This window comes from Phalacrocorax carbo, chromosome 20, assembly GCF_963921805.1.
Source record: "Phalacrocorax carbo chromosome 20, bPhaCar2.1, whole genome shotgun sequence".
NCBI lineage: Eukaryota > Metazoa > Chordata > Aves > Suliformes > Phalacrocoracidae > Phalacrocorax > Phalacrocorax carbo.
The window spans coordinates 5595899-5882233 of record NC_087532.1 but is presented as its reverse complement, the minus strand read 5'-3'; the positions used below and the strand labels follow the sequence as shown (position 1 = coordinate 5882233).

The following is a 286335-nucleotide window of genomic DNA, read 5'->3' as shown; positions in this document are numbered from 1 at the left end:
TTCTATTAGAAACAGAGTTCCCAGTAGATATGGTGGCTGGGATTTAGAAAAAAGCAGACTGAGAAGTCAGTCCTAACTCTGACTGGGATGCAACAGATAAAATTCCTAATTTGGTGAGAACCTAATGATAGTACGAATCTCTGCTAGTCAGAGCTTATCAAAGCAATACCTCTTTGTGACCTTCATAATATGCTGAAATGTTGCTCTGGAAGTGATTTGAGGTGAGAGGAAAAAGGCATGCCTTCCTGTGTCACCAGAGCCAGTACCTACTGCGTGTCAGCCCTACAGGGCAACTTCAGCTGAGTGTCCATTCCCACAATAAGAAAATGTGGGAGAGATGGAAGCTGCACAGTCTAGCAAAGGTGTAGGCACCTAGAGAGAAAATTTGGCAGTATGTAAAATACTTTCCTGGACATGCTGTGTGATAAAAACAAATAGAGGTTATTTAGCTTTGGCTTTGGGGGGGTTTGTCTTTCTTTTCTGAGAGAGAGAGAATTGGAGAGAATGTACTTAGACTGTAGGTTTTAGTTTATAGATTTTAGGTGACTCTTTTCACCTTGACCCTTTTCCCCATCAGGTCAGTCTTTCTTAGATTGTACTGCTCATTCTGCTTAATTAGACCTCAAAACCAATCTCAGATCAGGTTGATAAAAAGAAAGGGAAGTTTACAACATCTTTGTCTGTTCATTAGGTTTACTATTTAAGCACAAAACATTATCTGTTTGTCTGACCATCTGAAATGTTTTGTACTGCTGCCCATCAGTGTGGAACCTTAAACAGAATGGCAATTACGAATATTGTGTGGAGTCTCATGAAGGCTTTTTTCCCTGCCACAGGTGCAGAGAATGTCACTTGATGTGGGGCTGTGTTGCATTGGGTGAGAGCAGATCTGGGAAGATGAGTATGATGAATGTTGTTTTAGTTATAGGACAACTGCTCAACCTCACCACCTTAACAGGGAGAAAGTAAAAAAAGAAGAGGTAGAAAACAAGAATTCCTATAGGGGAAAAAAAACCCCAACACACAGACCCAAAACTAAGGAAGTCCTCATCCTGGCAGGCTTAAGGAGAGGGCAAACATACACAGGAAAGAAAAAACAAGACACAAAGGTAATACCACGAAACATTTTCTTTTCCACATTCTTCCTTTTTAACTGCCTTTCTCTCCTGCAATCTTCCTTTCTTTGAGACACTTCTCTGAGGTGTATGGCTCATGGCTGCAGTCACTGTTAATCGAAACTCTTCTCAGCAGGAGTTGGGCAGGACTTGAAGCTCTCTTTGGTCTCTACAAAAACTGTTCCTTCAAAGGCTGTGGGTACAAAAGGGCTTTTGAAGCAAACTCTGTGTACCAAATTACAGAGTAGACTAGGACCCTGACTGTAATTAATGACAATGCTGAGGGAAGGAGATACTTCTTTTTATATGATCCAAGTTTAGTATACATCCAGTAGGGCATAAATAGAAACAAGTCCTGAAGAAGAGTCTCCTGTGCTAGCAAAGATCAGAGGGGCTCATTGAGAGATTGGACAAACAGGATTAACTCTCTCCTTCTGTCTCTAGCCCTCCTGGGTTGCTGTATGCCTTAAGACCCAGAATATCTCCTTTATGTCTTTTCTACATGTATCACTTCACAATATCAGTTGCGAACATCCATCGGTGACCCAGATGTCTACTGACGTACTGATTAAAGCCACTGCAATTTCCTCCTGCAGTGTTCGGTGTAGCTCTCTACTCCCATTACTTCCATGTCCTCTGTCTTTCGTAGTCTTGAATCTTTTTCTTTCTCTCTTACATTTTTCCCATTCCCTCATTTTTTCATCTCCTCCCTGAAGCAGATAGATCCAATTCCTTTGGAGCGGGTGGAGGGGGAACACAACCCTCAATGCATGAACCCACCAGCTCAGCAGATTTTACTTGGTGCTGTTTTGGCATCCAATCCTACCCATATTTCTGTGAATCATTGCGCCATTCGTGATCAGAGCTCCAAATGAAACTCACCAGGAATTTTTATTACTCCAAGAACACTGAAGTAATAGTCCAAACTACCAATCACTGGAGCTGGCAGGACGGGGCTCCCAGGGGAGCGCAGGGCAGCAGAGCTTTAATTGTCCTTTTTTTTTTTTCTCTTTCCCTGGCAGTAGGAAAGGGACCCAGCCCCCTTACAACTCTCTTATCCTATATTTTCTTCCAAAAACTCAGATCCTATAATTTCCATTTCATGTGAAAAGCATTCTTAAGTTTTGGAATAATGCTGCCTTTGTGGCTGAAAATAGTTGCTGAATTGCTTGCTGAGAGTCTGATTGTTACAAATCATTAATAACATCCTCCACTTGGATTAGCTGGTAAGAACACCTCGTTGTTGTTATCCCTATATCTCAAAGCTTTGTGTGAAGCAGGTCAGGATCATTATTTTCATTTCACAATTATTATTATTTTCACAGAGGCACTAAGAAGTGGATGTCGTGCCTAGGGACAGAGCCAATCATAGAGCCCAGATTTCTAGAGCCTCATTTCTTGGGACTACACCCGTCGTCACAAAAGATAGCAAAGGGTGTTCCCAACCCTTCTAGACCTGATTTTACCAGGATTTAGAGGCTGACATAGCAGAGGGCATCAGTGAAGGCTTGGTACGGGGAACAACAGAGAAATGCTGTTTAGGCAAGCCCACACTGGTACGGATGCCACAAGGAGCTCTGGTTGTGTGTAGCTGCTGCAGGCTCAGCCTGCTCAGCCTCTTCCAGGTGAGAAATGCAATAAGGAGGGATGTAATGCTGGGAAGCAAAGATCTACGCTGTGCCAGCTATAAGACTTGGTGAATAGCACACATCTCACCTCATCTCTGCTAGAGTCAAAGCATTGGCTTTCACGGTTATGATGGAGCTCTGCTACTCTGCAGGGGTAAGGCGAAATAACTGTCAGTGGGAGGGATTCCCAAGCAGAAAATGAAAGAGTTAATGAAATCTCTTACCGCTTCTGGTAAACACCAGAGCTTAACTTGACCCACCTTGTTTTGTTCCCATCGTTTATGTGACTGGGATAGGTAGGTTGCAGGGGAGAGGAGAGCTGGGAGGGACCAGGTTCCCCCTCCACATTTTTAGCAGTGACATTCCAGCTTAGCTTGGTGGTGATGGCAGGGGAACCTCCATCTGTTTGAATGCTGTGTCAGGAGCTACTTTCAGGAAAAAGAGTTGGGATAGGATGTTCTTGGAAGCAGCTGAGGGAGAGGCACAGGAAAAGGTACTGCTTTTTGGGTGACTTTCGTCACAGCAGAGAGGCCCCCACTGTTCTTGTAGCCCTCTGGCTGGTGAGTCCCACAACCAGCAGCTCTGGGTTAGGAGATGGAGAGTGTGGTCTGATGCTACTGCTGTGCTGTGGGTCCAGCTTCCCCTCCTGAGAGGAATGCCCTTCACTCTGCATACAGGATTTTCTCTCGTCCCATTGAGAGAGTGGGCTCTGTGCCACTTTATACTTTGGAGGATCATTAGCAGAAATCATTAGCTATAATACAACCTCCCCCATAAATCTCCCCTGCACCTGGATCATTTGTCCATGCCTAATTTCCATCTCCCTAATTTTACGATTTGTCCCTCATTTGATGAGAGTTCCTTCCATTAATTGTGTAGTAAGTGCTTCCAGATAAAGGGCTGAGGAGTTGACCCCGTCTTGGAAAGACATGGTTTGGGCTTTTTTCCTGAAGGAGAGAGTCCCTCTGAAATATTCTTGCTTCCCTTTCAGAGGGCATCACTCCAAATCTTAAAGGCACCACAGCAGCTTCCCATAGGGAAAATGCCTCTTTCAGATAAATCCTGTTCACTGGAGGCGCTGCAAGGCAGATGAAAGCAGCAAAGCTCAAGTCCAAGGTGTCCTCTGCCAGAGTTAGAAAAGTCTTGTAGGCATTATCTGTACAATTCAATTCAGACCAAGGAATAAACCTCTGCTTTTTCCCTCCCTGGACCCCTCCTAATCATCCTACTTTGTTGCCCAAAAGCAATTCTGTATCCTCCCACAAAAATATCCTCTGCTGAACTATTTCATGTTATATTAGGCTGCAACAGAGATCCTTAGCCTGTGTGATAATGGGCAGGGAGGGAATTTGTTGAGTCGGTAAAGGAAGGGACTTAGCATCAGGCCTGCAGAGCTCTTTTTCCAGCTTTTCTGCAGACCTTCTGGGTGGTCCAGAGTAAGGCAGCTCTTTCTCAGTGCCTCCATTGCCATCTAAATAAGATGGTGATACTAGCGGTAGGGTGCCATGAGAGTTTAATTAATTAATTTGCAAACGCTGTGAGATCCTCTGATGAAATTCACTGCATCAGCACAAAGTTGTATTTAATCTATGTTACATACGGAGATCCCAATAGCAGGAGCATCCCAAATGCACGTGAAAACTGAACCAAGAAGAGGTGCAGCCAAACTTTTTGAGTGCCTCACTGAATAGTTTATGTCTCTGGCAAACAGGAAAGTTTTTCCAAATCAAAGCATTTGTCTTTGAACTTCTCACTGTGCACGAGTGTGAGGCAGCTGAAACAGCTCCCACTGGGACAAACACAACCCACTGGAGTGCTCTCAGAGCTGAATTTGACACAGTGGATCTGCTCTACTATGCTGACTGTGTTTTCTTTCTCCCAGACTAATCTCCCTCATCTTTTCTCATACCTGTCCCATATTTGACATGGATGTTAGAAAATCCACGGAGATAAAGCTTGATCCAAAACTCAATCAGAAAGTGCAAAAGCTTCCCTGGAACCACCAAGGCTGTAAATGGTGCAGGAGGCAAAGCTGTTGGATTCTCAGCACCTCTCTCACTGACTGTTTCCTTTAACTCTTGATTTAGACTTGAGGGTCTGTCTGTGACATTCTTGTCCTGGTGCTCTTTCTTCCTGAGTTTCTCTCCACTGCAGGGGTAGTACAAATTCAGAAGAAGGGCGTAGGAGAGGAGGGAGGCGCAGCGCTAGAAGCAGCTTGCACATTTTACAGGTAACATTATCTTTTATTGGCATCCTAAAAAGAATGTCAGGCACTAGAGTGGCTTTTTTTTTTTTTATAATTTCTGCTTCACTGCCATTCCACTGCAAGATTTTTATCACATCCATGATGCCAGCAGAGACAGGCAGTGCTCAATGACACAACTGGCCATTCACAAGATTTTTGGAGACCTTTTGTCACATCCTCTGGAGCAAACTGTGAAGGTCTCAGCATCATTTCTGTTCTAAAGCTGTAAATTCTCTGAGGCTGAGCAAGACACAGGCCTTTCCAGCTGACTCTCCAGCCAAAAGGGACTCTGCTAGTCAGCCAGACCTACTGAGAGAGATCTTCCTGTTGTTTTACAAGTTGGAACAACCTTTGTAGTAGTTAACAAATACAGGTATTCTAGCAGGTATCCAGGCCATGGAGTGTTCTTGCTCCCTCTGAAAGTCAGTAAAGGCGTTTCTGTTGATGTCTGAACCAGTAGGAACATTTTCACTGGCCAGGCGTTGCTTTCTGACCCAAAGAGCTTCTCAGAGTCGAGGCAACTCTTCTCATTGACGTACTTCATGTGACATTTGACATTGCTTCTCATTTTCACAGCAGCTCAGTTCCCTCTGGTCAAAGTTTATAGTAAGAAGACCTTTTAGACCAGCAGCAGAAACTCTGGTACCAACAGATTGGCCTTGCAGTCTGTCTTCTCTTTCCTTCCAACCTTCTGATTTTCCTAAGTGCTTCCCTTGCAGTGGGCAATAAAAATACAAGAAGTATGATCACTCCCTTTGCCAAACCCACTGAAGAGCAGGTAAGTCTGTTCTCTAAGAACAGTTGTACTATTGCCACAGAAAGCAGGAATGAGGAAAGTCTTTACCGGGTGTTGGCTGGCTTGGCTAGGTTCAGTTGTGAACTGGAGAAGACAGTGCATTGTGACTGCCAGAAAGAGCACTGGTGCTGAAGTACTGTCATGTCAGCTCTTCAGGACAGCAAATGCAGTTTAAAACCTGGGCCTCAGAGCCCCTGTGGATTTGCAGACCCCTGTGTGACAGAGCAGGACAACTTCAGTGGCTCTCACTCCAGTGGCTGCCCCCACTCCCGCCCCAGCCCCAAGCCAGCCTGTGCTGTGAGCGCTCCAGAAGCAGATTTTTACCCTGTGACTCCTCAAAGCCTCAGCAGCAGCTGCAGGCAGCCAGCAGCTGAGGTTTCTGGGTGTGTAGGGAGGCAGGTGGAACTGGGCTATGGGTTTTCATCCTGAGTTTTGCAGTTGCTGTTTGACCCTGCAAAGGCCTTTCCTCCCTTCTCATGGAAGACAGCAGAATCAAGCAGTTGAGTACCTGATCCTGCCCTGTATCCTCTCTGCCTTGCACCCTTCTTTTGCATGGAGCCATGCAGTAAATGCTGATGTGTCCCCTGTGCCAAGTGCAATGGCATGAGAAAGAAGCTTTGCTGTGGTCACAGTAGCACCTCGTGCCTTTCAAATTCAAGTATGATTTTTTTCAGATATCAATGACTGCAGGTAGAGAGGCAGCTGGATAGCTCTCACACTCACAAGTGCCTTTTCCTTTTACCAGCCTTCAGACAAACCTTGAAAAGATACTTGACATGTGAAAGCTAGCATAGTACTGCCTAGGCTTACTCCCACGTGAGAGAGGATCTTAGCAGGACATCAACCCCAATGATTCTCCTCCTTGTTGCAGTTCCAAGAACTGTGGCCATACACTGAATTTCTTTCCTACATTTCTTTTGCCCAAGTGAGGCTATTTTTACTAGCTGACATGAAATTTTTACTGAATGCTACCAAAATTCACAAAACACTGAGTTTTGGTCCTTGTGGCGATAGGTAAAATATAGAGTCACTGTATGATTTCGTTGCATTTTCCCAGAGGATGATGCAGATCAGAGTTAAACCACAGAAAGGAAAAATTCAGCATGGGTGTTATCCAGTCTTTTGGAATTAATCTGAGCGAGTTCCAAACGAGATATGCAGCGGGCATACCTGGTTTTGCAGTAGAAGCAAATGCAAAGCCAGCTATAGCCCTACCTTCCACCAAACTCACCCTCTATGAAAGGGTGAAATCATTGTTTTCCCTAGCAAGGAGGGACACTGTATATTGTCTAATGATTATAGCAGGATCTAGGAAACAGGATTTCTGAGTTCCTCACCCTGCTGTGCCACTGCTTTACTGCATGGTCCGAGGGAAAACATTTCCACGTTCTTTTCCTCAGTTAACATACTTGTGAAATAAGGCCATGCTTTATATAAGATTTTATTTTCAAAACATGCACCGTGTCCATCTGCCAAAGTACAATTTCTTTATCTATTATAACAGGCCAGGGTAGGAAACTTACCACTGTCTATTGCTGTGCTGCGAGGTGAGCTGGTAGGACCTGGGTTTCTGAACTACTGGACACCTGTACTTCAAGTTGAAATCACTGTATAGTCACGGTGCCAAATACACCAGAGAATAAGGCATTGTATGTATTGTATGCATTGTATGTATTGTATGCGTGCATTGTATGTATTGTATACACGTGAGTATGTGCACTGAACTTTGATGTACTTGCGTAGAAGGAAGTAGAGGAGCAGACAGCATTGTTGTTAGCATTGGGAAGGACTTAAGCAGGTCCCACCTGAGCAGAATATTCAGCAGATGTTGAAAACTGTAGAGAATAATGTTTGTCTCAGTTGATTCTGGCAAAAAGAGGACACAGTGGGTAGCCATACCCTCCAGCTTTGACAAGTTAACTTAGTTGTTCTGAATCTTCTCCTTGGTTTTGGTACTTTGCATGATCACAAGCCAGATGTCTGGCATTGCTGATGGATTGTAGGTGTACCCCCAGCACATGCAAAGTGCGTGTAGGTGGCCAGTCACAAAATCAGGAGTGCATGAGAGACCAGCCATGCGGAACTGCCCCAGGGTCAGATCGAGAGCTTGATTGCAATAGCAACATCCTGCAAAGTTCTGCTCTGGGTGCGAATCGCTGCACAGTTGGCGAATCTCCTCAGACAGGTGTGCACCTCTCTCTGAAAGTGTTGTTAGGATCTGTTGCTGATCCAGACTGCCTAGGAAGCTGGATTTGAAGGGATAGGAAACTGCACAAGTAAGGGTTTTTATTTTTTAGGTAGTCTGATTTTTAACTATGTAAATCCACAGGATTATATTCTGATGATCCAAACACTCCAGGTATGGAACAAACACTGGAATTCCTTTCCAAAATAAATTTCAGCGCATTCAGCATTGAAAGGTCTGATCTTTCTCCTGCAGTTATCACACTGCTTTTGCGTATTATGCTTTGTGTGTGTGCGCACACGCACACATGAAAGTGCTATTACAAGTGCAAAAAACGCGTGGAAACGTGAATGTGGGCAAGTGCCTGTGCATGAGAACACGTGCAAGAGGCTTTTTGTGTGTGTGTGAGAGAGAAGGCATATGCATGTCTACAAACTTGTGTTTACGTGGGAGTATATACGTGTGGGAACATGTGCATGTATGTAATTTTGTGCTTGTGTAGGAGAGAGGAAGGGAAAGCGTGGTAAAGTTATCTGAACCTGTTTGAAGGTCGGGTCTCCCCAAGGTTATCTGCTTTTTTTCCCTTGATTCTGTAAAGTAATGGTATTCACACTCACTACTTGAGAAGTGTTTCTTTTTATAGCTCTTCCAGATGACAAATAATGCCTGTTTTTGAAGTCCTTTTTAAGTCATTGTTCCCTGGACGCAGATACCATGTTTGGGTGCAGGAGGGGAACAGAGCGCAGAGCTATTTCCCCCTTCTGTCTGCAGGGAGCTTTACTGGGACTAGTGAAATTCCAGCCAGGATCATCCAAGGGGCTGCAGACTCACAGCATATGAGCTAATAGGACACCCTCTCCTTCAAGTCCCGTGACACAGTGAGAGAGAAGCAGACACCCACAACAGTCCACTGAAGGCTGTTCAGGTTTAGGCCAGGGAGGCTGTAAAATCCAGCTGAAACCAGTGGTACATTTCCTGGAGGAAGCCTCCCCCAAGTTGGCCCATTGAGAATAAGCCAAATTCAGACTTGGTGAGTGCACAGGTGTCTGGATGGGAGCCATCCCTTGTTGGGGGCTGAAGTTGATTACATTTTGCCCTTCTTCAAATATTTTGGGCGCTGTTGCCCCCTGTGGGCAGTATGGATGTGTGGGCAGCATGTACAGAGTGTTCTCCACTTCCCAGATAAGTACAACTAGTCTGCTTCCCGGGGGTCTTCCCAGCAGACTAGTACAACGCTGCAGGCACTTGATGATACTGTTCTCTCACCATTGTTGCAACCTTTGCTTTTTTAAAACTAGTCCTTTCTTCCTTGCCTTCCCTTAACCCTAAGTGTTTTGGCTAACGTCTCCCTGTCTGGTAGCAGCAAAAGCCATTCTGTGTGCAGAAATTGTTCTGTACTATGTAAGCATAGGAGTGTAGCAGGAAGCAGTATTTTGTGCTTCTTTGCCCAGGGACAGACAACTTGTGCACACCGCAAAGCACTCCCATTCCTCGCTGTTGTAGTGGGGATTTTGTGCACTTGTCACCAATGGACAGGGAGCTTATCTCCATCTCTGGAGTCTGGCCACTGATTTATTCCCCTCCCTGCAGATAGGATAACTGAGCTTTTTCTGGTGGTTGGGTCCTGAGATGTGCTGGAAGCTCAGTACTCCCAGTGGCTATGACAGAAATTTTCTGGAATATAAACTGAATGGGTCTCTCAGGATTTGGGCCAGAGGGAATTGCAGATACCCCTAAAGGTGTTCAGCTTCATATTGGAAAAAGCTCAAGGGAAATGGCTTGTGGGAAAAATGATGAGCACAGTGGAAAAACAGGGGACAGAAAAGGGGCAGAAAGATTCAAGGAGTAATCCAGAAGAGGAGAGGGAGAAGGCTTAGTTGAATGAATAAACGGTCTGTGAGCAGGAAACGATATCTGACTTAATGTATTAGTCAGACAGAAAAATTAGATGGTGTAAACTGATCCTTCCTGCAAGGGGTGCTGAACTTTTTGGTGACTTTAGAAGGCCATGTTTACAGTAACTTCAGCTCGTGACCAGGCTATAAAGGCAGGCTCTTTGGGGCAGGGAGGAAGGAGCGTTTCATTAACACACATACACACACACCTGCCTCCGTGGGCAACCTGGCCTTGCAGTTACTGGGCTTTTTTTATTATAAGATTGTACTTTGATTTTTAACATAGAAATATGAAATATGCATGCATATGTCTTATCAAAGATGATAACATTCACAGGTAAGGGAACATAAGTCCACTTTATAGCAATAAATTATCTTCCCCACCCTTTTGGACTGATTAGCAGCTGTGTCTCACCTAAGCATTCTAGAGTTTTCCTTTTAATTTTTCACCTGAATTGTTTTCTCCATTTTAGCTACACTCATAGGGGGTGTTTTTATAAAAGTGCCTACAGGGATTTCCGATTGTTGTTCCCGCTGAGCCCCTGAAATTACACAGTCAGTTTTAAGATGCTCATCCTAAGTGTTGATTATCACGGAGTTTAATTTTAATAACAAGAGACAAAGTTTCCTCTAGCTTTCCCTTCACCTGTAGGAAGTTACCCCAGTTTGCTCTGGTTTGCACATTCATTGACTAAGTGTGCTTTAAGTCTTAGGCAGACTGAGGTTTAAAATTTTGAGCTCTTCAACTAAAGACAGGATTTTAAAACCTGGCTATGTGAACTGGTGCAAGTCTGCTGGGGACAGTTTGATATGCACGACTATATAACCCAGTTTATCATTATAAGCCATTGAAACTGATAAACTGTTTCAATCCATGGAAAGGCAGTGTGTCAAGCCAAATTTATTGGTATTGGGGTATGATTCAAGTCAAACCTCAGCTGAATAGTTTACCAGTAAAGTTGCTACAGTAATTATCAGTGTTGTTCCAGAGTAAAATCTGCCTGGCTGAACCATGTTGGCATTTATGTTGGTTCAGACAAATATATTTTACTTTACCATTGCAACTGCTCGGGAGTGTGGTCAGGTACTGCATCTCAGCTGGGGAGAGGGGAACATTAAGCTGTAATAATTCAGCCACTTGAGATAATTTGTACATACCCTTAGTGTACAGGCAATCCCCAAATTTCTCCTACAAATTTTCATGACATAACTATAATATCTACTTTTTCAAGTCCGGGAATCGATTGTGGACATTCAGATTACTTTGTAATGGTCCCAGAGATAGAGGGTTTAATAACAGAGGACATGTAAGCAAAACCAAAGCCCATAGTTTTCCCCTAAATCCACTGAAGGGAATAGCTGTGTTGTGAATCATGATTCAGGACTTAAGAATGTGAGATACGCTCCCGAAAGTAGCTGGTTCAGTAGTTGCTCAACACTCTTTGGTACCAAAGCTGTATCTCACATTTAGTGAGGTCCCACTCACTAGGATCACAAGGTCCCAGGCGCTTGGGACCTTCCCAGTACTTCTGATTAAGCAAGTGCTCAGCCACTCTGCTAGTCTGTGGCTGCCATGTGTATTCGAGTCAAGTGAAATATAAAGATGTCAGACACTTCCCACCTTAAATATCCTGTCTGACTTTGGCTGTCTAAATGGCCCAGCCATTTTATATTCAGGGGCTCTACCCTGATTCCTTTGGTCAGGTTTTATACAAATTCAACTTCAGCACCTTCCCTCATACCTGGATTAGAGTAAGGACTTTGGGACTGGACCCAAGACCATTTGTGAGGTGTTTATAATAACTACTCCAGCATGTGGAAGGAGCAAGACTGAGTTGGGGGTTGCCTGGGACTTCAGTTTCACCTTCTCCCAAGACTGAACACATCACATGGAGGTCATGCCGAAGCAGGTCCTTGGGTATGCTGAGTGTCCCTCCTTCTGCTTGCAAACAAGCTCTGGCAAACACTCACACACAGCAGTGCAGTGACCTTTGTATTGCCATAGGTGTCTCAGGTACAGCATGTTAGTGCTGTTGGAACAGGAAGGAGAGGTACCTGGAACCAGACCAAAGCAGAGGCAAGGAAAGTCTGCACAGATCTGAGTACCCCACAGGCTGAGAGTGCATTGAGGTATGGCACTCCCAGGTAGAGCTAGGCCTTGTTACATGGAGCTGGTTGGGTTTTCTCCCCCAGCTCACAAATGACCTGTAGCTCCAAATGCCAAACAGAGCCTGGGATCCAGTACTGTTCTCTCTGCTAGCTCGTTTCTTGCTATTTTCAGAAGTGTCTTTCACAAGGAAATTAAACCTTTAATGCCAAAAGGGCCGGATTCTGCTGGCAGGTCTGGGTGGCAGAAGTGTGCGGCGAAGTCAGAAGTCCGGGTCTGGGAACTGAGAGTGGGAGGGTGGGACATGAGCTTTTATGAAGGATCATTTTCTGAAGGTGAGGAGGCTCTGCTGGTATTGGTATCATACTAGAGGACAAATGTTCCTTCCCTTTGATCTGTAGCCTGTTTCACCCTGTAGGATTTTCACAAGAGGATTTATCAGCCTGTACGTTTGTTAAGTTGAAGCCGGAAAGGGAAAATAGTCCCTCCAGTCTTTGCTAGTGGAAATTGCTCTGTATGGAAACCCAGAACACAATGAGAAACAAATAAATTGAAACCCAGAGCTGAGAAATAAACAATCCCTGTGGGAATAGTATGATCACAGGAAAATAAGAACAATAAATTGCCCTTCTCTGAGGTTTCAGGGCTCTTAAAAAATATCAAATAAGGCTTTTAGCTCCTTCTGAATGTGGTAGTGATCTTTTCCCCCATTTTACAGATGAGGATGCTGAGGTACAGAGTGGCAAAGCAGGAGAAGTACCAATTGCAGTACTTAGTATATATGTACACTGCACAGCGCAGTGCCTTTTAGAGATACATGAGCTAGCTTGATATCAGAAGAGTACAGCTCTATTAGTACAGTGATCTGTCTGGTATAATTTTCCACTGCTTGCTGTACTTATTCAGCAGTAGCTTGGGTATCTTTAACCAGTATTGTACTGTGCAGTGTTGTCATACCTCGTAATCTGATTCATATATTCCTAGGACCAGTGTGATTTTCCATCTGACCTCTTTCATATCATGGGCTGAAGAATTGCCCCAGCCTCTGTTCTTTACACTGCTAAGCACACAGCAGAAAGCAGTCCTGCCTTGGTTTTAGCAAATGAATCCAGGTGGCACTTAGCAGTATTTCCCAGTATTATTTCCCAGCAGTATTTCTCTTCACTTTTAGGTTTTAGGTTCATTTTACCAGAGAAAGCATTCCAGACTCATTCTCTAATCTAGCTTCTGACTGACACCAAAGATGGTCTTTTTTTCATGAGAGTTGAGAATATGAGAAAAACCTTCTGAAGAAGGGAGAAATGAGTGGCCATCAGCTGAAACCAGAGGGAGGGGTGTTTCCTCTTGTTCCTTGGGTCTGGCCTCTGGGGGTCACTGTAACTGCGGAGAAGTGGGTTGGGTAGTGCATTAACCAGGCAGCAAGGAAAGCAAAAATTAAAGGTAACGTTTCCAGAAGGTGGTTCTGGTCCAGACTGAGCTATTAAACTGATTCTTTGTGTGCATGAAGGTCACCGTCCTCAACCAGGTTACAAACTTGAGTCTTTCTCTTTCTGAAGTGCAGACTTCTACTGTTGAGGCAAGCAAGTATCTCCCGTGGTTGCAGAAGGCAGCTCTAAGCTTCTTAGAGGGCAGTGGTTTATAAGCAAAATAGCCATAAATACATCAGCCAATGGATTAGTAACTTGTGTGTGTGGGTGTAGTACATGTGCATACATATACATATAGACGTGCATATACATGCACTTCTTTCTCTGCCAAGCTTATGCTAAGTGGTATCATTGAAATAAACTGCCAGAAGAGTTAGGATCTTTGGGTGAAAGTGTATATGTTTGAAAATACAGCAATAACAATATTTCCTTTGAACCAGACCACTGTGGATATAATTCCATTGCAGAGGCTCACCAAAGAGTGGCTTGAATCAATCAGCGTGCTAAATCTGGTGAAACAAGTCTACAAAACAGAATTTGTTGGTGAACTGGTGGTAGTTACATTGCAACTGGAGGTTGCTTGCAGACTCAAGGCTAAACTAAAAAATCTGAAGCATATTAATTATCATTACCTGCTGCCAAGCCCCTTTCACTGTGAGTTGGTTTCACACTGCTCTGGGAAGGGGGGAATAGGTAAATTTGGAGACACAGAGGAATAAAGTGTATTGACTAAGAATCAGCATTTTAGGCTCCCTCGTTACTTGGGAGCAGTGGCTCCCATTTTTGAACACAGATTACGGAGGAATGCTGTTCTCAGAAAAAAATTCACAGATTTCAAAGGGAGAGGAAGATCCTGTGCATGCTAGGGAGGAGTAGCATGCAGATGTGATGCTGAGATACAATATTTAAAAAGAGAAGAGTAGCGAACATCTATGGGCTTGATCCAAATGCCTACTGAAACTGATTAGACTCCTTCCTGAGACTTCAATGGGATCAGGCCCTTGATATTTTATAAACACAGATATATATTTAAAAATATTTAAGAAAGTTAAGATGATAGAGAGATTGTCAACTTCCAGCAGTGGTGGTTAGATAGTGTAACACCATTCTCATAAGAGATGCTACATCAAGATGATCAGGGAATTCTGCACATAAAATAAATCCTCGGGCTTCAAGATAAGAACATACTGCAGTTTCTTGCCATATGGTTCAGACTAAAATTTCTTGTTAGCCCAGCTCAGATTCTCTTCCTTCTCCTTCCTGATATGCTCCAGCTGAGCTCAGCTATTCCTGGGCTGGTTCTAAGCCTATTAAGAAAACTGTATGTCCGTGCCTCCTATAGTTTATTTTCAGTAATCTGAGCTACATGGGCAACCCCTTGCGCTACTGTTACACTCTGCTGGCTTCGTGGGGTCCTGTCAGCACCTCGGGACTGCCCATGTGCAGTAAAGAGCAGAAAAGGGACTTAACTGCTCTTGGGAGGAGACTTTTGCAAAAGCTTAGCCTCAACCTAACTGTGCTCCCACTGGAGTCAGTCAGAGCTTTGCTGTGTGGGAGATTTAATGTTGACTTCAGCAGGGAGCAGAACACTGGAAAAATCTCACAGGAAACAGCTGATTAGAGAAAAGTAGTAGTTTAGGCCAAAGAAAAGAGGAATCTTCTCATTCAGTTAGGATAGATGATTTTGATCAATTTTTGCAGTGGCCAGTGCAATGTGTGTCTATTTCACATGAGTGAGGGAGAACGAGGCGGGCAGGGGGTGCGGGAAGAGAAAGAGAAAGCAGTTAATTTGACTGAATAAAGATAAAAGAATGCAAGCGCCACCGAGTTTGCTGTTTATCTGGACATTGTGTAATGTTGCAGAATCAGATGTGGCACTCTGGCTTTCGCACAGAAATGCCCAGGGAGATATCCAGACTTACTGCTAGCAATAACAAGAGTTTTTTAGAGGAGACTTCCTGATCTCTTCTCCACGAGGCATCCACGTTGAAAGCAAATCCGTGACACTTTGGGCTTCCTAAATAAGAGGAATTTTCCTTTGATCTGAGGAGTGAATTTCTGTTTTCACCCCACTGCAGGGCAAAAAAGGGCAGGGAAATGCCAGGGTGCCTGAACACAGAGACTGTCCCTGTCTGTTTGGGAGATGTGAGAGCCCAGCTGGTCCGAAAAGACATTGTGAATTCATCCCGAGTTAACCTAATCCTTTTTGGTTGGGATGGAGGACTCTAGGTGTTTCATTTAGAAATGAAGGAGGGAAGGGAAAGCTGCAGAGGTTATAAGGAAGAGCAAAGCCCTGGGATTGCAGAAGGTCTGTGAGGTCCCACCAGGTCTGGATTGATTAGTATTCAGTATTTATAATATCTCCATAATGGTAAAACAAAAGAAAACAAGCCCAGAGAATGCATTTTTAATCATCAATCATTGCTCTTTGTTTGTCATGAATGAGCAGCGAGGGGAAATAGTCTCCCATAATCACCTCCCTTCACATCTCCTGCCACACAGGCCTCGCTGGGTGTGCTAAAAGGGAAATAAATAAACAAGCAGCAGATCTCAAAATAAATCCCAGAGACATGGGTGCTACGTGGGTTATCACACCCGCACAGAGGGGTCTTGTTGGAGATACAAAGTGGGGGAAGGACATTTAAAAAGCTGAAGACAAAGACAAAGCATAGATAGGGCATTAAATGCAAGAAAAAGGATTGGAGTTACAGAGGGGCAGCAGGTGAAGGAGGAAGAACCTTTTTGGAGAATGATCGGTGGTGAATTAATCAGTGAGCAAAAGCTTGTCAGAATAGGGTCTTCTCATGGGACATAGGACATTGGGATGGAAGGCTTGAAACCCCACCAAATCCAAAAGAATTTAAACTTTTTCAGTATCGGAGAATCACATAATTTTAGGATTTGCACATTAAAAAATTATTATTTTCAAGGATAGTATTCATGCTAGAAAAAAAGTAGTGAAAAGCCCATAGTTTCTATTAAGATCCCCCAAACCCATATCTTATCAGGAGCAGCACTATGCTGAACTTCTCCAATGGGATCCCTGCTTTGATCTTGCAGCAGTTCTCACAAGGCCTTTATTGTAGTCCCAAATGCCTCTTGGGAGGAAGGGAAACATTATAATTCTCCCTTAATAAGTGAGATAACAGGCTGCTGGGAGGGTAAGGCCCAAATTTTCTAAAGCAGGGCTGGTGACTCCACACCCACTCAGTGCATTTTGCTGAATGTTCTCAGAGAGTTGGGAGCCCGGAGCCATCAGGACAGCCTGTAAGGAATAAACACACTACATCTGAACCCTATTGAAAAATAATAAAAAGGTAATGACTTTGTCATTACTGGACATGGGTTTGTCTGTTGGCGAGGGGGGAGGAAGGGGAGATTTTCTGCATTCATGCTATAAATAATGTTTCCCATTATTCCGTGCAGTTCTCACGCATTCCTTATGCAGCCCTTGGTTTGCCTCCATCTCACTTGGCCAGCCCGTGAAGGTCCCCAAGCCATCCCGTCAGGCTGGCACACACTGCTGGAAAAAAACGAGAGGGCCAAGCAACTCCTTGTGCCCGTGCCCCTGTGCCAGCACGACCACAGAAGACACTGCGCAAGGCAGAGGTAATAAAGCAACCTCCTGTTGCCCAGGACAGGGGTGCAGAGTGACCAAAAGGGAGCAAGTGTCGGCCTAGGACACATACCGGAAGGGATCAAATTTCAGAAAAGTCCATAGATAAATGTGCCTTGATAAAAGCGTTCCGTGATACCTGAGAGATAGAGTGTAGAAGGGTTATTGTCTCGTAGCTGGCTTTGTGCACTGAAAACAGAGCGGCTCAGCTGCTTAGTAGCAGCAGCTTAAGCAATTGAAACTTGGTTGCAAAGCCTGACTTAGAAGAAGTTTAAACCATCTATTAAAAGGCCAAACCAAATTGCAGGAACTCTGTCTTTAACCAAAATCAGGGCACTCTCCAGTGTTTGCACTGTTGAGTGAAAGATGTTCAAAACTGCGCATCTCAGTTTAGTAAAGTTTCCTGGTGAAATGCAGATGGGAGGGACCCAAAGAACTGCTGTGACTTGGGACCTATCTGGAAAACTGCATCATTTAAACTAAAGGTGTGTTTTTAAGTCAGTGGCCTGAAATGTAGATGTCTACAAGGATACTTTTAAAACTGCATTTATGTAACTAGCTTGATATAATTAAGAACCGATTTAAGCTCAAACAAAATAACTCCCTCTTGCACCCAAATTGGAGTCTCCACACTGAGAATTGCATTTGTTGAACTAAATTAGTCAGAAAATCAGGGCAGCTTTATGCTGTAAACAGACTTAGAGCTGCAGAGGATATTCCAGTTCTGTGTCCGGCTCTGCCACTGATTCACAGTGTCCCTAGGCAAGACTCTTAAGTTTTCCATCTATAAAGTGTAATAAAACCTATGTAGGTGCCAGGTGATGTAGTGCTTAATTAATTAGTAAATTAATATAATGAACTCTAACTTGAAGGTCTGTATCAGCACAAATGAATTGTTAATATAAATTTTTATTATTTATTGCTATTTAGTTGATTATTTTCTAACACGGGCAGGCTATTACAAACATACAACTTCACACTTGAATTCCAGTTTTATTATTGTTGTTGCTTATTTATTATTGTTTTCTTCTGCATTTATTTATTGCCTTTAGTAGCCTCCCCTAGGACTAAGCCCCAAAGCAGTGGATATTACCCAGACACACAGAATAGTGAAGTCACTGGGAAATTTTGGGGCAGAACTGGGGTTAAATGCCAGATATTTCTTGCTAAATGCCAAGTCTTTTGCTTGAACCTTTACACAGATTTAGGCAAATAAAACAGATAAGGACAGATTCTAAGCTGAGTAAATTCTTGTCTACCCTCATTTATACCAGCCAGAAATCAGTATTGGTCTGTACGCCTAAAACTTACCCCACATAGTTTCAATATTTTTAGTATATATGTAAATACTGATATTCATTATATATATTTCTAAACAAAAGTTTGAAGTTTCAAAACACAGGGCCTGATCCTCTTCAGTACAAATAAGCCTTGCCCCACTGCTGTCAGCGTGAAGCAATGCCTTCTCTGCTCTGAGGATTTGCACCAGTGTACAATGGGGATCCAATCAATTTCTTTTTATTTCTGGAGTGTGCATATGCAAAGAAATAGTTGCCTGTGAGAAAATGGCACTTGACAAACAATGACCACATGATATTCTCTGATTACTTTTGCCACTCTTACGATAAAAAATGAAAGCAGATAATATTATACTTGCAAGTGAAAAAATGCCTCCTCCTTCTTTGCAATTACTTTTCATTTTCCATTACGAAACTAAGTAAATCGACAGGATTTTTCTAGTGCATGTCTGAGCGATTTCTTCATGCTTCCAGCAAGTAGTGAAGCAGGATCAGAGGTTCTGGATAGCACCTTGGTCTATGCTAGGTTTAGAAAAGGTTGCTCATGATACCTGATGGCCACTGGCTAGTCTGTATGAAAGAGATTACTCTTTCGGTCGAGTTTGGTAGATTGGTCGGCCTAGACCTCAGCCTCCTTCTCACTTACCAGAGTATAAGTGCCCCTTTCAGGAATTGATGTGGCATGTAGGCCTACGTAAAGTGTGCCGTCTGGTCTGAGCGGTCGGGAACAAGGCAGCTAGGCCTGATTCTCTATTGCCACGTGCCTCAGAGCAACAGGAACCCCTTCTGTAGTCCTTCGTCTTCCCCTCTAAAAAAGCTGTAGCCAGGTCACAGCAGGGTGAGCTGAGGACAGAGTTAGAGCCCTCAGCATGTATTTCTGTGCTTTTGTCATTTTAATCCAGGCCCTTCTTGTGTCGTTTTAGCATCATTTTTCTTGTGTGCGTGATTTTTTAAGGGTACATAAAATTTTATCGGGCTGCACTTGCACAGCTTAGCCAGATGGAGTGTGTTCTGGGGTATGTACTGGGTGTGAATAAAATACAGTAATGTCTAGTCTACAGTAAAGGCATAGTCTATATGCTTTACCAACAGCTGTCCTGACATCAGTCTAAATATTCTGTTCACTTCTATTCTGTATGGCTTGTAGCACCTCATCATGCTCATATCTCACTACTGCCCAGCAGTGCAGGAAGGAATGTGACAGATATTCACTCTCCGTGTCCTTGCACCCCACGGGTAATTGCAGCATGCCTACACAAGCTGCCACCACACCACCCCAGTGTGGAAATAAAAGGACTCTGAGCAAAAGGGGGAACCATTCACAAAGTTGGGATTAGGAGAGAAATTTCTGGATTTAACTGAGTTGTGGACAGCAGACGTAGAGGACGACCTAATAATGAGTTTGGATGTTATTATTGCTAATTGCTGAATGATAAATAGCATGAAAGGTGTCCTACGATTTCAGTCCATGGAAATTTATTTGAAATATGTAGCTCAATACAACCAATGTCTTATGGGCAGTAAGCTTGCAGTGAGCAGGATGTCCTCTCCCCAAGGGCAGCCACTAATGGTATAGCTACATGCTATGGTAACTAAAGAGAGACTGGGAATAGATGAAACCTGTCTGGAGATGGAGGAGCACATGGAATCTGAGCTGCCAATGATCTTGTGCAACTGAACTGTTTGTTAAATGTTCAGGCAAGCAGGAAATAGTGAAGATAGGAACTATAACTGCGTAAGGTCTCACTGTTTTCTAGCAACTGCTGGTAAAGAAAACCAGAAGGGGAAAGAGAACGACAGTGATGTCCAAGACTCCTTTTGGATTTTTATCACTGCCATGTTATCTACATTAAAAAAAACAGAAGAGCAAAACCGAGAGACATTTTGGTTAGAGGTCTTTGGTTAAAAGGTCTTCAGTCCCAGCGAGAGAGAGGCAGTCTGGTTCAAGTCGAATCCAGAGCAGTGGGCAGGGAACCCCCACCGGCCAGAAGAAAACTGAATCTGTACTGGAGTGTTCTGCTCCCCAGGTACAACTCACTCTGCTTCTGTTAGAGAAGGTTTATTGTTGAATTTGGCGGTGCTGTTAAACCATAGAATAGATTTCTTGAGAAAGTAAATTGTATTTTAGAGGAAATCTGAACAAAATTGGGTATGTCCAGAATTAGTAAAAGCCTCTTGAGATTGCTCCACCAATGGCCATATTGCTCCTTTCTTAGTCTTTCTGTGTTTCAGACCCACTTTTATGATAGATGCAGATGCCAGCACTTATGGTTTGGGGGCAGTATTGACACAAGAACACAAAGGACTTGTGAGGGTGGTGCCTTATTACAACACTAAATTAGCTGGAGAGAGATTACTGCACCGCTTAAAAGGAACTCCCGCAATGGTTAAATCTATAGAACATTTTCATCCACTGTTCAACACGGAAGTAAAATTGCTTTGGGTTGATGACAGGAAGATGCTGCATAAATAGTTAAGTATGCATCATTTGCAATTTGCTAAATTATTTTCTTTCTATCTAGAACGGGCTGTGTAAGGTGTCATTACCTCGTGTTCTCTCTGACTGAGGAGCCATGCACTCTGGGGCCTTTACTGGGAGCTGGTGTGGCAAACACAGGTGGGCTGAATGGGGCTTTGCACAGGCGAACTTCAGAAAGAAGGGACTAAAAGGTCAAAAGACACAGATGAAGCATGCAAAGTGGGGCTCTAAAACACATGCAGAGAGACCTTTTGGGCAAGGTGTGGTTAGAAGGACGCTTGAAGCTGTTGTCAGCAGTACAGTTTGTAGGGTGTCTGAGCCTCACGCCGCATGCAGGGGAGCACAGGCACAAGAGCTCTTTGGTGATAAACAGGAGCACCTCAAAATCTCTTGACTGTCCCCAAGTTCTTCTCCTAGCTAGGGCAACACCACAGCACTTCAAATTTAGCCAGCTTCCAAGCAGGAGGAAGACCATTCAGTCTGTGCTCAGCACCCCAGATGAGAGAAATGCAAAAAAGTGAACAAGAGAAAATAATAAGAAGTACATGCAATTAAAAGTAACGATGCAGATTTAATTAAAGGGCCCTATTCTCCCAACCCTTCATTCTTCAGGGATGCCTCATAAGCAAGAATTCATAGCTTGGGACCTGCTCTTTTATGCTTTTGTACCAGAAGTTGGGACATTTTCTTTCAGAAACACATGGGTTTGAACCTGGCAGTGTCTCTCCAGCACACAAATTCTAGAAGTTTTGTCTTTTTATTTTCAGCAATTTATAAATACTTGCCACAGTTGTTATAACAGTCTCACACAGTCCTGTTTACTTTAATTATCCCCATTCTCACCCCCATTTTCCTGCTTTCTTATTGTAAGCAGGTAAAAATAAATAACTACAGAATGACGAATACCAAACAATATTCAAATAAACAAAGGCCCAGATTCTGCAAAGCCACAGCCACTTTAAACGCTCTGAGTACTTCCACAGAAATATATCTCTCCACTGTAAATTCAGCCTGGTTAGTAGAAGTCTGGTCTTTACAGGGACCTAAATATTTAACTCAATAGATGTACATTGCTAAACTTGTCTGTTCAAAATTCATGAGTCAGACTTCCCCCCTCCCCAAGCTGCCAAATCACAGGATTTTCTCAAAAGCTATTAAAAATCCATTTCTTTGGAAGTTTCTTATTTGTCCTCTGCCTTCTGAGGCTTTTGGGAGCACTAGGCCACATTTCCAAGCTTCCTTGTGTAAACACAAGTGCTAGAAACATGTCATTCCAGGAGCTGGGGATCAAAGGAGAACACCAAATATTGAAGACTCACAATAAAAGCTCAAGAGCTGGCAGCGGTCCTGCAAACACTCACATATGTGAGTCACTTTTACTCACATGAGTAGTCACATCGAAATCAGAGGAATTAGTCTATTATTATTAATTATTGTTATTATTTATGTGTGTGGCAATAGCACGTAGGAGCTGTGATCATGGAGCATGGCCCCATTGTGCAAGGCGCTGACAAATCCAGAGCAAAACCATGGTTTCTGCCCCAAAGACCTTACAGTGTAAGCGTCGGACAAGAGGCAACAGGTGGAGACAGACACAGACAGGGAAGCGCACGGGAAGAACGAGACGCTCCTGCAAGGGGTTCTGTGTGGGTGTGCTGACGCAGAGCTCCCTGCTCCGTATGAGTAAAGTTATTCAAGAGTTTACAGGTTTGCATAGCTTGGGCCTAGGGCCCAAATCCTGCAAGCCCTGTGATGGAGGCAGATCTGTTCACCTGCACGCAGTCCCACAGACTTAATTTGTGCAAAGACTAGGGGCAGGCAGGCAGGTGTACCTCCAAGCCCCGACGCAGAGTGCAGGTGTGCCGGTGAGCCAAAGCCCTTGGCTCCAATCGAGGGAGCCGGGGGACGAAGAAAGGGTCTCTGTGGGTGGTTTTGCAGAACCACCACCACAGAACGCGCACACGTAACTATAACTTACGCTAACTGTCTCAGTAAGATGAAAGGTAGAGCCAAGAAAGAAAAGGTAGAGCTGAAGAAAGTAGTTTCTTAACATAGAAATGCGATGCCTGCCTGCTGGAAATTCAGGTGCACACGAACGTAGGGGAGCCCTTGGCTCTGATCCTGCGAAGGCATCCCCCCAAACCAGCCCAGTCCATGAGGCTGCTCACGGCTTGCGTGTCTGTTCCTTGACATTTTCTCTAGGATCCAGCCCTGCAAAAGTTAGTCCTGTGCATAAATGCCAGCCAAGCAAGTACTGCAGACCACCAAACTAAGGAATAGTGCAGTTGTAGATGCAACGAGGCAGCGGTTAGTTCTGAACTTGAGTAAAATCCAGACTAAGAACAGAAGCAAAAGAAAAAGCACAGCAGTTTAGAAGTTTGTAAAATAGAAACTGAACATTATGCCTAGGAAAACCAGCTGGAGAATAAAGAAATACACACAGCCTAGTTATTCGTGATCTCCACGGAGTTTAGTCTTAGGGAACTAAGGTGAGCAGAGGTCACCAGGCTGCAAAATAGAAAATTGTATAGAACTTCCAGTGCCTCGCTGGGAAAGAGGACGGGTGGGGGAGAGGAACCGCCTGGCGCAGGGACAAGACAGGAGGTAGGAAGCTGCCCGTGCGGGCTGGGAAATGGGGACACCGGCTCTCCTTTTCCCTTGCCAGGGGAGGGCGATCCGGTCCGGGTTTTGCAGGCGCCCCTCCCTTGCCCGCCTGCCCTGACTGCCTGGAGACCGAGTCCGCTCCGTGCCCGCTCCCTCCCCGCAGCTCCCCCCCCCTTCCCTCCCCGGGCGGGCCGGGGCAGGCGGCCGCGGGATCCAGGCCGGGTTTTGCGCGCCGCCCGCCCTCCTGTTAGAAATAGGAAAATTCAATAATCAAAGCAAAGGGGAGCGCGAGGAGGAAAAATCCGGGATCAGGGCAAGTTTGATGGCGCATGCGCGCTGCAGCCTCCATCCCAAACACACACACATTTCCCTTGACTTGGAAAGTCACCCAAAGCAGCCCCAAGTGCAGGTAAGCCCGTCCGCTCCCGCCCGGCCCCGGCCCCGGCCCCGCCGCCGGCAGCCCCGGCTCGGCGGCGCCGGGGCCGGGGCGCTGCGCGGGCGGGCGGCCGGCGGCGCTGCCCGGCAGGTGGGCACCGCGCCGCGCTCCGCGCCCGGCTCCCGCGGGGGCAGCGCCCAGCCTCCGCGGGCACCGGCCGGCAGCGGGGCCGCCCGGCCCGGCCCGGCTCGGCGGGAGGCGGGCAGCGGCGGGGGGTGCCGTGGCGGCGGGGCAGCGCCGTGCCCGCTCGGCGGCGGAGCCGGGGCGGCGGCGCCCGTCAATTTCCAGGACTTTGGCAGGAGCCCGGGCAGGGGACGGGGGAACACGTGTTCCCGCTCCGCGCCGGGCGCAGGTAACCGCAGCCCCGCCGCGCCGCACCGCCCGGGGGTCCCGGCGCAGGCACCGGGGCTGGGGGGGGGACGGGGGAGGACGGCGGCGGCAGCAAAGTTCGGCGAGCGGCGGCGGGAGCGCTCGGCGGGCAGGGCCGGGTGCCGGCGGGGCGAGCCGAGCCCAGCCGTGCCGTGCCGGGGAACTTTCTTCAAAGTGGCCGGGCCGGGGCCGGCAGCGTTTCGCCCGGCGCCCTCAGCGGGACGGCCGCAGCCCCCTGACAGGGACGGGGCGGGCAGGGGCCGCGGAGGCTGGGAGCGCGGCTCGGGGCAGCCGGTGCCCGGCCCCCCGGGCGAAGCAGCAGGTTATTTTTACCCGGTGGCATTTGCAGAATGCGCAGCTGATTTGCCATCCGGAGCCAGGAAGTTTCTCCCCACCACCACCACCCCCCCCGCCTCCTTCCCCTTCTCGCCCCCTTTCCCCCTTTCCCCCCTGCGCGGCGGGCAGGGGGGCGGCCGCCCGGGCCCGGGGGGCGCGGCTCGGGGCTCCCGGGGGAGCCGCTGCCCGCGCCGGAGGCTTTGGGGACGGGGAACAGGTGTCCGAGCCGTCAGTCAGAGCCGGCCGGCGGGGGGGGGGGGGCGCGGGGCGCGGGTGGGGGCGGCCGGGAGCGGGGCCGGCCCGGGACCCCGAACGCCGCCGGCCGCGGAGCGCCGGTCCCGGCGGAGCGGGGGCCGCAGGACGAGCGGGGCTCGGCGGCGGGCCGGGTCGGCCGGCGGCTGTCAGGGGTCTCGGGCGGGCGCGGCCGATCGCCCCGGGACCGGCTGCCCGGCGGGCAACTTCGGCGGCAAACTTTTAGGGGTGGGTCGCGGCTGGAGACTGCTCTGGATCCCGGCGGGTGTGATCGATCGGCCCCAGCCCTCCTGCCCTTTCGGGCTGGAAAGGTGAAACTTTTCAGGAGCTGCACGTCCACCTTCCGTGTGCCCCCTCCTGTCCGCGCTGCACTGCACAGCAGGTCCTCGCAGCCGGCTCCCTGGAAGAGTGGCTGTCTCTCCCAAAACTTCATTGATGAATTTATTTCCTCTATTGATTTGCTGACTCTTAGTGTGGAATAATTTCTTGCGAAGGTTTTGGACTTCTCGTTTCCAGAAGTCTTGCCTGCTTCCCACCTACCCTTTATTCATGTGTCGCTGCCACCTTGTTAGCTACCCTGAAGGTGGTTTGGAAGAGTTTATGGGGGAATATTGTTGAACTTCGGTAATCAAGTTTCCAGATCTTATGCCTCCTGTTTAATTTATTAGACTAGTTATTTATTCTGTTGATGATAATCTGTTGCTGGTTTCTATGGAGATGTTAAACTGATCTCTTTCAGAAATCAAACTCCATATGCACTAAAACGTTTAAAGGAGCAGCGTCCCCTTTTGTTTTCAGACTTTGTACCTTTGCAGTGCTTTTATTGGGCTCCTGTATATTTTATATATTAAAGCCTGAAGTTGAAGCTTTGTGCAAGACAGAGCTTATTATGGCTAACAGAAAGTCAGGGCTTTGATCCTTTTTTTGCATCATCATTTAAAACAGATCATTTTTCCCCCCTCATCACACAAGATAGCAGAACCCTTTCAAGATCAAAGAGTCCAGCTAAAAACTATTGTTTAAAAAAAAATAGAAAAAGAGCCAGTTAAATTAGGGGGATGTTTCCTTAATCTGCTTATTTTGTTCTAAATATATATATACTTTTTTTTAAAGCAGTGAAAACAACAACAACAACAACAGAAACTTGTGGCAACTATATTGTTATTTTTATACCTCCCAAGTCTTTTTAATGTTAAAATAAGTTCAAAGTCAAATATCTCTAAAGATAAAGTGCTTGTTAGGGTGTTTGTATTACTTGGTTTCTAAATGTGGAAGGTCAGAATCTAGAAAGCTACCGCTTAGAGAAGGTTTTAATAGTCTTTGTCTCATCTTAATGAGAGAGAAATCTTAAAAAAAAAAAAAACCAACAAAACATTTTCCCCGCAACATTTATAAATTATTTCAAAGAAGTCTCTCTGCATATAACTCAGTTTTCATTATTTCTTAACTTAGCCATAGCATGATTACATGTGATTCAATGTAACATCACTTTATAAAAAGTAATTGGGGTGAGATAAGAAAATTTTTTTTCTATGCTTAAAATTTGAGAACTCATGGTAAGCTGGTGTGTCGATCAGGCTGATGCACAGTGCACGCCAGTAGTGTTTTTTTGCTCATCTTCTGGAGAAAAGTTAAAAGGTTTGCAAAGAAAATACTACCAGCACAGTACATGTTTAACACGGTAAAGAAACCCCCTGTTGTACTTTCTCTTAGTGTATCTTCAAAATGTTTCCACTGCCTAAACCAGGGATGTCTTTCTTCTCGGTATGCTTCTCTACTCATCTTAAAAATAAAAGAATAATCCTAGAGGAAATAGTGCATGTAACCCTTATAACTCGCGTATGTTTGTGTGTGTATGTGTATATACATTTGTATTTCACGTAGAGAGATACACACACACGTACGTGGAAGACACCTAGGTGGTTTATGATCTGTCCATACTAGACTTCATCTCTTTTCCTTGTTAATTTTTATCTTTTTTTTTTTTTGTATGTGTGATTTGTAGTGTGGTGGATCATTTAAAATCTTTTTGTAAATATTCTGTTTATTTGTTTGATTTGAATTGCAAACAGAATTGACTCTGACAAGTAAAAAGAGGAGGGGGGGAAAAGGAAACACTATGGCTTTAAACTCAGGAGTTTGCATATTCTCCTTGTATCTTTCCCCTTTGCTAATTATTGTGTTGTTTTCAGAGCAAATATGTCATATCCATGGCGACCAGGCAGGTTTATTGTCTTTCAGAAGCAATAGCTCACATAAGTAATTAATGACTTCTTTTTTTTTTCCTCTGGCTTAGGTTAAACAGATCATTCAAGGAAAGTCATATCTCTCTCTCCCTCTCTCTCTCTTTTTTTTTTTAGCCCAGTGACATAAGAACATGAGTTAGAACAAGAAAATACTTTAACCAAGAAGTCAACAGCTTATTTTTCCTCATTTCTTTTTAAAAGCTCCAAGTGTCAGCTTTCCACACACATGACGTTGTCATTCTTGCAGTTTCAGAGCGAAGCCTTGGTACAGGGAAAAGCCACTGAAAGCTGGAGTTCAGTTGGTGGTTGTACAGCTGAGCAAAGTGTGTGCGTGTGTCTCTGGGTGTATATGTGTGGGGAGGTATTATTCTTGCTTAAGGGTTTTGCTGTGTACTGGGAAAAAATGTTTCCCTTGCTATCCCCCCCCACTTCTATCTGTATTAAAATCAGTGTTAAAATAAAGGTGTGTTTTTGTATCTTGCAGATTGTAATTCAAACAGTTTCCAGGAAAGAATTAGTAATTCATTTTTATATACAGCATATATACACACACGCTTGAGCTCCACCCAAAACAATCAAGCTAGCTGGAAAAAAAAAAAACTTATTTCCTTTTTCTTTTTAAGCCCAAGCAAACTTGCACAGTGACTTTCAAAAGCTTATTAAAAATAGCCCCCCATTTTTGCAAGGAGTTTGCCGCAGGTATGGATGTTGTCCTTTCCCTTTCCAACTCTGTTGCTTCCTATTAAAGCTGAATTCGCTATCTGTCCAAGCCAGGGGCTGGTTATCCACTATGATTTAGTGAGGTGGTGATTTTCTCCAAGCCCCCCCCCCCCGCCCCCCCAGCACTTTCACCCCTGTTTTGTTTTTGCTAATTTCATTTTCAGAAGGATTTATACACGGTCCAGCTATATAAATTCCTTGGGAGATAAAGGCGCCGCACACTTCCATAAACAAAAGCTTTTACTTGCATCCTGTCTTCCTTTTTTTCTTAAAGTAAAAAGGAAAAACCCCTAAAAACAAAACCCCAAGCCATCTGATTGAAGCAGGTATCATAAATATATGCTGGTAATGATTCTGTATTCCACAATGCTGCTACTTTAACTTTTAAAATCTGTTTCCTTTCTGGTTTGCAACATTAATCAAAGAGCCGCTTCCTTCCAATTTTTCCACAGACTGGGGCTAATTAGAACCACTCGAATCATATTTTGTAAATTCCATGTGGATGTTACTTTAGGTTTCAAGATCGCGAATGCTTCAGGTCTGGCTAGGCACTCTTAGGGTTATTTTTATTAATGTTTCTGTCTCCCAAACCAATTCACGGTTTCTCTCCGTTTACCCCAAGTAGATTTGTGGGTTCATGCACAGGGGTGTGTCGGAAATAGCCATTACAAGTTAGGAAAAAAGAAAAGCCGAGGAGGAAGGAGATTTTGCAGTGCAGTTTCCAAAGAGCAACAGAGAGCCCCCGAAGTAACGTGAAGCTGAGGATTCAACAGACTTGATAATTGAGCCCTTAACCTCCTGATGTCTATATCAGAAAAACAGAGTCTAGCAGAGGGAGACAAAGAATAAAAGCAAATACTGGGTAGGAAGAAGCTGGGGAGATGACCGAAATATTGAAGTATAGTCCAGGATATGTAAACTCGGTATATTACATTTCCTTAGGTTCAGTTTTCTCCCTCTGGCGAAACATAGCTGGTTTAAAGGTGGCTTTGGGAGAACCTGATGTTTCTAATGCAGCCGAGAGCCTGGGTTTCTGTGGCGTGAGCAGATATAACTTGGAGAGACTTCTCCTGGAATTGGTGTTTATGTTTCCCTGTTTCCTTTTCTTTTTGAAGGACTGACTAGTGATTTTTTTTTAATCTTTATGGGAAGTTAAATAGCTAGAAGTTGGGAGTTTTCAGGTTGTGATTTTTAGGCTGTGCTAAAGGCACTTGAATCGAACCACTTCGAGCCCCCGGCAGTGTGACTGCTTCCATGCTCTGCTACAGTATTTCTCCCCTATGTATCTGTGTACCTAAATAGGGCATCCAAGAATTAGGGGGCAAGGGGCTCGCAAGAGGGATCTTAAAGTTAACTTGCTTTTGGTATATAAGACTGCAGCTTCAAAGAAAAGCAAGAGCGCATCGTAAATTTTGCTAAAATTAATCAACCGTTTAAGAGCTCCACATTAACGAGGTTTTCCAGGCAAGCAGCTTTCTTCTCCTCTTCTTCTTCTTTCTCATTCAAAGTCCGAGAGGGTTGGGGTAGAGGGGGGAGAATATGAGTAGGAAGAGGAAAGGGTGGAATTTGAGTAGAAATAATAAAAACAAAAAAGGCTGGATTTGTAGAATATAAATCCTCATGTGTCCTTGATCCATATTGTCAGGGTTTTTTTTTTTTTTTGGTCGGATTTGTCCTGTGTGCCTTTGACGGAAAAGGCACGTAGAGAGAGAGAGAGAGAGAGCGCGACAGAGGGGGAGAGAGAGAGACGTGTCACTGCTTTGGAGCTCATTATCATTCTTAATAAGTCTTAAGGAATAAAGAGGAGCATTGAGTGTAAATGCTGGGTAATCCTAACACTCCTCAAGGTGAGAGGAGTCTCGAGGACACAGAGAAAGAGAGTGAGGAGGAGGGGGCTACTGCGGGGGCAGGAGAGGAGATGTGGATGAAAGTGGTTTTTAAGGGAGTGGGCATGGGTTGGTAGGGCTTGTGGCTCCAGGGCACTTCAGTTTTGTTCCGTAGGCCTGTGCTGGGCAAAGTTGTGTCCAAGTTTGCATCCCAGAGATGGTAAGCAACCCAGCTGGACCTTGCTGCTGAAATATTGGCCTCTAATAGTGATGTTCTCTGACAGACTTTGGTTTGAGGAACAAGTCTGCTGTCCTCTCTTCTTCCACCTGTGAGACCCTTTTGGGTCTCACTCCCCAAGGGGGAACGGTGCCCCTGGAGGGGTATTGGGCTGGGTGCTTTGCTGTGCCTCCAGTTTGGCACCTGCTTCCTCAGCTCGGGGTGAGCCCTCGCTCACTTCTCAACCTGTGCGCCCTGGTCTTAGCTCCTTCCCATTTCAGCCTTGTTGGATGTCACAGCTCCTTCCCTTTGCCTGAAATTCCTAAAGCATCTGCCTCCCCGCACCTTTCCTTGCAAGGGGAGGATGCACCCGTGCACAGCTCGGACACTAGGTGGCTTAAAGTACAGGCATGGCTCTGTAAGGCAGCTGCCAGAGACATTCATTCACTTTCTGGTGGGCTTCTTTATTCAAACTTCAGGCTGACAGCAAAACATGGAGATGTCTTTGAATCCGTTGTGGATTCAGATATCATGCTACTTCCTTGGCAGTGTGTTTGCAATTGCGTTGGAGGATTTGAGCCTGTGCAGCAGTAAGAAAGAGGACACCGATGAAGTGAATATAGGGGCTGGGGTGCTTGCTCGGATGATGAGGAGTCAGGAACCTGTCTGCGTTGCTGGGTCCTTCCCTCTCCAGGCAGATTTCACCATACCCATTTTAAAGGGTGTGCGTGTTCCTTTTGGAAAAAAAAAAATTTTGGTGTTGGCAGAGCCCTCCTTACCATGCTGATGCGTAATGGAAGATGTTGAGCCTTCAGTGATGCCGCTGGCCCTTCTTTCTGGTCTCTTAAGTCCAGCTGCAGGCAGAAGGGACTGCCTAATGCATCCAAAGCCTAAAGAGGGGGGTGGAATAGCAATTGAATTTTTTTTTTTTTCCTCCTGCAGTCTGTCTCTCTGGTTTAGCCCATAGCTTCTGGCTGAAGTAGGAATGACACCATGTACCTTGGAGCAGGTGGGACAGAGTTGTGGAAGCTGAGTTTTGATCAGTTGGCAACAGAAGCCAAATACAATAAGGTGGACGTCTTGCTAAATGCTGATTTTTCTGGGTCCAGGTGCTTGGCTTCAAGGTTAAGTGTTACACTGGTAATATTATTAGGTATTAAGTTATTAGTAATGGAACTGTGGGGCTTGCCTGTACTTGGCAGAGAACCACTAAGAAACTGTATTAGGGCTGAATTCACCCTGGTTTCTCTGGTAGTGTCCTTCCAGCGTGCCTCAACCCTGAGCTGGAGGGAGCAGTAGAAAACACAAATGCAGTTTTTGTGCATTGTCTGTCTTTTGAACTCTTTTTTGAGGCAGCTAATGAGTTGTAGCAAGGAGGGATGGGCTCTTGTACTGAGGGATCTGCCTGCAACCCCTCACGCTCGCTCTGTCCAATGGCTGTTGATGAGGTGTCAGCTAATACCTTTCACGCGTGATTGAGCTGGTCTAGAATAGGTCCCGGAGGTACAAGAGTCTGTACTCCCAGGGTGAGCTCTAGAGCGTCCAGCTGCGGAGGCCTTGTGTGTAATAAGCGCTGTAGGAAAAAGGTCTGCATTTGCAGTTGTTTGGGGCCTTTGGCTCCTTGCCTGCCATGGTATTTTGGGGTAGTTTTCTCTCCAGAAGGTATCCTATTTTTGTTCTGCCACTAGTGATGCTGTTTTGAAACAAAATAGGTTGCTTCCAAATTCTGAGCCATGGGGCTTGTCATTTCAATGACAATACAACAAGTCACCTCCGAGTTGGTCTCTGAGGCTGGTCCTGATCCTTCTGCGTGCAAGGCTGGTCCCAGTGCTGGGAGGGCAGCACAGCGTCATGCATACCAGCATCCATCAGACTTAGGAAAGAAGGAGGTAGATGAACTCTACAGATTTTTCAGGGGCTTTTTAATTTTGGATACTGTCCTTTGAAAGGACAGTGTGAACTGGAAAGCCTAGAAGGAGAATCCTTATATCTCCTTGATGGGGAAGGACTATTTGGAACTGCAAAAGGGGTCTTATTTCAGTTATACACTAAAATGTGTTGTGTAACGTCACTCAGGAGAGGCCTGCAGTAGGCGTTGTGGAACAAGTGTTGAGAGTGTGGCCCTAGCACAAGTTTGTCTGGTGGTCTGGGAGAAAAGTTGACTGGCCAATGTTTCCTGAAAGTATGAAATAGTCTAGTTCTGGTCCCAACTTTGACTTGAAGGTTGGGATGGAAGTTGACTCTCGCTTGTAAGCTAGTTCTTTTCTTTCCTAGTTTTGCTTCTGCTTCCAACAGCAAATGGACCAGGGTTTTTTTTATACCTAAGCAGTATGACTCCCAGCCCTACACCTTTCCCACTGTGGCTAGGTAGAGCCTTCCAAATAACAAGACATGAACGTAGGTGGCATAAATGCAAACCGAGCTATGTGATCACAGCCCGTGGCTTCGAGGTGTCTCCCTCGTGCCCCACTCAGCTCATCTCCATGCCAGGGAGAGCAAGGGCTGCACAGAATCATTCTTGTCTGCATGTTGGATGATGAGGCTGGCAAAACAGCTCGGAGGCTGGCAAACAGCTCCCAGCCTGGCTGCCTCCCCATGGTGGCTGTGTCTGCCGAACATCCTCTCTGTAGGGCTGCTGGTGATGAGCCCCTCCCTCCACCGGTGCCTCAGGCTGGCCCAGCTTTTTACCAGGGGAGCAGTGTCCTTTCACACTGGTGAGCCAGCAAAATCTCTCCCAGGGGTTATTGTAACCTCTCAGCAGCAATTTGCAAACAGGCATTGGGAGATAAAGTCTTGGTGCCAAGCTAAGGGCCAGTAGGGCAGATATGAAATGCGGCAGGTTTATGAAAGGGAAGGTGTATGAAATGCAGCCTGCATCTCCCATTTCACTGCACTATGCCAAAACACACAGTTTCTTATTTCAGTCACTGTGATCTTTCAAGGAGGTTAATTTCCATGACGAACTCCGGGCCACGTGCTTGGAGGATTTATCTAATTAGACTGACACTTTTCTTTTTTAAAAAAGAAAATTAAGCTGCACCTTGGAGGACTTAAGTATTTTAAACTGTGGGAGCGGCAGCAGGCGGTGTGATCCCTGCTCACAGAGCAGGGAAAGAGGAAATCTCCCCTTTTTCGGTCTCCTGTTTAAGGCTTCACCAAAGGTCCCCGTTTATTTAATTTTCTTACTTGGTGGCTGGATGCTAAAGAGTGTTTTATCCTGCCTGAGTGAGTCCCTAAAGCCTCAGCTGGATCTTTAACTCATGTAAACTATTCATGTTCTGGGCTGTTACGTATTCAGGATGGAGTGGCGGGTAAAGGGGAGACCTGTTAATGCTCCTTAGCCATGTCCTAGAAAAACTGCATCCTGCCAGGGCAGTGAATGGAGTGCCTGCAACTGTGTAATGACTGAGGTAGGTGTATGTCCCTCTCATCATGCCTGAGCACTTCATGCTCATGAATGTGGGTATCGTAGAAGCTGGTGTGCCTGTCCTTGTCTTGTCTGTGGTCACACAGAAAAGTGAGTCCCAGGAGAGCCCCCTAGCCCTTCATTTTTGGGCTTCCTGCTGAAAATGCCTTTCAGACAAGAACTGGGACCACACTGTAATAAAAATAGAGGATTTTAGGCTGAGGCTGTTATATGCAAGCAAACCCTGTGCTTTCCTCAGACTGGACAGCTTTCACACTTGCAGGCACAGTGAATGATGCTGATTTTGTTCCCATAAGAGGGCTCCTGGAGTCCTGCTTTACACTCACTGCCTGCTGCCTGCCTGTTACTTGGCAGGCTTCTTGTGTTGCTGTTTGTGAATCCAGGTTCAGATGACTTCAGGTCTGATATTGCTCCAGCTGTTTATCCTTGCTAAGGAGATGGAAGGAAGGTCTCTGCAGGGCACTGTATGTGCTGCACCAAACTCAGACCACATTTTCTTGCAGCCCAGGCTGGAGAGTAGTGTTTGTGGGGTTTGGTCCGAGTGGGGAAGAAGCATCCATGCAAAAGGGGCCAGCAGGAGGGCAGCCTTGCTAACTCTGGTGATAATACATTGGATCCTGTGGAGCTATTCACATTGCAAGACTCTGCACAGGGTGAGAAAAATTCAGCAGCCTTGTCCAAGGAGATGGTCACTGGATGTGCTACAGTCCCCAGCTGATATGCTGAGGAATCCATGGTGGATTGAACCTAAGATTTAATTTCAGTTTGGTGAGGAAGGGAACAAAAATAGATGTTTCCTTTCCTACTCCGCCCCCTCCCCAATGCACAAGAAAAAGATAAAGAAAAATAATAAAATCTACCAGGCGCTCAAAGGTCTAACCAATAAGAGCCCTGACGGCTGGGGAGCGATCGTTCTGGCTTGGTCAGCCATCCCTAACAAGTTACGGGTTGTATAAACTCCCAGCTTACAGCTGTAAATTTACTCAGTTTTGAATACAGCCACAAGCTGGCTCAGCAGGATCTGAAACCGTCTGCACCAGTAGTCGTGGTATGCTTGAAATTCACAACTTCTGGGGGCCCCAGCTTTGTAATTGTGGTGGGCCAGATCCTGGACTGTGCCACACGTAGCCCTACTGTGCCCTAAATGGAAAGGGATCTCACCAATATAAGCTGCTGTATTAATTTATCCTTTCTTAGCTTTTAGCCTCTCTCCCATGGGTGAGTGTCTGTTGATCTCCATAGCAGCAGGTCCACTGCCCCTGGGCCTGTTTCTGTCCCTCAACTCAAGACAGGAGGCTTGGCTGGGGGGAGACTCCCTTGCGGAAAGCTTCCAAAATGCTGCCTGTTGCAGCGATGCTGCCTCTGCTGGATCGTGTAGCAGGTGGGCAGGGTTCGGTCCATACACAGTCTGGGGCCCTTTCCCGCAGTGTCTGCTCAGTCCTGGGCTGAGGTGGAGTCAGTGGGTGTTTGCTTGAGTGACTGAGAGCAAAAGCATAGTTCTGACTTTCAGGGTTTGTTGTTGTGGAAGGGACCAGTCTCTCTGAACACCTGTAATGTTGCGACGTTTGATACTCCTAGAAAGCTGAACTTTTGGCTTGTCGGCACTGAGTCCTGCTGCAAACAGGAGTGTGTTATTTGCATTGAAAGGGAATTTAGCACAAGTACGCATTTTGATCACCTCTTCTATGTTCAGAAATTGGACAATTAACAGCAGCTAGGCAGAGGTGGTCAAAGGGAAGAGGGGCATACCTGCCAGATCCTGATCCCAGCTCTCCTCTTACTGCTGGCTATGTTTCATCATGTTTCTGATCGGGAAGCATTTTGTTCAAGACACATCCTTTTATCTAGGAATGAGGCATGGAGTACTTCCATGTTAACTCTCATTGATACCTTAGCCTTCAGCAAAACTGATGTGATGTTTTCTGTTTGCTGGAATGCACTTGGAATGTAGAGATGGCTCAAGGGATGGCCAGCCCCAGGCCTCCTCAATGCGTACCTGGCAGCCTCTGCCCTGGGCTGCTCTTCAGCTCTCTGAACCAGCTCATGACCATCTTCACTGGAGCGAGTGGGTTGCCTGGTTCAGGCTCCTCCAGATATGAGAATGGCAAGGGCAGAAGTTATGGGGATAATACAGCTCCAAACACGGCGAGTGTTCACTCCTGAATGCAATGTCCTACAAATAAATGAAAATGAGTGCATGCAAATGAAAGGTTTGTGAGAGGTTTCCTCTCCCGTCTTCTTCCTCTCCGCTCTGGAGTTGTGCTGCATCTGGCTCCCAAAGGGTTAAGGTGACTCATGCCCCTCTCACCAGATCTGCTGGCAGGAACGTTTCATCCCAGCCTCTAATTGGTGGTGTTTGCTCTGCACTTTCTCGCTCTGGTTTTGATGAAAACATTTAACCAGGAGCTTAGTGTGCAGAGGCTCCCAGCTGACAGCCGCCGTACTGTCTTTACCAAGTTGTCCTTGCTGTGTAAATTCAGCAGCCTGGCTTAGGGGTGGCTGGGGAGAACAAGCGTACACAGCGTCGCAGCCCCTGGCCCCTTGGCTCCGCTCCTCAGGCTGCTCTTACCTACGGTAATCTTTAGGGTCCAGGCCCATATCTGCTGTAGTCCACAGGTGCCTTTCTGTACCTGGACAGCCAGCAGCATTAGAAGCCAGTTCAGAGCCTTAGGACTAGGCTGCAGAGGTGGGAAGAGCAGCCCCGGCAGGTCCCATAGGGCCTGGTCTTACCTGAGATCAGGGGGACAGCTTGGTAGGGCTTGGGAGATCTGTTCCCAGACCATCCGGCTGCGATCCTGGGGGATTCTCCCCCAGAGAGCAGGCTCCAACAGGCCCTGTGCCGCAGAGAAGAGTTGAAGCTACTGGTTCTGTTGCATGGAGACGACCTACTCATTCCTTCCTCTGCTGTTTGGGAGCTTGTGCAGATTTTCCCAATGCAGTCTTACGTTGCAGCTATTTCAAGTAATAACCTGCTCATCTATAGGCTCTTCTAATGGGCTTCACCCTAAGAAGTCTCAGCCGATTTTAATTTTTGCCATGCAAGTGGCAGAGAAGTTACCATGTCCTTATGGAGACAGTCTTGAGAGCGGGCATGTCCAAGCTCCTCAGTTCCTACGTTACAGGACCCTTAGGCAGCAGCAGAACTGAACAGCCCCTGGGGGAGATGCCAGTTTATCTGTGTTGCTGCTGGAAAATGCATTCAAATTTCTGCCCAAACAGGAGATTGTGACACGCAAGAAATCCATCTGAGCCCGTCGGGGCTGCCACTGCTCTGATACTTCTTTACTTTTCTTTCCTTATCTTTGGTGATCTACCCTATGAGCAGCAAAACAAATCCAGATGGGAAAATTTATAAACCAGAAAATCTGGATTCCCCGTTCCTGGAAAAGCATGATTCCTTGTTCTCAGCCGCCTCCGTGTGTCATGGGGTCTGCCATGAAAAGATGCCAGAATGGTTGAAGGAGGCCAGGCCTATGTCTACATTAAAGAAACGTAGCAGCAGTGTAACACCCTCGGTGCATGTGGGTTCCAAAAGGACAAGTGCTGCACTGGGGGAAGCAGGATTTGTCCTCGGGAGGGTTTATCAACAAAGACATTTGTCCTCTTTAGATCCATTTGAGGACCTTGCTCTGCATCATTCTGCTGAACTGATTATGCCTCTTCCCTGACCCTGAGTATTGCTAGTCTGGAACCAAATACACGTGTCTCATTAAAAACAAAAAGAGCCAGGCCAGGCCCCCACTCTGCACAACGTACTGGCTGTTATCAGCCTGGAGAAAGGGGAGCGAACAGGTGTAGGATAACAGTGCAACTGAGAGAGACCAAAGTGCATCATAAAATAAACAAACAGCCAGTGCTCCAGCTCCCCCAAATGCACTGTTGAGTTGCAGGGTCTACGGTGTGCTTTTGAATGTGCTCTGAGCAAGTGCCCGCTTGGGGCACCATTTAATTTGCAGCCAGAAGTGGGTTGATGATTATCTGCATCGTGGTAGTGCCTGGAAGCCCCCGGCCCATTCGGTTGTGCTTGGGTCTGCAAGAGCAATGTGAGCTCCCTGCCTCAAAGAGCCTATAGCCTGGGGGGAAGGAGGCCACTTGTAGGACTGACCAGCTGTGGGTCTGACTTGTGTCATGAAATCAAAAAAGTAGGCCTGGATGGAGAACCAAAGAAGGCACCTTAGCCTTCCCTTCTCCTAAGTAAGGATTGTAACTGTCTTTACTATGACCTTCACAACCTTTACAGCCTTTAGGGAGGAGCCTGTCCAGCCTCTTCTGTGTGACAGTCTTTCCTCCTGAGATTTCTGAGGTGAAGATATTTGTACCAGGATTTTATTTGCTTTCTTTGCACCTTTTCTTACTCTGAGAATCTTCTGTTACCCCTTGTGCTTTGGGGCTGGCAGAGCTTGCAGTGGTGCTGCTGGAATTTTCATTGCATTTAGCGAGGCAGCAGCTTGGCTTACTTTACCCCATCAGCAGCCAGTGCTTTAGTGTCTTAGCGTGACTCAGCCACTGGAATTATGCTTACCCAACAATACCTTTTGTCCTTTGCCCAAAACTTCTGGCCAAGAAAAAGGGAAAAAGGAGGAGGGAGAAAAGAAAGAAAAGATAAAATTCTGCATTTAGTTGTCCTTTCATCACAGGTGGTGCCAGTTGGTTTTTGCTTTATTTGTACAGGGTGGGGAGAAGAGAAAAAGAAAACAAGGTGTCACTCGGACAAGGCCCAGGAAATGTTTAAGCCTGACAACAAACTTCCTTTTGTTCAGGGGAGCAGGGGAAAGAGAAGAGAAAAAAGGGTCAGAAGACCAGCTGAAACCAAACTCAGCCCTGTGCTATTGGGCAGGTTTCTTCTTCCTACTCTTTATTGTTTGGGGTTTTTTGTTTTGATCCAGTGTCTTGTGATAATTTTGTTTGCATTAGGGCCTTTGTGTGCTGCCTTCTAGAAGGTGGACAGACAAAAGGTTTCCTGGGGACACATTTGTTATTTGGATGTGGAGGTTTTATCATTCATTCTAGGGGTATCCTATAGACTGATGCTTTGCATGATCTTTCTCCTCTAGCCATGAAGATCAAGATGGCTAGGGGGGAAGGATGAAGGACCATGCTTCTCAGGAGGAGAGGCAGATAAGCAATTTAGGGGATAGGCATCCAAGTCATGGATTAAAATGCGGAAACCAGGAGGTTTGGTTGGTGGGAAAAGGAAGAAGACCTTGAAAGCAGCTGTCAGGAATACTGCCTTGGCGACTCCTGAGTACCACCAGGTGCTAGGACATAGACATCCCTGTCACAGGAAAGGTCTCTGACCAACATGTTCTTGTCAGCACAAAATCTCTCACTGAATCACTCCAATGTTCTTCTTTCAAAAGAAGAATTGTGAGTTGTAGGATAGTTGCCCAGGGGGCACTAGAAATCAGAGTGACCTTGTGCTATATGGGACAAAATGAATTCTGGTGGGGTTGGGTTTCAGCAGGGTTGTTATAGCCAGTTCACTGGTGCTTACTCTAGGTACAGCCAGGGCCATGGAGTGCTGCTGTGCTGCCTGGAACTTGGTTAGAGCAGTTTTTCCATGCAAACAGGTGGTGACAGCTCTCTCTGTCAGGCACTTGCACACAGTCCATGTGTTGTACGTGCAGTACAGCTGGGCTGGGCTTGGGCAACACTGAGGTGACCTGTTTCTCTCGGGGGATGCTTTTCCCTAGGATGCTGGTTGGTACCTTCCCAAATTGCCCTTCACTTCTCCCTAGCTGTTGACTCTCTTCAGTGTTGTGTGGTCCTGTAATGTTGGAATAGCTGGGTAGTGAGCAGGCTGGGATGAAAGGCTGTGGAGTCTTGCCTTGACCAGGTTAGAAAGATACTACACAGTGCTTTGTTATATTATTTTGGGTATCACAAAGTGTTGTCAAAATTAGTGAACAAAGTTGTGGATATCATCTGTAAGGCAGGTGCTGTCCATGCTCTCCAAAGAAAGGTTAAATGTTTTGACTTGGCATTCAGTACCTGAAAAGTAAGAAAGAAGAGCAGAGGATCGAAGTCACTGTATGGAGCTGGACCAATGCAGCACTTTCCTGCAGTATCTTATTAAAGGCTTGCCATTCTTCTGATAATGGCCAAAATCACTGACATGTCTAGTATATTAAAAGGAAGCATCCAAAGACACTGCCAATTAAAACTTATCCCCTGATACTGGGGAAGTGGATTCCCTGTATTGCGTTTACTGGGATTTGCATCCTTAGTGTCCTTTCTTTTCAAATGCAGGTTCTCTCTGCGTTTCATCAGACAGTCCCAGAGATGCTCTTTTCTTCAGCCTACTGCTAAACCTGTGGATCTGGGGCTCCTGGGTTGCAGGATAAGATCCCAGTTAAGTAACTCCAGAGCAGAGTCTGAATTCAGTGAGTCCCAGGTGAAAGCTGCAATACTTCCACCACAAAATACACTATTCCAGGTTTACACTGGGAGCCACCACATTCAGACTTTGTTCCTCAGTCATTACCTTAGTTTTTGTATCTGTAAAATGGAGATAATAGAACTTGCCTGCAACACGGCTTGTAGCTGAGAATTAAGGATGGTTTCCAGAGCCAGATGGAAGGCAGCTATGGAACACGGGCTATATTTTTGCTGCTAGTGTATTTGTCTAGAGTTTAGAAATTAAGGCCTGAGTGAGACTAACAGAAGAAGGTGAATGCACTTGCTGCTGAGGCTCTCCGGAGACGCTCTGGGGAAACATGCCCAGGGGTCTCCAGGGATGAGGCTGGCACCGGGGTGCTGGCAGCAGGAGCGGTGGTGGCAAGCGGGTGGCTTTCCTGCCATCCATTCCAAACGCAGGGATGACTGTGGGGAACGATTTCAAAGCCACCACTATGGAGATTAAGGGGATGAGAATGTAAATCTCAAGTAAAAAGGTAATTGAATGTAATAGCAAACACTGCTCGGTCTATGTTAATTTTAGCTCTTCCCCTGGATACAAGGCGCTGTATTAGTGTTTTATTACCATTTTGTTTGCACTAATAAAATAGTAAAATTTATTTCAAGGAAGTTGAAGGATGGTTTTACAATGCAAATTTGAAGAAATTGGACTTTTCATTTACGCCACTGCTATTTTAAACCCTGAAGGGTGTAAATTAGCCTCCTGTGCCTGGGTGAAATCCACTGCTTCCACAAGCAGGGGGAGGATTTGATGTGGGGGGAAGAGAACAAGACCAAATCATCTGAATATTTCAGAGAGACAGAGATATCTGATGGGGAGAGAGAAAAAACTGACTGCCTGGGCCCACTGAGAGGAAGGGCTGGAGCAGAGTGGGGAGAACTGTTTGAAAACCAGGTTTCTGCTGCTGAGCCGCTTCAGCTGCTGTGAGCATCAGGAAGGGGCAGAACAAGGCAGCAGATGTGCCAGTGGGCACTGTGTATGGTGCCCCATGCTGCCTATACAGTTCCTGCTGGCGAAGGAGCTGCCAGTAATTGGGGCTAAGCTGATTAACGGATGCTGTCAATGGCAGAGGGTTCCTGGAAGTGTGAAAGGCTTGGGCAGGTTTTGCTTTCCAGCCCAGGAGACCCCACTTCCCATGTTGTCCACACTTATCTCTTTCTGACAGAGCTCTGGAACAGGCTGCCTGGAGAGGTTGTGGGGCCTCCTTCTCTGGAAATATTCAAAACCCACCTGGACAGTGCTGTGCCCCCTGGTCTAGGTGTACCGGCTCAAGCGGGGGGGTTGGACAAGATGATCTCCAGAGGTCCCTTCCAACCCCTACCATTCTGTGATTCTCTTGCTTTGCTGTCTTAATCTTCCTGCCATAGCCCGGCCCATCCGGCAGCCAGGCATGGCTGCCTCTGATTCACCACTGAGTCACAGTGCTGCCAGAGAAGGTGTCTCCAGTGTGAGAGGCTGGCTCCGTGACCTCCTCCTTCACTCAGGACTCTTTGGCATGAAATGGAAAGGGATAGGCAGATTATCTGGTCCCTTTCACCTTTGTAAGGCTGTTTTTAACAGTGTTGTTCTGATCACACTGTTTTGCCACTGCTTGGCCTTGATGTAAATGATGCTGTAAAGGCCAAGCCACATAGAATCGGGTCCAGAGAGCCATGTTTGGTTCCAAAGGTCCTGCGCTGAGTTGGCTGCATGCCTTTTGGAGGCAGGTGTCTCAGGGTGTAGAAGTATCCAAAACTTAGCAGCTTTCTTGGACTTTTCTGAGTTCCTGCAACAGGTCTGAAAATCTCACAGGGTAACTTTTGAGGGCTTCATTCTCCTGTGCAAAGGGAGGTGTGGAACAGGAGTTGTAACATCACTTTTTTTTAAACCTCAGAGTCCTGTTCCCCTGCTGGGAAAGGCTTTGAGTTACTATTTTCTAATCATGTACACCTTGCACATACCTCAGTCTTCAAGCAATACTGGCATGAAGAGAACCATGCTGAGTTTCTCCTGTTTAGGACAATTAAAGTTTTTTCCTGAATCTTGAGTGAAATTGTACCTTTGTTCACTGCCCTGAGATGATCTTGCTCCACCTCATAGGATGGGTTGCTTTTTTGGAGCATGTCTATGTATTACATACCTCCCCAACCCACATCAGGTTTTTGTACAGTGACTGAAGTACTGTTTTGGGTGTGAAGTCCTCAGAGAACACTTTTCCTTCTGATACCCAGCAGACTAATGGGCACCTGAGACATTGCTTATTCCTAGGCAGTTTCTGTCCACAAGTATTAGTGATTTTGCTGCCAGCTCAGTCACACTGCTGTGGGCTGCTCCTTCTGTGGGATGTAATTGCTAATGTAGTCGTTTGGTGTCTGGCCTACTGGTCTAGCTGTTGCCCTGCATTCTTGGCAAAGTGGTACAGGGAGAGCTGGAGAGGAAAAACCAGCTCCAGCAATCTGATTTTACGGAGAGGTAGATTTCCCAGCTCTCCTTTGGATTATGAATATAATCTATTCATTTTATCTTCCAAGAGGCCTTTCAGGACAGAAACCACTGCTTACCCCATGCGAAGGCAGGACAGAGCTTCGACTTGTTACTATTTATGGTCCGGATAGCAGCAAATCCAAGTTGAGGCCGGGCTCCAGGTCCCATGTTTTTATGGCTGTGCAACCTCTCCTAGTGTATGGGTATTAAAGAAAGCCTTCAAAGTTTTTAAACCTTCTTGCAGGTTCAACTTCTATCACAAAGCCGCTAGCCCATGGGTGGTATCAGGCAGCCCTCTTAAACTCCCTGCCCTCCTTCCTTGGTGGGTGTAGCAGGGGCTGAGCCAAGACTGAGGGCGTTACCAAAGAAAGCAAAGACTTGTTTTTGGCATTGAAATGGTTTCCTATTCCAGACGAGTCTGGGGAGCAGCGTGGTTGTGTACCCAAGGATTTAAGCAGTGCATTAAGCAGAGGGGTTACACTCCGGGTGGATTTCAATCAAAAACTATAATTACATCAAATAGCAAACGGAAATGGAAAAAGAGGATTACTAACTCGACCCTGAATGCTGTTGGCTGCTGAACCGGCTCCATTATTCACACCCCCTCTATTGCCTGAGGTGGGGTGTGTGTATGCGTGTGTAGGCAGTAAGGCCCCCCTCCTTTTTCCATTTCCTTCATCCATCTGATGAAGTCAGAGTCCCTGTGTTGGTATCAGTGCTTGGAGGAAGGCTGGAATTTGCATGACTTGGATTTGGGACTTTGCAGGGCAGGTTTGATCTCCCTGCGCAACTCTTCCTGGCTCCAGGCAGGAAGAACTGCTCAGCTAAAGCACTCGTGGGAACCCCCAGGCCCACAAGCTTTCTCTCTTTTTCTGTTTCGTTATCAGACTAGTGTTTTGGACTCATCACTGTTCATCCTCAAGGAAACTGGAAAGCTCCAGACTGCAAACAGGAAATGCTTTCTAACCTAGAGAGCTAGGTTAGTGTTTAAAACTGGCTGTGATTGGTCTCTGAAAGAGACTGTTTGGCTTGGTACAACTGCTAGCCAGTCCTTCCCAGTTGAGGACTTGCCGTACACCTGCACCCAGAGTTTGGGGGACCCAGGTTTGCTGTCTGGTTCAAGGTGGAATGTGGCTTCCTGCAGAACATTGAGATACTTTCTTGATTCCAATTTGCTGCTCCTGCTGTCTGGCACTGCTGTACCTGTCACCTGCCTTCTGGTCTTCATCTGCCTTGTTTCATTTGTCCTGCTCTTCCAGTCACTCCTCGTGTCTCCCTTCCTGTCATCGGCAGGTTGTGTCTCTACACGCCTGTCGCACACCTGAGGTTGGGAGGATGCATAGTGGGTGCGCTGAGATGGCTGGAAGTGTTTACCAGACAGGGATGATAAGGTATTCAATCCCCCACTGCCTTCCCAAGCCTACTTTCTCAGATGGTTTTCCAGACGTCTAATCCCAGATTTTGTAGCCCAGCCCAGCTCCTGTTTGATGGGATCTCTCCTTCTCTGTTCATGCTAAATGGGTAAGACAGCATACTGGAGCTAGGTCTTAATTTAAGCTGCAGAAGAGCACTGCTTGGTGCTTTGCTGTTATGGCAATCTGCCACACCCTGACCGAATCTGTTGCCCCTCTTTTACCTGTGGTGGGTTCGGAGCTGGGGGGAGCAGTCTGGTGCATAGAGGAGAAACCCCAATACATTCAGTGGTGTGGGGGAGGCAAAAGGTTCATTCATGGTCTGGGAAGAAGCACAGGGAAAGGACAGTAGTCTTTCCAAGCTCTAGATAGTGGCAAATCCATACAGGGTGAGACTGCCAGGTTCCAGCCTCTGAATCAAAAACATTTTAAAAGCCAGCATCTGTATAATTTTGCTGTGCTTAGTCTTGTGCCTGGCATTGTCTTGTCCTAAGGGATGGTGTGGAGATGTGGTCAGAGCAGCAAGCTGGGATTCCTCATCCTCTGGTGACTATCATTTTGATTCTCACTTGGGCTTTCTCATTTGTCTTGAAAACCAGGAGCTACCCTATAGTTTTCTTGCAGCTCTTCCTTGGGACACCTTTGAGAATGAAAGATCTGACTGCCTTCTCACGTAAATTGGTGTTTATTCTAATGACTAAGCAGGGTTACTCATGTTTCTTTCCTATAGGACAGGCCCCTAGATTTTGCCCCAAACTGTAAAGTAGTTATACGGCACTGGCGGTTGTCTGCAGATAGTCACATGAGATTTTAGGGCTTCTCTTTTTTTATTATTGTATAATTTATGAGTGCCCCTGAACTGGTGTGTCTGTAAGGATAAGCTGGCCCTGTGCACAGGGGGAGATTTCACCCAGTAGTGGGAATATGTCCCTTGGCCTTTGACCAGAGCTGCGTTCCCACCTCCCAATGACCAGACTATGCTGTCTTCTCCCACCTGTTCAGAGGTGCCTGGCTGCATTTCTACGGCACAGACCTTACCTTATCATGAAACACCTGGGAGGAAATGTGCTTTGTAACTGTAAGATAATATTCATTTCTTATAAACAGATCTTTGATTTTATGATACAATACAATAAACTGTAAAAAAAGTGCTCTCCAAATGTAGGTTTCACTGAAAATCATTTAAATACATTAAGGAAACTCAGCCTTGGTTAAAAATGGAAATCCCTTTTAGCAGGTAGGGGAAAGAATAATGTTACTGATTAGACCAAACTTTTTTTTATTACACAAACAGGGAAAAATTCTTGAAGTAAAAAATATGACCAAGACATTTTCCCAATTTATTTTTTTTTCTTGTGCGTTTTACCAACTTTAATTTTAAATTTATTTTATCAAGTTTAATTTTAAATTTATTTCCAGCTCGCTCGGCAGTATCTAGAGTGCAGATATAATGGTTTAGGGGGCTAGATCAAGGCAACCAAAGCCTTAAACAAACTGGTTATGTCACTGTCCAAAAGAGCCACAGTGGGAAAAATAAACGGTGACAAATAAATTACATCAAACATTCTAAAATTTAGCTTCATTTCAGATTTGGTTTTGTTATACACTGTAGAAAATGCAAAAATCCAAGCATAAGGAAAAAAAAATTGTAAGAGACACAGGAAGGCTGGAGTTGTCCTACTTTGTACGAGCTTGAATTTACTACTTCTTACTGTGCTAAGTCCTGTTTCTGCCGCCATGAATGAACTGGAGCCAGTGGAACTGCTCAAGTGTTTGTGCATTTATGTGTGTCTTTTCTAGTCCAGGGCCTTACGGTTTTCATGGTCTAACTGTGACCCTTCTTCTGCTTCCTTTTCGGCTTTCCTAACAACATTTTGGAAGTGACAGCCCCTTTCTGTTCACTTGTCCTTGTGTAAATCACAGTTACCTTTCATTAAATGCTATGATCTCAGCAGACACAAAATAAAGGGTTTGATTTTAAAGGGGTATCATTTGCAGGTGTGGAAAAATGTAAGCAGAGGGTGGGGTTGAAAGAGAGAAGCAGAATGTCGAGGTTCAGGCGCCTGCTTTGGAGAGGTGTTGCTTACAACTCCAGCTGAAGCCTTCCAAAGCTGCAGGTGCTTAGATATTTGGAAGAACTGGGTCTGTACTTTTTATAAGGGAAATATGCACGTGCATGAACATTTCTAGTTGCCATAAGACATACTCTTATTACGGCCTGCCCAAGCTCTCACGTTACGATACCGAAGGTCCCGCTGGTTTCAAGGGGCCAGCTCAGAGAGTGAGGAACTGCATGTCAGGGAGGAGAAAGGGTGTTAGGCTATAACCCCCTGAGAGCAGAAATGCTGGCAGGAGGCATCTCACCTCGGGGAAGTGATCTTCATGGGTTACTAGTTTTATCAGCAGTACATCCTTTTATACAGAGAGAAGGAAGAGAGGAGAGAAATTCCATCCGGCTCTGCTGATTCAGTGGAGTAAAGAGGTGGAATTCATTAGGAAAAAAATTGTTTACAGCACAGCTTTAGTCAGAGGTTCTTCCATTTTAATGTCCTCCTTTTTTATGATAGATTGTTTGAAAGACAAAGCAAGCATTAGGGGCTGCTCGGTGTTTTTGTTTTTATTTTTTCATTAAAGTTTAATTGCATGACTTGTTATGTGATGTAACTTTTGGAAATGCCTGTTGTCATTGCTTGCAAAACGATTTTTGATTTGTTATGTTTGAATCTTAGGTACAGGAGTGTTAAACCTCAAAGAGGTATTCAGACATGCATATATATAGAAAAAAAATATATATGATAGGTTTTGATTAATGAAAGAAAAGAACTGAAACTGCTGTGAGAGAAGAATCTCCTTTATTCGACAGCTCTTCTGCTACATCACTAGGACAGAGACTAAGGGCCTTAAAATTAGTATAACTATAATTTATATCCACCTTAAGGACACTCTTTGCCTCCTGATCAGTAATGGAGCCTTAAATATAAATGGATCCTCATCTTGCAAACACTCAAATATTTTCTTTACTCACACGAGGTGTCAAAGGAAGGATTTCTATAAGGAAAATAGGGCATTTGCATAAGTACTCACAGCATCAAACAACAGAGAATTTGTATTGCATAAACAACAACAATCACATTAAAATCATACTGCTTTAATAGTTTAGAAAAAATATAACAAAAACATTGAAACTGTAATAGATGTTGCTGCCTGTATTGGTATCGATTTCATAATTTGCGTTGCCTTAATCTTGGGTGGGTGAAGATTAAGAATCTCTGTGTTAGAGGTATGCGTGTGCAATAAGCGGGTAACATCTTAAGCAGCTTTCTTTTGGCTGGAGATGATGATTTAAGGGCAGAATGTTTCCTCCATAAAGCCTAAGTTTTCGAAAACAAAAGAGGATCTTTGTAAATAAAAATCTGGAAAGGAAAACATCCATTAAACAGTGAACTGGGGGAGAAAGTGCTTACTTTAAGCAAGTTTTCCAAACTTCATGTGCATTGTAAACGTGACAGCAAAGAGACCTCCCAGTGCACACATGACACCGACTTTTTCCCCACTGTCCAACACATCAATTCCCAAAGGAAATCAGGAGCTTAAGTGCTGAAAAACGGGAGAAGGTAGAAGATGTGTTTGTATTATATAATCTAAAGCCTTTTATTTATAAAACATTTACACCTGTTTAACTTGAGATGTGGTAGTTAATCTGGTGGCCTGCATGGAAACAATTATTTTGGCTCAGCTCAAATCAATTAGTAACAAATGTCTACAAAATCTAAATAAAAATAAGAGAGGGAGCTCTTCTATAAACCAGTACAAGTTTGCATGAGGTAACTTACACACATTTTTAAAAATCCATGTCTCTGAAATACTGTTAATCAAGTATGAAAAACAAAATATAAGGAAATACACTCCATAGAGCATTTGTGAATTAAGCTTAACACATTCATAAAATGATGATAAAAAAAATTAGCAATGGCCACCTTCAGCTGTGGTTCCTTTGAAAGAGAGCTGAGCTTCATCAAAGTAAAAAGCAATTCACTCAGAGTTGGGAAAGGAATCTTGCCTAAAACTTTCCCAGCAAATGGTGGGGCTGAACTGCTTTTACCTAGGAAGAAGTAGGCATTTCTTACTTCCCATTGGGTTTCTGCTGAACAGTGAGGACTGGTTGTCACAAGAACTGTGTGATGAGCATGTCCCAGGATGTGCTTCTGCACCGAGAATGTATGGTTGCTTCCTACTACGGGTAAGTACAAGTTTCTGAAAAAACATACACTTTTTTTCTCTAGTTATCATTCCTGAAAAGTTTGTCCCTCTAATCATCTGGGAATTTTTCGGATTTTGTTATTATACATAATTTGTACATTTATATTGCTTGTAAATAGTTTGTTCTGGACTGTAAGTAACTCTCCAGCCCGTACACCAGAGCAGGTAGGTCTAAGAATGGACTCTGGGCAATTTGGTCTATGGGGCATATGTGTGAACTTGTGGTGCGTGTTTGCAGGGGTGGTGGATTCAGACTGTCTTGCTGTTTCAGGATGCAGAAAAATGTTTCTGTTCTTGCTGGCCATCTTTCTAGTGAGTCTTTCTCTGAACCAGACAGCAAACTAAGCACGGTCCTGGACTGATGCCCTGCTGAGCAGCTTCCCTGTTGTAAGGTGTCATCTTTTAAAAAAATAAATAAAATGGAAAACAAAAGGCAATTAAAAAAAAACACAAAACAAAACACCAGTCTTTAAGTGGAAATAGCGATCTCCCCTTAGACTGAGAAGTTTATTTAGCAAAGAAGGGGATAACCTAGTGGTTAGAGCACAGACAGAAATCTTATCTTCTAGCTCTGGCTAAATTACTATTTGAGTTTGGTCAGGTTACTTTAACTCCTTGTTTTCCCACCTTCACTGTGAAGTGAAGAATTCCCCTGTGGCACGTCATGTAGTAAGGCTGGAAGGCTCACTGTTTGGGCAGCAAATATGTCTGCATACATGGTGATTTTACGTCAGAAATCTGAGGATGTCTCTGAGTTCCCTTGGAGTTGCTCACTTTTTTCAGTGAAATAACTCTGGCTTTTCAAACTAGCAAAAGCAATTAGTTCACTCCGGGGACCAATAGGTGGAAACATGTCATTTTAAAAAATTGATTTGGTGGTAGGGATCTCTGAGACTTTATATTAGGTTAGAATATTTCTGCTGCAAGTGATGTCTGTAGGCACTGGGTATGCTCTGTGCTCTGAGAAAGCCAGAGCTTGTTCAGTCCTGTGATTCTCATACAGTTGGTCTGACGGCATAACAACGGTCTTAAAGTACTGCACATCACTTCAGCATAAGCATTTGTATGAAATAGACCTATAATGCATAATTGTAACAAGTAACTAGAATACTGCGTATGCACTTCTAAAATTGGCTGGGTTAATAAAATGTGCTGATTGCTCCCTGAGGATATCAAGGGACTGGATGATATTAGTAAGGGTCACCAGTTCAAATCTGGGGCAAGTTAGCAGTGACTGCAACAGCCGTAGTACATCCCCGCATGCTTTCCCCAAGTTTCTCGTAGCCAGGTACCTGTATCAGTACAAGGCCTACTTTGTTGGCAGCCGGATTAAGACGGATGGCCATATGTGGTGCTGACATGGGGCTTCAGGGACCGCAGTACTATTCCCGGTTCTGCTTGGGATTTCAGTCCCTTTCCTGTATAAGTTTAAAGCATGAAGTTGCTCACCCATGTCCTCTGGATTCACAGGCTTCTGTCACACATCTTGCAAATCTGTCCCCTTATTTATGTATTGGAAGCAACAATTAATTTGCATATTGTGTTGTATTTTTTAAACAAAGATGGTTGATTTCTAAGTTTCCAAGAGGCAGGAAAGGTGGAAATCTTTGGCTATTGCTCTTGCTGACCACTGGTTACAGGGATTCAGGCTGCCAGTCCAGGACACAGCATTTTATGTCTTGGGAGGTAGAGTATCACTAACGTGCCTGCACAGTGCTGCTACATCGGTTTTGTAAAGGAAGGGCCACAGTCTCAAGCAGTAAGATATCTGAGATCACCACCTGTACCTCTGGGTGAGCAGAGGTTCCTTGGCTTTCCAGCTTATGCTTCAGGGCTGAGTGCTGTTTAGCAGGGGTCTCATGAGAGTGTCAGTCCGCTTGGGTGTGTAGAAAATTGGTGGTTTCTGGCTGTGCTCTCTGCAACATCCTGCCCCTCCAAGACACATGGGAAGCTGAGCAACATGACATGCTGAGCAGGAGGGCAGCTTCTGGTCAGGTGCTTGTATTTTTGCTGCCTTAGCTGCTGTTATAAATTCCTCACTCTGGCCTTTCACTTCTGATATTTTTCCCTTGGCCAAATCAAAGACGGTTTTGTTACCTCCGGCTCCCTGCGGACGCGGCAGCTTCAGGCAATGAAATATGCTCCAGCCTTTAGAGGGAGGACAGAGGACCTGCTGCTGGGAATCTGAGGTGGAGAAGGGTTCCGGGAATAGGACTGAGGCTTTTGCCTTCGTTTCAGCCCCGGCTGCATCCATGTGCATGTGCAAAACCAACAAACCTGCTAGTTCTGTGCTGGGAGAATAGATGAAGGTGCTTGAAAGTGCTGTGGGGTTTATAATGTGGAATGAAAACCACACAGCAGCGTGTGGAGGCTGGCACTGAGATGTGGTTGCTCCTCCTTGCCCCTACCCACCTGGGGAAGTAAGGTCAGCGCAGCTCCTAAATTAATATGTACTGTAGTAAAATGGATGAATTGGGGAGCACTTGTAATATTCGTGCCTAAAAGGAATAAAGAGAGGTAGGTGGGATTGCTTGAGTTTCCTCCTGGACTAGATGTGGAGGAGCACAGTCCTAGTGACTGGACATGGATATTTAAGCTAGAAATTAGACTGTGCTTTAGGCTTCTGGAGCTTTTTCCCCCTTGTTTTTCCAGTGGTGCTGAACAACACTGGGATTTCAGATTCCTGTTTTCAGACAGTTCGAAAGCTTGAATGTTCCTGTAGGACTGAGATCCAGCTCACAGTCCCTGGTGCACAGGAGGAAGAAGAGATGAGTATTTTGCTGAAGCCCAAGTGGAGCTATGGAGTTTACTCCTGTGGCTGCTAATGTTCAGTGTTTGGAAATGGAGAGTACTGAGCCCACCCTGATCTCTTGTACGTAACTGCGTTGCTGCCCGTGACAATGGTAGGAGCCCTGAAAGGCTGCAGTGCAGCATGGCAGGCTCTAGACTCGTGCAGTTCGTGGGGAAGCCCTCTTCTTCCCCCATGAATGACTGCCCTTACTCATGGGTGATGTTAGGGAGGAGAGGAGCGTGAAGCCCAGCTTGTCTGAGAGGCAGTGCCAAGGATTAGGGAATTACTGTGAAGGGTAGAAATAACTCTTTGGATCCTGCAACACAATCATCGTATTCCCCCCAGGGTCTGGTTGAGGGCCATAGGATTTATTTCAGAGCTGAGGAGCTGAGGGGTGCTCAGAAGGTTCCCCAAGGCTGCCGGGTCAGGGCCCTTCACACTCTGTAGGAACTTCCCTTTTCCCCACACATACATCTTCTATTGCAGCTTGAGCAGCTGCTGTTGAAAGTAGGAGGGAAGGGCGGGAGTTTCTCCTGGAGGGGCTGCTCCTGTCAGGAGCCTTGGGTGGGTGGAAGGGGGAATCTGGCCAGCGAGCAGGCAAATGCACACAGAAATGATGCTGGAAGCCAAAGCTAGTCCTGCTGATGTGGCCCTTTCTCCTGCAGCGGATCATAAAATATGGCTCAAATTTTCATTACGGCCTCTATTGATTATCTTTTGGCACAGATGAATTATAGGGAACATTAAATTAAAAAAAAAAGGAAATATTTGAATGAGTTTGGGAGGTCGATGCCAGAAAGGCTGACACACCAAGCCTTACTGGCACTTGCCTGCTTTGTGGGCCTGCTGGGCCCTTCCCATGGTCCCCCTTGGGGGAGTGCCTGCCCAGGGAGCTCCCCTTGTCTCGGTCAGCTGCCCTTGGGGAGCAGCAGGCTCTGCAGTGGCCATGGGCTATGCCTAGGGCAGCCCAGACGGGGAGGCGGTGGCTGGAGCACCTGGGTGCCGTTCCCAAGTCCTGCCTGATGCCTCGTGCTCTGCCTTTGCTGGGAGGTGACCCTGGGGACCTTCCAGTTAAACAGGACTCGATGGATGCCTGGCTGGCACCTACCCTGGGATTCTCTAACAAGAGGGGAAAACAAGGGGCTCTGAATGGGAAAAGGCCAGGTCATTGCGTTTGGAGACAAATTTGCATCTGGTGTAAATAGATGCGTGAAAGCCAACAGTGAATCCTAAAAGTAGTGATAGGCTTTCAAAGGTTTCGTTCTCTGCACTAAGAGAAACACTGCTGCCCTCATCCCTCCCACATTGAGGGGTCTGTACTCCTCTCTCCAGGGTTCATCAAGTGCAGGAGCTGATTCTTGATGTGGTTTGTGGTCAGGAACTGTTGACTCCAGGTAAAAGAAGTGCCAGGATCAAATCATCCCACCGTTAATGTGGCAGACTGAAGTCAAACCAGAGGAAGAGAGATCTGGCTTCTTGCTGGCTCTGCCCAGCTCTGATTTTGAGGACGATCCTGGAACTTTGTTCCTGTGGACTCTCCATGCCTGTTCAGCTTTTCCATGTTGTACTGTATGTCACACAATGCTCTGTGCCCATCTGGAGATGGTAAGGCTTTATCCTCTGCTCACTTCTGACTGTATTCCACCAGAGTGGGTGAAATCCTGTAACCTGAAATGCCATCAGCATGCTTTTGGCAGCTGAAAGTGGGGAAGAATGGATGTTACCTCTTTCAAAAGAGCTGCAGTTCAGAGCACTTTCTTGGTGGTAGCAGGAGAGTCCTGGAAGAGACATTCACAGGAGCTGGGTAGCTTTTAAAATCCCTTCTCTGCACTTTGTTCCTGGGTTGTTTTCTGTCAGTCAGGCCGGCAGCCAGTGCTTCTGAGGAATTCTCTGTTTTCTTTTCTAAGATTGAGAAGAATGCAGCCAGGGTCCCTCTCCAGTCACCCGCCTTCACGCGCCAGCTCGCAAGACAAACATCCCCCCCCAAATACTCGCCTGCATCTGGACACGGGCTCCTGTGTGGCACAGTCCTCAGGCCTCACTGCGGCAGACTGATGGGGGAGACACCCCATCCCTCACCCTGCCTGCCGCCGCCACCAGCTTTCCTTTTGCGGGTCAGAACGAACACTCGAGGCGTGATCTCTGCTTTTCAGACATTTGCATGTGCTGTGGTGGTGCCTTTTATTCACACACGTGCGCAGATTCCCATTTGTCTGGTCACACGGCCATTTGGCAGGGAGTTTTGCCAGCCTGCACATCCACGTCTGCGTGTGCGTGTGCTGCAGGGGCGGAACTGGCTCTGCCTGTGCCATTGCCCGCACTGCCGACCCGGAGGAGCACAAGCGCTCCGGGTGTGCACACTGTTCGGCAGTGTGCAAAATGCCTCGTGCATTCACTGGTGTGTTTGTGCGACCTTTCAAATAAAAACAGCATTACTGAAGTGTGAGCATTCACCCTTGCTTATGGGAGATTTAAGTGCTGGTGGATGGGGCCACCTTTCTGAGTGCTTAATGCACACTTGCATGTACGTGTTTCACTTCCTTGCAGATCTCTGCTGATTTCACAAGCCATCCACAAAGCTTTGGCTTCACCTGGGCAAATGCAAAAGGTGGTGGTTTCCATGGCTCCACGGCCTTGCTCGAGCGACACACCCTTTTTGTGTAAGCTGGCTCCCTGGAGTCGATTGTTTTTTGGCAAACAGCTTCATAAACTCCTCCAACAATTAAACTGAAAAGAAAAAAAAAAAAAACACAACAAAACCCATGCATTATGGAGTGAGACAGCAAACAGGTTGGAGCAACTCCCCCAGCCAGCTCTGTCCCCACCAGCTCTGGAGCTAGCCCCAAGCCCCTGGTGCCAGGCAGGGAGGAGAGGAGCCGCGGCTGCACTTGCTGGACTTCGTTTTGGGAGGTGCCTGGGCTGCTCCAACCCACCAAACTGCAGTGAGCTAACAAACATGAAGGAAAAGGTCATGTTATTAACTTTTATTTTTTCAAAGCTGCAAACATCCCTCTCTCTGGGAGGGGAGGCTGCACAGATGCCAGCTCTGATTAATTTAAATATTTACCAATCCCATTTTTTTTTAATTGTGTATGTTTGCGCTCTGTTTGTGTCCCATAAAATACCTGGTGTTTTGGGCGTACCCCGTTTGCAGGGTGCATGAGATCACACTGAAAAAATGCAGTGAAAAACATTTTCATGCCACGACACATCAAATAGGATTTTGAATTAAGATGAAGATTTTTTCCCCCTTTTTTATCTCTGAAGTTTGGGTGAAAGGGTTTTCTTTTTCTATTTCTTTTTTTTTTAATTCTTTTATTCAACTAGGAAGAAAAATTGCCATGGAAATCCTTTAAAAGTTACTGTTGCCTCATCTCACCGTGTCAGACAAGGAAGGCAACTGTTCGTGCTGGTCAGAGCTCCCATTAGTGTGTATTTCTGTGCTATTGTCTTGGCGGTGGTTTGTTCCAGTGGGCAGGCAGTGAGCAGGGGCGAAGTCTTGACTTGGAAAGCTGGTGCCAGCTCTGAGCTCCTGGGTGGGCGATGGCTGCTCCGCTCCTTTTGCTGCCCCTCACTCATCTGTCAGACTTGCTCTGAGGCGAGCGCTATCTTTTGCTGTCTCTGCATCCCTGGCACAGGGGTCTTGTCTTGTTTGGGGCTGCCGGGGTGCTGCTGTAAGACTTGCAGGCGGCTTGCCCATCATGCTTTTCAGGGGAGGTGGCTGAGATGAACGAGCGACCCTTTGGTGGGCCTCCCAGCACCTGCTGGGCACAGGGACTCAGGGGTTTGTGTGCACCAGAGCTGAGCACGGTACAGGAGCCAGTTTGGGCACAGGCATATCACGGCACATTGTCCTCTTTGGTATGGGATATTCTATATGCTTTTGGCCATAGAGGTTTGCGCCCCTCTGGGAGGGAGGTTTTATTTGTGGGTTCAAGCAATGAAAGCACTACTGACATTCACCCCACCTCCTTTTAATTATTTTCCATGCCCATTGGGTCATAGTCTGATCCCAGCTACATATGGGAAAGTACAGAGCTGTTCCCTGGAAAAAGGGAGCATCTCCAAACCGAGAGTTGCGCTGCCAGGATCAGGATCCAGCCACCTCCTCTCTTGGCTGAGTGGCTAGCAAGCCAGGCAGAGTTTGGCCCAAAGCACAAGTCTTTTGCAGGGGCTTTTTGTTTTACTGCACCTATAAAGGGCCACAGCTCGAACCTCCTCACTATGAACAAGCAGGTCTTGAAGCTCTGCATTCAGGAGAGGCTTGGGGCGGGACAAGGTGGCAGAGGTGGTAACACTTCTGTAAGTGGGGCTGACGGACAGCTGGAAGTTGGCACATGAGCCAGATGGCAGTGCTGGGATGCCAGGGGCACAGCTGCCTCGTTAAAAGCCTTAAGGCTGTCATTGGGGCAGGGTAGGATGTACATATGTGTATGTCTGCTGGAGGGGGGGATTTGCACTGCCAGAATTTGAATCCTCTGTTCCTGCTCTGCTGTGGGGAAAGGAAGAGAGAAGGGAAGAAATAAGGGTGGGTGTGCAGGGAGGGCAGCAGTTGTCTCATGTGAGCCATTAGCCAGAATTTGAAATTGGACCTGTTACTTTTGAGGAATGTAGGGCAGTGGAGGAGAGATGTTGTGTGAATGTGCACGCGGCTCTTGCTTCAATGTCCTAGGAAAATGCCAGAGCGTAGGATGGCAAGGAGTAGTAATTACCCCACAGCTTCAGCTCCACCACTGCACTTTGATCACTTATTACTTTTCTATTCCTTCTGCTTCTTGCTGTAATTGTTACAAAATCTCTCTGCTTTGGGAGGGGTCCAGGACTCCAGGGCCCAATTGCATCTGCCCTGATTCAGAAAGTGGGTCATGCTGCTTGGTCTGGGAAGAAGATACTCATCTTGCTTAGCATGATATTTATTAGGAGATAGGGAAGGGAATGCAACCGCGCTGTTGCCTAGAAAATTGCTCTGGGGGGATAGCGAAGGACTTGTGAGGGCAGAGCACAGAAAGTTCTTGCGCACCCAGTGCCTGCTGAAGCTGTGCCACATTCCCTGTGCCTGTGTTGCCTGCTTCCCTCACAGTGAGATGTGGTGCGGATAGATGGCAGGACGATAGTGGGACTGGGGACGAGGAAGGGATTTGTAGCTGCTCACTCAGCAGCTGCCAGGCAGTGATGGGCTCTTTACCTTCCTTGGAGTAGAGGCTGGTGGGAGTGGAGGGAGGGGAAGGCCAGATCTGGTTTGTTTTTCACAGTAGCAAGTGAAGACCTAACCTAGTTGGGTTTTTGCTGCTGGACAAGTTACCAGCTCTGCTCCTCCAACTCTGCATCCCCTCCAAACACATGACAAGCCTGGGTACTCGGTGTGCTGTATGACACGGTGCCCTGAAAGGCAAGAGCTCCCCTGCTAAGAGCAATTAGAAAACCGGGATCGAAAGCCTAGAGTAATTTACTGTGTTCTATCTAGCTCTCATTAAACAACAGAGAGAAGGAAACTCAGTAAAAGAAGCAGATGATGATACGCCCAGTGTTGCTCCAGCAGGGTCTCACAGTAGGGACTCTGCCACAGACCGCCCTAGTCGTGGGGGGTAGAAAAGCGCAGCTGATCCTGCCAGTCTGGCTGGGCCTGTGCTGCTGCTTGCTGTGAAATCACCCTCAGGATTATCCAAAGGAAGAACTGGCAACTCCAGTAACTTGGAGGGCTGGATCCTCAACTCGTTTAAATTGGCATGACTTCACTGAAGCCACCGAAACTGTACTGATTTTACACCAGGTGAGGATCTGGTCCAGAATCTTCTGAAAGAAGAAGACGAAGGGGGCACAAAACAGAGGTTTGGTAGAGCCCACTTACAAGCATGTGGCCTCCTGAGCTGTCCTCAGTGGAGCGTGGGTCAGCAGGGCATTTCTTGATGTCTTGGACAGCTTCGAAGGGCTCCGAATTCTTGTGGCTATGGCAAATGCCAAAGCACGGCTCCCTTGGGAGGATGTGGGACCTGCATCTTTGTCTGCACTTTGAAATGCATGCTGGCAGGGCTTGGTGAGAGCATCCAGTGTTGCCCTGCCAGCGTTTTCTTCCTCCTGGCTTTTTAGTGGCAGCGTGGCAAGAGGGGTCAGAGACCTTTTGATTTGGCCTGTTGTGAACCCTGCTAGGCTTGTTCTCATGGGTGCTCTAAGCCTGGCCCATCTTTTCCCGTACATTCAACACCACTAGTATCCCAGTGGCATGCGATGCCGTTGGCTGTGGCAGACCGGTGGCTGTGGCTTTAGTCTTACACCACTGCCACCACAAGTTTTAATTTCTCCGAGTCTGTGAGATGGTGGGGGGAGAGTTTCCACTTCAAGGAAGGAGAGTAGCCAGTGTCCATGTACCAAATGACTGCTCCTCTGGGCAGCATTAAGCACATGTCGCCAGGAATTGTTGGTTCCCAGCGGGGCAGGCCAATTTTGTTTTCCCAGCTCTGCACCTCATTCTTAGGTGGGGATATTATGGGATGTATGTAAGAAGGTACATCATCATGTGTTTCTAGAGGAGGTTGTTTGCTGTAGCACCAGGCTCTTGGGACCTGCAGGGATGCACAGAATTCCCTCCAGTCCCCAGCACGCACTCACATCCGGGGTGGATCTGGACAGGGTTTTAAAAACTCCCAGTGCAGCAGCTCAGGGCCGGAAGTGAAGAAGGGATAAAATATCCAGCTGAAACTCCTGTAGGATGTAATTACCTGAGCTGGAAGCTGGCCAGGACAGCAGGTATCGTGCATCATCTGCTGGTGGTATCAGAAGCACCTGGCATGGCGGGACAGGTGGTCAGGACTGAGGAGTGACGTTCATGCGAGAGACAGAACCGCTCCCTCAAGGCTGCCTCTGTGGGCATTCAGCATAACGGCTTTTGAAGTAACTTGGTGTTTGTTTCCATGGTTGTTTTGTGCATGTACCATGGTGCCTATAAAATGCTCTTGGGAAACTACAGCCCATGGGATGGATGGCCCTGTCCTGACACTCATTTGAATGCTCCTACTTTTCCATTTAAAAGAAAAGAGGAAAAAAGCTTAAACAAAAAAACCAAAAACACAAGGAAAAAAACCAACAAAGGAAATTGACTTCCCAAAAATTACACTAAGCTAACATTTGAGGCCTGGCACAAATCCATCGCAGCCAGGAAACACAGAATTAACCAGTGCACTCCCATGGCTGCCGGGAGGGGCTGCACTCCAGCAGCACAGGCCGAAGCTTTAGAAATTGCGGGCTTGGGGATGAAAGTCCTCAATATGACTCCGAAGCACAGCAGAAGGTGTTTTCATGTACCTCCACGCATGCATAAAAGCAGCATTAGACGCAGGGGCATCTTTTATGCTTTGGCGAGAAGGTTAACACCAGGCTCCTAGTGCTCAGATCTGACAGCTGATAGCGGCACTTGACCAGGGCTTGTTGCACCAGGACTTTGCCCATGGGCTCTGTGTTGGTGGAGCAGGGACAGAGTGATACAGCAGGTACCTGCGTGCTGCTGCTGAGGAAGCCTGAGAATTTACACCCTAGCCCAGGCTGCAAGTGAGGAAGGAGTTGACACTTCTTCATTCCCACTTGCACATGACGCAGCACAACATAAATTATTGTGATTGACAGCTTCAGTTCAGTTCAGGTTAGAGGGGAAGGGAGGGAAGCTCAGGTCAGGCCGGGGGGCAGTGCTGGGGCTGTCTGAGCAGCCAGCCCTGAGCAGGTCACAGGAGGAGGCTCCGGGCAGAAATCGTGGCTGGTGCGGCGGGTCAGAGGTGGCCGGAGCTGGCAGAGCGGGATGGAGGGAGGCTTGCAAAACACCTGCTGCGTGCTCTGTGCCTTGGGCTGATGCTATCGGTGCTGTGTGTTTACGAGGAGTCGTTTCACTCATCAGTTCTGAAAAAGAAAGGAACGGCCTCCTGTACCTACTGCTGCAAAGAGGCTGGCACCATGCTGAGAGCGGGACAGAGGTCCAGCCGTGCTTCTGCTATCCCCAGCTATGGTGGGTTTGCCAGCCTGCTTTTGCTGTGAATTTTCACAGCTTTGGGGTACTGCAGACAGAAGACTTCCATGTCAGAGCTTTGACAGTGTCTCATTTCAGAGGCTGGGGGAGGTCGGGATGTGTTAAGGCTGAAAATATTTACAGGTTTTGAAGTTGAAACGCAAACAGGAAAAGCCCTTTAAAAAGTGAGTGTAGTGGATATTCAAAACAGGGATTGCCATGGAAACGCCACAATATTTGCTTAAATTGACACAAAGGTTGCTGGTTGCAGGGTTCTGACTTCTTTGGCTCCATTTTCTTTGGCCCAGCACCTATCACAAATTGATCTCAACAACCCTCTTTTGTTTTGCTTCTTTTATTTTTGTCTGATGGAAATTTAAAAAAAACCACCAACAACAAAACCTTCCAGTCTACAAATCCCACCTCACAGAAGAGCCTGAAGCTTCTGAGCTTCTGTCAAATGTTGGAGCTAGGACATTTTTAAAATTTTGTAAGTAAGGAAAAAGTTCTTGTTCTTTTAATCTGTGCATTTATTCATTTCCTCCAGTGCAGGAAATGGAAGGGAATTGTCTTAACTGTCTAGGGAGAGCGGGAAGAAGGGTGAAACCTGTTGCAAAGGTATCAGTGTGCTTCCAAGGAGCACAGGAAGTGAAGTGGGACTTTTGTTGTCCAGCTCTTGGACCCAAATTTGAGAGATTTAGTTTTGGTTCCCAGTTCTGCCTCAGATTTGCCAAGTGACCTTTGACAAGTCACTTAATTACTGTGTGCCTCACTAAACTGGAAATAATTATTCTTTCTTTGTCTTGTCTGGTTATATTTGTAACATCTTTGGGGTTGAGGAATTACATTTGATGTGGGGGTGTACAAGACTTGATGATAGAGCTCTGTTCTACTGGTAGTTGTAAGATGAACACAGGTGAACGATTTCCCCCCACAAAGGAGGGATGGCATCATGATCTCACATGTGCAGAAATGCTCGGCTGGCTAGCGGGGGAAGCTCTTTGCAGTAAGTGGCTTACTACTGTAGGCAGCTTCTGCAACTGATTGACCTGGATTTTTTTCTGGGGAAAGTTGGAGAGTGTGGCCCACCGGATGGTCACCTAGGCGGTTTGTACGTTGACTTTTGAGTTGCTGGCACCACACATGGCAGAGGAGATTGGGGTGCAGAGTGTTTGGCAGGGTGTGAAATGCCTTGCCTTGTTGGACTGTTGTGTGTGACCAAGGGCTGAGGTCTGTGGGTGGCTGTGGCATTTGCGGCCGGCGTCATTGCTTGTGCTCGTGATTCACCTGAGCTCATGTACTGCTCAGTAGGGAATATTCATTTCCTTTTGAAACTCTCCTCAGGGCAAAGAGACTTCACCAAGTGAAGGGAGGCCATCAAATTCACACTGTCTTTATCTGAGACCACCTCCAAAACAAAGAACCTGACTTCTCTCCTGGCTTCGTACACTGGAATGGACCTTGAAGACTGTGACTTCTCAATGTAAGGTACTGGCTTTTGTTCTGTGATAAACGTCTGCTCTGAAGTAGGACTGGAGTGAGAGGTTTTGGCTTTCCACAGCCACCATTCCAGTTCCTGGGAAATCTCTAGCCCATAAAGTTTAGAAGAGCTGCTGGAAGTCATTGGTTTGGGTGGTAAATGCATGGTGGGGTTTTGGTTTGTCTTAGGCTGGCTTACAAGTTGGACTGGGTTTACCCTTGACATCGCTGCCCATTTCTGCACAGACATAGGCACCCAGCTGACACAGCAAAGCGCCGGTTTGAACAGCTCCTTCTCTTAACCTCCTTCTTCCTAATGAGCTGGTGTGCAGTATTAACAATTAGCTAAGTAGTATGCCAGAACAGGTTAGCATGGGAGTCCCCTGGGTAAGTATTGTGTGGGACAGTTTCTGATTGACTTGTTTCCAAAAGAAGAGGAGTTTGAGAATGTCTGTGGTCACGGTGGGAAACTCAGAAAGGTTGTGCGGGGGTGGGACTCTGTTTCTGAAAGCCATTTTACTTTCTTCATTGCTTGGCTCCTGTCACAGCTTCACTACAAAGAAAGGTATGGCACAACATGGCCTAGAAGAAAGCTGCTGTATGATAACAACAGTGGGATAATGTATTTCTTCTCAGTGGTTTGGGGATTTGGGAGGTACCTGGTGGCACTGCCATACTGCTGCAGATAGAAGGGGCTGAGGATCCTCACTGTGCCTGGGCTTTGTATGATGTTATGTCTGCTCTGTAGGGGATAAGAGGTTTTGTGTCAGGGGGTATCTTTGTACTGCATTGGCACCGTTAAAAGATGATGATGCCTGAATATGAAGATCAGCAACCTGAAGTGCCTGAGGGGACTGTGTATCACCATGTTCCTCTGTCTTTTGGTGCCGTGCCATAAATGATACCTGAGCAAAGCAGTGTATCCAAAGCTGTTGTGAGTCACAGGTACAGCTGAGACCTAAGCTAGAAGGGTCAGGGTGGAGGGACTGTATTGGCTTAGCAAGAGGGAAGACGAGAAAAGTCACAGGGCTAGGATGTTGGTCTGGGGCTTCAGCTATCCCTGTCCATCCCTGGCTGTGTGTGGCATGGGGGAATTTATTCATGTTCTGAGTGCCCTACCTTAAAGAGCAACAGCCATGATCCTCTAAGGCTTAGCAGGGCTTAGTGCTTGCCATGTGTTTGGAGCCTACAAACCTGAGTGCTTTCAGTAAACCTGCCAGTAAATACAGTATGCTTCAGGATGGGATATGGGTGAACTGTGCCTTCCCACACCTTCCTAGTGCTGAAACTCCTCCAGGGTCTGGCATGCTTTGTTTGGAAAGCTTGGTTATGAACTATTCACGTAGGGAACTCTGGCCTTTATCCCTGTGTGAGCTGCTCTGGTGCCTGTGTCCCCTTTTAGAGCAGTGGCACATGCCTTCCCAGGCCTCCAGAGGCAAGAGCTTCCCAAATCAGAGCTCTGCCTGAGTGAGTAGGGTAGTGGAACATGAAGAGCCGTGAGGTTTTACCAAATAAGATACAAATTCTCAGGTTTGCAGCAGGTGAATTTTCTGCCAAACATCCTTATGTGCCTCTCCAGAGAGGCCCAACATCCAGGGGGAAGAACTCTGCTGAGGAAGCTGCTGCGTAGGTTCTGGGTCCATTTTTCCATCAGAGGGAGCTTCTCCTGTGACCCATCACAGGTTTCTGCTGGTGTAGCTCCTCTATTGAAAGCCTTGCATGTCCATCTGACATGGACCTGGGATGACCAGACCTCTGAGACAGGAGGCAAGAGGAGGAGACTGATACATCAGGAATTCCTTAACTGCTGAAGTGAACCTTAAAGTTCAGGTTCTTGCAGATCAGTAATCCTTTTTGATGTTTGCCTTCTCCTCCTCATACCTACTGGGTACATTGCCTGTACAAAGCTGAGTGTCCTTCAGGGTCTGTTTTCTGAGGGATGGAAGCTCATTAGAGACAATAGAAATATTTCCCTTGACCCCAGCTGTTTTCTGAGGTCCCCCTAGTTCTACAAGCATCACTTCAGTGAAGGAGATGCATTTAGCCTTTCAGGCATGTGGCTTTGTGATCGCTTATGCTCTGGACTAGAAATCCCTGTGTTCCAGTCTTCAGCCCTGGAGCAAGTTGTATGGCTTCAACTTTCAAAACAAGCTCAATTCACTTTGGGCTACAGAGGCTGTTTGCACGTTCTCCAGAGCCCATCCCTAGGCTGTGATTGCTTTTTCACTGTTTATAAGCACAAGCTGGCTGTTTAGTCCTAGAGCTATAAGGGTCGGAGGGAGTTTTCTTGTTCAGTTGATGAAGGGTAGCCTTTTATGCGGGGGGGAAAAAAGCTAAAAAAAATTATGTGGGAAAAGGATTAGAAATACCTGCCCCGTCTGTGTTTGAATTTGCAAAATATTTCCCCTTGCATTAGTCCTAAAGTAAACCTAAATTTGGGGGTTAACTTGGGCTGACTGCATTATTTTTGCTAGGTTCCTTGGGATCACTGCATAGGCACAACTGCTAACGGAGCGAGGTGGGAACTCTGCCTTCCGCAGAACTGCAGCCGGCCCAGCCCAGCCAGCCCTGACGGCTCAGATCCTGAGCTGGGCTGGGGAATATGAAACAGCCTTGCAAAATCATTGTGGAAATTTACCCGCCTGTGTATGAAATCAACTTGCCTGCCTTTGCCAGGAGGAGTTTAACTTGCCCATTAAAATATACATCTATTTATGTATTACTTGTTCTGTGAGAGAAAATTTTCCCAGGCAGTTACAAAACTCAGTCTAGACTGTAACATGTGGCATCTGGTGGTAACATGCCATATACATATATCTGAATACAGTATCTACTGTATCACCCTGGTTGGGAGTTAATAGCACCTATCTGGATTATAGCGACGTCTTTCCGTTTACAGCACGCTCTCACTGGATAAAAGTTTGGCTAGGTTCCTGCCTGTGCTGGTCTGAATGGGGCTCTACCCTGCCTGCTTCCATCCAGATAAAGTGAGGCAGGCATTTCCATGCTGCCTGTTCTGACCTGTGGCCCCACAGTCCACCTAGGCTGGAGGCAACAGTTCTCGGGCAGAGCTCTTCCGGTATGGCTGAGTTGAGGAGAGGGAAGATGTTAAAAGCCTGTCTGGGATAAGAGCAGGGTTGTCACATCCATCTGCTCAGGCCCTGACGAGCAGCTGATCCATATTGTTAACATATTGCCTGCCATATGGGCTAGCTCAGCTCTCCAGGAACGCTTGGGAGACCTGACCTCTAGTGTGACAAGATGTGAGCATGAAGGACGGGTTGACAACAGCCCTTGGGTCTCCGAGTGTGAAACTGTGTTTCAGCCACTTCCGCTGCCTTCCCCTGCGCTCACTCGTGCGCTGTCTCTGCCTGCCTCTCTCCCTCTCTTCCCTCTCTCTGAGGGTTTTTTCCTCCCTCCCCTGTTTTCCGCATCCCTGGTCTGCGCTAGATCAATGACCTTCACTCATAACCAGACTGGACAGTTCTGACTCCCTCCCCCGGGCCTTCGATCAGATGTTTTGGTTGGCGGCTGTGGAAAGCTGAATGGGGGGAAGTCAAAGGAGGCGAGCAAGAATCATGTGGTCGGCAGGCCGTATAGCTGTCCTTACTATATCTGGTCTGGGAATGGGGGTGAAGCCTGACCCACTAAGGTCCTTAGTACCTCCTGCTCACTTGGATAACGGCAGATGCCCTCTTCATGGAGAGCCAAGTCCAGCAATGGGATCTAAGCAGGTTGAAAAGGCTCAGAGGTTCAGGGAAGGGCCCTGATGCCAGAGTTTGAAGAGGGAACACTTATAAGGCTCTTGAGAGACACAGAATGATTTAGTTTCAAACTAAAGGTAGGCACAGCCCAAAGCCCTTTCAGAAGCCCTGCTATGCCCAGCAGCTAGTCATTTGGCACCTACGGCTGTCCACATGATGGGGAATGGTTGTCTGAGGTGCCAAAGCTGAAGAGGTTTTCCAGTAGTGAGGAAGTCAGCTGAGCAGGATCCCTCCAGGTGTTGAAGGAGCTTTGAGTACAGAGCCTGTGGTACAGTGAGGTGCAAGCACAGAGCTCACGTGTATGGTTTTGTGGAGCAGCTTAGCCCTAAAGAAGCCCAGTGCTTAAGTGAAGGCCGACAGTTGCCTGGCTGACTGTCATGCAGGAGACCAGCCTGACTCAAAAACTCAGATGGAAAAAGGATGTCCAGTACTGGAGGGGAGACAGAACTGGGCCAGGCCTTTGTGGGTTCAGACCTTGCTTTCCCTGGCACCTTCAGTTGTTCTTCTGACTTCATGGTATTGTGAGTCTCCTAGAGCCATTGCTGATGAAGTTGGCCATCACTTTCCTAAGGCTTCTGTCTTCACACGTGAACTTTATGGCGGTTAAATCCTAGTGCTATTAAAGCAAGCACGAGTTTTGCCATAAGCCTCAGTGGAGTCAGGATTTCAGCCTTGGCTCCTCAGAAGAGGATCGGGATGTTTCCCAATCTTTCTTACCCATCAGACCTGCAGGCATGACTTATTTGTCTTTTAGTGTCTCCAAGTAAGCGTTGCCTTTTTTTTAAATGCCTGTCCTGTGAAAGTCAATACCTGTAAAAAAGATTTTGCCCTACTGCTCTTCATAAAGGCTTTAGACCAGTTTAGGTGCTTTTATCACTCTCCTTCCCCATATACCTGCAATTGCAATGAGCATTAATAGTGTTTATTTGTAGAGAGGAGCCCACTGAGGTATTGCAAAATAAAACACAGTGATGAGTCGTGGTTTATTTACTCAAGCTTCACTGATGTAACAAACCTGATTTTATGCTAATAATGACTCAGAAGCAGAGCTGGGAGGAGAAGCCAGATCTCCTGATTCCTTTAACCATATGACAGTATTTCTTCCTGTCCTCACTAGATCCAGTGGCAGTTCTCTCAGCTGGAATGCAGACAGCAATTCTGTGGCACCTCAATGAAACACCTAGCTAAAAGAAAAGGTTAATACTGCTCTGCCACTTTGCGGGGTTCCACTAAACATTTAGGAACACGTTTGACTCTGGTAGGCACCGTGTGTGGGGCTGTCCATCCGTCAGGCAGCTGTCCAGCAGGGGCCAACAGGGACGCTGACCCGCCGGAGTTCCTCGCGGAAAACCAGCTGGAAATAACTTGGAGCAGTCAGTGCTAAGTATGCACATGAGTGTTTGAGAGAAATGCATGTTCAAAATGTAGTTCTTAGAAATCTGTTGATAAAACCAAAAAATTTGAAAAATGAACAAATACTGGAAAGTGAATGTGATCTGTTCTCTGATGTCTTCTAGTGAGGGCTCATTCCAGAGCTGGTGCTCAGCCCATGGGGCAGTACTGGAGGTGAGGCTTATCTCACTACTTGACCTGAATATGGAAAGACTGTTTTAGCATATTGCCTCTGACAAATTATGTATTAATGTTGGGGCTTTTTTTTTTTTGCTATTTCTGCAGTTATATATTAACCATTAAGAGCCACAGGTAAGCCATCTGCTGATGTAAAGCACCAGGGCTCCATTTTTAGCCAGCAGAACTATCCTGATTTCTGCCAGGGCAGTTTACGATCTGTCCCAGTGTCTTTCTTGTGATTCTTGCTGAGTTTGTCTTAGCTGTACATTAATAGAACATACAAGAGAAAAGAGGAGAGGACAAACTAAGGTGAGTTTGAAAGTAAAATGAGCAAACAATATTGCTAGCCTTGTCCTTTCAGAAGTCAAAAGCTACTCCCCTCCTCCCCCCAGTTATAAGACTTAATAATACCGAGGTTTCTATGTGTTTAGGATGCACACGGATCACATTTCAGGTTGTTGTGCCCTGGTAGTGGGAGAGCAGAAGGAGGGATAGCGCTATACATATATTGTTGTACAAAACAAAAATCTTACGTAACTTGCAAGATCTCAGACTTTAAGAAAAACACAAAGCATTGCAAGGTTGACAAGAGTTGGCACATGGGAGCAATTCCTACTTGATTACCATGTCCCTGAACTGTGCTGACCTAGAGAACAGCCTACTCAGGAACCTGGTTGCCATCCTCCCTTGTCAGGGCTAGTTACAACAGGAGCTGAAGTCAATCGCCCCGAAGGCCAGGAATGTTTTAGTAGACTTGTTTTACCCAGGGCCGTTCAGCAGTGGAACAGTGCAGGTTCTACCTGAGCTGGTCAGATATGGTGTGGGGCAGAGGGGCTATGTCCTCTCTGACATCCAGTCGTTGAGGAACTGGTAGCTGGACATCCTCAATCCCTGAAACAGTTAGGGATAAAGGTGGAGAGCTGTCCTGGGGATGGAGTGAGGAGAACTTCCTGGCATCTTCTACTGTAGCAGCACACCCCAGCGCTGCTGCCTGCCCTGCTTGTTCCCCAAGGCAGCTGGGCTCTGGCTCTCCCCCCAGGAGGCTCAGGCTCCTTCCTTTACACATGAGACTGTTGTAGCCCTGGCTTTCCCAGCCCAGAGGGACCTGCTGGATGATGAGGTGTGCTTCCCCCACCTCCCTCTGACTTCCCAGCACTCCTAATCTGGGGTGGCCAGGTGGGGCAAAAGTGCAGTTACCCTCCCTGGAACTGGTTATCAAGCAGGGCCTGAACAGGGATCATTCCAGGTGCATGTGGAGAACACTGAGCTCCCAGGCTTTTGGCCCAAACTTTGAAAATCCACACAATGTTCCCCTGGCAAAGCTGCCTTAGACCCCTTTTCCAGGTGCAGAGAGGGAGGTGAAGGTGCTTCCCAGAACCCCACCAGATCAGTCATCCAGCAGTTTCTGGGCTTGCTCTTTGAACCCTGCCATGCTAGCTATCCTCCCTTTATCCTGTTCTCTTCTGCCCTCTTCTTGCACATTCCCTTGTGCCACTTTTTATGGGTTTGCCAGAAAGGAGAGGAAATTTTTCTTTCCCTTGTTTGCTTCACTCCATTACTCCCATCTGTTCATTCAGGCCCTTAGTCCCTTTGTTTTTCAGAGTCGTGTGGTATTGGGCTCCCTATTTGCTCTCTGGGATGGTGTTCTGGACAAGGCTGGTGTGGAAAGGTCTGGTTCACAGGCCAGCACAAGGGGTGGGGGAAATGTGCCTCTTCAAATTAATCAGAATTTTCTCCTCCAGAAATGCTAATGGGGGAAAAGCAATTAAAGCAGCCTGTTTTTTATTAAGTAATCTGTGTTAAGAGCTTGTAATGAAGTTTAGTGCCGTTGTGACTCGATATTTCAGCTTCATCGGTTTGAGTCAAAACAATCCAAAGTGGGAAGGGAGCAAGGAGGTGAGCTGCTCCCCAGCATTGGTTGCACTGACTCTCATTCCAGCTCGCTCTTGCAGGCTTTCCAGTATAATGTGTATGAGACCGTACATTCTTTATCCTGCCCAGGAGGACTGTACTGCGTGAGAAAGGGGGCTTTAAAACCTGCAAACACAAACTGGATGGCTTCTTCTGGTTTAAAATACCGATTCTCAAAGTGGGGATTACCATGGCGCCTTGAAACGGGGGTTTCTTGGGGTAGTTGCAAATACCAAGTTTCCCATAGGGAGCAGTAAGTGGACAAGGGATGGCAGAGAGGAGGTGGCAGCGAGGAGCGGTGAGACCCTCCAGGCAAGTGCTGCATGCCTCTGAACAGGTTCTTAAAGCTTTTTCAACATCTGGAAAAGTTTTAGCTGCCACAGGGTGAGGGTGGGGATGGTGCCTGCCATTCCTGTCCTTTGCACCTCCAGGACCGCGCTCACTCCCCTCTGAGCATCACAGCCCTGCGACCAGGGTGGCAAACTGCTGGGGAGATGTGAGGAGTTGTGGAAGTAGCCCATCTCCTCCCCCTCTCCTTCCACTCCAGGAGAAGGCAAGAGAAAAAAGGGACAATGTTCCTTTAAACAACTACATGCCAAGCCTCTGCTGTCCTGTTTTATCTGAAGTCCAACCGCATGTTGTTCCAGGGCCGATCCGCTTTAGCTAATTAATAATCTGACAGGAGCCACCCAAGGGATTAGCTGCTGAGACGAGCTAGACCAAACCCCCAGCAAATGAGCCCCACACTCCCTGGGGACTCAGAGGTGACTTTGGGGGGCAGGGGGCTGCACCACACGCAGAAGGGTGTCGAGGCCCTGAAGGGGATTTATGGCATCTGGGAGGGTGAAGGGGGAGGCGAGGGGTTACAATTTATGAGATGTAAACTAATAAATCAGTTAGTTGAGGAGGGGAAAGGGGGAGCACCAAATTAAAAGATAACGTCTTAAAGGAGCAGTGTAAATTGATGGCACTCCTTGTGGCAGCTACACCAGGAGAGATCCCAGTGCAGACCAGTTGTCGCTTCCTCTGCCCTGGCTGCCTGGGAGAGAGGAAGAGGGAGACTGCAAAGCAAAAAAAAAAGGGTGTTGATGGGGATTGAGAGGAAGAGAGATGCATCTTTATGTAGTACATGCAAACAGAAGATGGGTTGGCTTTTGTGGCAGAGGCAGCAGCATGAAGGAGGGCACGAGGCCACCTCTTTTGATCACCGAAGATGGGCTCTGGGTGGTTGTAGTGCCCCTGGCCTGGGAGGAATTGGTGGGTAGGGGGTGTATGGACATTCTCTGCATTTAGTCTCCCCATCTGAATAGGCTTCCAGCTTTGTAGGGAGCTCTTCGGTTGCCTACTTGTTAAATGAGATTAGTGGAGTGGGTCAACTTGAAGCAAGACAAGTTGCTATTAGGAGAGCTGTCTGAAGACAGTGATGTATTTTCTTCTCCAAATTTGCCTCTCCAGTAACTCTTCAGGCAGTGATAGGGTTTGGAGTTTGATCCTGAGGCAAGTGTTTGGTTTTGTTCTGGGGGCTTGCAGAGGTCTGGAACTTCCCAGTGGTGAAGGTCCGTTTCAGATTCTCTTCCGATTTTAGGAGCTGTGTGCTTGCTGGGTAGAGTAGTGGCCTTGGGCATAGATTTTCCCCTGCCTCTTCCACTGACCAGTCCCAAAGCTGTTCTGCCTGTTGCCTTTCCATACAAGCCTCTTCTGGTGCCTCAAAACTTCTCCCAGGCCGAGGTTCTTTCTGAGAGCGTGCCCAGGCCTCAGCTCTCTCTAGGGGCTGCTCTAATGCAAATGGTAATGCAAGATGGGATTTCCAAAAGCCTTCTTAGGAGATTTGTAATCCCTGCCCCATGATGGTGCTAGACACAGCTAATGGAGAGGGACCTGTGTGAGCTCTCTCTGCAGACCCAGAGCAGACCTCTGAACCCTTGCCAAAGGCCAAGCTTTTGATGTTATTTCCTGCAAGTGCAGGACACTCCTTTATTTTCTCCATCCCCACGTAGCCTGCAGCAGACCCAGGGCAGCACGACCCCTTCCCTGTCCAGGACTGGGGAGTGAGGCTGTGGCTGTGGAGTGGCAGGCGGTCCCAGGAGCTGGGAGAGCTCCTCCTGCCCCACCCCACCCCGCAGCACCCCAGGGCCTGAAGCCAGCCTGAGCCCCCACAGCCAGCCCAGCATGAGCCACAAGCAGCTCTGAGGTGGTCACTGGGGAACGCCTCTTTGCTGAAGGGGTCTTGGGCTCATGTGGGAGCTGCCCTGGGGGAGCTTAGCACAGAGCCTGCAGATCGCTCTTCCAGTGGGGCAACTGCATTAAGCAAACAAAACTCATCTGACTTCTACATATTTCCATCTAGACAGCTACCTTGCCGCTTGCAGGGTCCCCAGCGTAGACATGCTGGGCCAGGGCTGCTTCTTGTTGTGATCTCAAAAGGCAGGGAGGTGAGAGGGAGCAGTCCTGTGCCTTGCTGGAGCTGAACAGTGATACTGAGCCACCATCCTTTCTGCGCAGCTTTGGTGGGCACTAGCTTGGGCCTGGGCTGCCAGAGTGGTCTAGAGCCACTGGAAACCCTCTCTGCTCTCCTGCCAGTGCTGCACCATCCCATCCCATCCCATCCTTCCTCATCCTGCTGTGCTTATGCAGTCTTGTGGTGGGAGTGTGTGGGGAGGCTGTTCCGGAGGCTGGGCTGGCAGTCGCGCCGTCGCAGCCTCTCATACACACAGCCGCGGTTTGGCCTCCCTCCTGCAAAGCTGCCAGTGGCCCACGCTGCCTCCTGACCAACATCATTAGTGCGGGTATTTATATTTCATTAACAACATTAAGCCAAAATGGTATTAAAAGCAACACCAATGATAAATAGCTTATTAATAAACAGGGAACCGGCTGCACCACGCGCAAATTCAATCCCTTCCTAAACGTGTCTCTACCACTAAAACCAGCTATTTAACTCCTTCTATCCTGGAAAAATGTGAAGGATGCTTTGTGGGGGGATGAGAATCAGATGAAAGCAGCGGGTGGGGGGACACAGTGTCACGCAGTTTGGTTCTTACTAAGGCAGCTGACTGGCATGGGAAGAAGGTGTGGATCTCTCAAAGTGCCACGATATTTCCACTACTGGGTGGGACATATTTGGTTCTGTGTTTCCAGTGTAATTTCAGTTGTGTTAAAACAGCAGTAGTAGAGAAAGCATGAAACAAAAAAGCAGAGAGATTTAAGATCCAAGTGAGTGTGTCTGCCTTTGATTTTACTGTCCTTTGCCCTGTTGCCTCTACACACTTTCACACACCTCTCCCTGGCTTGGGCAGTACCATAAACAGCAGCCACCAGCACAAAATCTCTTGCCTGCACCAAGCCCAGTCTCTCCCAGTGATCTCTGAGGACAGCCAGCCCTGTCCTCATTCCTCCCTGCATGTTTATTCTAGGGATTAAGAATGTTAAAAATGTGGCTTTTCTTGTAAGCTTGTCAATCAGTTTATTATTTTTATTTTTTGTTTTTGTTTGCCCCCAACTCCTTATTCTCTTGAAATGACTTCCCATGCTCCTGCCCCACCCTAAGTACAAAGGCTCCTTTATTGCTCTTCCTGCTCCTTCTTTCAGCAGTAAATTAATTGCCTCAGAAACTTGGATGACTTTGGAGTCGGAGGCTCCTCAAACCACCTCTGGGTTTCTCAGAGAGGAGGTTCCCCTCTCCAGAGACAGCTCGTGTACTTTCCCAGTGGGGATGATGTGATGCAGGGCTTTGCCTCGCTTTATCACGCTCCCACCGTTCAGCGCAACCTGCTGCCTCCTTTGCTCCCAGGGAACGTGGGTCCCCCCCACTCTCCCGCCTCCAGTGTATGGTCAGCAGCACGTGCAAGCTGCACCCAACACCCCACACGCATTATGTCTGGAGGCAGCAGTGGCAGGTCCTGGGTGTGCTCCTGGCCCCTGCTGCTTGCGTAGGCATGCTTCGCACGCAGCTCCCAAAAACTGGACAACTCTCCAGTTGGTCATGCTCATCTGTATCGCTCTGACTGTGTGCACCTTCCTGGCTTAGACTGTGCCAGTCGGGTATAAGACAGTAACATTGTGGTCTCCCTGCTGTGGGTTGGTTTGCTCACCTTTCAGCTTGCATCATGCAAGGTCTTTACGTGAAAAACGAGACCTTTTCCCTAGCATGACCATGTGTGAATGTCATATCTCCCTTGGAAGTCATGCAGCATTAAGCATAATTTTCTGCACCTCTGTTCCTAAGCACAGTGGTGGTTCTGAATTTAGGATTTGAGGTGCAGCTGGAATACTTCTGCTTTGTCCTAGTTCATAGGTCCTTCTGTTACAGGCTGGGCACAGATTGGATGGGAAGGGAGCACAAGAAGATTGCAGAGCTGGCTGGACTCCTCTTCCATGACCCGTGTCATGCACATGATGGAGAGCAGCTTAACCAGAAAGCGTGTTTTATCATTTGTTTGCATGCCAGTGTGGGCAGTATCATGGATCGCATGTCTCCTGGTTAGCTGAACTGTGAATTGTGTGTCCTGACGGAGTCACGTAAGAGAGGAAACTCCTCAGAACCTGCCTGTTCTGGGCCCAGCTGATCGTTGCAGGTTCTGTCCCTTACTCACATGAGCATTAAGACACTCAGATATTCAGAGCAGGGAGGGGAGGGGGAGAGAAGAGAGAGAAACCAGGCATCAAGATAATCATGATTTCCCCAGAGCCGTGTAGGGAACTCAGAGGCTGATATCCAGCAGTATTTCTTCCATCTTGCTCTTGCCACAGCATTGAGGATAAACAGAAAAACCTTGGTGCTGCTTACCTTCTCTGGTCTCTAGCCCTTGTCCTGGGGCATCCCTTCCTGCAGGGTGCTTGGCAGAGCAGGGTCAGGACGGAGAATTGGCTGTACTCGCACCCTTTCTCTGGGGGCTTGGAAGGGCTCAGAGAGTGGGAGATGCAGCCTGGGAGTTGGCTGTAGCACTGGGTGAACATCTTGTCTGTGGATGGACAGAGAACACAGAGGGGCCCAGCAGCCTGGGAGCTGCCTAATTGTAGGCAATAGAGGTTCCTCCAGCCAGCAGGAAGAGGGAATGGATCAGACAGAAATACCCTCTACAAGCAGTAACTGTGGGCTGATGAGGGGAGGGTTTCTCAGGAAAAGCCTTGGAGCTTTTCATCCTGAAGCCATTCTTGGAATATACCTGAGGGAGCTTTGTTAAACCCTCCTGCCCACTGGGAAGACCACCCCTGCCCATTGACAGCTGGCACCATGTAAGCATGGTGCCAATGCTTCTTAGGACTGAAGGTGGTAAAAACTGGCCTTCCCTCTTAGTCCTCCTCTATTGCTATGCTTCCTTTTCATACTTGTTGAAAGATCTCTGTTACACATAAATTACTGTCACCTGCCAGATCTCAGGCTTTCTCTCCTTTGAATAACCAAAGAAGGTAAGGTCCCGAGTCTTGCTCTTCACTGTGGAGAGGACTGGCCCCTGCATAAGGGACTTCTAGGTGGAAGGGAGCATAAGCTTCCCCCATCTGCTGAGGCATATGTTTCATAGGAAGTTCTGACATGTTCCTGGGAGGACCCTCTCTGCCAGTTAGGAAGGAGATTATTGTGGAAGCTGTCGTCTCACGTCAGCCCTGTGTCTGAGGGATGGGAGCCATGTCCTGTTTCGTACCCTGACAGTATGGGAACAGGTAGACCTCAGCTGGCATTCTCTGTCTGAAGGGTGGCTTCTCATGGGACATGCAGCCATGTTGTGGCAGGGAGCTGATCTGTACCCAGCTCCCAAACTATTCTACTTAGTGCCCACCCCTAGCAATTTTGTAAACTCCACAAGCTGCCTGTTCCATTGCTGCTCTCTCTATGGAGCATCTTCCCTTGAAAGGAATTTTAATCAAACTTGACTGAGGAGTGCTGAAAAACATGAGGAAGTAATTAGAAATATGAATTTACAGCCTGCTGGAGTACCTCCCTCTCTTTCTCTCTCTGCGTAATGCCTGTGTTCACCCATGTTTCCTACCATTACCAGTCTCATTCTTCACGCCCTCCTCCACTTCACTACCTTTGTCCAAACCCGGTGTGTCAGATTTGTGACCCTCAATGCTCCCTCAGTGAGAAAAGGTAGAGCCGGTTCTGGGGAAGACTGTGGCCCTCACTTTCTGCTGTGAGGCAGTAATAAGCCAGCAGGAGGACAGTCCCAGGAGGAAGTTGCAGGTTCCCTGAAGGAAATTGGCTGGAACAGCCTCCCTGATTGTCTGCGATTTCCCAGCTAGATAGGCCTCAGGGGAGGGGGTAGGCTGGAGCAGGGTGGAATCAGCCTAGGAATTAGGATGGGCTAGATGCTTCCTCCATAAGGTATTGTTTTCTCATTTATGCTGTTCTTGAGGGTCTTTTTTTTGGTTTTCACACATCAAACCATTATTCTGGGAAGGCTCTGAGCTTGGATGCCTGCAGGATCTATAGCCAGCTCCTAGGGATGGTCACATACTCCAGTGCCGTTGGCTCTTGCTCCCTGATTCCAGCTTGTGTGTCCTCCTTTTGTCCCGTGTGTGCACATGGTGAGCTTGAGTGTTGCCTGTATAGAATGAAGAGCTTTCAACTGTCTGCCCAATCCACACCAGAGATTTTAAGCCCTTCGCAGAAGGGAGAGTGAGGAGAATTGCGTGGGTGAGACTCCAATCCCAGTCCAGTTGCCTTGGGCAGGAATTAAGGGGCAAGGTGTAAACTGTGTGGGGGTAGCAGAAGAGCTAAAACACTCAGGCACTTCTCTCATCTTCACTTTGCTTTCTTCTTAAAGCAGAAGAAATGGCTGGCAAGTTACTGGGCACCTGGGAACATGGCTGTTTAGACAGTTGCCAGCCTGTATGGGGATTAGGAAGAGCTCTGAATTTGTTGGTGGAATTTAGTAGAAATGGGTAAATTTGTCTGGATGATCCTTGAATGCATTAAAGCACAAGCTGCTTCTAACTGGTAGCTTTTTTCCCCTTTTTTTTTCTTTTTTGAGGGTTAGGCTCTAGGGGCAATTTATTTCCCTTGGCCCTACAGGGGCCAGAGACCCAGCTGCCTCAATGCAAATAGGCGAACGCATTCCCTGGGTCTCCGGCAGGCATCTGGCGTGGGGTTGAACGGAAGGGTCTGAAGCCCCCGGGCTTACTAGGTACCTGACTCCAGTCTGAGTTTCACTGGCTGGGGCTCTTATCTTCCGGACAGCAAAAAGAAAACAACCCCAAATGCTTTTCCCAAATACGCTATCAAAGAGGCTGCTACCATGGCCTTACCCTGGGCTGTTTGGTGATGAAGGAGGGAAGGGGGAGTAGCATAAGTACTCCCTCGGGATCCCCTCTTACACTCTCATTTTCCTGTAACCACTTTGTTTTTTTGGCTAATTAAAGACTCTGAGCAGTTTTCAGCCTGTGGGGTTTCTTTTATTTGGTTCCTCAGCAATTAACTTTTTTACTGAACAAAGTTTTGATTGAGCTAGGTAGGATCTGGGGCCCATGTTTTGGTTTAAACTTTCAGGTCCTTTCCTCTGTAGTCCTGTGAATCCATGCCCTTCCCTATCCCTTCAGTGGCCCAGTGTAATCTTCTCTTCCTCCGGTGATAATTCCTCCCAGTGCTGTCCATGGCCCTTGTGCTTTCTTGTCCTCCTTCACTCTCATCAAGCCCCTTCTTCTGCAGAGGAAAGGAGGATCCAGGAGCATTTTTGCCCCATCTTCAGTGGGGGGTCGGGAGCCCTGTTTGTTCCAAGTTGCAGAGGCTTCCCTCTGTGCAGCGGTTTTCCCATGACATAATCCCAATGGGATGGGAAGAACCTGAGCTGCAGGACAAGCCTGTCTGTGAGCAGCTGTGCCCCTTCTGCTCTGGGGTCTCAGGGTGTTCATGGGCTTAGTTCCCCCTTGCCTGGTGCCTCAGCCCTTTCCTCATCACATCTCTTGCTTTCCTCACATTGAGAAGAGCCCTGGGCTCCCATCTTCCCTGCGTGGTCCATGAGGCCGAGGCTGCCCAGGCAAGAGGTTAGATCCACGTGCCTGAATCAGCTGGCCCAGGTCCCATCTGCACCAGGGGACCCACAGCACCTCTGTGTTAGCTGAGAGCCTGTGCTCGGCTCTTAGAGCTGGTGCTTGGCCTCTTTGGATGACCAAGGTCATAAACCTCCACACCCAGCTGGAGGCATCGGCCTCGCCTCCTGAAGGGACTGATCCTATCTCGAGCTCTTTGCTGACTCTCTTGGCACAGCTGAAAGCACCTGACTTGCACCACACTGCACCGGCTCCTCCGTCCCCTTCCTCATGGAGTAAAAGGGCAGCCTTCTCCCACTTGGCTTGGAAACCCTTTCCCCAGCTGTTCTGGAGTCCTGCACTCCCTGAGCTCCTGCCAGACATTTGCACAAGGTAACAAGTACTGGATGTGTTTGTTGTTCTGAGGGTTGGGGCTTTTTTGTTGTTTTCCCCGAGAGCTGTTTCCTTTGCTGTTGTGTGGCAGCGTAGGCAACTGTCCCCTTTCAATAAGGAGTGTCGGCACCGAAGTGCCAGCCCATCCTCGGGCTGGTTTCATCCTCCCTCACCCCCCCAGCCCATTCCCTGTGGCGAGTGTGCCCACGCCACTGGGGTGTGCAGGCAGGCGTGCATGAGCTTTGGCTTGCTGCGTGAGCGCACCTGCAGCGCGTGCACACACAGGCAGGCGCTGGCGGGGTGTGCTGGCACCACCGTGCACGCTCCTCTTGGCACCAGCTGAGCCATGGGCGCGCGCACCACTGTGCTTCCCATCCATCCACCCGTCTGTCCTCTCCCGTCCATCATGTCTGTGTGCACACATGCTCGTGTGCCTGCACGCTCTGCATGAGGCACTCTTACCCTGCACATCCAGCAGCAGCTCTTCAGCGTGCAGGAATATGTACAAACTTTTTTTTTTTTAAAAAAAGGAAAATGACAGCTGTTTGCTTCTGAAAAAAAAAAAAAAAAGGCAAATGAGACACAAATTAAACCCCCAACCTACCCTGGGTGCATACACCAAACTTTGTCATCTGTAGAAAATATCCAACCTCATCCCCAAATGCTGGAGGTCTGAGACAGTTGGAGTGCAGGAGGGAGAAAAACCATGGTTTCCAAGGACTGATTAGATGGCATGCCAAGTGTATTAAATTTTGCAGACATTTTAACAGCAATATGCTAGATAGTTGGGTGTCCCCTGAGGCTGCTGGATTTTTTATATCCTTCACAGAAGGTCAAAGCCCTCTTCTGCCTGCCCCCCTCCCTCTCTCTCTGCTGTCTCTCTCGCGCTCTCATTCTGTGTCCGTGTCTCTCTCTGTCACCATCCCTCTTTCCCTTTCTCGCGCTCTCTTTTTTGGTACACTTTCTCTTCTCTTTTGCTCTGTGCATGTAAAATAAAAGATCAGTCATTTGTGAGTTCCCCGATGAGTGGAAACTCTCGCGCTCCCTGTGGTCTCCACGCACAGAGATGGGTATGCTGGGGCTTTCCCCTTTCTTTTCTGCACTTTGTTTTGGGGAAAATATGTTTTCCTCCCTTCACTCCCCAAACGTCAGTGCTCTCCCCCCTTTTTTATTTTTGTAGCAAAAAGAAAAAAAAAAGGGCAGGAAAAGAATCCATCTGGCATATGAATAATTGAAATGGCTCAACTCTGTTCCTGTTGCTGTTGTTTGCTCTCAGTTCTTCCTCCCCCGCCCCAACCATAGTATACCCCCCAGGGTATGGGAGTCGGAGGTAAGGTTGTATTGATTCATTCGAGGCAGCAGATATGGGGGGTCAGCATGCAGCTCGTGCCATTCCTCCAGAGTTCTGTCCTGAGGACAGTGTGTGCTTTGAGGGGCGCAGGGGGGTGTGAGTGAAGGTTCTATTCCCGGTGTCTGTGTGCGGCCTCTCCTGTGCCGCTTTGCCTGGCTGGCCCCGGGAGCCATTCCCCAGGCGACTCGCAGCATTTGCCCCGCGGTGCCGCCGGCCGCTCTTGCAGGCTCCGGCTGCTTGGCAGGTGCCTGCCGGCACAGGCAGCTCCTCCTTGCTAGGGGAGGCAGAACGTGCCCCTCGTAAGTGGTGACAGGTTTTGCTCTCCCCACAGCATCTTCCTCTCTGCCTGCTCGCCCCTGTGCCACCGAGACTTCGCGTCTGATCCCCGCTCCGTGGCAGAGCTGCACAGGATGGGGGGCTGCTGTGCAGAGCCAGTGCATTCCCGTCGGCTGGTGCCGGGGATCCCAGCGCTGACCTCTCTCCCACAACACCACAGCAGAGCTGCTGATGGGATAGTATAAGGCTGCGCTTGCCTTGCACTGTGCTCCCCGCTGGGTGAGTGCTGTGAGCGAGCTTATGGGTTAAACTTTTTGGGACATGTGTAGCAGTCTCAAAAAAAACCCCACCTCCCTCCTTCTGACTTAGTCCAGGTTCTTTCTCCAGTGTGTGTATGGGTTCTCCGGCCTGACCCCAAAATGCCGAACCTGCTGCCGTTTCAGTTTCAAAGTGCCTGAGCCAGCCAAGATACCCGTGCGCCCGGCATCCAGAGTGCAGCTTTTGCTGTCTCTTTAAAACCATTTAGAGTAAAAAGAAAGAACTTTAGTGCATTAATTCTGGATGAAGATGGGTCTCCAGATGACAGCCTGATCCATATTCTTCCCCACAAGGCAACTTCCATTTTCCTCCTCCCTGTTGCCTCCTGCCCAGTCTCCCCTTCTCCTCTCTGTCCGTCTGTCTATCTGTCATTTTCCCCACTCTTCAGAAATGAAAAGCTGACATAAGGTGTTGATCCTTTAAATATACACATTGAGCTCCTTTTTTCTGTAGTTAGTAGGCTGCCTCTGATGAGTTGTATGTTTTGAAGAAGGTATTTGCTGTGTGTATTTGTGATTATACTTGGCAGGCGTTTTGTGTGCGTGGTGTGTTTTTGGGGGATGTTTGTGTATTGTTGGGGAGGAGTTTATATTTAGGCTCTGTTTTTTGTGGTTTGGGTAGGTAATGTATGTATGGGTGAGATGTGTGTGTTTATCAAGCTGTTTGTGTGTGTTTTTATTCTGTCTTGGTGTTTGTTGTGTGGGCATATGCCTATATAGTGTGTATGTATGTAGATTTGTGTATGTTTTTCCTTGTGTGGGGCCAGTGTAGGAGTTTGGGCTTGAGTCATAAGGATTTTGTGTGTGTTTTAGGATACATACTCTCTCTATTTCGTATGAGTTTTGTATGTAGTGCTTGTGATGGTTACTAATTTTATTAATTCTGATGTTTGGAGGGATAGGCTTTGGTGAGTCTCTAGTGTGTTTGGACTGTGTTTTTCATGAATGTGCATCTACAAAATGACAAGAACAGCACTGAAGAGGTGAGAGAAAAGTGGTCGAGGGAGAGAGCCTGCTGGAAAAATGAGAGGTGCAAGCGTCTTGTTAATAACGTTACTGGAGTGGTAGGAGTTCAAGGCCAGGAAAATTCCTACAAACTGAGAGAGAATTTTTTTTTTAATCTTTATTTAAAAAATCCAGGAAAAAGGAGAAGAAGCAAAAATATTTCAGATGGCATTCAAATCAGGTTCATTTATATATATGTAGATACATAGGTCTTTATATATAAAGACTCCTACACATGATATAGAAGTTGCATGTAAAATCTTTGGTAACCCAGTACTTGGTACAAATAATTAGATATTTATATCTAATAAAACTGGTTTGATGGGGAAATCACTCTCTTCTGTGCAGATTTCCATTTGAAGACAAGTTTCGGTGCTTGTGTTTGTTTTTTCTGACAGCAAAACCTAGGGTTTGGCACCGACAAAACATATTCCCCATAAATATCTAAATATCTGTTCTCTGCCATAAACATTCAGAGATGTGCCCAATCATGTCAGAGGAGTCTATTTATCCACTTTGTGCTTTCATGTTACTTACAGTGTGCTTTGTGGAGAGGAGAAACACGCAGCAAACTATAAGCAAACAGAACAATTACTGTCCCTGGGACAAAGCAGCAGCGTCCATTGTACAGGCTGTGTATCATACGGGGTAGCTGGAGGCTCTAGGGTACACCCAAGCTCGAGCAATGAGCCCCTTGCAGAGAGCAGCCAGCGGCCCCGCAACACGCAGCAAACGCTGAAGGTGGGCAGAGACCTCGAGATGTGCCGGTGGGCTGGGACCCGGCATGTGGTTCATCCGGCATCTCTGTGTCCAGCCTTGTGCAGGGCGGACTGTCAGCTGCTCTGCCGGAGCTCCTGGAGGTGACAGGTGCCCGGTTAGCTTGTTGCTGTCCGGGTTAGATAAAGAGATCTGTTTTACTGGGGCTGCTGGGTGAGCTGCCACATTGGCACGGCAGCAGAAGGGGATGGTGAGTGGTGTTTGGCAGCAGGGTCCCTGTCGGTAGAGCAGCCGCCTGGCTGGCACAGTGAGAGCTGGAGCGGACGGGTTGATTTTCCCTGGTCTCATCCAGGAAGAACTGTGTCATGCAGCCAGTTGCTTGTTCTGTCTATCGATCATTGTTAACACAGTTTTCACTTGAAAATGCTGTGCTCCGGGCAGTTCGAAGGACATTCAGCAAGGAGCTGAAGGGTAGGGGCTCCCACTCTGTGTGGGGATGGGATTCTCATCCTTGCCTAAGCTGTGTAAATCCCTAAGTAACAGTACCATTATCCTGGGGGGGAGGCTTTGATCTTGATTTACTCTAGTGTTGCTGCAAAAAGAGTCTGGCCCAATGCCTTGTGGAGGAGGTAAAATTACCACAGTTAAAACCCAGTCAGCAGAGTGGAGTCTGGCTGCTTTTGTTCTCCGAACAGGCCTTGTGGCACTAGTTGTGCAAAGCTGGGGGAAGGGGACGTGCAGCAGGTACGGCTGGGTGAAGAGCAATTTCCTGCTTCTCAATTAAAATACGTGTATAAATATGTTTAAAGTTGCTTTGGGTTAAACGGAGGCAACCATTTAGATTTTACACAATTTCGAACCATAGATTTTAAAATAAAATGAAATGACGGTTGTAGGTGAGAAGTTGGTAAGAGCAGAAACTTTTCAGTTAGAAAACAGCCAACTGACATACTTGAAGAAAAATGACATTTCTTTCTGTAAATGAACAATTATGCAGGATTACTTTGGAGTTGTGAAAATTTTGACCGTTACTTCATCTGCATTTTTCATCTCAAAAAGTTTTGGTAAAAAACATGATTCTGCTTGAGTGGAAAGATTTGTATTTAAAATATTTTAAAAAAGATGAGCCATAGTTTATTTTCCTGTAGATTTTCACAGCATTGCTAACATAACCTAGCATTGCATCTGTTGGTTTTTGGAGGTTTGTGTTCATTTCACTAAGCTAAGCATATTTTGAAAAGACTAACGCTGGGATTGGAGACTTCTCAGGGAACAGGAGGCCTGGAGGTCCCATGGCAATAGTGTCAGCTTTTAGCGCCATTACAGCCCCGCCATGTACCAGGCTTTAATTACAGCTCCCGCAGCCCCCGGTCAGGATGTGTCCCTCCCGTAGAGTCAGGATGATGCGTGCATCGCTCCCTGGTGCTTTTCCACACCTGCCCCTCAGAAAAGTGAGTGTAACCTAACACGCAATAACATCTTTATGGATGTGAGGGGCTTCATTCCACGCCGGGTTTATACTGTTTGAGGTGTGGGGGAGAGTGTGAGTGAGAACAGGGTAGCTGTACCATCAGTTTTAATAGCTTCTTTTAAAAAATAGAAGAAATTAATTCACAGTCCTCCCAGAAGAAGAACAAGATCTTAGTAATTGGCACCTGGAAATGTCAGTCAGATTTCCCCTCCTTGTCTCCAGCACTTTGATGGTTTGTTTGCTCCTGGATGTGACTTTAACAAAAAGTTAAAAAAATTAAAAAATAAATAAAATAAATTTAAAAAAGCCCTTCCTTCATGCATATGGAGTTTTTGGGGAAAAAAAAAAAGGTATTTTAATGCTTTCTATTAAATTGGGACTAAAAGTGGTGTCTTAATTTGCATTCATTAGCATATTTGCATATAGATCACTGAAATGGTGGTAGAGGAGAAGAGCCTATAAATGAAAATTCTTTTAAAGGCACAGGCATCCTTTTATTTATTTTCACCCTCTCTCTCGTTTGCAAACCTCCGCTTGACCACTAGCTGAACGGTGTTTGCCACGTGGAGTGGGATGCAGCCGGGAAGGGAGGCTGTACGGGACAAAGGCGACTGGGGTTCCTGGTGGACAAGTTCAGGTTTGGGTGCCTGTGGCGAGCTCCAAGCACCGAGGACAGGCTGCGGGAGGAAGCTGTGGCCCCTGCGTGGCAGCGATAGGGCAGGGGCGAGCACCCAGGGAGCTATGGGTCTCTGTTGCCAAACCCTCTGCTTTTATCTCCACACTTGCCAGGGGCCTCCTGCTTGAGGAGAGCAGAGTGCCCGGTTGGGGATTTTGGAGAGTGGAGGGTTGGGCCAGTGGGTTTTTAAAGAGGTTGTGTGGCTCCTTAGTCAGACAGAAAAGATGCACTTATGATTCAGACCTGTCCCCTGGAAATCTGTCACTCGGGCTTTGATTTCTTTGCTCTGCTTTCATATACCTTCCCATATATTCTCTCCTGCAAAAAGATCTCTTTTCTCATCCAAAAACAGGGGGAAAAGCATTTGTGATTTTCCCCAGGCTTTCCACTGATTTCCTTATAGTCAGTTATAATGATAATAGGAACAGTTATTATTTTTTAATAAAATTCCCAATTGTATTTCCCCACAATGCAAGGTGCCGTACAACTGTGTACTTTCACACTACAGTTCTTGTCTTGCGTGATGTGCTGTCTGGCTATTACAAAAAGTAGCTTGAGTCGTTCTCAAGTGATTGTTCGGGGCTGCAGATGTTCGTAAGTTACCCTATAGATGGACCAGCTAATTTGAGATAAAGACTGTAGTGAAGAAAGATAAATCAATAATGAGAAACACTTCTTCCTATGGAGTTGAAAACTGGGATGGAAAGGGGGGCTAGAAATGTTCACTGGGGTTTGACATGCCCAAGGTGGTAACAGGTCAGAAATTGAGCATAGAAGAGCTCTTCCCAAGACAAAGGTACAGTGGGGGCAGATTGGATGTTCAAGTCAAATTCCCAAGCATCGAGGAGAAATTAAGGCAGAGAGAAGCCAGTCCACTGAGATGAAAATGGAAATTCAGGCCGCAGTTTACACTGACCCAAGCCTTTCTTAGCAGCTGCGGTTTGATCCTGGCTACAAAGCCCACTTAATAAGATTCTCGGCCATGTTGCAGGAGGTAATTTGGCTGGGCAGAAGCATGCCAGGGTGCTGTGTTTGGCTCAGAGGACTCTGGAGGCAGAGCTGTCCTCCATGGTGAGAGCCCCCCAGGGAACTAGCCGGATGTGCTCCCCTTCTCTCTCACACACACCCCCACACATATCACGTGCAACAGAGTGAAGGTGATGGGATGATGGAGTTAAACTGGGGCGGAGAAACAGAATGGCCAAAGGACCAAGGCTGTTTGGTCCATCCTGTTGCCCAGTGCTGGCATTCAAGACTTGGCTTTGGCTTAGTTGTGTTTGGGGAAGGGAAGGAGAAGGCAGCGTGAGAGTAGGCAGGAGTGTCTGTGACCCAGGTGGGGCTCTGCTCTGTCCCCACTGCTGCTCCCATCGCCTCTCACCAGGACCCTCGGCAGGGGAAAACCCACTCAGCTGTTGGAAGGAATGGGATGGCCGAGGGCACTCTGAGGTGTCCTTTAGGCTCGAGGCAGTTTTGCTTGTGCTGGGCAGCCCCAGCATCCCAGCGCTTGCGGCTCGGGAAGCCTATTGACACAGAAAGGGGAGGGTGAGTGGGGGAGAGGCTCCCCCCAACGGGGCAGGCGCCTGTTGGCCACGGGTGCGGTTCCACGGCCTACGTGGAGGTGAATGGGATCAGTGAGGGGAGGGCTGGGGGACGGGGGAGCCGGCGCTCCACCGCTAATGAAAATCGGAAACCGATTGAACAGCACAAGGTGCCCAGGCAGCAGGTTGTGGAAATGAGGAAGGGAAGGGGGGGGTGTGGGGGGCTAATGGAAGCTTCTGCGAAGCGGATGTCGTATTGATTGCTGTGTGTCTATATTTATATATTATCAAGTATATAAACTTCAGCAGATGTATGGCGCATAGATAAATAAAATGCATGCTGAAAAATTAATGAAATGTACATGCAAATCCACCACCATCGATCACGCTGGCTGCCAGGACCAGAGGGCTTTTTACTTTTAGGCTTTTTCCTTCCTTTCTTTCATATGCTCTCCCTCCTTCCCCTCAAAAAAAAAAACCAACAAACCCAAACCCCAAATTCCCCAACTTGAGAAATTCCTCAACCCTGGCCCAGATGAAATGTGGCAGGATTTTGTGAGAATCTCGGTATTTTGCCTGAGTGCTGCCGGTTGTGTGGGCAGGAGGTGAGGCAGTACGGCAGCAGGGGTGACTAGCTGGTAACTGGGAGGGTGCCTGGGAGGTGGCAAAGCAATGTTTTACCACAAGCAGCAGGTTTGTGTTGAGGGTAAAGGGGTCTGGGCAGATGCAGGCTAAGTAAAAGCATTTTTAAAGTGGGAGGGAACTGTCATTTTAGGGAAGTCCCCAAAGAGCCGTACACCTCCAGTCATTCCTCTGGCTGCAGCTGGCAGGAGGGTTGTTACAGGCATAGGTAGCAGGACTGGGATGGGAAGACAGACCAGCAGCATAAGGTTTTGGGCTGAGAGTAGCCTCTGGGAGGTTTGTCACTGAGTTCTGCAAGAGTGGCACAGTGAGAAGGGTTCCTGGATGCTTTTTCTTCAGGGAGGGTGGATGTATGAGGAGTTAAACATGGGAATCTCCCTTGGTGCTGGGGACTGCAGCGAGTCCTGCAGGGCTGTGGGAGGCCTTGTTAGCTCACGGAGCTGGGAGGACAGCTTACCCGGCTCCTTCTGACGTTAAGCCTTGTCTGTCTGTGCTGCAGGTATGTCCTGTGTGCCCTTTGCAACCTTTCTCCTGAGGTTTTCCTCACTCTGCTCAGAGAGGCAGGAAGCAGAGGGCTATGCCTGGAGGGTTTGGCTTCTATGTGTCCTTTCCCAACCGATATGTCCCCCCCTTCCTGGAGTGGACACTTACCATGTGCCCTCTCCACCCCAGCACTGAGCTGCAGCTGGCGGGTGCTGGTGGGCACAGCACCGGGGCCCTGTGCAGAGATGCATGGTGCCCATCATCCACCCTGGCAACAGATGCTCAGGACCTGAGAGGGGAGTGGTGCCTGGCACTTTAACAGCAGCCCTGCTTGGTGCAGGGCTGGTTGGCAGCCAGACTGCAAAACCATTTTATGTCCCCGGAGTGAACTGAGTGGTTCAGGCTGTGACCATCTTCTGTGAGCCCCTGGGAGGCCGAGAGGAGACTGGCCTCGGGAGGAGTGGCTGGAGCTCCTGCAAGCACCCAGCTCCCAGGGGCTGCCGGGCTGTGCAGGGCAGGTGGGGAGTGGGTATTTTTAGACACTCTTTCTGTAGTTGTTTGTTGTTAGCTGTGTCCCGTTGTGAGTAGCAAGGCTCTGCACTCGCCGAGGGTCACCAAGAGTTTAATAGAGCAACCACACAGCTCCTTGGTGGTGCAGCTGGCGACCTGCTCCCAGCTCTACCGCAGTCTCTCCCCATACCCATCCCGCTGCCCCAGAGCAGAGCTGCTTCCTCCTGTCAGTGCTGGAGTCCCACACCGAGAGTGCATGGGGCTGGTATAGAGGCATGAATGGGGCTTTGCTCTGCATGTACTTGGCAAGGTGCTGTTCTGAGACATCTGAACTGGACACTAATGCCCTCCATTTACCTGCTGTTATTTCTTAGCAGCGTTGCATGATTTTTCTTGCTCCCTTCACCCTCTGACTTCAGCACTTGGTTTGACCTGCTTTTTGGGGTGTGCTCCAAACAGAAACTGCAGGTGAGAGCCCATAAGAGATCACCTTCCTCTCCCTGTCCTGTGTCAGGTCGGCCTGTGCCACTCCTCCAGCCAGAGACTCTGCCAAGAATGAATTTCCTCAGTTTGGCAGACCACATTTCATGCTGTTGCTGTGAACCAGGCCAGAAATTAGAGGTTGAGGATGTGTTAGAGGCCAGACAGCTGCAGTGTGACTCCAGAGGTGTAAGATGGCATGTGGTGACCTGCACCAAGGGAGCTGGGCTGGCCTCGAGGCTGCTTTCCTAGGCACAAAGATCACAAGCAGTGCTAACGTGAGCTGGCCCCTCATTTTGTCCCATGAGGAGGCCAGGGAGGTGCTGAGGGCAGGCAGCCCACATGCTGCTTAGCTCGGCTTCCCCCGGTTCAGAGCTGCGGTGCTGGGGCGGGATGGGGAGCTGCAGTGCCTTGCAGTGCGTGGGTCTGGCTCCTCTCCCCGCTTCCTCCAAAACCCGCATGGGGAAACTGAGGGAGAGTTCAGATGACAATTAAAAAGCCAAAGAAAACCCCACAGAAGATGAGCAGCAAGGCAGTGCATTTTTTTCTTTGACACTTTTTCATTCCCCCCCTACTCCGTCTTCCTCCCAGTGTTTCCAGGAGACTCTCTCGTCGGCTCAGAAAGCTGCGTAGGCCCATGGCGGCTCAACCTTTCCCTCTCCCCGAGCCCCGGTCTAATCAACCCCTATAATTTATGCAGAAAATATGATTTATATTTAATTTCACCACACTTGCATTGTTAATTTGAGATGTAATTAACCCGTCGCTATGACAACTAATTTCGTGATGCCGTAAATTACCGCCGTCTTTTCATCAAAATTCAGTTACTTTGGCTCCTGTGTGCAATGTACTGATGCAATTAGGTTGCTAAGGGCAACCCAAAAGTGTTCAATTTCTTTTGTGTATCTGCAGTGGGGTAGAAGCTCTGGTGTGTTATCCCAAAGTCCTGTTTTCTTTGGTAAAGAGCAGGGCAGACGAGTCCGTGGAGGAATGTGTGTGAGGGAGACGGAGCGGAAGAGTGTCCTGCGCTGGGGTTTCCCTGCGCGAGCCTCTCCACCTCTCGGTGTGTTTATTTCTCTAATTGTTTTAAAAGAGCCGGGCTCCTGGTTGCGCATGACCCTGTTTGTCTTAAGCCAGCGCTCTCTCTCTTCTCCCTTCCTCTCTCCCAAGCTTTCCTCCTTGATGGTTTGGGGAGAAACTAGGCAGTGAGGGAAGGCTTTCACTGCTGCTTTCATCCTAAACACCAGCAACGCACCTCAGTCCTTCCCTAAGAGTTTGTGTCCCTCTGAATTTGTGTGTGCGCGCAGCGAGAACTTGTTTATATAGATCTCCCCCCCTTCTTTATTTAAAACAAAAACCCTCTGTGTTGCTTTTGTCACGTTAATTCCCATTTTGCCAACACCAGGGGCCCAGGCAGACGAGTTACCAAGGAACACAAAATTTTAATTAGTGTATTTTAATCATTCAGGCTTTCCGAGCTAATCCACATACCCTAGAGAATTCCCGAGATGCAGCACTGCTCTGCTTTACCATTTATTGTTGAGTCTATTATAATTACTGTTAGCAGGTGGGGACTGGGAGATGTTTATTATGAGTTTTTCATCTTTAGTATAATTACCGAAAAAAACAAAATAAAAAGATGTTGGTGCATTTTGTTTTCCTAGAGGTTTTTTTGGGGGGGGATATTTTTCCCATTCCTTGCAGGCAGGTGCTCACCAATTAGTGCCTTTTTCTCTTTTTTTATTTATTTTGTTGATCACTGACTCACCTTTACTTTTTCAGGATGGAAGCTAGAAGCCAGTGGCTCCTGGATGGAGTGAGTTTCCCTAATTTAAGGCAAGAGATTAAGCCAGAACAGAACTAGACATGCTCAGGATCCCAGCCACTGTGGGTGGGTAGAGTGTGCTAAGGAGGGACGTCTCCGTTTGGGGCGAGTTTGTTTGTGTTTTGCTGCTGTTTCTTAAGTGGTAGAGTTTCATCAGCATGAGTGATAGTCATGAGCAGGTAGGAGAGAGTATGCACAACTGCCAGTGCTATGTGTGCAAAAGTGTAGGTGTGCACCTTTGAATGGGTTTCTAGAAGGATGCAATCATGATTGCATGGATATTCAGAAGCCTTCAGCGAGTAGAGTGTGGTGAGGTACTAAATCTTTGGTGCACAGGGAGTGTTAGTATAGAGAAGGAAGGAGGATGATTCCCTGAGCTCTGAAGTATGATACTTTCATCGTTGAGTCTTTTATTCATCCTGGCCACCACAGAAAGAACTACTACTGCCTTTTGAAGCCAAACTTTTCTGTGTGATCCTTGTAAGAAGATTCTGGCCTCTTGTTTTGCAGCTGTAGCTTGTAGCAGGGTGGGGAGCGTCTCTGCCTGTCCTCCGAGATCAGCTTCTAGGCAGGCACGTACCTTCTCCAAGTACAAATGCCTGGGAAGGGAGTGAGGGGGGATGCACAGGCTGCAGGCAGTACTGTTCCATTCTTCTCTGTAACGGCCTGATAGAAACTGGGAAAGGTGAGTCACTCTGAGGGCATTAGTTCCCCTTTATATGCCATGACATTAGCTATGATTTTTAATTTTATAAGCTATGAAGTTCTCTAGGTTTCATCTCAGTTTGGGGTTCAAACAGGCATTCATATGCCTAAGCCAAACCCCTTCAGAGAGACTGAATTTCAGCTGTGTCCATCTCTGCCCGGTGACTTCTGCCTCGTGTGATGTCTGCTCCCGAATCATTTGAGGAATAAGGTTGTTTTAGACCATCCAAACGCTAATCGGGCACCCCCTGCCTCTCCAGTAGTCGCTCCTCAGGTTGAATACTGGCCTGTGATAGCTTAATTGAGAGCTCTGATGGAGTTTACAGCTGTGTGTCTGTTTAAACCTCTTTATCTATATTCATCTGCAGTGAGGAATCCCCAAGCCAAACTTCCCATGTTCAGGGGCTTCTCTGGGAAAATGCCGTGCTGGTTCAGGACAGCTCTGGTCAGAGACACCCCAGAGCCATACCGTGCATTCACTGCCTCTCCCCACCTCGCAGCTGAATCAGGGAAATGAGCTCCTTCTCCACCTTACACTTTAAAGGCTGAGTGCAAACATTTTCTTCTCCTTGATGACGATTTTCAAGTTTTCCTGGAAAATTCCACATCTCTGCACGAGGCCAGGGCCCTGGCTGGGGTGAGACCAAGCAGGATTAATTAATAAAGCTCAGTAGCTTACACAGGAACTCTGTAATATAATTATAGCTTCTGTAAGAAAAGGCCCTGGAGTCGGATAAGTCTGTGAGAATCGCACAGGGCTGGGAAGAGTGCCCTTTCAGCCCCACACTTCCCCACACCCCTGGCCTGTTCTTCCTCTTGCTTTCCAGCGCAGAAGGAGTTTCTGTGCCCCAGAGTGCCTTAGTGCTCTTTGCTGATGAACCGGTCTTTGGTCTTTGCTGCCGGCTGTTTGTGCTGCCAGCTTGTACCCCAAAACGGCTCCTGCCTGTTGAGGGGCATCTGCTCCCAAGCTCGAACGTGCTGGCTTTGGGGGCCTTTATATCTTCTGGCTTTGGCACAGCTCTGGTCAGGGTCTGGGCTGTTGGCAGGGACAGCTCCTGGGAGGTGTGGGGATCTTCCCCTCCTCCTTCTCAGTTTTCTCCCTTCCAGCTCTTTGAGCCGTCTTCCTCCTGCTCCAAAGCAGCCCTGGCTCCCGGGAAAACCCTTTGTGTCCCCTCCTGCACCTTCCTACATCTTCCCCAGACTCTGCCATCCCACTCTGCTGGGCAGCACCAGCCCTGGGTGAGACACAGGAAAGTGCCCAGAGCGAGCTCCATTGAAATGGCCAGGGCCAGCTGGGGACGGATCCGTCCCCCAGGGAGACAGCACTTTGAGCCCAGGCTGCGGGGGGAGGCTTTTCTTCTGATTCCTCCAAACTTTCCCACCCTGGCCGCGGCTCTACAAAGAGGCCCTGGCCCCGTGCGCGGGGCCTTCTGCACAGAGGGGTCTCGCCAGCTCCTCTTTATTGAGTCTTCAAGCGCTGGCAGGACACTCCATTAAAAAGCCATTCGCTTTTGTGTCCCCAGGCCCCCAGCCGGCTCCCGCTCATGTGACACTGGCCACAGTTGTAAAACAACAACACAAATAGTTGGCAACTACTGAGAGTTTTTTCAAACCAGGGTCGCCATAGCAACTTTCCCCAGTCAATCACTGGCAAGGCAGCCTGCCGAGGGGTGCTCTGAGTGGCAGGGCAGCCCAGCTCTGCACAGGAGCCCCAAGGAGGGAGCTCTGAGGGATCCCTGTCATGGAGACTCGCCAGCCTGCTGTAATGCTATTCGCTGCCTACGTTAGTGAAATGCAGGCGCCTTCTCTGCACAGAGCTGGCACAGGAAGCAGAGAAGTCCAGTCCTCGATCCCAGAACTTCCCAGAGGTTGGACCTGGGCTGCAGGGTCCCCGTTCCTGCTGGCAGGGTGCCACAGGGAGAATCCCTCAACACCCGGCATCCTGCCAAAGGGGGCATCCAACTTCCCCCCCAGTTTGGCACAGTGCCGGGAGGGCATCTGAATCCCCCCCGCGCCTGGCACGGTGCCGAGGGGCATCTGAGTCCCTCTGCCCGTGGCATCGTGCCCGGTGGATCAGAACGTGGCACATTGTCCTTGCGTGTGGCTCCATGCCAGGTTTGATCAGCAGTATCAGCCACTGTCACGTCTTGCAGGATGCAGGACCAGGAAATGACTTGGCGCTCCTGTAAACTACTCGGTTTGCAGGAGGGTGGGTGAATCCCACAGGTTCTTGCATGAACAAAGGGGGTGGTGTGGCTGGGAAGAGGCAGCTCTGCTTAGCAAACCAGCTAGAAGTCACAACTTTGTAGCATGGGGCAAGGGCCAAGTTAGGGGAGCAGGACGGGCTCCCCCACCATGGCATGGGGTTCAGCTGCCACTGGGAGGAAAGGGAGCATTTTCTCTCCTCCTCCCATCCCTTGCCCTTTCACCTCCTCCCTGCTGCTTCCGTAGGACCAAGCAGGTGTCAGTGCCTCTCCTGTCATCTCTTCTGGGCTTCGGAGCTGCTGGGCTTTTACGACTCTGCTTTTATGACTTTGTTGTCTGCTCCCGTACATCCTGAACACTCCCTGAGTCTTGTGAGACTCTAGCCTGGTACATGACTTACCCCAGGGCCCATAGCCAGGCAGTGCATGCAGCCAGCTCTCTTGGCTGGACTGTTCCCACCTGTGCAGGTAGCTGCCGTGGCCTGTGCTCCAGGAGATGTTGCTTGCTGTCACTTCTGTCCTGTGGCAGGGTTTCTAAGCAGACCAGACCTCGGGCTGCCGTTGTTGTCTTCACATCTCTCTGCTTGAGGTTCCCTGGCTGCCTCGAGTGACTCCTGGAGGGGAGGAATGTTAAAAATCCGCTCTTGTAGTAAGTTGGCACCATATCCAGCCACCGTCTGTTCTGTGCCAGAGCTTAGTAAAATGTTGGCGAGGGCTGCGGCTCTGTACTCAGGCCCCCCCTTCCCCTTTTGTCTCGGTTGGTTTGGCAATTGCACGGTGGTAACACAGCTCAGGGTGGCACAGGAGCTTTGCTGCCCATGTGCAGCTGGAAAGTGGAAAGGGATTTCCAGGCAGAGCAAATGATAAAGGGAAATGGGATGTGAGGGTCTGTGGCAGCAAGCCAGGATGATGCCAGGCGTTTTGCTAACCCTGGCACCTTTGCAGTGGTTAGAGAGACGCTGAGGGTGGATGTGCCCTGTACAGCCTCAGGGGAAGGTGCCGGGGGCATGTTGCACCATGGGCAGGCAGGGTCCCTTGGCTGCTAATAAAGCAAGGCTCTGCAGAGGCTCTCGAAGGAAGGCAAGGCTGCTGCCAGGCTTCGGGTGTTGCAAGTCCCATTTGTTGGCACTGTGATTACATGCACGGGAACTGTTGGCCTGGGCAGGGGAGGAATGATGCTCTCTCCTTCACTTGGTTGCTTTGCATCTTCGTCACTCTGTCTCAGTTCTCTCATTCATTTGTTCTTAATTATTTGTTAATTTCTTTCCCTCTTCCTCAATTTGTTCTCAGTCGTTTGCTTTTTCTTTCTTTTGCTTCTGTTGTTTGCCACTTAATTTCCTTCTTTCATTCCTCTCCCTCTTAATTGCTCTTTCTCTCATTCCATCTGCTTTCTTCTCTTCTTCCCTCTCACATCCCCTGGGCATTTTCAGTATCTGTGGCTTTTTTCTTGTGTTGTTTCTAATCCCAGGTGTGTTGCTTTCCTACAGAGACAGACACCTTGCTCTTCCATGCAGAGCTCCTAGGGCCGCTGGCCCCTTCCGTGCAGCGCTTGGCAGAATGTCCCATACCTTTGGGCTTTGGCTTTAAACTTCAAGGGTGTCCCCAGTGAGTGAACACCTGACGGGGCTAACATTGAGAAGGTTCATGGCCAGGGAGCGGTGGTGCCTGGCTGCTCTCCCAGCCCTGCTGGCTGGCCCTGCTCCTTGCCCGTGGTGCTGTGCTGGACACAGCGCTCAGCAGAGGAAGAAGGGCGAGCTGATGGAGCCCGGTCTGTGACCTGCGCCTGGGCGATGTGTGCATACCCATGGGTGTGGGGAGGCTTCCCGCATGTGCTGGGGTGGGCACCGGCTGCAGGCACACCTGTACGTGCCACTGTGCTCATCTGCGCTGGTGCCGAGGTGCCAGCACCTGCCTCTGCTCGTGCTTCCCTTCACCTGCCTTTGCGGCGAGCTGTTTCTCCCAGACCGCGGTGCTTTCAGCCGCAGGTTTGCCTCCCCGCGCATCTGCGTGCACGCGTGCTGACGCCTGTGCAGAGGTGCGCGCCTCTGGCCAGCCCGTGGGCATGGGGTGCCTCTGTATGTCCCGCTTCTGATCCTCCAGCAGCTCCCACACACGTTTGCCATCCTTGGCATGCATTTCAGTAATGCACATGCCTGTGCACATCTGTGCTCACATGTCGCCGGTACACAGGCTGCTGCTGACATGCACCAGGGCTGCCTCCCCCGTGTGTACGCTGCCATGTGCTTTCCCATGCGCTCAGGCTCACATGCTGCCATGCAGTAAATTACCACCCCCCTTCACCCCACTGCTGCCCCCCTCCCCAATACCCAGGACAACTAAAGTGTTGTAACATAGTAGCTGCCTGAACTCCGATTCAAAGGTTAATATCAAAATCTGGAGCGGATTACCTAAAAATTACTTACAACACCATTAAAATTCTGAACTCTTTTTGTTGTGGCTGTAAATTAATTTAAAATGTCAGTTTTTTTGAGAAATCCAATAAGAAATTGAGCCAACGGAGCAATCTGTAAACTGTCTGGCACAGAGGAAAGTGTGTCTTTTCAATCGACAAGAAAAAATATGGGGCTTAACTGGAACCATATGGCAGCGCACTTGAGAGAAATCTGCTGAAGAGGAGGGAGGGGAGGGGGAACCCATGCAGGCAGGAGCAGCGGGAGAGCTGGCGGCTCGTGTGGGAGAGGAACCGGGGCCGCCCAGCATGGGGACCGGTGAGACAGGTGCATGGAGGTGGCTGCGCAGGAGAGGACAGGCCCTGAGAAGCAGGAGAGCTCTTTGCTCTGCAGAGACCCCCACGGCTGCCCTGTGACAAGGCATCCCATGCGGAAAGTGGCAGAGGTGTTCCCAAGGTCCCGGCAGGCCAATGCTGGTGTGAAGGGGCATCTTGTTTGGGGACAGGGCTCTACAGCTGGTGTAGGGGACACTGAAGGGCTGAGCAGTGAGGGCAAGTGGAAGATGAGGTGTTAAAGTGGATTTTCTTTGGCATCTGTGCCTCTTGCTCACCCACCAGCGTCCTGCCACCCAGCTCCTTCACCAGCCTCCCAGCATGGCCCCTCCAGCCAGTGTCCCCTTTGCCAGGAGGTGTGGATGGCACGGCCGAGGGTTGGCTTCTTAGATCCGACCCAAAGGCAAGGTGGGCACTGGGAGGCTGGTGGGGAAGGACTGCGACTCCACATCCCCTGCCCCAGCCCCCTCTCCTTTGGCTCACATCCCCACAGCATTCCTTGTTCTGGTGAGAAACCCTGCTTCCCCTCTGTGTCTCCTGCCTGCCGACATGTGTTACCCATTAGGCCTTAATTTCAGAAGATTTACAACACATTAAGTAATTTGTAGGTTATTTCAACTTTAATCTGCTGAAGTCGAGAAAATCAAAATTAAATTCAAAACACACGGATCTTCAAAGTACTGGGACTGGGGACGGGAGGGGGTTGTTTACCAGCCCTTGCTTGTCTCTTCTCCCATGCCACTGCCTCTGTGCCTCCTGCCCCCTCCTACGATGCTGCCCTTCCTGCCACCTTTGCTGGTAGCAGGGGTGATGAGGGCTGTACAGATGGGATTCAGGGACCTCCTGGTTTTGGTTGAGGGGTGTCAGTGATGATAGGATGATGCTTTTCGGAGGTCCTCAGACTGATTCTCCACCTCCACTGCACAAGAAGGAAAGCACTGAGCCTGGCATTTTCTGCTCAAGTGGCAGATGTGCCAATGCTCCCCGGGCTCTGGAGACAATGATTTTGCCTCTCTGCGCCTTACTTCCCTGCCTCGGTCTTGGGAAGAGTATCATGCCCTGTGAGACTGGATGTGCTGAAGCTGTAAGGCATTCAGATGCTGTGGAAAGGGAGGCTGTCAGGCCAAAGGAGCTAACACAGGGGTGGGGACCTGGGGACAACTGTTGTTACAGGCTTTCCTGTTGCTCTTCTACATCCACTGGCCAAGGGCGTTTGTGCGACTCTGTCCCTCTCAGGAGTATTGCTCTTGCTGAAAAGGGACTGCCATGAGCCCCTTCACCTAGTCTTCTTCCATCTGCAAATAAGATCACAGGAACTCTGTCCACATTGTGGATCTGTAGTTGGAGATATCACTGTGGGGTTTATCCAGCCATCAGTGAGCTGAGCACACCTCCCGCCCATAGAAGGATCAGATCACCGACAGCTTTCAGAACTGGTCTGAAACTGGTCTTATCGTTCATTTTAATGATTAGAAAAGCCAGAACGGAGATCTTCCTTAAACTCTTGGGGTGGGATAATGAACTAGTTGAATCATAGAACTGTGAGTCTTTTCTGATGAACAGAGGCTGTTAAGGCATTATCTTGGGGCTCAGGAGATCTAAGATTTGTCTCAACTCTCTACTGTGCCAAGTTTTGTGTTGATCTAAAGCAAATCACTTACCCCATTTATGCCTCTGTTCCCCACCTGCGTAGCTGAGATAACATGCTTGGAGGAGACTTGTGAGGATGGATGTGATGGGTGTTAAACCCTGCAGTACTGGGAGGCTGGGCCTTGTGTGGCTCCTAGAGTGGAGTCTCCAGGTGGTCTCAGTGCCTCAGTTCCCCCATGTGTGCAGGGAACATAATAGCATTTTTCTCTCCCCAGAGTTTGATGAATGGAAAGTGTATGTGTCACAGCTCTGCTATTTCGCACTGATCTCTCCACCCACATCCCAGACGGTTTCCGGGTTCCCAGCCCACCAAATCCCTCAGGCATCTCTTCAGGGGCCCTTTCCTCTTCCAGTTTGTGCCGCCTTATCCCAGAGCTGGGTGGCGGGGTGCAGCAGACATCCCATTTGGGAGCAATCCAGACCTGCTGGAAGGATGAGCGTGCTGACTAGTTAGTTTTTGTGCGTCCCTGCATTGTAAGGGTGCTCAGCCCAGAGCTGACTCTGTTGCCTTGACTGTCTGTGAGCCAGATCCCCTGGAAGTTGACTTTATCAGGAAATGTGTCATTGAATTACACTTAGGGATAGAAGCACTTTTGAGGGCGATGTCCCCAGTTCTGCTCCAGCAAGGAATCTGGAGGTGCAGGAAGTCTTCAAACATGTTACGCTTCATCTACATCTGTAGGTTTTCCTGCTTCAGGCCTGAATACCTGGCTCTGTCCATCTCATATTCTTGCCTGTGCTGGGAAGTTTTTATCAGTACCATCACAGATTTGTATTTTCTCTAAGATTACTTCACACGCCCTACACAGCTGCTCTGACCTGTTTAAGGGGGTTGATGTGGATACAGATGTGGAGTACGACTCCTGTATTTTATACAGACCACTGGGCAGCCATCAGAGTAGTAACTTTCAGTCCCTTTTGGCCTGGGTTGGTTTTAAACCAGATGTCAAAGCATGTGTGGTTTAAAACAGAAATTGTTTTTCTAGTCTCTGCAGAGTTCATCTCCTGGGTCTTCTCTTTGCAAGGAAGAAAGAAAGGGATTGTGTAGAGCAGTTGTTTGCTAACCCTTATGAAAAATCTTGTGTAGAAAAGGTAAAAATTAATTTTGATATGTATTAGCTGGTCAAGCTAAACTCTAGAGAGCACCTCAGATTCACACTAATAAGCTAAAACATGTTAAAGCTGCAACCTGCCTTATCCACATGAAGTGGATGGCAAACCTCCTAGTGACTTCATTAAGACCCAGATTTCACTTCAGTTTTAATGGTGTCAGTAATCTGCCATCTTTCTTGGTGCAGACCTAAGACCCTGAAAATTAAATACTTCTGCCCACTGCTCACTCAGCTACAGGTGGTGGTGTGAATCTGTGTTTCTTTTTTGGTAGGCGGCGCTGGACTTGGAGGGGGTGCGGAGAGGTCTCCTCCCAGCACAGGAACGCCATTTAGCAATTAGCCCAGACTATGGGACTGTGACGTGCTGTTGTTACTACCCAGCCCTTTCAGCTTTCCCCCACCTCCTGCTCATGAGTGTGTAGGATGATAATACCCCCTGCCTTGCAGGGGCTAATGTGTTGGGTTAATGGGAATTGGCAGAAAATTTAAGGATCCCGTGGTGGAAGGTGGTATAGTGGAACATGAGCATTCACTCTGACAGTTGTGATGCCATTTAGTTCACGTCTAGTGCCCTTGATCCTCTTGTGAAGATCAGCAAAAGTTCAGACTTTATGCAAGGTGAAGGAGCATTATTGCCCTCTTCAAGCAAAGGGGAAATCAAGTCACAGGAAAAGTTAAATGAATAATTTACAGGTGTTCATGAGCCTTTGGCAGAGCAGGGAGTGGTGCTTGAGCACCCGCCTCTCAATCCTGTGCTCTAACTTCTAGATCAAACATTCCCAGACTTCTTTCAATGGATGGGAGGCAGCTGAATAGAGAGTTGGCCTGATTGATGCCCTTTCTGTACATAATCACAGAATCTCCCTGTGGCAATTTCAGCAATTGCTTACGTGGGAGGTAATGGCAGGAAAATACTCACAGTAGGATTTGTATGTGCTTTGTGTTTGCCTAAACCTGATCTCCTTGAAGTCCCAGAAGTTTGACTAACCTCTTCAATGCCAGCAGAATTGACCCTAGTTCTGGGCATTTTTTGCAAATGGTAGCTGAGGAAAGGAGAAGGAACCATCCATATGTGAGTAGTCAGCTCTCCATCAGGTGATTTTCTAGGGCAAATATCAAGATAAACACCCAACAGCTGGGAACGTGTACCCTTAAACCCTGCTGCCTTCGGGATATGTCATCCCTGGTGTCCTTATGCATCTTGGACTCCAAAATATGGTAATCTTTGGGCCTTCTGTTCACCCAGTGGTGCAGGGGAGGGGACCGTGCATGCTTGGTCACGAGGGGAAGTGCAGCCTGTGCAGCGTTGGGTGAGCAGTGCAGTTTGGCAGCCTCCCACCTCTCCTGTGGGCTTTAACCAAGTCTAAGGCCTCACAGCTCGTGCGGGTGCGCTCAGCAGTGGCTTTAAACCAGCTAGCCTCAGTGTGGGCAGCACAGAACCTGGTACAGGCTAACTGCCCAAGGCTCGATTCTGCTTCTGTGGAAGGTTTTGCAGCCCTCGCAGAGCTGCCGTGGCTGCTAAGCCTGTGGTACCCAAGTCAGCTGTTTCAAGCTGCAGTGTAGACATAGCCTTGCTGACTTGCTGTGCTCTTTCCTGTCCTCTCTCTCTTGCTGTCCTCTGTGCTTTATGCTCTCTGGTGGATAAAGAGATGGTGCCTGCTCTAAGCAGTGCATGCCCTTTGTGTATGCAGGGTATGGCTGACACTGGGATAGTAATTTGTCCAGTTAAGTATCTAAGGGCACATGGGAAAGTTTGGGTGTGCTCTTTCGCAGTCTGATGGTGTTTGGTTCAGTGTCTTTGGACCAAAACCACTTCCTGGTTGAACTGCTGAATTAAAATGAGTTATTGGAGTGGAGAATGTGATCCAGGAATGCTGAGCTGGGCAGCAGTGGTCAGATCCCAGTTAGGTGCATTAGGTGCATCTTCTGTGGGTACCTCTCCTTGAAAGTGAGAGATAGCATGATGCTTTCTAAGCACAATTTATGATAGTGCAAAGAGAACAAGAGAAGACTGACACTAGTAACTCCTGGGGCTTTTAGGGGATAACGGAGCATCTTGCCCAGAAAACACAGAAGAGGTCATGAAAAGCTGCTTCTGAGTGACTCTACCGGTTGGGCTGGGGAGGGATGCAAGCTGGAGGGGCTTGGCATACAGTGGGAAGGAGGCCCCAGCTCATCCGAGCGTGCCAGGCAGGTAGCTGGTTGCCCTGTTTCTCCTTGGTGTCTGCTAGTCTCCGAGTCCTGGTTCACAGCTCCCTGCAAGCCAGGGATGGAGGAGATCCTATGAAAATGATGATATGTGACAATCAGTCACAGCAATTAGTGTTTTGGTTAACAGGCCTTTTTTGTTTTCTCTCACCCAGACAGAATGTCACAAATAAATCCTCGCCTGCATTTGCATATTAATTGGATCGGAGACGTCAAGCATCTTTCATTAAAGAAAATGATCTGCATATTTGGAGACATAAAATAGTTATTTTGATGGGTTTTTTTCATAAGATCAGGGGGTGGGGGAGGAAGGTGATGGGAGCAGTGGAAATTGAGGTAGAGCGAAGGCAGAGAAAGCAGCTTTTGTGGTTAACCCTTTGTGGCCCAGAACTAGCTGGTGCCTAAAGCAAAAATAGTAATATAAATAAATAAATGACGGGGCTCAGAGCAGCTTATAGAGCACTGCATCATTCTCTCCATAGCTTTGTTCTTGGGGCCATGGTGGTGCTGGGTAGCCACAAAAGCACTTCCAAAATGTCTTCCCCTGCCAACTCTGTCCAGCCACAGAGTTGGGTTGTCACAGGGCCCTCCTTGTCATCTCTTTTTCATGAGAGCACCTTGCCCATCCTGTTGGCTGTTCCATTTCTGGCCCTGCCAGCATCAGGCCTTTCAGATGGCAGGGCTGCAGGGTCCATGAGCCGTGGACACCCTCAGTGCCTGAAGCAAGCAGTAGCTACCAAAGAACCACTGTGTGCCTAGGGGGAACACCCTGGCCGCTCAGGCAGGAGGGCTGGTTGGGCAGTTCATCCTGGGAAGGAGAGCCTTGTGTTTAGGTCCCGCTCCCCTTGCCTCCAGCGTGGGTGAGTGAGGTGCCAGAGGGCTGGGGATGGATTTAGCTCCCCTGTTGGCTGGCACAACTGTGACCTGGGTCTCCATCAGCTCCCTCTGTTCTTCCAGAGGCAGTTCTCCTTCTCTCCCCAGACAGCCCAGGGCAGTGCCTGTGGGGACACGGGGATGAAGATGTGAGTTGTGGCTGCAGGGGTTTCTCTGCATGCCTGTATGTGCATGCTGCACTGGGAGTCAATGCAAGCTGTTAGCAAAGCTGCTGCCATCCTGCAGCCCAGGTCTGTGCAGGGGCCTCAGTCGTCCTGTGCCTCTGTGTGTGAATGTGTTTCCAGACAACACTGCTTTTTATCTAGCTGCTCAGGACTAATGCATCTGTTTAAAACCATGGGACAGCTTGTTTTCTGTTCGCCTGGTCTGCAACTGGCTTAGGGAACCGAAGGCTTGATTTGAGGCAGGGAAAAAACTTTCCCAGTGCCCCCAGTCCAAATCAGTGGTGGTGTACATGGTAGATAGGAGGGTTCCCTCTTTATCTCCTGGATTTCTACCCCTACCCCAGACTTTGAGTAATTCTTTCCTTCATGTTGGCAGCAGCACTGCCCAACAGCCCAGGGCAGGACGTAAGGAACCTGACCCTCTACTTTTGAAACTGTCTGGGGAATTTCTGTAGGCAGCATGCAGTGGCTTGAGATGGATTTTGGCCAGGACAGTGAGGTTAACACTGCAATGGGATCCAAGGGTACATTCGCATGAATGTAAATGATCACGTTATGGCAGATTAGCAAGTTACCGCTTGTTAGCTGTGCTGCAGTGTGGGACCGCGAGCACGCTCCTTGACTGTTGCAAATTCCAGGTAAAATGTATTAACTTGAAACTGCTGCAAACACGGGCTGAGTGACTGGGTTTTCCTTTGCAAGTTACCATGGCATCAGTGAGTGCCCTTGCCCCGCAAGTGGCTGGAGTAGCACCTGTGCACACGGGGAGGCCTCCTTCCCTTAAGCCTAGTCCTGTCCTCTCCTGCTGCTCTGGCGGTGTGGACCAGGAACCTCTCCCAAGTTTGTTTCACGGAGGTGTCCCCAAAGAGTAGGTGCTCCAAGCTGGCAGGTGTGGCAGCAGCTTTGGTTTTGCAGGTTGCCAGCCCTCCTCCCTTTAGAGCTGTCCTCAGGAGTCTCAGCCGAGCATTGCAGAGGAACACAAGCTTGGGATTCCCTGCCCAGTGCTGCAAGTGACAGGGGCTGGAAGCCTTGCCAGGCACAGCAGAAAGTGGCTTCTGGCCTCAGGGATGCTTGGAGAGGAGCCTGTGGCACGGTCCCTCCCGCTTGTGAGCAGCGGCTTGGGTGGCACAGCTTTAACTCACCATGGATTTTCCACTCCCCACAGGACTGCTGCCTGGAGTTGGGTCAGGGGGAGGGTGGCGAGAGCCAGACATTTGCAATCGTGGCACATCATCTGCAGCATGCTTTGCTTGGTTCTTGTTTTAAAAACTAATCCAAGCCAGAACGACCCCTGAGGACATCTGCTGGGGTCAGTTTTGAGGACTTCCCATTCCTGTGCTTTAGAAAATGGGAGATTTGGTGCAGAAGGCCCACCTGCCTTTTGGGCAGGGCACTGGGCTCACCATGGGATGGCCTAGCGTGAGAAGACCTTTCTGAGGCCTCATTTGCTTGGGGGAGTTTCCCCACATGCCAGACACAACTCAGTCTTGAAGCTGAGAGAGTAAGAGCAAAGCTGAGGCTCTGGTTAGACGAGTACTCCAGAGTTGTCAGTAATGGAGTGTGCAGCGTGGGGGCTGCTGGGATAGGTTTAAGGAAATCAGCTAGGAATAGATGAGAGATAATTTGCCTTATCAGAGTGCAAGGGAGCAGGTCTCTCTGGGCGTCTGAAATGACTGCCAGAAGGTGGGGAAGACAGTACAACCCAGAGCATGTGAGTGCTGGTCTGGGGACCCAGCTTCTTTTCTTGGCTCTGCCACGACCCATCTAACTTTAAACTAGTCATTGAGAGATTAAATCATCTCTCTCAGCCTTGATTTCCCTTTGCCTGACTCTTACATTTTAGCCCAACCGCCTTGGCTCAGGGGCTGTCTCAGCCTCAGTATTCACCTGACATAGAAGGGGTCAGACCCCTTGGAGCAGCCGTAATGGAGGGTGTAAGGTCGTCTTCCCTCCATGCCTGGAATCTTGGCAGGAAAGGCTTTGGCACATGATAAAATCTTCAAGGCACTGTCTTCAGTAGAAAGGTTCAGCTCCCAGCTCCAGAGAGCTCTGTCCTAGATGAAGGGACTGTGTTTCACATCCCTATACTGCCTTGTTTTGCAGAAAAGGCTGCAATTAGCCATGGTTCCTCTCTTCACCCCACATATCAAGGCATGTTGCTGATTTTTTTTTCAGAATCCTGATCCCAGGAAGCCATCAGTATCCAGGGGACTTTATCACACACACTCGAAATAACCCAGAAAGCTGCCAGGCCCATATTAGGGAACGAATCCCTGTCGGAAAGTAAAGTGAATGCAAAATTTATTGACAGGCTACTGTGACTGCAGGCAGTTTCTGACCCAGCCCCCTCCCTTACCTCCACCCTTCCCCATGAACAACAACCCACAAACCCTCTTCAGTCCTGAAGCCTTTATATTTAGCGTGTCTGGGTCCCTTGTCTCAGCTCCCAGCATTTGCAGTGCGTACAGGAGCCTTCCCAGGGGAATGAAATACAAACTGTAGGCGAGGGGGTCTGCACAGCATCCTCCCTGTATGCCGCACATCCAGTCCTCTCCATCCTCTCCAGTAGCTCAGTACAAATGCTAATGTTTAATGGAAGAAAAGAACCCAAACAACAAAAACCCAGCACCTGTCAGCCAAAAAAATTTTCTCCTTAGCTCAAACTGTGGCAGAGTTTGCTTTCCTCATTACTGCAGTGCAAGGCAGGACGATTTGGTGGTTAGAGCAGGAGGTGTACAGGAACAATCTCCTCTTTGGCTCTGCCAAGGACGGTGCTATCTCAGTCAATCATGTTAATCTTCAGTGACTAAGTTTCCCCATTTGTAAATCTCTACCATCACTGCAGCCTCCAAACGCCTTTCATGTCTGCTGGTGAGTTTCCTGGAGAGGTTCACGGAGCTTCTGGAGCTTCTGTTTGAGTGTAAAATTCTGCTTGAAGTGGGCGTTTGGGATACTTGGTTGTGACTTTTAACAAAAGGTTTTGTTTACGAATTTTGTCTGCTCTTCCTTATGAGGAGGGATAGGCATTCAGGAATATCTACTGTGAGATAGCATGGGCTTAGGCGTGAGTTGCTGCAGAGATGTGAAATGTCGCTGTACTATATATGTATTAGGTTCCAGAGAAAAGAAGCAAAGTGTAGGATGTGCCTTAGCACTTGCATTGCACATGGTAATTTTCCCCTTGCAATTCTCATGGGAGGCAGGTAACTCTCAGGATCATGCTGTACCAGAGCACAGAAAGGTTCAGTGTCAGACCATCACCACCAAGGGACTCCGCATCTAGTGAGGACTAAAGCTGCAATCTGCATCCCTCCTTTCCTGCTAGCCAGCCTGCCTGTGCTGCTTTTGGGCTCTGTGGCCTGGAGACCCCTCTGCTAGAGGCCCCTGCTGCGACTGAAGTTGGCACAGGGAAAAGAACATGGGCAAGCAAAGAGAGAGGGAGCATCCTGCAAGAAATTTTCACCAAATTTTGACCAAAAGGCAGAGACCCCAAAAAGGCTCTGTAGAAACTTGTAGCCTGGTAGATGGGTAACAGAAGACGCACTTGGTCTGCAGCCCTTTCATCTCTGTGCTAAGATTGCCGGAGGTGACAGTCTGTGCCAGTCAAGGTGCCAGCTTCTCTCGTGAGGCTGCCTGCCTCCCAGGAGCTGGACTGAGCCCAGACCCACCTCTTTGATTCACTTTGATCCAGTAGAGGACAGCCATCAGCTGGAGCTGGCCTCTGCTTGGTTCTGAAACATGAGCTGACTCAGTCCTCACTCCTGCTTTACACCAGGAAACTGCAGAGGGCTTTTAAGTTCACTCCTGATTTACCCCATTATGGATGGAGAGGAGGATCATCCTTTGGCCAGCATTCAGACAGGTGACCTCCGTGGCCCCGCAGAGGCTGCTGGCACGGCCACGTGCTGGGCCTCTGCGTACCTGTCCCTGCTTCCTCTGCAAGGAGGACGAGGTCTCCAACACCCTATCTGACACTTGAGATGCGCGACTTCAGTGTCTTTCTGCTGATTTAGCCATCCATATCGCCAGGACTTCAGCACTGTGACAGATACTTTTGTTTCTTAAAAACCACTAAAACCAGAAGGGTCAGGGAGGTGCGTGGCTGGAGGGTGGGGTCAGCAGCTCAGAGAAAGGCATGGCCGCCCTCAGCAAGTGAGGGGACAGCTGGGGTTGTGTGGGGGAAGGGGAGAGCTCAGGTCTGAGGGCCAGGTTGGTTTGGGGAGAGTCCCATCTCTGTGAGCAGGAGTTTCTAACAGAAGGGAGTTTCATGGTTTGTGGTGCATTCAGCTCAGCGGATGGGAACTACAAATTGTCTCTTTTCAGCGCCTGCTGTCCTTTAGCAGTCGGCCGGTACCATCAATCACACCCAGACACCATTCGGAAATGATTCCCAATCAATTATAATTGCTCTTCACCTACTTCCTGTATAAATCACTGATGTTTTACTGCAGATGCCAATGAAACAGGGGAGCGAGAGTCTCTTCCCTGAACTTTCTGTGTGTGTCTCAGGCCCACCCACCGAGTTTCCTTGGGATGGCCCTGCCAGGCTGAGAAACAGCAGGTGACTGGGATTTAAAAGCCTCGGCATGGTTTACTGCTCCTGGAAGCAAGGGGTGGAGAGGAGGAGGCGGGTGCTGTGTGCTCTCACATTTCTGGGATCCATCCGCAGGTGGGGAGAGGGGCTGCGATGCAGAGCCCACACCTTCAGCGTTCAGCTGATGGCAGAGGTTTTGTGTGCAGGCAATGGAAGCAGAGCTCTCATTAACACTGGATTAGGTCCTAAAACAACCTTTCCCTGGGGGATCCTGGGTAGAGTTTACCAGACAGGTGTTCTCACATTTTTTATTCATCCTTTTTCTCCTTCCTCTCTTTCCTTGTTTCTTCATCTCCTCCAGACTCGATTGTTTGCCTAGCAAGGAGAGATGCTAGTGTTCAGAGCTGGATTTGAAGCAGAGTATGAGACCTAGTTAAGGCAGTGGAGACCTAATGCTGGTTGATTTTTATGGTATCAAAACATTGTGAGCTCTTCTGTTGAATGGGATGAAACACCTTTTGGGAAGGGGAGGTCAGAGAATGAAGTATCCTTTTGGAGAAGGGCAGAAAGCCAAACTAGAAAGGAGACCTGCTTCGAGACAGTGGAGGAGGAAGAGGAGTGGGGAGGGAGGGTGAGGAGTCTGGGTGCAAGTGGGACTGCCAGGAGGCCGAGGCTGTGCATGAAGTGGGATTGCATGCGGCGGTGGAGCCGCGCCAGCCCGGATCCCGTTTGGCCTGTGCAGCCGGCGCTGGCTGGGCAGGAGCAGCGAGGAGCGTGCATGGATGTGGGGGTGTGGCGGCGGGGGAGCCCGGCCAGGCGAGAACGCGCCGGGGCAGGCGCAGGCGGGCGGCTGCAGCGACTTCCAGGCGGATGATTATTTTATGGAGTCCTCAGAAGTCCAAAGTTATGTGTGTTTGTTAAGCGCCGTAACGCTGAGTTTATTTAATGTGGTTTTAACTGCCGCACGCTTTTATAAATCAAAATAATTAAAAATAATAAATTTGAAGGTTAAACAACAGCCTGCGCTGTGGCAAAGAGGAGAGAGAATGTCTCCGGGCTGTGTTTGCGGGGAGGGAAGCAGGGGTTCCTGACGGCTGCCTGCACCGCTGTCACATCGCTTGGGGAAGGGGGGCAGATTTCAGGCTGGTGTGGCAGGGGAATGGCAGTGCCAAAGTCCAGACTGTGGTACAGCCATATCTTTTCACACCCTGTCAAGGCCATCATGAGGAAAAGCACATCCAGGGGGCAATGGCAGCCCCAGTTGTGTCTTCATGACAGCCCAAGATCTCTGGTTCTCTTCCCCTTCTCCTAGTTTAAAAGCACCTACAGACACTTGGGTTTGCCATCCTCCTCATAGGATTTTCCGGCTATCGATATTCTTCTTGTTGCAGGGCATTTCTATTGATGCCACATCTCAGCTTGCATTATTTACACAGAGCTATCGAATCTGTCCCAGTATTCAGGACAGCCTGACAGAACCCAGCCTCCCTCTTTAAAGGTTAAACAGGCCGGATCCCATCGCAACATGGGCTCAGTGCTTGGGAAATGCAGGGCTCTAAACAGCTACCTCCCCCTGCTCCCCCCTTTTTCATTTTAGCTCAGAAAGGTTACCCTGAGGCGCCTGGGACTGGGAAGTGGAGGGTGCTGGAGAGTGTGTGTGTCTCTTTAAATGCTCTTTGTGTCAGCATGATAAGGAATTTGATGGCTTTATCAGAAATACCAAAGCTTTATTTAGCAGGGTGAGGCGAGCGCCACTCGGCTCCACACAATCTGCTGATAAATTGGAAAAAAAAAAAAAAAAAAAAAGGAAAGAAAAAAAAAAGAGGGAGTGGGGGAAGGAAAGTCGAAACTTTCCCTGATTGCATTTGGGCATTGTCCAGCTTCCAGGGGACGTGGAGCTGGGCACATTCCCTGCCCAAACGCGGCTGCTCTGGATGGTGAGGCCAGGTGCGTATTAGTGTCCTTGCTCGAGAGCAGAGCACTTTTAAAGGACAGAAGTAACTTGGTTTTATCCCATTTCATCCTTTGGTGTCCCTGCTGTTCACCTAGTCGTCTCTCTCACATACTCCCTTTTCTTATCTTGTCCCCAGTTTGCTGCATGTCTCATCTTCCCTTTCACCTCTGCCCATGGTACTCAAGCATTTTTGGCCAACATCTGGCATATGATACATGCCTTTGGATAGAAAAGCCTTAGTATTCTTTCTCTGTCCCTCAGGCTATGGATCTCAGCAAGAGGTCTGGGGTTGGCTGGTCTCTGGGTCTCGTCTCCTTTACCTGGAGTCTGCCTGCCAAATATATATGTGGGAGGCACAGGCAGCAAGGCGGGAAAGGAGAGGTGTCTCATGGAGTCATTAGGCATAGTCTAATGTTAAAGTCTAATTAAGCATCCCTTCTGCAGAGAGACGAGGCCAGCATGGGACTGCAGGTTACTCGCAGCTGGAATGGGAAACAACCCCCAGACCAGGTCTCTGTCCCAGCCTGGATTACTAATCCAGCTGCAGGAGGACAGGCTGACATCTGAGGGGCATATCCACCCGTGGATCTTGCTGTCCTCCCAGAGTCCCACTGAGCTGTGAGAGGATGTTTGTCAGTGCTAACTCTGGTGCTCCTACTGGCGGTGGCCTACCTTGGAGGGGGAGTAGACTTGGTTGAGGAGCTACTTTGGGTGAGCTGCTGCTCTCCCAGAGCAGAGATACATAATCTGATTTAGACTATTGCAGACCACCATTCCATGGGGACCCCCTGCAGTGAGGGCACAACCAAGTCAGAGGAATCTTCCCTTATGTCCACCATTGATGGGTTTAGGGAAGGCAGTGCTGAGTAAGGAGGCTGGGATGCATGACCCCATCCTGCTGGCACTGTATAATGCTAATGGGGCTTTGCTTCTAAATGGGCTAAACCTTGATTTGGTGGTTAAGTCACAGAACTGAGAGTCCAGCCTCCCAGCCTGCAGCTACAGCTCTTCCACCAACTCCCCCATGGAAATCTGCTGCCTTCTCCTTGCCTCTGTGAAAGGACTGCATGCACAGGAGCAGAGCAGCACCTGGGTTTGCAGCACAGCAAGAAGGAGCATGAAGGGCTTTCCAAAGGATGCGCATTGCCATGGCTCTACCAAGGTCAAAGGATTTGTACCACCTTACTGAAACAAGTCTGGCCCCATGTTTCTGTAGCACTTTGAGATCTGAGTTGGGAGGAGCTAGAGACAGACCCAGTATTTCTCCTGATTTGTGTTTATCATTAACACATGACATCTATTATATATTGTTACCATGTTTTGTTGTTCATCGCGTGCCTGCAAGCAGGCCACACACATTGTGACAGTTCTGGTCTCTTCCTGATCTCGTGCCTCCACACCTTTTCTTTCCATCCTTCTGTTCATTCTTACTCCTCCTCTTTCCTTTCTCTCTTTCTTTTGATTTTTCATCTCTCCTCGGCTTGCACGCACGCACACACACAAACACATACAGAGCCCTTTCACAGTTGGATCATCTGTTCTTGGCTCTCGCCCACATCTCTTTTTGATGTGGTTTCTAGAGGGTTTGGGCCAAGTCCCCCATTTCTCTCTCTGTCATCAGGAAGCCTGCTGCAACCTCTGATTCCAGCCGGATCTGGTTAACTCTCTCTTAGGAAACCTTGCCACCTACCAGAGTAAGACTGGTGCTGTAAGCCTGGCGGGAAAGGAGAAAAAGAGCTTGAGCTGCTCTAAGTTACAGCCTGATGTTCTGGACAGTTACTCATGATTTACACTAATGTCCATGAGCACAGAACAAGGTCCTGAGCTGATGCAGCACAGAGTGTCTGGAGGCACTGGCTGTGGAGCTGCTCCTTTAGATCTGTTTCCCTTGTTGGGGCTGTGTGGTGCTTCTCCTCCGCAAAGCTGGCTGCAAAGGGCAGCACCCTGACCTCTAGGCTGGGCTGTGGCTTTTAGCTCTCATTTTGGGGCTTCTTGTAAGGATGTAAAGCACATTCAATCTTGGTCTCAGCCTGGGGCATCTTTTGGCTTGCTTGCAGCCCTGTCTAGTGCATTGGTGTCCGTCTGTATGGGAGGGCAGCCTGTTCACTTGAGCACCAAGTCAGAGGCAGCCATGGTCCCTGGGAAGTGCAGCTTTCAGTCCTAAAGGCAATTCATCCTCCTTTGTAAGGCAGTGTAAAGATGGTGTAATTGTGCATGTGAGAGGGTGAGTAGACAAGTTTAGAAGAGGCTTAACAACAATTAGGTTTAAATGACCCCTCTTCTCCTGAAGTTTCAAAGATCCCAGGTCACTTTTGGGAAGAGAGGCTTTCCTGAGTATTCCTTGTCTGATTTCTCTCTGTGTGGCAGCAGAGCGGCTGCATCGCAGCTGGCTGCGCTCAGAAGTGCGTTGGAGTCCCCTGGGGGCTGCTGTTAATAGTTGTGCTTTCAGCACAGAGCGGGTGGATTGGACAAGAGGACAGAGGCAGGGGACACGGCCCTCTTGTCTCAACACCCTTCTTGTGAACTGCCCGCTTAAGCTGCCATTGTGGCTTGACTCAAATCCTGTTAAATCGGTGGCAAAACTTTCACCAGCCTCAGTCCATGGGCCAGCAAAGAGCAGACATTTTCAGTCAGGTCAGTTCCAGGGCCAGGGATGGGTTTAGGAAAGAAATACCTGAGAGACAGTTTGCTTTAATAAAATGGGGGGGGAAGTGAGAGTAGATTGCTTTGGGCATGGGTAATGGGGCATGGAGACCTCGCTGACTCAGCCAGCACTGCGACTCTGTCCTGGTCACTCAAGCTGTGGCTGCTTGTCCTCTTGTCTGAAATGAGCCCATCATCTCAGCCTGCTACCCAGCAGGCTCGTGTCCCCTGCCACAAAGCATCTTTTCATGTGGCACTAACCAACCCTTGCTGGCCATACCAGCCAGGAGCCAAGGCCGGAGGGGCTGTGGAGCCTGGATCCCTTTGGCTTCTCTTGCAGCTCAATGATGAGTTCGCCCCATGGCTGCCCAATGCTGCTCTGTGGACGCAGCCCACATGCAAACTTTGCTGCAGCCGGTGATCCTGGACTAAATTTGTTCCTTTCTAAAAGGAAAGTTTGAATAGAATGGGCTAAAAGGCCTTGGGTGTCCCACCCCCAGTGTGGGCCTGGGGTGCTGGGACAGCATAGCTCCTCCCTGAAGCTGGCTAATAGAAATCAGTCCTGATTAGGATTAGTCCAGCCAGCACTGAGCTGGCAGGCTGATAATCTAATAAAAATTCCCAGGATTGGTTTACTCTGGGGAGGATTTGCGGTGGACGCGGGAGGAGCAGGATTAGCCCAGCTGTGTTAGGGAAGGGAGGGCAGCCGAGGGTGGGCAGGGAGGCTGCCGAGAGGGTGGGGGGAGCAAGACAGACAGCAAGAGTAAGTGGAAGTGACAGGGTCAGACCGGGCCTTTGTCCTACAGCCTGATTAGAGAGTCTGCCCCCAGTTTCTTACACTTTGGGATGTTGTCGGACAAACTGGAGCTTAAATCTGTCAGAGCGCAGTAGAGATTGGAGTTGACGTCCCGGGAACATATTCCTTGCTGTGCAGAAATCCAGCCCTGCTGGGAAAATGTAAAATGCCCATCCCAGCCCCCTCTGAGCTGGAGGAGATGTGAGCTCAACTTCTTCCTTCAGCTATGTTGGTGGTTGAGGCAGAGCAGCAGAGAGGCTTGTCCAGAAGCAGTTGTCTGCCATGAGTGTCCATGTCCAGTTTCAGACTGGTCTCTCCAGCATCATCCTGATGGAGAGGAAGTCCTGGAAGTAAGACTGTTGCTCTCCAGCTGAAATCACCAGGCTTTGCTTGATGTGGTGGCAAAGGCACCCACCATGTGTGAGTGGGAACTCAGGAAGGGATCCCGGTTCCTCCAGGGAATACCAGGGTGGGTAGAAAAGCTCCTCTGTAGGCATGGAGGAGGCCTGGGGCTGCAGGCAGTGCCTTTTCAGATTGGAGGTGCCAAGGATTTCTTTGGCTGCTGTTGTGGAGGAAGACCCTTAGTAGGGGAGGCAGAGCAGGAAGGTCTTTTGCAGGCAGGATTAGCCAGGCCCAACTGTGCAGGCAGAGGAACACGCTTTGCAGTGTTGCTGTTGTTTTGGCAGCGCTGAGAGTGCTCCGTGCCCCACCTTGAGCTGCCTGGGGAGCTTCTGGTGCGTCTGGTGCAGTGCACAGGCACAGGGAGCTCGTGTCAGTCCTCATCTGGCTGCTCCGCTGGTTAGTGGAGGAAACCCAAGTTGCCTTCCTGCTGCAGGGCTTCTCAGCCTGTAGCCCCTGGAATGACTGTGAAAAACAGAAGTAACTCTGAAATGTGCATGCCCATTCCCATAATTTTAAAGCAAGAATATGTGAGGGAAGAAGAACAGACTCAAAGTTTTCACCTAGATGTTGCACAAGAGGATCTGTGGGTTACTTCAGCCATGTTCTAGTGCATCATGTAAAGGTGTCCTGACAGTCTGCTCTGGCTTCCTCAGCTATGTTGTTTAATGCTCCCTAGGCAAGGCAGGAGAGAAAAGAGCCCCACAATCTTCTGAACACATCCTTTAAGTCTTCCTGTTACTCCCTTCTCCTTTCCTTCAACTCATCTGGGCTGCCTCTTCTGTTACTTGCTTGGGAAGTTCATCACAAAATGCCAGACTCTTTAAATGTATCTTATCCCCCTGGGGACACTGCAGTTGGATAAGGACACCTGCAGAGAGAGACCCTTCAGAGCATTAAGTGGGGAGTCCTGCCTGTCGCAGAAGAACCAGAACAGCTACTCCAGATGTTCCTGAGCACAAGGCAGGACCTATATAGGAATCAAACCCCTTCCTGGAGTCTGAACTCCACAGGGAAATGCACTCAAAGCTCCAGAGGTTGCAGATTGTGTGAGGGGTTTTCCCCTTTAACAGCTGCAGCTACTGTGGATGGGCTGGAGCATTTCCCTGCTGAGTGCATCTGTCTGTGGACCAGCATCCTAAAAGCTCCGGGGTCTGGCAGTTGTTTGGGAAACACCCCCTAATCATCAACCCCCACCCCAAAAAGAAAGGAAGAAAAAGCCTTTAAGATGAAACCAAGATAACTAAATAACGAGAGCACTGTCCTCTCCAGGCTCGGGTAGCTGCATATATGATTGTCAACTTGATGAAATCCCCCCGGATGTAATGAGCTGATTTTCTGCTGTTAATATTGCATCTGCTGATGAAGGATTCGTTAGGATAATGGAACGAAGCTAAAATATAAATGACTCGCTGTCAAGAAGCAGCTTTTGCTTGTGTTCTCTTGACAGTTCCTCGGCCATGGCGAGGGAGTTTTGTGTGCTCCGCACACGTTGGCAAGGTGTGTGCGATTATTTGGGCTGCGTGTACAGGGACACCTGTGTCAAAGTACGTTCCCTACGAGCCGATTGCCCTGGTAGCCTGGAAGCCCACGGCACGCGGCCGTCCTGAGGCGCTGGCGTTTTTCTCTGTGCCAGTGACTGCTGCCTTTTGCAAACAGTGCTGCTGTCAGAGAGCAGCGGCCAGAGAAAGTTCCTCCTTTGCTAGGCTGAGGCTCCAGGAGAGGTGCGGGAAGGTGTGCTGCTGGAAAAATAGCTGCACTTTTACTCCAGGTCTTTTTTGTATCTGCCATGTTCCTTTTTTCATTTCAGGTTTTTTTTTTTTTGGTCAAAGTTGCTGGGTTTTCTTTCTGAACAAGAGAAATCAGTTTAAGCATGTTAGAAAGCTAAACTGATTTTTGCTCACAAATGTTTTTGAAATGCAGAGTATTATTTTCATTGGAAAATGCAAAAAATATTTTTGTAATTTTTATAATAAGTGGCCTTATTATTGCTGAGTAGTAATCTTACATCTGTGCATAAAATCTCAAGGTTCCACTGTCTGTCTTGAGAGATGGGGTTGTGTTTCTTGCAAAAAGTAAAATGGAACCAGCTCCATCATTGAAGGGATTTCAAATTTAATACAATTTTGCACACACATCCCCAACACTGGTTTGCTCATCCCATTTCAGGGTTGTGTGCAAGTATCCAAGCCTGTGTTAAATCTCTGTTATCAGATGTGCAGGGACCTAAGAATATATTTAGAAGTATATCTTAAGACTTTCTGTACATTCCATAACAGCATTAACCAAAACATTACATTGCCAACCCCTCATTTTGCCCTGTGCCTAAGGACATTTGGTGTTTTCCCTTAAAGTCCATGTTTCTGGACACTAGAGACCAAATGAGAATCTCAGTTTTCATTATTTGGGTTTCTTTTTTTTTTTAGTTTTTAATCACATTTCTTGCTCTTCTGATTGTCAAGGAGAAAAAAAAAAGATGACGTGAACTGTAATGGCTCAAAAATGAAATAAAAAAAGACCTTGCTTTCTATTACTATTTTTCAAATCACATTTTTCAGCCAATAATGTCGGGGACCAGAGCAGTGGGGTTTTCTTTCTTTGTTTGTTTGTTTTAATAGCTGGAGCTGTTTTTCCAGAGGCGTGAGGTAGTGGTGTCCCAGCCCCTCTAACCTGCACATCTTTGGTGCATGCTCAGACTCCTCTCCCAGTCCAGCAAAGTCTTCCCTGGTCTGGCTCTACTTTTGGGGACTTCCTCTCACTGTTCAGACTTCTTCTAGAGAGGAACATTGGTGGTTTAATTGAATCGTTCTTTACAAAAGACCATGAATATAAAAGAGGGGGAAGGGGGGGACACACATGAATAGGATGTTAGAAATTTTGCATTGAAATATATTTGATGGAAAACAGCTTTCTGACAAAGTGAAATTTAGAGTGTGTACCTGCGTGCGTGTATAAACTTAGATGTATCACTTTCTCAACCCCTTTTGTGAAAATATTTCATTGCTCTTCCTTATGATAAACACTACATGGAAGAAAAATTTCCACTAAAAAATTACTTTCCCCAAGATATTTGGCAGGAAGAGCAATCCTTTTCTGACCAGCATTCTGTCCGAATTTGAGCTAGTTGGGCAAACTTAAGCAAATGAGTGAGGTAGTGATCCCTTGCTCCGGAGGCAAAGTGCAAGGGACAATGAAGTCAAGCCATCTTCCCTGGCCCATCCCACCAGAACCCCTAAAGATGACTCTGTGTCAGGACTCCAGTGCGACAGAAAAGGCAGAGCAGGGACGCTTTCCGGGAGATCAGAGTTACTCCCAGTAGGAAGGTGGTACAGAAAAGGTGGAAAGCCTTTTGCGTTTCCACGCTTTCTGTTGCACAAGTTTTAAAGTCCCGGAATCACAGAGGAAGAAGCTGGGGAACAATTTGCAATTTCTTTGCTGCCTCTTGGCGATAGTAACATAGCCAGTCCCAGGCAGCTGAAAGTCATAAGCTGGGCTCCAAAAATCTGAGATCATCCTAGACATTTTGAGACGGAGTAGGTAAATGCCGAAGGGTATGACATTCTTGGACTTGCTTTCTGAATCCTTCAGCCTTTCTGGGCTTTTCTCTGTAGAATTAGCCTTGTCAAGGGAGAGGAGGTGGGCAGGGAGGTCTGACCAGCGTCCTTCCCTCTTGGCATCTCTGAGGCTTTTTATACCAGTTGCTTAAAGGCAAAGAGCCAGATCCCAAGCCAGCATAAACCAGCACAGCTCCATCGGTGTCAGCAGGGCCTCCCTGATTCACACCCACTCGGGCTCCCCTTCTGGCACCAGGGAAATTCTTTTGAGGAATTTCGTTGCAAATTCAAGCGCTGCTTGGCTGGGACAGCGCATCTGTGTTATGGGAGAGACCCCCTCGGCTCTGGGGGCTTGCTGGCATTGGGCAGGCTCAACCTACAGCAACCAGCCTGGGGGGAAATCACAGACCCCCTCTCCCCAAATCCTCCACTCTGGTTTTTTTTTCCTCCATTTCCATTCTTGCCCAGGTACCCCCAGGGCCCAGCAAGCCGCGTCACCTCTTCCCACATACTAGCTCTCTTGGGCCATCACTTGGAGCGCGTATCTGTGTTTCTGTGTGTCACACTTATTTTTTTTTCTGGGGTCCCCTGTTTCATCATTATCTTAATCACTGTTGTGTTAAGTTTCATGCTTCCTTTGACCTTTATTTTCGGCCTGGTTATGCTGTTTATCTGCCTCTGACACTTGTCCCCTGGTGCTATTGCCAGGGAAACCCAGCACAGAGGCCTTTCCCTTTTCCACCACCCCCTTGTCCCTTTCTGTTTAATTTTTTTCTTTCCTCTTTTTTTCTTTTTTTTTTGTCTTTTAACATGGTTTTCCTAAAAAGTTTTTTAATCAATCAAATTTGAGGCAGAAAATAGGCTTGGTCACGCCTGGTCCTTGGGTCGTGTGACACTCACTCAGGGTCCTGACAGCTCCTCAAAAGGGGCACCCGGGATGAGGAGCGGGGGGGGCGGCAGCGCGTTTCCCCAGGAAAGGGCCCGTTTCCATGGCACTGCCCCCACCTCTCCGCCATCCGCCAGCCTGACGTGGGCCTGAGGCTCTTCAAAAGGGGCGTTGGGAAGCGTGCGTGTGTGCAGGTCTGGGGAACAAAACGGTGGCGCGGGGGCGGCGGCGGTGTGCTGGCTGCGCTGACAGCTGCCGGGGTTCTCTGCCACCGGAGCTCGTGGGGAGCCAGCGGGAGCGACAGTGATTGAGCCAGGGCCCCAGCCAAATCCGCATAATCAGGGGCTTTTCATAAATGCCCCATTTTTCATCCCCATCTAAGGCATTTGCTCCGAGAGAGCCGGTAGCCCTGACATGGAGGGGCAGTGCTCCTGAGTCTTGGTGCACACCCCTGGCTCTGCCCTCCTGGCTTGCTCTGCTCCCCCTGCACCCTCCTCCTCCTCTGCCCTCACATCCGCAGGCTGGCAAGTGCCGGCTCCTCTGCCAAACTGCAGCTCATGCCCCTCTGGCTATGGCAGGGCCCTGCTGGTGCTGGGATGGCGGAGGGAGTGTGGAGCTAGCCTCATGCCTAAGTCGATGGTGCCAGCTCCCACCGCAGCAGGAGCTGGTCTCTGCATGTGCCTCGCCATCCCTGGCACTGTTGTCTTTTCCTCCAGTCCCCCCTGCTTCCCTCACCTCCGCCTCTCCCCACGCTTCCCTGGGAGACCACTTGCCCTTCTGCTGCCTTCATCCAGGGCTCTGTGCTGGGGATTTTAAAGCCCTTTTCTTCCCCTCTGGCCCTTTCTCAAGCTCTCTTCTTTCACTCTGCTCCTTCCTGTCCTTCTTTTCCCCATGCCCTTTCCAGTTCTCCATTTGTGCAGGGTCTTTTTCTCTCTCTTTTTTATAATTAATGATTAGTTTTAATTGGTTTGCTTAGGCGGCCTGACAGCAAATTAGCAGGAGCCAGTCCAGGGCTGCTGAATGCCAAGTTTGGGGACTGCGGTGCTTTACAGATGTCAGGGCGGGAGGTGAGGTGAGCTCCTCGGGATCCTCCCTTGGCGCTCTCCTCCTGCTGTGCCGGGCAGTGCTGGAGCTGTGCTGCGATGTGGGGGTCTGGGGCCTTTCCTGGTCCTGGGTGCCATCAGTGCTGGGAAGCTGGGACTGGCCGTGGATTGGGACCAGCAGGGCTGCCGTCTCCTGTCCCTATGTCCTGTGCCTGGCTGCAGCAGCCCAGAGATGGCCGATGGGCACTGAGCTGCAGGGTTACCTCCAGGACAGTCCCTGTCCCTTTTCTACTGCCCAGCACTGGTTTTCCTCCTTCTTTTTGCATCACCTTTATTGAGCTGGACTGGGTTCTGCTCAACAGGTTTGAGCGGAGGGGGAAAGGGTGAGAGGCAGGGCAGAACTTCCCCGGGGAGCACTGTGCCAAGGGGGAGTCCTCGGGAGCAATGAAGCAGGCGGCTCTACCCAGTGCTAAAAGGCAGGTAATGGGGAAGGGGTGGGAAGGGAAGGGGGGCTTTGCTCTTTTCTTCCTTCGCAGTGATTTCCCTTTGCTTTGCTTTTCTTTTCTTTGCCTTTTTTATAGCTCCCATTTTTCTTTTTTATGAGAGAGAAACTGCAGGGTTCTCCCAGGGCTGGGAAGAGCACTCGGTCCCAGGCTGCTCCCAGCCAGATGGAGGGGAAGAGAAGGGGGGCAGTGGGCCCGTAATCCTGGGAGGAGAGTTTTCCTGGTTAAAGAGGATTGGGGATGGAGTCTAGGACATTTCAACATGTTGTTTTAGGAAGAAGGGGCAGACCATGACCTATTTGGGATGCTCGTTACCCCCATTTTCAGCACAGAACTTTGCTGAGAGCACTGACAGCTGTGTAGCTCTAACAGTCAGTGCACGTAGTCGGTTTGTATTGCACTACTGGTATTGCCTTGTGATGGCAGCCAAGAAAGTGGGAAATAGGAGATGAGTTTCCCTCTCCTTCAGTCCATATGTTTTTCCCTGAGCAGCCTAAGATTGGTAGCTGGGTGTGACTCTGTGGTAAGAGCATGCGGGGCACTGTCCTGGGAAACTTGGGGTGTCCTTCAGCTGCCCCTTGCTCTTCCCTGTAGGTCATGCCTTGCCTTGGCTCATCAAGCTTCTCCCTCTGCTCAGGCCAGGCTTGGGCCAGTCTGGGGACATTTCTCTGCCTCTGCCCCATCCCCTCGCTCCTGAGAGAGGGTGTGAGCCGCATTCCTCTCAGCATCAGCGCCTGGACAGGGCCCAGGGCCCAGACTGGGCTCGCAGAGGAAAGGGATGGGGATTGTATCTACCTTTTGTTCTGAAACATCCAGTCGGGCCTTGTCATCTGCTGAGTAGATCTACAGAGCAGCCAGGATATACCAGCCCTTCTGCAAAACCAAGAAGGCTTGTTGGGCTGGTGATAGTAGGGGGTGTTTCTTGTCCCCAGCAATCCTGGACCTTCTCAATTATCCTTACTTCAGGTGTTAATGGGTGCCTTTGCCCTTTCTGGACACCAGTCCAACCCTGCAGCTGAGTGTTAATATCTACATATGCCTTTTTATGGGATCCAGAGCACATGTAGAACTGAAATCAGAGGGATCTGGTGTCTTCCTGGGATTTCTGTCATGCAGGAACAGCCTTTTTGTCAGTCACAGAGGCCCCTGCTGTATTCCAGATTCATGAAAGATGGAAGCCAGCGCAAACACGTCTGCTAGCAGATCCGTGTGTTGTTCAGCTGTGAGTGTACTGGCAAACACCATGCTGTGATACCTTGCTGCAGCTTGGCTCCTTCCCCAAAGACCCGTACGTTTAGAGCTCACTCAGGTGAAAATACTGATAATGCACGTAGAGACTGATGCTGTGCAGGCATCCCCTGAGGCTCAGAGGCTTTGGTCACAGTGCTCACGCCTCTGCCCCTGCCCTGTTCAGGACATACTGCTGTGCATGCTCCCACAGCTCAAGTGTAACTCCCCAGTCCTGATGCGACCCTCAAGGGAGAGTCCCTCATGTGGCTTTGTCAGTGTTTTGGACCTTAGTTGAGCTTTGGGCCTCTGCAGATCAAAGCTAGGGATGAGTCTTCCGTTCCTGGGGAGGGAGGGAGAGGAATGAGGGAGAAATGTGGAACAATACCTGCTAGAAAAGGCATTTCAGTTTATTTCGGTTCTCTGTGATCTTGGCTTATTCCCACAGCTGATGTCCATGCAATAGCAGAAGATGCATTTTGAACTGCTGCAAAACTTCCATTTTCTGCACACTGAGGAAGTCCTCTTTTCCTTTTCACACACCCCCGCCCTCTCAGGAGGTGTTTTAAGACCCTTTTCACTTTCTTGTAGGCTGTTTAATTTCACTGCACTTCAGTGAGCGAGAAGGGGCTCAAGGAGTTGGCCATACACTGTACACCCTCATGTGCCAACAAGACTGGGACAGATCCAGCTGAGCTTGCCTATGACCCAGGCTGTGTTGTCTGTTTGTCAGTCACTTGTTGGCCAGTGCTGAGGACTAAGTCATGCTCAGACTTTTTTTTGCCAGGTAAGGCTTGGGCCAGGCCAGACGTGTGACCATGTGCCCAACCCTGTGTCTTAGCTCTTACTAGTGAGGCACTTGTGGAAGTCAGCAAAGAGGTCAAGGGCTGGCAGTGCTGTGGTGGCTGTATTCCCACCTCTAGGGCCCAGCTCAGGGTGTGGGGCACTTGCTTTGTGGCTTACCAAGTTTATTGCCGATCCTAAACTGATCAGGACAGTTTCAAAAATTGGTAGTGCCACTGGAGCGTCAGGCACTGTGCAAAGGTAAAGGAAGGCACAGCTCCTTCCCTGTGATATAGCCATCCCTTTCCCTGGTGTCAGGGCTGTCCCTTCACTTCTTATTCTAGCAATGTGGGTGCCAATAGTCAACCTCTCCCTTTGCAGTTTAGGGGACTATTATAATCGTGTAGTTCTTGACAATTGAATAGCAGCTGAGGACCACCAGCTGTTTCACCGTAGAGGTACGGGAGGGGAAACTGAGGCGTGGAGGTGAAGGTGCCTAAAGATGCCCTCAGAGTTCTTGGAGTGACTCGCTGAGGGGTTATCCTGCCTGGGGTCCTCGGTTGTGTATCCCACAGGCTGCCAACAAAAGCCATAGTTGCAAATGAAAATGAGGGGAGCGGAAAGCAGTAATGCCTCCTGCCCTGCATTTGGTTTGGCTTGCCACCCTTCCTCTCCTCTTCCTCCCCTGGCACCCCTCGCCACCAGCACGTGCCCTCAGTCCTGCCTCGGCCAGCAGCCCGAGCTGGCTCCTTTAAGGCAGGCACGCCGGGGAATTGTGCACGGTGCCAGCCTTCGCTGTGAGTGCCTCTCCCGCTTCCCCCTCGGAAAGTTTCCTGCCCAATTGTTATGTGCGATCCGATCTGAAAGTTGCTCTCTAAGCTTCTTGTCACATTTTGACTTAATGAAGTGCAACTGGAGTGGGAATTGGGGTTCATCACGCCAGTCTCACTGCGCTCCCTTGTTGTCAGAAAACAGGGGCGGTTGGGGACCGTAATGCAACGCTGCAAGTCGTTATCATTCCGGTCAGTCTGTTTAACACAAAATTAAACAAAGAACTAATTAGTGCCTCATGAATTAATAAATGCGCAGTTGCTGGGTAGGAAGGGGAGGAAGGAAAAAGGTTGTTGAAGGAAAGATACTGAAAAAGTCGAATTAGGATGTTGTGTCAAGGGGAAAAAAAAAATCTGAGTCCACTTTGGCAAAGAGTTTGGATCCATTGGTTTCCTTGGAATAAGCTCCCCTCCTCCTCCTTCGCTGCTTGTCTGCTGTAGAGCAGCGATGTACAGGCAGGCATGAGGAAGAGGGAGGTCTGGATTTTTTCATGATGTTCCCTAGAAACTGGAGCTGGGACCCACAGGCCAGTAGCCAGATATAATATTTATTGAAAGAGCTTTATGCCCGGATGTGGGAGCTGAGAGGTGCGGGGTGGAAGGCCTTCCTTGGAAAGGAGAGTGGCTTCGAAGATGGTCATGGCGAGCAAGTCTCCTCTTTGTCCGAACGCTTTGGAGCTTTGTACTTTCTGGTGAGGGCTGTTGTGTCGTGGTTGGGGCCTGCCCCCAAAAGGTTCGTCGCCCCCTGACTCAGGGGAAAAAGACAGCCCTTGGTCTCCTGAAGCAGAAGCAGGGGCTGGAGCAAATAAAAGCGGAAGCCCCACGGAGGAGGGCAAGGGGGCAGAGGGGAGGCAGGGACAAGGTGGGGAGGAGGAGGAGGGAGGGTGGCAGTGGGGTAAGCAGGAAGAGCGGCAGGGTGAGGTGGCACCTATGGCTTCAGAGGTGGCACCACATTGCTCATTTTTCTGGAGAATCCAAGACTGTCACAGTAATAGTGTGTAATCTCAGATTAACTATGTTCCAGCGATGCTCCCCCTGCCCCGGCTCCTTGCCCTGTCCATGCTGGCTGGCTTCCCGCATGGAGGCGTGCAGCACCGGGGAGGACAGCCGGTGCTCGTGCGGCGGAGCTGGGCATGCGGGCCGTGCCGGACGCCCACCCAGCCGGCCAGCCCCGCAGGTGCCATGCCGTGCCGTGCCGCACTGCGAGTGAGTGGGCTCTGCTCTGGCGCATTGTCAGGCAGGGAAGCAGGCAGAGCTGGGGGAGGGAAGAGTCCATCCTTAAGAGGACATGTCAAGTACAATTAGCGTTATCTGTCTAAATATGTACTGGGAACACAGAATACAAGAGGAGGCCTGGCTGGCTTTAATGGAGACATATGCAAGGTCATATTGCCTCATACAATCCCCCAATCTGATTTGGGGATTACACATTCTAAGTAAATTGGCGTTATTCCTCTTGCATCATTGATAAGCTGTGGCCGAAAGAAGGGGAGTAAAAAAAACAATTAAAAACTCAAACCCAAGAATTGACCGTGCACAGGGGCGAGGGAGTGAAGCCAGGAAGGCAGAGAGAGTTACAGGCAGAGAGTTCAGGAAAGGGGGAGAGAACAAAAGGGAGGGCGAGAAAAAAGAGCGTGACAGAATGGCAGAGAAAGCAATGGAAAGAGCAAGGAAGAAAGGGAGAACAAAGGGAAGAAAAAGGTGAGAGAGGGGATGAGAGAGCCAGAAGGACAGAGGTGGGAGAAGGACCTCAAGTGGGGGAGCTGTTACTCCAGCTGTGTCCTCAGCCTTGTTAGCCCCGGGATTTGAGTGGGAAAGGAAGGAGCCAGGCTGGTTATGCATCTTCCTCACCCGAGGGGCTCCCTGTGCTCCATGTCCGTCCATCCATCTGGGATATCTCACCAGCTCCTTCCCACTCTGGGTCCCAGCCAACACCAGGCATCTATCTTGGGCGCAGCACGCAGGCAGTGGTGGAGTGCGAGTGACGGGAGGAGGCCGTCTGCGCGCATGGAGCACCAGGGCCCCAAAATACAGGGGCGAGCCACAGCGGCAGCACAGACTCCCCAGAGCCAAGTCACTTTTGCTCTCCGAGGGGCTAAAGCGGGGTCCCTATAAGGGGCTGAGTTGTGGCACACACTGCTGCACCCTGGAGTGGGAGGCATGTAGTGAGCTTGGCGCAGGGTGTTGGGGCTTCTGGATTCAACCACAGGTTCAATGTATGTGACCTTGGGCCAGTTTTTCATTTCACTGCCACGTCTTGGGCAGTTGTGATAGCTGTTTTGGCAGGGTTGCAAAACAGAGATTGTAGAAATGGGCAAAGTACCCTCGCCATTGTGTGTGAAGGTACCCCATGCTCCCTGCCACCTTCCAGCTCTGGGAGAGGGAAGTCCCTGGCTGGCTGGCTGTGGAGCAGTCCTCCCCCTCCTGCAAGCTCTCCTCCCACCCTGCCTGTGCAGGATAACCCCCTCCGGAAGTCTCACGGCACGGCTTTTATGCTCTGTCACATTTTTGGAACATATGGTTTTAAATAATTCAATTTACTTTTCATGTGTTTTACTGTGACTTTTTTCCCCCTGTCCCTTTTCTCTTTCCTCCTCACCCTCTACATTCTCCAGGAAGGAAGATGCACAGATGAGTGGAAAAGGGGGTTCAGTGCCACGGGACCCAATCCTGTACCCTGTCGCCTTATGCCCCACTGGTGTGCAAGGGAGGCTTCAGCATTAGCACACTGATGAACCTCTGGGAAAGACGGGTCTGCAGAGGAAATGGGAAGATTGGAAAGGGAATAATTTGGCATGGAGCAGAGGGCACCCCTGGATGTGTGGGCAAAGTATGGTGCAGACCAGCACGAGGTCTGTCTGTGGTACCTGGGAAGCAGGAGTGAGGCCAGTAATAGCTGCTCTTTCTATGCTAAATTATTCCCAGCCCATGTTAGGGGTCTCATGCACAACAAAGTGCAGGAGTGCTGTGTATCTCGCGACATGCATGGCACTGCATGGTGTAGCCAGAAGCAGGAAAGCACTTTTTTTTCATGTGAAGTCTGAATGCCCCATGCTGGGCCCACTTGAAGCTGGGTTCTAACCTAGCTTTTGTGAGTGTCTGTGTCTTGGCTCTTGGTCAGGTGTGCCCTTTGTATTAACTGGATCCCTTCTCTTCCCTCTCCAGGATGAAGTGAATTTAGAGCTAAAAAACGAGGCAAGATACCAGGCCTTGAAATCTCCGAAAGGTAGGAGAGACTTCAGACTGCAATGGGTATGTCACTACGCCCTCCTGGGTTCTCTTTTCCTCTGCGTGTCTCTCACACTTTACGGCCTGCTCTCTGTGGCTGTGTCTGCACTAGAGCTTCTGGGATTGGACCACTGTTAGTTATAAAGAGAGGTGAAAACAGAAGGTCTAATGCAGACATGGCCTATGTGTGTCCTAATCCTGTCTTTGTCTTTGTATACCAGTTGTTCTGGGCACCTGGTTTTGTCACTGTGGGTTTTCCTCAATATCTGCTCTACTGCCTGTATCTTTACAGATAAAAAGAAGTATGTAAGGGCTTTGCTGAGGAGGGTACTGCTTTATCCTTGTCCATGTGGACTGGTGGGAGATGGATAAGGTTCTTTCACTGAATAGGATGCAGTCTCCATCTACTGTGAAGTTTTGCTGAGCTCGGTTCACATAATTTAAGATGTACATGCTCTCCTCCTCCTCTGGCACATTTTCATCTGTTCAGACTGCAGCACCATGCTGGTAGGATGGAAGCAGCTCTGTTTCTCCAGCAGAATCCTGACTTTTCTGGATTTTACCTTTACCTAGACCCTCATGGTCTCTGTTACTGCAAAAACCTGCATCTTCACAGTCTCCTAGACGCCTAGAGTCACTTCGTCCATGCCTGATAAGAGTTAGGGGCCTAGAGCACAGGGAAATGAAAGGTGATTGCCTCTCTTAAAAGCCTGGTCTCCATGTGCTGGGTAAGAGGGTCCCTATGCCACCTCAGATGATGGTCACTGAGAAGACCCTGCCACACCGAGGCAGTTCCTATGTCCTTGCCTCTTCCTTGTGGCCGCAGGGGAATCACAGGGCTCCCTTGTGTGTCACCCAAAGAATTCCCACTCTTCCCTGTATCTCTGTGCTGTACCCTGTGCAGCACTGCCAAGTCTGGCCTCTCCCATTACTCCTCTTCCTCCCCAGGCACCAAGGCAAGTCTGAGACCAGGCCAGGGCAGGAGTGGCGGTGGGGAGGGTGGGGAGCACTCATGGTGGCGTGTCTGCACTCAGAGCATCCCTGCAGCAGTGGGGACCCCTGAGCCCCAGCATCAGGGAGCTCATAGGCTGAGTCTGAGCGGTATTGGAGGGGCCCGGGCTGGCTGGGGTGGGAGGGGGCCCCAAGCCAGGCTGGGCAGTGTCAGAGGTGACCGGTGGAAGGCCAGTGTTATGTAAATACCGCTGCTGTAACATGGCAGGCCTGAATGGCCCTATGCGTCCATCCATCATTGCTGGGGAACAGAAGCCTCCCTGGGAGCACGGGGGGCCGGCAGCGCGGGGCATGCAGACACAGGCAGCATGTGCCCTACTCATAAACTGTTTGTTTTCTTTTTGTCTTTCTCATTTTGGGGCACCCCGCCGAGAGCAACTCTCTGTTTTGTCCTTGCAACCTCTCCCCCAGCCTTCCCCCCACCACTTCAGCCCTTCCTTTTCCTCCCTCCTTCCCCCGGCCCTTAAAAAAATAGGGGGGGGGGGGGAGGGAAAGAAAAAAAAAAGAAAGTCCCCAGTTCACATTGCGGCTTCTTTCTCTGACTTCAAAGGCTCCCCATCATTGTTTGGGATCGGCAGGCAGTGGCCCTGAAAACGTGATCACAGCCGGGCACAGTGTAGGTCACCACCGAGCGCCATGCTCCGAGCACTGAAAGGAACAGGCAGATTCTTCCCTTTTCATGCTTCACAACCCTGGTTACAGCGCTCTGCCTTGCCCGCGTGCTCCTCGCTGCGTGGCTATTCTTGCTCTTTTCTCCTCCTTTTCCTCCCGCCCTCCCTCCCTCTCTTTCTCTCAGGTCCCTCATTTCTCTGCCCATTTGCTCTCATTCTGCCCTTCTCTGTGCCCAGCATCACACACACTTTCTTCTCTTTCCTCTTTCTATTACTTTTCTTCCTCACTCTCTCCTGGCTGGTCTGGCACTGCTGCCCCTTCTCTCTCCCCTCTTTGGCACTGCTGTATCAATCACTCTTTTCTTTCTCCCTTTTCACTCTCCTACAGGTCAGGCTGGATGTTGATTTCCTCATGCTCCCTGTTCCTGTTCAGTAGCAGCCTTCCTCTGACATTTGCCCGCATTTCTGTCTTCCCCTGATATCTCACTCACTATGCCCAAAATTGCAGAGGTTCTGTAATCTCTGGATTAGCCCCAGACAGCCTGCAGCCCTGTTCTTCCTGCAAGGTGCAAGCTGACTGCTTTCATGTGCAATGGGCTTACTCCCCTGAAATTTAGCATGGTCTTACGTGGGGAGGCAGCACATGGTGCCTGCCAACAGCATCAGCTTCCAAACTTGTTCTCTGGCTTTCCTGGTTGACCTGCAAGGAGCTAACAAATAGGGTTAGTGTTGCGGACGGATTTGTGAAGCCAAGCACTGACTTCACATATATCCCAGGGAAACAGAGGAAACATTTGAATGTTGTAGGTCTCGTGTGGAACATGACACTGATGGTAGTGCTGGAGGGCAGAGTTAGGCAGACATAAGGCAGAGTGAAGCAGGCCCAGCGGTTCGAATGGGCATTCCAGAGTACTCTTGCAGTGGATTTAAACCGGGGGACATCACCTCGTTGTACCAAAACTCGGGCATGTACTTGGCTGCATGGTGAGCCATAGTCAGATGGCGACTCCTTGCCTGCAAAACATCCCCCACCAGCAAGGCCAAGAGTTTCATTTTTCCTACATCAGAACAGCACAGGACTCTGCACCCCTCCCACACCCAGCTGGGGTACAGCTGCCCTGTCCTCTGCCCGTGGAAGCGGAGATCATGGTGCTTGTGCCTCTGGTGATTTGTGAGGTTGTTTTAATGCCGAGGAGCCCACCAGGACTTGTCTCTTGCTAAATAGGCATATTAAGGGACATTGCGGCAGGGGTTATAGAGTAATAATTTGTCCTAATGAGCTGGTGTCACGTTCTCCTAGGCCGAGCTGTGCGCGAGCAGGAGCTGTGGTAGGAAGGGGCTGCACTCGCTGACCTGTCAGCCCAGGTTAATGAAGTACTGCGCCGCTTGGGGGGTCAGAGAGCAGGAGCTCAGCCAGCCTGCAGCAGCTCAGGGGGGCGGGAGGGGACGGACAGGACTCTCCCCTGAGCTGAATGCCCCAGGGAAAGGCCACTGCTCTGCAGGATGGAGCAGCAGGATGCACATTATGACACTGGGATCTTCGTGCTGTGCCGGTGGGCTGAGTGCCACTGCATCCTCATCAAACACTCTCAGAGGTGAACCTTGCTGCGGCTGGGATTTGACAGGGGTTTGTCCTCTGGCCTTGCGGACAGCCCAGGTTGGCACACAAGGAAGGAGGCTGGAAGAGTAAGAGAGGAGAGATCTCACGTCTTCTACAGGTGCTCCCAAGACTGGCAGGACTGAGCTCCTCCTCAGCCAGACCAATAGGAAAATTCCTCGCGACACCAGGGGAAAAGTGTAGGCAAGTGGCCGATGGTGATGACCAGTGCCTAGCTAGGAGGTTTACAGAGAGATGCTGCGTGTTCATCTTCACCTTCCTCTGTGCACAGAGTGTATGAACAGCCAGAGGAAGTTCTCTCTCTCCTTCCTGTTCCCTCTTTCTTCCCCTGTGCTTCCACATGGCTTGCTGAGATCCTTTGCCTTGCACGGCAACTCTAAACCCAAGCAATTGCTTCCATCCCTTCTGGGTAGCTGGGCAGCAAAGGCACAGGGAGAGTTTTGCCAGTCCCTCAAGTGAACAATATTAGAGGGCAGGCTGGAGGCAGGACGCCCTGGGCAGCTGCGGTTTGAGCAGGGCTCTGCATTCTGCGAGAGAGGGCAGGAGAAGCCAAGAAGGGGGAGCCCTGGCCCACCTGCTGCCTTGGGGATCCATGGCCTGCCTTGCCCCTGTGGATCACACCACCCGGTCCATGCTGGGGCAGGACAGTGCCCTTGGCCACACCAGCACCCTGCAGTCTACAACACAAGCCCTGTATACCATCTTCCTCCTCCTCCCACTCATCTGTCTTTGCTCCTTCCCCCCCTGCTTCTCTTTGCTTTTCTCTGTCTCCATCTCTCTCCCTTTCATCTACTCAGAAGGCTTTACTCTACTTCCTTGTCACCCTAATTGATTGCATTAACCTTTCAGCGTATTGGATTTCCCCAGCACCGTGCAGAGAGCACTGTGCAATATGCTTATAATCTGGGCTGTAATGGACAGGGAGCAGTCAACGAGCCCCTGCTCCAACAGGTTCTGCTGACAACTTCTTCTTGGGGAGGGGGAGAGGGAGTGCGCCGGTGGGGCCTGCCCGGCACGGCTGTCCTACAGCCTGCACAGACCCGGCCTCGCCACTCCCCAGTGAGCAGGGTGGCAGTGTTAGCTTGTGAGAAGAGTCCTTTGAAAAGCATCCAGCTTGGGAAGCAGGGGGGAGATGTCATATTTGACCCTATTCCTGTAATTTTTCCTCGTGTCTGAGCTCCCCTCTGCCCCATCTGCTCTGTCTACGGTTTTGTTCCAGCTGTTCAATACTAAATTAATGTACGCTTTACATTCAGGCACTTGTTGCTAGTGGCAGGATGAGAAGACAATATCTGCACATTTTCATATCATGCTTGTATTTGCCTGTTCCTTTGATTTCAGAGTATGAGGATGTGAGGGAGGTGGACACTTTTCCTGGGGTTTCAAAGATAAATGCATAGGAATATTGTGCTCATGAGAAAGCATCGGGGTGCAGTGAGATCAGGAGGCAGAAGCCCTGCATTACAACTCAGGCTTGGCCTTGAATAAACCCTTTCACTCCCTGGTACCTTATTCCCTCCCAGCATGGTGGAGCTGTGATTTTGGTGACCTGTAGCATGCCGCAGAGTCTACAGGAGGGCTGCAGGGGGACCCAGGGCTGTTATCTCTGCTCGTTGGGCAAGGATGGGAAAGTGGCTGCAGACAGGCAGTGAAGCTATACAGCCAAGTGTCACTGCTCACATTGACTGCGAGGGAGGAGATAAACCCACAAGATCAGTGGCAAGAGCATGCAAGTCTGTTAAAGGCCTGGCATCCTGCTGGTGGTCAGGGCCGGAGGTGAGAGGTGCTTTGCCATTCATTTTAAAGGACTGAAGTGATGGACCTGCCACAATCTTCTGGCAGTGGTGCCCCCTTTAAAGTATCCCAGTGTAGGCTTCAGTTCAGCAAAATGCTTTGAGCACTGGGTTGTCTTGCTTAAGCCAAAGTCATTTAAGCACATACTTAGAATTTTTGTTCGACATGGACCGCAGGAGGAGACCTAGACCCTTGTGAGGCCTTTTTATAGTTCTCCTTTTTAAACAGCATTGAGCCCAAGATGGGTCTTCATTCATGGTCCTGGCTCACAGTGTAAAGAATAGCGATAGTGGAAGGGTTTCTGATCACTTCATAGGTCTTTAGCTTAAGAGTTACATCATCTTGTTAAAAGCAGAGTTACTCTGGCCGCTTCAGAAGGTGGCCCACTCTGCCCTGGGGACGTTTAGAGCTGGTGTTTAGAAACTTTGCAAGTTCCTGAACACACCAGGAGGAGGGGACAGGGCTGCATCGTGAAAGGTAAAGGTAAATCCCCAGTCTGTCTTTGTTTTTGCAGGAAGAAAGGAGAAATGACAGGAGTCAGAAAGAGGAAAAAAAACCTTATTCCAAGCCATCATTCTGAAAAGTGGGAGGCTACTTACAAGCCAGGAGGTAGTTGGGGGAGGGACTTTATTTTCGGTTAAGTAGAGAAGGAATAGGAGCAGGAAGCAAAGGATGAGAAATTTAAAACGAGAGAAAGAAAGCGAGCGAGAGCAGCACCTCCTAAATGGAAGAGTAAACAGGCACTCCGAGGCATTAACTTAATTGATTGTTCTGCAACAGGCTGAACGCTGTGTTATTCTGTCGCCGTGGCAACAACCCAAAAAAATTGTCAGCCTGTTTGGATGAAGTGAAGCGAAACATTCTCTAATTTGCGGTGATCCGGGTGTTTGTTTTCCTTCCGAAGAGGCGGGGGCTCTATTGATCTATTGTTTGCACAGATCTTTTTTTTTAATGGTGATATGGGGGAAGCAGGAGGCTGGGGTGTGCTCCCGGGGCAGGTGAGGAAACAGGGGTGTCTCTGCCATGTTTTCCCAGATCTGCAGGGTGGCCACACAAATCCAGCTGAAACTCCAGCAGTAAGAACCATCCCAAGGAAGCTTGAGGAGATTGGGAAGTGTTTGGCTGTGGTGAGCTTGTGCCAGAGCTACTGCTTCAGTCCTTCCTGTTCTTGGCCCTTTGGATTCTTGCAATCCCTTCTGTATTGCGGTCTCTGGTGTTAGGTGAGGACAGCTACAGCTGCCTCAGGGACAAGAGCAGCTCTGTCTCTCCCAACTCCCTTCCCAGATCCATGCTATTCCATTTAATGTGTGCAGACCTGTGCCTATGCATACCCTGGGCTTGTGGGAACGTACCGTTGCACACTCAGTGGAGAAGAGGAGTCACGTTTGAGTTTTATCCCAGGACCACAGCTGTGGTAAGATAACGAAGCACCCACTTTGAGCTCTCTGTTACAGCAGCAGTGAGATTAAATCCCTAGGCCAAAGGATGGGAATTTTGTCCCCTGGGATAGGGGGCCAAGCTGCTTCAAGGGGCTGTGCAGGATGGGAGGTGGGGATGGCCATGGTGGGACGGGTAGGAAGGGTGAATTGCTGCAGGCACAGCTTGGGCTAGACCCCAGGGGCTGGCATGGAAGGGAAGAGGCACCACAAGTTGTGCAGTGGCTTGTGCACCTCGTCAGCTGTGTCTGGCCATGCACAGCCCTAGGGGCCAGGAAGGAGATCCTGGGGATGCCACTTGCTGTCAGCACATGCTTGGTTTCAGAGTGAAATGTCGCTGCAGCACTTGCTTCAGCCGGGAAATGTCGAGTCAGAACGGGAAAGCTCAGGAGACCGGGGAACAAGCCCACATGGCCAGGGGTGAGCAGCAAGGCCTTGGGCCAAAGACATGATGCCAAGACACGGGTGCTGTGGCGGTGGAGGGAAAAGCTGGCAAAAAAGTGCCTTACAGGTCTGCGGCAGGGGGAGCAGGCAAAGATGGCTGTGAGCCAGTGGGAGGGTGAGTGGCAGAGGTGGCTCTGGGCCAGCGAAGGAACACAGAGAGGGTTTCCTCATGACAGAGGCTCAGTAAGAGGGACAGGCTGCTGATGTTCCTTGTGCATGGCCCTGCACAGAGGTTTTGCCCTCTTGTTTGGGGTTTTCTGCACTCCCACGGCCTTTGGGCACCCCGGTGGGGAGCACCATGTTTCCCATCCAGGCAGATCGTCCTCATTACTCCTCATCAGTGTCCCAGCCCACGCACAGCTGGTCCAGCTGCTGCACTGGGGCTGTCTAGTTGATCCGTAAGATTTCAGAGAGAGCTGTAGAATATGATGGTGTCAAGTGCTGGAGGGTGTTGCTTTGTGGGGTGTGCAGGGGCGAAAAAGCACAGTATGTCCCTGCGCTTTTCCTGCCTCTCTCCCTGCTCCTTTCTCTGTTATCTTGGGGTTTTTTCTTCCTCTGTGCCGGTTTTGCTTTATCACCCTTTTTCTCTTTTCTCTGTCTCCCTCTTCTCTATTTCACTCTCTCCATCCGGTTTTTAACTCTTCTGCTCTGTTGCTTTTTCTCGCAGTGTAGATGTGGGTGGAGACTAGACTGTCACTGGCGGATGAGCAACGTCCCTGGGCGCTCTGTTCTGCTTGGGGATCTATCCCCTGTGCTCCTGGTGGGTGTGCATGGGTGGGGGAACCGTGGGCAGGTGAGAGAGCAGCGCTTCATGTCTCCCTGGAGAAAGCTGAGCTGCCAGTGAAGTTTGGTGGTTATTGGTGTCAGGAGAAGCTAAATAACCCTGTAACTGGTATGAAGGTGAATTCATGGTCTAGTGAGCACAGAAAATACGAGAGGGCTCTGAGACAGGCAAAGTGTGGAGAGGGGAATTCAACTCACCTATGGCTCAGAGCAGTGCTGTGTCAATAGACCAGTGTGGGGATGTGTGCTGTTGCCATCCTGAGCATCAGCCGCAGCACACCACCTTCTGGGGGGCTGTCTGGGACAAGGAGGGTGCCTGGTACTGCAAGTTCGGTGACAAATGAGGCATGCACACATTGACATGGCAAGAACACCCGCAGAGGAAGTCTCTGTACCTCTGGCTGTGGAAAGCCACGCAATGTCTGACTGCAGAGCCCAGTAAACACGGGTGGCCACGTGCCCACACGGTGCCAGAAGGCTGTGCCCGTACCTGTGCACAAACGTGCAGGCAGCCGTACCCACGCAGGATCTCACAGGTTCACATCTCTGCATGTCCTCGTGTGTGTAGATGCATCCACAGCCATGCAAACAGGGGTGCAGGCACACACACACTACAAATACAGTCCTCTGCCATCTGCATCGGCTCGCAGTCAAGTCAAATTCCTCTCTGGTGTAAGTACACTCTAGTCAGGCAGCACAGACAGATTTATCCCAGTGTATCTTGAATGTCTGTGTGGTTACCTGCTGAGAGTGGGAGAAGAGTTGCAGGAAATCTATTCTCCTTCCAGCTGGGAGAGGCTGATGCCTTGGAGTACCAGGAGATGTGCAGAGAGGAAGCCCCCTTCAGCTTTTCACCTGGAGCTGGTAATCTTGTGCCAAATCCCTGGAACAGGGGAATTGCATTTGAAGCTCAACCAGTAGAGATTTAGTGTTAGACATTTGCAGAAGAGACTTTGATTAATTCGTAGTAAAATCAAGTAGCACTTGGGTGCCAGCACCACATTCCAGGGTGAGCCGGCGACCGAGGTGCGCGCTGGGCGGGCTGCCAGGTGCCTGAGCAATCCCCGCGGAGGTGGCAGCGCCATCCAACCCACAGCCTCTCCCTGCTTGGGCTTCTTAATTATTAATTTATTTTTCTCCCTTCCTTGGCAAAAAAATAGTATTTGGTAACGACCTCAAATTGCAAAATGCTGATGATTTGGAGAATGTGTCACAGAAGCTCCAGGGTGATAAAGGGGAGACGAATCCCAGCCAACAATCCGGCTCAGCCAGTTTGCCTATTTATTAAAGAAAAAGCCCAGATCATTAACTTTTTTGTTGTTGTTCTGTTTGCGGGCAACTCCCTGCTGGCAACTTTCGGGCGCCCAGTAAATTAAGCCGAGTATCGGCCTGGTTCGGGGCAGCCTGAGTACCTAGGTAAAGCTGTGAAATGTGTTAGAAACTCGCTTCGTTTATGTTAGCGCATGAATAAACCCTTTAGGGTACCATGCAAAAGTGCTCTCTGGCATAAAAGCGGCGTTGGAAAATCCTCACTCGCTGCCTTGTGGAGGGTCAGGTATTGTAACTGGAGAGCTGAGCTTCACTTCTCCTCCCACTGCTTGTTCACACAGTTAATTGCCCCTCGACAAGTTGCTGTGCCGTGTTGGTCCCTGGAGAAGGAGGGCTGGAAGAGAGCATCTGTAGGCACAGGCTTTGTTGGTTCCCCATTTGCCTGCTTGGTTTGGTTGTTGAATAAAGAGCAGTTTAGGGATGGGCTTGCCTGCCTGGTGCCTCTCTGAACTCAAGAGAGTTCCCTGTGCTATCAGGGAAGGGTGATCACGTCCCCCTCCTCTGGAACATCCCACGTGTTCGTTGAAGTAGTGCTTCAAGCTAAATCAGTTTGCTGAGGGCTCCAGCTTCCCTTAATTCAGTGTCAGGACTGGGCTTGCATGGCTATTATTCAAGAAGCTTTATCAGAAGCACAAAGCTAGCATCTGCCCTCCTGCTTCCCTCTGGGCATCACCAGCTCTCCTGCCCTGGGTTTGGCACACAGAGACTCGAGGGACTGCCTCCCAGAGCCCATTTGCAGGCAAAACTCGTTTCAACTCCTAGAGAGTCTTGGCTGTTAACGCTGGCTAGAGGAGCGTGGTGGCGTGTCACTAGGCACTGGCAGAGCAGCACGGAGGTGCAGAGAGCCAGCTAGAACTGAGGAGCTCATCTGGGAAAAGGGAGCAAAGATGCTGCTGAGATCGCTGATCTCTGCCCTTTCCTCTTTCAACCCAACTGAGTTGTAATTAGGGCTGGATTTTAGGTTTTACTCTCAGCTGATGTCCGAGCTCTTTCACTCAGAGGCAACCACTTTCTTCCCTAGGCCTGGTTCGTGTCCCTCCACACTCATTTCTCCGGTGAAGGCTGCCCAGACCCGTGCTCACGTGGGTGCTGATGGGAGGAGAAGGGTATTTTTCAAGGTTTCTGCTAGGTTTTTTTCTTCTGAAATACAAGGATGTGCAATTTTTTTAGTTTCAATTTAGCATTGGAGAATTTTATAATTTAGTAATTAAAATCTCTGATAGGCTTTAGAAATTGCAGCTAATTGAATTTAATGGGAAGATGATTTTCAATTTTATTTGATTACCCGGACCCCTGGCATTGGTATTTATGGGAAAAAAATGGGAAATGTGCTGTGTGGGCTAAGATGGCATAATTGAATTAGGGCTAATCGGATTTCTTCGTCATGAATTTCACTATAATTTTCCTATAATTTTCCATTAGATATCTAGTTTACAAATATTCACAAAGAAATGAAGCTCTTTCGGAATGGAGATTGCTGGCTAACAGGATTACAGGGACGATAGCTCGGCACTGCCAGCCTGGGCTCCTTCAGTAATGCAATCGCTGCGTCTGCCTCACACTTACCGCCCGCCGCTGCTCCCCGCACCCCCTCCGGCCCACTGCCAGGACTCCCAAGGGGCCGCATCCACGCTTTCTCCAGGGTCTTTGCTGCCTCTTCACGGCGGTGTCCGTGTGCCACTTCACTGCACACGTGTCCTCGTGCACAGCATACATGTCCCCACCGGTGCAGTGCTGGCACATGTGCACGTGTGGCGTTAGCGCGTACCCGGGTTTGTTAAGAGTAACTGGCGTGCACGCTCGTATATCCCCTGTGTCAGCACCGGCGATGCTCAGGCAGCCTCGTTGCACAAGCAGGGCCAGCCCACATGGATGCACGTGTGCTGCATCATGGGCACCTCTCGGCAGGCACTTGTCACTGTGTCTCACGCACGAAGGGACGCTCTGCCTTCCCTCCCTATTGCTGTGGTGGGGATGCTGCTGTCACATCTCCGAGGAGGGGTGGCAGTCAGTCCCCACAGTATGCCGTCCACGGTCTCCTTTCTCTGCTCTTCCTACCCATTTCTTACCTCCTCCACATCTTCCCTCACTTCCCTACTTCTAAGGAGTGGGTGCCCATCTCACCTGCTCCATGGGAGGCAGTCCCCAACATCCCTCTGTACCTCCCTCAGTGCCCTGCATGGAAGCAGGGCTGACACAGCCTCTGCCTGTGATGGGGCAGGTAATGTGCCAGGCTCCCTCTGCCTTCCCTTCTTTCTGTCTCTCGCTCCTGCCCAAGCCAGGTCAAATCTGAGTGAATCTATGGAGACCATCCCTACTCCATAGCATCAGAGTCCTGTAAAATCCAGCCTTTCTGCCTGTCCCACCTCTGTTGCTTGCTGGGCTCCATGCTGAAAGCCTTTCCCCATCTGCTGGTGTGACCCAGCCCATTTCAGGACACAGTTGCTGGGGGAGCGGGTCATTACCCTGGGTAAGGGTAATACCAAGTAGGGTAGCAGGTCCTCTCAACCCAGAACCACTTGCCATCTCCATGGCATCAGGCCTTTCGCATATGTCCAGAGCAGGACAATCTCTGCCAAAACATCCGTGACAGTCCAGGCCTGTCCTGGGTGCCCAGGCAGGCATCATGCCGGTGTGCTGCAGCAGCCGTACACAGGACCCCCCGTGTTTGTGCTCTTACGTGTGAACAAGTGTGTGTCCACATGACGTGCACAAGTGTGTGTGTGTGTGTGTGTGTGTGCGTGTGTGTGTGTGTGCAGGAACACAAGATGGCTCGCAGCTCCTCTAGGCAGAAATCACCACCTTGTTTTCTGTTTGCCCTGTGCTCTGCAGGAATGGGTCTTGCCCAGCCTGGGACCTGCCCTTGGGCAGTGGTTTGCTGGTGCCTCCAGAGGCCATCCCAGTGCCTGGTGTGCTGCGCTGGGGCTCGGGGGCTTTGTGGGTGCAACTCTGGGCTGGCTCAGGGTGGCATGTGCTGTTTTTGCAGGCAAAGCACCTGCTGTTCAGTGCCAACTACCTTCCCTGTTGGATGCGATGCCTGGGTAGGACTATCCCCTTGCCTCCTCACCCTGAAATCCCCAGGCTGCACTTTTAATCGCTGTAGTAAATTGTAACTAATTGTTAGTGCATTCAAACCCCTGCCACTCCTTCCCCCTAAGTCTTCTGGGCCCCTGTGGAGCATGAGGACGCACAATGTACGTTCACTGCCTTATGGCCTGCTCCTGGTACAGTCATTCCCTCTGGGCAGTGGTCAAGAGATGAGCAGCATTTGGCTTCCAGCAGATGCTGGAAGCTGTGGAGTGTCTGGAGGAGCAGCAGCCACATGGTGGGGAGCTGGTGTCAAACTGTTTGAGTAACGCCAAGGAATATTAAATGGCAGAAGCGATCCCGGCAGAGCCCCACCCAGCACACTGAGACTCGGCACAGCCACTTTGGCAATGCTTTCTGGGTGCCATGTGCCAATAATGTGATTGAAACTGAATTGAGAAGGAAGGAGCGAAAGAGAAGGAAAGGGAAGAAAGCACAGATTGTCTGCTCCTGCCGCCCAGGCCCCGAGGCCTCCGGGCGCCTCCCTTGACGAAACAGAAATCAAACAAAATTACAGAAATAGGGCAAGAGCATTTGCCTAATAGACTCCCCAAGCAGGAGCAGGAGGAGGAGCACAGCACTGCCAGATCTCCAACCTGCAATCTGAGAGCCAGCGCCCTGAGCCCACATGAATCCAGAGCGCGGCCCCAGGCCCTGGGGTCAGCTCCAGCTAAGGAGGGAGAAACTGCCAAGAAAATGGGCTAAGTATAAAAAACAAAGGTAGAAGAGACACACAAAGGGGGATGTCCCACATATCAGCGTGACTCACCCCCTGCTCAGCCCTGGCACACTGTCTGCGGGGAAAGCATTAAACTGTAATAATAATAATAAATTAATCATCCTTCCCCCTCCCATTGCACTTTTCATCTGAGGATCTCTGAGCACCTGGCAAACATTAATTACTGAGAGCTCCCGACGCCCCTGGGAGGGTGGAAAGGGACAAGGAGAGATCTCTTCACCTGCCACGAAAGGGCAGCCACAGCTGCAGCAGCCAGGGCAGCTCTCGCCATGTCCTGGCAGCACAGTTCAGGGCAGGATGAGGGGTTCTGCCTTTCCTCGAGTGCTCCTGGGGACCGGTGGGGTCCAGAAGCCACTTTGTGGAAGGGCAGAGTCAGAGGGAGCTTTTCCTCAGAGAGGATCCATACCCTGGAGGGGTGGGAGAAAAAGGGAGACGGTGCCCTAACGGGGGGCACAGGGGTCCCCAAAGGAGCAGAAAGTTCCACAGCCTTTGAGAGAGGAAAGAACAAACTTTTCTTGGGTAAGAAGCAAAGGAGGGAGGATGGGGAAATAAAACCTGATCCTGTGACTGGAGATCGCTGAGATAGGAAATCAGGCCTTGCCATTGCGTCAGCTGCAGGGCGTGGACTTCACCTGAAAAAACACCTTGGCGAGTTATTCCTGCAAGGAGTGGGAGGGACAGTGGGAAGTCTGTGGAGGGGATCCTCCGGGTGTGTTTAGGTTGTGTGTGTGGGTTCATGTGTGTATTTGAATGTGAGCGAGCACAGAGTATCATTTTCTTTGTTGGAGTGCATATGCATGTTGCCTGTGTGTGCTGGGATGGGAGGGGTGGGGAACATTTGTATACTGATGTGTGAACGTGCTCAGCTCTGTGCATGTAGAAGAACAGGTATGTTTAGAGGGTCTGTGTGGCTGCGTATGTGCAGTGACACATCATGTTATAGTGTGTGTTTCCCCTCATAAGGAGTCTGAGATATAGCTGTGGCTGCTCCCTTAGGGAGTAACAGTGATGAGCAGAACTCCCACTGCTTAAATATTAAGTTCACAGGAGAAGTGAAAATAGAGAAATCTGGGTGACGTGAGGTGCAGTGAGTTTACAGGACCCATCAGCGACCTCACACCTGAAAGAAAGCGTTGGGTCCAAACTGAGCTATTACAAAGCCAGAGATGAACCAGCACAAATGTTTCTGGTGCTGTCCGTCGCTTCCCAGGGTAGGATATTCCCTGGCAGGTGCTGTAGCGTCTGACTTGGGCGTAAGGACCAGGGCAGGCTCTGACGAGGATTGTGGGGGTTGTTGGTGGGGCTGAGGTCTGTGTTGGGGGTTGAGGGAAATGCAAACAGGCAGGATTTTAAAGGCAGCGCTGGGTGACAGTGCTGGCCAGAGCCGATGGCATAGTTAGAAACCAGCAGGGGAAGTTGGGGCGATGCTGATAACGTTTTGCCCATCTCCTTTAAAGCAGTAGCTTGCCTCTGCCAGGTGGGAAGGGGAGCCCATGCAAGGGCTCTGTTCAGGAGTGCTGCTTGGCTGGGCTCCCGCTGCCCAATGGCTGGGCAGCACCCCAGGCAGGGCACGCTTGCCTCCTGCCTGGCACGACTGTCCCCACCCTGCTTCCTGGCCCGAAGGGTCCCTGGGTGGCTCCGTTTCACTTGACTTTGTTTAGATATTTTCCAGGAGAAGCTGGAATACTTGTGGTTTTCACAAATGACTCCCCCTATCCTTTTCGTTCTCCCTGCCCTCTGGCCCCGTGTGCTGCCCGTACGCATGCATATGCAGCCAGTGCTTGCTGAGAGGAAGCTTAGGTGATGAGTTGCAGTTGCTGTGTTGGGTCTCTGGGCTCAGGGCACTCTCTGGGTGCAGTGTTTCCCGGTGTGCGGAACCAGACCAACCTGGGCTCCTTTCCAGCCCTGTGACTAACCTGTCCAGCCACTTTTGGCGAGTCACTTCCCTTGCTAGTGCCTCAGTTTCCCCATCCGTGCAGTGGGGTAATGATGCTGGCCTCCTTTGAAAAGCACATTAAGTTCTGCTTATAAAAAAAATTTAAGAGCTGGTGAGTTCATGGACTGCTCCCCAGCCCTGGTGAGGAGCCCTGCTCTGCCAAAATCACGGAGCCAGACATAGTGTGTTCACGAAAACAGCCTACAACCTGCTCAGAATACCTATTTAATCAGGTAAATAATCTGCTCGTTTGTTTTAAAGAAAGAGGCTTATATCTGTGTTTACCCAACACGCCTCTTAGAACCTCCCTCGCATTCTTTGCTACTTAGAAAAATAAAGCAACAAAAAATGAGGAAATTCGCTGCAAAAGAAAACCCACCCCTCCTGTGGGCCAAGCGCTCCCGCGGCGGAGCGGCGCTGGCTTCCTGTGGGGCATTGGGCAAGATGCTTTAACGTCCACGATTGTGACACCGGCCACCCCGGGCCCGGGCACCCAGCGCTGCCGGGCCGCCACCGGCGACGGGCGCCCACCCCACGGTGCCCTGCCCCGCACCGCACGGCCGGGCCCGGACACGCGTGGGAGGGCTGTGCCCGGGGCGGCCCCTGCCCGAGAGCTGCGGCTCCTGCCGGGCCCTGGCACCGGCGCGGCCCCCGGCCCCCGCAGCCCCCCGCGGTTTAGCCCCGCTCCGGCGGCGCTTTCCCCGCCCGCTGCGGCTCCACGCGTGGGACCCGCGCTCCCGCGGGGCGGGTGGCGGCGGCAGCCGGCGGCGATGGGAGCGGGGCATCGCGGCCGCCTCGGCCGGGCCGGTGCCGGCGGGCAGCCCCGCGGCCCTGCCCGCCAGCGCGCCCCGAGTGCGGGGCTTCCCCGCGCCCCTTTCCCGCCCGGGCCGGCCCGGGGCCGCGGCGGGGTGCGCGGGGCCGCCCGAGGGGACCCGGCCGCCGCGCTCTGCTCGGTTCGGGTTCGGCCCCGGCCCCGGCCCCGCACCTGCCCCCGGCGGCGGGCCCGGCGCGGAGGCGTGTCCGCCGGCTGCCAGTCACCGCCCCCCGCGGCGGCCGGCGCCCGCCCCCGGCCCCGCTGCCAAAGTGACTCGGGGAGGACCGGCACGGCAATGACATCAGTGCTTTAAACAACTTGTTATTCGGGAGCAATCAGCTGCAATTAGGTATTAATTAAGTATTATGAAAGTTGATTATTTAAGTGAATTCGGCTTTCGTCTCTCCGACTATGGTAAGTACAGCACAATTGTCCTTTTCCTGCCCCCGGCCCCCCGCCCGCCGCTCGGCGGAGCCCCCGGTCGGTGCGGCTGCCGGTGCCGCTGCCCCCGGTGCGGTGCCCTCCCGGCCCCGGCCGCCCCGCCGCGCCTCGCGTCCCCCCGCCGCCGCCGCCGCTGCCGCCGCGGGGCCGGGCGCTGCGGGCAGTTTCTCCGGGACCCTGCGCCCGGTCCCGCCGCAGCCGCCCCGAACTTTTCCCGGCGCCGAGGCGGGTGGCGGGGCGGTGCGAGGGGCTGCCGGGCCGGGCCGAGCGGGGCGCGGGGGCGGCACCAGGTGCTGCCGGGGGCTCGCAGCCTCTTTCACTTTTCTTTCACTTGTTTTACGGAAGTTGGCTTCCTCTCCTGCCGCCGCTCCGGCCCCGCTCTCCCCGGCCCCGCGGAGGCGGGCGGCGAGGTGAGCCGGGGGCTCCGCTCCGCTCCGCCGGGTCCTTCCCGGTAGCGCGGCGGCCCCCGCGGGCCGGGCCGGGCCGGGGCGGCGGGCGGGCGGCGGGGCGAGGCGCGGGCTGGCCGGGGGAGGATGCGGAGGGGAAGTTTACGGGGGTTTTGAAATGATTCTGCGTTTATATTTGTTGTAAGTTGTGTGGGTTGTTTTCTCTTTCATTTCTTTCCCTTTCTGAGCTCTGGCGTCTCGTTGGTAAAGGTTGCCTGTCAGGTTCCCGTGCTGTCTAAATGAAAAGGAATTTAATTTATTTGGGACAAGGCAGTGTCAGATGAAGAGGCTGCTTATTACATTTAATGAGTATTTTTTTTTTCAACCTGGGCATATCTGGGATGGGTTTGTTTTTGTCCTTCCATGTGAGGTGTATGAGACCTCCCCCACCCCTTCGCATCTCACAGGGAGGAGGAACGGGTGGCCAGACTGGGGCAATGTTTTGGTTTTAGATTACAGGCCCCAGTACTGGGGCTGGGTGTGTTTTGGGTTGTAGCTTTTTGTGGCACGTCCTCTGGTTTTTTGATCAGGTATCAGGATGGGGAGCAGGGTCTGGCCTGGTGGTGGGCTGGGCCGGTGCGTGGGCTCTGCTGGGTGTGGTGGCAGACAGGGCTCATCACCCTGGGGGGTGATTGTAGCAGGGGTCTTGGGGGTCCGGTGTGCTGGTGAGTTTTCCAGCCCTTGGCCAGTCTGGGGCAGGGTCTTATTTAGCCTTCGCAAAGTCAGCAAATTCAGAGTTCCATAGGAAACCCTTGGGCCGTGTTACCTCCCTCTCTGGGACCTGGTCCCACCACTTTAGCTCCATACCTGCTAACACAACCATACCTGCTCCTCCAAAATGGTGTCAACTGTTCTCTCCTGTTTAACAGCTAAATGACAGCAATGGGCCAAACAGGCCTGTGCTGGCAATCCACCATGGTCCAGGTAATTACTGCCGAGTGTATGTGTACGTGTGCGTGTGTGTTGGTTTTCTTAATAAGGAGTAAGATGGTAATAAACTGGTTGATGATTGACTGGGCCTGAACTATGTACTCTGATATTTTGATTGAGAGGATAATTTTGTCATCGTTTATTTCATTTATTTATTTATTTCTATCATTGACATCAGGAACCGAGCGGCTCAGGAACTGCTTCCACCCGCAAGCGCGACGCGCCAGCTCTGGTTGGGTCCAGCCGTGGGCGTGCGGCTGCCTCCCTTCTAGATCAAGGAGCTGGGAGGCTGCGTGGGCAGCCCAGGAGTTAAGGATGTGGTGAAACTGCAGGAGGGCAAATGCTTTAAAGAGCAATAAACAGTGATTTAGCCCCTGATCTCCATCTCCAGGAGCTGTGGCAGCGCAGAGATGGGATCTGCAGGCAGCTGCCCGGGTGTTCCTGGCGGGTCTTGGCCCCGAGGCAGGCGGGGCCATGCCCCTACTCGGGGAGGCAGTGCCCCCTGCCGGCTGGAGCCCGGCCCGCTGGCCAATGGGCCCCCGCGCCCGGCCCCCGCCCCTGCCCCGCCTGGCCCACCCAGCCCCGCTCACCCAAAGAGGGACTGCCACCCCGCCACCTGCCCCCCCAAAAGTGACCCTTTCTCCTCAGAAGCGTCGTGGGCGCTCGGCCTTCCTGCCGCTGCGCCCAGGTAACACGTGGGTTTTGGTGCTGCTGTATGGGAACCCGGGGCTGCAGTAAGCCATGGAAATGAGGATCTGGAAGATCTGTTTAAGTCAGCATTCGGTCTGTGTGTGGGTGAACCCGTCTTGTCATGATCTCGGGGCAAAGACCTGCCCCATAATCACCACCTCTAACCCTTATCTACTTGGGCCAGCTTATCTCCCTCAGTCGCTGCCTCTTGAATTCTCTCCAAGCCCTCAGGCTGTGGCTCCCCAGAGGCTATGCCCGAGGGCTGCTCACACGAGCTGCCAGCTGGCAGAGGCAGGTCTGGAGGGGTTTCTTTCCCAGAGGGACTTGGTATGTGGGGTCTGACAGTCTGCTCTTGCCGAGGGCTTTCTTAGCTGAGTCAGTCCTCGCATGGACCTTCTAGGGCCAGAAACTTTCATAGTGGTTGGGGGCTGGAAAGAATTCATGGACTGAGTCCATCCACCCAGGATCGTGGCAAGATGTTCCCTACATGTGACTTTCTGTAAGTCTGGTTGTAAATATCCTGAGTGACTGGGCACCTGTCACTTCCTTTGGGAAACTGTTCCCCAGCCTAATTATCCTTGGTATGAGATTACAGGAACTGATCTCAGAATGGGGACCAAGAAACCTATGGTAAATGGGTGGAGAAACACCTAATTTTCCACTCAGAGGGTTGTTTTGTGACTGTTTTGTCAAATCACTGTTGTTGTTTGAAACACCCAGGGGATAGGAACACCTTCTCTGGGCTGGTGCCAACTTTTTTTTTTGTTTGTTTGACAGTACGGATTTTTGGAGAGACATTGGCTCAGTTGAGGTTGGTATCATTCCTGTGCTGAGCTCATGGTCTACAGAAGGTTCACAGGAAGTTTGTTTGGGTGTTCAGGTCTCTTTCAGTAGTCTGAGATGCTTGTTGGGTAGAAAGCATTCAAGTGCTTAAGCCTACCTAGTGAAGACTTCACCTTGGAAGAAGAGTTTACCCAGGCAGGGATTAACCTTCTCACCGTGGTGTTAAGCAGAGCTCAGCTATTACTTGAAGAGCTTGCTTCAAAGCTGGTTGAAGTCCATAGGGGTGTTTCTACTGGTTTGGTGCTATAGAGTGATAACTCACTGAAAGACCAGAAAATTGATCCCTGAGATATTAAACTCCTGTTTCCCCACCTGTGCCCTGTCTTCTGGGTCCTATTCTATCTAAACCAGGTCTGCTACCAACAGAGCAGGGTCTGCCAACGCGTGCAGGTACCACATCCTTCCACTGTGAAACACTGTGTCTGAGAGGGGGAGAGGCAACATGTACTAAAACCGGCTGTGAATGATACAGATACCTCGGCTGGAAGGGACTGAACATTTAATCCGTAGCTTCCATATCATCAGTTTCTCTTTCTGTTTTCTTGGACTATTTATGCTTCCACTCTGAGTCCTCCTTGCCTCTATTGAAAAGGACTGTCTGAGCTGGGAATTTATTTCAGGGCTTTTGCCTGTGCAGCCTTGCCTGTCCCACTTCCCATGCTGCCAGAGCGCTCGGCTCCCTCACAGCGAGAGCCTTTGTGGCCACTTTGACTCTCCCTCTAACATCAGATCACACCCCTAGGCTGCCAGGTGGCCTACAATTTAGGTTTCCCTCTGAAAAGTTGGTTGAAAGTATCTGGAAAGTAATGAAAAGTCTTGTGGGAGGTGAAGATAACCATTGCCTGTGCTGCATCTCCCACCTCCACCTGGGCTTCTTCCCTCCCTCCCAGGGTTTGAATTCACTGCTGTTCCCAGGGTTTGCAGAGCTCAGGTGCCACCAGGGCTCAGCTCCCAGAAGTGCTGACACTGCAGAGGCCACGCTGGCCGATCCAGCTGGGGTTTGGGAGAACCAGTGTCCTCATCTTCAGCTGCACTTTGCAAAGCAAAGAGGGGGCAGAGGAGGCTTGGCTGGAAGCAGGGGAGGGGCAGAACCTACACCCAAAAGTCCCACGCGGCACCGTCTCCTCCCCTCCAGTTCAATGCGGACTGGATCAATTTGGACGTCTTCAGCAATAAAAAATGCCGATGTCGTCCTAATTCACCAGGCCCCGAGATGACAGCAAATTTACATTTTTTAATTAAACTAGCAGCCAGTTTTTATGAGAGGGGGCTGGGTTATGCAAATCAAATGGTTGTGTACGAAAGATTAGGAGAGTTTGGGAATAAATTCCACAAATGCTAATAAAAAAAAAGAGAGAAAATGAGAGGGGGGAGAGAGAGGGACATTGTTCCATTAGCCCCTTTTAGACTGATTTCCCTTGGGAGAAAGCAATGGGGGGTGAGAGATGGAAGCAGCTTTCAGAGACAGGTAAAATCCATTTTGAGGATTGAGAGCCCCTTGGACCAGGACCTTGTTGCTCCCTGTTTCCTCTCCCAGGGCTCGCATGCTAGATGGAGGCAGACATCAGTAGCGAAAGAAAAACTTGCTAGCTTCTAATCCCCATTCCTGCTTGACCAGTGATCTTACAGACTGAAACACTGGCCGGGGCTGGGGAGCTGCCCCAGATGTCTGCAGCCTGGTTGAGGACATAGAGGGGGTGCACAGTGCTTAGCCAGAGGGGCACGGGTGGGTCAAGGGCAGGACCAGGTCACGATGGTTTTGTAGGAGGACGGACCTGGCAGGGTGACAGAACAGCCCCTGCATGGGCAAAGCCCAGATTCTGGCCACCAGTGAGCACTGAAGGGGCTGCACAGAGCTCTTCCAGTTGGGGACTGCTTTTGGACTGACAGATGGGACACAGAGCAGGGCCAGTGGCTGGGATCGGTACCCTGGGGCTTCCCCCTCTCTTTTGTGCAGCTTTTGCTGGTGGGCTCCTGGTCCCTGGCCGGAGCTTGCTGATTAGGCAGACAGTAATACTGATTGCAGTTGTGGGCTGGGCTGCTGTTCCACATAAGCACAGGCTTTATCTGTGGAGCAGAATGTGTTTTGGAGGGGGATGATGATGCATTTCCCTCCCCCAGACTGTAGACCCCCTGTTGCCCATCCATAGGGCTCTCAGTGGCTGAGTCCAGCTGTTAACTTCTCTTCCCAGTGCGTTAACCTGGCACCAGCCTTCTCCCCTCTTTCCCAAGAGACTTCCCATCTTTCTTCATGTGGTGATTCCAGAAAATAAAATGGATTGTCAAGCCTTTTTGAGAACAAATAGTTACAGTGAACCAAAAATATGCACTTCACTTGTGTAAAATATGTTCTTGTTTAAATTTCCCAGGTAGCGAGGCAATTGTTTGCTCTGCCATGGAGAAACACAACCAGAAAATTTCTGGAGGCTGGGAAACTGCTTAAAGCTTCCAGTCCTAAGGCAGTTTCATGCTTAGAATCAAAGCTGAACAACCCATGTAGGTTGGCAAGAGAGAGTAAGGGGCGGAGAGAGGAGATACAAGGAAAAAGGATAGGAAGACTAAAGTCACTGGGTGCACTTCATGGCAATCCTCTGAAGATTTGGTGCCTCACTAGAGAATTTTGCCACCCATTCCTGGTTTTGGGGTGTGAAACGATGATTCACCTACATGCACATGTTTTGCTTTGGAGAGGTGACATTTTAGCAGAGGATCTTGTGAAATCAGTGAAAACACCAAGCTTTGCTGGAGCGTTTCTGGAGGTGTTCCCCACACCCAACACCCACGTCCCCGTCACCCTGTCCTGCACATGCACATCTGCCCCAGACACTCGTCCACCTCCACACTCCCGGACGCTCACGTGCCCTGTGTTGGTATCGTGCTGATCTTTGTGTATTCCAAGTTGCTTTCTCAAGACATCACCTTCTTCTGTGCTCTGGTTCCGTGCGCTTGCATCATTGTGGCAACGAGGGAATCTTTCTTAGCAGCGAGAGAAGATCAGCGTGGTCTGTGCCCTGTGTGTTAGATGTCCCTGTGCTCCCACTGCTGCTGCAGTGCATCCCCCACCGTTCCTGCTGCCGGGGGCAGCGATGGCTTTGGCAGCAGGCTTGGTCCACAGCCGCAGGCAGGCAGGTTTACAGGGGATTTTTGTAATGCGAGTAGGGCCAAGTTTAGCTGAAGTCTAACAAAGAGAGCTCCAGAACAGGTCTGTGAGACATGACAGAGTCTGAGGATTTGGTGTGGGATGAATAACTCCTAATCTATAAAGTGGGCATAATCATACTCCCCTGTGCAGCCCAGAGCCAGGGCTGGGCGCTTCAGTGATGGAGATAAGTGAATGAGGCCTGGCTGCTGTCCATGGATGGGTGCGGGGGTCGGGCAGGAGCGCTCCTCCCTCCAGCCGGGGTGTGGTGGCTGGGGTGTGGGAGAGCTGAGCCTGCTCCTGCTTCCTGGGAGCTCCTGCGCCCGCCTGACCTGTGGCACCCTCAACGCCCCGGCAGCTGCAGTGCTGCGGGCTCTGAGCACCCCTGGGTCCAGGGCAGGTTGTCGCGGACCCACAAGGAGGGCGTTCCGGGACCTGGGCAGGGAGGTGCAGAGCTCCAGCCGGGCTGTTCTGTGGTAATGATGCTGTGGTGTCAGCCCCTCTCCTGAGACTGGCTGGGCTGAGGCAGAGCAGAGGAATAACCAGGAACTTTAGCTTCCATACATGGGAAACTGTCAAAAGCCAGGTAGCAACACCAGCTTTTGTCTGGTATTTCCAGAAAAACCCGGCGGGACCTGGCATCCCAGGGCATAATTTATTATGGAAAAATAAAATAATAAAGTCCCAATCCCTTTGAGGCCTGAGTCATAGACGCATCTTCTCATTAAAGCAGCTCCACCTCTCTGCATGGTGTTTGCCAGCACCGTGCCTGTATGAATCTACTCCCTGAGCCGGCCCGCCCAGGGCAGCCCTCCTCCTCCTCGCTACCTGCGCTTCCCCAGCACACCTCTCCTCCAGCACCCCTTCCCCTATCTGGAGGAGCACGAGCAATTCCAGATGTCAAACCAACTTCTCCCCAGGCCTCCCTTCTTCAGGCTGGGGGGGATGTTTTGTTGGCATATTCTGTAGACAAATGTCTTCATTTTTTCACCCACCTTCCACCCCCTGTGCTATCAAGTTCTCTGGGCACATCCCTGATTCCCACATCCCCCTCTCCCTGCCATGTGGCGTGGAGGTGTGTGTGGTATCTTTCCATGGCTTGAAGCTCTCTTCCAAGTGGCCCTCCACAAGCAGAGAAAGGAGAGGAAGCTGCTCCTGGAGTAATTACCATCTGCATGTCCTGAAGGCAGGCAGCAGATGTTAGCAGAGGAGGACCCGGTTGGAAGAGGGTGAGGGAACAGAGGCTGGGGAGAGAGGGTCTGTTTTTATTTCTTGATTGCATGTGAATATTTTTAACAGAAGCTCAGTAGGACAAGAATGACAGTTTTGCAGAGTTGATCCATGAGCTTGGAAACTTTCAGAGAAAGCTCCTTTGCTCACTCTTGCTGTGTTTTCAGTCATTCACTCTTGTTTTCCTCAGCCTTTTTCTGTGCTGCATTATTTAATTCTTCGTGCTAAATAACCTTCCTTTATGTCCTCCTTCCTTTCCTTATTCCCACAGTCCCATCACTCTTTGTTACCCTCCTGGACTTCCCATTCGGCCTTTAATTCTGTCTTGGTTTTCCTTTCCTTCCCCCCCGCCCCTTTACCTCCCTTCCATTATCTTACTCTCTTTATTTTTCATTTCCCCATTTGTCTGTGGGCTGATATTCAGATGAGCAAACTTCTTCCAGTTAAAGGAGGTCATGAATATTAGGATTTTTCTATCAAACAATGAAATATGGCTCAAATTACTCTAAAGAATAGGGCCCTTTTCATAAACCACCTGCTGTTTTTTTTGAAAGAAAGCACAACCACTCGCCTCTGTGCTTCAAGCAGTTGTCTCTCATCTCCACCTCGCCAAGCTTTGCCGTTCCAATTTCTTCTTCTGAATTTGTTGCTCTTGGTGGAGTAAGTCTGCTCTTCCCAGACTGCCAGCACCCAATGAGTCTGGGTTTGGACAGGTTGGGACAGGACGGTGATTCTGGCAGGAACCTCACTACTTTGAATGATGGTTTGTGATTGTGCTTTTTTGATTGCGGTGTGCTTATTTTGGGGCTTTATTTTTGTTTTCAACAACATTTTGGTCTGAAACTCATTACCTCTCAGCTTGGCTGGCAGGGGATCTCATACTCAGATGTTAGCACCCAGCAGGGCGTGGAGATGCGCAGACACTCCTGCCTTCTTGTCTTGCTGCTGTGGACCAACCGTCTTCCCTGGTCAGGAGGAGGGCTGTGGTGGAGGTGTCCTGCTCAGGTCTGGACACCAGCCCAGGGCTGTGGTCATACCCTCCTGGTTTCCACGGTAAGCCCCTGTGTGTGCTGAGGCTGAGCTGAGCTCTTGTTCCAAACTGATTCCTCAGGGCTGATTTTAGTATACCCCAGCTCAGTGCTGAGACTGGGAGTTTAATTCGTCTGGCTGTTCCCAGTGAGATGAGGGCCGTGTCTGCAGCATCCCAAGAAAGAAGTTAGAATAGATCTATGCTGGAGGGAAGTCCCTGAGCCAGGCAGCCCCCACCCCCCATGGGTGGTCCCATTGAGGTCCACGCTGCTGTCCCCTTCCTCCCGGCCACGTGGCTTCAGGGAAGGAGCTGTGAGGGCAGATGCCCTTTCTCCTGAAACGTCAAGAAGCCAGGTATGTGCTCCATGACATCCCACCTTGCCTGTGGTCCTGGCTGTGCTTGGCCAGACGGTGCCCTGCCTTTGTCAGCACCAGTGCAGCTTGGCTGTTAGCCTGTTAGTGGGGATGAGGAGAGTGGTCGAGCTGTGCCCCAGGGGCCTGGAGAAACATGGGCAGAAGGATCTCTACACTCCCCTTGGGAGCTGCCACGAGGCAGGCATGGGCAATGCCAGAGATGGGGACAACAGAGGACACCAACTCGTCTCAGACTTGCGTTTTGTTTTCAGTCCAGCCTATTTATATTCATCATAGTTGCTATTTTTTTCCGAGTTACATGGATGTGTCTTGTCCTTGCTGTCTTCCATCTTCCCTGAGCAAACCTTGCTGTTTTCCACATGTCTGTCCTGGGAGATGCACTTGGACAGAGACCAACCTTCTCCAAGGAGGCATCTCTCGGTGATGGGCTCCTTCCAGGAGCCTGGCCCAGCCCTCCCGCCCTCTCCCACCCAGCCCCACGTTACCCTGGACAGAAACTGCATACACAGCCTGGGCTGTGTGAACACAGAGTTTGTTTTGCCAGGGTGACCTGTTTAATCATCTCATTTTCTGGTGGCCGTTTATTCCTCGTTTCCACGGTTACAGCCCCATTAAGAGGAGAAGCACTAAGGCAGCGAGTCAAACAGGTAATAAAAACATTAAAGCCATGTGCGCATTGGGAGGGAGGGAGGGTGAGCAGCACTCAGTGAGACGAGACGGGCCGTGCCAGCGAGACAGAAGGGTCACGGGGAGCCTGTGCACAATATGGTAACATCCAGCTCCGTTCCCAACCTCTTCAGGGACCTGACTGCCAACACAGCGTCCTACAACATCCTACCCCACTCCCTTGGAGCATGCTGCCACTCAGGATAGCATCACTGCTGTCAGCGTGCTGGTGTCACCATCGCTGTGCTGCTAATGCAGGGTTGTGAGTGGCCAAAAGCACCTGAAATCAGTATTTTTGCAATTATATTTTATTTCAGGCCTCTGACTGTCTGGTAAAACTTGTAACTTGCTGTTTCTGTTTAGTTACTGTGATGCTGGTGGACCCAAACCTTTGCCATTGTAATAGCTCTACCATGGTACCTGTGAAGGTACCTGCTGTTACTGATGTCAGCTGCACTGGTACCCTGAGGAGTGCGGCTCTGCAAAGTTGTGCTTCTGCACGGTTCCTGAAGTAGTACTAACTGTTCAAAATACTACATGAATGTATTTACAGCTAGCTACCTAAACCAACGTAACCTAGAGTATCATGACAGTGTTTGAGGATTTCCTAGGTAGAATAAGTATCTGTTTATGGAGGGGCATATTTCTGCAAGCTCCAGGAGGTCAGGCTCCATGGAAACAGGATAGCTAGGTCTCTGCTCTGTGGGGCTGCCAGCAGGCGACTGTGGGGTGGGGAGCAGGTGGGACCTGTTCCCCTGGGAGCAGTGGGGATGCTTATGGCCATAGGTAGCAATCAAGGGAGAGCTGTGGAGGGCAGGCAGCATGGCTGTGAATTGCCTCTCTCCTGCTAGAAGGAACCCCCAGATTTCTGGTTTTCTATAGTGGGCTCATTAAAGGAAAGTAGCAACACTAAGCAACCTAAAGCAACTTCTCTAGAGTGAGGAGAAGGCAAAGAGCCCTGCTGTCTTCAGAAAAAGAAGGGGGTTGCTTTCAGAGCAGTGCACTTCCTCCAGGCAGTGTTCGTCAGAGATCTTGGTAGGTGGGCACCTTTTGTTACTATATGCTTGTTATCCCAAACCTGACTTTGTCAGCAAGGAGACTGTGGCCTGTCTCCCTTGGGAAATTGCAGGCTAATGTACCCTTGGTCATAAAACCATGACCTGACTACAAAAGCCAGCAGAGTTACTTTTCCTTATCATTTCCCAGTGGCCATGGGGCCAAGTGGCATTGGATCTCAGATGAAGAGATGTTAGCAAGTGAATTGACATTTTTAACACCTGTCCTTCATGGAAGGGCCAATAGCTGTCTCTGATGGTCAAATGGAGATTGAAATGGTGTCACTAAGAAATAATTTTAAAAATTCATTGGCCACTGCAAGCTGGAGGCTTGGATTTTCAAAGTCATGCTGTGTTGGCCAAATTGTGTTACTTTGAAGTTGGAGGTTTATCAAAATAGCCACATCTCAGAGCAGCAAGGAAGGCTGGGCTCTCTGGATACCAGCCCTGGGTTAGAGAATATAGACTTTGTGAAGCTGCACTTCGTTCCAGGCAGCCTGTGGGATTGGTCTGTGAGCTGACTTGGTAATTAAATCTGAAAATGATTCTCCAGGACCCACTCCCTTTACCGTACTGATGTGAAGGGCTCCATCCATTCCTGAGAGTGGGGTTTGACCTTGCTTTGTGTGATCTCTGGCTATGCCATGTTGCACCCAGGGTAGGTACAAACCATCATGCTTTATGCAGTCTACTTATAAGTAGAGGGCTTAGAAAAAACAAGCAAACTGCATAGCTGAAAACTCCTCTGCTCTGGATGGGTTTGAGCTGTCGGGTCGCTGTCATAAAGGAGCAGGTGCCCACGGGCTGGAACGGTTCTGGCTTTTGAACAAGGGTGAGTTTCACTGTGGTTGAAGAGAAGAGGTTAAATATAACAATCTCCCTCATATAGGTGGCACAGCCCTAACAACACAACAGAAATATTAAAAGAAAAAACCAAACAAGAAAAGAGAGCAAGAAAATAATCATTGAAATGCAGGGAAATGGCGTAAACTAACTCGAAGGGTGTTTCACCTGCTAGTTTTCTCTGTTGAAATATTCTCCTGCGTTTGGATTTTTTATATATTTCTGACATTGTTTGGGGTTTTATAGTTTCTTTTCTCTGGACTTTATCAGAAAGCATATTTGTGGTGATCGCCTGTGAAAGGACCTGGCTTGCTGAGTAAATATTCAACGTGGAAATGAGCCGCATGACCTTGAGGGGGGGAGAAGGAGGAAAGCTGAAAGAAATTCATAAAAAGCTGAAAAAGAAACGAACAAGGAGAAGGGAGGGGAGAGGAAAAAAAGATAAAAGGCCTGGCCAGACTGGAAGAAGTCACACAGGAGAGAAATATTGGTCTTTCTTGTTAAAGCGGTGATTGGACATGTCGTATGAGCCATCTTAAAGAGGCCCGATTCTCAGCTGTGCTAAGCACTGACACTTTGAAAAATAGGCCCATTTAAGGTGACTCAAGTTGGGCAACAAAAGTCAGTAGTCACTTTAGATCATCTTGGCCTGTGTTCAGAAGGGTGAATTTTATCCTTGGCAAAAGGCCAGTGGGAGGCCTTTCTGTGTACTGTTCCCGTTCCCAGAATAGGATGTGGGGTGGCTCCTGGACCTCGTGCCGGTCCTTTGGGGCAGGGGCAGAAACCAGTGTCCCCAAGTTCTGGGCTGAGCCTCTGCCTGCCCTCCCCATGCAGGGGGCAGCCATCATCAACTGGACTCATGTGTCACAGCCCAGTTGTTCTCGAGTTTGAAAACTGGACCTGAATTTATTTGTGGACTTTTGCGGGGGCTGTGGGTGACTGGAAAAGGTGCCAGACAGAGCAAAACGCCCTGTCCTCAGTGCAGGGGCAGTAAGGAGCACAGTGCAGGTTACCCCACCACCCATAGGGTCCTTCTGGTGTGTGAGACTCAGATGTAGATATTTGCTTTAGGAAACTAGTGAGGACTCAGTCAGAAAAGACTGTGAAAACACTGTTGCAAGGAAAACGCATAAGAAAATTTGTGTAGAAACACACCACCTTCGCTACCAGAGACCGAGATGTGAAGTCCAAATGCGCTCTGGAGTTTGGGTTTCCAGAACTGCCTGGTTTGGGCTTGAAGGTTTTTACTTCAGTCCCGCATCTAGTCCTGGATGATCTAAACTGAATTTCAAAATTATATTGTAGTGCTTTGAGAGAGATGAGCCTAAATTTCTGCAGGTTTGAATTTTTTTTGTATCGGGTGTTCCTCTAGTGTGTCCTTAGTATCTTGATGACACCAGGGCCGGGAAGCCCCTTGGTCCTGCAGCTGCAGCCATCAGCTCTCTGCTGCCCATTTCCGTGAGCTGCCCAAGGGATCCGGGCACCCAGGGAGCCAGCACCCAGCAGTCATGGGGGGCTGGAGCAGAAACCCTTGCACTGGTCTCCAGGCAGCCAATGGTCTCTGCTAGTTTTTTGTTGTTTGAATGCATGAAAAAAAGTTTGGATGCCTTTAGGACCCCTTTACAGCTCATCGTATTGTAATTTCTTTGACTCCCCAAATTCTCCTCATTTTCTAGAGGGGAAGTCTAACTTCACTGGCATCAGCACTTCATAAACGCTGCACACTGACATAAGCATTTCAGAGCGTGGGGCAAGGACCGTGCCGAAGCTGAGCCCTCATTTGTGTTGAAACAGTGCTGATTACTATTCTTTGGTTAAAACAAAATAGCTGCTCTAATGATCTTTGTATACACATCTTTAATTTTTTTCTTCATTTAGGTAGGGGGATGATTTATTTCTTTCCGTAAGCCTGGAAATTGTAGAATTAGATTTTCATTGCTCGTATGGGAGAGCCCTACTGTGTGGAGGAGAGCCTTTTTTTTGATTTCTTTCCAGTTGGAGTGCATGAAATAGTAGGGAAAAGTCTTGTCTAGTGATGACCTCGAAATAATCTCTATTGCAGTGTAATGTGATGTCAGACAGACAGTATGCAGCTGGGTGGGAAGTGCAGACAGTGGGGGCATGGGTGCCTGACACAGGGGAAAACCGGCATAAATAAAAAACGTTAGTCCAAGGCTTTGGGAGGAACTAGAGCAAAGTCACCAGTGCAGATGCCAGGGCAGGGAACTGTAACTGTACATTTAATAGCTTTGGATGTTTGCTTTTATGTGACGGTTTCTGTTGAAGCAAACAGATTGGAGAATTCCGGACTTGCATGGATTTCAGGGATTTTATTTATATGTGTTCAGCACAGGACACGAGCGGGATGGGAGCGCAGGGGGTGTATGCAGCAGGAGGAAGGGCCCGGTACCCTGCCCCTCCCTGCCCTTGTGCTCATGACCCCATGCACCTTGACATACCCATGCCTGTTTGTTCACCAAGCTGAGCATTCCCTGTCACTCCCCTCTCCTTTCTCTGCCCTGATGTCATTCTCCCCCCAAATTTGCCTCAGTCACCTTCTCTCTGTTGCTCCTAGCATTGTCCTGCTCTCCCAGGAGCATCCTCTGTCCCATTCCTGTGTATGCACATCTTCTGCCTCCCCAACGATGGTGCCTGTCACTAACCTGCTTGGCCAGGGACCTCTGCAGCCTGCAGGAGCCCTACCCTGTGCTGAAAGCCCCATCTGGAGAGCAAACGGCCATGCCCTGTGTGCCTGCCCTGCCTGGCCTTCCCTGTCCGGCTCTGGGCTCAACTGGAACTGTCCAAAGAGAGCTGAAAGGCAGAGGCATGTTTTCGCAGTTTGTTCTGCAAAAGGAAAGCCTGCAAGGGGTGAGGGGCAGGCTCCTTGCAGTGAAGGTGTTAACAAATAGCAGGTGATTAAACATGACAAGCAGTGACATTTCTGTGTGGGGTTCTCAGTACCAGCAATGCCAAGAATGAAGCTATAAACCCTGACATTTTGTGTTATGCACTGAGGTTTTTAATAGACATCTTTCTCTCCCTCCCCCCTGTTTATTTCTTTTACTCCTTTTTTCTCTTCTGTCCCCTTCTCCCTTTCCTTCTCCTCTGTCTTCCTGACCCTCACCCTGGCTCTGCCCTGGCCCAAGTGCCCCCTGCCTCCTCTCCCCATACCTCCCTCCCTGCCTTTATCTTTGCTCCCTTGCTTTACCACTCTCATTTGTTTGATGGCCCTCACTTTTTCTTTTGTTCCTTTCTTCCTCCCTGTTTCCTTGTTACACTTTTCCAAGCTTTCTTGCTTTTCATGGCATCATTCCCCCTTCCTCACTCTTCTCTTCCTCCTCTTAACTCTGCTCTCTGCCATATGCACACACGCTTGCAGTCTTTCTCACACATACGCACTCCCACACTTTATTGCACACACACCACCACTTGCAGCACACTTTTCTGCTCTCCCCCACACGCTCTCGCTCTCTCCTGCACCGTCTCTCACATGCGCTCGCACTTGCTCTTTTCTTTCTGTGCTTCCCCTCTCTTGCTCTTCTTTGTCTTTGTTGCTCCCTTCTGCTGTCATCTTCCCTGTCTGTTCTTTTCCACTCTCTCCCCTTCTCCCTCCCTTTCCTTTCTCTTTTTGGGGCCTGATGTAATACGCTAACCATGGGCAGCCAGGCCAGTTGCTTGTCAGGGAGCAGGTGTCCCACCCCTGAGTGATGTTTTTGTTAATAACTTTTTTGCCCTGACTCAGAAGCTGGCGTTTTGGAGATCGGTTGTTGGGTTTTTTTTAAGGACAGGAGCTGAGGAGGCTGTGCTTTTGGGAACAGTTGCTGGGTTTGTGCTAAAAGGACTGCAACAGTTGTTCTGCTGAGCAAGAAACGTTGGAACAACTGCAGATTCCCCCCCCCCCCCATGTCTATCCAAAGGGCATTTGGAGGTGACACCCAGTGCACCGTCCCCCGTGCAGCCAGTCCTAATTGGAGCCGACGGGCTGCTGCTGGCTCTTGGCTTTAGGAACGGGGCACTCCTGCCACTGAGTTGGCCCTACCCAGCAGCCCTCTGAGAAAAAAAACTTTCCTCGTCTGCCTCTGCTGCCTTCTCCTGATGGGGTTATGGGCACAAAACTAGTAAAATGCCAGGGTCACCAGAGCATTCAAACAAGAGCTCTCCTCCAGCGGGTCACCTGGTCTCCAGGGCTCGGTAGTAATTGCCTGGCTACATGATCTGAACATAAGAAAGTGGTCTCCAGGCACAGAAAGACAGAAGGGTTCAGTGGCGGTCATCTGCATGACCTGCCTGGCTCACTACATCTTACCAGGCCATGATCTCCTTCATGGAGAGGCCAGGGGGCAATGTGTGATGCTTTCCACTTGGCAGGATGGAAATTGTGCAGGCTGGCCAGGCACCTGTCTTCTCTGCCGAATCAGCCTGTCTATCAGCACCAGGGTCTGAATCTTCCCCATCGGGCTGGCCCCAGTGACAGTCACACTGCAAAAGCATCGTGAGGTGCTACCTGGGGACTTGAGGCATCTCCAGAGGCTCTTTGAGCTGAATGGTGATTCCTTCTCATCCAGCTGTGGGAGTCTCTGCCTCTCCCCAGGTCCCTGGAGAGGGTCTGTAGGAAGCTCCTGGAGAATTACCATGCACATGCTGTCTGTGCTGTGCGTTGGTGGCTTATCAGCCCGTCGCTGTAGCCGGCACATCTGCGCTGAGAGCATCCAGGGCAGGTGAGAGGCTTTTGTGGGTGGACAGCAAGGACAGAGGCTGGGGCGGCTCCCAGGTGCAGGAGGTCACTGGGGCCCCAGTGTAAAGGGCTCAGCAGGTATTTGAAATGTGTCCAAACTAAGCTGCGGCTTCAGTCCCAGTATTTTCTCTTCCTTGACTCTGCAGGCACTCTAAAAATCAAAATACTTCCCCCTAAAGATCCTGCTTTCCCATAAAAGTGCCTTTCCCTCCCTGCCTGCCCAGGTTTTATTGATCCAGCACCACAGACGGTGGCTGCAGCTGGAGTTGCCAAGTAGGGCAGATCGATAGAGACTTGGTGTGGGATTTTTGGCAGCTGGGACATTTGTTTGTCCCTCCTCCCCTCCCACCATCCCTCCAGGAAACGGCCAGCGTTACAGCGAAAGCAGGTGGAGCAAAGCCCTGTCCTTACACTTCCCTCTCACCTTGTCCTTCCCTGTCCTCCGTGCTGCAGCCGCTGGGACTGGAGGCCTCTGTGGAAGCATGCACGAGGCTGCAGAGAGTGCATGGCACATGCAGAGCCTGAGTGGTCCCTTCCCCTGCGCTGGCTCCACTGGCCTCTCTCTGCCACTTACCCTTTGCAATGGCCAAGTTTACTCTTTTGTATACTGGGGCAATCCCATGGGTCATTCTAGCATCCCTGAGAGCAGGATTTGGCCTTTATTGTTTGCACAGTCTTTTTATTTAACAAGAGCTTCTTCCCTGCCTGGATCCAAAGTAACTCCCCTCTGCCCTTCTTCCCTGCTGTGGCCATCAGTGCTGCTGTCATCTTTCTGCAGATGGGGAAAGCAAGGCACGGTGACGTGAAGTGACTTCCTGAAGGCCAGAGGAGGAGTCAGTGCTGGAGTTGGGGTTAGGGGCCACAATTCGGGCTGCCCTTAGCCAGTGCTCCTGGGACAGTGCTTCTTCCCCATTCATGAAGCTTCTCAGGGTGCCCTGTCGGTGTGGGTCCAAAACCTGTGGGCTGGTCTCCAGCTGAGTCCTGCGGGAACCGGAGGCAGAGGGCAGCAGTGGGGAGGAGAAGGGTGCCGTGCAGGCAGCTTCCCTTGCTCCAGCCTGTCAGGAGAGAGTGGTTAGCTCTGCCATAAGATGTCCTTAACCCTTGCCAACCCTCCTGGCTGCCAAACCTCTGACAGGTGCCGAGCGCCGCACACAGTGAAGTTAATGAAATGAGTATTTCGGGGAGGCGGGGAGGGAGGCTCTGTACTGCACCCTGGGGCCCTGGGTTTATTAATGGTGACCTGCCATTAAAGACTAAAGTGCTAACCTGGTCATATTTAGCAGCTTTCAATGGTATCCCAGTGGCCTCTGCCTGCAATATCAACTCCTGCCTTCCCCCCACAGCCCCAGGCCGGCAGGAGCTGACTCCAGAGTTTCTCTGCTACGATGAGTCTGGTGGGCAGCACTAAGGAGCCTCTGTGCTGCTGCTGCCAGACAGATTTCCACCCCCTCCTGCTGCTCTGAGCAGCTTCCTCCTCTTGCTGCCAGGTCTTGCCAGGGAGCGCTTGGAAAAGAGGACCAAATCCTGGCATCGTCATGAACTCCTTTGCTCAGACAGAGCCTGGGGGTCACTAGGAGAGGGAGATGTGCCAGTATGAAGCTCGCAGGATTTGGCCATGAAGGAGAGGCATATTCAGGCTCTGCAAAATGCTTCCACAGAGCTCTCCGAGAAAGCACTGGCAAATTATCCCTCCGAGGTGGCAGGCTGGGAAACGAGGCAGCAGCTCTGCCAGACCTGATTAAAACAGGACTTGAGGCTAACAGCTTCAGGTCAGAGCAGGAGGGCTGCTCTGACTGCTACTGTCCCTCTTGCTCCAGTCCAAGAGAGACTTGGAAAACCCAAGCATGGGGGGATGTCCCCCTAGGGGATGACAGCAGTTGGATATTGTAGTGACAGGCACTTTAGAAAGATGCTGGGGGCTGCTGCTGCTGCTGGTCCAGGCAGGGATCAGTGTTAACAGAAGAAAAAAAAGCCCCAGAGTCTCCTTGAAGCTAATTCTGCTCTTGATGCCTCCCCAGAAGCAAGACCCTGCTGTGCTCTGTGTGCCAACTGAGATTATTGCCTTCCCTGATCGCTTCTTCCTGGATTAAAAACTCAGCACAGAGTATTTTGCCATGTGTTATTCCAGGGTACCCGCTAGACGCTCCACGTGGTACAGACCCTGGCAGAGGGATGGGGGAATCACGGGGCATTGCCAGCTCGGGCTGCTCCTGCCACTTGAGACAGGAGGTGGGGATGCGCCTGCCCCCTCACACCTCTGTTTTGCCTGTGGCGAAGGCACGAAGAGTGAGGCCCTAAAGGATTTTCCCCTCTCCAGCAAGCCCTGTAAGCTACAGATCCCTCATCCTCACAACCCTGCCCTTCATGTGGGCTTCAGGCCATTCCCCAGCAGAGCCAGCAAGGGCAGGGGCCTTGTTCCAGCAGAGAGCTCCAGCTCTCACAGCCTCCCAACAGGACGAGTGCCGGTTTGGCAGCCAGGCTGGGGGCAATCCTCGCTCTCTCGTTTGGCTCTGTGCCCCAGCTGATCTGGAGCCAGGTTTTGCTGTAATCCCTACATCCTGTTGCAGGTCCTTAATCAGCTGGAGCCAGCCTGGAAAAAAACCAAAAACCCAAACCCCAAACTGTTGTGGTTAAAGCTCCCCACTCCTGGGTGGTGAGGAGGAGTGTGCAGCAGCCTTCCCAGGCACCAGGTGGGAGACTGGAAGGTCTGGGAGAGATTGTAGCTCCCTTGCTAGGGATGGAAGCAGAGAAAAGGGTATGTGTGTGTTTCTGCTGGGGGTCTCAGCAGGACCCACTCATTGCTGTTCCCCTGCAGAGGGGACGGGTCTGGGGTTGAGGCATTGATTCCTCCTGTTCTCCCACTGCCAGCACAGCTAGGGATGCTGCCCCTTCAGCCCTCGCTGGGCAGGCTTGAAAACTCTCTGGGTTGTTGTTGAGTTGTTTTTTTTCCCGTTTAATGCATAGAATAACACTGATGGGTCTGAACAGCTCCAGCCAGGCGACGAGGGGAAAGAATAACAAGCTCCTGAATGTCAGGCGAAATTATGGGCCATTGCTATTTAGGGTGAGTCTGGTGGATTTAGGGCCTCTCTGTTCTATTGTCCCAGCTGCTCTGAGCATTGGAGCAGGCGAGACACAAGTCGGGAATTTTATTGCAGAGCATGTGCAGGGGAAGGTTGGTTCTGAGCATTTCCGGAGTTGAACAGCAGCGGTGGGGGATAGGGGACACTTTGTGTTGGAAAGTTGGTGAGATGTGATACTGGGAGGAGGTAGGAGGCTGGAAGTCCTGGAGGAGTGGTCGTCCAGCAGAGAAGAGAGCCCCTTTTCTTCCTGCTCTTTCTCAGGATTCAGCTCCAGATGTTCATCAAGCTCCCCAACATCGTGTAGCGTTGGTCTCCATCCACCAGGCCTTCGCTGGCTGTCTGGTTGCCACCCTTTGCAGGAGCTTTCCTTGGCAGACCCTGCTGGTCTCCCATCTGCATTTCACGAGCATGTGGCTGCTCAGCCCCTCATCTTCTTGCCTGACTCTTGTGAAGCATTCAGGGAGGTAGTTTGTATGAAAGACGGTGCATAAATGTGTGCATTGAATGGAGGTTATGGGTTTTAGTGCCTCTTGGATTGCTTTTGGCTGGTGCTGGTGATATAACCAGGGCTGGCACCATGCTTGCATGGCCTGCCAGGTATTAGGGGGAAGGGCCCGGAACAGCAAACGAGAACACAGAAGGGATGAAGGAAGTGCTATGCAGCATGACAGAAGTGGGTTGTCCATGGGAAAGTGAAGTCTGCACGAGTCCTGAACAGGGTGTATCCTAAGCTTCCAGATTTTGGCAAATACATTATGTCCCATGCCAGGGTGGGGAGGAGTTGCAGAGAATAAGAAAGCCATTCTTGCCCAGCTGTCTTCACAGGCGTGAGGCTCGGCAGGGTGAATTCTTTGCTTCTTTGGGGCTCTTTTTATTTGACCGGATTAAAAAGCCTATTTGAGTTTCTTAAACCATTTAATCTAAAATCCCCAGGTAGATGCGCCATTGGATTCAGTTTTAAGCTTATAAACAAAATAGGTCTGTGTTTGTCTCTTCTTCATTTTGTTCTAAAGAAGCAAGGGTTTGACCTGTCTTCCCGGGAGTCGGGGAGGGGGAGGAGTTGGGCTTCTTGTGCTTATGAATCCCCTTGAGCTTGAAGGGTGGGGAGGTGCGGAGCCCAGGGCACTGGTGTGACCTTCCTGCAGCTCCAGGTTAGCGTGTGGCCTGGGCAGGTGGTGGGAGAAGGGAGCAGGGGCCAAGCTCCGCTGGCTGGGTTGAATGACTGAGTCGGTTCCCAGGGCTCAGTACCTACATGGAATGCTGAGCATATGGAAAATCCCATTAAGACATTGCTCTGCAACTAGTGTGGGGAGATGGGGAAGGAGGAGACCATAGGAAATTGGAGAAAATGGGAGTAAAGCATGCTGCACTATGATCCACTGGAGCGGTCTGGGAAGTTATTTCCAGTTCCCGCAGTCCTTTGAGAGGAGCTAGTTCTCCTCCTCCGCTCCCAGCGTGCCCAGCTCCTTCCAGGGTTTTCTCCTGCACCCATCCTCTCCACCCACTTGGGGTTCTTGTCTCCTTTCCAGCTCCGTATGGCTTTATTGCTGCCACTCCCTGCACTTCTGAGGTGGTTTCATGGACATGAGACCAGCTGGGACTGCTCTCAGATCAGCCCAAAATGGGACAGTTCACGATTTGTGTTGCAGGAGAGAGGTGCTAATGATGCCTACAGGAGCTACAGGAATGTTGCAGCTCCATGGTCCAGTGTCATGTTTCTGACAGTGGCTAGTGTCAGATGCGCTGGAGCAAGGTACCAAACCCCACAGCAGGCAGATGTAAAATGATCTGCCCCTGTGTCCCCTTGATGTCCTTTCCATGCATCCGGCAGAGACCAGCTCAAGTTAGTGATGCCTGCACGTCCATGTGGGATGACAGTGGCAGGGTCAAGCCCTAGCCAGAGAGGTGTCCCTTCCAGATCCCATACCAGTGCTGGCTGCACAGCAGAAAGCCCAGCAAAAAGGAGGCCATCTGCCGTCCCAGCTCCCTCGTGCAGCCACGGAAATGCTCGTTCCAGCGTGGCCGTAGGAAGGCCATGAGGGCAGGCTGTCCTTCTCTCCTCTTGCCGCCTTTGCTGTGAGCAGAGGCCTCCTGTGTCCAGGACTCTCAAGGAGTTGCTTTATGAAAGGGGTTGGTGGGAACAAAACTGTATCCTTCTCCCCCACCACTTCTCCCAAGGAACTGGAGACAGACAGAGGGACAGGCATCTGTCCGGTGGCAGATTGACTAGGAGGGAGCCCTGTTGGCTTTGCCGAGGGAGCCTCTTTCTATATGGAAATGAAGAATTTAGGCTAATGGAGCTCAACCATCTCTAATTTTGCGATGGCAGGAGGATTTTGATTGAAAGTAATTAAGCAAGCTAGCTGTAAAATTAATTAAAGCAAAAGGGGGGGATTTTTTTATTGGATTGGATAGCGATATAGCGGCTGTCAAATGGGGGACGGATGGGGGTGACCTGAATTCTCTGCCCTCCCTCCTCCCACTCGGGACGTTTATGTCACTTTAATCTCCTTACAGCGGCTGGTGTGCATTTGTTTGAAATAATCAAGGAAATATGGTCAGAAATTGTCAGCTTTCAGATCTAATTTACCTGACAGCCCTGCGCGGACCAGTAAGCCTCTGTGTGCGTGTGTGAGAGTGTGTGTGTGGCTTATGCGACTGTGTGGTCATGGAGGACTCCTTTTCTCCCTTCTCCCCCCTTTTTCTTCATCCTGTCTTCTCTTGATTCCTAGCAGAAATACTTCTGACACATCTGGGACCACCCAGCACCTTTCAGGAAAAAGAAATAAGTTTTAGAATTTTCCTGTGGTCCCTTCTCCACCCCCACCTTCCCATCACTGCCTCCTCCCAACCTGCTGCCTCATCCTTCCACCATAACCAGCTTTAGGGTTTAGGCAATATAGGATTAGGGGAGGTGGCTGTAATTCTTTATTCCAGATGGCTGGCAACTGCTAAACCCACTGTCACAAGTACCAAGTTATAAAAATACTTAAATTAGGCCTTTTGTTTCAGCCCATGTCCCTGCCAGGCAACTCTCCTGGTGCCCTGCCAGGAGTTCAGCTTGCACGGCACAGGTGGGGGACTCTGAGTCAAGACTATAATGATGCTGGAGGGAGGCTTCTCCAGACTTGTACCTATCTGGATTCCCTTGCTCAGCTCCATCTGCTTGTTTTGCCTTTAGGACTTAAAGAGAGATCCTGCAATAAGAAAGAGCTAGGCATGACTTGGTATATGTGTGTGCTCGCTTAGCAGGTGAAGGTCCTGATCCAGGGACGTACCAAGGCTGCAGCTCTCATACACCTTACTAGGGGGTTCCTGCTCTTGACAGAGATAGAGTTCACCACTTTGGACCTAAACCTGCAAGTACTTGGTGACCTGAGCTCAATGTCCAGGAAACTGGGGAGGGAAGGCAACTGCTGTAGGGTCAGCCTTTCCTCAGAGCTGTCCTGGTGCCTCACATCTGTCTTGCTAGGTTGGCTCCTAGGGTTATTATTTATTATTTATTATTGTTCATTAAGTGCTGACAGAGTTGGGGCTTTTGTTTGTTTTGTTTGGGTCTCCATTTAGAGGCCTTTGCTGAGGCAGACTTCAGTGCCAAGACCTCAGGCGCTTTTACAATTACAGCCTGTGATCCTATTGTATTGTTTATGTAATGACTCTCAATCCCAAGGGATTCTGCAGCCTTTCTTAGACCCGAGCACTCCGCACCTGGCAGGGAGAGTACAGGGCAAGTGCTGGCCCCTGGTGCCAAGGAAAATCTCTGGGCTCTACGTGCTAGGGGTTCATTAATATGCAGACAGATCAGGCTGGACCTTGCTGCAAGGATCCACATGCAGGGAAGTTGATTAAGCTGCTTCAGAAGGAGGAGCAGATGATTCATCTCTCCCATGGTCTGTGTGGTTGTGGGGTATCTCAGTGGCTCAGACCTGATGCTCTGGCTGTTGGGTGACTGCAGCCCGCCAGTCTGTCAACGATGCAGTGAGCTGAGTGTCTGGTCTTTGTGGGCCAGCTTATGTGACCGGTCCCCTGAGTGTCCCAGAGCACTCCAAGCCATCTCAGAACTGGGAATTAAACTTTCACCCTGTTAAGTAGATGTGTGGAGGGTGCCTCACCAGCTCTGTAACCTGCCAGACATGGGTAGGACATGGTCTAGGCCGTGACCAGCCGCATGCAGCTATGCTGAGGTGGGTGATGAGCTCATCACTGTGCTTCCCGGGTTTATTTCCAGCTTTGCCACTGATTCACTTTGTATCTGTAGCCATGCGAATGCATAGCTTTGTGCCAGTGCTTCCTCATCAGTATGATGGGTATAATTAGGCTTCCCTGATTGAAGATAGCGCCAAATGCTTAGTGTGCTGGCAGATTTTTTTCTTTTGTTTAAAAGTCCTTTCCAAAAAAAAGGAGGTAAGACCCGATTTTAGAGTGCTGGTTCCCATATCGTATTTCAAATACACACGGATTAAAATCTCTGGCAATATCAAACCCTTTCCTTATAGGATAGGTCTGCTGTGAAGTGGTGGCTTCCCATAAACGTAGCAGATGCAGACTTAGGTGAAGACTAAGTCCCTCTAAGCACATAGTCTCCTCTGTATTCAGAAAAATACAGGGATTGCAGGATATGGCACTGCTGATCTTCCGTGTTAATTACAAATATAACAGAATGTAATATCAAGAATAGTCTAAATAATTTCATGGCCTGTTAACTGAAAGAGAGCTTGAGTTCTGGGACATGGACCAGGCTACCACTGATAACGGTATCTAAAGTCAGTGGTGTCTGGAAGAAGGGTCATACTGTACTGGCTGCTCCTATTTCCTTCTGTAGATTGCAAGACCAGGTGATTAAGAGTGCATTAGATCATTTTCTAACATAAAATTCCCTACAGGCAGTTACTGGCATTGCTGTAGAGGCATCCTGAACGACGTGTTGGAAAAGGAAGTGCACAGGACAGTCATTCTGCACTGTGAATTGTTTGAGACCCCCATGCAAAGCTGTGCTCTGTTCTGACTCCAAGTCTCCTCAGACATGGCCGAGGAAAATGCACGTGAGTGCTGACCTGGGGCACCTTCTGTTGTTCTCTTTGCACCTACTTGTACCTGTTTGACACATCTCCTCTCTCAAGGACTCCACTCTCGCTGCAAATGAGTCTGGAGACCCTGACTCCAGCACAGCCAGGAGCTGGAAAACATCTTGTAGTTGGGTGAATGGGATGAAGAGTTCAGATTTGGGTGGTATGTCTCTGTCTCTCAGTTTGATGTGAGTGGCAGTGGAAAGCCATAAGCCCAGTTCTTCTGTCACTGACATGGTATCATCTGGGAAAATCATTCTTCTGAGCTTAGCGGAGTGACATTAGCGTAAGAGCAGTCAGAGAGGGATTGAGCCTAGCGGGTCTGGAAGAGGAGAGCTGAGGCACTGGGCTGAGAGTGTCTGGGATATTTGACATGCTGATTTTGCTTGCTTGTGCTCAGGAATGGAGATGAACTGCTCATCCTCAGTCTGTGGGGCAGGAGAGTCCTTCAGAAAGCAGACTGACAGCTCAGCTCACGTCAGGTCAGAGAAACCATGGGGAAGTGCAAAGAGGAGATCTCCAAGAGTGAGACATGGCAGAAGCACCTGTATCTGCCTCTTCTGGGGATGCAGTTCAGGCTGTGGAGCTGCTGACTCTCACGCAGCATCTTGCTCCAACACTGAATTCTGGCTGCTGTTCCTGTGCATCTAGCTGGCTTCGGGCAGCGAAGGGAAGAAAAAGCCAGAGCCAGCGGCTCAGCTGATCAGGGGGTTTCAGGCAGAGGTTGCCCTGCCTGACTTGCAATGGATTCAGGGGCTTTCTGTAGAAACTGTCTCCAAGGTCAAGTCTGAACAAGCCAGTTATTCTTAATTTCCCATGGAGGCAGAAAAGCCACCGAGAAAATAAAAACATTGCAGTAGAAGGTTTGGGGATAAGAGGACATAGTGTTGCTGGGCAAACAAGACTGTTTGGTGATATATCTATCATCCCATTTACCTCCCTGGCAGTGGGACCCGAGGACCTCATAAGGATTCAGGACAGGCTTTTGTGAAGACATCCTGAGGGGTGAAGCGGGGTGCTGAGTGGGGCGCGGGGCAGCAAGGGAGGCATGACAAGCCGTGTGTCAGGCAGCTCATCTGCTGGGGCCCAGTTAAAACACAGGTGTAATGGAAAAAAATGTCTTCCACTCACCCTCTCCCTTCCCCCTTCCTTCCATCTCACATCCTCCCTGAAGCACCATGCAAGTTTATCAATTTACACCGGAATGCAGTAAAATCACTGAGGTTGCCAAGGTCTTGGTTTCATTAATTCTGAACCCTGATATGCCAGCCCCCCGCTCTGGCACTCGTTTGCAGGGCTGTCGCTGCTAGCGCAGGCTGGCCTCACAGCTTATTAAACCAGCACCTTTGAAACCTAGGCTGAATTCAGATTCATAACATCTGATTCCCCCATGTCCCTTGCTCCCCCAGTGCCTAGAAAACAGCTTATTAAAAATCACCATTGGTAATTGCTTGGGAAGTCACGTTTTTAACACTTTCCTTCAGTTCTTGGGAGTTGAGCTCCCTCCTTTCCCAGACCATGGAGTAAATCATGACCTGCTATTTACTCCAAACTACAGAGGACATGAAAATGTTCCTGTGGGGCCAGTCTGTCCTCAGGAAAGCCAGTGGATCCCTGTCACAGTTGTCTTTGGAGGGAAGGAGTTCTGCACGAGGCTGAGGTTTAACAATTCCAAGTCAGTGATTCCCCATCCAGGGGGAGGAGCTGCTAGGAGGGACCCAGCAGTTGCAGTATCTGCAGGGACTCTCGACCCACCACTGCTCTGCGCTTTCAGCATCCACAAATCCTCTCCTGCGCGGTGTCTGGAGGTGGCTTCTCCTCCCGGGCTTGGTGAAAGAGCAGATGGAGAGAGCAAAGGCCAGGAAATGGGTTGCTCGGCAGGCGTGCCTGGGCATCCCCACAGGGGCTCAGCGGTGTTTGTTGGTGGGAGGGCAGGAGTAGCAGAGTGGCCAGGATCCCTCATCAATATTTGTGGCTTTTTCAGTTGGTGGATATTTGTCAATAAGCGATAGTGTTGAGCTGGGTACCACTGAGCTGCTGAAAGTAGAATGAGACCTGTTGACTTTGAGGAGCTTGAAACGTATCTTTGCCCTGCAGTGCCAATATAGCAGCTGCAGAAACAAGCCGGTTAGTTCACCATTGAGAAAGCAGAGGACAGAGTCTTCCTCACTAGTGAGGGAATTGAAGAGGAGGAATCAACTTCATGGACTGCTCTAAAACCAAGCCTGTGGCATTTGGAGTACATTTTCATTGCAGAATGAATTTGCAGGAGTGGTGCATGACTCTAAGCTGGCAGGTTAGCCTCCTGGAAGTGTGAGCAGGTACGCTGGGTCTGAGTGTCCTCACTTGGGTGTCTTGTACTCGTCCGGTACTGGGGCTTCTGGGGGCATCTCCTGTGGTTGTTAACAGAGCTGCCACAGGCTCCATCAGTAGTGGAGTCTGGGAGAATTTTCTTCCTCCTGCACCCCAGCAGAGGAGGGAAGGGAGGCTGTGGGCAGACTGGCAGCAGCTGGTGCTGAATGGTCTCAATGTGAGTCCTCATGGCAGTGGGGCAGCTCTCCAGCCTGAGTGAGAGCCACGCCACCCCCTGGCTGGGCTGGCTGGCCTGGGATGCAAAGTACTAGTCTTGGGGGAGGGCTTTGTGGGAGAGGGCTGAAGGCAGCACTCTCTGAGCTCGTTCTGCATGGGAGATGCACCCTTACAGAGCTGTCTTTTTATTTGCAAACTGAACAGTTGTACTGGAAGAGATTTAGCAAACATGGGACTGCACAATGCTATGTGTACTGAGTCACACATCAGGGCTAGAGCCAACTAGCACTGTGAGCTACTGAGGCAAACATTTGAGAATAGTTACAATAGGCACCAAAAATATCTTCAAATGAGATCTTTCTGCATTGCTGCATGTTGGGTAACAGGGAGGGTTGACAACCTAAGCTTAAACTCTACCCACATGCACTAGAGCTCATCCTGGGCAAGGCAGGCAACTGGGATGGGAACAAAACAGAGGAAAAGCAGTTCTGCTCCTATAAGGAGAGCCCTGATTAGACAATTTCACACAGGTTGGAAAAGTTCTGCTCTGGTGGGAGAGATGGGTTTGTGCATAGCACATTGGGCTCCAGTGGTTGGCCCTGCGGTCCTGGCTCTGACTGCATTTCAGGAGGGAATGACCCCAGAACTACTAACATGCTGTTGGATCTGCAGCTCAGAGCTCTGCACATCTGCATGGGGCCAGGGCAGGATTGGTCCCTACAAGATGTCTTCTCCTGTCTGGTGTTAAAGCTCCCAGGCAAGGGGGATGCTCTTGAGGTCTCTTGTAGAAGCTCTCCCTGTTGCAAGATTTTCTCAGGGGTTTGCTCTGTGGTTGCTGTTTCCTCTCTGCCACTCTCTTTTAAAGTAAAGGAGCTCCTTCCCGAAAGGCTGGGTCTGGTTTCAGAGTCACAATTCCCCAAACTCAGATTCTGGGGGCTTGTCCAGGCCATCTCAGCAGAATCAGAGAACAAGCAGTGGAGGCTCTCGGTGCTGTCTGGCGTACTCACACAGACTGAGCGTAGGGCTGGTAGTGAGAGCTGAAACCAGCCCAGCCTCTCACCAAGTGACCCTTCGGCATCCTTTCCTCAGTCCCCCCGCACCCTTCCCTCTCGTCCTGCTGTCTGCTGCTCTCTGCACATTCGTGCTGGGGCTGGGATCGCACCTCAGCCTCGCCGCAGCCCCTGCCTGGCTTCGAGCACACGATCTCTCCCACTGGTTTTGCAGCCGATTTTTCTGCCAGCGCAGGGCACTGAAAAGTGCTGGCACTGCCAAAAACCCTGTGTGCACTACGACTCCCCAAACATCCCTTTATTTTTATTGTTCTGTTAATTACTGTTTAAACTTTAATAAGTCACTTCGTCAGGAGGGGGGACCTGCAGTGAGGTTTCTGTGCAAACACTGGGCCCGGCAGTGACTCTAGTGTAACATAACCCTTTATACAATGTGGGAATGTTTAGACTGTAACAGAAACTTGTTATTTTAATGACAGTTAAAGGGGGAAAAAAAAGAAAGGAGCGAATGAAAAAGGGAAGCAAGTTTGTTGGGGAAATGGCTCATCTCAATCTCTCTGTCTGGCCTCTTTTCTCTTGGCTTTAATGATAGCTGGATAAGGAGGCTTTATGGCTTCTGTTGAAGCAAGTCTTGTTCCCAGAGATGCCCTATACTAGGCACTATGTGGTCCCCTCTGTTCTGCAGGGTGAGGCTAACAGTGGAGAGATGCTGATGGAAGCAGCGTGGCTTGATTTTGCTCAGAGGCAGCAGCAGATGCCTAAAGCCAATTTGAGCTCAGTCTAATTATTCTGACCCACACAAGAGACTTTCCCCTTCTATTCGGAGCTTCTTCTGCTGTTAAAGTTTTTAAGTAGTTATGCTGAAACAGATGCTGGCACGCCATAGATAAGATGGTCCAACATCCCATGGAAAAATGGACCTTCAAGCTAGAAAATGCCTTATTTTGCCTGGTCACCACTCAAAAAGAGGAACCATTATGGATATCTGAGAGAGGGAAAGAGAGAGAGAACTTGGCTCGTACTCTTGGCAGTGGGAGGACAGAGGGTTCACAGACATCCTCGATTTTGGATTGCGACTGTTGACATCTGTATTGCTTCAAGGTAGTGGAGGGTGCCTGTGCAGTGGCTGATGTCCCTGCATCACAGCAGTGAAGTCACCTCCAGGTTTGGCTTGGCTATATTTAGCACTGACTATAGACAAGACCATATAGAGTGATATATATGATCTGAAAACCTTCAACTCCTGCTGACCTCGTTGCTGCTACAGTGAAATCCCCAAAATCTCTACAGTCTGGGTGAGGAGTGACGCAAGACCAGACAAAGGGAGAGCTCCCACCTTTTCCCTGGCAGGTTTCATGTTTCCCCCTCCCCAAGCTGGTTGCTGGCCTGTGGTGCTGCTGGTCCCCTGGGCAGCATGGTTTTCTCTGCCGGCCGTGGGTGGTGGGACCACAGGGACTGAGGGAACAGAGGTGTGGACGGGTATGGGGGTGCGGACCAGGGAACGAGAGATTTGGAAGGAGGCATTGGGGAGGAGGAGGCTGGGATGGTGTTGGGAACTTGAGGAGAGAAGAGGGGAGAGGAAGAGCACACTAAGGCTGAGGCTGGCAACTGGGAGGGGACAGGGGACACAAAGGGCACTACTTCGGAGGGGAGGGGATGTTAGGAGGATGTGGGGTGTAAGGAGCACTTCGCTGGAAGCAGAGCCTCTCATAGCACCAAAAACCTTCCTCAAGCGCCAGCTCATTGCCAGGAGTCCCGTTCCTCGGTGCGGAGAGAGACCCGCTCACCTCTTTGCTGAGTTTCTGACCAGAACACGAGCCTGGGGGACTTGCACTCCATAAAGCTTTTTGGTGAGGGTGAGTGTAGGGTGGAGCAGGAGAGGATGAAATCATGGGCCTCCGGGGGACTGTGTTTTCCCAAGGGAGTGAGCATGCAGGGAGCAGGCCAAAACGGTTCACGCTTTCCTCGCCCGCTGCTAGGGTTGTGACTGTTATTGATTGGGTTTGCTGTTCTCGGCACTTTGTGTTTTTCCAGCTGAGCATAGGCTGCCCCTTGATTTTTTTTAAAATTTTTTTTTAACCTCTGCTTTAGTTCAAATACCCACAAACATTGCACATGGAGCAGGTGTGTGCACAGCCCTGTGCCAGCCCACACTGTGCGGTTGGGGTGAGCCTGCAGCAGGGCTGCGCGTGGTTGGTGGTGTGCTGGGGTTTGTGTAAGGCACCAGTAACATGCAAGCCTGCTGTCAGTGGGATTAAATTCATAGGTCTGTGTTATCTCTGGAAATGTGTCATACAAAAAGGTAAAGAAATCTGCTCTTGTAGAAAAACCAGTGTCAGGTCTTCATGATGAAGCCAATAATAGGAACATGCACAGGGACTTCCCACACTTGGGCATGTATAATGTATATCTGGCTAGGGGTGCATAAGCTTCAACCCCAAAGGCAGAGGGCCAAGGGAACTGCTAGCTGGAGAAACAGTTTTGTTCCACTTCCAGTGTGCGGTCATGACTTTCAGACCCCGCCAAGCCCCTCATATTGGCCTGCTTTCACTCCAGCCCAGTGTGCTCGTGTCCCTCCTCCGCAGAGCTGTGCCTGCTCACGGGGCCAGTGGCAGGAGCCGTCCCTTTAGGAATGGCATTTTCCAGGTTCCTGTGTGAGGCTGAACATGTCCCAGCTGCAAAAATAACTAGCCTATATACCCTGTGGAAACAGGAGCAGCAGCGACACATCTGTCCGGTCTGGGCAGAGCCAGCTTGTAACTAATGCCCCAAAGGGGCATCGAGCGGCTGCAAGCTACTTCTTGGTGTGTGGAAACCCGAAATGAGAGACCTCTGGGGAGGAGTAGCCTGTTGGAGGGGTGAAGCTCTGCAGTGGACAGAGCTACAGATACCTCTGGGCCTCTTTTAGGACTGGTGGGTTCCAGCAAGACATTAATATTGGCTGGCTTCTCTGGACCAGCTGCAGGGCATGCAGGGTGCTGGTGGGGCCGGGGCGAGGGGCCCCTGAGAGCAGCCCCAGCCTCTTCCCCCCGGCCCCTGCTCTGCCTCCCCCATGGCCGGTGGGGTCACTTTGGTTGGAGAGCACAAGCTGAGCTCAAGGATAGAGCCCCCTGGACGGGGCCAAGGAGCCGCTGTATAAAAAACGCTGAGGTTTTCCTTTTCTGTACAGCGCGTTTCCCTAAATTGCCTTTGACTGTGTGCATCGCTAATGAAAGTTTATGCCCTTGTTAGAAGGACAGGCAGGTCCGTTCCAGTTAGGGCTGGGTCTATCCTTCTGCCAACTGCCCTCCCCAGCACACACGCACACACACACTCTCGCTCGCTTGCTCGCTCTCCCTGGTGAATAAGTGGAGGCTGTTATAAAAAAAAAAAAAAAAAAAAAAAAAAAGAGGAGGGGAAAAAAATTTCCATATTTGTGTAAGTTGCTTTAAAAGCATTTTATCATGTCATAAAAAAAAAGGAAAGTACTCTCGGAAATTGATCCTGCACACAAGCCCATTGGACAGAAGGACGTCGGGATGTTAATGGCTATTTTGCTCCAGGGTGGCTTATTAAAAAATTTATACATAAATGCTTAAAATTGCATAAATTATTTAAAAAAAAAACATAGTAAGCAATTTGCAATCCCGATCCACTTTTCCTCTTTTTCTTTCCCTCATCATCCTTTTCTTCCCTTCTTTCTTACAAAAAAAAATTCCTTCCCCCTCTTCTCACCCTTGTCCCCTCCCTGTCTGAAAATGCGATGTGTCCAAAATTGTACATGTATGTGTGTAAAATAAATATGATTTTAAATGTTACCCGCCACTGGCCAGCAGAGCTAGCTACGAGGGGGAAATGAAAAAAAAAAGAGGGGAGAAGAAAAAAGAAAAGAAAGAAAGAAGTTTGGATATGATGAGTGTTTCTCGCAGGCGTGGAATGTCACCCACATATCCTGGAGATTGTACTGGGGAGGTTTATGATGGTTTCCCATTGATTTGTTTCCCCGACGCAGCTGCCGACCTCTATTGAGGGACAAACATAATCAGCACTGACGCAAATTAGATGGTTATTCGTTTTGAAAATTGACAGAAAAACAATAAAAAAGATGAAATGCTCCCAAATCAATAGATATAATGAAATTCAAATAATCCGAGAGATGAGGTCTCCATGGCAACTGATAATGTGGAAAAGAAAACAATTTAATAAAGGACAGACACACTTTGAAAACAGATTGGGCAAAGGGAAGGCGGGGGGGTGAGGGAGCAAGGGGGGCCGTGGGTTGGGTGGTGGTGGGAGGGGGCAGCAGGAGGAGGTGGTGGTGGGGAGCCGGAGCCGGCTGCCTCTCCGGTTGGTTAGCGGTGCTGTAGTGAAGGATCACTGTCCATCCCAAGGACGCTTGCCATAATTAAGAGAGGCTTTCGGTCCAGAAAGTGCAGATTCAGGTTTTAATACACAAAATTATTTCAGGAGCACTGAATCGGAAAGTCGTTTGTTATGACCTTCCTGAGAGGCCTGGAGCAGGGCATGTTGGAGGCGCGGCGGCTGAGCCAGCTGAGTTATGGCATATTTGTGTTTTTATAGTGCAGAGGGGAGGGGGGAAGGGGGGAAGAAGGTTAAACAGTATTTACAGCTCAGTTGTTTTCAGAAAGGAAAGAGAAATAGAGTTCATGAAAAGATGCGAGTGGAAGAGAGAGAGAGAGAGGGAGAGGGAGAGATCCCCTGCCCGGCACACACACTCCGCTGGGACGCCAGCTCCAATGAGACACTCACCGATGCTCTTTTTGCCTTAAGGTGTGAGGTGCAGATGGGCTGGGGGTAAAGAGGGGCTCTTTGGTGGGATGGGGAGTGTGTCTGTCCCTGCTGCTGAGCCTGTCTGCAGGGTCCGGCTGGGAGCCCACTATCTTCTCACTCCAAGCTGCAGAATAAACTGCTCCTGGCATGCGGGCTTGCGCTGAAAGCGTGCGTGCGTGTGTGTGTGTGTGCGAGTGCATGCAGGGTGCTCTGCGCTCGCACGGGTGGCTGCCTGCGTGCGTCTGCATGTGTGGCTGCTGGTGGGCTGTATATACGTGGGTGCTCACCGCGTGTGCAGGGCTGAGCAGAGCTCGGTGCGTGCGGGTGTGTGCCTCTGGGGAGGTGCGTACGCAGTGTATCTGTCTGCGTATTGCGGTGTGCAGATGTAATACTTGTACAGTCACAGGTACATAGGCGTTTGTGTGTATTAGCATGTGTTCTGCGTGCATACTGTTTCACGAGCACATGTATGAGCATGCGATTGCGTGTGTGTGCTGGGTCATGTGTGCCTCTGCATGTGATAGTGCACCTGCACGGCCACGTTTTTGTACACGTGCATGTTCCCACTGATGGGTGTTTGCAATTAGTGATGCTAGCACATGGATGGGCTTGCAAGGACAAGAGAGATAAGAAGATGAGCCCTAATGACCAGCAGAAAGAGCAGTAAAGGCAAGACAGAGAATTAGCATCACTGTGAGCACTGGGAAGTGTGGGGTGGGTGCCCACACAGCTCAGCCGGTGGGGTTCCTCTCCCATGCTGCTCTGACAGGACTGCTGAGTTGACAAGCTGAGGGATGACCCACTGCTTTCACACCACAGCTCAGCTCTCCTCTGGCCAGACTGTGAGCCTTTTCCACACGAACGGGACAGACAAACATTTCTCCTAACCATGTTGCACAGTATTTGCGGGTGCTAGGCATCTCCGGGGATTAAAGAGCCCCTGAACTCCTAGTGCTGTGAGTGATGGTTGCCTGCTCTGTGGGTTCACAAAAGACTCCCAGCCTCACTTGGGGCATATAGAAACCTTTAAGGGATCTGAATGCCCCGCTTAGCATACCAAGCCCAGAGCACATTACATGCTCACATAGAGCTCAGGCAGTGGTTGGGGGCTGTGGAGAGGATGTAACACAAGCTGGAAGGCTAAGATGCTCTAGTTTGCTCTCTGTCATGCAGCTCTTGCTGAGGTCTCACCTTGTGCAGGCTAACACGCTGATTTACTTTGCAGGACCAGAAGGACCACAATAATGAACTTTTTCTGTCCCTGTGTTTCTTAGTGATGCAACAAGCATTCAGTCTCACAACTCCCATTTATGCTTCTGACTTCCCACTGCAATTAATTAGGAGTCTGCATTCTTTGTTGGGTCTGAGATTAATAGTGCTGAAAGGGTTTGCAAATTGCTCTTAAGCTGCCTACAAACTACCACCGGGGTTTGGAGGGACCCTTTTTTAGGAGGTGGCTCACTTAACCCCTGCCCTTGATTAGGGATGATTCTGAGCCTGGCCTGAAGCCAGGGAGCCGCTCTCCACTGACTTGGGTCATGGTGGGTTTGGATTCTCCATGAAATAACTCGTTAAAGCCAGTCACCAAGAGGGACTGATGAAACTTTGAGCAATTACCTTCCAAATCTGCATCCTTTAAGAGACCCATTGTCTTTCCTAGGTCCTTTTTATTCCCCCAGCAGTAGGTACTTGCAGCTAAGTCTGGTTCCCTCTCTACCACCTTGATATTTCACTGCACCCTCTGCCCTGTCTCTTTCAGCATTTACAAAGAGGTCCCTGCAGCCTTCTGAAGAGGCTCACATCTTGGCCTCTTCTTCATTCCTTGGGAGCTGGCTCCCATATGGGCTGGCTAGCCCTGCTCCAGAGGCTATCCTAGCCCTCTTTGCTCTCCACCACCCCTTCCCTCCCTCTCTCTGCATCCACTGTGTCCTCCTGGCACAGCACCCAGAGCGTGCCTGTGTGTCTATGGAGAGGTGAAGTTAGGCACCGTGTTTGCATTTAGTTGCCCTGGCAACATGTCTGGCTTCATAGGGAGTATTCCAAGGGCCACAGCCAGCCTGCAGGGACCTGATGGTGATGAGCTATTACTCTTCACTCTCCCTTTTGCGTCTTTCCCCTCAGTTTTCTTCACAACCTGTGGGGAGATTGATGGCAGGATTGTGATGTAGATGTTAGCAGTTCTGCTTGATTTATAGAGTTACTTAGGCTGAGTGAGGCCACTTAGGCTCGTCTGGATAGTAAACCTTTTAACTGGACTAAAAAATTAATAATAAATAAATAAATAAGGCAAGGAGGAGAAACTGGATCAGAAAAGCCAATCCTCTTGGCTTTATATTATCTGAAAGAAGGACACTGAAGCAGAAGGCTCCCAGGGAGCAGCCTCTCAGCCTGGGGAGCAGCAAGACCCTCCTTGCTACGTTAAGCTGGAGCTCTGAGAGCAGGTTTTCATGGGACCAAGAGGAATAAACTTCTGAAATGTGTCATGAAAGACCCTATATTGAGAGATGAAGTAGAAAGTTGGCTGCAGGACGCAAGGGACTTCAGAGCTTCAAACTGTCCTGAATCAGTGCTGTTCTGCTGCTCCTTGAATTGCAGTAGCACCTAAAATGGCAAACAAGATAGTGGGCCCGCTAAGCTAGGCAAAAAATCTTTGCCCAGATGGCTAACCATCTGAAGAGACCCAGCAGGTCAAGGGCAGAAGGGGAGCATGCGTGAAGTTATTTGCCAAAAGAGAAGGAGCAGGTCAGTAGCAGAGCAGGGAGCAGAACCAGAGTTCCTGACTTCCATTACTTACTTTTTTCCCTTTTCTCTCCACTCTGCTCATTTTGCTAATTCTGGACGTTCCCTGAGTTACTTGTATGCAGAAAGAGCGGCTTATTTCTTGTCCTTTGGAGGTTCAGGGTATGTGAGTGCAAAGCGGAGCATAGGGAAGGGCAGAGAGAGGCAAGGAGCTTTGTCTCAGCACTTGGGGGCGAGCAGCAGAGCCTTAGCAGCTCTCAAAGTAAGGAAGCTCGGGGTGGACAAGATCAAAGCACGTTTAGGATCATTTTTGAGGTCTGCTCAGGAAAAGGTTCAGACGTGCGTTACTAAAGAGCTGTGAAGACGGATTAGTCCTGTCCTTGCTCTCAGTTGAACCACTTTCCCCACCAGCTGTGCCAAATGCCTGTGAAGAGCTGGTCGAGCGGCAGCAGAGCAGGTCAGTGGCAGGTGAGAAGGCAGTGTCGCAGAGGAGGCCGGCGTGGTGCAAGGGAGCGGGGCTGGTGTGGAGGCTGTTGCGATTCGGCTGTTCAGGGGAGAAGGGCCCCAAGTGGGGCTGAGCTGGGGTGAGGTGGGGAGGATGGGGTCCATGCAGGCTGGGGAGGTGCAGGTGAGGAGATCTCTGCGGTGGCAGAGGGCCGATGCGGCAGCCGTGGAGGCAGCGCAGTGCTGAGCGTTAGCAGGTGTCCGTCCTGCTCTGCTGCCTGCCAGCCAGGCTCTGCTCTCCAGCAGGGACTCTGCGGACTCTGGAGGACTTTGAGTTGCAGCCCATTGCACCATTGCAGCAGGAGCGGCTGTGCTTGGGCCAGCTCACTCCTAGTGTGAGGTCTGTGCTGCCTTTCTCTCCCTGGCCAGTGATATATGGCATAAATTAGGCCTCTGAAGGGGGATACTGCATCCTTAAGAAGAAATATGTCCTCATTTTTCTTAAACACCGTTTGCACTGAGTGAAATGTTTAGAAGGGACGCTGAGGGATAACTTTATTTCTTACTAGGGAGTTCAGAGCCGTTCAGTTAAACCCATAAAACACTGGGAGTAGGGAAGCTGACAGCCTACCCGTGCATTAGAAAAGCCATTACTCATCTAGGGGAAATTCACCCCATGCTGGAACCTAATGTTACCAATGGGGTGGTCCAGGGGAGGACACAGGATCATCTGCCTCGGCCATCTAAAGGGGTCAGTAGGATGCTCAGCAGTGGAAAAGACTCAGTAACAATCCAGTGCAGTGACAGAGTGCTGATTCGGAGATCTCAAAGCACCAGGTAAACATGTCTGAATTCAGCCCTCTGGGTGGGTAACCATCCTGATTCCTCCTGCTCTGCACAGGGAAACTAAGGCACAGAAAGCTGGGGAGACTGACAGTTACACCATGATTGGAAAACAGGCTGAAAGCCAGCACTCCTGGCTTTTAACCCTCAGCTTAAATCACTAAACCCAAATTCCCTTCCAGAGCAAGGAGTGAAAGTCAGGAGCCCTGACCCCCTGCTCCGTTTCTGCCGCAAGGGTTGGGAGTCTGTTCCCAGGGTGGAGTCAAGAGTCCTGGCTCCACCACCTTCACTGCTCCAACATTCAGCCCTTTCTTCCCAAATCCCAGCAGATTTAGAAAATCCACTGGAAGACAAGGGCAAGGTCTTGTAGGTGGTAGTAATGGGAATTCTTGTCTCGGATGATGGTTGGTGGTGTGGTGGGCTGCGTTACAGGTGTGGCTGGGTGGGCTTCTGCTCTCACAGAGGCACCTCACTGTCGCGGGCTGCTGTCATTCCCCCAGCGGCTGGTTGTCTGAGGGGACAGGGCCGCAGGCACCCAGCATCATGGCAGACACGGCATCGGCCACCAGGAGGGTGGTGACTTCCTATTTGATATTTTATTTTGGAGGCTTGACACCAAAAGATTTAATATTTGTTTGAAATGAGAAACAGTTCTCAAATGAATTTGGAGAGCCTGGGAATTAATGTCAGCCCCCCCTTCCCTCCCTAAACACCCCTCCTCCCCGTCAGCTCAGCCCCCCCCTTTCAATTTCTGAAGCCTGCTGATTTGAATATTTATAAATATCAGTAAATTATTTATTGTAGCAATCTGCTGTGCCATTTCACCAATCGCCGTTAACACTTTAGGGCTCGCTCTTCAGGAGGACGCGACTGGAGAAAACGGGCACCTGGGGGCTGGGAGCACGCTCCGGGGAGGGGGCTGTCATGCCAGGGCAAAGCCTCCGTGGCTGTGATGCCGGGAGGGGTTCCCTCTCCATGCAGCACAAGAAGAGTTGGGGGTGTTTGCAGGAGAGGATGGGGACCCTCTGTGCCCAGTACTAGGGGATGCTGCAGGGGGACACTGGGAGAGGACATGGCTGGCAAGGGAGATCTGTGTTAATGGGGGAAGGCAGCAAGGAGGATTGCCTGACGTGATGTGCTCTTTGCTGCAGCACCCTTGCAGGCTTTGCCCTGCGGTGTGCAGGGACCTTGCTCTGGCTTAGAACTGAGCGCTAGCCCTCTGTGCTTCTGTAGTTTCTGTTCCCCTGAGGAAGAAAATTCCTCTCAGTTTCTCCTGTCCCATTCCCACCCTCCATCATTCCACTTCTGCAAGTGAAAATATGCACCATTCAGAGATGATGTGGTTATTTTCTGCTTGGGGAAAAGGGGGGCTCTGCATGTTCATTAGTTGTTGTCCTAGAGAAACCCCAGCAGCAGCACCAGAGCAGCCAGGTGGCCGGGTGGGAAACAGGAGCAGCCCAGCTGGCCAGCAGCCCCAGCACAGGGCACCAGCATCTCCAGAGCCCCATTGCTTCCTGCTCCTCTCAGGATGTCTTCTGTCGTACACTGCCCAGTGCTGGTTTCTGTATGCTGTTCCTCACTGTCACCAGAAAATTACAGCTTAACTCTGCAGCTGAGAAGGTTGAGCAAAGGGAAGCATGGCAGGCTCGCTGAAGGGAACCGGTACTGGTCTCTGCCCCTTTAGGCCAGGGTTGAACCAGGCTCTGGGAGCTGGAAATAGGGAGAAAAGTGGCCTCTTGTGCAGCTGGAGATGCCAGTGTGGCAGGCAGGAGAAGGTCAAGCAGTGCTGAATGCAGGCAGCCTGGACTGTACTCTGACAAGAGCTAACCATGGGGACCAGAGCAGAGTCCGCAGCTTTTCTGCCACAGTTTATGGATGGAGTGTGTAGGGAGAGCCCTCGTGGCTACGGGAAAGCAGGGAGTGTAGCTGGCAGTGCTTCCGTAAGGGTGCCCTGGCTGCTTTGTTTCTCCTCCCACGTCTTTGATTTTCTTCTCCTCCCTGCCCAGTGCTGAGCCGGAGGCTGTCAAGTCCAACTTTTACACCGAGGGCTTTCCCCGGCTTCACGCAGACACGCACAGGCGGGATCCATGCTTGCAGGGCAGAGGAGGTTGTTAAAGAGCCTTTGTGAACTCCCCAAGGTCAGCCAGAAGAGACAGCATCCACTAATCCAAGGTCATTTCCTGGGCTAAAAGCAATAAAATGTTTTATTGATAAACTGAAGAGGGGAAAATATACACACTAAATCCACTCTCACACATTGGGGGCCATGCCTGGGCTGTTGCTGCCTTTGCCCCAGCCCTGGCTGAGATAATGCACGAGTCATCATGCTGGAGGGGATATGTTTTCTGGAAGGGGCTGAGCGTTTGGCTGCCTTCCCTGCCTCCTCCCGGCGTGTGGCCAGGCACTGCCAGGGCATTGCTCTAAGGAAACTTGTTCCCAATGCCCCAGCGGCCTTCTGCTGTGAAGGTTTGGCTCCATCTTAGGGACCAGAGCTCAAGTGTGAAGAGGCTCCAGAATGCAGCATCCGCACCCCCCTCCCCAGAACGTCGTGCTGCCCTCCCTGTTTGGGGCTCCTGGACAGACTGGAGTCTCTCCAGTCAAGCTTGCACCACAGTGGTTAAAAAAGAAAAGGACTGTGCAGCATGTTGGCCCTTCTTCCCTCTCCCTCCCCACCCCAAATAATGCTGTTAATAATTAATCGAATGAGAGCTTGCAGCTCCTGGAAAGCTGGCACTGGGACCTCCCTCCTGAACGGAGCTGCTCAGCTGGGCTTAAAACTCTTCAATAGGAATATGAAAGCTCCATCTGTTCAACGTACCCAGCCCTCTGAAGTGACAGCACGCTGCCCCTCCCCAGCCAGCACCCCTCTCCCCACAGCACAGGCCCTCCTGCCCCTCCTCTCCTGCCCCTCCTCAGCCCCTGCCCCATCCAGCAGGGGTACCCCTATACCCCTGGCTCTTCCCTCACCAGTAAGCTGCTGCACGGCTAGGGCCCCCTCTCTTCCACCAATTCCAGCTGGTTCATCCCGCTCCCACACACCCCTTTTTCACAGCCAGGACCCCTTCTCCCCTCTACCAGGGTGCATTCCTTCATTAACCCCAAGCCAAAGCCAGACTTAAGCTCTCTTTTCCTTTCCCTGCAAAGCCAGACTTTCCCTTTGCAGCGCAGTTTGCCCCTCAGCTGGGTTGCCCTATTTCCATCCATGCTGCAAAGCCCTTTGTTCCTGCACACGGTGTGCCCCCCATAGCCCCTCTTCTCCCTTGGGGTGCTGGGCCCCCCTTAGCAGCACCCCACTGTGGAGTTCATGGGAGAGAAAGGGCTGCTTCAGGGACTGCATGGAGGGAGAGAGCCTGGGGCTTTGTGCGGGGCGCTGGCAGCACATGGGGACCGGGTGAGAGAGGCGCGGTGGGGGCAGCAACCTGGGCTTGCCGGCAGCAAGTTCTAGGGGTGACAAGGCAGCAAAATGGCGAGGTGGGTTTTGTCCTCCTCCTTGCCAGGCCTGGTTGTGGCAAGCCGTACCTTTTCCTCAAAGGGAGGATTGCTCTCAAGATGCCACGGGGCTGGGTGCAGAGCGGAGGGAGCCGGTGTCTCCTCGCAGGGTGTGGGGAGGGGGCAAGCGAAGTAAACTCCTGGTGGCATTGTTTTCAGAGGAAGTGCTCAGTGTAAATAGAGCATGTGGGAGAGTTTGTCCTGGGCAGAGATGAAAAGTCTGTGTGACAGGCTCAGGTTATAAACGGCTTCCTCAGATTGATGTGAAATCAAAACATTTCTATTTAGACGAAGAAAATGAAGGGGGATGTTTACTTAGCCTGGAATCTTTAAACAGTGCGATGGAGACGCAGGGTGATTTGGGGTGGGGAGCTCGGCCTGGGGGGAGGGAGCCTCTGCCTGGCTTCAGGGGTCCCTCCCTGCCTGGCAGTCCCAACGTCGGGCAGATACGAGGGTCCCTCATTCAGCAGCTCAATTCCTCCCCTGTGCCCGAGTGAAGGGAACACAGATGCTCGGGTCCCTGCCAGCCCGATGGCCATCTTCAGCGTTCTTTGTAAGAAGGGTTTCCCTTCTACTTTTGAAATGGACAGGCTGAAAGAGAGGAACAGAAGTTTTGTTATAGGTAATGTCCCTCCTGTTCCATAGACAAGGAAATAAGGCAATGGAAAGATAAAATGATGCATCTGGGCTTGCAGAGAGTTGATTACAAGGTCGGCAGAAGAAGCTGGGAGTTCTGATTTCCTGCAGCTATATGTGCATAGGTGGGATGGAGATACGTAAGAGTCCTGGTACTACAGGGCACATGCCAGCTCAGGAAGGTCTCTGCTAGGGTTAGTTTTATAGATCAGGGAAAAGGTATGTTTTCAGAACTTGCTTTATTCTTAACTTAAATAAACTTTCACTTTAGGAAAAGATTCTCAAAACGTTAAAGAGCAGCATTGCTGTGCCCAGAAGAAAAATCCCAAACACAAGGAGAAGGATGCAGAGAGGAAGGACAGGAGCTGGGGGGCAGAAGCTGGGGAGGCAGAGGGGCAAAGCCAGAGTGTGTGAGGTGGAAGGAGGCAGGAACAGGAATGGAAGACAAGTTGCAGGCTCCCTGGAGTTGCTGTGTACGCGGCAAGTGCAGCCTCAGGAACGTCTGTTCCTCTCTTCCTTTGAATAAATATTTATATATTCATTTGCCGGCTGGTGCACGCACTTGGCTGGTCACCTCCAGACCAGAATAATGGGACCTGCCCTCATTGCAGAAAGGGGGAGGACAGCAGGGATTTGGACTGCCGCGTGTCTGCCTCCCAGTTATCTCCAGCTGCGAGCGGTGCTGATCTCACCAGTTAAGCAGGGCCGGGTATCATGAGAACGTGGACAGGGAATCACCAGGCAGTGTTTGGGAGAGCAGCGCTGGTGATTCAGTGCTGACCCAGTGCCCCAGCCCTGGGCAGGCACCGCACCGTGCAGGAGGCGCTGCCCTAACCACCTGCAGCCATCGAGGCTCTGCTGGCGCTTCGCCCGAGCATACAGGCGTGAGCTGTAGGTGTCCTGGCCAGGCTCCAGTTGGAGCTCACAGCAGCCTCCTGAGATTCCCTCTGTGGTACCAGTTGCACATAGGATCGGCCTTCGCTTTCTGCCCTAAATAGAGTGGGAATGTGATGGGAAGGAAAGGTGCCACACAGAGACTTCTGCAGCTTCATGGGCGTCTGCCTGTGCCCATCTGTATGCGTGAGGACTCTGTGTGTGTGTTGGGGAATGTGTGAAAGGGAAACGTGTGGGGAAATGTACAGAAATGTATTTTGGGGAGATGGGACTTTTTAACCCGTACGTGTATTACTACATTTATGGAGCGTGCCAGTGCATTCATGCAGCTCTTGAACAGCTATAATTGCTAGATGGGGAGGTTTGTGTTTGGGGCAACCTCTGCTTCCCCTTCATGAAAGCGTGATTGCACATAGGTGTTAGTGCCAGGGGGTGCACGTTTGGAAAGTGGAGGATTACGTTTGGCCTCCCTTTGTGTGGGGGGCTGACATAATTTGTTGGGGGGTTATTTTTCTTGCAGTCCTTGACAGGGAAGCGTGTCTGAAGCTGTCAGGAGTTTACGCTAAGCAGCCACTCTGGCTCTTGGACAGCAGGTCTAAAGTTTCAGTCTGTTTGTATTGGGCTGTCATGTTATGGGATTAGGGGCTGTCACGATGGCTTCTGGATGCATTGTAGGGGGTCTGATTAATCTCACTGTGCTTCTGTGGAGCAGCACCTCTGTGCTGGTGACAGGGAGGTGTAGGCTGAGCTGCCACAAGGGACTCCTGTGCAATGGAGGGACCCGTTCTCACCATTTGAGGTCTGGAGATGGTTTCTATTTGCTCTCTGTGTGATGGGCCCCTTTTTCAGCACGGCATAAAGTCCAAGAGACCTCCAGCAATGTCCCCACAGTAACTCCAGTGGCATGTGTGTCCAGCAGGTGTTTTACTGGGTGCCCTTCCTGAGCCCTGGGACACGGAGCAGGGTCTGCCTTGGCTCTGTGCACTGCGGGAAGAGCCAGGCTGTGTGCACATTTCTTGCCTTTGAACCTTTAACCCTTCTTAGTCTGGGTGTCTCTCGGAGGTATCATAAATAAAAAGGGAAATGAGACAATGCAGCTGCTTTAGAATCAGTTTTTGCTTTTATTTGTGATTCAATCTTGTTAATTGTTGGTGCAATAATTATGCAAGTGACTCTGTGATAGGGACCATTTAGTTCAACATTCTCTGTGACCTTGAAGTTAAGTCCTTACCTTCTTCCTTTCTCCCCCCACTTTCTCTTACCCCTCCTTTACTAGCTGTCACATATGAATAAACTACATTAAAATAACAAACCCACACTAATTAGCTGATTGTGCTGGGAAGTGTGAGAGCAGAATTTCCTGTGTGTGTAGAGCGAGCGAGCGAGCAGGCAAAGGGGCCTGATCAACTGATACCAACCCAAGGTGATTTTCTCCCGTATGACTGCCACACACCAGTCTGGTGCTCCAGTGCATGCACTTGCCAGGGCTCCTGTCCTCTGTACTGGTTCTTTCTGGTCCATACGGGTTCTCTCTCTGACACTGTGTGTAAACTCCATTAAGTGAATTCCTCACCATCCCTAGGTTTAGACTTGGGAAGCTGTTTTCCCTGCCACAGGTGCTTGGGTGCAGTTACTGGCTGGTGTGGTTTTGGCAGCCAACACGTCTGGGATGGAGCTGGGGACCTAAAAGCAGGTGGTGCTGCAGTCTGAAGGAGAGATCAAGTTAGGCTTTTAACAGACTTCATATCCTGCCTGAGCCAGGAGCCAGTGCTAGCTCATACCATGTTCACCTGCCTGAGATATTTGGGGCCTTCTGAGCGCAGTTCAGTCCCAGCATAATGTGCCTCTATCTTGAGGCCAGTGGCATCCTCTGGTACCAGCAGGTTCAGAGCGTGCCTCTCACCGGGCTCTCCTGGCTGGGCTTCCACCCAGAGCTTAGGAAACAGATGGCAGTCCCACCTTTCAGAGGATGACACTGCCCATGCCTGAAGGCCCGTTGGGTTGGGACCAGCCGTTTGCTTTTCGGGTTCAAGTTGTCTGATCCCACTAATGCCCTTCCTTGCTTCTTTCCCCTCTCTTTCCAGCTGAAAGAACTATATGCACTGACGCAACCTCAGGAAAACCCACAATGGCTGCCAAGCGCAAAGGCGGCCTGAAGCTAAATGCAATCTGTGCCAAGCTGAGCCGCCAGGTCGTCTTCGACCACGGGGGAGCCGAACAGGCGCGGGCAGACAAGGGGCCGCAGCGGGAGAGCAGCAACAAGGACCTGCCTCAGCCTGGGACCAAGGAGCTGGGGACAGAGTTTTCAGATGGACTCAGCCGCGTGCAGAAGATCGAGGAGGACAAAAGGAGGGAGGTGATTGAGAAGTGGGTGAACGGGGAATACAATGAGGAGCCCTTGCTGGGGCGAGTGGAAGGCAAGGAATGTAAGGGCGCCGAGAGCGCAGAGGTGCCCCCTGAAGGGGTTTACATGGTACAGCCCAAGGGCTGCAGTGATGAGGAAGATAACGGGGACGAGGCAGACGCTCTGAGAGGCTCGCAGGATGGCAACTTCTTGGATGACAGGGATTCAGATGGGCCGGCCTCGAAGGACGATGCCTACCGGTCCTCCAGTGGTGAGACAGGCTCCAAGCTGGGCGGAGGAACCACCTCAGGTAAGCCCTGTGCCCCCTCCACCTCCCCGTGTGGGGCAGCTTCACGTTGCATTTTCTGTGGGGCAGACAGAGCTGTTGCAGTGTGTTCATGCCAGATACCATCTGCATCTGGCAGCCAAGGAGGAGGGTGAAGCCCCAATCCTCTTTCACAGGCCTGGCATTTTTCTTTTGGGACCGTGCTCAGTTTGCCTCTGCTTCAGCCTCCCCTTCCTGAGAGGGGTGTTTGTTGGGGTGGATATGGCTGGATGGCTTTTTCCAGACCATAGATCCCTTGGTAGAGTAGATCTGCCCCTGCAGACTCTTCACACCATTCAGATGGAGATAGCTTTTGGGTGTACTGGTTTCCTGGTCATGTATTTCTGCATCAGGGAGGAAAAAAGGAGAGAGTGCCCTTGTGGTGAATCCCAGGTGAATTCTGCAGCGTATTCACACACACGCCGGCTGTGCAGTGCAGTGCATTGCATTGCAGTCAGGGTTGTGTAAACACACTCAGGCCCACATGTTGCATCTTACACAATGGTAATTAACCCCAAGATCAGAGCTTGACCACAGGAGCCCAGGGCTGGAGGGCAACAGCCAGTAACCCATCATGCATTTCAACCTGGTGCATGCTGCAGTCCAGCTGCCCATGGAGGTGCAGAGCCACACCTTCCCCGGCTTTCACAGGCAGGTCTGGTGCAGCCACCTGCAAAAGCTTAGGGACTCTCAGGGACCTGAGGCCGAGGGCAGCTCCAGGAAGGGGTGCCAGGGAGGGGGTGCACTTAAGGCATCCCAGTGGGGCTGGGGCCACCACCCCACAGGGTGCCCACACTGCCCAACAGCCAGCCGGGGTGAAGGTTCCGGAAGGAGTGGCCACCGCGGTGGGAGGCAGGAGGTAGGCGGTGGCAGCTTTACCCAGGGGAATGGGTGGGAGGGAGGGGACCCCACGGGGGAGGCCGGTCCAGTGCAGGACCCCACCAAGCCCCAGCCACTGCCCTCTACTGCTCGGCACTGTGGGGCTGGTAGCAAGCTTGGAGTGAGCTGCTGTCTGAGCGCTACCTGTCTTTGTCACGTACCCCTGGTTGGCCTGCCCGTACAGATGCCCCTTTCTGGATGGCAACTAAGAGCCCGTAACAGAGCTGTCCAACATGTAATGCATCGCATTCCCTTTTTGCTGCTGCGTGTTCCCTCATCCCGGCCAGAGGGGCTGAGGGGTTACTGCTTGCCATGGCATTGCTTCCTTCATGAGGCAGGCATGGGAGCCCATCCACCGGCACTGCTGGCAACGTAGCACACCCTGAGTCTGGGCTCAAGCTGGCGAAGCTGCCGTTTCCAAACCTGTACATCCCGCACCGCTTTGGTCCGGGATGCTGACTTAGATGCAGTTGCAAGGTTTTTTCCCCCAGGCTGTGTGTGCATTTCTTATTTGCAGATAGCTTCCACCTTATTTTTGTGGTGCATTCAAAAACTGAATTCAGGAAGAGATGTTGGGGGAAAGCCCTAGCTGAATTTCTTTCTCACTTCTGATACCCAGGTTCCCCCCAGGTTGATTCTGGGGGGCCATGAGTGCTAAGCCTTGGTAAAAGCTTAGGGTAAATTGAATTCTCTCCATTAGGGCAGAGCAGCTCCCTCCCCCGATTTGTCACTCAGCTGGATTGGATCTGTAATTGAAAGATCTCCCCCTAATCTGCTCCACCTGCACGTACCCCTCCCCTGATCTCAGCACTTCGTGAATCCATCAAACTTTCCTCCTTTTGTGTGTGCACATGTTTTCCTCCTCCTGTTAATAATGAGCCAAAACTCATCTCTGTCTGTCCGTTCTCCTTCTGGAGAGGCACATTCTCTAGTCTTCATGAGTTCAGTGGCAGCGCACATAATTATGCATATAAGATATAAACAGAGCTGTTTAATTATCCTTCGCCACATCAGTGACAGAGTAATTAACAAACATTGCAAGATCAATGAGGAAAAGTGTGACCTTCAGTTTCCTTTGATAGGAAAGCCCTTGTCGTTCCCAGACACAAGGTGATTGTGCCTGGACTCTGGTTTTAGTTTGTTTTAATTCCTCCCCATTTGCAGCTTTTACTTGCTACGAAAACTAAAAGGAGGGGAACCTAAATGTAAAAAGTATGTTACCAAACTGGGGAAAATGAAAAGGAACTGAGGTTTCTCACTGGGGTTGGAGTTCTCAGTGAAATGCCTTTGCAGGGCTGTATTGTCAAAGGATTATGCAAAAATGTATAAGCATTCATGGGGGGCTGAAGACTCATTTATGTTTAAGGCAGGTAATGGCACATGCGGCGTCCAGTTTACATATACGGCCACATGAGATTTGACTTGCAAACAGACATGCTGCCAGGTCTTGAGCGTCTGTTTCAAGAACCCTGTTGTAAATGTCATTTGCAACGTTTCCCTGGAAAGCACAAACTGAAATATCTCTTGCTTTGGAAATGACAAAGTTCTTTTCCTCTTCTGTCTTTTTCTTTCAGTATTCCAGAAAATGGATTTTAAGCTGTTTATCACCAAGTCCTCTCAGATCTGGTGTTATTGGGTGCAAGTTAAGTTTATTCCAGTAAGACCTGGAACTGCCTATACCAAAAAGGAGGGTTTTTTTCCTGTGAGCTGGCAGGTAGCAGGAGGCAGTCAGATCAAAGGAGAGGAATAAAGCTCTGCCCTCCTGGTCCATGTGGCTTCGGGGGAGCCATCACAGGAACCTGGTTTTGAAGGTTCTGAGCACCCATTGCTCCTTCGGAGGACATAGAGGGTACAGAGCTGGCAGTGCTCAGCAGCATTTAAAACTGAGCCTATACCTCTTTGATCAGCTGGAATTGAGTGAAAAGCAGGAGCCACACAGAAAAACAGTTCCTTCATCTAGCTGGGCTTTCTTGTTCAGTGGGGAAAGTAATCCTAATTATATGGGGCTGAGAAGGATTCCTGCTTCTTGGATTTGCGGCGTGTACACACACAGCCTGCTTTATGGGACTTCAGCTACTGCTCATGCCCTCCACTAGCACCTCCTTTAGTCTAATGCCAAATCCCTGCCACCTCTGCCTCGTTCCAGGGTCAGCCATTGAGGCTTGTTGTGCATCAGGCAGGAGTTTGCAAAGACTTGCTCCATGCTATTCAATCCTCGTGCTTTGAAACAAGATGGGGAACATGAGTGTATGACATCCCTACTTCTTTTTCTGAGCCACCCCTTGGAAACAGGGGATGAAGGAGTCGGTGCCTAGTCTTGCCTTATGTGCCTCGCTCTCTGGGACAGCTAGGAAGCATGTTCAGGAGTGGCAAAGCTGGCGTCTGTCTGGAGATGGGTGTCAGAAGCTGATCTGGTCATGCAGATATGTTTCTTCATTCATTCATGCACCCTCCCCTGCACACTGACTGACCCATACTTCTCTACACACATTTATATATAGCATTTAGATTTCCCAGTACAGGCTCTGACAGAGATCCCTTTCCACAATCTCGCTGACGCACACATATCCAGGGAGATTTTCCTATACAGTTCCATGTTCTTCACTCTACCTGTTAGTGGGCTAAAGTAGTCACCAGGAGCTTTCCCCTGTACAAGCTCTGAAAGTTCTCCTTTCTTTTCTTAGCCTGTTGGCTGAGTCTCTTACAAAGGGAATATTGGCCCTGTTTTCAACACAGGGGGTTTTCTCTTCATAATTTCCTGGGGAGACTCCACTTGGGAGAACATGCATGATGAGTGCCAGTTTCTTGCTCATTATCCTATAACCCCCAAGTCTACATTTTTTCCCTCCCAAGCAGAATAAAGGACAGAGCCCTGGCTGGGATGTCCCATCCCCCAGTATCCAGACCTTGCACTCCATTTGGGCTGTTTTGCTTTTCCATCCATATATAGTGTGCTGCTGCAGGCTATTTTTAGCCCCTTTTTTGCTAGCTTCGGATCCTTTGTGATACGATAGCTGCTCTGAGACGCACAGATCTCTGCTCTTTGGCAATGCCCACAAATGGAGAGCAGCGGCAAGGGGAGAGGGAGCCCTTTTATTATCACATAGAAAAGGAGAGAAAAATGTGGTATAGGGGCGGGGAGAGAAGACCCAGGGACAACGCTTCCTGTGCCTTCCAGGGCTGTGCGCTTTTCACAGGGATTTGTTTCCCAACCGCTGTCCTGCTTCACTTTTGTCTGCATGTGGGTATGGGGAGGGTTTTCTGTCAATTAGGTAATAATAATTACCTCTTCACTGTTGTTTGAAAGTGTATGTGGAATGAGTTGGCTGGGTCTCATACTGTCTTTGTAGTGAGACAGCTCCCTTCCATAAGGTGCCTCCTCTTGGAGAGCCTCTAGCTTTCTGGTTAGGTGCCTGTGCAAATAAATGAAGGCTGCCCTGACATTAGGGGGTGTGTTGGTGGGCTCATGCTGGGATGAGTGAAGGTGCACTTGCCGGGCAGTGAGTGGTGGGAACTGGCCAGGGTCTCATCTCAAATGTAGATGAGGAAAGACTGAGCAGCACTGGCAAAGCTGTTAATCAGTGAGTATTGCAATCATCTGGAACCAAATTTGAGCAATGGAAAAGCAGAATGCAAGGTATTTTGGGGGATGAGGGGATTAAATCCAGGGTAGTGAAATCTGAAGTCAAGCTCAGACTTTGCAAAGCTCAGAAAAAAAGTCTGTAAACTCCTTTCCTATGGTCTTGGGTTTTTGCATTGAATTATTTGCACCAATTGAGGTCTAGCTGCATGGGTACCAAAGATGCTTTCTGAGACCAGGTGTGCAGATGAAAGAAGTTTAAAAAGGCGCTGGTCTACAACATTTCATTTTCTCCAGTGTTATAACAAAATACTAGGTTTCCTTGAATCTCCTCTCTGGATTTGTAATGTCTGTGGAGCCTGAACTGAGCTGGGATTTGTAAAACTGATTTGAGATGTAGGATTGAAAAAGAGGGTCTCCCCTCTTTTTTCATATGCTGCAGGTTAGGATAAAGAAGGAAAGAGGTTGGCTGACTTTCAGGGCAGCTGTTAAAGCTAGTAAAAATCACACTTAATAGTTTAATTTCCTATCAGATCCTCTCTGTGGTATTCTTTCTCCCCTTGCAGTTTGGCACAGGCTGGCTAGAGTTCTATGCAGTGCTTGGAAGTCAGGGTGTTGTGAAGAGGTTAGAGGATTGTTTTACAGGTCCAAAAGATTGTTTTACAGGAAAAGCAGAACAGGTAAAGCAGATTTAACAGAAAGAGGGAAGTGTTGGACCCAGTAGGGATTTCATGGGTTTAATCACTTCTGTTGGGTCATAGGGTTACACTGAAATGGAGGTAGAGAAGAGAGAAAGAGAGGTAAAAAGGAGAAGTGCTTTAAAGCAAGATGAAATGATTTAATATGTCTGTGTGCAAAAGATAAAGTTGATGGCTTTGGTAGGGTGTTGGAGGGGCCACAGGAGTGGGCCAAGTGGGGAAGCACAGATGAAATGATCCTACCTCTGAGGATGGAGTAATACAGCCCTTCCTTGTGGTTTCCTTCTGACAAGTCTTCTTATTGGACACTGTGGGGCATTATTCTGCATTTAACATCCTTCAAGATGAATACTGACCCATGAGGTTGTGCAAGGACAAAAAGCCACAACCTGAGCCAGGCGCTGCAGGGGCATTGCCACCCACTCTTTTAACTAACAGGGTGTTTATTCAGAAGTCACACATCCCCAAATCCCATGCAGATGGTACATCTAAGTGCCCAGAACTGGGAAGTCATTTTGGGCTAAACCAGCACTTAGTAGATGGGTCTTTATCCTTCTGCTTGCAGGCTTCAGGCATGCTCACGTGCCACATACACAGGCAACTAGTGCAGCAGCACTTCTGCTACATGAACACAGCTATACCAGCCAATATTGAAGCAAGAATATGACCCTCAGGGTCTTGCACATTTTAGTGCCCGTTGCAGGCAGTCTTTTCCTCCGTATAGTCCTGTGAAACTGGTTTGCGGAAGCTGATGGCTATTGAACTTTGACTTTGCTCATTGACTGGGACTTGTGTGCAGAAATGTCTTTGTGTATGTGCATGCCTGTGTGTATGGCATCATTGGCTGTCAGATCCCCCAAATCCTAGGGGTCTGTTTTCATGCTTTGGATCTGTTGACCTGTTCTTTGGCTATGTCTTAGTGCCTTCCTTTTCCACTATGTTTCAAGGTAGTGTTGATTTGGTGTGAGCTGGACCCAGAGCCCAGAACCTCCGTTCTGTTGCCAGTGTACCTGCCTGTGCTGGCTCATGAGCGTATGCTTGCTCATGAGAGCTGGAGTGATTGGAAAAGATGATGAGGGAGGTTTGAAGGACTCCTGCACACAGTAAATCTTTACTCTGCAGGAGAAAGCAAGAGGGAGAGGAGGAGGAGCGCTGTGTCAGACTGAAGCCTAAATGAGTCCAAGCTGGCACGTCAGAGCAATCTTTATTTCCTCCTTTACACTGATATTGGGTGACCTCCAGATATGTGTTCTTCCCCTCCTGGTGGCCTGTGAAACTGCCTGAGGGAGGAAGGGAGGGAGAGACCCAAGGAAGGACAGCTTTTGCTCGTTCTTCCTCCCTATGATCATGCTCAGGTAGACTAAGCCCTTCCTGCCCCTTCCCCAACCCACAGGCTTTCTCCCCCTCTCTGGAGCCCACACAGCTCCTTCTGTCCTCAGTCCAAATCCTGATGGAGAGAAGGCTGTTCCTTACCCATTTTCCACCTGCATGGACTTTTCCCTTTCCTGGTCTTACTGGAAGCTGATCCTGGCTACTCAGGAGGCTGCCTGTAGGTTTCCATAGCCTTCGCTGAACTGTGGCCCCTTTTCACGTGGAGGGTAGTTGCTCTCCAGTCATTAAGACTGAGAACGAAGGGAGCAAGTTGGGTGAAAAGAAATCTTACAAAATTGACAGGGAAGGGAAGGACTGCAACAGCTACGGGGAACGATGCTGTCTTTGTCTTGCCTTCTCTTCTCCACTCCCCCTGCCCCCCACTCCTCACTGCCAAGCTTATCATGCATATAGCCTTTGCCGCTCTTCCCCCACCTTAATTCATCTCCACCTCTGCTGCTTTCCTTCTTTACTCTGCACTTTTCCATTCTGCCCTCCTCCTGCTCCACCCCATACATTGTCTTGCCCTGTCTCCCTTATCCGTTTCACGCCATGCTCTTCTGCCTGCTCTCAGCCCTGCTCTTCACCAACACACGTAGCATGTCTCACATGTTTCTACCCCACACACACACACACGCAGACACGCTGCCGTCTATCCTCTGTGCAACTCCTTCCGTATGCAAACACACGCAAGGACAGAACTGTACAATCCTCAGCATATTGGCATTGGTCTCACTTCCAGTAAAATTACTTTTTCTTCATATTAGGCCAAGGCAAGAGTGCAGAGACATTTATGAAACTTTGTTTAATGTACTGAAAAGCCATCGGCTAGAACATTTAGGAAATTGATTTTCCTGGCATTGATGAACTCTTTTTATTTTACCCCAGTATTAATTACTTTTTTTTTTTAAACAAATTAATTTAAGAGTCGTAAAACCTAACAAGTGAGCCAAACGTCAGTAGATCATGTTCCCCTCTCCCCTTACTCCCCCTCCCCGCTACTAGTGCTGGTATGGGAGGAGAAGAAAAATCAACGCCTTGCGTGACTCTCTCACTTCGGTTCTCTGTAGGGGAAGCTTCATCGCTGCGAGATTATGCCGCCACCACCATGAATGAGTTCCTGGGCATGTTCGGCTATGATGATCAGAACATGCGGGATGAGCTGGCCCGCAAGATCAGCTTTGACAAGCTGAATGCTGCTACCTCAGAGGCCACTGCGACTGCTGCCTCTCTCCCTGGCGAGGATGCCATGAGCAAACGAGCCCGCTTCTCCAAGTATGAGGAGTACATCCGCAAACTGAAAGCTGGAGAGCAGCTCTCTTGGCCCATGCACTTGGCCAAATCTGAGGAGTTGGGCTCCAAGCTGGGCAAAGAAACTTCCTCAGTGCTGGCACAGCCCATCCGGGTGCCAGGTCCAGATGCCTCCATGCTGACGGAGACCAAAGCCACCATCCTGCCACTGCCCTCTCCCAGCAGTTCCCAGATGCAGGGCCTGATGTCACGGGCCTCCAAATATGACTTCTTCATTCAGAAGCTGAAGACGGGTGAGAGCATCAGGCCACAAAATGGCAACACTTACAAGAAGGCCTCCAAGTATGACCTAGAAAATGTCAAGTACTTGCACCTTTTCAAGCCTGGAGAAGGAAGCCCAGATATGGGAGGAGCCATCGCCTTCAAGACAGGCAAGGTAGGCCGGCCTTCCAAGTATGATGTGAGGAACATTCAGAAGCTTACTCCGGTAAAAGCTCCAACACCCAGCCTGGCCCCTGCTCCCCTCGCCAGTACCCCCAGCAGCACTCCTGTGGCTGGGCCAGAGCAGTCCGTCTCATTGCCATTCAACACTCCTGAGTACCTGAAATCAACTTTCTCCAAGACAGACTCCATCACAACTGGAACAGTCTCTACAGTAAAGTAAGTGTCCTCATGCTTTTCTTATCTTTGTGTTGGTAGGAGATCAGACCTAAAGTCTGTGCGTGGATCAGTGGGCAATTCCAGTTTGTGTGATGATAAATACTGCACTGTTCGTGTGATGTTTCTTTTTGCTCTCTATTGGAGTGTCTGCTCCTCTGTTGCACTTTACATCTTTATTTATCTTACGTGCACTAAGGATGTGGCCTGCCATCAGCAGTCACAGCCATGAATCTAGAGCCCACTAGCTCCTGGGTTTGTGTGTTAAAATGAAAGATGGGAGAATATGGTGCTGTCTGCTCTCTAAGGCAAAGGTTGCAAGTACTTTACTTTCTCCTTCTTTACTTTCTCCTTCTTCCAGTTCCCCAGGCATCCAGCTATATCTGTAGGAGAATGTGAGTCTTCCATTTAACTCAATGGCAGAACTCTGCTGACTTTACTGTTAGCAAGGTGGGGCTTTTTGCTTGTCCCAGAACTCAGAAGACATTTTGGTGCCTAATTCCCATCAATTGTCGTAGGAGTTAGGCATATACGTACTTCTGCGGGGCCAGGCCTGTGTCTTCTCAATTTGCTTATTCCTTACACAAATAGAGGTGATTCAATTACCCCTTAGACTGGGCAAACTCATTTGCCCAATTACCACTAATAACCTCCTACACATACGTTGCTGGCAATCTCTGCAGTGATGCCATTGACTGAATGGAGATATCTGAAGGCCTTGCCAAACCTTGGATTACTTTTTAATGTGGCTTCCAGAGGTGGTAGCTGTAGAGAAGCTACCTATGTACGTGAGGCTGCAAACAGGGAGGAAGGGAGGGACTTCTCTGCTTTCTTGTCATGGTTTGGATTTACGTGTTTCTCACTGCGGACCTGGGGCTGTTGTAAGCTGTGAATCCCACGGAGTCATTTGTAGTAAGTCTGGGACCTCCGGCCCGCACTTCGGTGGCAAATGCCGTCACACACACCCTACTGCTTTGCCCTCTGGTAAGGAAGAAGGCTGTTTCGTGTTTAATATGTGGACCTAGGAGACCTTGGGCTGAATGTTCTTTGCACTCTCAGGCAAATCTGCATCCCCCACTTCCCATGTTTCCCCACCTGGAAGGCAGAGCTAATGATGCCTGTTTTCCATGTGAAGCAGTCATTTCCCAACTGCCTGCAGATAGATTTGGGAGCTCTGGGTTGAGGTGCATGGGAAAGGGCAGAGGATTATTAACATTTGCATCTGGCCCCTGCTCGGGATGAACCTGTATGTGTTCCGATGGCAGGGAGGGACTCCTATTACTAAAAAACACTGGTGTAAATATTCCTGTAGGCCCAGTGCCTTGTAATGGGTGACTTGGTCAGGGACTCTCTGCCTAAAGGGTCTGCAGAACACTCAACTATCTGGAGTTCATTGGCCATCCTAGAGCTGTGCTTGGGGGGCTGTGAGCTGGTCTTATCTGCTTTGGTGTTGCACTGGGATCCCAGTTTGATTTCCTTTCTCTTGCTCATTTCCTGCCACTTGCAGATGTGGGTTTGCAGCACCATGGTGATCCCTCCTCTAGCCACAGGACTTCCTCAGCTGGGGCATCATGATGGGGCTGCAACAGGAATGGAGATGACCAGGGCCTTCAACTTGTCAGTTCCCAGTGTCCTGATCACACATTGGAGTACAGAAGGGGCTCTGGTCACTTCTTCAGGCTGCAGATACAGGCTTTCATGACAAAAGCAGCCCATTAATTGTGCTGGTGGAAGAAGTGCTAACTGTGGGATCTGGGACCTGGCTTTCCATTCACAGTCCCCACTGGGACCAAATAACCTGGCAGGAATTACCCCTTACTCTCCCACATACGCACATATACCCTAGCCATGGGTTTAAACTCTCTAATATCTAATGCTATTAACCTGCCCTGAACTGATCTACCTACTACAGGTGAACTCTGTACAAAAGTGTCCTTGTCTAAACCAGGCTACAGAGCTGTCCTGAGTGGGAGTGGAGGTTGGGCGGGGGCAAAACTGAGACGGAAGACCACGTACAGTCTGTCTGGGATTTTGTTGGTATGCTGATGTCTCTTAGGCAGGCTAGAGTCTGGCCCTGTTCTCTTCTTCCTCTTGCTGAAGTCACTGAGGGTGAAATTTCTGTGTGCTTCCTAACGGTGTTAAGTAACTCAGGCTTATGTGACAGTGGGGTGTAGTTGGGTTGGTTTTCTCATTGATTAAAATACATAAATAACTTTGCTGCCCCATCTGTCCATTGGAGTTGGGGTATCTGTGTGAACGAAGAGGCAGTGAAAGCCCCATCTAGGGGGCTGTAGCCATGTTGCCAGGACCAGGTAGGAGTACGCTGTGCCTGCTGGCCATAGGAAATGCGCAGTAGCTCATAGCACCGGTGAAGCACAGAGACTCTTCTCCCACAGTTGAGCCTACAGCAGACGTGTCTCAACAGCCCTTCCATGCACATAAGGGCAGTGTTGCAGGGTGCTTCAAGGAGGTGTTTGTTTTCATGTGGCCATCACGTGTTTGTATGTGGGTATTTAGTTTTTTTCTGTGGAAAAACAGGTTGTCATGGTTGGTCTTCTCAGTGCCTCCAACAAACTGAACTGAGTCCTGCAAAGAGGGAACATGCAGGAGGGGTGGTAGGTGGACTGTGTGGTTCTCTAAGAAAAGAAGGTACAGGATTTGAAGGGGAAGGGGAAGGGAGGTTAAACCCATGGGTGTCTTTGCTGGGTACTCTTCGGTGGGCCTTCTCTCCTGACGTGTCAGTGGTGCATGAAGCAAGGAGCTCAGAGCGTGCCCTGTTCCTGCCTGCTAACCAGCTCTGCCCTGTGTGTTTCTCATTAGGAATGGATTACCCACTGACAAGCCAGCTGTCAGCGAAGACGTAAATATTTACCAGAAGTATATTGCCAGGTAGGCAAAACTATTGACTTTCTTGGGGAAAGGGCTGGAAGTAAGAGGGTGGAATGGTGATGGGAGAGATGAGGTCTTGTCCATCTGGATCAAGTATTTAAAGTAGTCATTGGCACTTCCATTTCCCTCTGGCATCTGTACTTGCTCTGTTTCCCTGCTTGGGAGAGCAGTAGCTGTGAGAGGTGTACAAGCATGCCAAGAGCATGTTCAGCTCCCCAGAGCTGTTAGACTTTGTGACAAATAGTGGAAAAATGTTTCACTGCAGAAGTCCAGGATTTAAATGGGAGCACTGTATCTTAACTGTCGTTCTTTCTGTCCTTTGCTGCACTGTCTCAAGCTTTTTTCCCCTACCATGTCCAGTGCCTGCGGGAGGCAAGCAGAGAACATTTCACCTCTGAGAAAATAGGCTGGAGGCATTCACAAGCGACTTGAGTTTAGGCAGGTCTTGGCATCCATGTGGAATGTTTATCCTAGACTATTTTGCAGCTCATTTATATGAAAAACCCTCACAGAATAAGGTGCAGAATAGGGCACCTTATCACAGCTCTGGGCAAGCTTAGGTCAGAAATGAGTGATGCTGAGAGGGAGCCCAAGGCTGTTGTGGTGAGACAGTGAGTAATGCCATGAGAGCCAGAGGGACAGAGGAGATTATTGCGTAACACCTGCCTGTTTTACAGCTCACAGTGTAAAGGGTCCATCAGCCTTTGCCCCTGGCCTGTTGAATCCTCCATCTGTACTGTGAGGAAGCTCACTACGAAAGCCCCTCATATACAGAAAGACCAGTCAGGGAAGCGAGCGAAGACTTCTCTCCAGAGATAAAACTGAAGGGTTTGTTCCCACCAACAAGAGGGGGGGGAAATGTGTAGTGTGCTTTCCCACCTTGCCAGAGCCTACAGACTCTCTGTGGGACACAGTCAGCTGCTAGGAAGGTGCAAGGGAAGATCTTGGCACATCAGCAGGGGATGAGGGTGGGAACAGTGCTCTCCCTAGCTGGAGAGTAGAACGAGAGATTATTTCCCTTCCATCCCTTTTGCCCAAATCCCTGATGTAGGAGAAGGGGGCAGAAGACCACATGGGAAGAGAGGACAGTTGCACCACTACATGCAGCTCCTCAGGCAGCAATGCCTCCAGTGCATGTGAGAGCTCGCTGCCTCCTGAGAGAGTATAGGAATGAAAGCAGGGGTTTAAGCCCATCTTTGCATGGGGCAGAAGGAGCAGCACCTTTTTATTGCTGAGACTGCAGGAATTGCAGAGGCTGCAATGAGAGAGGAGATGCCACCCTTTCTGTCCCCAGTTCCCCTCTTAAGCAGAGAACTGTATAAACACTTCACCCACATCCACTCTTCATAGCGCTCTGCAAGCCCATTCCCCTGGGTCAGGCAGGTAACTGAGGGAGGCTTGTGAGATAGCTAAGGGACACCACATCCTGCTTAAAAAGCTCTGCAAGCCGCCCGTTGGCAGCACAGCCACTTCCCTTCAATTTACACACAATTTAAAAAACAGTTTAAAGCCTTAAAATCAAGGGGTGGGGGGAGAGAGACACGACACTCTATGTCTGTACTGCATAATTAGCTTAATGAGTTTGCCAAAGCCACTGCCAAAAGCTGCCCAGGGATAATCCACTCTCTCACACAACAAAACAAAACCTCTTACTTAGCTAGTTTGGGTTGGGTTGGTTCCCCCCCCCCATATATTTATAATTAAAAAAAAAAAGACCACAGAAAAAAATTATTATTATTATTATTAGTGCCTCAGCAGATGGTGCTTCTGGCAGCACTTGCTTAAATATTTATTTCTGTGTGGGTTTCCTCCCCCCTTGTAATTGGGGTGGGTTTTTTTTCTTCCTTCTTTCACATCATCGTTACAGGGTAATGAGTCTGTAAACACTCTCTAAGCATGCTGACTTCTTTATTTATTATTTTTATTATTATTTATTTATCTTGGGTTTTCTTTCTAACTCTTGCCAGATCGAGACTAGTTCTTTCTGGCCAAAAAAAAAAAGTGAACTGATTAAAGTAAGGGAAGGGAGAGGGGGTTGTTCTTGTGAAAATGAATCTACGTGCCTGTATGGACAATTTAGGAGTTTGGATTTGCATATCACTGTGACTAAATGGTCTGTGAGTTTGCTTGTTTCAGGGGTGTGTGTGTTTGTGTCTGATCGTGTGCATGGATATTGTGGGTGCGTTCATGTAAATGAAGAGGGGTGTTGATGTACCTTAGAGTATGTGCATGTAAATGTGCGTGTGTGTGTGCGTGTAAGTAAGCGTGTGGTGTGTAAGCTTTCCTGTTATGAAAAAGCTAAACAGATGCTGTGCTTTAAAAATTAATAGCTTTGAACTGTTTCAAGTGTCAGAAGAAACACAGGATAAATATAACCCTTTAGGAGCCTAACCTTACAGACTGAAAGCAGAATTTCCCCTTTGTGCTGTGTTTGCTGCTTCCCTCCTTCCCCAAGCACCCGGTTTGGTAGAACACTTGCCTCTCCCTTCCTGCGTTGTAGACAGCACACACACACACACGCACACACACACCCACCCCTTTCCGTGGCACGTGGAAGGGAGGGCAGGAGTTTAAAGTGCTAGAGTGCTTGTTTAGCTGTTGCTTTTAAAGCTGAGCCAGTGGCATCAGTAGCCGATCCTACTCCTGCTAGGATGCTTCAAGTAACTCATCCCATACAGTCAGATCTCTTTGGTGTCTGGCCCTTCTTTTACTGCAGTTAGCATCTCTGGTCATTTTGCATCCTCACTTCTGATAACATTTTGGACTGCTTTGCTTCAAAGGTGTATATTTGTCAGCAAGGTCTTTATCTGCCTGTTCTCTTTGCCTGGCCTGCGCGCCACAGTTTTCCAGCCCTGCACAGCCCTGTGCTCTCTCTTCACCATCTCATCAGTGTAATAGGGAGGAAGCTTTCCACAGAGCAGTTTCTTGCCTTTAAAGCTGCTGGTGGTGGTGCTGCTGACATAACACCCTGGACTAGCAGGACCAGTTCATTCGATCTGCTGAGGAGCTACATGTACCTGCTTAATGCCATGGTGACTCAAGCTGCAGCCTGTGCCCTGTACCAGCCTCACAGTTGCCCAGGCGCTGAGCAGGAATCGCTTCCTCTGCTTTCAGTTCCACACCTTTGTTTGTGCAGCCAGCCTTGCTGTTTGCCTTGTGGTTTGTTTCTTCTCCACTGCTGAGGTTTGTTCCAGTTTCTCAATCACTTGTTCTGACGTGATCCTGATTTCCTGCAGTATTTCTTCTCCTTCCCCAGGGAAAGGCATGTCTGCTCCTGGCATCTGTCCCTGTCTCCCTTTGTGAATGCTGAGGCAAAGAAGTCATTTAATTTTTTAGCAATGTCTATCTTTTCTGTCAATTAAGTCCCCTTTCCATCTCCTAGAGGCCCTGCTGTCTCCACAGTTGACCTCCTCTTCCTTACTTGCTTCAGAAATGCCTTATTTAGTACTGCTTTTCATCCCAAGTTTTTCTATCCAGTAGCTTAGCGTTACCTCACCTTATGGTGATCCATAATCTTCCCTGCTCCTGCCCCATTCCTTGACTGCCTCAGGACACCTTCGTTCCACTCACTTTTCCGTTTTACCCGTTGCCCTTCCTTGTTTCTTTCGCATGCCCTTTATCATGTGCACTCCCGCTGTGTTTAGCACTAAGCGACGTGAGGAACCTTTGAGGAACCTTTGAGCAGATGGTACTTTATCTTTGAATGTTTCCCCTCTGAGTCCCCTTCTCTCCGCTGCTTTTCCCTTTCAAGCTCTTCAGCTCTTCCAGGGTCCTCTAGAATATACATCAGAGAGTTCATTGCACTGATTAGCTCGTTACTGGATCGTCCCCTTTTGCCAATTACTGATGTGTCTATCTGTCAATACATTCTATGTCTGTCTGTTTGCATGTAGATATTATATGGCCTTTCTTGGCATTTTTTACCTCCTTGTATGTCAGGAGTTTCCAGATTTGCTGTGTGGAATGCTCAGTGGTGACCTGCAGAAGTGGAGTAGGTGCATGTTGTTGGCTGTTGCTTCTTGTGTCCTGCTTTTAAATGCACTTAAAGGCAGGCTGAAAACCCTGTTCTTTGCATTGCATTATTTTTTTTTATTGTGAGCAAATACTGTATCCACATGGAAAATAGTGATTAGCAGGGCTGTAGTGCATGGGAGAAGATGTGTACACAGGATCTAGATGTTCTGCGTGTAACGCTTCATTCTGTTCTTGTTGATCCATCTCACCTAGCTTTCCCTTGATCTGTCCATATTATTGAAAGTCCTATATAATCTTGCCATGATCATGCCTGAGCTTTTCCGAGGTCCTACTAGATGGGCATATACCTAAAATTTAGAATCCATGTTTGATCAATGTTTATTTGTCTCCTTTTGGCATGGGAGATTTCTGAAACTCATTGCCGTGGTATCTAAACCCACATATGAGAATCTGCTGAGAGTTGTGAGATATTTAATTCTAAGAAGCCACCTTTCCTACTCTTACCCAAGTAAGCAACTTAGATAATGGAGATGAATTTCAAAGGCAAAGACAGACAGATTAGGGATGTACAAGACCTGAATGATCCTGCTCAAGAAGCACCTTAAATAGTGACAAATGGGAAAAGGAAGGCGGGAGGGTCACCATCCTTGGAGGGGATAAAGGAGATGGGGTTTAATGCCATTAACATGTGGGATGAAAGCAGGAACGGGACTGACTTCATTTGTACCTTGCTTATAGGCATTACTGTCAGGACACTGTTTCATTGTCTCTCCCTTTCTTTCTTCTGTCCCCCTCTCATGTTTGCAGGTTCTCTGGCAGTCAGCACTGTGGACATATACACTGTGCATACCAGTATCGAGAACATTACCACTGCCTTGACCCAGAGTGCAACTACCAGGTAAAATAATGGTAAAAAGTTTATCAGCACAGCTGCCTAATGTAAAGGGGTATAACCTAGGGAAGATGTGTGTCCTCCTGTGCTATCCTCCCCCGTGCACGCACACGCTGCTTCACTATTCCCTCTGAAAGAGGGCAAGTTATATTTTGAACTTACTAGAATCCTATTTTGTTCCCATTTAACCCAACCTAACACCATTTAACGAAACCCAGACCACTATAACGAAGAACAGCATACAGATCAGCTCAAGTCAGTGGGAACTACTCCAGATTCACATCAGTGAAACCAAGAGAATAAATTCTGCTGTGTTACAAATTGTGCCTGAAACTAGGAAATGCTGATCTGTTAGTCTGTCTCTCCCTCCTGCTGCCCAAGTGACATTGTAGCAGCAGTATCTGCAACAAAACACCCAATAAGACCAGCAGCAGTCTGGGATTTGTGGGGAAAGCGTGGGGGCAGGAGCATGTGCGATGCTGTAATTACTGGGAGAATTGCCAGCGTAGCGACGTCAAGCCAGCCGAGTCACGTGCTGTGTTTGTTTACCCTCTTCCCAGGTCTGTGAGTTCGACACTGCCATTTCTGTGGTCAGGCTGCATGTGTGTAAGTGGGAATCCCAGAGTTTGCCTCTACTGTGCATCAGACACAACTTTAGCTCTGCCCCAGGAGACCTTTGAGTCTCAAAGGCATAAGTCTGACCACAGCATAGGAAGTTGAGCTGGATCTGCTGAGCTTGACTGTGGGTTTCTGTTGATCAAAGAACAGTTTGTCTCTGGGATGCATGTAGTGGTCCTCCTAGCCCAGCGTTTGGTAATTGAGATGAGCCTGTCCCAACTGTGACACGGCTATCTTTGCACCAGAAAGAGAGAAATACAAAGTATGGAAAGACAGAAAAACCTATTATTATGATTGGCCTCATGATTATTTCCTAAGGAGTCTGGAAGCTGCTTGCAAAGGAGCTGTCTGGTCTCGCAGGGAATAAGGATTTAGGCTGCTTTTTAAAATGCAAATTATTTTATGGCTGAGATATATTTTAGAATAAGTAATGCTCTGTAATAAGTGGGCACAAATTAACGATGATTGGCAATAGCAATACTGTATGTACGCCCTGGGAAATCATACCTCCAGCCTCCAAGGGATTCCTGTTGAAATCTATATCCATCTATTCCTGTGCCAATACCAACGAGATTGATCAGGATTGATATTATAGGAGGAAAGAGTGGAAGCGATACTCATTTGTTTCCTATGAGGGAGACTAGAAAAGTTGTTAAACATTAGAATACAGGCCTTTTCAATTACTTCTCAAAATAAATGGGTATTGATTTCTTTTTAAAAAAATCAGATTTACTTTCCCACCTTCACTGTTAAATATTGATGTCTGTGGGAAATAGAAATGAAAAGCTTCATTTTAAAGGCACTTAGCCTGCTCTGACAGTGGGGTACCCCTCGTTACTTCAGGCAGGTAGAGGATAAAAGGGATATTCTGGCCATACAGATTTAGCTCTAAGCTCTACTACCATCTTTCTCTGTGACTGGAAGAAAGTTCTGTGTCCCTGTTTTCCTAATAAAGCCATCCTACCTTGTAGGGGAGGCAGAAGACTTACAATGGGAAGACATTATAAAAGAGTAGAGTGTTTTTCCCAGTGTCTAGTCTGACATGAATGTGGCAGCCAGTGTCTTGCTAACCACTACAGTGAGTGATCTGGAAGCTTGGATTACTTTCTTGTAGGCTGTTTAGTTCACTGGTTTGCTTTCTAACTATAGCAGTTCTTGAGATAGTAGCAGCTAAAATTATGTTAGAAGAATTGCAGTCTTAAAGCTGCAGGGAGCATATTCTGGACATCACCACAGTGTCACGTCTACACTTAGAACTTTTCGTGTGTAGACATTTTCCCTTTACCAAGAAGATACATGCACACAATTCCTCTTTAATCTGACTCTCTTGGTGTGATTACTGCTGAGCTTTAAAATCCTGGTACCATAAGTTTATTAACAGCAACAAAATACCATGCCCTCAGGATTACTCACCCACTCCCATCACGTGTGTCTCACTGTCTGTCTCTGTATCTCTCCAGAGATTCACTAGTAAACAGGATGTGATTCGGCATTACAACATGCACAAGAAACGTGATAATTCCCTCCAGCACGGCTTCATGCGCTTCAGCCCCTTGGATGACTGTAGCGTGTACTATCATGGCTGCCACCTGAATGGGAAAAGCACACACTACCACTGCATGCAGGTAACAGCCGGTCTGGGGAACAGGCGGTAGCACACGAGGCAAATGAAGAGCCGTTGTTTGAGCTCTGTCCTTTCTGGGGTCGACTGGAAGTATTCCTGAGTTCAGGCAGCCCAACGCTTCCTTGTTAGAGAGCAAGGGGCTGTCTGGAGGCAAATGGGTGACATTCATAGCCTCTCTTGCTCACTTCTGAGTCAGGCATCTCTCTGAAGAGTCCATGCCCTGCCCTCACTGCGCTTGCCCTGCCAAATGTTAGGAAGGGCAAAGGGAAGCACCATTCTCTGATTTTAGAAGCCTTGTGCATGCAGTGAGGCAAAGCAGGTCTCAAGGTTTTCTCACGGTCTTGGACTTCACTTGTTCAAACAAGCCTCATTCTCAGAGATTCAGAGACCTCTCTGCGATGCTACTGCACTGCCTCTACCCAAATCTGATCTGTCACTCCCTTGAAATCAGACTTTTCTGTGACACATCTGCCCTTTAACTGTGGGTTAATTTCCTCCATAATCAATTTATAAAGTAATTAAAATTTAATGTCACATATCTAGACTTAACACCCCTGGTTCTTCATCTTCTTCACCAGTGGTACTGGAGTTCACTTGTCTGTGGTGTAGGCTGGGAGCTTGCTTTCAAGAGCCAGCCAGGCCTCAACAGCAGCGTTACCAGAGTTGGAGCTGCCGCATAGATGTAACTGTGGTGCCTTTACTGTTTTTAGACACGGACAGACCAGATTGTTTGGGTGTTACCCTCATTGTTCTTCAGAGTAGAGGGTTTGATATGTACTTGTTTCATTAGAATTGTGGCCTAAACCATAGCCGTGAGAATGTGCTGTAATTACAAAGAGAATAATCGGGCAACCCTTGGTGAAAGCTTTTCTGTTCTGAAAACTGAGGTCTCCCTTCCTGCCCTATCCCAACAGTTTAAACTGTTTAAAGACCCCAGTTAAAGTCACAAGGCCTTAATCATGTGCTTAAATGCTTTGCTGGGATAGACTTCAGCATATGCTTAACTTGAAGTCAGGTAAGCTTTCTGAAGTCAATGGGGCTTAAGCACATACTTAAATGTTAGGCATGTGCTCAAGTACTGTCCTGAATAGGGGCTGGTTTAAGCATGTGCTTACAACATTTGATAAATGGGGAACTTCATGTGACTTTCTCTTGAGGACATTTTTCTGTTATGCTTCCATAATATTGATTGTTTGGTTTCTTCAACTGACCAGGATGGGATTGCTTTAATTTTTTTTTTAGAGTGCGAGGGGTGTTTCATGACTTTAAGTCACTCTGAGTTAGAATAGAGACCCTCGTTTACACAACTATATATGGGTAATTCCATCCTGTGCCCACTGTCTTCCAGTAAAATAATGCAGTATCTTACAGGAAAGGTGTCTGAATATAAACTCCCAATTAAAGAAAATACAGCTTAAATGGCAGAATTTGTGCCATCCATCTCATGGGGTTTTTTTCTTTATGTCCATAATTGGTATGGATAAAATTCAGTTAGTTGTTTATATAAACTGACATTTTTTTAGGCTTTAGCACCAAGAGCTGCATTGCAAATTATTCCTAAGGAGGTTTTTGTTTAATTCTTTTTTTTTAATGCCGTGCAGGGTCTGTCTTTTTTCAAGGTGTCAGTGCAGAGAGAGAGAGGCTCTTCTATATTGGAAATAGCTGGAGATCCTGGTTGTTTTTTTTTCTGGGTATTTGTCATGGGTTTTGTTATTGCCTGTTTGAATCAACCTGGGCTGAACTAAGAGGTGGTGTTTTCGTTCTCTTCACTTCTGAGATGGTGCAGGCATTGGCACACGTTGTGCTAGAAAAGAAAAAAAAAAAATCCTCCCTCGGCAGGGCTGAGGACGTTTTCAGATTCCAGTGTTTTTTTACTCAATATGGCAAAGTTGCCCGCTTTACCCAGAGGAAGGCAGGTTTTCAGCATTCCGTCCTCGTCACACCATTCCCATTTGCTGCACGAGTTTAAAATCGTTGAAGTGGTAGTCTTGAACAGTGACAGGGAAAAAAAGTCACCGGTTTGCTAAGATCAGCTGAACATAGGGTTTATGCTTTGCTAGAATGAAACCCGTATATTACAAGCTCAAAAGATTGGCCTCATGTTGCACCACCCTCCCTTACCTCCCAGAAGCACTAAAGAGGTAAATAACTCATTCCCACTCAATTTTATATTCCCCAAATAGATGAAAGTCCTACTTCATTCCATGTCGCTCCAAGATAACAAAAAGTAATGGCATCTGTCAGCGTTCTTTTCTCCTTAAGAGCAGGAACCCTGCTTACTGCCTCCCTAAGCAGACATGATTATCTGTAGCTGGTCTTTTATCCCTTCGCATCCTCCCCTTTTTGTCTTACTGTTTCATGCCCAGAGAGTTGGGGTTTTTTCATAACTGCTCTATCAGTCTTTAGATTGGGAATTAAAGTGATGACTTAATACTCCTAGGAGAAGTGCACAAATGGAACTATTAAATGTGTGTGTGTACTGCTGATATGTTTATTATTGCTGGTAATAATGGTAGGCTGTTAAAACGCTGTGCTGATGACTCCATGTTTTGGCCTGGGGTAGGTGGGCTGTAACAAGGTCTATACAAGCACCTCTGATGTGATGACCCATGAGAACTTTCACAAGAAAAACACACAGCTCATCAACGACGGGTTTCAGCGGTTCCGTGCCACGGAGGACTGCGGCACTGTGGAATGCCAGTTCTATGGGCAGAAAACCACTCATTTTCACTGCAGGTGAGACAGCAGGGAAGGGGAGGAATCCTGCCTCAGAGTTAAGTGATCTGTTTGCCTCCTCCTGCCAAGTCCCAGTATACACAGGGACTTGATTTTCCCTGCTGTGACCTTCTCAGTACTGCTCTTGAGACAACTTATGCTCCAGGGCAGATGTGATTTCCAGGATCTTGCCACAGACCACTCCGAAGGCAGGAGTGTAATCTGAGGTGATCTGAGCAAAGTGCACCCACTAGAAAATACATCCTAGAATCATTTGGGAAAGAGATCACTCGACTTTTCAGAGTTTGGCTGAAGTAGGCCATTAATATACTGCTAATGGTGCTTCCATGCTAGAGTTCTCTCCAGCCAACAGTCAGCCAGCTCATCCGTTTCAGGGCCAGACTCTGTCTTCTGTACACAAATGCTCTTCTATTGATTTATCATGTTCTCAGGAAGAGTAGGAAAGCACAGTTTGTACCTTAGTCCCCTTTAGCTGCTGTTTTGGTTGGAACTTTTAGTGGTGGGTGCCTGCATCCCCATGTTATTGTGGCTGTTCCTCAGAATGGAGTGACTTTCCCAGCTCTCTCACATGGCAGCATTTTTCCTTGCCTTGCTGTCACGGGTTAATCCGCATAAAACTCCTCAACCCCTTTGCAGCCAGGGCTATTGCCTCATACTGGCCCTGGTCCTTATCCCAGAGGGAGGCAGGTGACAGCAGTTGCATTGTGCTCCTAGCCCACACAGCCAACCACCCTCTCCTCCTCAATGCCCTTGCAGGCGACCTGGGTGTACATTCACCTTCAAGAACAAGTGTGACATTGAGAAGCACAAGAGCTACCACATCAAAGATGATGCCTATGCCAAGGATGGCTTCAAGAAGTTCTACAAGTATGAGGAATGCAAGTATGAGGGCTGTGTCTACAGCAAGGCCACCAACCACTTCCACTGCATAAGGGCAGGCTGTGGCTTCACCTTCACCTCCACCAGCCAGATGACCTCCCATAAACGCAAACATGAGCGCCGGCATATCCGGAGCTCAGGAGTGCTGGGCCTGCCTGCCTCTCTCCTGGGGTCCAAGGATAATGAGCAAGAGGAGTCCAGTAATGATGACCTTATTGACTTCTCCGCTATGAGCTCAAAGAACTCCAGCCTGAGTGCCTCCCCCACCAGTCAACAGTCTTCCGTTTCTCTCATAGTCCCAGCTGCACCCTCCTCTGCTGCTGAGCTTGCTTCCTCACAGGCCAGCAAGTCTGCTAACAGCATGACACCAGCCACCAAGATCTCTGGCCTGCTCTCTCAGGCTCTTCCCAGCAATATACCCTTGGCCCTGGCACTGTCCAACTCAGCACTTCCTGGAACAGCTGGATCCTTCTTCCCCATCATCCCCAGTCGGGTCTCTACACCACTTCCTGCCAGCTCGGCTAGTCTGATGAGTGCTGGTGGTTCTGGCACTAATCCAACATCATCTGCTCCTACGGATTCCTCATCCCAGGCCATTTCAGGATCTGGTGAGCCAGCGGCTACTTCTTCTCCAGCTCCAGCGGCATCTATAATGGAAAGGATCTCTGCTAGCAAGGGATTAATCTCTCCTATGATGGCCAGACTGGCAGCAGCTGCACTCAAGCCCTCTGTGGCACTTGAAGCAGGTGAGTTACCCTCATCAGTTGTGCTAGTGGTGGGAGGAAGAGCAGTGCCTGATGACTTAGAGAGGAGTGAATGAGAAGCCACCCACTTGTGCATGGGACTGGAGGTGGGGAGGAGATAGTAAAGGAGCGTAAATGGGAGAATAAATTTGGTCATGTCATTAACGCTTGAAGAGGGCAGTCTTGGCATGGTTTCCTGTGGAGCCATGGTTCCTATACCCATGTGGCCAGAACAGAGGCAGGAAACACAGCTTTGCCCACCAATGGAGTAGGCTCTTACCAGATCTGAAGGAAGAGTGTTGCCGTGTGTATTACCTAGTTCGCTCTAGGCTGAAAAGGGAGAGGCACTGTATTGAAAATGGAAATGAAGAAAAAGCTTGGCCAATACTTGCAGGCCAATACTTGCAGGCCATACAGCAGCCTAAGCCCTCTTCTGCAGACTGTATCAAGTTTTGGCTGGGCCTAGTGGCGTTGATCCTGTAGCTCATTGCCAGTTGTTTTTCTGGTCTTGGGGCGGGGGTTGTCCCAGCTGTGGGTTTGGCTGTGGTGTTGGTACAGTCCACAAACGAGCTTTCTCCTGTTCAGTTCTTGCAAGCTGTGCTTCTCTGTCCCTGCAGCTCCCTGAGCTGCAAGGGGCAGCGGCACCATGAGAGGGGTAAAAGATGGGAATGAGAAGTAAATCCCCTGGGGCAGCCCAGAGCTGGTGCCTGGCAGCACCCTGTGGCGTTGGGCTGCCCCACAGCCTCCTTCCCCGGGGCGTGGAATGGCCAGAGCAGGCTGCTGGCCACGGGTACGTGAGTGCTGCCGATGGTCCTTCTACCCAGGAGCGAACGAGGGAGTAGGACAAAGTGATCTGATGAAAGAGAGAGGAGAACTTTCACATACTTTTAAAATTATTATTTGAAAAATTGTTTCCTAAAGCAGAGAAAGGTCATTGAGGGACCTATTTTCCTTTATTTTTTAAGAAAATGCCACTTGCTGTCTGAGAAGCAGCTCGCTGTCAGCTGTACTGCCGGAGGGTAAATTAATATTTTAGTCACTTGGGGATTGTGGAAAAAAGCTCTGCAGACATGTTCCTGTCAGCAACTTTTTTTCCCTCCTTTTTTCTTTGCTCTTCTTCCTAATTTTTTTCCTTTAATTTGTTCTCTCATTCCCGCACCCCCCCACCCCCCCTTTCCTCTTTTTCCTCTTCCTTTAATTAGAATTTTTCTTTCATGGGCTCAGCACCAAACCTCCCCCAAAAAAAGAAGAATTCCCCCTTTTTGTGGGGACAACGTGACGGAGGTGGCAAGAGGTCGCGCAGTTTGAACCAGTCCCATTGGCTGTCACCTTCGATAGCCCTGACAGGGCAGATGCTCCTGCTGGGCACGCGCAGTGGCGGGCCATCGCTGTCGCTACGGCAACGCTGGGATTGGGGACGGGAAAGGGGGCTTGACTAGCAGTCGAAAGCTGCCACATTGCCTCAGCATTAACGGAGTCTTTAATAAACGCTTAAGAGGCAGCCCCGCAAATTAGTTATGACAGTTTGTGCAGAGAATCAGGTCTCCCCCACGCTCCTTCCGCCCTTCTCCTTTAAAGGGCCCATAGCCTGGACAACTTTGACATAATTTTGCAATAATTATCACTTGAAGAATTTCCATGCTGGAGTGGACGTCAGAACCCATCATGTCAGCTTGGCAATAAACGCTGACCAGCAATCCCAGCGCTTCCCTCCCCCCACACTTTTTCTTCGCTTTTTCCATTTATGCACTGGTGCTAGTGATTTAACTTACTTATTTGCCACTGTAACCTCATTTTAGACCTACATTTTCATTTAATTTTTGCGTTTAATTTCGGTGTCTTTCTCACACAGGGAATGGACAACCAGCAGCTCCCGGACGGTTCAATCCAGTTCAGGTGAAGCAGGAACCTGTGGAGGCCATGGGATCGTCATCTGCCACCAGCCAGGACTCCTTGCAGGAGCACAGCTTGGACCTGAGTGTCAAGGATCATGGGTGAGAGAAGTGCGCGGGCAGGCACGCTTAGCTCTTTCCAGCATCAAGCTCTGAGAAGTTCCTGTACCTGTAATATGAGAGGACACAACATGTGGATGGAAGGCAACTTCACAGTTGTACTGCTGGAGGGTAAATTAAGTTGTCACAGGGGCTGAGTTGGATGCCCCAGACTGGAGGCAGGGAGGCTCTCGCTACTCCCCCTCATGTGTATGTTCTCCAGAAGGTTTTCTGGGCCCACAAATACCTACTGACTCTCTGACAAGAGCCGCAACTCGTGTGCTCCCCTCTGAAAAATGAGCAGCTGCCAAAGCTCCTTCTTTCACACAGATATCCCTGCTGTTGTCATCAAGAGCTGATTGAAGGCTGCTCCAGTGCCACACTTCAGCACACTTTTAGCAGGAGCATTTGCACTGATGTAGCAGGGCATTGAATCAGGTCTAAGAGAGGCACCTTCCGGAGAAATTGGACACACAAAACAATTGGGTGTCAGGCTAACTCTGGTCTGGGTCTGGCATGTGCTAATCTGTAGTTATGGTGATGAATCTTTGCACTTGCGCAGATGTCAATGCACCTATCTCAAAGTGTGTGTCCCACTTGTCCAGCATCTCTACTGAGAACGGCAGTGTTGGGGGATTGTCCCGTGTGGAAAAACTGCAGAGGAACTGATACCAGGGATAAGTGAGCCTGCTCCACTTTGACCTTTGTATACCTTCCTTACTGTACTTTACTTAAACAAGCCTCAAATTGGGGCCCCAGCACTTGTAGACAGCTAGAACTATTACTGATGCACATGAAATACCAGGGTGGCCTTTCAGCATGCTTAGCTGTGGTCATAAGGATTGTTGCCTTGCCTTCGCCTCTGCTGCCGAGGGGGCCTGTGTCCTTGGCGGTATGAGTCTTCCATCAGCACCCCCTGGTTTTGTGGTGTATTTTTGACAGTTCTAACGGGATGAAGGAGTAAAACAAGGGATGGGTTGTGAGTCAGCTAATAAAAAAGTGTGATGGTGTGGACAGTGGACAAAGAGCTCAGGACTGTTTAATAGCCAAAAGAACTAAATTCTGCAAACTTGGGACCCTCTTCCTCTCCATCTTGGCTATCACAAGTAAAAAGAGTTTGGCCTGCCCAAGGGAGGGTGGGCATCATTCTCTTCCTCCGGATGTAGCAGGTGAGGAGTGAGGCAGCTTGAAAGGAGAAGGATTAATCTCAGTGCTCACAGTCCCTGTGCACATCTTAACTAAACCCTGTTGGTTTGTGTGTTCCAGTAATGAATCAAATGGCCACACAGTCTCGGCAAATTCATCTCTTTTATCCTCGCTTATGAATAAGGTAAGAGCCATCCATCAAACGCCTTTCATTCCCCCCACCAAGAGAAATTAAAGCTGCGATGGCGGGGAGGGGGGGAAGAGATGCGTTTGTTTTTTAATGTTTTGCCTCTAATAAGATGAGTTTGTACCATTTAAATTTTGAGACCATTTTTCATCGGGTATAATTTCAGAGCCACTGCTTACGAATTAATTTAATGAACTGGCTGAAGAAATATATTGCAGCCTCTGACACCTTTTTTTTTTTTTTCCATCCTTTCTAGACAGAGGAGGGCTCCGAAAATTTTTTTTTTCCATTTTTATTTCCAGAACCTGGCAACTTCTCTCTTGCTCTCTTTTTAGAGTTACTCATTTTGTTTATTTACTTAAAAACATTTTCTTTCATTGGGGGAGGAGAATCACTTGTTTTTATGAAAGAGAAGAAAAAAAATAATTAGAGGTTTTGAGCCAAAATCATCAATGTGTGCTTTTCTGGTGCAAGTGGTGGTGTCCAACAGAGCCCCCTTTACCATGTTGCGTAATGTTATTTTAGAGAACGCACAGTTTCTTTTTCCTTACTTTTTCCTTAAATTATACATCATCTCAAATATATATCTCCCTTTCACATGATAAATTCTACTGTACCAAGATTAATTTTGCTGTTGTATACAACCGCAGTGGAGATCAGGGCAGCCTTTGAGCCATGCTTTAATATTCTACTGTGTGATAGGTTTTACAGGCATAACTATTGCCATCCCCTTGGCTCTGGGCGTTACGTGCATCAAGGCCATATAACCCTCAGGAGAGAGCACAGTGACTTTGCCTAGTAATCTCTTGCCTCCTTTCTCTCTTATTTCATCACTCTTTTTTCTCTGTGTTGTTTAATTTCTGCATTTATCCTTATGCCACTTTTCTCTTGCATTGGCTCTCTGTTACACTGGCTTTTTGATGTTCCCTTTTAAACTTAATTTCTTATTTGTTCCTGCATATTGTCCCTTTAGTGATTCCAAATATGCAGCTCTTTCTCTCACGAGTAAATCTATTTAGTAAGTCTGCTGTCTGGGGTCCTGAGTCATTCTGAAGGCCCCAGCTCAGGGAAATTCTGTTTCAATAGATACTTCACTTGAAAGTCTCCAGAAGAATATGAGATTTAAGCATATGCTTAGAAATAAGCATTTGTTTGTGTGCAGCCCTGCATAACATTCTTTATGTTGTGCAAAATAAGTGTAGCACAGGTACAGAATACGAGTTCTTCAGGTTTGTTCCTTTTTTAAAGAAGGAATGGGATTAACCGATGACATAAACCAGCCAAGAATAGAGCCCACTGATTTGAAGGAGCCTATTCCAAGTCTAAGGATTGCAGAAGCAAGCTCAGTGTGCTCAGGAACACATCATGCTTGCTTCTTCCTCTTGCTGCACACAATTTCTATTCGTGGAGAAATCCTTCATTATTAGACTAGGAAAAAGAACCCTTTCCAGAAATTGAATGTCCAACAAACACCAACGGAAAAAGACGACCTGAATTTCTGACTCCAGCCATAAAGAGCTGCAGTCTCCACACAGCAGCAGGGGCTTTACCTTCAGGGGGCATTAAGAGTGCCTCAAATAGCCAGGGTTCCCGTAGCGCACTGCAGTTTATTTAGGGGGGCTGTCAGGCTTAATTAACTGATATTTATAAAAGGCTTCAAGATCCTCAAGTGGGTGGAGTTTATAATGCAAGTATTGAGCCCAATCCTGCATTTTATTCATGCAGTGAATTTCACTGTTGTTACTGGAGGTAACTGAGAGCACAACAAAGCAAGAAGGAGCCTGGGAAATTGTGGATTTATTCTGAAAGAAAATTTTCTCTCTAAGCACTCGAGTAACTTTTTTCTGTCCTGCACATCGTACACCTGCACCCTTAAACCTTCTCTGTGTAGAATGTATTTGAAGTCTTTCACACAAGGCAAATTTTGATCCAAGTCCTGCTTTGTCCATTTAGCACAGAAAGTGACAGCATTTATTTAGTGAAGTTAGTAAGAATTTTCCAGGAACTTAAGTGGAGCCAGAATTTTTCCCCAGTTGAAAGAGATTTTCCCCCTCCCATCCCCAAACATACCTGATAGTCACTTTAAAGGAGACATTCTTGTAGCTGGGATAAGGTGATTCTAAAGAAACTGGAACTTACCAGTTCTATCACTAGCTCTGTACTAACGACACCAGCATTTTGTAGGAACTATATAGGGTTATTAATGTTTAAGCCTGCACATCTTTTACATACTCCAGGTATGTGTCTCTCCACCCCGGTTTCCTCATGTATAAAATAGATGTGATGCTTCATTACTTTACACAAGAGCCATGAATATTAGATGGGCACCCGAGGACTTTGTGATAGTTGGGTGGAGGATGCAGAAGACTGAGGTGTTATTAAGTTTTGCTGATGCAGCCTGTGCAGACTTCTTGTCTTCTCTCTTAATCTTTGAAGACACAGCTTTCTGTGGGCAGTCTGAGGGCATCCAGACTGGCAGTGTGCATGGCTGTGTGCTGGGCTTGATGCAGTGTCTATGTTCTTGTTCCAGATGTCCAAGACCAGTGCCAGCCTTGGCAACCTGCTGAACATTAAGACAGAAGGAGATGGCAGCCAGGCTGGGGCTGGAGAGCCAACACAGTACTTGGGCAAGGCAGTGAAGGCACTTGTTCAGGAGAAGCTCTCTGAGCCATGGAAGATGTACCTGCACCGGTAAGGAGACCACGGAACTGGGAGTAGAGGAAAGGGAAAATAATTTCCTTTGCAAAGTGTCTGGCTCATTAGTTCACACTCGAATGCAGAGTTCTCTTGAATTTAAAGGCCTAAATCAGTGATATGCTGATCACCTTCTGGAATGCATTTAGTCCTCAGTCCTGGCTGGCTGCAGTAGGTGTTAATGTCCTATAAGAAATATCTGTCTACATGGAACTGTTTTGCAATGGGATATTGAGAGCCAACTACGAGCACAGATCTTCAGGTAGTACCGTTAGCCTAGACTTCATCTTAGGCTCCTCTTCATATCCCCAGTCTGCAGGGATACCGGGGGACCGACTGCAGCTTGCTCTGAGCACTGAACTCCTGTTGGACCACATTTAGTTGTTACGCACAGATCACAGGAGCCTTAAAATGCTTGCAGTGACATTTCTTCTGATCATAAGAGTAGGCCACTGAAAGAAAATAAGGAGTGTAAGGGGTATGGGAACTGGGATGGTTTCTGCTGTTTTTGTTGTAGACGAGGAGACTTGAAAGGAAAATGGAGCAGATACAAAACTCACCCACACACAGACACATGCACATACCTGCCCAGACAGATACATGCTTTGAGCATACACAGATACACCCAGGCAGACACACATGGGTTTGTGCTCTGACACAGATAGTTGCCTACAAATGCCTGTGGACACTCTGTAAATCACAGACTTCAATGGAGAAGACTAGAAAGTCTTCTTGTCCGTCTGCCCCTGGCCAGTGTGAGATCCTTCCCTGCAGTCCATTTGCATTTTGTCCAGCCTACTTTTAATTATGCCAAGCAGTGTGGCTATTTCTTGTCTCTGGGATCATTATTCCACCACCTAATATGGTTCACTGTCATGATCTTTTTCATGGTGTGCTGCCTGAATTTCTCTTTTTGTAATTTTGTTGCAGTTCTCCTGGTTATATCCCCTTGAACCACAGCACATAATTCCTCTCTGCAACTGGAGTTTACCCCTTCAGATAGTCACAGACTTTTAGCATGCCATTTAACCAAGCTTATTTACTTCCTTTAATCTGACTCTGTAAATTAGTCCCTTCAGCCTGCTGAGCATGTTGTTGCTGTTGTTCTTGCTGTTCCCTGAATGGCTGCAGAATTGGGCTGCCGTTCCTGTATCGCCACACCAGATACAACAAGCTTCCTGCCCCCACATATGCCGCTCACAATTGTGCTACCTTGTTTGCATCTATCCTGCATAATGTATATGTATCATGTTTGCCGGCTGCAGCTACACAGGATGGCTTTTAATGTTGCTCTCATGAGTCCCTGATGTATAAAAATACACCCCCACCCCCCAGATGTATTAGCTGTGTGTTCCCAATATGACTCTCACATTCTGAACCTTGTCCCTTGTCTTGCAAGGCCTCTCTGTGTTATTTTTCTCCTGCTGCACTGGTGTTGCCAACTCCTCCCAGTTTAGTATCTTCCGTGAATTTCATTAACACGCTGTTTACTCCTTCTCTTAGATTATAATGAAGATCTTAAATAAGCTCAGACCTAACCAAAGTCATCCTTGCAGCACTCACAAGATACCTCCTCCCAGCTCAATATGTTGCTGTTTGTCATTAGCCTTTGTTTACGGTCCTTCAGCCAGTTTTCAATCCATGAGGTAGCATTCACATCCAGGCCAATTTGAATTAATTCTAAGCATATGCGAGACTGTATCAAAATGCTTTACTAAAATCCAAATATATTGCATCCCTTCATCCACTAATTTTGTAATTCTATCAAAAAAAGCAATTAAATTTGTCTGGCAAGATTTATTCTTTATAATCCTGATGCTGTTTATTGCTCATGGTTCCTTTATCCTCTAGATGTTTAATGATTTTCTCCTCCCTCTTAATATTTGTTCCATTACTTTACTGGAAGGAGAAGTTAAGACTAGAGGTATGATAATTGCTGAAGATCACTTGTCCTTTTTTTCCCCTGAAAGAACCAGGACCTAGATTTTTAAATTTCTTTTTTGCCAATTTCCTAGTACCTCCCTCTTCTCTATTAAAAAAATAGCAAATAGTCATGCAGTCAGTCTGTAGGTTAATTTCCATTGCACTTCAGGACATACATAATCCAGACTGGGTGATTTGTGCATATTTATATTTCCCAACCAGTCCCTTTATCCACTCTTCTTAAAGGTCTTCATTTTATCCCTAATTGGCTGCTTTGTCTTTAGTTTCCCCATCCAAAGCAACTTTTAGAAGGTAGCCATTTTTGACTCCTTGCCTCCCATTTTTATTGGACCTTTTTTCTAAGTACGATACCTCTTGTCCCTGATAAAACAACCCCTTTAGCCTGCAGTAACTTGGTTTCTTACCTCTTGCCACACCTTTACTTCATCTTCTCCCTGCAAGCCTGAACTGACTGCATGTATTCTATAGCCACTGACCTTCCTCTCCAGTACAAGTGTTATTTTTCTTTTTCCTTTACCCTCAAATTGTGAAGAGGTCCCTCCTGGGACCACACAGGCTGCTGTTTGTTTCTTGCTTTCCTGCTCATCAGAGCAATTGTAGTGTGTTGTATCTTAATTATGCAAGATTCCCCTGTTAAGTTTCAAATCCTTCCTGCCAGTGTTTTTCACTTGATTTCTTGATTCCCTGCAATTCTGGAGTTTCCTGAAATCACAGGTATTTGTGCTGCTCTTACTAAGTCTGGAGAATCTCAGCAGTGGATGAGCAGAGATACCCTGCTTAGTTGGTTTTGTCCTCTTGACCATTTCCTCCAAGATGACAAGAGGCATATCTTATATGATGGCTTCTGCTCGTGTTTTTGCATTGCAGCGTTGTTTCTTCTGTACTTCAGGGCCTGTGCTTTTCACTATTTATGCACACTAGGCTGTGATTGCTATACAGGTGATACTCCGTCTTTCCCATCTATGTGATACCCTGTTGTTTCAAGGTGGGGGGGCAGGATTCTGGATCTAGATTCCCTTGAACCATGGCTGTTTCTTCCCATTTGCGACTCCCAGTAGTTTGAAACAGAAAAAAAAAATACTTCTAATGTTTCAGCAGTGTCCTTTTGGTCTGGATTTCCCTTAATTTGCTAACCTTTGATCATTCCTCAGAGCCTTGGCTTTTGCACATAAATGCTCAAGAACACGAATGATTTTCATCTTCTGTTTCAGAGAAGTGCTGTATTTTGCTCCCACTAAAAGTAAATGGGGGTTTCTCAGGCAAGTTCAGTTGAGAGAAATTAGGTTCTTGTTCTGCATGTTTGGCTCTATATAACAGGCAATAATCAAGCAACAGTGCCAGCAGTGCTGTTTGTGCAGCAGGGACAGTGAGGTTAGAAAACAGAATGTTAGTAGAGTTGAAAAACAAAGAAGAAATGTCTGTTCCAACACCGCATCTCTTCTGGGGCCTTCCATAAGATGCTTGCTTCTCTGCTTTGGCCAGGTTTGGTACCAAGGATTTCTGCGATGCACAGTGCGACTTTCTCCATAAGGTGCATTTCCATTGTGTCGTGGAGGAATGCGGTGCCCTCTTCAGCACCCTGGATGGAGCCATCAAGCATGCCAAGTAAGTAGGAGAGCATGAGTGTTGGGAAACCTTGAGAAAACTCTACAGTGCACACTGTAGGATGAGAGAGACCTTACTGAGTAACTCTATTCCAGAGCAGGAACGCAGGCAGTCCCGAAGGCAGCAATTTGGGCATCCACATGCTTCCTGTGTAAATGTGCTCTGCTAAAATTTTTGCAGAACATTATGTCCTCTCTAGTTTTGATTCACAATAGCTGCGCTCAACTTGTGAAAAAGAGGTGCCTCTCACAGTGTAGGCAAGGCTGAGAATTGGACATCTGTGATTTTCCATAGCCTACTTGACAGACTGTGTTCAAGGAGACCCATATTTCTCACAGCGCCCAAATACACCATACAAATACACCATACAAAGAAACGGGGAGGGAGAGGATCCTGTAAACCCAACCATTGTCACAGGATACAGACTTTTTGTGGAATAGACAGCTCCCCATCACTGCAGTGTAGAAAGCATTTTACTGTTCTTTGCCTTGTCATGACAAATCTCTTTTAACAAGTTTTCCGTAGCCCTTAGTTTGTATGGTTTTGTTTAAGTTTCATATCATGTGGATAAAGATCTTGAAATGAAGCAGTCAAACTGTCCAGCCCAACAGCAACCTCCTTCTCACCTTGCCATGTTCTATATTGTAAACCCTTTGTCATTTCACATCATTTTGGAAAGCAGCAGACAGCCCAGAGTTTGGTAGTCAGAACTGTAGGCTAGATAATATGGCCTCTATTACAGAGGCTGTACGGCATGCCCAGAGCTCTAGATGACTCTTGAGTGAAGAATGAATTTAAGAGGTGCTTCCACTGTTACGGTGAGGGGACTAGCAAAGGAAGGGTGGGATATCAGAAATTTCCCGTTGCAGATTTTTACAGAGCGTACTCTGCAGTTCAAAACCACGCTGCATCCCTTTTAAAGGCAATGGAAGATTTGCCTGAGTAAAGAATGAATAAGGCCTTCAGCAGTTGGCCACATGACTGATTCTGAGGGGGTTAAAGGGAAGGAGATGTTGCTGACTTCAAGACAGAAAAGTCTGTTGGCAGAGTTGGTCTCTGGCATTGGATAGTTCCCCATGGTTCACTACTACAAACTACTGGCTTCTCACAACAGTGATGGGAAGCTGCCCTCATAGGCATACTGATCTTTCACTGCAGCGATTCTTGCAGCAGTCTGATGTCAACATGTTACTGCACTTTTCGGTCTCCACGCCTCTGATTGAATTCCCTTCACTTCACAGGCAGTCTAGCAGGCCTCTAAATCTTTCCACAATGTTTGCAGAGCCCCTTTTAGCATTTAACCTCAGCTAATTCGTTTGCAGACTCCTGCCACATTCCCATTGATGTTTAATCAAGTTACATACAATGGTCAAGAATTTATGTCTGAACCACACTGTCTTTTTGCAGTTTTCACTTCCGAACTGAGGGTGGAACTGTGAAAAGTAACTCTGAGTCTCCCTTCTCAACTGCTGCTGAGAATAAGGCTTCACTGGCCCCTTCGTCACCATCTGCCACTTCTGTCACTATGGCAAGTGCTCCTGCCCTCGACGTGCCCACTCCAAGTCCAGCTACTGTGCCCTCTGCCCCCACACTGCTAGCTTGGAAGCAGCTGGCTTCAACCATACCCCAGATGCCTCAGATCCCAGCATCAGTGCCTAACCTGGCAACTTCACCCTTGGCAACGACTTCCCTGGAGAATGCCAAGCCTCAGGTCAAACCCGGATTTCTCCAGTTCCAGGAGAAGTAAGTTGTAGATGCTGCTTGCCTCTGTGAGTCCTCTCCAGCCTTGCAATCCCCTCTGTACCGCTCCTCAGAGCTGTAGTACTACATCTACACTGACCCACTGAGAGACCTTCTGTCTAGAAAGTACTCGGGGCTTTTTCCTCACATAAAATGTACGGCTATAAAGTCCAGAAAATACCTTCAATTATGCTAGGAAAAAACCCAAGATTTTCAAGTACACCTGGGAGCCCTTTTAGGTATGAGTTTCAAGGAGAAATAAACTTGCTGACATATCACTGAAGTATTTTTTTATACCTCATGAGAGGTGTACAGAAATACGTGCCTCTCTGCAGTATTTTTGACCTGAAGGCTCCAGAGGAAGCATAGCATCTTTAAAGTTTTCAGCACGACACCTGACTAGCCCACCTCCAGATCTTGCTGCGAGTCTGAGACGTGCCATGAGTTTCTGTGGTTGAGCAAAAATCAGGGGGCAACTGAGTGCTTAGTCATGCAAAGGTGAGGTGTTACTGCAGCAAAGTACACAGACTTAACTAAGAGTAGACGTTTACAGCTTGCTGAAAAGGAAGCTTGCTGGATTTCTCCTGATTTGTCCTGCTGCAGTAAGCTCTATGGCCTGTTCCTTGGAATGCCATTTTTAACACAGTATAATAACAGCTTCATTTTTTTTTTTTCAGTGAAGACGACTGGGGGTCAGGTAGTGGAGGGGGCACAAGTACTGGGACTCTGCCATACCAGGAATGGGGGTCTCAGCAGCTCAAGGCATAGGGAGCAATTCTCTCTCACTTCAGACTTGCTGTTTTGCTGTCCTGGCTGAACCTCTGTACAAATGTAATGGGTTTGGTTTGTAGTGTTAGTTTACAAAGTAATTCACAATGGAGGTGTCATAACCTTGCTGAAATTCTTTTAAAACACTGAAGTTGTTTCACAGTGTTGCTGTGATAATGGTGTTATTTCTGTTGCATAGACAGGAAGAAGCACAGAAGTTACGTAGTTTACAGGAGGACGCAGGCATCCAGGGTCAGGTTAGGCATCACAGCTTAGTTATGCAGCCTGGTGGAGTATCAGTCTCGGCAACATATATTGACAGTCATTTGTCTGCTTTCAAAGAAGTGTATTCTGTTTCACGTATCTGAGTAGGTATCGTTGGGTACAATGCTTAGGATCCAAGAGATCAATGTTCAGCCACCTCCGATCTGACCTCTGTTTGTGCTGCCAGAAATCCATGGAATGGGTGGGGGGGAGTAAGATACCAAACCCATTTAGCTGATTAAACAAGCCACTGCCAATTTTCCCTGATCAGGGGAAGCCCTGGCATCTTGCAGCGTGCATGCCCAAGGGTTTCCTTTCAGTTACACAAAATTGAGATGGGAAAAACTATCAGAACCCACTGAGGTAAGTACAGGCAGAAAGGGAAAAACAGTATCTATCCAGATCGCGAGAGCGCTTTAAATTAGCAGGGTGGCCTTCAAAGACTACAGAACCCACTGTGCATTGCTCTATTTTAATAACCTTAATCAAGAAAGTGCACTGGCTTGGTGGAATTGCAGTAGTGGTGCCAGCATCGATTTTACTAAAGAGGAAGGTGGCTATGGGAAATCTGTAGGCCATGTTTGGAACAGAGGCTTCAGCTGGGCTCCCCTTGAATTACATTTTGGCAAAGAAACAAATGTGTGAAATGAGTGAAGGTGATGATTGCATTTTGGATGTATTCCAGTGATCCCTGCCTGGCAACGGACTGCAAGTACGCCAACAAATTCCACTTCCACTGTCTCTTTGGGAACTGCAAGTATGTGTGCAAAACCTCTGGCAAAGCGGAATCCCACTGCCTGGACCACATCAACCCCAACAATAATTTGGTGAATGTGCGAGACCAGTTTGCTTACTATTCGCTGCAGTGTCTCTGTCCGAACCAGGTAAGAGCCGTCCAAAAGCAGTGCTCTAGCCTGAGCTGGAGAAGAATGGGAAAGAGCAAGTAGCCTACCTGCTAGGAAGTGAGGCTGAGCGTTTCAGTCCTGGTCTAACTACAGAACCATGGAAGAGTATTAATTACATGGTCTAGCAAAATGCTTTGTTTCCATCAACTTGAAAATTGCACTGCTTTTATGTTTCTTTGATTTGGGTGAAGTGGGCAAGGCGACTAGAATGAGCTAAGAGGCATGAGATGAAATAAAATAATAAAAAAATCTATGATGAATACCAGGGAAAGCCATGAGTTAGGTTTGGGGTATTTCAACATAGACCAGGGCAATGCAGAATACAAGACAGCAATACAACATACACAACAGGGAACAAGTTTGCATTGTGGCTTGCAGAAGATAAAATGGATGTGATCTAGAGGAATAGTTCAGGCCTCTCTCTCATGTCTCAGAGGAACAGCATTGGTAGCATGCAGATGACAGTGCATTTGGTTTAGATACACGTAAAGCAACCTGCTTGTTTGCTCCTCTCTAGCACTGTGAATTCAGGATGCGAGGGCATTACCACTGTCTTCGTCCCGGCTGCTACTTTGTGACTAACATCACCACCAAGCTGCCCTGGCACGTGAAAAAACACGAGAAGGCGGAGAGAAGGGCAGCCAACGGCTTCAAGTATTTTACCAAGCGAGAAGAGTGTGGCAGACTAGGTGAGTTTTCTTCTCTTTCCCTCATCACCTTTCTCATGTGGTCTGTCCCATGTCCAGGCTAGGCATCGCGTGAGTTAGAGCCTGTGAGTTATGCTGAAGATGTATTTGGTAATTAAATCACTAAACGTGAAATGGAGCAAAACAGAAATCAATTCCTCATCTGCCTGAGTTGAAACATGATTTCCCAAATAGACCCATGTTAAATGGATAGAAACTGTAACATAGAGGCTTTTATACTTATATATTTGTCTGGAGGTGCAGCTTCCCCTTAGTTTTTCCTTTTTATCTAATTGTCAAGGCCCTTTTTTGGTTTGTGTTTTTTTGTACTTTTGTAGTCTTATGGGCCTACTGCTTGTCTTGAGTGGAGTTTACTGGCGTTCTTATGGTAAAAAAAAAACGCACAGGGGACCTGCCTGTTCTGACGAGTGCCTTGTGTGAAAGTCTTCCTGTATCAGGGAAGTTACTGCTTTGCCTGATTCCAGGCAGCTTCAAATGAATTTTTTTTTTTTTTCAGCCACTGTCAGTGCAGCATATTGAAAGCCAAAGGGCAAATAACTGGAGATGGCGGTATGGAGGAGAGCATTCAACAAACTGTCTCCTCCAACCCATTCCCCACATCCACTTGTGAGCAGCAGGGAATACAGCGTTGTGTCTTTGTGCCAGCCTTCCACCAGAGCACGGCCTAAGGAAACACCTGAGCTGTGGCACAGCCTCAGACTGGGGCTTGCCCACTTGCCAAAAGTATTAGCAGCACTGCAGTAGTTATTAAATCTAAGTGTCTCTAGTGTAAAGCTGGTAATACAAATGCAGAACAACAGAGAGTAGACTGCGTTCCCAGGGAGGTATCTAGCGCGGAAATCCAGGGCTCTGAACTGGGGGAACCCCTAGAGATCACGCCAGCAGAGCTCTGTCCCGCACTGCATGGGATTTGCTTAACCCTTCTAGTTGCGTTTGGGCTTAACAGTATCACAGATACTGTCCCTACCACCCCTGGCTGGAACAAAGGCTGACGCAAACCGGTTCAGAGTAACGCTTCTATGTGCTCGTCTCTCACAGCACAGGGAAACAGCCACAATAACCAGAACAAAAAAAGGTCTTTTCAGCTTTGATTACATCAGGAATTTATACCCAAATGGTAGCTTGTCTGTGGTAACCAGGGTAATGAGTGTCAACACGCCACAGCCAGTACTCACCTAGGTGTCATTTACACATGTCAGTAGATTCAGCAGTTGCTGTTGTTTACTCAACTTTAGGTGTTTCAGGTGATAGCAGGGGCTTAGACAAAGCAGGACAATGATATATAACACCCAGCCTACACGGATGCCCTAGCAACAGGCGAGCCTTCACCTGCCCTTTGCTGATACTGTTTCAGTCCCGCCAGCACTGTTTGTTCTCCATCCCAAAGAACAACACAGCATGAGGGGGAGGGCAGATGAGGTGGGGCTGTGGGGGAGTGCAATACCTAAACAAACATAAACTTGGCATGCACATAAAACACTATCTGTGAGCTAAAGATGGGCTGGGTGATTCAGGAGCTGGTTGGCAGTGAGGCTCCTACAGGCTGTGCATGTGTCAGCAGTGTTTATTTTTGGGAGCGATGGGGTACATGCATCCAGCAGTATGTGCATATGCCTATAGGCTGGGCTTGCCGTGCAATAAACATACGTTTAGCCAGCACTCTGCATTTGCCTGTGTAGGTACAGGCAGCGTGAGGGGATGGTGTAGCTGGATGTGGTCACGTAGGGGTATATGGTTATACCAACACGTGAATGCATGGCTGCTTCTCTGTACATCTCTGTGTTTTTTTATGTTGGGTATGTATATATAGCAGGTGCAGAAAGCACTGGCCTGCTTTAAGGGTTGTAAATGTGTCTGAACAAACACACCATGATAGATTTCTTTTTTTTTAATATGTTATTTTTGTGTTTGTATGGGTGGGGAGGGAGAGAGGGATGAAAAATACACACGTATGTAAGTAAAGGTGGATGAGTGTAGGTAGATGATAGACAGACCAGTAAAACTGAGCCTGTCTGTAGGTCTGCGTCTCTGTGTGTATAAGGATATGGCCAAGGGGTGATGGAGAACAGGCAGAACCTGATCATCGATATAGCTATGTTTTAACTGCAACAAGCCATTATTTATCACCTATAGAATGTAGCCGTTTAGGATTGTCTGTTAATGAGATACACAAAGTCCCAGCACGCATGGCGCTATCCACGAGGAACAAAATGTGTCAAGTGCTGTATGCCAGAACCCATATAAACTGCTTGTTGTTTAGTAGCTGCCCCTATTACACAACAAATTTGGAGTGGCAGTGAACACTTCTTGGCTCGTTTCTATCTGACCAGAGAGCGTATACTGTCCAGAGGTAGAGCTGTTAAGAGACCGCTTTTCTGAGAGCACAGTTAAAGGAAAAAAGAGAAAAAAGAACTTTTCATTTCTAGTGTATCAGTGTGTATTTTCAATTGTAACTTCTATGATACAGTTAAATGTCTTGGTTTTGTTCTCTTTGCAAAGGAAAAGGCGCTAGCTAAGACAGGAGAGCATGAGGGACTACTAACTGTAATGGTAATGTTCCTTTCTTTATAACCAAATGAAGAGGGATGGGACTAGTCTGCAGCCCAGGTTCACTTCTTAAATCTACGTACACTGTAATCCTCTGTTGCAGTTGTGCAGCAGGCAAAAGATTGTTTCTTTTCATTCAGGACTGTTCCTGAAGAACCCGTGGCCATTGATAATCTTCAATCCACCAGAAATCCATGCAGCAGCAGCCTTGTCCCGTCTCCTGATCATCTTCCCTACAGTCCCTTTCCCTCTTGGAACCTTTCATGTACTAAATACAATGGTTTTGTGTCTGTAGGTTGCAAATACAACCAGGTGAACAGCCACTTCCACTGCATTCGCGAGGGCTGCCAGTTCTCCTTCCTGCTCAAGCACCAAATGACATCCCATGCCAGAAAGCACATGAGAAGGATGCTGGGGAAGAACTTTGATCGCGTTCCTACTCAGGTGATTCACTGGTTGTTTAAGTTATAGATCCACATGTAGTGTTGGTCCCTTTGGTTGCTTGCTGGAGAACTGCTTTAGTGCCAAGACACTTGTACCCAAACTCTTAAGGACATATGTCTGCATTGGGGGACACAACTGGGATATGCGAGGTCACCCAAGCTAGCTGTACCTGGTTGGACTCCTACAATATGAGGAAAGATGATGAAGCATAGACATCAAAGCATAACTTACTGTAAACAGCTTTTCCTCGTGAAGTATGGAGAAAAAAAATTGAGAAGGCTAACACTAAAATACTCACTTTTACAACTTGCACTCCCTCCCTGCTCTCTCAATATACACCAACTGGCTTATTAAAATTAAAGTGTTTAGGATGTGGAAGAATTGAACGTGCTGGTTAAAGCAAACATTTCCTGTTCCACGTAAAGAATTATTTGCTGCTTCTACCTAGGATGGGGGAAATACCAGTCTCGAAATTTTTCTTCCAGTATTGATTTGGAGTTAGTTTGGGGTACTCATCCTCTCTCAGGAAGCAGCAGAGTGATGCAGCCGCTTCTTTTCTAACACATAACTGAGAGCAACTGGCAGATTAGGTTTGCCTTGTTTCATGGATAAATTGAAGAGTTTCAACTGCAGCACCAAGCTGCTGCTTGGAACAGCAGCAGTCCTGCAACCCCCTGCTCGCTCTTCTTATTCCTTAGTTGCTTTAACTTCCATTGACTGGGGACATGAAAAAAGCTAGCTTAATATCAACACCCGTGACTGATCTGATGCTAAGGACATCTTCTGGTATATGAAAAACAACAGGGTCATCTGTAGGAGCAAGATGGGAAACCCCCTTTTCATTTCACAGCATGAGAAGGAGAGGTCTCTATTAGTTATTAAGTATTATCAATAAGTTAATTGTTCAAGTCGACTGCTGTTGGATTTAATGAGTTCACAGATGCCAAGGAACTGGTGGTACTCTTGTGGTAGCTTTTGTTCTGAACACGAAGAGCTTAGGTACAAGAATCAGCCTTAGGAGAGGGTAAACAAATAGATTTGTCTTCACTACTCTTCTAGTATCCGCTGAGCCTAGCCCTAAGAATTTTAGTACATGCTGAGCAGAAAATGCTAGTTTTGACCTCCACCTCCTTCCACTGGCAATCCTCTCTCACTTCAGCAGTGCAGAAGTAGTAATTGTGGCCCCAGCAATCCTGGGAGCGTGCAACGCCAGTCTTACTCCATTGTTGTGCTTAGCCCATGGAGCACTCCAGCAAACAACAAAACAAGGATGAAGCCACCAGTCAGGGCATGTGGCAAAGCCACAGATCTCTGCACTGCCACTGCCCTTCTGCATTTACATGTACTAACTCCAGTGTTTCCCCATTCCTTGGTGCTCAGTAGGCACTTAGTGGTGTGTGGGGGGATATACATTGCTTCTGGGTACCTACCCAAGTAACTATCCTGAGAAGGCCACGCCGTGCCAGGCCACGACAGCTGCATGTGAACAGAGCATACAGCTACGTCGCTGGTTTCGGTCTGTGTTCCGCTGTTGCAGCGTCTCAGCATGCAGGCACTAGACAGTCATGTCGATAGTCATATTTCCAGTCTCTAAATGCAGCAGGACCTACACAGTAAGGTAGTAATGCCAAGATTAACACCTCCTGTTTTTGAATGCATCAGAATCCACACACCAGGATACCAGTGCCAAGATTAACACTCCCAGCCTCCGAGCGCATCACAATTCACATACCAGGATACATGTGCCAAGTTTAATGCTCTGAGCTCCCAGTGAAGGAGGATTCATGCTCCAAGCCACAGTGCCATGGGTTCCACTCACGAGCATGTTCCAGCTATCCCTCATGAGCTGTGGCAGAGAGAAATAAACGTGCAGACAGATGGTTTTGGTCTTGGCATCTTGCTTTTGGTGTGAAAGTCCTCGTCCTGTTTTCTTGCTGCAGGTTATTGGCCACACTCCAAGAAATGAAAATCTCCCCCAAGTTGGCAGCATGGCACCCAGCCCAGCCTCATCAGGAACCCCAGCTTCCTTTCAGGGACCCCCGAGCATGATGGACACTGAAACTGATGAGTACATGGATTACACTGGCTGTAGCCCTGGGGGTATCTCCTCTGAATCTTCCAATATGGACCGCAGCTGCTCCAGCACTCCAGTGGGCAATGAAAGTACATCAGCAGGTAAGAGAGACGGGGCAGGGGTGAAATGGATCATCAGTTGCCTGCTCTCTTGGGAGATAAACTTCAGGAAGAGAGGCCAAAGGACAACTGCACCTTAAAATATAAACTGTAGCAGCTTCACAATAGTGCCTCGTACTGTTATAGCTCCCTCCATCATTTGTGAGAAGAGATCCATCAAAATGCGCACCTCAGGCATCCATGAACTAACAGCGTCTCATTTCTCCCCTGAAGAGAGGTTTTTATCCAGTGTCTTGGGGTGGGATCTATTTTAATAACCAATTAAAAAAAAATGTGGGCCTGTTCTGTACCTGGCATTTCCCCTGGTATCTTTTTGTATTTCCTTGTGCAGCGTCTGAAGTCAGGCACTTTCCTATACTGTTAAGGTACAGAAAGACACTACAATAGGAAATATTATATACACGGGGGGAAAACCCTACCACATCTTCAGACATCAACATATAAAAGCAGCTCACTGAGCTCCCTTCCTCATGCACAATCTCTTGTTCCACTTTGTGCAGTGTTGCACAGAGGAGACCTCCATCATCCCCTCTTTTTGGAAGTAAGTTTCTGCCATTGTTTCCTGGTTGCCAGAATAATGTGTAGCCATCTCCCACTGCCCTGTATTCCAGGGTTGTCTTTCCAGTAGTCAGATATCTTTTATGAATTCTGTTATCATCTAGTGGTGATCCAGGGGTCTCTTAGCTGTCCTTTGCAGGGTTAAGTGTTACATTCTAGACAGGCAGACTCACTGAGTTTGCTTTAATTTCACACACATTTTCCTACTTTTCTTTCCGCACCAGTTAGATGAAGGTTATCACATAGCACGTCTAACCATATGTTGTATGAACGCTGCTGGGCCACAGCAGTGGTTGCCCCATGACATTAAAGCTCCTCCAGAGAGTTCTGGTGGGACAGTGGTTCCTGGCACACGCTCCTTTGTCAGTGCGCTGCCTGCCCCAAGCCACCCTTCCTAGGACATGGCTGCCCACTGCTAGCCTGGTAGCGGGCAACTCTACCCGCCCAAAGTGTAGGACCACCCTTACAGCTGTTAGTTGGTACAAGCTGGCACCGTGCAGATGAACAAGGCCCAAACAAGCAGGAATTTCTGCATGAAAGCTCTCCCCCCACGCCCCTAAAGCCACCTTACCTTCTGCAGAGACAACCCTCCTCTTCCTGATGCTGTCAGTTCCTCACCTTCTGTTTCTTCTCTGTTACAGTTTTGTTTCATACATTTGTGACTGTATTTTCCATTTTCATCGTATTGCTTCTGCTCTTGGGTTCTCATTTCAGTTCTTTTGTGTTTTTTTTTTTTTGGTTTTTTTTGGTTTTTTGTTTTGTTTTTTCTTTTTTTTTCTTTTTTTTCTGCTTTTTTTCTCTCCACATTCTCCAGGCTGCCTCGTTCCTTCTACTGCTACTGCTGCTGCCGATGATGCTACCCACAATGCACCACAACCTCAACCACCATCTCTGCCTCCATCTTTCTCACAAGCCCTGCTTAGGTCTCCCCTTCCCACCCTCCCCTATCTTTTCTCTCCATCTTGTCTCTCATACTCTCTGCTCAGTGCCACTCTTGGATCCAGCAGAGGCATTGTCATGCCTGCCGCCAGCACCGCTGGGTTTTCGCCCATCGTTGCCACTCCAACTCCAGTAAAAAGTGACGTTCCCTTAGTTCAGGACGCAGCAGGTAACACTTCTTTGCTTTCTCTCTTAGTGTCCTGTGCCCACCTCCTTCCCCACTCACCCTGGCCACATTTTTTCCTCTGCACCTTTGGGTCAGTAAAAAAAGCACACGTCACCCTGTGTCTTACTTAACTTTATCCAAGGGCCCGTCTGTGCCTCGTCCTTCTGTCTGCTGACCCAGTAACCCCAGCTAAGATGGGTAACCAAAACCACAGCAAATCAGAGAGAGACATTTGGGTACCTGAGAGCAATTTCCACCAATTCCAAACTACAACAAAAATCTAACAGACTCCATAGTTAAAATGCGCTTTCAGCCTCTTGATAACAGCAGGGTGGCCACAAAGCAAACTTTTTGCTCACGTAGCATTAATGGGACTTGGAATTCTTGTTTAGATCTTGTAGGCCACCCAGACCAGTGCCTACCATAGTCTGCTGCACACATCTCAGCAGGTAAATGTCTGACAAGGTACCCGGTTCCCGTATTTTTATAGATCTTGTAAGCTTCACTGCTTCCTATTCATATACAAAGCCATAAAATTCAGGGCTGCTCTCCCCAGCACTAGTAACAGAGTGAAGTACACTCAGTGTCACTACGATGACATCATCAGACAGCTCAGGCTGTTTCTCACACTCGCTGTTATTTACATCTGCTCTTAACAGCTGCAGAAAATACATCTAGATTTTTAGTTTTAAGCTGCCATGTTTCCCATGTGTGACTAAGATCAGAGATGTCTCAGACTGGAGGTTCTTGTTCCAGCTGGGAATGTTTTTTAGGGTGTGTCTCAGTTTTGGCTTCTTTTCCCAACTCCCAGCTCTTTTCTAGTTAATTAAAGGCATATTTGTGCCTAAAGTTCACACTTAAGAGGATTCTGGCAGCCTACAAATGTCCCAGTCATTCTTCTTGCCAGTTTTAGTAATGTGCAAATCCAAGGTAATGGTTGGGAATAAGGCTGGAGGACCAGCTCCGCTTGGAAGTTCACAGCTTTTTCTCATGGCAGGAGAAGGATCCTTGCCTTGTCTGGAGGAGTGTGTTCCAATGAACAAAATTCACAAGAAACTATATTGTTGCTTCTCTTATTCTTTAACCAATTTGCATGCAACCTGAAACATCTTAACCTTGTGCTGTGCTTTCCTCTAATTGTATATTTTTAAGTTTCTTTTCTTTTTACCTTTGTATAGTTCCCTGAATGTTTATGTTATTAGTAGTTGAAAAGACAAGTTTACGGCATGCCCTTACCGTTGGGATTGCATCCGTGGGAGCTTGTAGGCTGCAGTGGGGTGCTAGGGACTGAACGTTGTCTAGAGGCTAACGGAGGAGAGTGCACCAGGTTATCATGTCTTTTTCACACTCTTGCTCTGAATGAGAAAATAAAATTGGTTTACCTGAAGTTTTAAGCACATCTGTTTGAACTGTTGTAAAAGCTGGGCAGGTACATTGAGTTTAAAAAAATGTAAAATCTAAATTCAGTTTATTTCCCGTATTTCCCATCCAGAGTCTTTCCCCTAAGACAGCTTATCCCATATTCCTGTCTGAAGGCAGGCAAGATGAGCGTGCATATTATTGAGAAAAGACTTGATGTGGTGGCTGTAATTTTTTTTTTTTTTTTAGAAGGAGGAGTAAGGAGTTGATCTGGATAGCAGCGATGTGTCCAGGCAACGATGCACTTATACTAGTCGCCTGGAAGCGGAGAACGAGATTTTACAATACCAGATGTTTGGGGGGGGGAGAGCAGAGAGTAATTGGTCACAGATTCTATAGCTAAGAGCTTACTAATTTAACATCTACAGTGACAGAAACTTATTCTTTCATTGGTAGCCGGTTAAATTAGCCTTAACATGCCGTTCCCACCAGCTACGTGCCACTAAGATGGTCTCACCATGGATGCCCCAAGCTGGTGTCCTTTTTTGCAGTCTGTGCAGAAGTGCCATGTAACAAAGGGGTGTGGGAAAATCTTTTGTTCTTTGCTTAGCCTGCAGTCTGCATAGCCCGGGCACGCGAACCATGTGGGCGATCAGGTTGCTGCTACCATTTCCTTTGACTTGGATCTTTCACTACAGTGCCAGTTGAACTTTTGGAGGCTTCCTTCAATGATCGCCACCTTCTCTTAAAGGGTTGTCATTTGAAGGGCCAGATATGGCAAAAATAGCATCACTTCTAATACCTAATAATTGGCCAGGAAAAAAAGATAATTCTACAACAGTCAAACAGATGACTGTTTCTTCAGTCTCCTAGACAAGGATACAAGCTGCTCTGGATTCTCAGGCCCCAGGCACTGCATGTCACAAATCATGCCTCTTTTAAGAGGATGGCAGTTTCAGCATGAAGAGAGGCAAAAAAAAAAAAAAAAAAAGAGTATGTTTTAGTTGCAAGCTATAATTTCCAATTACACTCACAATTCTGCACCTGGTGAGAAGTTTTTGCCTCCAACCTTGTCTGTGCTGCATGTTGATACTGGAGAGTGTGGTTTGATTCTGGAAATAGCAAGCAGAGAAGAAAAAAAAGTTAATAGATATAATGAGGTCGAGTCCTTGATGTCAGCTTGATCCTAGGGGACGTGAGCACTAGCCAGTTATGCTGGCCCTGTGAATGAAAGTGGAAGATAGATGAGGGCCCTTTATTTACTAGGGGCATCATGTGATTTTTGAGACCCAAGGGAAAGCTGCAGAACTGGTATTTTCTCTCAGAGTCCACTGGCTAGTGATGATGAAAATTAGCCCCATTGAACATCTGTCCATCTGTCTTTCTAAGTGCACTCATCGTAATATGTAGGCTCATTACAGTGAGGGATGTTGCAGTCTCCTGGCCAAAGTCCATCCTATTTCTATAAATTCCCCCCCCCTTGCAGTTTTAATCACGCATGGGATCTTCCTTCACTTCCTGCCTGTCCTTGGCAATTGCAGTGTATTGCAAGAGCCTGGATGGGGAAAAACAGCATACACCCGCCAGTTTTTAGCATGTTTAAACTCTTTTACCACCTCAAACCCCAGTGTAAAACACCTCGGTCCTTGGATTGGAACAAGCCAGCTCCTCTGTATTAAATAAAGTCTGATTTGAGGAAAATAGAACTAGAGATGAACTAAGCAGCAGGAAAAACTGTGAGAGTAGCAAAGCAGAGAAGCAACAGTTAGCATTTGGACAATATCAGTATACAGGAGCAGCAATTAGAGGCAAGGTGGGATGTGCTGAAACCTGAGGAAGCCATGTCCAGCAGGCATCAGCCAGCCCACGATCCCAGCGTTCAGGCTTACTCAGAGCTTCAGGGATGAGCTGCTGGGTGGGAACAGTTGCAGCATTGTGTCTTGGCAAATACAGAGCTTGCCAGGATGGTTAGGAGATGAGGAGAGACCTGGCTGTCAGCAACACCACTCTCTGCTTTTTCTCCCCAGGGAATACCATCACAATGCCAACTGCCTCGGGGGCCAAGAAACGCTTCTGGATTATTGAGGACATGTCCCCATTTGGCAAGCGCCGCAAGACGGCATCCTCACGCAAGATGCTGGATGAAGGGATGATGCTGGAGGGATTTCGGCGCTATGACCTCTACGAGGACTGCAAGGACTCCAGCTGCCAATTCTCTCTCAAGGTTACTCACTACCACTGCACGCGGGAGAATTGTGGCTACAAGTTCTGTGGCCGTACCCACATGTATAAGCACGCCCAGCATCATGATCGTGTTGACAACCTGGTATTGGATGATTTCAAACGCTTCAAGTCTTCACTGAGTTGCAACTTTCCAGACTGTCAGTTCTCTGGCAATAGCACACACTTCCACTGTCTGCGCTGTGGCTTCCGCTGCACTGACAGCACTAAGGTGACAGCCCACCGTAAGCACCACGGCAAGCAGGACGTCATCAGTGCTGCTGGCTTCTGCCAGTTCAGCTCAAGCGTGGACTGCGAGGTGCCTGACTGCAAGTACAAACTCAAGTGCTCCCACTTCCACTGCACCTATCCTGGCTGCAAACACACAGTGGTGGGCATGTCACAGATGGACTCGCACAAGCGCAAACACGAGAAGCAGGAGCGAGGGGAGCTTCCTGCCATCTCGCCGGGCCCTGAGGGCCTCGCCCACTCCACTCTCGAGTATGACATCCAGAACTCTTCCATCAACCTGGACAGCTCCCTCAACCTCAGCACTGACAACAACAGCTCCCTCTTCTTCCTGCAGAACGCGGCTGGCGTGGGCCTCAATGACTCCCTGGACCTCAGCAAGAAGCAGTCAGAGGTCACTGAAGGTCCATCACCGAGCAGAGCCGGGACCGCGCCTCAGGAGAGGGGGGCGGTGGCATCTGGCTCTGGTGATGTGGAGGATGAGGATGACTCTTCCCAAGAGGATGAAGAGGATGATGAGGAGGAGATGAATGAAGAAGAGGAGGAAGATGAAGAGGAGGATGATGATGACGACGATGAGGAGGATGACGAAGAGGAAGACCTGAACACAGATTCTGAAGAATCGCTGCCTGACCCTGAGGGCCTGGCCACTAAAGAAGATGGAGAACCAGAGGAGGCTGCTTCTTCCACAGACCACGGTGATGCTTCCAGGCCACAGGGTGAGCCAGCCCTTACTCCAGCCCCCACTCCCGCTCCAGCTCCAGCTGCTGCCCCAGCCCCTACTGCTGCTCCAGCAGCTTCTCCTTAATCTTAGAGACAATGGCGGCAGCGGTGTGGTTTTGCTCTTACACAGAATTACTAAGAGGACCCCATATGAGGCAAGAACAAAGATTGGGATGGCAAGTGAAAAACAAACTCCGTGCCACACACACGAGAGAGAGAGAGAGGGGAAGGAAGGAAACCCATACTCCTCCACAGGCCCTGTAAGAGAGACAGGCTCGCAGCAGGACTGGTGCTGCATCACTTCATTCTGCAGATCACAGAACACGGGGGCAGGATGCAGCAAAAAAAATACCCTTTTATACGGACATGAACCTTGAGGGTACCAGCTGCTTTTCCTTGCTCCCTGCACGGTGCGTGGGGCCTGTGCCCATCTGGGGACCCTTTGTTATGGGTGGGGCTCTATTCCCCCCCATTTTTCTTTCTGGTTTTATTTTTTCCATGTTTTCAGTTGTACGATATTAATAATAATCTCCACTTCTTGGAGGGGGGTGGGTGGGAACAACAGGTAATGAATTTTAGAACTATATATTTGTGTGTGTGTCTCTCTCTATATATATAATGTACACACACACACACATATATAAAATTCAAGGAATTGGTGTCACAAAGACAACTAGCTCAGCTTTTGCCAGTGGGAAGGAGGGGGTGAGGGGTGCGCGCGCTCTCTCTCTCCCCACCCCTCCCCCCCTTCTTTCTCCAGCATTAAATGAATGGCATCAGACAGCAAGGGTGGGAGTGGGTATTTATTGTCACATAAATGAGGACGCATTAATGAATGAGCAGGGGTGGGAATGGGACACTCCTCTGTTCTTCCAGATCCTTTTTACTATTAATGATAATAATTTTGAATGCTATTTATATTGTAAAACTTCCTCAGTCTACACTTTCTCTGTAGGACACCTCTCCTCATCCCTGCTGTTCTGCCTGTAGGGATTTAGCTGAAGTAACGTGGGAAGAACACAGCGGGCAGTTCAAGGGTCTGTCACACTGGAGGACTGGGGTTAATCTCCCATCCAGTTCCATCTCATCCCAACCCCCAGGTGCCTCCTCTCTGTTGAGGGTGAGGCGTTTTTGTGGTGCTTCAGTATCCCCATCTCAGGAGGTTGTGAGCTGACATTCTGGCCCACGGTGCAGCACAAGGAGCACCGTGCTCACGGAAACGCGTCCTAGCCATTAAAGCAGCCTTGAAAATACTGTTTGCTCTCTGACGCAAGCGGTCGTACAATGACAGGTATGTCCCCCAGCCCTCACTGGGGATGGGCAAGTCTGTCTGTCTGTCTGCATGGACTGATACAGATCTCTGGTGACTTCTGGGAGAGGGTGAAGGCACCACAGAAGAGGGAGGAGAAGGCAGGCAAACATTCGGGATCTCACTGTGGGACGTCCTGCTCAGACTGAGAGGTCTCTTTTGCTCAGCGCTGGGGCGGGGAGCAGGGACAACACTGATCTGCAGTACCTGCATAGCTATTGGCCCAGTCGTGGTTTTTGCAGCTACAAAACATGAGGTTGCTGCAACCTACGCAGCACAGAGAACTCAGAGACAGGGGGAGATGCTAGCTGAGGCCAGGATGTAGTCCAGCTAAGAATTAATGCATTTCTGGGTCCATGCTGATAAGTTTTGCCAAGTAGGTGTAATAGCTTGGGCACTGCGTAAGCAAATGCAGCTGTATTGTGTTGAGACCTGCCACCTCCAGAAGCCTGGGCTTTCCCCTGGTTACAGGCTCTTCCCTGTGCTCTCTTCCTGGCCCAGGCTGGGAACACACACTACAGGAAACTGTCCTGGCCTCTGACGGGTGGGACAGTAGCTGTCTGACCCCAAGTCCTCACCTGAGACTAAGAGAGAGGACTTGTCTACATGCACCTGGGCTCCAGAAGGACTAGCCGTATGAATCAATTCTGATAAGTTATTTCAGTGCCAGTTCATAGGTATACCAGCCTAGCAAAAGGTTCCTTGTGTCTGAAGTTTGTCCCTTTTTAAAAAAAAAAAAACAAAACATGATTTTTTTTTCCCTAACATCATGCAGGCACCCCCTCCCGCCCAATTCCATGAGCGCTTCAGCTCCAAGGGATCCCCATAATTTGTTTTCACCCTGAACAGATAAAGGCCTCAAGAAGTTTAGGTTGCTTTTTGTTTGTTTTTGGTTTTTTTAATTATTTCCCTAAGGAACTGGTGCAGATCAGGTCTGATTTATAAACAAGCAGCTCAGCTGTGTAAATGTGGGGACAGAATGTTCAGATAATGTTTCAAAAGGAAAGGAAAAAAAAAAGTTGTACAGTATTTTCCCTGTAAAGGTTATTACTATATATAGAACAAAAGAGAAACCACCAACGCCAGGGGGACGAGGGGGGTCACCTGCCTTCTGGATAGCCCTTAGATATGGTTAATTGCGTGCAATTTTTTTTCTCTCTTTTTTTTCTTCTTTTTTTTTCTTCCTTCCTCAGTGTAGTGTTTGTTTGTAGGGGGTGGCAGGGGAGGGGGGGCCTTAATGCTACGGTTTGAGGCTGACTTCACACTCCTAGCACTGACCGGAGCTGCACGATTCCGAATTCTAACTTGAATTTTTGTAGAGGTGAAACAAATGAAAACAAAACAAATGAAATATTGTTATTACTAGTTTGTAGTATATTTAATTCTTCGGAGTTCTTTTCTTCTATCAGCTATTTGTGTGGCTTTTATTTTTATAGGGGTTTTTTTTGTTTGTTTTTGTTTTGTTGGTATATCCCCTGCCCTCAACTGTGTGTTTTCTAGCACAACCCAATCCTTGAATATAATGAAGCTCACGTTCCTGGGTCAGAATGTGGGAATGAGGCCCTGGAATTTCTAGAAATGGGATGGGGCAAAAAGATTTTACTTTAACAGCGTTTGCTGCAGGTTCTATACTTGTACATTTTTTTCCCATATTCAACTACTTAGATAGTATGGTGATGGGCTCCAAGAGGAATCCTTGGATGTAACACAAGCCACATCTTGCAAAACAGATGTGTTTATTTTGTACCACTGAAGTCAACACGATGTGTATCAGTGACTTGTGTGGGAGCAGGATCGAGCCTACTGCCCTTGGTACAACCTCCTGCAAGGTTCCACGAGACCTGCCTGTGGGTGTTGTTAACGCGGAAGGCGAGGGGGAGCCCGGTTTCAGGGGCACGGCACGCGGCTCACCTGGGCCGCTTGTTTCCGTTCGGGACAGACTGGCTGTCTCCCTGCTGATAGGAGCTGGGAACCTGCACCGGGGCGTAGTGTTTTTACCTCTCCCCTTTCACGTCTCACCAGGCTCCACTGACTGAATCACTGCACAACAGTGGGAGAAAGCAGAAGTGTGTGGAGAAAAGGGGTAAAAGATCTCCCAGTAGCTCTGCTAACGCCGGCCCACTTTGGTTGGCGCTGGGCGTAGTGCATCATCCCAGGAGGCGGCTTTAGGCAGGTGCGGCCAGTGCAACTGCACCAGGATCCGCGCTGGAACGGGGCCCTGTTTCACGTGTCCTTCTGTGTGACCGAGTGTGCCAGAAGGGCCTGTGTTTATCTATGCACACCATTTTCTCCCCCAAGGCACCCTACTTCTCCCCGACATCTCAGCCTTTCTCCCAAACTTTTATCACCTCTTCTCCGGGAGCTGGCACAGGGAATGAGATTTCTTTCCCAACAGGCTCCTGCCAAATGCGACACCCGAGCAGGGCCTGACCCCCCGCAGAGGTCAGCTACCCTCAGGGGACGGTGGCCACTCTGCCCTCCCAGGCAGGGCCACCCAAGCAGGCTGGCCCTACCCCAGAGCGCGTCTTACTCAACCTTCTCCAAGTCTTGTTTCTGTAAATCTCTTACTATGTCTCTATTCGCAACAACAACAACAAAAAGTTGAGAAAGTTAAACCCGTCTTTTTATTCTGCCATGTTAAGGCTTTAGTTCAGCAAAACTCTTAAGCAGATGCTTTCTGAACGGGCACAGGTTTAAGCCCGTGCTTAAGGGCTTTTCTGAACAAAGGCCTCAACAGCACAAAGATCCCTATTACAACGAGGTGGTTTTTTCACTTCAAGCTATCATATCAATAGGACTGTTAATACAATACTATTGAAATATGTGCTTAAAAGAATGACCAGAGAAAGAGAGGGAGAGTCAACTAACTGTATGAGGAGGGGGGAAGAGGAGAGAGGAAATGGAACTATTCTGTCCAAACCAAGATAAAAACCAAACAAAATAAACCTTGAGATGGACCCTCCTGATTCTGCTACCATTCACTGCTGAAGAGCAAAAAAAAAAAAAAGACATAAAAACTATTGACTAGATCGTTCATTCTAGCCACAAACTCAACTGGATTAAAGTCTGCGTGGAAGGAATTTTGTAAAGAAAAAAAAAAATTAAAAAAAATTTTCCAATGTAGCAAAAAAAAAACTTTAAAAAACAAAAATGAAAAAAAAAAAAAGACAAAGAGGGAGGATTCTAGCCTTTTGTAATATCCATATTGCACACTAGGACTATAAGCCATTGCTAGCTCATTTTGAATTTTAATGTGTAATTTTTTTTGTTTTGTTGTTGTTTTTTTTTCTTTCCGTGGGGGAGGGGGGGGAAATAAATGCTTGAACCACCAATGCTCTTTTTAATGTTTTATAAATATGTATGTGTATATATATAAATATAAAAATAATATGTATGCACATATATATGTGTGTGTGTATATATCTATATGTATATACATATATATAGATATATAGATATATATATAGGTTTTGAGACAAAAATGCAGAAAGTGAAAAAAAAACACCCTAAACAGGATGGTGTGCTCTGATTTACTTGAATCTGGTCTCTTCAGCACCTGCGTTATTAAGAACTGAATATTTTTCCACTTGAATTTAGTGCTATTAGAAATTTAATATATGTGTTTTATTTATTTGATTTTTTTTTGCATGACTGATGCAAGGTTTGACATTTTCACTCAATAAAAACTGGAAAAAAAAACCCCCAAAGTTTCAAGTGATCAAGTTGTCTTCTTGACTGAGGAGGTGTTTTATTATTTAAAGAGCTAACAAGTGTTGGAGCAGTTCGGGTCTTTTAAAGCACCGCAGTCCTAGTAATGGCCCTGCGCTCACGTAACAGCCAGTTTTAGGGCTGGTGCTAAGTGGTAAAAGTGCAATAGGAATGGAGTTCGCTTTACACGGACTCTGGCCTCCGGCTTTTTACGCATCCCTGTAGTTTTATTTGAACCGCTCATGGGGGCCCCCGACAGAAGCGATGCTTACATCGCCACCATTTGCTAAACTGGGGCCTGGAATTAGGGATGCGACTGCTCACGTTTTGACTTTTCCCTTCCTCCCTTGGCCTGCAAACTCAGGGTGGTGGAACTGTGCTTGCTGTAACCCACTTGAAACCTTACAATGACATTCAAAACCCATTAAATCAATAGATGTTTGACTGTCACCCTAACAAAAGAGAGATGAGGAGCATGAATGAAACATCCTGTCTGCACAGAAAGGGTGGGGGCTAATAAAGCTGCTGATCTCCAGTCAAATGCATTGTTGAAGCCATACACTTTGACAGAACTTAGCGAGAGCACATGAAGCTGTATGCCACGCATCAAAGGTCGGAAAGAAAGCATTCCTTACCTGGCTGCTCCATAGCTTTTTCCCGCTGCAGAAACTTGTATGCACCATGCACTTGCAAAGTACAGCAACTGCCGTCTGGGAGGAGACAGTCTCTCAGGCAAGAGGGTGTCCAGACAGCCACAGTGCAACGAAACACTGTCTTAGTACAACTGATCCGGCAGTCATGAGTGCTGACTGTAAAGGAACAACAGATTAGATAAAACCTCTGCACGCTCCATACAGCTTGTCCCCACCGGTCTCCTATCCAAGATCCATCCCAGGCCTGGGCACTTCCATCCCAGAGGCAGGTCTAGAGCAGGCTTTCATCACCAGCATCCCTGCTCTGAACACGGCAGCTGGGCACAGGCAGTAGGTGCCATTTTACAAGGAAGTAAGCAAGTTACTTGTGGGGGGGGTTCACAGTACTTCACATGCTCTAAAGCAACTGCCTTCAAGTCACCTGCCAGGTAACGACATGCCCCCAAGTACTCACCCGTCGGTGGAAGAGCACACATCCTAGCGGTCCTTGTGGAAATGTGTACGTGTATCAAGACACAGCCTCAGTGTTGACCCCTGCACCCTCCACCCTGCCCAGAGTTGTTCTTTCACAGATGAGGCACAAAGACTGCACAGAGACCAGCACACATGCAGCTGCCTTCCTGATACGGCCAGGCTTGAGCGCCCTGCAAATGCAATTCATTCTGCACCAATGGCCCGTATTTGGGTGTATCCATCCCCACTTAGCCTTGGTCACAGCCTCTGCAGTGCCAGATGACCAGCTCATAGATGCTGGCCTGGTACAAAACGCTGCTCTGATCCCTGTCCTGCCAAAGTGCTGTTGGGGATGGGGGGAAGAGTCCCTTAAAGTTCTTCTTTCACCCAAAGAAAAGCCCTCCTGTGTGGCTCTTCCCCTACCATCTCAAAGCAGCTGGGTGTTTGCGTCTCTCTGCCGCCCGTCACAGAGTTCAGGAGCAGCAAAGCAGCGCTTGCCAAGCCTGATGCATTGGCAGCAGCTGGCTCCTTATTAGCAGAGAGGATTAGACTCCTCTCTCTTTCAAAGCCCCCTCGTCGCTCTGCTGCAGCTCCCAGCCATCCTGTTTTCAGATGTCATTATCTGAACACGCTCCTAATCCGACCTCGGAGCACAGAGGTTTGTTCTCACTGGAGCTCTGCCCACAGCACACGGGATATTTACATGACTGTGTTTCCAGGGGGGGACAGGGGACGTGAACGACACGACTCACTGCTTGAAAGCTCTTGCTGGAACTTGCCTGCTCTCTGTGGAACTCTGACTGCGCTTCGTAAAAGAATGACTAAGTCATGGGAGAAGCTGCAAGTAGAACAAATCAAAGCCTTACCATTGCATTCGTTCTGAGCCCTCACAACTGGTGACGCTGCAGCTCTGCATCCGCAGTTCTGCATCCAGCCCCTGCAGCTGGTGAGTCAGGGAAAGCAGCAGACACCTAGCGAGGCTGCTTGTTCTGAAGTCAGGACAAAACTGGGCAGTTGCTGCTGCTATTGTACTCTGATTACATCAAGCGTACCCCTGTAACAGCATTTTTTTGTGAGTGCAGGACCCTACACTGGCACACATAGCCACAAAACTGTGGGGCCTGTTTTACATAAGACACCAGAGATCCACTCTTCAGGACGCTGCCACGTCTTCTGCAGCACCCTCCGACATAGGCACCCACAGCGGGAGCACCCCTTGACACCAGCCCAAACATAAAGCTCAAACAGAGGAGCACTGCTTTCGCCTCTCAGAGCAACTCAAGACTTTAAACCAATAGAGGCAGCAAAAGTTCAATCACCTCAAACACAAACGAGCAGCATCCAAAGTATTCTAGGACACAGAATGGGAGACCAGATGGTTCTGCTGCTGCTTCCAATCATCCTGGTTTTTAGATGTCATTAACCAACCACACCTAGTCCAGCCTTAGCCCGTGGAGACCTGTCCTTGCTGAAGCTGTAAGAGCCAACAAGGGCAGAAATAAAGATAGCAGATTATCAGCGTTGGCTGAAAATGAAGGCAAGAGCCATCATGGTGGCTCAGAAAGGCGATGGTCACTATTCATCCAAGTGCTTCTCACAGACAGTCTAGCAAGGGAATTTTTAGAGATTAGTAGGAAAATAGCGCTTCAGGTTACACCTTGCCTTTTGTCCCAGACCTACAAGGAACAGTTTTTATACTGTGGTAGGCATTAATTTAATTTGCAGGAATCTTTCTTACAAGCCCTGATCAGCTCCAAACTTAACGCCCCTTTAGTTGAGCAGCCATCTCAGAGGGAGCTGTGAAGACCCGAATGCAGAGCAGTCGGTGTAGGGCAGCCAGCGGTCATCCCTGAGCCACACCATCAGGTTGCAGAGCTGGTGCACGTGCCCAGCGAAGTACTCCTCGTAGCTTGCTCGGCTGAGTACAGAACACAGTAAAGCATGCCTGACTCTGGGAGGATATTTACTCTAGCAGCACAATGCCTCCTACACCCAGACAGAAGGAAATTCAGAACTCTGATGATTACTGGTACAGAGGTAAAGCAGCTGTTATGACGCACAACACATACTAGGCATCATTTACAGCTTGCAAGGACCAATGCTCAACACCGGCTTCCCAAGGCATACAGACCCAGCCACTTGCTAGGAAAATAGGTCTGTTAAATAAGCCCATCTTTAAGCCTCTAGATTAGAGAACCAGATTTGGAACTGAGCGGGATTTTAGCATAGAAGAGCAGTGGTCAAGTCCCTGGGTATGAGTGTGGCTGAGATGCCCACAGGAGCACAGTTTCAGGGGAATCCATAGGGCAGGGAAGGGGAACTACACACCTGCTGCCACAGCTTTAGAGAAACCTACTGTTGAGAAAAGAGGGCATGCCTCTGACCGGGTGGCAGGACTGGAGACTCTGAGCTCTCTTAAAAGATCAGCAAGAGTTATTCTAACATATCCTCCTCCCTGTAACAGGGCGAGAGGTCAGAAGTAGAAATTTTGACAGGACACAGACACAAAAGGGGAGGAAATCACACAATTAAGAAAAAAAATTAATGGAGCCAGCTTTTGTTACTGTCCATGCTGCTCAGGTATGGGAGCTAAGATAGAAACCAGCCATTAACAGATAACAACTAGCTAAGCGATAATAAATGCCTTGAGACTTCCCGAAAACATATTTTCACTGGGCATTGGGTATAATAACAGAAAGCAAGAGGGAAGTATTATGACACAGAAGCGAACAAGAGACTATGGACCAAATGCTTAAAGCAAAGACCTTCACTCGACCTCTAAAATTTCCTTCTGCACAAGCCCTTTCCAAGAACTAAGGTTCTGAACGAGGAATCCCGCTACACGGTACATACAGGCTGCATCAACTGCTGCCACAGCTGAGCTCTGCGTTTGCGCTTCTCGGCTGTTGCACACAGGCACAGAACTGAGTTCACAGACCTGCAGGTGCCTGTTTGGAAGACCACAGGAAGCCCTTTTAAAGAAGCAGCTCTTGGGGAAAGAGAAGGAGAGGAGCTATAACCAAATATCCCCCCCCCCCACCGCAATCTGCGTGCAATTGCATAGAAGACTGAAGCTTTCAAACATAACAATAAAATCTGACACCCTCTTCAAGGGGAACATGAACTTTAAAGACTTCTCTGGAAGTCAATGAGCAGCTTGTGGCTATTCCAAACAAAAAAAATGCATGTAGATTGTTGAGAATGTTTTTGGAATTTCACATACGCACGCGCACACACACACACGAATAAATAAATAATTTCTTTCTCTACAAATCAAGGCAGAACTTAGTTTAATATGACCAAATTTGGAAAGAGTGAGAGCATGCATGAATATATCTGTGCACAAGACTTGCACATGCATAGCTATAGCAAAATATACAGGTTTGCCTAATACTTCCGTGGGGACAAGGAAAGTATGCCAGTTTCAGTTGAAAGCACACCCTAGCATGTGAAGGAATTGCATGTGTGATATTTACTATACCTGGTGTATTTTATGGGTATCTATAAAAAGGTAAGGATAGGCAAGATGCTTTCAAGTCCCTCTGTTGCAGACACCGTTACGTGGAAATCCAACATTTAGGCAGAAAGCCCCCACCTTTTGGGTCTCTGTCTGCTGTCTTGAAGAAACTTCACCAGTACCTGAAAGCTGACAACACCTAACTCTGGAGGCAACAATCGCTACCAAAGGGGTGAGGGCAAAGAGGGCAGAAAGGCACTGAACAGCGTTTGTCGGTACAGTAGGTGTTAGAAGGGATGACGAGTTCTTTGTGCCAGCCCTGGCGTAAGAAGTGGGCTCACCGGAGTCCCTAACACACCCCTACGAGGGCCAGGTGTTTGCTCAGAAGATAGGAACGTGTCCCTCCAGAGGCAGATCCCTTCGTCCTACCCAGGGGAGGCAGGGTGCGCTGGCCCCTAGTCCTGCTCTTGCCCCTGAAGTGCCCCAGACCCAGACCCATCCTGGCTGAGGAGGGGTGGCCAACAGAGGCAGCTTCCCTCCTTCCTTTTGGTCTTTTTTGGCAGGGAAACTCTTAAACAAACAAATGAAGAAACACTGAGGATTTATGTAAACAGACTACGATTTATCTGACAGGCAGACTGAGCCTTTCCCTGCCCCCTTCCCTTCCCACAGGGCAGGGTGCTGCCTCGTGCTCTCGCCGTGAAGCCAGCTACCAACAGCATTTGCCCCGAGCTCTTGCTGTCACCAGCAGCTCCTAGGTCCCTCCTGTGATCCCAGGCCACAGCCAAGCTCTGCCTAAACGTCAGAGCTCTACAGTCCAAAACACTAAAGAGGATAAAACAAAGCCATTTGGTCTGTGGCCAAATCAAGTTAGGGAGCCCCTCACAGGGAACAAGCTCGTTCATACAGCTACCGGGCACTAACCCTGCAAGTCACGTCTCAGCTAGAGCCAGTTGTGCCCACAGGATGGAGGGGACCAAGCCCTGGCCTGTGGCCGGAGGCAGCCCCGCGTCTACCTGCGTGCGCCCTGCACCGAGGCTGGTATCGCAGCCGCTGGTGCAGAGGTGGCTCCCCGCAGCCACACAGAACTACCCAGGGGACCCCCACTGCCAGGGGCATGCACTACGCTTCTCTATTTTACACAAATTAGCAGAGTCTGCCTGTGGTTTTTAGAGTTGGGGAAAAAAGGTAAGAAACAGGTGCAATAGTGTAATGTTCCAGTTTCAGCTGAAACATCAGGCTGCACCTAGCTCATTCTGTGAAGCAAGAGGGAGCCCCAACCTCCATCTCACACCCAAAACTCGCTGGCTGCTGCAGTGGAAGCGTTGGTATTACTGCACAGCAATGCACAGACACAAAAACATACAAGTAAGCAGGCAAATCGGCATGCAGAGATGAAGTCTGCTGTTGATACTGTAAGAGGGCAGGAAGCAGAGAATAGTTCATCTGCACAGGAAAGCTGCAGCAATTTAGCACACGGTCTCTTGTGCATGCACGTATCAGCTGAAACTGCTTAAGTAAAGCAAATCTGTTCAAAGCGATGGAAGAATGTCCACCCAAGAATTTGCTCTGGTTTAATTAAATCAGTTAAAGAAATTAATTTTAAAGAGGTGTTACCCTAGCTCCACACAGATAAAACCTCAGTACTAGCTAATAGAAGTAGAGGGATAAAGTAGGAAGCAGTCTATTTCTGAAGTGTTAGAAAGAAAAAGGAAAGAGCATTAGGCATTAGGAGACAAGCAGGCATGACGGAAAACTGAAAAACCAGCAACAGGGATGCTGTACAGAACAGCCATGCCAAGCAAAGTGACGGAGAGACAGACAAGCAGGCTGGCAAAGTGACAGACAAAAAGAAAAATAGGCAACAAATAAAGCAGTTGTACTTCTAGATCCTCTGAATCAGCCCTACCCAGCCCATCACCTCCTCACTCAGGAGACACAGTCTTAAAGAAAAGCAAGAATTTTACTTAAAACAGAAAAAAATACAATGTCAAATCCCTGCCCCAGCTCCTCTTCAGGCATGTTCTTGCAGCCAGCATCATAAAACATCTCTCGTTATTTGTGCAAATATAGAAAAATAAAATCCTGAAGGGTTAAATCCTTCAGCAGATGCAGAAAAGAAGGGCTTCGTGGGAAAACAGGGGTGTTCTTCTAAGATGCTCCATATTGTAAGTAACCCCTGATCAGTCCTTGCAAAGGATTTGGGGAGATTTTTAGTCTGAAAGACACTTTACAAAAATAAATTGTAATTGAGTTTAATAATCATCCCCTTTTCAGAAAGGGCCTGACAGATGCTGCCTAGTGCTCACTTCTGCCCCATTTCAAATATTTTTACCTTATTTGGATGAAATATATTATTTTTCTAATGAAAGGAGGTTGTTTTGTTTTGTTTTTTTTTTTTTCCAAAGAGCTGGTTTTCCCTTCGTCCAGCTGGTGCCTTTATTAGGTTAGTGCTTGCTCCCTTTTGGGGATGGGATTGTTTTTTTTCCCTGAGCTGGGAGAGACCATGCCAGCCCCTCAATCTGCAAGTGCGCAGTTCAGAGCTTCTGCTGCACAGCAAGTGGAGGAGTTGGGCACTGACATCCATCTCCCCTCTTCCCTGGTACCCCAAAGTTCACCTTAGGGACATTTCCATTCTTTTATTTCATTTTTTGAGAGCGCACATAGTGGCAAGAAACAGCCTTTCATCAGCGTAACAGGTGGACGCAGCTCTAAAGGTGCCTACAGAAGCCGACTGCTGAGGAAGCAGCGTAGTCTGGGGATAAGACGATAAAAGGGAAAATGAAGAAAGCTGGACGCTCTCTCTTGTGCCCTTAGGTAAATAATTTCCTGTTTCACCTCCCAGCATCCCTTTATTTATGTTTTCAATCCCTGGATGCCAAGCCCCTCTCTTGCTGTGCACTTGCATACTACCCAATGGTATGAGAGGTCAAGTCCAGGCTGGAAGACTCTCAGCTCAAGCTTAACATCAGGTTTTGGTGTGCAGGGTCACCACCACATACAATTTGTGCTTAACATAAAGCACCACCACACAGAAGGGACCTTCCAAAGCTTCTGGTTGTCAAAGCCCTTGGGAAACACTTAGGGCTCCACAACCTGCTGGGTGCGGAGGGTCTAGTCAAGCATGGAGACCTTGACTTTAACACAACAGGTTTAAACAAAAAAACTGTTCTGGACCCATTCTCTAGCCTTTGTTTTCCCCAGGCACCACACTGCCCTACCAAAGCAAAAGAAAGGCAGCCTCCATGTCTGTAGCAGGCATTGCAAATGAAAGCAACGGAGTAGACAGACTTGGTTTTTCCACCGCCCCCTCCCTGCCCCAGGCAGCAGCCCAGCTTATACCATGCCTCCTTCCACCAGCACACATCAGGACAGGCCTTCTAGCAACCCTTCTAACAAACCCCGAGACGAGGGTGAGGTAGCCACTGGAAATGCAGCCAGTTCCCCCACTTTAACGAAGGCAAAAGTCAAGGGAGAACATAGTTATTAAAAAGCACTTACTTGCCAGAAGAATCCGAGTTGCAACAAGCAAAAGCCAGATCTAAAATGTCTGCCTCCAAGCCAGGACAATCTGGCTACCTGACCAACACAGGCTGCTCCAGGAGGGTAGTGCAGCTCCTCTCACACAGCTGTGCAGCCCGGGCTCTTAGGGGACAGTGGCTACAGCTGGGTGGTGTGTGCAGCCTTGCGCTGCTCTCACCCCAAAGCACAACCAGCAACAGGGGCTGAGGCTCCCACTCCAGGGCACAGCAGTTAATGGGGGTTGGGTTTTTTGTGCAAGCTGCAAGACCCAGCATGAAACCTGGTTCTCAAAGTTAGCTTCCTCTGCAACTTGTCTTTGTCACATCCCTGTATTTACCAGCCAGCGCTTTTTACCATCACATGCGGAAACAGAGGCACGCTTACAAGTAAAATACTCGGCAGTGTCATGCAGCAAAGCAGCAAGACCACAAAGGATCTTACAGTCCATCCTCTTCCTCCTGATGCCAAACACTGTTAGGTCACACGCCCAACACACAAAAGGCAATAAAATAAAATTCCTCCTGCTTCTGACGAAGATGCACATAGGACTTATTTTTCACTTCGGGGGGAGGAAGGTTGGACAAAGATGATCAGGAGACATGCCTCTTGACCCTTTCCCGCTTTGTCATATTTTTTGAGTTCCCCACATTTTTCTTGCCATCTATTGACAAGGGAGCTTTTATATCCTCAAATTACTGGAAAGCACCAGCCTGATATTGTTTCCTCTAGGAGAGAGCGCACAGGCTCACAGGGTTTCAGTGAAACGCACTCAAATGTCACTGGCCAGAGGAAGCTCGCTTCACCTGCTTTCTATATGGTATCAAGGACGTATAGAAACCATGTTACGAACCCACTGAACTCACCAACCAGGCCGTTGTATTCTTCCTGTGTCAACACAAAGGCCGATTACACAGTAAAACAGAGTACTTGAAAAAGCCAGAAGGTCGGTAACTGCTGCTGCTTTCTTGTTCTGCAGAAAAAACGTTCGCTACCTGCTAATATGATACCATTCTCGGTGCCGACTGGCCAGTGGGCTAAACATTTCACAGGGAAGCTGATACAAGGAGTTTATTTCTAGAAAAAAAAAATTATATCACAAGTTAGCAGTCAGGCTACACAGTCCGCAAGGACCAAAATACTTATCCTACAACTGTTGCTATGCTGGAAAGACAGGGAACACGAGACAGAGGGATAAAACTCATGATTCACAATACCTGCTGGTAAGAAGGTCTGGCTTCTTCCAAATTCTCTGCTGGTGGGTTGGATCTCTTCAACAAAGTACACAAACACCCCATCAGCAGCCAGAGGCCCAGAGTTACTTTTTTTTTGAGCAACAACGGCTATGATGGAGTTTTCTGGGATTCATCAGGTTGGGGAAAGGAAAAACTGTGACCTATTGAACTGGTAAAGCTTGTAAGAAGCAAAAACTAAGGGAGGGAAAAGGGCAGTTGAAGAAAATTGCCTTTTACTGCACACCAGAAATATTGAGGTAAATGAATTGAACACTGGCAACATGGAGGAAAAGGGGGGAAAAATGAACCCGCAGGGATGCTTGTACTGTAAACCTCGTAAGTCACTCTGCAAGGCACATACCTCAGCAACATATTTTCCACATTTCACCAACTGCTGTTGTCCAGGCACTTTCTATTTTCAAAACCTTCTATGTATATAAAATGTACACAGGCAGGACAATACTTTTTCATCACAACCCTGCGTTCAGTCGTGTTTTCTTTTCACAAGGATTCTTGGCTTGGAGAAATGAAAAGTGCCATCTCTTAGGAAAAGCCTTTCCTTTTAAACACTTTCAAATTTGCCCTGTTTTAGCTAAACGTGACGTTCTTTGTGAACGTTAAACAGCAGAGAAACTGAGAGGGAGAGGGGGAGAGAGAGAGACACACACTCACTCCTGGGGAAGATATTCGTCCATTTAAGGAATGAGAAATCATCACATTCAGCAGCAGGTCTAAATACAGTAATATGAAGGTCCCTTTCGCTCCCCCTGAGCAGGAAAATGTCACTGTGTACCAGACACCCAAATACTCCGGAATCAAGTAAATCCCTCATTTTTAAGAAGGGAGCCAAATACTTCTGTGGAACAAAGACGGGACTGCAGTAGCTACAAATTACTTGCTGTACACCATTTCTTTCAATGGCTTCTGTACTGACATGGCAGGGTTAGACCAGTCATGGGATATGGCACAGCATTCCCTTTTGCAGATAAGACCAAGGGGCCGTGGGATATATCACACGCTCCCTTCAGCACCTCCTGCTGCTGGGGCTGGAAAGGAGCAGGATGTTGCATTCTGCACCCTGCAGAGCCTCCTGCTGGGAGGAAAGGAGCTGGAATAGCTGCATTTTGCTCACTGGATACATCCATCTCACCCTCTGCAATGTCAGAGAAAACCTAGCATTACAGTGCTGTTGGAGCGATTTATATTGTACCTTACATTGCACTTACACTGTTCGCTACACTGCCTCCTTCTGATATAACCTTGTCTGGGAGCAGTCAGATTTTCAACCATAAATGTCCTTCAGAAAACATTTTATAAGGACTTGATTTCTGTAATAGTCCCTTTTCCCTCCCTTTACCACCCTGCATGCATATTTCTCCCCAAAATAAGAGCCACAGTAACCCAATAATAGCCTGGTGTTAAATAGTGGTAAGTCATATTTATTACAATTATATACAATCGTATTTTATATTTGAAATCTATACATGATCACACAGACAAGCACACTTGCTTGGTGAGGACAGTGAGACTCAGCTGTTACAAGAATTGCTCTGCTAAGAGGCTCTGATGCAGTGAATAATATAATTGGACAACCACCATTTTACCAGCTGAGAACACAATGCTGCAAATGAGAGGTTTCAAAATTCACTGTTTTAATTTGTGTATAGCCCCAATGGGATAAAAAAAAAAAAGTTGGACTGGGCAAGAAGGGCCAGTGGTGTACGTCAGAGCTGGAACTGTTCTCTCTTCTGTAAAGACCGCTTTGCTGAAGCAGGTGCCTGTCACTGGGTAGGTGCAGGTCTCAGCTGATCACCTAAAATGGCTTTTCTCCTCATTTAGGGAGAAAAACAGGCTAAGAACCATTACAAAGATTCAGAATTAACCAACTATTTCAGCATCTGGTATCACCTCATTCATTCATTCAGGGCAGCTATAAATAAAATGTCAAAAACTGATGTGAGCTCCTTGTCTTTGGAGAAGGAAGGGTAATAATTAGGATGAGTGGGGTCAACTTCTTTTAAAGCCTCCTTTTACTGGGGAGCAATCAGTAACAAAGCCACCTGTTCTCATGGGTTTTACTGTGGCCATGACACCTGGACTTGGTCCCTAGCAAGAGGCCACTTTGATGAGCATGTGGGGTAGAAATAGTGTTCTTTGGACCCCTCAGAAATTTAGTGTTTTTAGATGCTAGGTAGTTTCAGGAATTCGAGGCTTGACATAAGGCTTGGAAGAGCCAAGACCGAGATCTGATGAGGAATTCAGGGTTAAAACTTTTTTTTTTTTTTTGGCAACAGAATATCAAGTAGTTTGAGAAATAAAACAGAGGGTTATTTTGGGAAACAGAGAACTGGTTTGGGCCTTACGTGGGGATTAAAGGCTTGTGAAATCAAAGAGCTGAGGGCAGACTGGTTTCTGAATTTGGATAGAAGGACTCTAGGATGCAGCAAAGAGGCTGACCATTTCAGGAGAGATGGTGTTTTTGTAAGAGGACTTATTCTGTAGCTGTGGTGCATGGTAAGGCGATTGGTCTTCCAGCCTAGGCAGTGACCCCAGCTCATGGGGAGAAGGTGGGTCTGGGAGGGGAGAAGAAGCCACTGCAACACTGCAAAGCCCTGTGGTGAAACAGGGCCCACCTTGTTCACTGGGCAGTCATGACCCTACTCAAGGTCAATCATGGGAGAATCACTGGAGGGGATGGTGGCACTTCTCTCCACAACATGGGAGAGGCACCGGGGACAGTGCAGGAGGCTACGGAAGATGTACAGCAGCAGTAGCAGAAGCCAGGGTGTCTTAGTCAATCTCATTCTCGTTACTGGCCCCCTCAGGTCTTCGTAGCTTTTCCACTTGCTCATTAATCTGACCATCCCCTCCTCGCCGGTCCTCAGTCTGGACACCCAGACATTCCTCCTCATCCACATGGCTAACATCATCATCCTCATCGTCCTCTTCCTCCTCTTCATTCATTTTGTTTTCCTTTTTCTCCTCCTCACCCTGCACCTCCATCCGCACTTGGCTCTTGACATCAATCACTGCCTTGTTGCCCTCCTCTGTGCTCAGCAGATGGCAGCTGACCTTTGAACCCTCAGGGCTGTGGTTCTCCTTGACTGGTGATGAGGTGGTAGACTCGTTGCTGACAGGTGAGATGTCACTGCTGCTATTATGGTTGGCAACAACAGGGTTGGAGGGCGAGCTTGGCTTCACTGGGATCTGCCATGATGGGATCTTAGGAGCTGAAGGGGAGGGAGGGAACTGCCTCCTTGGGGGAGGGGAAGAGGGGAAAAAAGGAGAGAAAGGGGCTTTTATTAAAAACACTGAGGGGTTATCAGTAGAGAGAATGGTATTTGCACTGGGGATGTCATGTAAAGCAGGACTGAAACTGCAAGTCTCCTTTGTCATAAACGAAAAAAACTAAGACCACTTCAGCCAGAATCTCAAAGTGCTTTACAAGCACCCAGTAATGGAGCCTGCACACAAGGAAAATATCACAGCTGGGAAATCTGAAGTACTAAAATGATCTGGTTTTACCAATTTCACAGAGTAAGCTAGCACTCAGGAATGCTGCCTGTGGAAAGGGGTGAGCATCCCTTTATAAAACAATCGCCAATTAATTGGTAAATTATCACTGGAGCCAGAAGTCAGACGCACCAGGTCCTTGTGCCTTAGCCAAGGAATTTCACCACCTGGCTCTCGCCTCCACTGTGATACACAGCTATTGCATGCTGGCTCATTACAGTCTAGAGCCTATCTCCAGGTCCCAGCATGCACTTTACATGTTTGGGCCAGGTCCCGGCTGCTGCAAACTGGTTCAGCTTCTCTGACATGAATGGAGTCATACAAGCTTGGACCAGCTGAGAAAGCTGGCTGCTCTGTCCTTGAGTCCTTTCCAGGTGGGCTTTAAGGATTTGGTAGAGGCAGGCTAATGCCCAGCCCTAACAGGAGAATTCAGGTACCGAACAGGACAAATATAAGTGCAGTGTGGAGTACTGGTGCCCTCAGAAAGTCATCCATCCTGAAGAGCAAAGCAAAAAAGCATGTTTGATCTAGTACTCCCCATGCATCCTTGCTTGTGTATGTGAAAAGTGGGAGTATAAAGAGGTATCATATCAAGCTCTGAAAGAGATGCTGTGTGGCAGGGAGTTCTCATGCCCCTCAGGTGAGCTGGCTAGTGCCATGGACAAGACCAGAGCAGACGAAAGCTGGCTGCTCTCCTACAGTGAGCACTCAAACACAGCAGATTACATTTTCTTAGACTGCTCTCACCTCCCTCTCCCTGCTGCCACCACCAGCCACCAAAGACCTCTGCTGATCTAACCTCCATCTCCTGTGAGAGCAAGAAGCTAGTGTCTGCATTATTTAACCAGTATCATAAACGCAATCAACAAATTCAATCTGGAGACTTTCCTGGCTCTGGTGTTGCTGCTGCCTCCTCACTGCAGAAACATTTGCCCTTTTTTGTAAAAAAAAAAAAAAAAAAAAGTTTTCTTTTTTCCAAAAAGCACTTATCCTCCAGCTGCAACTTTCCCATTGCTGAAGAGGTGTCATTAACTAACGCTCTCTCCCCAGCAGTGATGCTAGTACGACCCAACTTAGCAGACAGCAACTTAATACGTGTCCTCGATCCTCCAAAGCTTTCTACTGTGACTCCTGGGAGGAATGGGAGGTGTAGCAAGAATTTAAAAGGATATTAAAGTCAATACACTTTTCAGACTTCTGAAAAGCCCACTTTCTGAGATCCAGAACATGTTTAGTCCAATCTTACACTGATCTTTGAAGTCCATCTCTTAGGAAACAGATGACTTGAAAAAACAGTTACATGTAGAAGGAGGCAAGGGAGTCATATGAGAGTGAAAGATCAATAGCTGAAAAGCTAGATAAACTCTTAAGTAATGTACTTGGAAAAAAAGAATTTCCTCAAGAACTGAGATCTAATCCCTGCTCTCATGACTGTACCACAGGCTGGGATTTATATGGGATTTATATCACCTCATTTCAGGTATCTACTACATTGTAAGACGTCTATACCAGAGCTAGTTAATAGAGAGAAACAGGCTCTGCTGAAGTACAGTTCTTTTCATCCTGGTTATGCCCTAACCATGAACAGGTCAGCTGAACTGTATCCAGAAGTGACTCTCTCTGTAACAGCATGCAGCTGCAGCTGCAGTCAATACCTCAACCTAGGTGAGAGGCATCCTAACTGTGGTGGGAATTCCTCTATCCTAAACAAAAAGGAAAAATCTTACTAATTACCCAAAGCGCTCTGTGATTTAAGGCAAGTTTGAAAAGCATTTTGAGACCTGCAAATCAAAAGTGATAGTAGAGTGCAAAGTGGTATTATTAAAATAGCAATAACAGGATATAGAGCTAGTTCCTGTTGGAAATGCCTTTCCTCTCCATGATTGAGAGAATACCACACAGCAACCCTTTCCCCACACAATAATCTGCTCACATATTCCATCCATACCGGTTCAGGAGAAGTCCTTTTAACGAGTAGATCTCAGATTTCAATTCATTAATATTCTGTGACTCCAGAATCCAGTTAGTGGATGTTGTGGCCTAGAACATGAAAAAGAAGACATAAAGATCAAAGTATGAACTGGGAGATAGTTCGCAAATGTCACTTTTTTCTGTTATCCTCCCTCTCCTCCTATCTGGGAATCTTGAGCCCTGGGCGTAATATACATAAGCTCTATCATTTAAAATCTCTCAGATCTGAACAAAACAACCTCCACAATAAGGAAGGACCTGAATGGATCCCCACAATGATCAGAAATAATAATTGTGTCAAGTTGCTAAGACTATTCAAATATTTACTTTCTGTTTGGGGGACTAATTAACCTTGTCTCCAACATACCATGCACAACCATTGCTGAAGCTGCTCAAGGGGACCTTTCTTTTTCCGTTAGGAGAAGACCAGCACTTAGGAGAATTCAGATGAAGCTAGGTCTACATTGGATGTTTTCCACTAACGTATCAGAGAACAATACACAAAGAGGTAAACCAAATCGTTTGACACTGACCTAATGAATGATTTCTAGAGAAGAACTAGGACTAGGACCCTGAAAGGCAGTGGGAGTTGCACTGAATCATGTCCTTCACTCTCTCCCGTGAATGCACTTAGCTGAGGCAACAGATTCAAATACTATATATTAACAACAATTTTAAAACCATTTGTTCATTTCTCCTAAATCATGAAATAAAGAATTGATTATCTGCACTCTGTGGTGTTGAGAGGTGGGCTGATAAATTGATGCTTGAAAGTAGCAAAAATTTTCCCTACTAGATCTGAAGAATTAGAGCTATGCTTGAGTTACCAGATTTTATCTCCAGGAAGCAGCTGGACTAGGCCCTGTCTCTTGGATATTTCAAGGCAATGAATGCCATTTGGTGGGGAAAGATGATAAGTAACTCATGGAAGCCTGGTATAGCTGCTGTCAGCACTGCATCAGAATTGCTATGGGATATGAGGCAGAAATTAGAGTAAGGTGACAACTGAGGAGAACATGCTGCAGATAACACTTTTGGCAATCTTTCTTTTAACTCTTTTGGGAACTTGAGAAATGGGAGGAACATTCTGAAAGACAGATCATGGCCTACGGTTACCCCATCCTATCTCTCTAGCAACTCCTGTAGTGATGGGGGGAGTATGGGACCAAAGGACACTCATGTCTAGCACTTCCCATAGTGATTTCTGCTAAAAGCCATTAGGAATGAACCCATTTGTGAGCATCGCTCCAGAGATACTCCTGATAAATCCCCTGACAAAGGAAGCCAGCACTGGAAAAACACAGAACTCCTCAGCAGTTCCTACTAGATGTAGCCAAAACTGGATGTTCCTACTTATGCTTTAAACAGACTTTAGCTAGTGCTGAGTAACCCTGAACACCTTCACAGCCAGCACTCCTCACAGTGACTTCTGGGCAGTGAACCCAGTGAGCTGGGAGAGGCTCAGTCTGTAGTAGCTGTGATATACACAGATGCGTTCCCTTGGGATTCACACTCCCAGCCCTCAGACAGCAAGAATCCAGGAGCCACTGTTCTGGCTTTCCAAGACCTTGAAAGCTACAGCAGCACATTAACGAGGGAGTGATTTCCACTCACTGGCCTGCAAAGGACTCAAATTTCCAAAACACATATGGTGCCAGATGCCTAGGATTTAGAAATAAAATCTGACATCTGGGGCTTTTTAGCCAGTCTCTTTAAAAAACAGTTGTAGAAAATTCAAGCCTTGAATTTTTATGTACGTTTTTTAATTACTTAAAGTCCCTCTTTTTAATTTTTTACAGCATGCCAGTAGGAGTTTGAAAAGCAGATATAAAAACTTACATTACAGCTGAGAAAACACAGCTTTTATTCTTTGGTTTGTGGGGTTGCCCAAGTTTTTCTTTGTACACATGAGGTTTAGATATCATAACAATGTGTGCTACCATTTCAGTGCAGGGGGTAGAGAGGGAGGAGGAAAAACTTCTTCAAGACTCTCTAAACCACCAAGACTCTTATGCCCTTTTTCCTTCTTAAAGCTCAACATGTGGTCTTAATCTTAACACTTAAGACCTGAAAACAGTTTTCCAATTTCCGGACTGGCTCCAGGCCACTGACAGGCCACAGTTCCCAAGGAAAATTGAAGTAGAGTGTTGTGACCATAAACTGGCTTTCATAGCTGGGTTTACAGCTGTGCCACTGAGGGATTCCTACTGTACAGTGTGCACACCACATAGTCAGCTGTGGCCCACCAGTTACACACCATCAAAGGGTTTGTATGAGATTAAAGTATAGAAAAGGGGAGAAGACAACTGTTCATGCTATAGGTAAAAGACTGTAAGCATCATCTAAGGGATTTCACAGTAAAAAGAAAAATCTCTCCCTGTACAGAGAATGCTGGGCCCTGAATAATAACAATTTTGTGAGTGAAAGGAAGACTTCGCCTCTACGTGACTGGTTCAAATCCATCCCACCTCACACATAACCAACACTTGCTAGCTGATAGAATGCTTAGGCCATTGGCTGCAAAGTACTCTGGAGATGAAAAGCACTAATTCTCATTGCCAGAAAGAAAATAAATTCTGGTTAAACGTGGTTACCTGTAGTTACACATGTAACAACACAAACTAGTCAGAAGCCATGGTTTTATTGCCAGGGTCAAGTCAGGAGTCAAGGGGAATGGGCCACTGTGCATCACTAATGTTACACTGAGATGACCAAAACCACTGAAACATGAAAGCAAACAGTAAGAATGTTCAGCCATTCCCTGTCCTGGATCCGAACAAGTGACTTAAATACAGTACTTCAAGTGTGTGCTTGGCGGAACAGGATTAAGGCATTGTTTCAACAATGTACGAGGGTACAGGCGAAATATAAACATGTAAAATTACATATTACACACCAATAAAACCTCTGCACAACTGGCCTTTATGTCTTTTGTCAGTGGACTAACAGCACAATTATTTCACCTCAAATGAAATGCAGAAGATACAGAGCTGAGAACAAGTCTGAGGCCTCAGAGACCCAGGCTGCATACAAAGCCATACAGCAAAGCCCTCACGGAAGTTAGATACATTTCACTGAGTACCCAATTAATATCCAGTGCTTTAAACAGACTGCCTAAGGAGAAGTCAGTTGCAGAGAAACTGGCTGGGAATATGACAGAGCTGAAGGCTGGATTGTGAACCCAATCAGGTGCTTTCCATGTGCCCACAAAAGAAGCCATGCATGTTCTGAAGAAGATGGTGATGTTCTAAAGGTGAAGAGTTGGAAATGGATACCTTAGAAGCAGCCAGTTCTTGGGTGAGCTCCTGGATTTTCTGTTGTTGCTGGATTAGCAGTTCCTGGACAGCTGCTAAAGTTGTCTGTAACTGAGTCACTGTGAGGGAAAAAGCAGGAGAGTGTTAAACTGAGATGCAGGCGCACATACGCACTCACACACGTCCTTCCTGCTGTCTAGCTACAAAGATGCCTCTATTCCTACTATATTTAATTTATCTACGCCCGCCTGCTCACTTTAATCCATATGATTTATCTGCACTATGGGTAATCTACCTGCACTGCATCTAACCTCCAGTATTTCTAGTTTATCTTTCCATTGTATAGATGTCTATAGCCCACAGTATATCCGTCCAAAACCTCTCCCTTCTAATTATATTGGTTTATGATTTGTACATCTCCCTGAACTTATACAATGTTTGTGTCATTTATCTATCTTGGGCCTCACACAGGCAAATACTGGGGCTAGCTCCAGTCTGGGAAGAGGCTGGTCTCACGATTGACCTTAGGGTATCATGAGAAATGAAAGATACTTTTCTGCTCACCCTCCACTAAAAAGTGTAATTAGCATCCTCCTGCTCTCAACCCACCACCTCCTTCAACCCAACATCTTTAACAAATTTACTGCTGAAAATTGTACTTTTTTTCCATCCCACCAACTGAATATACTTTACGCTTTTCCCTTTTTATTTCAAGAGAACACCCTGTATTCCCTTCCTACACCCCAGCAAACACTGAAGAACTTCTGCTAGACTCCAACTCCAGCTGCAGGAGAACTTTTTCTACTTTGGTGCTTTATCCAAAGCTTCCAGGCAGTAAACAAGCCAATAAAATAAATAAATAAATAAAACCCTCTATTGGTGTGACAGGTAACAGCTAATCCAGACCATCATTAGGGCATCGGGTAATGAACAGACACCCTATAGAGTCAATAACAGAGAAGGTGGCTAAGGTCAGGGAGGCACAGTAATTACAGACTCTCCTGACCCTTCCTCAGATTTTCAGATGGAAGGTGGGGGGAAAACACAAAAAAAAAAGCCCCTGAAAACATCAGAGAAGCAGAAATTAAAAATGAACTTTACAGCCCTCCGAAAGGCTGTCATTTTATTCCCCTTATTAATATTCTGAGGTTGGGAGCCTTTCCGTAAAAACATAATTAATTGAGGCCGCGCCGACAGTAAACAAGCAATTTCAAATTAAACCGAAATGACGGCGGCTTCATTTGCAAATGTGAACAGATTCTCAGAGCAGATAAATGAAGTCACCATATAAAGTGGAGATGGAGGGAAAGAAAAGGGTGGGGGTCTTGGCAGAATGGAAGATACAGGGAGAAAGGCTTTGAGGGGTGAATTGATAGAGTCATTAATCTTTACCTGTCTGTGTCACACTGCCACTCATCTCAGAAATGTTTGACTCAATCCTCTGAAGTTGTTTCCTGTCTTCTTTGCCTCCCATGATGAGAGGAAGCAGGTATTTCTGCACGGAGTACAGAAACTTTTTTAGGAAATAGGGATATGCAAAGTGGTCTTCCTAATCTACCTGAAACATCCTCAAAGCCCACCACCCAAACCTCAGCCTTTATCACAGAGCCAGTGATCATTTATCCACACACCTGGCTGGGAAAAGGAATTCCCTCTATAGTAGGCGTTAAATGAAGTTGCAGAAGAGAAGATATGAGTTCTGTGGCTACATTTTTGGGGGTGCTAAAAGCCAGTTCCTGACTCCATTTAAGGTTTCCTGGGACAGCTCTCAGTCCAGAGAAACATCCATCACATACAGAGTACAATTTCAGATCTTACACTCTTGAATGCGAACATACTGATGTGTCACATCTGAGCCACAAGGCAAGAAATGCAGAAGTGGAAAGAAGAGGAGAAAAGCTCAGGAAAGGCCAGAGCAGAATGAGAGGTATTATAAAATGTTTTGAACGTTGGCAGGGGAAGGGCTACAAGTTACAGGGGGAAAAGCAGAGACCTGGAACACAGGCAAGAGAACTAAGGAACCAGGGCTAAAGGAAGTGAGAAACAAGCTGGTACAGGACGGGAGGCAGTTCAGTGACGCTGTACACAGCCACGAAATCTACCTCTGTCTGCCCTTGCAGAGGATGGACTGGATCTAATAGGTCACAACTCTCCTCTAACTACCGTGGATCCTTCTGCAGCACCGCTCCCATGAACTGAATATGCACTATAACAAGGGCACGTCCAAGCAAAACATGGCAGGTGAAAAAAACATGAGCGAAAGACAGTCTAGGATGTGGAAACAGCCTTGATAGTGCCTATAATTTTTTTTAATCCAGGCTTTTGATGCACACACCCTGACTACTGGGGCATACATACAGGATGGTTTCTGAGACTGAGTTGATTATGCAAACTGACATGTGTCGGACAGCCTTCTTTTACACTTAATAGCACTGGTTTAAGATTTCATTGTCCCCATACACAGCTCTTACACTCACAAAGCACATGTACATGTTTACACTCAGACATTCTGAAAAGCAAATAGCTTTCGATGACTTTCACAAACAGTTCTCTCTTAATCTTCACAGAACACACATGGACAACTATGTTTTATCCTAGCTTTCACATAAAAAACACTATTTGCAAACTCCTTCAAAATCCCATGTAGGGTAGAGGGAATTTATCAATCTCCAAAGATTTCTTACTCCTATAAAAGAATATGGGTCTCTGCTATGCACACAATATGCCTTACAAGGTTTGGATAGACAGCAGAGCAAGATCTGCTAACAAAGAATATAGCAGTAGGATATATTAACAGCATCAGTGACATTATGCCAGAAAATTTAGGTAAATCTTCAATATGTGTTGGATATGTGTCATTTAGTGACAGCAATGTGTTCAGGTCTGCAAGGCCCAGCAGCTGTTGTCTTAACATCTCTCTGGGCACTTATCTGCCCTACCATTCTTTGCAAGAATGAAAAGAGCAGTATGGCTGGCATCACTACTTTAACATAAAAACATAGGGACAATGTATCTCAAAAAAAAGCCATTCTCTTAGATCATGTAACTTTACTTGCATAGATAGAACATGTTGCTTAATCTGGCCTCTCTCTCTTCACCTGAGACCCAGAAAATTCATTATAAAACAGGATAAGAAAAGTAGTTTTAAAATAGAAAGCCAACGCTTTTATTTGTAAAATAGGTTTTACTAAATAAGGCAGTAATAGTTAATTAAAGAACAAACATTAAAACCATCGACCTCTCATTAAGTCTTCATCTCTGTCCCTTTTTAAAAAAATAAAACACAACTTCTACTGGACCAAAGCACTTTATACTCTGCTGTGTTGACCTGACCCACTTATGTCTTTCTGTGTAGCCACAGAATATGACTGTTTACCGGAGACATTATCTAAAGTCACTTGCCTCATTGCTGGAAAGCAACTCCGGACTGAAAGAATATGTTCAATTGGAGAAACATTGCACACGCTTGCTCTGCATTGTTCTAAGCGCACTAGAGTGGAGTAGAACTACAGGATGTATGGCAGACCTGGAAATTAACACCTTCTCTTCAATGTTCTGGTCAGTCAAAGAAGATTCTTTCCTACCCATGGTACAGGATCACCAGTGGACAAATCCCTTTATTGAACTGCGCTTAGTTTCCCCAACCTAATACATATATATATATACACACACAATGAAAATGACCTTGTTTCTAGTGGTTTGAGATCCACTGCTAAAATCTAGTTTTGTTTGCTTGCAACTTTTTGACTCTGCGTTTTCACGTTAAGTGCCTACATTTCTCAAATATACCAATGGAAGTGCCAGTAAGAACAGAGATGCTTCACCAACTTGGAACCAACATGATCATTTGGACACAAGCGGCATACTCTCAGAGTACAGTATAACAGTAGTGAGGGACATATTACCTTGTAGAGCTGGTGGAATCCAAAGGCAATTCCTGCCATTATGATAGCCAAAGCCCCATAATCTCGCCATCTGGAGGCAGGTGGACCTAAAGGCCAAAATCAAGAAATAATCACAGTCAGAACTGCAGGTGACAACATCTTCATACACCCATTTTATCAGAGAAAAGAGCAATGAATAATGCCAGTCCTGCTGTTTCTTAGCAGGCATAGATTTACTGAACAGGTGGCATTAAGATGCTGGGAGTCCCTCGCGTACAGTGTGCAGGCCCTAGGACATTGAAACATCTGTCCAGACCTCTAGCACTGACACTGGCACACCTTGCACAAGGTGTTGAAGGGAGGCAAATCACAGGAGCAATTAAAAAAGTTCCATCAAGCTGTTTTGCCCTACTCTTTCCTTGCAGGGGGCACTCTGAACCCTACTGCACTTTTCCCAGATAACTATCTGTGGTGTTAGTGCTAGCTAAGGTTAACTCATTACTTGGATACCAATTGTTCTTTACTATCATAATCCTTGAAAACAGGGAGAGAGTCAGAGACCCAGAAGAATGCAGAAAAAAAGGAAAAAGGAAGTGTTTTGAGAAAAGACAAATCAGGGCAACAAGTGGGTTTATGAACACTGTGTCAGCAATTATGGACCATTTCAACAAGGAAGGATCCAGTGTCTTTCAAGCCTGAATTATAAATAGGGACCAAAGCACACATAAACAGCAGAGAGAAAATATGCAATTAAGTATCTACAGAGAGAGGTAAAGAAGCAGATAAAAGCTTGAGATATTTAACAGACACTTCTGCACAGAAGCTTAGAGATCCCACAGAGCAAAATAAAGATACGGTACGCTCTGCTCCTTCAGGCAGGATCCAAAGACACCTGTAGTTTTCCACCAGCTTCATCCTTTCACCTCCCTCGCAGTTCCCTCAACAAATCTTGTACTGCCCCCAGTTTTCTTTAATAATAAAGAGGATGCAGAGTGATCTTTCCTAAAGTTCAGTGGCAGGATGTGGGCAGAACTGATGAGGTGGAGGCCGGTGTACAGTCTCCAAACAGACAGAACCAAATCTACATGTGACCTACAATGTCTCAGAAATACATTCTGCTCTCCAACGTTTCAGTTTAGACTTTCAAAGGGAGGCTTAACTGGCTGAAATGGCTGGATGCTTGTCTCCTTTCTGCTTTGCTCAACTATTGTCATTTTTCCTGTTGCTGAGATCTTCTACAGGCATTTCACTGCAAAAGTCACTCCGAATCTCAGCCCTCAGGCTCAACAGACAGGCACTGACTCTCAAACGCTGGCAGTCATAGCTTCTTGCTACATTTTAGGACACAGATCCTCAAATTATCCACTGGCTAGAAATCTGAACAAATTAAAGCAGCTCTGTCAGAATTGGTGAATAGTGTCACCAGCAGTATTTTGGGTTGCTGCAGTTGCAGTTTTGGAGCTTAGGCACATGATCAAATTATCATAACTTTTTAACTTAATGAGTTAACACACGTCAGCTAAGCTGCAGTAACTGGCTGTGTACATGTCAGGATTTAAAATGATCTCTGGCTAATCTTGCTGCAAACCCCAGTCATCCCTCCCACTTTCCCCTCATTACTCTGCTCCCACTGCCATTTCTAGTATCTGAAGTCTCTTGGTTGTCCAATTCTCTGCCCTGAACTTCGGACTAAAAATATCCTTCTACGACAATGCAACACATTCCAGGCTGAACTGCCTATTGTAAAGGGTTAATTAATCTCAGAGGGTCTGTGGGTCCAACTGCGCAGTGTCCACGGCAGTCCTTGACCAGCTGTCCCTAACTACCTCCCAGCTGCGGTGACCTCTGAGTAAAAAGACGAGACACCTGTAGGACCCCATCCGCTTTGCCCTTTCACCTCACTCATCTCTCCCTCCATGCCCGTAATGCTTGAGCTAAGCACATTTTATTGCCCCCTGGTTTTCATTATTAATGAAAAGGGACCAGAATGATCTTCCCTAAAGTTCAGAGAGTCTATAAAGACAAGAAGCTGAAATGCCATTTTACTCATTTTAGAGATGTGTGAAATAATTCTGTCTTGTGGCAAAAAAAAAAGTGAGGCGGTTGGAGAGGAAAAGCGAGTGAGTGAGGGACACAGTAAAGGCTCTGCATTGACCACATCAACTTTACAATATTATGAAGAATGTCACAGCTCTGCCTAAAATCCACATTCAGTCGTCTTCTTCCTCTGCAGTACTCTACTCTAAAATGTGGGGTGGAGAGAGGGTTAGAAGTTTCTCAGCTGTAACCTCAGTGCTCACACTGATTTCTCTGCATATCCTCAACTTCCCCACTTGTAGAACTGGAATAAAATTCAGAGAACGTGAAAAAGCATTCAGAGAAAGTGAAAAAGCACTAACAGCCCAGTAACTCTTCAGTTTAGGCACTGGGGAAGTAACAAGCCAAAAGGAGCTGAGGAAAGAAAATAAAAAAAGAGTTTGGATTCTAGTTACCATTTTTAATTCTAAGAGAAAACAGTCTGTATTCTACAGCCTCCCACATAATGAAGACATGGGGTGGGAGAAGAAGATCCAAATGGCAAGAAAAACAGTCACTGGAGATGACTTGTAAGCAGGTGTAAAATCTGCACAAAACTCCATAAATGGAGACCATAAATACCATGGGGAAGAACACAGACAATACTTGGATGATAAGCATGCAGCTTTGCACACCTAGCTCAGAAACTCCCCTGAGTTTGCTTGTAATTATGGGGGTTAGAAAGGTAAAAAAAATATAAACCCAATTAATCATTTAAATATTTAAAGTCAGATTTTTGTCCTCACTCCTGGATTAGTATATTTCATAACGCCAACAGCAGACAGCCCTGGTTTTTTACTGGGGGTTCATTTTAGAGCATGTTTAAACTAGTCAGATTGAGTGATGCTTCCAGCAACTAATCGCATGTCAAATAAAAGATATTTTATGTAATAAATTACTGCTACAAGTAATTCAAATGTCATTTATCAGTTTTATTATCAGTCAGGCAAAGTCTTGTTTCTCTATATTAATCAAATTCAAGCTTTTTTTAAGCTTTTTTTTTTTTTTTAAGCCGTTTTGACACCTCTTGGCAAAAGTACAAACTGGAGGGAAGGAATTACTCCTCCAGAACAGGAGGAGAAATAGTAGAGATGGTATTGAGCTAAAATACAATGTCTACAAACTTAACTTAATTCTTGTCTCTTCCTCCCAAAAATTATTATTGTTCCTTTAAAACCAAACCCAGGAGGAGTTCGGCATACAAGAACTACACTACTCTGAAGGCTTAAAAATATGCTTCTTTCTCCTTAACTCTTAAAGAATAAGAAAGTACTTACATGGGTAACAGCTATTTCCAACAAAACATTAGAACATTAAGTAATACCTACACTAGCAGTTCAATTTGTACAAAAGGAAGTATTTAAGTGGTATGAATTATTTCCTGCAACTTTAAAAATTAGAACAGACTGTGTTGAGAACAGCAGGAGATCAAGCAAGTAAATCCAAAAGGTGTGCATAGGGTTTATTGCTCTGACTCACAAGAGTGGACATCTTACGCTGGAGCTGCTGGCAAGATCACCAACTTGGCTGTTGGTGCTGAGTGAACTCTTGGGATGGTTCTGAAGCCACCCTGAACTTCTGTACTCGTAACCCACAGTTTTAACATAATTTTTAAACATGAAGGAGCAACACCTTGTGGGGAGGGGGGACAGAGAGAAATGAGGTTTCTTAAGACAGTAGCCACTGCTTTTCAGCACAGTACCCTCCTCAACTGTTTCTCCTGTTTGCTCTGTCAGGGGGGTAATTCTTTCTCTCTGGTTTTGTGATTTTGTGTAGAGGTGTCAAAACTACTCAAAAAAAAACTTTAAAAGAACCAGTATCAGGCACAAAGTGGTTCACAGTCTTCAAGACCTAAACTCAAGCAGATCATATGCCTCTTCTCTAGAAACTCAGATGTCTTCTTTGGGGAAAGGAAATATAGCTCATAATCTTTTTTGATATAAGCTCTTCCAATATAAGTTGTTCCCATCAACGAGTCAACTTATACATTCAGCAGTCTACCTATCTCATTAGTCCTTTAGATATACTTTTGAACTTCAAACGCTAAAGCATTCCAACAATAGCATCATGAATACTCTGTAAGAAGGCAAGCATAACAGATAAGACAAAAAAAGTAGTATCTATCTTTCTCTGTACATGACAACCCCTGACAAATCTGTGAAAGATAAATTGACTTCGTAAACTAACAGAAACAACTGTCCTGGAGCAGATTTGGACCAATTCAGAAATGTTCATTACAGGATTAGCATCTAGCTGATGAAATAACCTACAGCAAACAAGGCACCTTGAAAGAGCACTGAGTCACTGCACAGCCTCATCCATCAGCTCTAGAGAAATTCACGTCTTCTTTTTGCAGTTCTGATACCATGGAAAGCACTTAACAGGAAGACACAAAGATGGATCCATCATTAACACCACCAGTACTACACCAGTCAAGGACTAGAATGGGGCACAGCTGACACCTAATCAAAACAAATATTCTGGTCAAATGAACATTATGTGTATTTAGTTATTTATTATTTCTATACATCCATTTAAGGATTAAGCTTAAATAGAAGGTCTACAAAGAATGGCCAGAGAGGGGAGGAACAATACCTACTGAACCTATTGTCAACCATTTCCCTGATTTTGAGGGTTGCTAAAAGAGACTGGCTCACAGGCAAAAGCTTTTGGCTCAAATTACTTAAAAAGCACCAATCAGATCATAAAGCCAGAGCACCAGTTTACAATTATGACCCTACAAAAGCTTTACTTTGGTGGAATTTTTATTCACCTTTGGTTTCTGAGCATTACGGAATGATACTTTCAGACTTCTATTTGGAGTTGCTACAGGGAACATTTTGATGTTTAAATATTAGTTAAGATTCTTACCTAGTAGGAAGAAATTGGGAGCTGGTGCTTTGAGGAAAGCCAAAACAGTAAAAGGGAAAAAAAAACCAAATAGTGATAAAGCCACAAGGGTTAATAATGATGACAATGTTTCCCAGTTTGAATTGCATACTTCTTTCCTGCCTACTCATATTAGCGGAACACTATAAAATAAAGGCAGACTAACTCTTCCAATATTGGGTTGTGATAAGAACTGAATGAGCAACGGATAGCACTAAGAGGGATCTAGCCCTGCTTCTTCAGCAAGACAGCAGATTTTGCTTTTTTGGCATTTTCTGTGAACTACAGCAGACAGGTATTAGTCCAGGAGACAGAATTCAGTCCTGGAGTTCACCAGCATAACCAACACAATAGTCAGAAATATTCCAGTTCTGAGCCCAAATACCTCGCAAATGTTTTTCTTTCCAAACTGTGCCAAACCAGAGTATTTAACAACTCAGAAAGCAAGTCTAGTATTGTCTCTAGCAATAGCCAAAACTATGCCATAAACTCATAAACACAGCCCTAAGCGGACTGTTACATCCGTCAATATCTGACCCAGAACTCTTTAGGAGCAGTATCAAAATCCTATTCTTAATACTTGGCAGGTAAGTGAAGTGCTTTTCAAACTGCCAGACACACATGTGAGCTAAACAGCTTCTTTTGATGGATTTTTAATGGTGTGTACTTTGGTTTTTATTGTTTGGAGCTTAGATACTTTTTTGCGAGGTTTGTTTTAAAATGCAAATATATATGTAAATTTTGAGTCTACACAGATTATGTTGGGACTTTAAAAATTCTTTGAGAGTGTACTTTGTACACAAAATCATACAATCATATCCACACAGTCTACACAGAATTTCTGCTGTCACCCCTCAGATTATTTAACTTTGAAAAGAGAAAGCTTGTTAAAATTAAGGATCCTTATTAACTGTTTATTATTATTTGTAACCTGATAGCATCCTAAAACTAGTTCGTACTGGGGGTCCACTGTGCCAGACCTTAAACTCACAGACAGGAAGTCACAGACTAAGTTCTGAAGACCTTATATTCAAGCTTGATGTTCGTGCTGGAAATACAGGCATTAACTGTCAAGAGTTCAAGAAGCATTTGGATGATGCTCTTAGTCATATGGTTTAGTTTTAGATAGTCCTGTGAGGAGCAGGGAGTTGGACTCAATCCTTATGGGTCCCTTCCAGCTTGAGATATTCTATGATTCTATGAACTGATCGGTTGCCTGACAAGTTAAGAAAATAAGTCCTCTAACTAAAATACAAAACTTCATGATGCTGTCCAGTGGTTTACTGAACAGAGTTCACTGTTGCAATAACTAAAGATGTAATAGTGTTGCACTTTTATAGCACCTTCTATCCAACAATTTATCAGCTCTATTTTATATTAATGATAGAAATATTAGAAAACCCTACTGAAGGGAAGCATGACCTTAAGCTTTAGAAAGTAAGACTGAGTCCTATGTTGACTAAATGCTTTTTTTCGAGTCCATATAGTGGGTCAGAATCTAATTTGTATTGACTATACACCTCCAGGTCAAGAGGTGTCACAGGCTAGCATATATGATGTTTGTTTGTAGACGATGATCAATTGTATCTCATTTTCCACGTGTAATATGATCTTGTCACAGGCATCAACAACTGTGAAGTGTATCAGAGTAACATTTGGTGTCCAATTCTGACAGACAGTATGGTATTAGTTGAACTGAAATCTAGGATCTGGCACAGAAATCTGTGAAACCACTGCAGAAATCTCTGCAGAAAGCAACAAGACCAGATGTTTTTCAAAGTGTTACTTACTATACACCACAGGGTGAGAGGGCTGAGTTGGCACCAGCTGCGTAGAAGGACCTGGGGACTGTGGCTCATCCGTGCTCGTGCCCGACTGCTGGAAAGCCAGGTCAATTTCTTCATCTGTCAGGCCTGGGGGAGCAGAGGAAATGAAATCAGTTTAGCACCTTTACCCACTTGATGCACGCATAATTAAATTCTCAAGCCAGGCAGAACCCTTTCAAGCTGCAAAGAATTTTGGCACTGACTTGAGCAGTAATGCCTCCCCAATTTTGGATTCACTGGAATGTCTCCCTCTCTCTTTCTCTGTTGCAATTTAACCTTAAGCGACAGAATATTAGCCTCAACGCTGCTTCCAAATGTGGCTCATTCAATTTCCTTAATTTATCCTTGAGTTTATTGCTGCTTTTGAAGTAGCTTTCTATTGCAATTCTCCATTCTTCCCCCAAAAAAAAGATACCATCAACTGCAAATGTGGCTCATTTTAATCTGTAATGGTGTGAAAAAAAAAAAGAGGGGAAAAAACTAACAATAATGCATGAAAACAGACAGGGAAACAAAAAACTAATTATTGGGTTAGACGACTAATTAGTCTAGATCGTTTCCGAAGACGGGAATAATTTGCTTTATTTTATGACAAATGCAGAAATAAAAAGAAAAAAATCAGGACTGACTGTGATTAGTATGAATGGGACACAGAATGTAAGGAGGAAATAAAACTATAACAAAACAGATCAAAACAAGGCCAAGCCCAAACTTTCAGCTTAGCGTTGCCCCGGCCTATTGCTGCATGATTAGATTGCCCTAGGGCAGCCTGGTTTTTATTTCACGCAGAGCTGCAGTAACACTGCACACATGGTACATGTTGGTGCAGTCACTCCTGCCATCAGGAAATGCCAGGATGACCATCTGTAATTGGCCACAACATATGGAAAGGATTTGGCCAGCAAGGGGCAAAGAAAAGCAGCTAAAGGATTCATGATGACCCGCATCTGTGAAGAAGGAAGCACAGCTGGATTATTTTTTCCAACAGTAGAAAACATCCTTTAGAAAAAGAATTTAGCACTCAGATGGCAACCACGATGTGGGGCCTGGACAGCTGTGTATTATTTGTTATGTTTTCTCCCGCACAGAAGCAGATAGAAAGCCAGTGTCCCTGCTATGAGGAACGTGCGAAGTGATCCAAGACCTTTTACTATCCACGCAGCATGTATGCAAAAACATTCAGAAAGGTTGGAAGTGAGAATATAGATTTAAGGAAAGAGCTTTAGAAGAGAAGAGGCAGACCACTTGATTCTCACACAGCTGTTTAGGGCCTGAGCACAGTGAGGAAAATGGCATGAATATGGCAGCAGTGGGACAAAACTGGGGGAATACTTTTTCTCCATCACCTCCACTCGAGATCCATAAAGTATTGCTGGTAGATGAAATTCCTGAACTTAATCCTTTAAAACACTTAGATCTTTAACATTACAGGGAGATACAATTTAGAAAATGGCCAGGCTTCTGGGCATATTACCTAAGTTTTGAGACATTTTTTCAGGATCTTAAACTTCACTGCATACCGGGGGTCTAGACAGAATAACCTGTAGCACAAACAATACTGCCAGAAATAAATACACAAGTCTGTCTCAAAACTGTTATTTAATATCATAAAGCACTGACACAGTGCTTCTGGTATTCAGAAGGCTTTACTACTATTAACAGATCTTTTCCCTATTCCTGTGAGTATGTGAGATACTGTGAGTTCCTGTGAGTTACTGTTATGTCTACTCTACAGTGCAGATACTGATGCACAGTTAGGTGATTTCTCTAACGTAACAGAATATTGTCAGTGCCAGAGACAGTGTCAGAAACGTGAAGTTCCTGATCTCTGGTCCTGCAATCTGACAAAATCACTCCTTTGCTTGTATTTGATGCATGCCACAAATAGCAAGGAACCAAACCCACACATAACAGTATGGAACAAGACTTGCACCGAGAGTAATAAAAGGCACATGAACACAACTCAGCCTACTGTTCTAGTCACAAGAGCAATATTTATGGTATCTAATCCACGCTAAAAAGCAAAGTCCTAATCGGAAGGAAACTGTTTTAACCAGCTCCTAATTAACCAATGTAGGAGAAAGCATAAACAGATGCCAACACAGGAGATCACTAGCAACTATGGAATTTCATAAACATGGAGACAATATTAGCTGCTGGTTGCAAATGTGGCTCCCACTACAATAGGGCATTTTGTTCTGTCTCCATGCAAAGATAGTAACTCTGATAATATTTAACACTTAGAAACGTACGGAAGTTATGGAGGATCCTTACTTCATTCTACAAAAAGGGCAGGAAACAATGCTTATTGTTTCCTAACCATACTGCCCCTTCGATTCTCATCCTGTTGGAGAAAAAAAACTAAAATCTTTTGCAGACAAAATGCACTTCTAGATTATTCTGGTCTTGCCAACTAGTGACACATTCAAGTATCACTACTTCCATTAAAACCCTGCTGTACTGTGAAGAAAAAGCTGATGCGAATGATAGAACGATGGGAAACTTGACATACAAGATCCTGGTTTGAATCCTGTGCAAGTAGTGCAAATTAAAATTCTCCTTACTTCTCTGGCCTATTCTTCTGCCTTGTGAAGTTGTCTTGTTCATGGTACTAGTGGCATTTTACAGAAGAACATCACAACTATATTCTTTCTTAGATCAGAGGAGAAGACTGGGAATGCCATTACTTTGGAACGCCTCCTTTTTATTCATCTGAACAAGATGTTTTTAAGGCCCTGTAACCTTGGCCCTCAAGCATCAGGGGAATAATCTCCTGGAGCTAACTCTTTAAGCATATATACGGAGTAAGTCTGCACTGCAACTAGTCATCTGTGGATTCAGAAATATACCTGTCTTCATGGTTGTCACTTCTCACACACTAACAAAAATGTACAAGATATTCTAAGACTGTCCTCAGGCAATTATAACTAACTCATCAAAATTCCCTTTGGACTGAATTTTTTTCAAACTCACCTCCTACACACATATATGCACACAGTATGAGCTTTCCATGCCCCAAATTATTCAACCTCGATATATTAATTACAGAGAAAAGTGGGAATTTCTAAACCAGATCAAAGTGTCATCTGTTCCAGTATCTCACCTTGCTTTATTTTATCACAGTCCTTCTATCACTGCATTATATAAAAAAAGGAACCATGGTCCCTCCATTGTTCTAATCTAGCAGGAAGTTGGTAACCCAAAAATAATACCACTTCCCTTGGATGCAAAAGCAGTGTCATGAAAACCAGAGCTTTGTGTCTAATATAACTCTCAAATAGGTATGTCAACAAAATCACTTCAGTTTAGCAGAAGAATTGCTCTAAATCCACTTTCTCAACATTTTGGAAAACAAACATTTCAGTTCTTGTGGAGTTTCAGCAAGATCAAGACCAAGCAGAACACAAAAGGTTAAAAGGAACAATAAAGGAAACTGCCAATTGTAAGTGAATTATATTTGGCTTTGAAAGCAGAGCCACGGCTATATTATAAAAGGCATCTCTTTGCGTTGTTTACCATCACCCTGACTAATGCAGACCTTTTTTTTTGTTTTAAATAATCTCATGCAAATTAGACACACACTTCCTTCCAGTTGATTGCTATCTGCAAGGAATAATCTAACCGCAGAGGGTACTGAGCAAGGACTGAGCTGAGGAGAAGGATGCAAGGAAACTGTCTTCATAGCCCTACAGAATGCAAACCTATTCCCTTCCCCCAACCATCCATTTCATTCCTCTACAGCACCACAGCCATTGCAAAGAATGTAATAATTTTCACAAAGCCTTAAAATTTCCTTTTCAGGCTTCAGCATATTGATTTGAATAATCCAGCACCCATGACTGTTTTGCACTCAAAGGTTCTTGCTGACCCTCTTTTGCGATTGTCACTGCAGCCACCTAATTTTCAGGGATCTCTCAGCTTCTGTAAACTGTAGTCAAACACAGAATCCGAGTAAGTCAGAGAATAATATGGGTTGTCACAAACATCTCTGTGTGCCTGCACCTCGGGTACTGTATAAAAAGCTCCTTTACCCAAGAACTTTTAAGACCTGACCATCTGTTTAGACCCTTTTATAATATCTACTACTATTCAGTATAAGGACCTCATGTACATCAAAATTCTGTTCCTCTGATGACCACTCTGAAGTAGAGGACTACTTAGAGCAGTACCGTAATCCATAGTTTACAGATGAGGAAGAAGTGAGACGTCAGATATAAGAAGTGCTACAAGGTCAGAACCGAACCTCTGACAGAAAATAAAACTCAGGATATGAGAGTCCAATCCGTTGTTTTACTATAAATCCTTTCTTCTCTATTTTCTGGATTAAACACAGTAGCAATAATTGCAGTGCAAAACCCTTGCATAAACTTAACTAGACGAGCCACTAAGTTTTTTGTTCGCCTCCTCTGACACAGGCTCTGACATTTCAGTGGCAACGTTTTTTCCCATCCCATCCCCTGAGCGTGTCTTTTTCTTCATAAGATTCCTCCTTGCGTTGCTCAACCCAGTAATTCATGCAAGATTTTCACAACCTGAAGGCAACATTAGTTTTAGGGAGAAAATTTCTGGTTAGGAAGAAATTAAGAATTCTGCCATAGTAGGGAAGGGTGGTAGAAAGAATTAAGTTCCTTTTGTGGGTTTCCAAAGCCAGCTTTATTACCACTCTGACAGACCACCCTGGAGCAATCATCACACCTACGCTTTTGGTGGGACAGAAGGCAGGGGAGGGGTGTGGGGCGGGGGTGGTGCTATCTGTTGTTGTTTTCCTCACACATGCACACAGTTCCTAATAAGAAGAGAACAAAATAGAACTGGACAACTTGTTCAGCTACCACAAACTATATGACTACCCAAAGTTAGAGCATGGTATCATATGACTAAAAGGAAAATCTACTGGTAGACACCCTGAAATGACATTACGCTCCTGTTCCTGGAAGCCACTGAGTCAACTCTGCTCAGAAAGAACATGGCCACATTTTAACAGAATCATCATAAAAACCTTCTGGGATCTGATCCAGACTAATGATTCCACCTGTTCAGTCAGTTACATGAAGTGCTGGGTGATTTTTATCAAATGTTTGTCCTATATCCTACTCTGTGCGTAGATGAACGCATTTCAGAAAAGCATAGTCTCCTGATCCGTTTTCTGTCACACATCTTGGTTCGTGGGGCACGCACGAGGCCGAGCCCAACCCAACATTTTCACAAAATCTCAGGTCTCAGACACACCACTCTGATTTTTTTCCTCTTCATTTACATTAACATGCTGTATTTGAATATAAACATCCTGCTGCTGCACTTCCAGCTCAAAGGTTGTGTACAGAAACCCAAACATCAAAGCGAAATCGACTGGTCTCAACTGTCAGGCTGAAAAATGCAGAAATAAAAGTAATTTGAAAAGTTTCTGAAATGGCTTTGGATTCTCACAGCTTTGTTCATCTACGAGACTGTTAATTATGCAATTGCAATCTTTAAGAAACATTATCTACTTTAACCCATCAGGGTGACTAACAGCAATCAGAACTGATAAGGGTGCTCTAACGTCACTTGCACAGCACTAAAATAAGGAAAACCTGACTGACAGTACAGTGCTAAGAATTACAGTGAGCCAACCGGGAAGGAAAAGGTTAAAATAAAAAGTATTTTGGCATAACAAATATAAATAAATAAATAAATAATTCTGGCAGCAGTTTCTCTTCCTGGCCAAGCTTTTTGGAGTCTATAATAAAATGAAGTGTAATGGAGGAGAGGAGGGCAATGTCAGAGGGTGAGGGTTTGGGAGAGAGGTTGTTAAGTATCTCCCTCTCCTCAGCTGTGTTTACTCCATTTACAGGACCCCAGGTGATTGATAGACGAAAGAAAAGCAAGCAGATAGTAACCCCCCTCTGGGAGCATCAGTAAAGGGGATAACTCCTGACATCATCCAGAGCCCCAAACTCTCCTTAGCCACTTGTAATTAAAAAGACAGAGCAAGATATGCAAACCAGAGAAAAAGTAAAAGAGCTTTTTTTTTTTATTTATTATTAACATTTTGTTGGAACAGTAGAGTGCAATAAGGACTCTCAGAGCCGTTAAAAGTCGTCGGGTGACCTGCAGACCCCTATTTCCCAGAGCCTTGTATAAAATTGAATTTTTTAAACATAAATTACACGTAATGACGACACTGTAAAAACTAACAGTAATGGAAAGCTGTGCTGTATTTCATTAGCCTGTATTATTCCGTGCCACCTGATCCAGCCGGGCCTTGTTTATGAGTTAGTGTGTTAGCAGATGCCGATGGAAGCATTTGCTTCGACCTTGCTCTTCTCATTGGGGCATGAAATTACGACGGCAGCACCTTGATATTACAGCCATAAATACAGTAAACTGCAAATTTAAGCCAACGGCTCCTATTGTCTCTGAACATAAAGCTGATCGGTATTTATTTAAAAGGAGAACGAAAAAAAATATTATATATCACCTTGTTTATGGGTCCAGTACCCCCCCTTCCCCTAATCTGCCTTATTCACTTGGTTAAATACTAAACAAACAAACTAAATCCTCCCTATTTTCTACTGATTAAATATTCTTATGAAATGAGTATTGTCTTTAGAAAACTGGATCAAAGTATTTTCACTCTGAATAAGAGAGAGCAGGTGACTTGCTTAGCATGTCTTGGAATGGAAAAAACAGGAACAAGTACTACAACTTTTAATCTTAGTTTTCTATATATGAGAAGTTCAAAATGTAAAATGAAAAAGTTGCTTCTGGCTACTCAATTATGTTTGTGTGTAACACATATGTGTATGCACATGAGAGAGAGAGAAATATGTTTCCTTCCAGTTGTTTTCTATTTAAAAATATCTCCCTTGTTAATACTATTTCAAAACAAGGAGGAAAGAGATAGGAAAAAAATTGCAATAAGATTAATGGGAGGGGGAAAAAAATGCATAGGATTCTTTCTCTGAGGCAGCAGACAGGAGGGAGAATGCCTCATTCTCCTACGGGCATTTTGGGTAAATACCCCCCATTCACTGACAACATACCCACTAAAATTTATTAGAGGGGAAAAAATCAAACACAAAGGCAAAAGGACATTGTAATATCACAAAGCATTTCACAGCATAAATCACAGCATTATAAGTCAGTGCAAAATGTATTTCACTGGTAGTTTCAAGGCAGGGAAAATACAGTTTCACTTGTAGTAAGAGAGGTCAGGTCTTCCTCTTCTAATGTAAAGTAAGCTCCTTGCTTGTATGAAGTATGTTATCTCTGTTCCATGAACAGCATGAAAAAAAGGAAGGGATCCCTTAAGTAAAAGCTCCCAATACTAAGCTATACACTTCAGGGCCAAAGCGCTACAAGAATACAAGGAACAACATGCAGGACGAAGAGACTGGATAACGGGACTCAAACTCGTGATTCTGAAACGCAAAAGTCCCATTAAATGCAGTGCTATCGCAGCCTTAATGGGATTTGGATGCCTCGTTTTTTAATTAATCTACAACAAATCTTCAGGTAGCAGACAGCATAATTCAACAGGCACAATTTTTGCTTCACAAAAAGTTCAAATAACAAAAAAGGCAGACAGCAACACAACTCTAAATCAAGCAAGATGTCCAGAAGCCCTCAGTAACCTGAATTACAGAACCAGAAGTTCTGTTACAAAGCCCAGTTAAATTCCTACACAGTAAGCATATGCAAAAACGCAGTGGAACTTCAATCTTGGGTACCATCTTCCAAAGAACTGTCTATTACAGAGTCATTCTAAGAATGCCATGATCAGTAAAAAAGACAGAAGAAACAAGTCTTTCTGTAACATAAATAAAAATCTCTCCTTCTAAAAACAGGGGGAAATTTTATTTTATCATCATCTATGGGTTTATTTTTAGGTGTCTTGCCTTCAGCTTTTCCTTTCTATTATCACATAAGCAGAGGAACAGTACCTGATAGAAAGTCTCCTTTGAGTGGACAACGGTGAGTAAATTCACCTGTCTATTGCACCGCTAGTGATGAAGAGACAATGATGTGACTAAGCTGGAAACCAGTGCTGGAACGCAGGAACACAGGACATCCAATTCAGCCAGTACATGATGTAAGAACACTATACAGAGAACAAAAACCTCTACATATCTGAAATGATGTCAAAGTAATATCTACCTTGGGGTTCGAAGGCTTTGAAGACTGTATGCCAGGATGCCAGTTCCAAGGTAGTTTATCAGGAACAGAACATAACCACGGCTCTGACATTTATTTAAAAGAAGCCCATATATAGCAGAATACCCAGATAATGGAAGACACACTACTGTAGTAACCATAGTGCTGTCATAATTTGTTACCACAGCTGACAACCTCCCTAGAAAAAGGACTATGCATTCAGAGAAAACAAGTATTAGATACACTAAATGGGTACGTTTCCAAGCATACCCAACCTGTGATCTGCAAATGCTTGCTGTTATTCCTTCAGAGAAACAAGTCTCATGGTGATGGTTCCTGATCCTCACTACTTGTATTGCAATACTCCTTAGAGCCCCCAAAAGGCAGTCACTGTGAGGTATTGTGCCAGGTACTGTGCAGACACAGAGTAGAAGGCAGTCAGACCCAAAGTGTTGAACAGTCCATGTGAAGGGAAGACAGCTTGGAAAGAAAAACACTGCACGCATAAATGAAGTAACTTACCCAGAGTACACAGCAGGTCTACGAAATTTCCTCTCTATTAAATTGGGAACTACGACAAAAAGCATTCTATGGAGGTGAAAGGATATTAATTTCTTCTTCAAGTTCATTTCTAAAAGTAGAACAGTTTGGCACACGGCACTTCAAAAACCTAGAAACTAAACTTCATTACCAAAACTTACCACAAATTTTAAAAACAGCAGTGTCAGAAAACATTTCTGCTTCAGATCCATTTACTTTGTATGAAAGAAAAATATTTTGTCAAGCAGCTTGTTGAGCAATAGTAACAAAAAGATTGGCCTTTAGCTACTCTTTGATCTGTGATAATATCTTTCGGAGCTTCTAAGGGGAAAGCCAGAGGTTGTCTTAAATTCAGGTAAGGAAAAACACTGGTAATATAGGAGGTTTGGTTTTGATCTACCTTTGAAACTCTAATTTTAACTGTATTTCCAACAACTTGAACCAGCACGTCACAAGAATTCCACCACTGAAGTAGAAGGAGCTAGCATGGAGGATCTGCAGTCAACTCCAGCATCTCCTTTGTTACTGCTGCAAAGAATAACCAGGCCTTTCAGCGGTATGGGCCTGAATACGGTCCGTATTAGACTTGACCTAGCAGACTGGCCCTAATGTGGAATAACTCCAGATTAGAAGTCACTGTTGATCTGTTATTACTGGACTAGACTGGCCTGCAATGCTAGAACCATACTCTCTTTTTTCCCCCAACTCTGTGTTCAAAAGAAAGGAATAGTGTAAAAGAACAGCAATTTCAAGGAATTCTTTAACCAGATTTGTCAGAATAGCTGAAGGATGACTTAGTTTTTTATATAAAAATGAGAAAGCCTGTCCTGATGCACCATTCCCAGTTCCTTATATTACTCTGGAATTACCGATTGCCCCAAGCAGACTAACAAGGGCATCTGGATATTTTCTACAATCCCAATCAGAGAGTAGCCTCTGTAGATTAAGATGTAGATGTACTGCAACGTAAAAAGCAATTTGCCCCAGTGTTATTTCCTTTCTTACTTTCAAAAATTTAAACATTAGAAAGGAACAAAACAAACCCACTAGTCCAGACTTATCACATGAAAAAGTGTATACTAAATGAACTTTCAGTGTTTGAAGAACACACAGAACAGCAGTATGACCGGGCATCCTGTATACTCTGTCAGAAGTTGCTATAAGGAGCACGGACAACAGTAGCTACAGCTGTGTGTTTCTAAGAAAATGTAAAAATACATGGAAGTATGTATGGAAAAATACATGGAAATGTAAAGAAACTGACACTGGGTAAGGAACCGTGAACACAGGAGCCCAAATCCTTTTCCTGACAGATATTTTCTCACAGCCTTGTAGAGCATCTTTGTTCCTCTAACCCACTTTCTATAAAGTGGAATCAATGTTAGACACCTAGGAGTCAGGTATCATCACACTGAGTAGATAAGCTCAGTTAAGAAAAATACATCTAAATACTACATATTTGATAATTATGGTGCAAATGTTTCAGGTAAATCTGGTTTGCGCTTCTTTCAAAAAAAGACAGAGACACTAATCCACTATTATAAAAAGACACGTCAGCAAGTATTCATTACAGATTATAAATCGCCCTCATTCTTCTTTCTTTTGTTTTAGAGAAATTTTTTTACATGCCATTAAAAAATTGTTTGCTGAATGCTACTACAAAGCTAGCCACCTGTAAAATTAAAGGCTGATGCTGCCAATAACAGTGTTGAAATACCTTCTATTTAAAAGGCAAACCTACTTTGTAATTTTTAACACAACTGTATAAATATTTCTCCACCCACCCTTCGCAGTTTTGTTGGTTACATCACGTCCATTTAGACAACAACCATCTATGTCATCACGCAGGATGTTAATCTTGGGTGAAGAAGAAAGAAACAAAAGCAAATGAACTTTCAAGAAACCAAGATTACACATTCAAGCAGGGTCCTTTGTGATAAAGAAAGAGTGAAGACAAAAAACATTAGGGGGACAAATCAACAAAACAGCAGAAGTTTCAAAGGATCATTTTTCATTTTTTCGTTTGTTTATCGTTATTTTTTCTCCCCACGTGCCTTCAACAGCTCTTCAGAGTTCTGGAGAAAATTAAGGGGTCTGGATTAAATGCCCGAAGGACGACTAATGTTAACAATACTAAAAATAACGAGGTTAAGTGGTAGAAAAACCATGGTGACCACACACGGAGAACTGGAGTGGTAAGGTAAAAAGGGAGTTTCATCACTGCTCCCTCGGGACATGCACAGAACATACCAACTGCTTCTAGTTCTCTAGGGTTCCGATTACCATGCCAAACACACCTCCAGAGTTTCCTTATTAGTATAATAAAAAGCCTCTACACATTTGGGTTCTATTCCCAGCCTTGCTATTGACCTTGTGTAGGTCATTTAACCTCCATCTGCCTCAGTTTCTACGTCTGTAAAACAGGAATAATATTACACAATATCCTTTGTAAAACGTTCAAGACTGACACTGACAATTATCATGTACATACATTATATGCACTTGAGCTACGTAAGGCATTTGCAACGGATAATTTATTCAAATACCAAGCTTAGCGTTTGTTTTTTTTTTTGTTCTTGTAGATCTTCTTTGGAAATACTTTGAGATTTCTAACTCTCACCAAACTACACAAGGACTCAAATTTATGCTTTGCTTTGACTGGTGCTAAAATATATGGCATCTGTCTGGTCTCCTTTCAGCCAAGTGTTGCCCTCCAAATCCAGTCACTGGGGTTGAACGTTCAAAATGCAAATACCGAAATATGTATTTTTTTTAACACTGTCTGTGGTCTTCCAGCACCTCAGGAAAGTTCCAGCTCAGGAGTTAAAATGGGAGTGGCTACACAGAATTCACATAGAAACTGGAGTGAAGATTAAGAAACATTTATGGGCATGTTCCTGCAACGTAACACAAGTCAGATCAGTAGGTGAGGCAGCTGAAGCAACTGAAAAACTTGCTACTAGTATCAATTCATACTGTATGAGGATAGCTCTTGGAGTTCCAGGTCTAGGAAATATCCCCTAAACAAAAGAATCACCTCACAAATAAAAAGGGTGTGAATAAAAATGGGAAGATAATCCCTTCTGGGCACTACATAAGAATGTGTCTCCTTCCCAGGATGCCAAAAGGTTAATCAACACCACTATACAGGGGTGCCCAAAAAGCTTTTCACAGAGCCGAGGTCAATGAAGAAAGGCCATGGATGCACTTTGCACATTCCCCCCTGCCCCCATAATTTTGCACACTACAGTCTTGAAGCAGAGGAATTATGCCAGGCACAGGTGGAACACCGTTGAAGGGGAAGCAACTGTTTGATGTGTTGTTTAAGGAGCAGACCTCTGAGCTGCAGCTTCATCCTTGGTGCCCCAGGGGTGACAGCTCCTGCACTCCTGAGTGCCAAGTCCAACGACCAGATAGAAAAACTTAGCCTTTACAGTCACCACAGTAGATGAAGTTCACTAAAAGGACTTGGATTCTCTCCTTCCCCCACTTCCTCCCCGGTTTTCTTTTACTGCTACTCCTGTCTGTCTCAGGTGGCCTAGCATGAAAAAAGCTCTCCTTTTATGATGCAATATCTGGGACCAGGTGAGGCCCTGACTCTGCAGATAACCTAACAAATGGGCAAGAGCAGCTTGTGTTCTTATTGACAGTGCACGTGCTAGTAAATACCAACCTCCAGGGTATTCTCAGTAAACACACAGCCATCCCTAGCTTCTAAGATACACACGCACGCAAGCACTTGCTTTACCCGACACTGAACTCACACCTCACAAACAAATTATTTAACTACTCTATCCCCCAAGGAAGACAGTGATCATTTCAAATGCAGCTCCCTGCTCGTCTCTCACATCCACGCAACGGCCTGATAGGTTAAATGCTGCCATTTAATTACAGTAATGGAAGCTGCTATTTTTTGGTTCCCTTGAATCCTCTCTCGCTCTCTTTTTTAAACACATACAGAGTCATCTTTTAAACATGTGTTTTATATTTCTGAGTTTAACAGCTGCATTCTTCTGGTTACTTGAAGAGCAGGAGCAGAGCAATGATATTCTGATATCCTCCTCTGTACCTCTGAGCAACTAGCCTTTGAAATGCCACATAAAAAGGAAGACAGGTTGGGGGAGATGCTGCAAGAAGGGATACATGCTAACACTGCACAGGCCAGTCTGCCCCTTTGTTTACTTAGACGTTTGTGCTGATTTTATTGAATAAAACTAGCTTAACCTCCTCCACTCCCCCCAAAGCAGCTGGGACCTAGAGAGGATAAACACAAAAATGCTTTGAGTAATTTTACTGAAACTGCTATAAACACTAGTACATAGCACTGACAATATGTCACAGTATGGTTATATTTATATATATTTGACTGGGAGTCAAAATTATCTCAGATCTAACTGTTCTAAATGCATCTGACTCAGTTTCCCCGTGTAAAATGGGGATGGTATTTCCTCCGTTTCCCACTGAAACATGGAGTTTGCAAACTGTTTGGAGAATGTAAAGGTCTAATCAAGAAAAGAAAATGTAATCAGAAGTACATTAAAATAATCTTATAATCTTGGCACTCCACAAAAGGTGTCACAAGCTTAGTATTTGTAGAGTACTTTGAATATGCAAAGTGGTATGTAAATATGGGATATATGTTTGTTAAATTCTTGAGCATGCTCAAAACACTTCTTCCTCGAGTGAATTCAGGAAGGAGGCTGTAGGTGGTCAAAAACTAGAGGGTTTTATGGTTAGTTATGACTGAAAGAGGACACGTAACACAGTATATTACATGAGCAGCACAACAACTATTTGCGGATTTTACACGTTCTATTGTGTGGCGATCACAAAAAATCCAGAAGCAAAGCATAAGTTCTTCCAAGTCAAAATAAATTCTCACCTATGCTAAGGCCACAACACTCCTAGAAAAATGCCCATGTTACACCTGTCCTCAGCATTATTTGTCCTCTAAATGTGAAAAGCTTATTTATTTGTTCTGTGGCAGTTGGCTCACAATCAGCCATCCATCCATGCAGGGATATTGCCCATCTTCATTCTCTGGTACCGATATCCACTGGTATATCTTAAGGATGGAATCTTAAAAGGTGAGGCAAGGCAGAGACAAAGACAAATTTAATTTTATCACCATAAAAAGGGACATTTCCACATGGGCAGCAAGGACATGAATATCATGTGTATGTGGGGGCGGGGGGATTATAAACGCATTTTTGGCGAAATTCAATAAAGCTGATTCCACTGCATAAGGTCAGCAATTTACTTTTAAAAAATGATATGATTGCAACTTTTAATATAACCCATGTATTTGCTGCAAGATGCTCTAGAAGATTGTGTAATGTAACCACCCGACCTCTCCACAGGAGCAGAGATCACCCCATTTACCCTTTATTGTCTTGCTAAAAGCAATGCACATTTGCACAGTACGACAAAGTCAACAGCTTTTACTTCAGAGAGCCTCAGGTTTCACTGAGAATGAATTCTCTGCTCTCCTCCTAAGGGAGCGGAGTCTCGCCTGGACTAGGTTCCATCAGAAGGAATAGAAAAGAATGAACCAAAGACTAAATTCCCCTTTTAGCTAAGGAAAGGATGATTGTGCTCCAGATTGAAATTAAGAGGGAACAGTGTGTAGCAGAAAAGCAAAGGGTAGGATTTCATGTTCACAGGCACCGAAGATATAGTTTTAAACAGAATAGAAATGTTGTCTGAGAGAACCTAGAGAATTATCTCATAAAGGAACTTATTTTATCTTTCCTAGCAGGAAAGTATCATTAGGTCTGAGATGGATTTCAGCAGAAGAGCAACACAGATTATCCTAATTACATTCCTTCTTTTAGCCCCAAGAGAGAAGGCTGTCTCTTTCGACTTAGAATACTAGGTTCATTCACAGAGCAAATCAGGAACTGAATTCCTTTCCTCCCCAGCTCCACGAAGACTGTGGGGAAACCCTGGGCTGAATGGCCATGAAGAGCAAATTCCTTCTATGAAAAAATATTTTTATACAAACGTACATAGATTTCTTCAACTGTCTCAAAGTGAAGCTTGCTTCAAAGGTCAAAGCTGCAGGGCTGGATTAGGATTGCACGCAATCTGCCTGAGCCTTGACTTTCTGACATTCTAAAGTTTACAGCTCTCCCCTCTCATACACAGCTGACCAAAGTAAATTCTCAGCCTCTTTGCAAGTGTGGCTTTTACTGCAGCAAACAACTTCAAAAATCACATGCTGCAGCACCCAGAACTCTGAAACAAGCATATCAAAGCAGTTTATAAACAGAGCTAACATAAATCTTACTAAGTCAATAATGCAAAGGTGGTAATTAACCCCATTTTACAGATGGGCAAGCTAAGAGCAAGTAATTTGCCCAAAGCCAAGCAAGCAGTCATATCTCAGATCTCCAATGCCTGCTCTTAGATTGTAACTACAGAAGTGACTTTCTTTTGGCACTCTGTATTTACTTTCACTTGAAAACATGATAAATTTACAAGTCAGACTTAGGGTCTGGGTCTTTTCTGCCCATCGCTAAGGCTAACAATTTCAGGACTCAGAATATAACTGACTAGTTTAGCATTGTCTTCCAGAATAGACTTCAACTCACTCTTCTGTAATCATATCGGTTTTTCAACGCTACCAGGAATGGAAATACTATTTTGACAGTAAACAAGGCAGATATGACTCAAAACACACTCAGTGAGCAATAGGAGTTGACTTTGCAAAGCCATTTTTAACGGTTCTTTTACATTACATAGTTACTGTCAGATAGCCAAGTGGAGAGACATCATTAAACCCATGACATTCCAATTACTTTTTAAAATTAATCTTACAACCGATATTTTGTAGCATACACAACTTCTTGGGCACCAAACTGGTCTGTTCCAATTTATCAATAATTTTCAAGCCACAAAAACATGGCAAAGGTGAGTCTGGACTCATCACTGAAATCGTGAGGAATTTCTGTGGCCCAACAGAAACAGGAGATGAAGCAGACTGTTTACCCAATATACTCTAAACAAATCACCTCTCTTGTTCTGTTAAGTATAGACCTAAATGGTTCAAGATCACTGTAGGTAGAGCCTGAAGTGAGAGAGGAAGGATATTACCACTAATGTGACTTGTATCTTCTGTTATAGAATATATATATATATAGGCATTTAAAGTATGTGAAATCTGGGAGTCACTCCCTCAATGGCTTCTTCACAACATCACTACATCAAAGGAGTGCCTCTTGTGATGCACCTTCTCAGCACTTCACACAGAAACCAAAGAGAAAGTCACCAAGATTTTCATGTTTTTAATATTAAATAGCAGAGCTTGTATCAAAACTCTTTAAAACATCCTTGCTTAAACCAATACGCTATGAAGATTGCTAGGCCCTACATTTTCCATGACTTTTTTTCTTCTGCTCCCTTTAAAAGTGCTACTCCCAAGTAGCACTTTTCCCCTTGTGTTCAGCAACATACAGAGTTCAGAGCCAGCAGTCTAGAGTATTTAAGCCAAATGTGCAAGTACAAACCAGTGCAAGATGACAAACTTGTTGGAGCTATCCAGTAACAATGATGACATATTTTCCTGCTAGTGAAAAGCACTTCTATGAAAGAACTCGTTAGTTCCAAGTAGAGCTCATCAACAAACTTCCAGAACTTAATACAGAAAGTGTTTCTTAAAAAAAACCCAAAAGGTTCCAGAGGAAAGTAATGATTTAATAACAATTCAAAAAACATTCTTCCAAATATTTTCACTGCAATATTATGGCACATATTATTCTATCAATCTCTTTTGTTAACAGTTACAATATTAAAGATTCCAATATAATCAATACAGAGTGATGTGACTGGCCTATAATATTTCATTTAAAAAAAAACAACTCTGAAATTTTAAATGTTAATCCCTATTTAATATAAAACCAAATTTCCAAATCTCAGAATTTCCAGTGGGATAGAAATGTATTGTTCAACCTAGTTTCTACATACCATTGAGCTATAAAAAACAATTATTATAAAACAAAAACCAACGAAATGTACACTGAGTACAATGTTCTTCTAAAATAACAAACTCACTTGTAAGTAACTATAGCTTCTATCAAATGCACACACACTTTCTTAATCATCTGGTGGTTATAAACATTAAAAGGTAGCAAACAGAAAGGATTGCCTTCCTTGGCACACTGCATCACACGGCTAGCTATGCCTAAACTAATATCAGGTGTTTTTCTGCCCTCTCTTGAATCACTAGTGACTGGGACAGGATTCAAAGATGAGATATGAACTGATTTTCCCATGTGCATAAAGACTAAATAGATTCCTTTTTTGACACTTCCTTCCAAATCTTGAGGAATGATAGCGAAGGCTTTCTATCAACTATAAAGATTTTCTTCCCAAACCCTGACAACGCCAAAGAATAGCCATATCTGATTCCCCAGGAAGTCCTGAAGTTGATCAGTTTATCACATTTTGTTAGCACTACTGCTGTGGGTCTCTCATTACCAAAGAAGCCAAGAAAATCTGTAAAGTTCATTACAAGTTCAGTTAACACAAACAGTGGTAAAATTGATGGGGGAAAAGAGTCAGCATGATGAATAGGCTGGTGCTGAACAGCAAGTGACAGATATGCAGATGGAAGACTGGCAGGACAGGGAGACATCTCCTTCCCAGCAGATGGATAGAGATTCTCAATCATTTTCAGGAATAAAAAAAAAAAAAAGAAGGTATCTAATACAAAACACCAAACTGTGGAACTCACTTCTGAATCATGAGCACATCTATTCTTCTGGATTATGAGACCCCAGCAGTGGAAATCGTCCCTGTATGTTGAACATTATCAGCACTGGGCAAACATAGCAGAGTGCCAAAACTGGTTGTGACTACCGATAACGCTGATTCAGATAGGAACTGTTGTGAATTTGTTAGCACTGAAACATTCATTCTCTTACTCTTCATTCTTTGGGTCTGTAGTAAGTTCCTTGGGAGACAACCAGATTTCCCCATTTATAAAGGGTTGTATCGACCCAAAGCTTGGTTGGGAGGCATCTGAAGAGCAAACTGGTAGCATGAACAGGTGTAGGACATGTTCTTCTTTAACCTAAGCAAAATATTATAAGGCACATTAGCTGTCTTTCAAAGTCATAAACAGAGGCCTAAGCATTTTTAGTAATTAAATATCCCATAGTGCTTTTCAAGAATCTTAGTAAATTTTTACCCAGTAATTACATTCTCTATCCCTAAAGCTCCCTCTGCAAGATCACTTAGATAAAGTATTCTTCATTTCCTCTCCTAAAAACCACATAGTGATGTTAAGCAGCTGCTGTCCTCTGCCTCAGAGGTGGATGCTTTTTAGTGGAAAGCACAGTGAGATCTAGATAACCCTATACACACCGTCAAACATGCTCCATGCAAATAGTTGCAAAGTTTCAATGGGTAATGGATACGATGTGCCTGAAGATCCTCAAATGAAAAGCATTACGAAAATGTAGAATGCACTGACTTCTGTTTAACCTGTACAGTCATTTCCGTAAGTCTCTACAAGCTGCCAGACTTACTTTATGCTACCTGAATACCTGTTCCAAACTTCTTTAATAACCAGAAAGCACACCCTCCCTGGTTCTGCCTATGCTAGCGAACTTTCTCTCATCGTGTGTCAAAGTAATTTGTTCTAGATGCTTAATACACTAAGTGTATTCTTGCAGTAAATTTTTGTTATCAGTATCTGAGTTCCAGGTCTCACTTGCAGCTTTGCAAGTGCAAGCGATGAGGTCTGCGCAGGCACTGGCACAAAACACTTACTGGACAACTGGAGAACAAGTTAGCGGATCTGCAAGTACTAAACAGGACAAGTGCTCACTCACACAATCAGTTGTGCAGTGAAGTCCTCACTCCTTTTCTTCACCATCTCTTAAATCCATATTTTGTCAGCATGTTTGAAGAGAAGGACAAGTCATCTAGCATTCCTCGAATATTCTACACTTCAGGACTAATCACACATTCCTGTATCAAACACAGCCATTTCTACAGAAGCATAAGGTTTGCTGATGATACCAAACTGGGAGGAGTGGCTGACACACCAGAAGGCTGTGCTGCCATTCAGTGAGACCTGGACAGGCTGGAGAGCTGGGCCCAGGGGACTGAAATGAAATTCAACGAGAGCAAGTGTAAGGCCCTGTCCCTGGGGAGGAACAACCCCATGCACCGGTACAGACTGGGGCTGACCTGCCAGAGAGCGGCTCTGCTGAGAAGGCCCTGGGGGCGGCTGGGGGGCAGCGAGGTGACCCTGAGCCAGCACCAGGCCCTTGTGGCCAAGAAGGCCAACGGTGTCCTGGGGTGCATTCAAAGGAGTGTGGCCAGCAGGGCGAGGGAGGTTATCCTCCCCCTCTACTCCACCCTAGTGAGGCTACATCTGGAGTGCTGTGTCCAGTTCTGGGCTCCCCAGTTCAAGAAAGACAGGGAACTACTGGAGAGAGTCCAGTGCAGAGCTACCAAGATGCTCAGGGGGCTGGAGCGTGTCTCTTACGAGGAAAGGCTGAGAGACCTGGGCTTGTTCAGCCTGGAGAAGAGAAGACTGAGAGGGGATCTCATCAATGCTTATAAATATCTGAAGGGTGGGTGTCAAGAGGATGGGGCCGGGCCCTTTTCAGTGGTGCCCAACGACAGGCCAAGGGGCAACGGGCACAAGCTGGAACACGGGAAGTTCCACCTGAACATGAGGACAAACCCCTTCCCTGTGCGGGTGCCAGAGCAGGGGCACAGGCTGCCCAGAGAGGCTGTGGGGTCCCTTCCCTGGAGACATTCACAGCCCGCCTGGACGCGGTCCTGTGCCCCCTGCTCTGGGTGTGCCTGCTCAAGCATGGGGTGGGACAGGATGATCTCCAGAGGTCCCTTCCAACCCCCGCCAGTCTGGGATTCTGATTGGAGGGCCATAGCAGTTTGGCCCAAATAGGTATTTTGACAGCACAGGCTACTAACTATATTTTTCGATATGAGTTGTCACTGGACTCTATTGGCTTGCATTGCATTTTCTTCTCAAGGAAAAGCTTTGTAAAACTGTTAGAGCTTCACTGAGACATGTTAAAGAATTAATTACAAAGTAAAGCCGAAGGAGAAAATTAATTTTGGAAACACAAGAGGTTACTTTTCTTTTCCTCCCTTTTCTGGAAGCGGGGGAGGAAAGGCAGTTATTTTCATCTTCATACTGGGGGCAGGAGTTGGGAGCTGTCCAGTCGATAACCTGGCCATCAGAACAAGGTTTGTAATTAAAAGGTCAGTGACCTGGAAAGCTAGGGCCTCACTCTCAGGGCCTCTCCGTAATGACGGCGCTATTAAATTAAGACTGTTATGGAATCAATGCTAAAAAAGCTTTCATGGTAACGAGATTCCATTCAAGGACATGCAAACTGCCTCATGAAATGGACTTAAATTATAAAAAAGAAAAGTAATAAAAGAGGGTTAAATTGAAATCTGCTGAAGAATTTACTTCCTTTAAAGTCCTCCAGCAATGGGCTGTCCCCCCATCTCTCAGGTCCTCAAGGTGATCCACTTGGGTTTCTTTGGCAAATAAGGGAACACAGAGGTTCAACTTCGAAGAATGCAGACTACAGAAAAAGGAAGAAAATGAAGACAGTTTCTACTGAACATTCTGAGGCTGGCAGCATTTGTTTCCAGGGAATCAAGTGTCTTTAAGCTCTGATTGGGAAGGGGCGTATACAAATAAATAATTTATTCACCTCTTCAGAAATCACCAGAGCCTGGCATCTTGACACTGGCAGAATTTTCTGGAACTCTGGTGCACTGCAAAAATCTGTGCAAGACCTACAGGAAAACCTTGTGTAGTAACACTTCCTGCCAGCCAAAGTAATGAAATGGATAGTAGATACAACATGTGAAAGGGCAATGCTTCCAACAATCTCCAACTCATCTCACTAAGCAAGGGAGCGACTGCTTTTGGAAGCATGTAGCCCATTATGTTTGTGTATATATACAAAAGACCAATCCAGGTAGCATATCTTCTGAAGACTGTCCAACCTTCTGGCTGGACATTTCCCAAATATACCTCAAAAATTTTACATTTACTTGCCCTAATGCACTTCCCTTCTCCCACCACTATAATTCTGAGCCCCTGATATGCTTTTGTCTGTTCCCACAATCCCACTCTGGGAAGGCATTATGGTACTTGTTTTACAGATAAAGAGAACAAGCAACTAAGAAAAAAGTTTTTCATCCAGGATTACACAAGAAGTCACTAACCTAGCAGTTTTTCCCTTCCCTGCCCCAAAAGACTAGCACCCTGAAAAACAGAGCTCTACATGTATAGTGTACTTCCACCCCCTTTCTCTATCTTGCCATAAGTTACGGATTCAGAGTACACAAAACTAACAAGCCACATAAGTTACCGGATGGGTAACTGAGCAGTACAGGACATCTGAGGCACAACAGTTAGATGACAGACACATTTCCACAGGGTTTAAACCCCACATGCTGTCTAATTACTCCCAAGGCGCCGCTGATTCTGTGGCATGTCATCAGCAGAATCAGCGAGTTGGACAAAAAACAAACAGCATCTTTTTTTCCTTTCTTTTCTTTCAGATACTCTGAGGGGAAACAGCTGTTTTTCCCTTCATCTGAAGAAGTTCATGATAAAAAGGAGGAAATGTCATAAATTACACAAAATGCCAGTGTAAGCTTCAAAGAAAATGATAAATGATTCTAATAACTTCATGTTTCTCATTAATGCCTCTGTATTTGGGAATTTAAAAGCACTTAAGACAACTGAGAAATCTCATCCAACTTTTGAAAGACCTTTTACAAATCCAGGACACCCTCACTCTCCCATCATCAAGACTATCATCCCATGCTCCAGAGAGCGCAGTTCAGCAAACCCCTGCCCTTCAAGTAACCAGGAAAGCTTACTTGCAGCCTCCACAACTACTGTTTCACAAGAAACCAAACCCAGTCCAGCTGGTGGTCCTGAAGAAACTTTCATTTCTCACTGCACTGAAATGCATTAAACAAAACCCAGTTCCTATATAGAATATTAAATACTGGTAAAATGAAATAAAATTTGATTGGCCTTTTTTTAGGAAGGAGACACTTATAAAAAAGAAAAAATTATAATTCAAGGCAGAATCATCTCTGCATGTCTCAGAAGTGAAATTTCTCATGCAAAGTCAGGATTACAGGACCTGAAAGCTCACCCACAGCTAAAGCTCCAATCCTATCCCTGTAGCCTACGTAGGCTGTTGCTGGGGTAGTGGAAGTCTCCTGTAGTGGTAGCGCACCTGGTCTTCTCCCTCTGCATTCACAGACACTAGGTGATCCAGCACCATCCTCTCTACTGCAGGACTTTTTAACCAGATTGTGGGGAGTCAGAGACCTCTCCTGTACGGTTCCTCAAAAGTAACTGCAAAAGACAAGTTCATACATGGTGTGCAACTATCTATAGACAAGAAAATTCTCTTCCACTGAACTTCTTCTGGGGTCCATAAAAAGCTCTTCTACTGCAATTTCTGCTTGAAGAAACCTGGATCAGAGTAACTGGGAAAAAAATACAAGGGTACCTCTATATTATTTCCTACAAAGATAATTTTAAAAAAGACCCCTGTGACTGAAATGGTTTCTCAGCAGAAAAGGCTTTTTTGACTGGCAGTGAGGACACTGTGCCAGACAGCCTATCTATCTGTAAAATGGGGATAAACATTATCATTGGGATGACAATGACTGTATATCAGAGAACAGGGGGAAAGCCAACCAAACCGTGTAAGCCCTCATTTACTCAGGCCTAAACTAGCCACAACGTTGATGTTTCAAGAATAATTGCCTCCACCTAGAGCACATAGGTACCATGACAGTAAGTACCTTCTGCTCTCAAGCACTGAACAGAGGTCATGGTGTAAGCTCAGTGGTCAGATGCCATATGGACATATTTCCAGTGACTGCTGGGTACAGGCACTACCAGACCCTGCTCTTTCCTATCTCCTACTGTTGAGTTTTCAAACAAACAATTAGCACAAAGGGAAGGAGGGCTAATTAACAAACGGGAACAAACAAACAGCTCTACCAAACCATTTCTGCTCTTTAGTAATTATTAGCCAAGTAATTCATAAGAAGTATTAGTCGGGCCACAGTTTCTCTGTGCCTCCATCTCCCCACCCTTCCTCCTCTCCCAGTCAGGGATTTATTAAAATTAAACAGATTAGATGGAGCTCCTGATACTAAAAACTGTTCAGCAAAGCCTGCGGTGGGGAAGTGCAGAGCAAACACCAGAGACATTTGTCTCTAAATTGCTCTAAATACCTTCTGCAAATGAAATTCTAACCCAGCTGTGTTGAGAGAGAAAATGAGGAATAACTGGTCATTGTCAGCACAGAATAAGATCAGGCAGTTATAATATTGCACGATATACTGGGGGCTAAGGATCTCTCGGCAACAATAGATTTTGTATCAGGTTACCCCGGGTAATCAGCACAGCTTTTAGGCTCAGCTTTCCCTTGCTTCATTGCTTCGATGATAGAGTTGAAATCCCCAAGCTTTTATGATTAATTACTCCCCGTAGGTCCACATATTTCAAGGAAAAACTCATGGAGCACAGCGGCCAACAGGCT

General features: G+C 47.7%; 2 protein-coding genes across 3 annotated transcripts in view; one reads left to right on the top strand and one right to left on the bottom strand.

Moving 5' to 3' along the window:
* Positions 1-136868: 136868 nt before the first annotated feature.
* Positions 136869-233656, top strand: CASZ1 (castor zinc finger 1). 2 transcript variants are annotated; one of them, XM_064470147.1, is made up of 19 exons: positions 136869-137009; positions 180605-181174; positions 188788-189628; positions 192446-192514; positions 197297-197387; positions 199460-199624; positions 202187-202359; positions 203116-203984; positions 205834-205975; positions 207239-207302; positions 209836-209996; positions 213426-213548; positions 214956-215291; positions 217006-217204; positions 217743-217914; positions 220775-220923; positions 222864-223098; positions 224489-224782; positions 228166-233656. In XM_064470147.1, the coding sequence occupies exons 1-19, from the start codon at positions 136961-136963 to the stop codon at positions 229413-229415; spliced, it is 5952 nt and encodes a 1983-aa protein (XP_064326217.1). In that variant the 5' UTR covers positions 136869-136960; the 3' UTR covers positions 229416-233656. The 2 variants fall into 2 exon arrangements, with proteins under 2 accessions (XP_064326217.1, XP_064326218.1); XM_064470148.1 differs by lacking the exon at positions 224489-224782.
* An 11416-nt stretch (positions 233657-245072) lies between these two features.
* PEX14 (peroxisomal biogenesis factor 14) overlaps positions 245073-286335 on the bottom strand; it is a 78287-nt gene continuing 37024 nt past the window's right edge. Inside the window, exons 4-9 of the mRNA XM_064470285.1 lie at positions 263042-263164; positions 256308-256393; positions 253795-253897; positions 252424-252521; positions 249126-249217; positions 245073-246920 (exon numbers count right to left, since the gene is read on the bottom strand). Coding sequence (XP_064326355.1) covers positions 246455-246920; positions 249126-249217; positions 252424-252521; positions 253795-253897; positions 256308-256393; positions 263042-263164 — 968 coding nt within the window. The 3' untranslated portion in view covers positions 245073-246454. The remainder of the gene's footprint in view (positions 246921-249125; positions 249218-252423; positions 252522-253794; positions 253898-256307; positions 256394-263041; positions 263165-286335) is intronic.

Excerpts from the sequence above, each read along its gene's own strand:
- CASZ1 (XM_064470147.1), top strand. The coding sequence starts at position 136,961 with ATGAAAGTTGATTATTTAAGTGAATTCGGCTTTCGTCTCTCCGACTAT. Across the intron at positions 189,629-192,445 it reads GGAACAGTCTCTACAGTAAA|GAATGGATTACCCACTGACA; the intron begins GTAAGTGTCCTC and ends GTTTCTCATTAG. Across the intron at positions 207,303-209,835 it reads TATCCTCGCTTATGAATAAG|ATGTCCAAGACCAGTGCCAG; the intron begins GTAAGAGCCATC and ends TTCTTGTTCCAG.